The sequence below is a fragment of the Schistocerca nitens genome, chromosome 3 (genome assembly GCF_023898315.1).
Source record: "Schistocerca nitens isolate TAMUIC-IGC-003100 chromosome 3, iqSchNite1.1, whole genome shotgun sequence".
NCBI classification, from domain to species: domain Eukaryota; kingdom Metazoa; phylum Arthropoda; class Insecta; order Orthoptera; family Acrididae; genus Schistocerca; species Schistocerca nitens.
In genome coordinates this window covers 889,901,195-890,189,552 of record NC_064616.1, presented here as the reverse complement: position 1 = coordinate 890,189,552, position 288,358 = coordinate 889,901,195, and the positions used below count along the sequence as shown (strand labels likewise).

Below are 288,358 nucleotides of genomic sequence, written 5' to 3'. Positions count from 1 at the left end.
TAACTGCCTCGCAGAGGGTTCATCGAACCACCTTCACAATTCTCTATTATTCCTATCTCATATAACGCGCGGAAAGAATGAACACCTACATCTTTCCGTACGAGCTCTGACTTCCCTTATTTTATCGTGGTGATTGTTCCTCCCTATGTAGGTTGGTGTCAACAAAATATTCTCGCATTCGGAGGAGAAAGTTGGTGATTGGAATTTCGTGAGAAGATTCCGTTGCAACGAAAAACGCCTTTTTTAAAATGATGTCCAGCCCAAATCGTGTATCATTTCTCTGACAGTCTCTCCCATATTTCGCGATAATACAAAACGTGCTGACTTTCTTTGAACTTTTTCGATGTACTCCGTCAGTCCTATCTGCTAAGGATCCCACACCGCGCAGCAGTATTCTAAAGGAGGACGGACAAGCGTAGTGTAGGCAGTCTGCTTAGTAGAACTGTTACATTTTCTAAGTGTCCTGCCAACAAAACGCAGTCTTTGGTTAGCCTTCCCCACAACATTTTCTATGTGTTCCTTCCAATTTAAGTAGTTCGTAATTGTAATACCTAGGTATTTAGTTGAATTTACGGCTTTTAGATTAGATTGATTTATCGTGTAACTGAAGTTTAACGAGTTCCTTTTAGCACAAATGTGGATGACCTCACACTTTTCGTTATTTCCCACTTTTCACACAATTCAGATATCTTTTCTAAATCGTTATGCAGTTTGTTTTGATCTTCGAAAATCCGCTCTGGGAGAAGGAGGGAATAGCGAACGGTTGTATATGATTGTTAAGTATGGAGCTAAAGCATCAGCATACTCCGAGAGGAACATAATTGGTATACAGTCTGGACCAGAAGACTTGCTTTTATTAAGTAATTTAAGTTGCTTCTCTACTCCGAGGATTTCAAATGGTTCAAATGGCTCTGAGCACTATGGGACTTAACTTCTAAGGTCATCAGTCCCCTAGAACTTAGAACTAATTAAACCTAACTAACCTAAGGACATCACATACATCCATGCCCGAGGCAGGAGTCGAACCTGCGACCGTAGCAGTCGCGCGGTTCCAGACTGTAGCGCCTAGAACCGCTTGTCCACCGCGGCCGGCTACTCCGAGGATATTTACTTCTACGTTACTCATGTTGGCACCTGTTCTCTATTCGAATTCTGGAATATTTACTTCGTCTTCTTTTGTGAAGGCATTTCGGAAGGCTGTGTTTAGTAACTCTGTTTTGGCAGCACTGTCTTCGATAGTATCTCCATTGCTATCGCGCAGAGAAGGCATTGATTGTTTCTTGCCGCTAACATACTTCACATACGACCAGAATCATTCTACTAATTTTAGTCTTAGGTATTAATGCGTTATGATTTTTGTATGATTCCTTGATCATATTAAGCTCTGACACAACCACTTGACATACAGAAGTAGGTGTTAAATTTCACACCTCTGCATCCTTTCTCAATATTATGGCGTTTCGTAGTGCACACGTTACTTGCACGGCTTAACCAACCTTACCTCAATGCTAAAACAAACAAACACCGCCCGAAAAGGCCACGAAGGCCCAACGCTGCGGACGAGCCGCCGTGTCATCCTCAGCACTTAGGCGTCAGCGCATGTGGATACAAAAGGGCATGTGGTCAACACACAGCTCTTCCGGCCATTGTCAGTTTTTGAAACTGGTGCCGCTACTTCTCAATCAAGTAGCTCCTCAATTGGCCTCACAAGGGGTGAGTGCACCCGGCTTACCAACAGCACTCGGCTGACCCAGACAGTGACCCATCGAAGTGCTAGCCAAGTCCGACAGTGTTTTAACTTCGGTGATCTCACGGGAACCGGCGTTACCACTCTCTGTATGTCCATCTCTTTCTCCTACTGCTCTCTCTCTCTCTCTCTCTCTCCACATTATCACACCCATCCTCAATAAGAGGTTGCTGTTTCTTATGTCCACAGTATTTTTTTCCACATAGTAAGTACTTGTTATATGTTTACCAGGTTTGGTTGGAATCGTTCCAGGGGTTTAGGGGAAGTTTTTTATCTGTGGTTTTTCCCACGAACGTACATGTCACATATGTTTCACATATATTTAACATACACTCCTGGAAATGGAAAAAAGAACACATTGACACCGGTGTATCAGACCCACCATACTTGCTCCGGACACTGCGAGAGGGCTGTACAAGCAATGATCACACGCACGGCACAGCGGACACACCAGGAACCGCGGTGTTGGCCGTCGAATGGCGCTAGCTGCGCAGCATTTGTGCACCGCCGCTGTCAGTGTCAGCCAGTTTGCCGTGGCATACGGAGCTCCATCGCAGTCTTTAACACTGGTAGCATGCCGCGACAGCGTGGACGTGAACCGTATGTGCAGTTGACGGACTTTGAGCGAGGGCGTATAGTGGGCATGCGGGAGGCCGGGTGGACGTACCGCCGAATTGCTCAACACGTGGGGCGTGAGGTCTCCACAGTACATCGATGTTGTCGCCAGTGGTCGGCGGAAGGTGCACGTGCCCGTCGACCTGGGACCGGACCGCAGCGACGCACGGATGCACGCCAAGACCGTAGGATCCTACGCAGTGCCGTAGGGGACCGCACCGCCACTTCCCAGCAAATTAGGGACACTGTTGCTCCTGGGGTATCGGCGAGGACCATTCGCAACCGTCTCCATGAAGCTGGGCTACGGTCCCGCACACCGTTAGGCCGTCTTCCGCTCACGCCCCAACATTGTGCAGCCAGCCTCCAGTGGTGTCGCGACAGGCGTGAATGGAGGGACGAATGGAGACGTGTCGTCTTCAGCGATGAGAGTCGCTTCTGCCTTGGTGCCAATGATGGTCGTATGCGTGTTTGGCGCCGTGCAGGTGAGCGCCACAATCAGGACTGCATACGACCGAGGCACACAGGGCCAACACCCGGCATCATGGTGTGGGGAGCGATCTCCTACACTGGCCGTACACCACTGGTGATCGTCGAGGGGACACTGAATAGTGCACGGTACATCCAAACCGTCATCGAACCCATCGTTCTACCATTCCTAGACCGGCAAGGGAACTTGCTGTTCCAACAGGACAATGCACGTCCGCATGTATCCCGTGCCACCCAACGTGCTCTAGAAGGTGTAAGTCAACTACCCTGGCCAGCAAGATCTCCGGATCTGTCCCCCATTAAGCATGTTTGGGACTGGATGAAGCGTCGTCTCACGCGGTCTGCACGTCCAGCACGAACGCTGGTCCAACTGAGGCGCCAGGTGGAAATGGCATGGCAAGCCGTTCCACAGGACTACCTCCAGCATCTCTACGATCGTCTCCATGGGAGAATAGCAGCCTGCATTGCTGCGAAAGGTGGATATACACTGTACTAGTGCCGACATTGTGCATGCTCTGTTGCCTGTGTCTATGTGCCTGTGGTTCTGTCAGTGTGATCATGTGATGTATCTGACCCCAGGAATGTGTTAATAAAGTTTCCCCTTCCTGGGACAATGAATTCACGGTGTTCTTATTTCAATTTCCAGGAGTGTATTTCATACATATTTGTACACATATTTCACTCGTATCTCTAACGAATTTCTCTCTACAGTTTCATTTTCACGCAGCTCAGTGTTTATGACGTCATTTCTGCTGACATATGTGTCGTAAATCCTCTCCCCACCCATCCTCCCTCCCGGAAATTGGCAGGGAAAAGACTCAGTTGATCGGTCATTTGGAGGGAATTCCAGTTCAGTGTATGGAATATTGTTTAAACAGTTTAGACAGTGTATAGAACATTGTTTAATTATTTATGGCAGTGTACAGAATCCAGTTTATTTATTTACTTCAAGAATTTGTCCGGAAATGGATTGCAGTGTATGGAATATTGTTTAAACAAGTTAGACAACGTATACGAGGTGTGGCTAGAAAAAAACCGGACTAGTACTGGTGAAAGAATAAAACGAATGCAATAAGGCTGAAAGTCGCGTGGCCTGTCACGTGACTCTCGCTCCGCCTACTGCTCGAGTTTCATCTGCCTCCTGCACTCAGTCTGCCCGTGGCGTCTGTTTTAAGTAGTTGACGTTTTGTCTGTGCGTCGGAAAATGTTGAGTGTACAGAAAGAACAGCGTGTTAACATCAAATTTTGTTTCAAACTAGGAAAATCTGCAAGTGAAACGTTTGTAATGTTACAACAAGTGTACGGCGATGATTGTTTATCGCGAACACAAGTGTTTGAGTGGTTTCAACGATTTAAAGATGGCCGCGAAGACACCAGTGATGACACTCGCACTGGCAGACCATTGTCAGCAAAAACTGATGCAAACATTGAAAAAATCGGTAAACTTGTTCGACAAGATCGCCGTTTAACAATCAGAGCAGTGTCTGAGTTAACAGGAGTTGACAAGGAAAGTGTCGAACAAGTTTACCGATTTTTTCAATGTTTGCATCAGTTTTTGCTGACAATGGTCTGCCAGTGCGAGTGTCATCACTGGTGTCTTCGCGGCCATCTTTAAATCGTTTAAACCACTCAAACACTTGTGTTCGCGATAAACAATCATCGCCGTACACTTGTTGTAACATTACAAACGTTTCACTTGCAGATTTTCCTAGTTTGAAACAAAATTTGATGTTAACACGCTGTTCTTTCTGTACACTCAACATTTCCCGACGCACAGACAAAACGTCAACTACTTAAAACAGACGCCACGGGCAGACTGAGTGCAGGAGGCAGATGAAACTCGAGCAGTAGGCGGAGCGAGAGTCACGTGACAGGCCACGCGACTTTCAGCCTTATTGCATTCGTTTTATTCTTTCACCAGTACTAGTCCGGTTTTTTTCTAGCCACACCTCGTAGAATATTGTTTAATTATTTATGGCTGTGTATGGAATATAGTTTATTTATTTAGTTATAGAACTTGTCCGTAAATCGATTGCAGTGCTTAAACAATTTAACAATTGCTTAAACAATTTAGACAATGTGTGGAATATGGTTTATTTATAAAATTTAGGGGGTTAAAGGGAGTGTATTGGACATATGGAAATTGGTGGCTCTTTAGTGGAGAGGAAGGATCTCATAACAGGAAATTCAAGGGTATATTGTTTATTTATAAAAAATTCAGTTTGTGGGGGTTGTATTTCACTTTCTCATCATTCTCTGCTGTTTCGAAAGATGTAGGTCTTGGGCAAACATGTTGCATAACCTAATGTTCGGCACTGTACTCTGGGTGTCTTAACTTAATGTTTGTCCCTTTGTTGGTACCTAACCTATTGTTCTGGTAAGGAGTTTCCCATGTCATCCCCATTTCCTTAAACTATTGTACCACCTTTGATACCAAATTAAGTAATTAGTTATGTCCCCCCCACCATTTCCTGGTACACTTTTCGAATTTCACATGCATTTGAACGCCATTTTTGGTGCACTCTGCTTTGTCAACCACCCCCCACCCCCTTAAACTATTGTACTGCGTTTTACATAAAAATTATGCAAATTGACCTGGCGTTCTGCACTTGACCTGCTGTTCTGCTCCATGTCACCTACACTCCCCTTAACTATTGTACCGCTACCACCGCAGTTGAACTAGTTGTCAATGATAATAAGGGGAAGGGGAGTGGTTCGCTCCATTTTAATGTGATTCCCACCAATTTTAACACTGACTTCCATGTTAACAGTAGCCAAGAAAACAGTTGGTATGAAATATATGTATAAGTTTCTGAGATGGTACCACAAAAGCTTTGTGGCTATTAAATAATTACATGATTTTCACGAGGAGATTAGTGGACAGATGTTAACAATCATTATTGAAACATTGTAGCTCTGTGAAGTAAGATTGTACATGAGAAAGATAGTATGATACATATTAGTCTTATGTCCTATACTATGAAAAAAAACCACATAACAGTGCTAGATAATAATCAATGTATTAATAGTTATCTATGAAGGGACTTTGACCTAGGAGTCAGAAATAAAAAAAGTTATTTTTGAAAGTATGTTATGAATATAATGTTAAACATGAATGCTGTATGCTGCAACAATATTTAATAATGAATGAAATTGGGCATTTCAGTGAATTGAAAGAATTTTCTTCAAATCGTATTATGTTTATGATGCTCAAGTATGTAGTATGGGAAAAGCTCATAATCTAGTAGTAAAGCTATTATTTAACATTTTATCAAGTTTCAAATCCATTTTATATCAATGAGTCTTAGTTTGTTAGGAAATTGGTTTTCAGCCACATATCTTGAGACTGGGGAGGGCCTATGTAGAGTTCACAAATTTTGGATTTGTACCACTACTGGTTATGCCGCCTTCTCGAATATGGTGATATAAGTTAACACAATTTCTTTCGAAGTATGATTATTAATTTCATTATAGAAAGCGTTATTTTCAAAATACCATCAATAGCTGGTGTTTGTTCTTTCTATTTGTTTCATGTTAAGTGTGAAGCCTTGGCATCAGTTGCGACTGATGGACTGTAGAGTAAGGAGAGGTGGGCAAACAATCGCATGCAACATTTAGTCTTTTCAGAACACTATTTCTTGAATGGAGAAAATATAGCATTTTATGTAGTGCCAAGTGACACCTTCATCTAACACAATTTTTTACTCTGATACCAAGGTATCAAAACTTATGCACACATATATAGTTTTTAATATTTTCTACAGGCAAGACGGTAGTTAATGGAATAAAATTGAAACGTCGTTCTTACTTTAATTAATAGGTTTGTAGACGAAGTCCATTCCTCTGCCCTTCCCTTCACCAAAGTGGCCAATTTCAAGTTCATTAAAACTATGCGCCTTCAAAAGCGTATTTTTCTATGGAACAGATGGATAACATACTAATTCTCTCTTCTGTCATCGCGTTTGTAACGAAAGTCTTTATCCTTTTCAGAGTTAAGAAATACCTCTCGCTTTCCACTATTGTCACTGGTATTGTACAAATAATTCATAGAAGTTTCATACATTTCGGCGGAACAGTTCCTAAATTACCCTCGTACAATGTTATATTCCGTTTACTGTTTGGAAATAATTTTTAATGTCTATGACCATCAATTCCTGTCACAATTCATTTTCGTTAAGTATTCTAACCACAGTCTGAAATTCTTTGTCAGGGAATAATCGAGGTCAATAGAATTTCTTGTCAGTTAAATCGCTGACTTGGAAGCAGAGACGTTTTAACTGCTTTCACTCTATCAACATCTCAACATAGCAGCCAATTAAACGAAATGTCGTAGTGTGGGAGAACTTATCGAAAAGCTCAAGCCCAAAGAGGAACATTTGGTCACTGTTGTGAAGTTGCTGCCATCCAATTGCTTTCCTGGTTGTTGAATAATCATTGCTATCACCAGTAGTGGAAAAAGAGAGAGCTGGTGCATTTTGTTAGTGCAGGTTGCCTACTACAGAGGCAGGTATGCATTCACAGGCAAACCTGTTGTTCTCCTTTGATTGACACATACCTAACCTATTTTTTTCCTTTGATTGAAAGGTACTTAACCTATTGTTCTGATAAAAGGATCCTTTCTTTTGATAGACAGGCACTTAACCCCCTCCCCCACCCCCCACCACTCAGGAAACCTCCCCCTCACTGACACTGGTACACTTTCAGGTCTGAGTTATTGCAATAGCCCCTCTCACATTCATCAATTTGATTGAATACTTAATTAAATTGATCAATTAATTAACCTTTCCCCCCTGGTAAACCCCCTCACCTCCGACCATCCCTCTCAGAAATTGGCAGGAAAGAGACTCATTGATCGGTCATTTGGAGGGAATACGATTGTAGTGTATGGAATGTTGTTTAAACAATTTAGACAATGTAAAGAATTTTGTTTAGTTATTTATGGAAGTGTATGAAATATAGTTTATTTATTTAGTTAAAGAATTTGTACAGAAATCGATTGCTGTGTATGGAATGTTGTTTACACATTTTAGACAATGTGTGGAATATTGTTTATTTAAACAATATAGGAGATTCAAGGCAGTGTATGGAATATAGTCAGTTATTTAAATAATTTTTCGGGGAATCTCTGCAGTAGAGAGGAAGGATCTCACGAAGGGAAATTCATATCGGTAAGAAAAGGGGATCGCTACTCTTTCAACTACCTAGTTTCTACTACTTTTCAAGATCATACTACCCCTCACTTCCACATCCGAAATACAGGCACATAGATCGATGTATGTAGGAAATGTCTTAGGATTTTTGGTAGGTTAGCGAATAAGACAGGTAAATATTTTCGTACAAAATATTTATTAGCTTTTGCATATACATTTACACACAGAAAACAACTCTTTCCTTATTTTTGTTAGGTGTAGTTTTAATAATGTGCCAATTTAACTTTTAAGTTATAACTTAAATCCACATCTGAACCATCTATTTTTTTCTCCAACCAGTAAATTGACAAATACAGAGAAGGTATATTCTCGAATTCTGATACATATCTAATTTTATTATTGTAAAATACTTGTTTTATGGCTTTAACTATTAGCTCTGATCCCTCCTGCATTTATTCTAGGCGAGAGCATTCAGGTATTTCAATTTTTCCTCGCATCTCCTCCATGACGCTATTGTTAAAGTGTTCCACGTCTTCCTTTGTGTATGTTGGCAACTTTTCTGCTCCACATTCTTGCGGGATTTCTGTACAGAACTTTAAGTTTACAACTTTTGCAAACGAGTGGCCATTAAATGTAGTTATTCCAGTAGTTTTAAACTAGGCAAATGGCTGTTCTGTTACTAGGTGGACAACGTCGAGCTCGCCACACTTAGAATATAACTATTCTTTTTAAGCCGATGCAAATGGGAATAGAGCTAAATAAATACATTTTTCGTGTATTCCTTAATATAGTAAACGTTCTCGATTCCACTGATTTCGGCCAGTACACCAACACGTGACCAGTTTCTATGGCTCTTTACTGTAAATGCCAGTATTTTTTATTCCCCCCTTCACAGTCAGATTTTTCCATACAGAATGTTTGAATCCGTACGTAAACCTGTCCTGCACATAGCAACAGCTTTTTCCTTTTCCAGTTGTAGCTTGTATTCTTCCTTTATAGCAGTTGTCTTCCTTTTCTTTACTTCGAGGTCCTCCGTTTCCAGTTTTCGTTTCCGTACGCTTAATACATTAACTGCACTTAAAGGAGTAATTTCTTTAGTGGGGAATGGTTTAAGTGTGTTTGATACATTGGTCCTTTTTCTTAAGACATGGGGTATAACATTATTTGTAGGAACCAGTCCCTATTCGTCGATATCTATAACGGACGGTATTGTGGAGAACAGGGTTCTAGACTAAGAAAAATAAGTTTCTCCTGCTTTAACACAATACTTCTGCGTCATACTTATTTTGTCTTTGTTGGGGTCAGAGTTAAGAACCTCCACGTCTTTTACACGTAGATAATGAAAACTGTATGCAGATAGAGCATAATTTATAAGCTTTTCTCGGTCCTCAGAGTCCGGCAGACTTACTTGCACACTAGTCAATTTTCGGGTGTTCTTATTACCCCGGTAGTCGAACTGTAGAACGTTGGCAAACATCACACAGCAACTGTTCTGTAAATTATTAGTTAGCTGATACCACATGGATGCAATTGGCAGAGTAAAGTGGAGCACATTGTAAATACTGCTTGTTCGTGCCTAATATACTGAAACAGCTTTGCACTGGGTCGAACACACGATCCATTCTGTAGTTGTGTATTGTAGGCCCCAGCCTGGTAATGCCATGCTCCTTAGCCAAAGAAGGCGTAAAAGTTTCCCATAGTCGCGTGTCTGGACACTTTACAAAATCTATAAGATGGTTACCGATAACTTTGTTTACTCCTGGACTTGTGATTTGACATTTAAATTTGTTATATACCTTTACTCTACAGTTGGAGCTCATCCACGTTAAACAGTCTATCCCAGCTGTTTTATCGTTGTCCACAATCACATTCCTGCTTCCCTTATGGTCTCCTTCAATGCAGATGTCGTGGGTTGATATTAGGTAGTCGTACATCTCCATTTTATTACAAATTCCGGCAAAGTCTTGCATTATGTCCAAATCCAAAAGGTTATAATCGTCTACAAGCAGCTGCTGCAATATTCGAGGCAACTCTTCCATTGGAAAATACAGTTTAATTCTACCTTATGTGGTATAGCCACAGGATTTCTTCGAAATCGTTTCCAGTGCTTCCTTGCCGATTTTATCCAATATTCCTCTTGCTGTCACACTGTCGCTTCCCTGTAGGAGAAATGGTAGCTTCGCCTTGACACTGATGTCGGTAATAGAAAAGATTCCAAATTATCCTTATAATTTACAAACTAAACTAAGGTGTGTCTCTTGTCTAGAGAACCAGCAAACGTGTCCTCCACCCGCCTTTCACTTGCTAGATTCAAAATGGTTCAAATGGCTCTGAGCAATATGGGACTTAATTTCGGAGATCAACAGTCCCCTAGAACTTAGAACTACTTAAACCTAACTAAACTAAGGACATCACACACATCCATACCCGAGGCAGGATTCGAACCTGCTACCGTAGAGGTCGCACGGTTCCAGACTGTAGCGCCTAGAACCGCTCGGCCACCTCGGCAGGCCACTTGCTAGATGCACGCAACACACACCACAATCGATGTTCTCTCAACCAAATAAATACGGGAAATGTGAAGTGTGGTGTCACCGCCAGACACCACACTTGCTAGGTGGTAGCTTAAATCGGCCGCGGTCCATTACTACATGTCGGACCCGCGTGTCGCCACTGTCAGGATCGCAGACCGAGCGCCACCACAAGGCAGGTCTCGAGAGACTGACGAGCACTCGCCCCAGTTGTACGACGACATTGCTAGCGACTACACTGATCGAAGCCTTTCCCTCATTTGCCGAGAGACAGTTAGAATAGCCTTCAGCTAAGTTAATGGCTACGACCTAGCAAGGCGCCATTAACCATTTGTAACGTTGCATGTACCTCAAGATAGAGTCTCACTTGTATCATCCACAATGCTGTATACCAAAGGACAATATAAAAGTTAAGTGTTCTAGTAGCTACGTTCTTTTCTTTATCACATTCATTACGAATCCTGTTCCAGACTTAACGCCAGACGGCGTGAGTTGACGCGTGCCCTTTCGGCTACTTCACTGTGGACTGGCTGCCTTAACAGTCCACTACATTGGCGACACGGATTAATCAGGATCTTGTTCTTTCTCATTGCTTACATTTACTTGTGTCATGGCTTCGCCACATTCTCCAGATGTACTGTCCGAATTTTATCGCTTGCAGAATCAGCAGACGCAGGCGTTATTGGATGCCCTGGGACAGCTCGTCCAGGGTCAACGTGCGCTGCAAAACGATGCGGCCGCCGCCGCTTCATCGCTACCGCAGCCACAACACGCCGTTGCACCGTCCATCCGTAGTTTTGATGCAGCCAACGAATCTTGGACAGAATGGTCCCGACAATTTGGATTTCATCTCGCCGCCTACAGAATTCAAGGTAATGAGCGGCAGCCGTTTTTGCTTTCGTGTGTAGGTGTATCCACCTACCGTGTGATAGTGAATTTGTTTCCCCGACGCGACATAGCAACTCTGTCATATGAAGAAATTTTGTCTGCATTAGATGCCTATTTCAAGGAAACAGTCAATGTCGTTGCAAAAAGGTATACGTTCTTTCGTACAAAACGTACGGCCGGTCAGACTAATAGGGAATGGGTTGCAACATTGCAAGGACTTACTAGGGAGTGTGTGTTTGAATGTGACTGTGGCCTCCCTTATTCAGATACTATGGTGCGTGATGCAATAGCACAGAACGTTTCTGATGTTCGCATACGGGAACAGATTTTGAAACTAGTTAATCCCTCCCTTCAACAAGTGATAGACATATTGGATAGGCAAGACACACTTGACTTTGCTCAGGAATCCTTTGAAACTTCGCCAGCTGTGTGTCGCATTAACCGGCCCGCCGGGCGCGCTGCGCGGAACTGTAAACAGCCTTCGCGCACGTCCGCACCGCCACGTGTCCCGCGCAAGCAAGCAAATGCAGTGAAATAATGTGAAATCATGCCCGCGGTGTGCAACTAGACATTCGCGTGACAATTGCCCGTCACGCCAAGCTATTTGCTTTTACTGTCATAAGAAAGGACATGTTCAAAGTGTTTGCCAGAAAAAGCTCAGATCAGACAATCACAACCATTCCAGGCCCTTTGCTTCGCGCCAGAATCGAACCAAGGACACTCAGGCTCGTGGACCTTCGCCCATGGACATTCATGTAGTTAGTGCCACCCTGTCCAGTGCTCCTCTCGCTAACAGTGACTGTGTTAGTCCCACAAAAAGTGTGCGTCGACGTTGACGGAAGTCCCGTCACGTCGCGCGTGATTCTGTTCCAGTGTCTGTTCACGTTGCACAAAACAGTCGCTCTTGTCGTCAGCAGGACAATAAACTTTTTGTAGATTTGGTCTTTGCCGGACAAGTGATACCGTTCCAGCTCGATACCGGAGCTGCAGTTTCATTGCTCAATCACGCCACGTACAAACAACTGGGTGCACCTCCGTTGCATGCCGCAAATGTTACGTTAAGTTGTTTTTCCGGACAAGCTATCCCTGTGTTAGGACAGTGCAGCCTTCTTGCAACATACAAGGGGCAAACAAAACTTGTGTCATTTTACGTTCTTCGTTCTTCTTCTGCTGTGAACTTGTTTGGGTTAGATTTATTTCACTTGTTTAACATGTCTATAGTAAATCAGGTCCTATCAGTGAACCAGACTGTGCCTTCCGCCAGTGTTTCTCGTCTATGTGAGGACTTTGCAGACATTTTTGCACCGGACCTTGGTTGCACTAAGAACTATGAAGCTCATTTGGAACTTAAAGTCAACGCGCAACCGAAATTTTTCAGAGCGCGCAATGTTCCCCACACATTGCGTTATGAGGTCGCCAATCGCTATGATATCTTGTATCGGTCCACTGCTAAGCACGGAAACGCCGATGCGTTGTCCCGTTTGCCTGTTGCTGCGGATAAAGCATTCGATTCTTCCGAACTTGCTTGCATGTTCATTGATTCAGAAACCGATGACGTGGTCGAATCGTTTCCGATTGATTTTCGTCGTGTAGCTACAGCCACAGCTGCTGACCCTGTCCTTGCTACCGTTTTGCGTTTTGTTGCTACGCAATGGCCCTTGTCAAAGTCACGGATCGAGGATCCGTTGGTTCGCCGATTTTTTGCTCACAAGGAGAGACTTTTTGTACGACGTGGTGTTTTGTTGTTGCGTTCTGATAATGATCAGTCCCGAGTCGTGGTCCCACGTTCGTTACAGTCCTCTGTATTACGGCTTCTTCACCAAGGCCATTGGGGTATAGTGCGAACGAAACAACTTGCTCGTCAGCACTGTACTTGGTTCGGAATCGATGCTGCGATTACGAAACTGTGCTCTTCTTGCATGGCGTGTGCCGAACAACAATCCGCCCCGCCGCGGAAATTCTTTGCTTGGCCGAAAGCCACTTCCCCTTGGCAACGCTTACACATCGATTTTGCCGGTCCATTCTGGAATGCTCGATGGTTGGTTGTGGTCGATTCTTTCAGTAATTTTCCTTTTGTTGTCCGGATGTCTTCCACGACGTCTTCTGCCACCATCCAAGCGTTGTCTGTTATTTTTTGCATTGAAGGTCTTCCGCAGACTATTGTTTCCGACAATGGCCCACAATTCATGTCCGCAGAATTTCAGTCATTCTGCAAGGCCAATGGTATTCAACATATGACATCCGCGCCGTTTTCGCCTCAGTCAAACGGTGCCGCTGAACGATTGGTCCAGACTTTCAAGTCACAGATGTTGAAGTTGAAAGAGTCACATTCTCGGGAGGACGCATTGTTGCTCTTTTTGTCCTCGTATCGCTCTCAGCCCCACGATGGTCGCTCGCCGGCTGAGTTGCTCCACGGTCGTCCTCATCGAACCTTGATGTCTTTGCTACATCCGCCGCATCAGGTTCCTGTGCAGCGGCAGACTCCTGCTTTTGCTCCTGGCGACGTTGTCTTCTATCGCAACTATCGCGGTTCACGGCGTTGGCTCGCAGGGCGCATTCTTCGCTGCCTCGGCCGCGCGATGTAATTGGTTTTGGGGGCCTCTGGTGAGGTGCGTCGGCATCTCACTCAGCTGCGCCTCTGTCGTCGTACGGGTTTTGCCGCTCCCCGTCTGCTTTCAGCGACGGTGCCGTCCGGTCGGCGCCCTGGGGACCCATCTACTGGCTCGCCTCATCCCCAGGTGTTGCCGCCGATGCCTTCCATTTTGCCTCATGGCGTCGCGCCGCCGCCGCAGCCGCCGCCGGCGCCGCCCGCAGTGGACGCTTCGCTGCAGCCGCCACGCGCCTCCCTGGGTCACGCGCCGCCGTCCGCTTCCCGTGACCAGCTGTCCTCCGCCATGGAACTCTTGCCCGCTCCGGACCACATGGCGTCATCGCGCGTCGGATACCCCGACGCAATGGAGGTCGACCCTTCGGCCCCTTCTGTCTCATTACGGGCGCATACACCGCATGTTGACGTGCACCCTGGACTAGGTTTTCAGGCGTTTCCTAGCTCCCCTCGGACCGAATGGCAGGATGCGGGTGGCACAGCCTCGCCTGTTGTTAGGCTCCCCACCCCATCGCATACGTCAACATGGGGTCCTCCCCACGGCGGGCGGAAGCCTTATCACACGACCGTTCGCCGATTTGCGGGGGAGGAATGTGGTGTCACCGCCAGACACCACACTTGCTAGGTGGTAGCTTAAATCGGCCGCGGTCCATTACTACATGTCGGACCCGCGTGTCGCCACTGTCAGGATCGCAGACCGAGCGCCACCACAAGGCAGGTCTCGAGAGACTGACGAGCACTCGCCCCAGTTGTACGACGACATTGCTAGCGACTACACTGATCGAAGCCTTTCTCTCATTTGCCGAGAGACAGTTAGAATAGCCTTCAGCTAAGTTAATGGCTACGACCTAGCAAGGCGCCATTAACCATTTGTAACGTTGCAAGATAGAGTCTCACTTGTATCATCCACAATGCTGTATACCAAAGGACAATATAAAAGTTAAGTGTTCTAGTAGCTACGTTCTTTTCTTTATCACATTCATTACGAATACTGTTCCAGACTTAACGCCAGACGGCGTGAGTTGACGCGTGCCCTTTCGGCTACTTCACTGTGGACTGGCTGCCTTAACAGTCCACTACATGAAGAACCAGTCAATTTACATGGGAGAGAATAATGGTCCTGCGCATATGTGCATATTATCTTTTCAAATTTCCATGCGATCACGAAAGCTGTCCAACCCATACTAAGTATTACTTCGCTATTCGGCCGTCTAGAGGACGCCACGGTTAAATCTACATCTACATCCATACTCCGCAAGCCACCTGACGGTATGTGGCGGAGGGTACTTCGTGTACCTCTATCGGTTCTCCCTTCTATTCCAGTCTCGTATTGTTCGTGGAAAGAAAGATTGTCGGTATGCCTCTGTGTGGGCTCTAATCTCTCTGATTTTATCCTCATGGTCTCTTCGCGAGATATACGTAGGAGGGAGTAATATACTGCTTGACTCCTCGGTGAAGGGTTCTCGAAAATTCAATAAAAGCCCGCCCGTACCGAGCTACTGAGCGTCTCTCCTACAAAGTCTTCCACTGGAGTTTATCTATCGTCTCCGTAACGCTTTCACGATTACTAAATGATCCTGTAACGAACCGCGCTGCTCTCCGTTGGATCTTCTCTATCTCTTCTATCAACCCTATCTGGTACGGATCCCACACTGCTGAGCAATATTCAAGCAGTGGGCGAACAAGTGTACTGTAACCTACTTCCTTTGTTTTCGGATTGCATTTCCTTAGGATTCTTCCTGTGAATCTCAGTCTGGCATCTGCTTTACCGACGATCAACTTTATATGATCATTCCATTTTAAATCATTCCTAATGCCTACTCCCAGATAATTTATGGAATTAGCTGCTTCCAGTTGCTGACCTGCTATATTGTAGCTAAATGATAAAGGATCTTTCTATGCATTCGCAGCACATTACACTTGTCTACATTGAGATTCAATTGCCAGTCCCTGCACCATGCGTCAATTCGTTACAGATCCTCCTGCATTTCAGTACAATTTTCCACTGTTACAACCTCTCGATATACTACAGCATCATCTGCAAAAAGCCTCAGTGAACTTCCGATGTCATCCACCAGGTCATTAATGTATATTGTGAATAGCAACGGTCCTATGACACTCCCCTGCAGCACACCTGAAATCACTCTTACTTCGGAAGACTTCTCTCCATTGAGAATGACATGCTGCGTTCTGTTATCTAGGAACTCTTCAATCCAATCACACAATTGGTCTGATAGTCCATATGCTCTTACTTTGTTCATTAAACGACTGTGGGGAACTGTATCGAACGCCATGCGGAAGTCAAGAAACACGGCATCTACCTGGGAACCCGTGTCTATGGCCCTGTGAGTCTCGTGGACGAATAGCGTGAGCTGGGTTTCACACGATCATCTTTTTCGAAACCCACGTTGATTCCTACAGAGTAGATTTCTAGTCTCCAGAAAAGTCATTATACTCGAACATAATACGTGTTCCAAAATTCTACAACTGATCGACGTTAGAGATATAAGTCTATAGTTCTGCACATCTGTTCGACGTCCCTTCTTGAAAACGGGGATGACCTGTGCCCTTTTCCAATCCTTTGGAAAGCTACGCTCTTCTAGAGACCTACGGTACACCACTGCAAGAAGGGGGGCAAGTTCCTTCGCATACTCTGTGTAAAATCGAACTGGTGTCAAATCAGGTCCAGCGGCCTTTCCTCTTTTGAGCGATTTTAATTGTTTCTCTATCCCTCTGTCGTCTATTTCAATATCTACCATTTTGTCATCTGTGCGAAAATCTAGAGAAGGAACCACAGTGTAGTCTTCCTCTCAGCTACATTCCTGCATCATCAACAGGCCTTTCTATTCGGACGGCTCCTGCCGTTAACGGGAAACATTAATCATTCTCGCCACAGGCCACCGCCGGCAAGCCACGCACCCCTTCACAGGACTGTCCTAGGAAATCGGTCACATACATATTTGATCGCTATACTTACAATTAAATATTACGATTGCAGTCTCCATTGAACGACATTTGACAATGAGTGAGGTATCGTAAATACACCCTGCTGCTGGTTGTGGCTCTGTACCAGTCTTATGATTTGACATACTCCTTCCTTTGCTATCACAGTATTCCTCATCAAATCCATAGCCTCCTTACGATTGGACATAGTCATTTCCTTTGCACATGTCGGAACACAAACACATACTTTCTAAGCCTGATGCTCAAGGCGAACCTATCACGCATCCCCTACTACTAAGTATAATACTGTCGCGGAAGAAGCTGAGTAGCACAGTCACCTGAACTGTAAAATTTTAATTTCTATATTAGGGTCGAGTACATTCCAGAAGTATCCACAAATGTCAAGAATCATTGTACTGGAATGTTCTGTAACTGTATTTTCACCGTACGTGTTCTGGCCAGAGGCAGTTCGCTCCGCGCTCTTGTATGTGCAAGTGCCGAATAAATCTTCGTTAAGTGACGTTAGTGCTAATCACTCATCTAATTACACCTTCTTCTACGTGACATTATTCTGGTGGAGACGCCAGGCATTGGAATTTGTGATAGCGCACATTATCGACGACCCAGTGGCTCCCATCAGGCCATGACAGAGAGAGGCTGTTTACATGGTGAGAAACCCGAGTTCGTGCCATATTCAACAGATTGCGGTCTATCTGAGACAGAAGAAGAAGAGGATGTTACGATGACAGCAACTGTGTGCCACCACATGAGACATCCTTCCGGATTCTCTGGTGACGATGGCCAAGACAAACAACTGGCTGAAAGTATATGAGCGTATAGCCAAATTTAACAAATGGGATGACACCGTGTGTTGGGCTAACGTAGTTTTCTGTTTGGGGGGCACTGACAAGCAATGGTATGAGAACAACGAGGAGAAGTTCACAAGCTGGGAAGTATTCCAGGCGGAACTGAGCAAGTACTTCGACGACACACAACGTCAGAAGTGCAAGGCTGAAGATAAATTAAAGTGCAGGGCACAGCATCCAGGAGAAACCTACTGCGTCCTACATTCAACACGTCTTGAAGCTGTGTAAAATATAGGATTCTAGAATGATGGAGGAAGATAAGGTTGCACATCTCATGAAGGGTGTTGCTGAGGACATGTATCAAGCCCTACTCCTGAAGGAGGTTTCAACAGCAGACGACTATACAGGGTGAAAAGTATTTAAACCGACAAACTCTGGGAGGTTGTAGGGGACATCAAAACAAATATTTTTTCCTATGAGGGATATTTAAACCGGTAGAGGAAGATTTCTCTGGCGACAAATTAATTAAACCAACAAAAAAGTCCAGAGGGGGACATATCTGGGGATCGAGCAGGCCATGGAACAGGCCCACCTCTGCCAATCCACGTTTCTGAGAACCGTCGGTCCAGGAATCGACGCACACGACGACTGAAATGTGCCGGCGCCCCGTCATGTTGGAAGCACATGCGTTGTCTTGTAGGGAGCGGGACGTTTTCCAGCAATTCTGGCAATGCTCTGGCGAGAAAATTGTAATAGTGCCTGCCATTTAATGGCCTAGGTAGCAGATACGGCCCAGTTAAACAGTCCCCAACAACACCGGCCCACACATTAACGAAGAACCGCACTTGATGAGCGCTAGTAACTGTGGCATGTGGGTTATCCTCACTCCAAACATGCGAACTGTGCATGTTGAAGACTCCATCACGCCCGAATGTTGCTTCATCGGTAAACAGCATAGAGGATGGAAATGTAGGATGCATTTCGCAGTGTCCCAGGTACCACTGCGAAAACTGTGCTCTGTGTGGATAATCAACTGGTTCCAGGTTGTGGACACGCTGTAAGTGAAATGGACGTAACAATTGCTCTCGAGGGACTGTTCTTACATTCGTCTGATTCGTCCCCATGCTACGTGCAAATGCACGAGTGCTGATTGAAGGATCCCGCTCCACATGCTGCAAGACAGTTTCCTCAAATTGCAACGTTCTTACCGTGCGACGGCGTCGCTGTCCAGGTAATCTGCTAAATGACCGGGTCTCACACAGACATTGGTACACAGGAGCAAAGGTCGCATGATGCGGGATACGGCGATTAGGATATTGTTGATGAACCCGCTGTGCATCTCGTCCGTTGTGGTGCGCTACGTAGTACGCACCAAACATGTCATTGTACTCACTCCAGGTGTATCGCTCCATTAGTAAACAGAGACAATGCACTACTACACTGGTGGACAGCAGTTTCCTACTACTGAAGAGTGTAATACGCCCTCTAACAGCTGAAGATCGTAATACGGCCTCTAAGAACTGAAGACCGTAATACGGCCTCCACCGGTTTAAATACTCCTCATAGGAAAAACTGCCATTAATGTTTTGAGGTCCCCTACAACCTCCCAGAGTTTGTCAGTTTAAATACTTTTCACCCTGTATAAAATGGTGCCAGTATATCGAGACAATACATCAAAAAATAATTACACGCAAGAAGTTTGAACGGCTTCCAAACGTCGTATCGATGTCTGTGATGGAGGAAGGAACTGATTTCACAAGTGTTCTTCGTCAGATAGTGAGAGAGGAAGTTCATAAAGCACTTGGATTGCACGGCGAGCAAAAAACCGAGATGGTTCAAGTGGTCATAAGGGAGGAAGTGGAACAGACATTGGATCCAAACTCTCGTCCTTCATTTCCATTTAAAACGGTTAAAAAGTCGAGACTCAGGCGAAGTTACGTTCCTACAATGCCGCATGAGGAACCTGTTTGGGCACCAAGGAAGACTGCCGTCTAGAGGACCCAGGATAACCAACCAGTATGTTTACACTGCGGACGACCGGTACATGTGGTGCACTGTTGTCGAGAAAGGCGGCGTATATTTGATGACGCCCGCGCCGGAAGACAACAGACCGATCTTAGCTGACGCCAAATCCGGGACGACGAAGACGAACAAGAAGATGTGGCTATATCACATAAGGTGGAATTAGCCGACCTTCAATTGGATGTTCTAATGGAAGAGTTGCCACGAATATTGCAGCAGCTGCTTGTAGACGACTATTACCTTTTGCATTTACACATAACGCAACACTTTGCCGGAATTTTTTTATAAAATGGAGATGTGCGACTACCTAATATCAACCCACGACTTCTGCATTGAAGGAGACCATAAGGGAAGCAGGAATGTGATTGTAGACAACGATAAAACAGCTGGGATAGACTGTTTAACGTGGATGAGCACCAACTGTAGAGTAAAGGTATATAACAAATTTAAATGTCAAATCACAAGTCTAGGAGTAAACGAAGTTATCGGTAACCATCTTATAGATCTTGTAAAGTGTCCAGACACGCTACTGTGGGAAACTTTTACGACTTCTTTGGTTAAGGAGCATGGCATTACCAGGCTGGGGCCTACAATAAACAACTACAGAATGGATCGTGTGTTGAACCCAGTGCAAAGCTGTTTAAATAAATCAGACACCAACAAGCAGTATTGACTGTGTGGGGGAATACAAAATATTGGCATTTACAGTAAAGAGCCATAGAAACTGGTCACGTGTTGGTGTACTGGCCGAAATCAGTGGAATCGAGAACGTTTACTATATTAAGGAATACACGAAAATTGTGTTTATTAAGCTCTATTCCCATTTGCATTGGCTTAAAAAGGATAGTTATATTCTGTCTAGGTGTGGCGAGCTGGAAGTTGTCCACCTAGTAACAGAACAGCGATTTCTCGAGTTTAAAACTACTGGAATAACTACATTTAATGGCCACTCGTTTGCAAAAGTTGTAAACTTAAAGTTCTATACAGAAATCTCGCAAGAATGTGGAGCAGAAGAGTTGTCAACATACACAGAGGAAGACGTGCAACACTTTAACAATAGCGTCATGGAGGAGACACGAGGAAAAATTAAAATCCCCGTATGCTCTCGCCTAGAAGAAATGCGGGAGGGATCAGAGCTAACAGTTAAAGCCATAAAACAAGTATCTTACAATAAGAAAATTAGATATGTATTAGAATTCGAGAATATACCTTCTCTGTATTTGTCAATTTACTAATTGGAGAAAAAAATAGATGGTTCAGATGCAGATTTAAGTTGTAACTTAAAAGTTAAATTGGCACATTGTTAAAACTACACCTAACAAAAATAAGGAAAGAGTTGTTTTCTGTGTGTAAATGTATATGAAAAAGCTAATAAATATTTTGTACGAGAATATTTACCTGTCTTATTCGCTAACCTGCCAAAAATCCTAAAACATTTCCTACATACATCGATCTATGTGCCTGTATTTCGGATGTGGAAGTGAGGGGTAGTATGACCTTGAAAAGTAGTAGAAACTAGGTAGTTGAAAGAGTAGCGATCCCCTTTTCTTACCTACATGAATTTCCCTTCGTGAGATCCTTCCTCTCTACTGCAGAGCCGCCAATCTCCAGGTAGTGGGCTGGCGGGGGTGAGGGAGGGGTCAAGGCAGGCAGGGATGGGGTGGCGGGAGTGGTGATCGATTTCCTGAAAAATTATTTACATAAGTAAATAGTCTATATTCCATACACTGCCTTGAATCTCCTATATTGTTTAAATAAACAATACTCCACACATTGTCTGAAATGTGTAAACAACATTTCATACAGAGCAATAGATTTCCGAACTAATTCCTTAACTAAATAAATAAACTATATTTCATACACTGCCTTAAGTAACTAAAAAATATTCAATACATGGTCTAAATTGTTTAAACAACATTCCATACACTACAATGGAATTCCCTCCAAATTACCGATCAACTGAGTCTTTTTCCCGCCAATTTCTGAGAGGAATGGTCGGAGGGGAGGGGGTTTATCAAGGGGGAGAGGTTAATTAACTGATAAATTTAATTAAGTATTCAATCAAATTGATGTAAGTGCGAGGGGCTATTCCAATAATTCAGACCTGAAAAGTGTACCTGTAATAGCGAAGGGGAGGAATGGGTTGAAGGTTTCCTGATGGGGCGCGGGGGGAGGGGGGGGATGGAGGGGAGTGGGAGGTGGGGGACAACATGTTAAGCATTTATCAAACAAAAGGAAGGATCCTTTTAGCAGAACCATAAGTTAAGAACCTCTCAATGAAAGGGGAACAATAGATTAAGTACCTGTCAATCAAAAGAGAACAATAGGTTTGCCCCTGAGTGCATACATGCCCCTGACATTGGCAACCCACACTAACAAAATGCACCAGCTCTCCTTGTTCCACTACTGTCATCATCCTCAATTATCCCAGTGCATGTAGCTATTTCTTTCTTATACTTAAACATGGTGTTCACACATCGCATTTTAATATGCCACCTGTTGTCATCATTTCTTGGAATACATTTCTTAACAACATTATTCTTTGAGAAGAAAGTAGAGAATCCCGGTAAACTACTAAAAGATATTGTATGATGCTTGTGGTGCGTTGAACAGTACTCTTACAATGAGGCTGAGCTACTGGGCATAACAGTGTACAAAATTTGCTCCTTATATGCTGCCTTCCTTCTTGCCTGCAACCCATTGTGCCTACCACTCATAACTGAAGCTCCACCGTAACTCTGAGCTAGCAGCTTTTTTGAAGATCCATCAGTATTTGTTGTACACTTCACTAATTATTCCTGCAGTTGTATGGTCATTTGGCATTATGAAATTTATAAACCTTCCACTTCCTCCCCTTTTTTAATTCATACAGCCTTATCAAGTTCATACCAAACAATAAATACGACTTGAGACAAGATTGTACGATCTGTCGTTTTACAAACTTCAGTTCCTACATAATCTGTATGCGATATTTCTGTAGAAATCCACTGATGGCAGAAAACGTATATAGAGTCCAGCAGTTTGTTCTGCATTGTTTTGGAAAGCCTCCAAAAGAAATTATCATTGATTTTTTCAGTATATTCTTTCAACGTGGAATCGAATTCTGCCATCAGATTGATCAAACCCCAAAATATACCAGGAGCCTCTGAAGTATCTGTTTCGTCATGTCCTCTTAGTGCAAGTTCAGACTTCTCACAGAACTTGACACAATCTATCAACTTGCTAAAACTGTAATGATTCTTAGAAGCATCTTCATTAAACTTCTTAATCCTTATTCTGTAAGCTGTGTCCAGCTGACACCTCGTAGTGACTTTGCCAAGCATAGGAAAACTCGATGCTGCTGTTTATCTGTAGTTCACTCAGTTTGTTTTTTTAACTTTGTTAGCTAAGTGTTTAACGTCTGTTACCCCATCTGTGGTCCAAGTATATTCCGCAACATTCATTACCACACACGTGTAACAGAAGATAACATTTCTTATTTCACACCCAAACAGTCAATCCACATGTTTATGTAAAGTAGGAGTAAATTTTCTGGTAAAACTACCTTTTTATTTTGCATGCATTTTTAGTCTGTGATGTATGAAGCAAGTCTGGGCGGCCCTAACTCTTTCAGTTCCAACTTTTTCTCAAAAGTATGATTTTTGATTACCAATAATTAAAATGCTGCTTACGCTATTTAAACCATTCAACTGGAAACTAGCACATCATTAGTCATTAGATACCATTTTCAAACAATCTGATTCACAGCAAAACAACAATACTAGTACCACAGGTGCAGTGCTACTAGTATACTTCGCCCATTTTGTGCGAACATCGTGCCATCCTAAGCAGTCCTAACACAGTGCACTGCCCACAGCCATCTCCCAACGTCCCCACTCTTCTGAATGCGTCCCTTGTCTGCCTTTAAAGTATCGGGATGTTTCGCCAGGAGTCCAACAGTCGATCCATTCTAAAAACGTTGGCCATTTACATACATGCACTGGTAGTGGACCTATTCTAAAAACACTGATCATTTGCATATGTGGGCTGGTGATACATGGAAATTAAATGAGTCGATTTTTGGTTCACGATTCGTATATATTAAAGCCTCTCTCATGATTGATATTATTTGGAGGGCACCACACTGGAGTCCTCAAGTAATAGTCGCCACTGCTTGGCATAATAAAATAGATCTTCTAGAAGGGTTTGCAGACTTTGAGGCACTGGACACAGTTAATGCCAATCCAAAAGCCATTCCTCACAAGAAGATTCATTTTACTGCGTTGAGATGCTGATATAATTAAAACTGCAAAAAGAAAAGAATGAGATCAATATAATAATAATAATAATATATATGTGGACCCTAGAACACAAGGGGTCTAGGTGACATTTTCTACAATAACCAGTTGTATTGAAATTATGGTAGTTAAAACAGTAATCTTTAGAGTGGTGAAGAGATCTAAGTGGATTTCTTGTGAGGTGCTGCCACCTAGCGAAGCACCCCTTCACCAACTAACAGGTGTAGTTCATTTCTGAGAGCGCTAGGGGTCTATGTGTCACTTGGATCCCTTTCATTCTAACTTGTTTTGTTTCACCAATCACACGTTACAACTTGCTTCTGACTTCAAGCAGCCCATAGGTACTTAGGCCCAGTTTTTTCCAAGCTGTTTAAAAGTTTCTCATTAAATGTAATGTTTCAGTTTCCACACAAGGAATAATAATTTTTCAGTACTGTAATATTTCAACTGTGAACAAAAACAGCATAACTCAGTGCCTGGTTCTCTAAAGAAAGCACCAACTCTGATGACAACCTTTCTGACTCAGGTAAGGTACTTACACAGTTATACTGAAATGTATCAGCAATAAAATTACCTTAGCATTTTAAATAAAAATAATCAGTAATTAAGTCGATAAAATAACCCTGAAATCATTGTAAAATGAGGTTAAGTGAGGTCAGCTTTTGTTTACTAAGCTTAATATTGCATTGTGCTTTGTACATCCACCATACGTTTTGAGCGATCACTCTGATGATGACAAGGACTATGATCCTGCTAAAGAAAGTTTTACAAGCAGTGACCAATTTTCAGGTAATTTGATTTATTTTATCTATCCATTATATGGCAAAGCTATCCTTTGCTTCTATTCAAAGATCTTTGAGATGATAGTACTCCTTGTCTCAGAGACCCACTTATTGTAATAGTTTTATACTAAATGTAGGAAATTTATTTGTAGCTTCTGGTAGGTCCCCAGTCACTCATTGTGATACAATCAAATAAACTCTGTAAGTGACCAGAACAGGATCAAGGAAGCATGATTCTATATTGTGCTACAGTTACTAGAAAAACTTTTTGAGCCCTGTCTAATATTCTCCGTTTAAAACTATTTTTTATTTCCAGAAAGTGGTGTAGGAAAAGATGGCGCACTGGAAACCTACCTGACAACGCCATTCCTCCAGAGCCTCAGCGAAGAAAAAAATGAGTAAGAAGAGTTCACACTTGGAAACAAGTACAAAGAAAAAAGCTAAGAAACTCAGGTCAGTCATATGTTGACAGAAACCATAAAATGCACAAGAAAGAAGAATGCAACCATATGACCAAAACTGTCAGTATAAATGTACTGATAACATCCCTTCACAACTAAGACAAATCATTTTTTATTCATATTGGAAACTTGAAAGTTGGGAATTGCAAACAGCATTTTTGAATGGAGCAATTCTGTTAGAACCAGTAGAAAGGAGCAAAGAAACAGTTGCAAACAAAGAAGCATGTTTTATATATATTTAAGCTAGATGGATATACAGTATGCAAAACATATTTTTCTCAAAACCCCAGATGAATCAAATAAAAGAGTGAGAAATTTAATTGTAAAAAAAGAGGGTGGAGTGCCTTTACAGGCTCAAAGAGGTAGGAAGGAACCATAAATAAAATTTCTTACCATACGATCGAAATAATCAAAGAATGTATCAGAAACTTCCCTCGTTATCAAAGATATTACAATTGGGAAAAGTCTCCAAATGTGAGATATCTTAACCAAGACTTAAAATTATCTGAAATGTTTGATTTGCACACAAAGTTCTGTAAAAAAGAAAAAAACACATTGAGCCTGAGAATGAAAGTTTTTATAGAAAAATTTGCAACACTGATACAAACTAAATTTTCACTGGATCCAAAGTGAACCCAGTGTAACCCATGACAGGCTGCAAGTTGTGATAGAGAATGGTACCAGCAAAGAAAAGAAAGCTGCAGAAACAGAGAAAGAATTATAGCTGCAGAAAGCAGAAGCTGCTAAAGATATAAAAAAGAAATATAGGGAAACATGATAACGATACAACTTGTATCTGCTTCGATGTTCAAAAGATGGTGGCAACTAAAAAAGTAAAAAATTCAAAAGGTTACTATATGTGGCAATTATTGACATATAACCTGTATATTCACGATCTTAAATCCAAATGGGGCATATGTACATGTGGCAAGTTGGAAGAGGATGCCAAGAGATAGCCTCCTGCCTCCTTAAGTATACCGCTTGCCTCCCTCTCAATATGAAACCTTAGTAGCATTTAGTGATAACTGTGGAGAGCAGAACAAAAGCCGTTTGACCGCCAAATTTTGGCTTTATGTCGTGAGGAACACCCAAATTAAAACAGTGACACCATTTTTTGGTGTAAGGCCATTCATACAATGAATGCGACTAAGATTTCAGGATGATAGACATTAAAAAGAAAAAAATCCAAAGAGAGACGGATGTCCCAAAAGACTGGATGAACTTGGTTGCATCTTCAAGCCCCAAGTTTACTGTAAAACTTATAGAAGATAAGAATTTCATTAATATCCTGCCACTCAACACTTTGTTTCCAAAAGCAGTAAAAGGAGTCTGAGGAATGCAAGTTCTTCATTTCAAAAGTCAAGTCCAACCACTCTGTTTTACAAGAACACACCAGGAAGTATTGAGACATTCAAAGCATTTCCAATTATTCCAACCAGTTCAGGTCGCTTTCCTCCACAGCTTCCAGTTCTTCAGTCAGCAGGTATGAAACCTAACCTGAAGAAGAAAAAATATGACAATCTTGTGGAACTTCTCCAATTTGTCCTGCCAATCGACCATTAATTCTATATTGTGCTGCCCCATAACATGACAATGGAAGCAACCTCACCAGTACTGAAGAAGGAGCAGAATATGAACAACATTTATGATAGAGATGTACTAGCAACTACTGACACCAAATGTAGCGGGAAGAGGTGGAAGGCACCATATTAAGACTCATCCAAGCTTTCCAAGTGATTTATTGTTTCCAACTACAGTGCCGCGTTCCCCTCAGTCTGCGTCACCGGGTCGCATAATGCTGAGGATGCCACCTCAGCGACCCGTCAAGCTGTCTGCTAATGTGTCGGCCTTGTACGGCCGTGGTGATATGACGAAGTCAGGGCTGCGCCAGCAGCTGACTCAGCAGTCTTCATCCTGCGCTGCCTCAGCGCCGCCCGCTATCAACTGCAAGGTGGCCTGCACCGTGCATCCCCACCGGCGTGGCTTGGGTCGCAGTGACAACAGGCACCCGTGATCCGGCAGCTGAATCTGCGGCCCTCGCCCTGGATGTCTGTGGTGAGTGTTGGGAGCCAAGACGACTGCCCACAGTAGCGAGCCGTGTAGTGGCCCGCCGCTGGCTTGCTACATATACCACTAGGCCTCAGAGGGTCGAACCAGCGACCTGCCGAGGACTGGAATGCTGGCGCCCCATCTGCTGTGTGTAGCCGGTGGTGTGACATGCCCCACCGTCCAGGAGAGCTGTCACACTTGCATGCTTTGTTAGTGAACTGGCATCTATTTATATGCGGCTGTGCGCCTCTGTTTTGCTAAACGCGCCACTCTGCGTCACGTACTCATAACACTTAGGTTGGCCAGTGGGCCCCTTCTGCCTGTGACTTGTGGCATTCAAACTGCTGCGTGTACTTTTTCCGGCAGTTCTATGCCCCTGTGGCCTGTATTTTCCTTCGCAACTGATGGTCAGCATAACTCACTGTAAACAGGCCCGCACCTGGCTGTAACTTGCGCGCTCGGAAATATTGCACCAAAACCGACTTTTCCTACCGCAAACGGTAGTGCCACTACATTATTTCCCCCTTTGGAAAGACCTGGTCCCTGGGTCGACCTTTAACTAACTCGTAACTTGTTTGGGTCGCCACCTATGACATACTTCCTTACTTTTAGAAAACTTAAATGTGGTCTAGTGCCCTTTAAAACACATGACATGAAACAAGACTTAAAAATTCCTTACTGGACGACCACTGCTCGATCAACCCCTTACCTACTCGTCTCACGCCGTCTGTATCCAACCCACTGGGACGTGGATTACCTCTACATCTACATCTACATCCATACTCCGCAAGCCACCTGACGGTGTGTGGTGGAGGTTCCCTCTTGGAATTGGCTCTCCACCTGATCAGAATGAAAACAACACATAATAAAGTTAAGGCTGCAAAGACACTTGGCACAGAGGTGCTCAAAATGATCGTTATTTGCTGTTAACTTTCCCCGTACTGAGCGACATATTGCACAAGCTGTTTGGCTGATATGCGCCCCTCTTGCTCTAAAATGAACTGGCTTACGTATCTCAACAGACCTGGCTCCAGAGCTTGATTTAACAATGTCAGATTATGCCTTGGCAAAACTCTAAAGTGGCTTCTGGCTAGTATAGCTGTGGCTGTGTAACATTCAGTTTCGTGACTCCTGAAATTGATGCTGGCAGGTGAAAGGTTGGTCCTATTATGTTACACTCAGTTCCATTGATTAAAATTCCACTCCCCTCGAGCTCTATACGTTTCGCTTCTGCAAATACTCCCCGCTCAAAACAACTTGCTACTACTAACAAATTTTCGTAGGTGGAGAAGATCCAGTGCATGCCGACCCGTTGCAAGCTCAATTTTGGCTCCACGATATCCCTTGGACAGTCTATTCCTTTCCTCCCTCTTCAAAAAGACTGTTGTCCCTAGCAGGCTATACTTAAAATACATACACGAAAATACAATGCCTAATTAATCTACACAAACCCAATGACGCATAACAAGAAAACAAAAAAACTACAAATACTCTACTACTTTCTGGATCGCAAAGCAGACAGTAATACATGCTGTACTCTATCTTCCTGGTTTTCTCTGTGCTTAGCACCTCTCTTCACTCTCTCTGTCTTCCTCTTTCCTTCCTGTGACACGCCTGGAATCACATCCAGGCAACCCTTAAATGGCCGTAATCGCCCAATGTGTACTACCGTCGTTCTAGTTGGCAGCTGAAGCTTAACATTAAAGGGGGATGTGGTTTCAACAACTTGGCATGGCCCTTGATACCTCATGAGGGCCGGCCAGAGTGGCCGAGCGGTTCTAGGCGCTACAGTCTGGAACCGCGCGACCGCTACAGTCGCACGTTCGAATCCTGCCTCGAGCATGGCTGTGTGTGATGTCCTTAGGTTAGTTAGGCTTAATTAGTTCTAAGTTCTGGGGGACTGATGACCTCAGATGTTAAGTCCAATAGTGCTCAGAGCCATTTGAACCATTTGAACCGCATGAGGAACTTCGTTTTCCATTTTGGCATATAGGGGCTGGATAGCACTATCCATTGCCCTAATCTATACTGTGATAAACTTCCTTTCCCCTTCACTGCGTCTTCCTGCCTTTCCAAAGCCTTCGTATTTGCCTTTTGTACCCATTTCCAAACATCCCGAATTGTTCTCGCGAATTGATGTACAGATTGACCAGTCCCTTTCTGTAGCCTCACTAAATCAAACGGTGACGGCATTTTCGTCCGTACACTACCTCAAATGGAAACAAACCAATATTTGGTATGGACTTTTGCATTGTATGCGCATACAATATGCTTCAAATACTCGTCCCACTGACGGTGATGAGAATCCACATAAAAACTCAGCATCTTCCCGATTGTTCTGTGTACCCATTCTGTCCTTCCGCTGGCTTGTGGATGCTACGCGCTCGCCCTCTACTTCTTTACATTCAACAATTTACACGGTTCCTTCATTAAATTCGACATGAAGTTGGTCCCTTGGTCAGTAATTATTGTCTCCGGCACACCAAACTTCAAAATCCAGTTGTTTACTAACACTGGCACGACCATTGCTGCTTGTTGATTTGGCACAGTCACCATCTCCCCATACCTCGAAAAATGGTCTGTTATTGTCAGAGCCAATCTGTTCCCTGATGGTGTTCGCCTGAAAGGTCCTAAGACATCAATCCCCAACATAAAGAATGGACATGTCGCTTCTGGCAATCGTTGTAGCTGAATCTGTTTCTGACTCAAACGTGCTGTCTGCGCACATGGTATACAATTCTTGACATACTGATCCACATCTACTTTCCTACCTCTCCACCAATACCTCAACGCCACTCTCCTGTTCGTCACTCTACACTCTCCATGACCAGATAACACGTGATCATATGCTTCCTTTAAAACCTCACCCCTCAACTTCGCTGGCACTACTACCCTTGGCCCTAACTTCGTTTCCCTGCACAGAAGACCATCGTACATATTAAATAGTGGCTGTGTCCAATACAATTTACAATCGTTGCCCGCGTCCTGTAATTCTTGCTATACTGTTAGGTCATAACCTATGACTTCTACTTTTGCCACCTTCCTACTTAGTGCATCTGCATTACCGCGCTTCTTGTCAGTCTTGTGCACCACCTCGTAGTCGAATTCACTAAGCCTCACAGCCCATAGAACGAGTCTAGTGGATGGATCCTGCAACCGCAACAACTACTTCAACATAGCATGATCTGTCACTACCCGAAATCTTCTCCCATATAAATAACATTTAAAATATGTGATTCCATAGATTACACTAAGTGTCTCCCTCTCTGCTGTTGAGTAATTCCTCTCTGCTGCATTCAACTGCCTAGACGCATAGGCTACAGGATGTTCTTTCCCATCAATTTCCTGACTAAGAACACACCCAATGCTTGATTCGATGCATCGCATGCTAGTATAAACTCCTTTTCAAAATCTGGAAACACAAGAACCGGACTTGATGTTAACACTTCTTTCAGTTTGTCAAATGCTTTCTGACACTTCCGTCCACTCAAATTTCACTCCTTTCCGTAGCAAGCGCGTTAATGACTGCTAAATCTGCAAAACCCTTCACGAACTTTCGATAGAAATTGCAAAGTCCGATGAATGACTGCACTTCCTTAACTGTTTACGGTTCCCGAAAATCCCTTACAGCCTGTACCAACCTTGGATCTGTTCGCACTCCGTCCTTACTGATAATATGACCCAAATATTTTACTTCTTCTAATGCAAAATGACACTTCTCCATGCTCAACGTCAAACGAGCTGCTCTTAGCTTCATAAAGACTTCCCTTAACCTCTGTCTATGTTGCTCCATACTACTTCAAAACACTATAATACTATCCAAATAGACAAGACACTGCCATGGTTCCAAACCCCTCAAGACACTGTCCAGCAACCTTTGAAACGTCGCCGGATTGTTTTTCAAACCGAATGATATTCTAATGTACTGGTAACGGACTTCAGGAGTAGAGAACGCAGTTTTTGGGCAATCCTCTGGAGCCACCCCTAACTGATGATAGCCACTTGTCAAATCCATCATAGAAAAGTGCTGGCACTGTCCTAAGTTATCCAAAGTCTCCGATATGTTTGGAATGGGGTACGCGTCCATTATTGTCTCATTATTGAGGTATCGGTAGTCACAACAGAACCTGTATTTCTTAGTTCCATCCATAGGTTTTTTAGGCACAACGACAATGCCTGCTCCCCAGCAACTATTACTATGCTCTACAATACCGTCCGCAAGCTGCTGATCAATAAAATCCTCCACAATCGGCTGCAAATACCTAGGTATTCTGTATGGTTTACGGTAAACAGGTGTTTCATTCCCTGTTGATATCCTATGTTGAAGTAATGGAGTTTCTGGCAACAGCCCTTGCGGAAAAAACAAATCCTTAAATTCCCACAATAATTCTACCATATGCTCTCTTTCTCCTCCTCTCAAATGCTTAATTTTTCACACAATGGAGCTGTATCGGCAGTTAGTGGTTGATCGCTACGCCTACCTCTCGAACACCAGTCTTCATCATTTGGTACATCCAATTTCGCTACTAAAACTCCTTTTCTCAAATTCGCGTCTACAACGCTAAAATTATCCACATTCACTGGGACTACTCGCCCATCGTTTCCCTCTTGTACACATATAATACTACGTTTCACAAAACAACCTATTGGATCCAAACCTTTATTATCCTCCAATGGTCGAATAACACATACCGTACCCACAGTTAGATTTGACTCTACACTTACCCAAAGCGACTTCCCGGTGCCACTAGACACACACTCATGCGAATTAAGCCTTAATGCTAATGTACACAGTTCAGTTGGTTTGTTCATTACGTTGAACGCCCCTCGCAACAGCTCTGAACGACAAAAGTTTCCCCTAGATGAAATAACATTCCACCACGTTCCACAGTTCGTTGTTCAAGGTCAATTTTGCCATGATGTTGATGCAAGAAATATACTCCTAGGATCATGTCGTAGCCCTCGCTTACCCTTGATACTACCTCCAAGCGTGCATCAAATCGGACTTACCATATGCGAAAGTCAACTGTCACTGACCCCAAAGGTCACACCACGCAACCTGTAATGTGGTGGGTCTAACTTCCTTCGTCCCATTAAACTCTTAGTAGCCACTGAACTTGCGCCCCTGTGTCCAACAAAATCTTATACTTTTTAGTTCCTATGGCTCCTACCACTGAACATTCCTCCTCTGCATGCGTATTTGTAGCATTGAAATTAAACGCGAGCTCCCTTAGGTGGGTCTTGGATCCCTCTGCCATTTAACGATTGTCCACCTTTACTAACTCCACTTCTCCATCCTCCATGCTGCTGATTTCCACCCCTTCCTCTGTTCCTCGGTGATTAGGTACACTGCCTCGGCACATGCCGCGTACGACCACACTTACAACATTTTATACCCACTGTAAACGCTGTTTGTCTATCACGTACCCCATTGCCACGTCTATTTCCTCACACCTGATTGCCAGCTGAATGGCCGAATACAAATCTTTCGGAGTCCCTTCACGCACTTTCCGCGATATATGAGCCTTTAACCCCCTTAAAAATGCATCAAGTGCCCTTTGCTCGGCCTCCTGCAACAGAACACCATTCGCGCCATTGCTCTGACCCAACTCGTAAGTGTACTCGTTCTCTTATTCTGTCTGCAAATTTCTCTACCGTCTCCCCCAGTCTCTTCGTCATTGTACTCAACCTCTCCCTAAGTTACCAAGCGCTATTCTGTTTCTTGTACCTTTGTAAAAGCCCCTCCTTCAACTGCTTCAACTGTCCTGCCTTCCTTAAGGCCTGAGAACACCTTACATATGTCTTTGCTTCACCCATTAATCTAATCTTCACTACATGTAACATGTATTTATCCGATCAAGCATTCTTCACAGCTGAAGTTTCCAAGTTCTCCACAAACGAACGCACATCCTCAGATGCCTTGCCAGATAACAAAATAATCAAACTCGCACCAGCTGGATCAATCTCCTGCTGTGGCACCCTAGGCAAAAACATCTGATCCGATATGGTTTCCCGCTCACTTGTAGATGTTAATTCACTCCTCAATTGCGTATTGTGTGCTGTCAACTGTGCTACCTTTTCCAACAAAATCCGTACCGCTTCTGGTTCCGACACACCTCCCATTGCTGACTCTGCCATTGTGTTGCTTTCATCCCCCATTAATCCTGAAACAAAACAATTAAGTACAAAAATAACATGCCTCTCTACACCTCAGTATCATCATACTCAGTAACATCATACTCAAACCAATACAAAAGTAATTAAATGCCACGAGAAAAAAAAATCTTACTGCCCCAAATACACTAACACTTACTCTGACAACAAAAAAATACCATGCAAAACATCTACAATGGCCTGCCATGAGCCATATTCAAAAACATGAAAAGAAAGAAAATGTCCAACACTCAAAAGAAAACTGGTCAAAACTCACCACATCTTGTGACTGCAATGCAGGCAGTGGGCTCAAACGTCATACTGTACAGACGACGTCTGCTATTCTGACACCAAATGTAGTGGAAAGAGGTAGAAGGCACCGTATTAAGACTCGTCCGAGCTTTCCAAGTGATTTATTGTTTCCAACTACAGTGCCGTGTTCCCCTTGGTCTGCGTCACAGGGTCCATCATTGCTGAGGACGCACCCTCAGTGGCCCGTCAAGTGCTCCGCTAATGTGTCGGCCTTGTACGGCCGCAGTGATATGACGACATCAGAGCCTCACCGGCAGTCGACTCAGCAGCCTTCGTCCTTTGCTGCCTCAGCGCTGCCCGCTGACAACTGCACAATTGCAAGGTGGCCCACGTTGTGCGTCCCCGCCAGCGTGGCTTGGGTTGCAGCGACAAGAAGTGCCGTGATCTGGCAGCTGAATCTGCGGCCCTCGTCCTGGATGTCTCTAGTACGTGTTGGGAGCCGGGACAATCGCCCACAGTAGCGAGTCGTGGAGTGGCACACCGCGGGCTGGCTACAGACCTCGCGTCGGCCTCAGAGGGTCGAACCAGCAACCCACCAAGGACTGGCGCCCTATCTGCTGCTGTGTGTACTCAGTGGTGTGACACGCCCTGCCATCCATGCCTTGTTAGTGAACCGGCACCTATTTGTATGCAGCTGTGCACCTGTGTTTTGCTAAATGCGCCACTCCGCGTTACGTACTCATAACACTTACGTTGGCCAGTGGGCCCCTTCTGCCTGTGACTTGCGCCATGCAAACCGCTGCATGTACTTTTTCCAGCGGTTCTGCTTCCCTGTGGCCTCTATTTTGCTTTGCAACTGCTGGTGAGCATAACTCACTATGAAGAGGCTCGTGCCTGGCTGTAAATTGCACGCTCATAAATATTGCACCGAAACTGACTTTTCCTATCCCAAATGGTACTGCCGTTACAGAGACATTGATGATTAGGTTGTCTTATGCGTAACAAATTTTCAGTTTACCCTAAACATTAAGTTAAAGTGTGTTGTTATAATAATAAAAGAATTTCATTAAGCTATTGCAGTCATCTTGCTTTCCATTTCTTTAGAAGTAAAGGGATCTAAGTGATGTCTTCTTAAAGGAAGTGCAAACATTGTTTCTTAAAAAATATCATAAAACCCAATTTCAAGAAAATCAAGAAAGGATTCAAGTGATACTAAATGTCTAAGATTTGAATAATAGTTTGTTTTATTCCACATAAAAATAATTTTTCAAACTTAACTTTGATTTACTCAAAACCCCAAAAATTGCACGTAGACCTCTTGTGCTCCAGGGTCCACATATTTCATAAATACAAAAATATTACAAAGATAATTTACACCAGGATGCTGTCTTATGTGCCTCACTGAAAACAGGGTTCCAGCACTATAATATGAATAAAATAAAACATTCTGATGGAAGAGATTAGAAGCGTTAAATTCTTGTGATTAAAACTTGAAAATAAGTTCATTTGCAAGTAGTGTACATCAGAATGGCTGCAACGCCTAAGTATGTATTTGTTTGTAATGTGAAGAATTCCAGATATACCTGAAACAAAAATAAAGACGCTGGCATACTTATATTTATTCCATAATGTCATGTTACATACTTTGCTTACTGTTATTATCTAATAATGTCACACAGTCATATACTGGGGTAACATTTCAGGCTAACCTGTAGTTTCCAGTTTCAAAAGTGTGTAATATGTATTACTTGTCTTTAGTCTTTGTGACTATCTTGCAAAAAACTGTTCCACGAATTGGGTCTACCGATTACTCCTACTTCTCTACGTAGTACTGAATTAAAGTCCCCCACCATGTTTTATTGTCTGTATGTGAAGGCTCTTCTCAGAATCTACTATATGTATGGACTTCTATATGGTTTTCATTAATAGATATAATGATTCACCAGGAGGGTTTGTGTACACAATTTATAAATGTATCAAAGATGAGGGTGTAATGTATGTATTGTTAACTATTACAGATTTAATTGACGTTTAGAATGAGATACAGTGAAATTATGTATTGTTAACTATTAAACTAACTAACTAACTCCGTCTACAGGCCGCAAGCGACCCATCGGGACCATCCGACCGCCGTATCAGCCTCAGGTGAGGATGCGGATAGGAGGGGCATGGGGTCAGCACACCGCTCTCCCGGTCGTTATGACGGTTTTCTTTGACCGGAGCCGCTACTATTCGGTCGAGTAGCTCCTCAATTGGCATCACGAGGCTGAGTGCACCCCGAAAAATGGCAACAGCACGTGGCGGCGGGATGGTGACCCATCCAAGCGCCGGCCACGCCCGACAGCGCTTAACGTCGGTGATCTCACGGGAACCGGTGTATCCACTGTGGCAAGGCCGTTGCCGAGTATTGTTAACTATTACAGATTTAATTGACGTTTAGAATGAGATACAGTGAAATTGTGGGAGCTAGGTCAACTAATGAGGAGAGGGTAAAAAAAGCCACCAGTAAAATAAACAGCGGTTGCAACTCCAGAAAGCAGACATATGTATAGATATTACAATTTTATGTCTGTATGTGGAGGTTTATCACAGGAACTACTGTAAGAATTTTGATACAATTTTCACTGATAGATAGACTGATTCACAAGGAAGGTTTGTGTGCAAAATTTATTACAGCTAAATCAGGTAAGTCATCTGGCCATACATACGTAGTGCCACCTGTGCAAAGCCAGGGCAGATCGCTTGTCTTTAATAATGAAATTTATTTGTTAATGAAACTTGCCGTAAGTAATACATCTGAATTTCAAGCCAACATCTCAGTTAATGGAAAACTTATCAGGAGTAAGGCCAAAATTGATAAAAAGTGAATGTCATTAATTTTGGTCCTGAAATGTTTCCATTATTCAGAATCACAAATTTTAAATAGCTTTCCAGCAACTATAAAAAGATTAAAACTGTGTGTCAGACTCTGACTCAAATGCAGAACCTTTGCCCATTGCAGGCAACTGCTCGGGTCATGGGTCATATCTAAATAGGTCAGTCAGTACAGTGTATACTAACGAAAGGCAAAGGTTCCAGGTTTGAGTCTTGGTCTGGCACACAGTTTTAATCTTCCAGGAAGTCTCAAATCAAATGCCTCCCCCCTTCCCTCCGGGGGCTCACAGCTCTTTTTTGAGTACGGACATGGCGAGCATGGGGTCTCAAGCTATTGCAATACTTCCTCCTTTCTTGTGTTGCAATTTTACTCTCTGACTGCATCTTTTCCCAGACTTATTCTGTAGGGCACATTCCCTGCTGCCAACCCAACACCCTAGCAGGACATCTTGTATGACTTTTCCCACTTTGTTCCTTTATTTTGCACCACATATTTAAATTAAGCTAAGTTTCGTCCCCACACCAGACTTTTACCTCCAACTTTACAAAAAGTTTTGCACAAGTGCAAGCCATGCAGGGCAGATCGCTCGGCATGGTAGCCAGTCCATACTGTGGTGGCTCACTGATTACAAAGGGATCGCACTATTGATGCCTGAGCCGTCATTTCACTGCACATACTGAGAAGATGGAGCTTGTCCATTCGGGCGCTCTCCGCACTGGACGTCACACCAGGTGGTCTCTGCTTTGACAGTGGGTAGAGCTTTCAGCGTCAAAGTGGATATCTGGTGTCATGAAAAGATTGTAGTTACCAGCTGGTGGCTGTGAAGCTGTGGTAGTCTCTTCAGACAAACTACAAATCAGCACAGTTCGTTATCAACATAGGAACTTTCCGTCTTTGGCAATGTCATGGGAGGAAAAGAAAAGCATGTGACTCACAGACACTTACTCCCATCAGTTCATGGTTTGCATCTAGACATTGTGGAGAATATTGGAACCCTATTCGATGTACACTATTCCCTAGGAAATTATGAAGTGGTTCCACCTTAATTGAGACGGTAAATGCGACCCACTCTGGCGTATTAATCTCTTGTAAGCAACTTGGTGATGTAAAAGTTACTATAACACCCCATAAGAACCTAAACATGGTGCAGGATTCAATTTTTAAGAGGGCATAGTGCTGCTGATGGATCAAGAACTAAGTGAACACTTAGAAAAGCGAGAGATCCACTTTTTCCATCATGTACATTGAGGAATGCCAGATAACGTCGTTGACACTGGTGCACTCTTCCTCGCTTTTGAGGAGGATCAGCTTCCAAGGAAGGTCAAAATCGTGTTTCCACCCTCGATCAGATACTTTAAATGCCAGTGCTCCCGCACATATTTCCCCAGAGTACATACAACAAGATATGTGGTGACTGTGATAAGCCAATTCACGAAAATTCACCATCTGTGCCATCATCTGACTGTGTCAATTGTTGGGAAATTCACCCTCTCCAACCCCCAAATGGAGCTCCCTTATCAAGTCTCATAATTTGAACTCAGAAAAAATACCTTAGTTTATATCTTGCATCCACGATATCGACTTCTCCGTGGCTGCAACTAGTTGATTGGCAGTACCTGACAGATTTACTCGCTTGACGTTGATATCTTATGCTCATGCTAATAAATCAGACTATGTAGATAATAAGCTTTCCCTCTCATGGTTCCTGCAGCACCATCTTCAGGAACCGGTGGTTGAAGGAATCACCATCTGTAGGTCCAAGAGCTGCCCTTTCACCTTCCACTGCTCCACTCACAGCATACACAGCAGGTAAGCCCATACAAGATTCTCAACCACCAAAATCAGTGAAAGAGATGAAATCTTGGGAGAAGGCTACTTTGGTGACCCCAGAGGAAAAAGACCCCCCTCCCCGTGACGACATTGATGTTTTTCCACCATCACTGGTGACAGTAATGATGATGATGTTTGGTTTGTGGGGCGCTCAACTGTGTGGTCATCAGCACCCGTACAGTGTCTCAATTTTTTCACAGCCCAATTTTTTTTTCACAGTCCACTCTACCCACTATCACAGATGGTCATGATGATGATGATGATGATGATGATGATGATGGGGATCGTGAAATGATGAGGGCAACACAAACACCCAGTCCCTGGGCAAAGAAAATTCCCAGCCAGCGGGGAATGAAACCCGGGACCCTGTGATCCAGAGGTAGCAACGCTAGCCACTACACCTCGAGCTGCAGACTACTGGTGTACAGTGATCCTGCTGTGTGAGCGGTTGTCTAGGCCCTTTCATATCTCACCAGCACATACTTAACGTGATAATTCAATGGAACTGCAATAGAACGAGTGGCACTTGCGGCTTATTGAGGGCATTGCACAGGAATGGTTCATGGTGAAAGACAACAGGCAGGCTTGGCTAGCATCTGCATTTATGTTAAAGCATGTATTTCTCGCTGTTTTTCCGTGTTTTTGTACACCCTCTATATGGCTCTGTAAATGACTATCAGCTCTGCCCTCAAAAAACGACACATTCCCGGCAACAAGTGTTGTTCCTAACCAATGGAAGATATAATAGCGTATCGCATTCTGTCGACAGTTTTAGAGCTGTCAGTGTAATAAATATGTGCTTGTAATATGAACAATTCCAGACATAGGTGAAATAAAAATAAAAAAGCTGGTATACTTCTCTTACTTTCATTCCATAATTTCATATACTATACTTCTCTTACTTTCATTACCGTTAACTACATCTAATTTCCCCCCATACTGTAATCTATGCTGCCTTCCAAGGAACACACTTCACTGACAACCATTAGCCAACTCTCGAGATTACCATGTATTCTATCTGAACTGTTCTAGTCCCAAGAGGGTATATGGAGTGGTCTGTACATTGGTTCATACAGATGTCGTCAGTGAGTGGATCCCCTCCATAGCACTGGCAGCAATTGCAGTGTCGCTACAATGGTCTCTACATGGCGATCTAAGTGACAGTAGCCATTTTCAAGTGAACCCGGCACTTCCTTCTCACTGCCTGACGGACCAGTTACCACATTCAACTCTTTGAAAAGCCAACTGGCAGTTGTGTACTCTGCAGTCACCTTCGTTTTCCTTCTGTCAGACTGCAAAAATGTGGTTGTGGAAGACTTCTCCGATGTGATCTCCTGCACTGCTGGAATTGCTATTTGCACTTCTACAGCCCCTCTTCATCGCCAGCCATTGCCCTGATGGACTAAAGACGTTGCAACAGCTAATCAGGTTCGTCGAACAACTCTGGAACATCTCCAGTGACATCTTTCATAGACCACCCTCATCACTTTTAAGTGGTTCCATGATAAGTCTCGCTATTTAATCAAATGCAGTAAGAAAGAATGCTGGGAGCGCTACATTCGTTCCTTGAGACTTTATGCCTCTTCAGCCCAGGCGTCAGTCAAGCTCTGTAGCCTACTGAGTCATCAATGATTAACAACTGTTCTGCATCTCCTCCTCCATGGTGGTATTTCCATCGATGTGTCTATTCTTGCTGAACATCTTATCACCCACTTTGTGACAGCGCAGCATCCTAATCTTACCCCACTACATTTAGAGTGTGTAAAAGTCAAATTGAGGACATCTCCCTATCTTTTACCACCCCCCCCCCGCCCCCCACTTCCATCACACTGAATAATACAATGAACACTTCACTGAGTAGGAATTATTTCAGCCATCTGACAGGATTTTGTTAAACATCAACATCTCATTGTCTTTTTAGACCTATATAAGGAATACAATACTGCTTTGTGCCTACACACTTTACTTACCCTCTACGACTGGAGATTTTGAGGCTCCATGCCGCTTTTTACGATATTTGTCAGTTTTTATCCCACCAGCTGTTTTGGGTTAGGGTTGACATGTCACTCAGTCCTCCACAGGTCCAAGAGAACAGCGCCATGCAGAGCTCCATGCTAAGTGTTAACACTAAATCATCGCCATCCATGAGTATAGTCCGTGAGACGAGTGATTGGTACTGACAGTTCCGGCGGGCAGACGGCGCTGTTGCCGAACGTGGCTCACAGCACGCATTCTCTAGCAGCAGAAATAAAAGCGAGACAAAATACAAGTCGTATTGGTACGCGTGAATTTATTTAAAGTTGATGCTTGAAATATATTAACTCGAAAACTGATAAGAGCTATTTAGTACAAGTATCTAAGATGCTGAAACATAATAAAGTTATTTGTTAAACTTCACAACTGAAATGAAAACTATTTTCGCAAGTTGTTGAACATTAGCATTTTTGGTTTCCATTGTTAGGTATTAGCATTATTAATTTGTTCTACTACAAGCTACAGAATAATTGGTCAGTGTATTAAGAGTTATAATCTGAAGAAAGTACTCACAATATGATGATCTGGTTGTAGATCGATAGCAAACTCCCTCCTTACATTCCTGAATACGTTGTAGTTACTGTAATGGAAAAACACCACTCACATCACTGTCAGAATCTGATTTGACATTGTCTTCCTAAGCACTACTCGAACTATCACTGCTCTCTCCCAGATGTATAATTAAATTTTCGATGCATTCTTCCACAACCCCTTCGGTTTTGGCCGCCTCTCTGATGGCACTTGCAGTGCTGTTTACAATTTTAGCCCACGTCTCGCTTGTCACTTTATTGATAGCTGCTGGAAGGAGAGTTTCCACTTCAGAGATCGTGAATTTTTTATTGTTTGCAGCAATGTAATTTTTTATCTGCGCCCACACTCCTTCAATTGCATTGAAGTGACAGTGGTATGGAGGAAGCCGAACGATTTCATGCCTGTGCCTTTTAGCAATCTCGTCAGTTACATATGTTGGAAATTGGGGTTTCTTTTGTGCCACAATTTCGAGCAGTTCCGCCTTCCTTAAATCTTCTCTGAAATCTACTTTTCGCCGTTTCAACCACTGAATGATATAGTCTTTTTTTGTTGCCAAGGTTGGTGCCTTATCGTGAACAACGGAATGATAAGGCGCATTGTCCATAACAATCACTGATGGACTTGTCAGATTCGTCATAAGCGATATCTCGAACCATTCTTGAAATACTACACTGTTCATTTCCTCATGGTAATCTTCCGTCTTTTTTGACCGAAACATTTTCAAGCAGTTTGGCACAAAACCTTCCGATGTTCCTGCATGTAAGACAATAATACGCCCTCCTTTGCCAACAGGCACTGCCATTGTCCCCTCGGGCGTTCCATCATTCCAGCCTCTACGTAAAGAATGGCTGGCATTGACCCAAGTTTCATCTAACCACACTATACTTTCGAATTCCACACCCATGATCCTGCGCAGAAATCTGCACCGCCATGCAACTACATCTGTCCTTTCTATTAATATTTTGCGTCCGTTAAACAGTGAATAGCTGAAGTCTATGTCATTCAACACTGTACGCAATGAAAATTTGCTCCCTTTAAAAAGATCGTCTTTCTGAAGCGACACCTGTAATTTAGATAGAGTGGGATGTTCCCTTCTCTTATAATAGCTGTATATATGACGACGAATAGCGTCTTTCTGAAAATCGTCCAAAGCTGTCACCTGCTTATTTCTCGGTCGCTTCTTTCCTGGTGTGTGCAGCTTTGTTGTGCCACTCTCGTCACAATCTACACTATACTGTTCTTTCCCTATCTTTACAACAGTGATCTTACTTATTTTCAATGCTGCTGCAGTTCTCTTCACAACCTGAACAACAGGAATTAAGGGCCCACCTTTGTCCTTTTCTTTCTCAAAGTAATCCCTCACAGAGCACACGAATTCACGGGCCTGGGTGTGTAGCACACTTTTGTTCCTCCGTTTCACTTCTTGTGTTGGGCTGGTACTACCCGCCGCACTAGACATTGTTTACAGCGAAACATAAACAAAGAAACACTAAAAACAACAAAAACGAAATAAACTGCGAATTCAACTTCAGACAAACGACGAACGACCGCACCGCCTGCACGCGAGACACTGGTAAGTTTCATAAGCGCGCGCGACCGGATTTCAGAGCGGCAACGTGGCCCTTGCTACCCGCTCAAAGTCAGGCCGTCATTGGCTGCCTACCTGCGGTCGCTAGGCAACGGAAAGACACTACCGAGCTGTCAATACCAAAGACTCGTCTCCCAGACTATAGTTACCTCCCTCAGATCAGTGGTCACTGTGCTGTATGTCAGTAGCCTTTCGATTTGGTATAACTGCCAGTCTGTAGCCTCAGCTGAATTCCAACTCCAACACGCCATCCAAAGGATCTCCACTTGGAGCCTTTCCCATGGCTTCTATTGGTCTCCCATGAAAATGCATCGATTCCCTGACACCTGCCCTCGGATGGGATTACCAGTTGGAATAGTGAACCGATCTCTTTCAAGGACGTAAAGTTTCGGTCGCCCTCACGACCTTTCAACATCTGTTTCTCTCAGTTTTTCATAATGAGGGTGCTGCCATCGCTTACACTGACAGCTCGAGAACTAAAGAATGGTCTAAGCCTTCATATCTCCTGGCAATTAGGAACAACACTGCTGCCAGGAATGTGTTGTGTTTTTATAAAAGAGCTCATAGTAATTTACTGAGCCATATAGGTATGTGGACAAAAATACAGAAACACAGCGAGAAAAGCATGCTTGAACGTAAATGGAGATCCTAGCCAAGCCTGCTGGTTGCACTGTTGTATTTCACTATGAACCGCACCTGTGCGATGCTCTCAATATGTTCTAAAAGTCACTCACAGTCAGAACAGTTTTCTGTGTAGTTGTGAGTGCATTATGTCAGAGCTCAGTGCATTCGAAAGTGGGGGTAAGTTGTTAGAGCTCATATGGTGGGTGCTTCCACAACAAACACAGACGAAAGTGTGTGTTGAGTGATCGTAATAGACGGTCAGTGGCGACGATTGTGACGAAAAACAAAAGGATGCAAGATACATAAGTCACTGCAGAAATGAATGTCGTATTCGTGAACCCTTTCAGGTCAGGTTAGGTTAGGTTAGTGTTGTTTAACGTCCCGTCGACAACGAGGTCATTAGAGACGGAGCGCAAGCTCGGGTTAGGGAAGGATGGGGAAGGAAATCGGCCGTGCCCTTTCAAAGGGACCATCCCGGCATTCGCCTGAAACGATTTAGGGAAATCACGGAAAACCTAAATCAGGATGGCTGGAGACGGGATTGAACCGTCGTCCTCCCGAATGCGAGTCCAGTGTGCTAACCACTGCGCCACCTCGCTCGGTGTGAACCCTTTCAACACCAAAACATTATAAGCAGGGAACTGCAGGGCACCTTGGCGAAGTATTCAACACTTTATTGGCATGAACATAAACCGAACATACAGGAGAAACACTCATGTGATGCGCACAGTCTGAGAGACAAACGAGAACTGGCGATCAAAGATCGTGAACTTAAGCTACCGATAAACCACATCCATAGTTTCTTCAGTCGATAAGTTGGCCAGCATCGATAATGGCGGTCGATATCACAACAGAGCCCCTCTTCCAGTGCGGAGAACCGTGTAGCAGCAAGAGAGACGGTGGTTCACTCCCATTCTTAGTCCTGTAGAAACGGGGATGGGAAGTGAAATATTTGCCATAGCAGGAATGGGAAGTGATGCCGCCAGTGGTGTTTGTGATGTGCAGAATCATGTCCAGTTCTGGTGTCACAGTTGTATCCATGTGGATATGCATGTCAGAATGATTGAGAGTGAGGCAGGTTGAGCTAGGAGGATTGTAGAGGTCTGTGTTCTCCTCTCTGTTAGTATTCAAACCAATTTAAACTGTTGGATCCACACAGCTGTGTCTTTGTACTTCTGCAGTATTGAGAATGTTTACTCCCACGGCCAGAGTACTTCGGTTGCTGGAGTGTGGCGCAGACCATGTCATCATACAGGAATATGTAAGAGCACTCGCTTACCCCCTTGTGGTCGAAGGTCGGTTGTAACCCATGGGCGTGTGACAGAGGTATGACGGAGGTGTTGGTGTGGCGTCAGACATTCTCTACTAATGTGAGTAGCTCTGCGATTGTATGTGGTGAGGATGGTAAGAGGATGTCTGCTAGGAGGGGAAGGCATTTGCTGAGCATCACCTCTGCAAGTGAAGACTTGAGGTCTTCTCTGTATGCTTTCTGGATGCCAAGCAGAACCCATGGTAGAGCATCTGTCCATTGTGTGTCGTGACACATTAAGGAGGCCTTCAAAGTCCGGTACCAACTTTCCACTAACCTGTTGCTCCGAGGGTGGTAAGCCATTGTATGAAACCATTGCACACTGCGAGTTTACACAGCTCATTGAAGAGGGTGGATTCAAATTGTTGGCCCTGGCCGGTTGTGATGGATAGGGAGCAAGCAGAACGAGAAATCCAGCTTTTAATGGAGTCCTTCCCACTAGGTAGGAATGGATTCATTGCCTGAGAACCCGACACAGTAGCACAAGTCTCGGTGGGGTGGCGGGGGGGGGGGGGGGATGAGGCGGAACAATTGTCATTGTATGTGAACACTAGCATCCTGTGGGATGGTAAAGCGGCTTGCACGTGATGGGTCCAGACAGTGTTCTGTGGGAGGTGGGTTGATCTGCTACATTGCAGTGTGAGATGATGGTTGGTGCCACATGGGGAGAGGATTTCGAGTGCACACATGGGAGAATGGGGCAGGTCACCAATGCTCACATTTTATTTGGCATGTTCTTGTTCGCTCATTATACTGTGTAGTCCATGAAGAACACTGTCGAGCCCAATCAAAGGTCTGAAAATTCCCTGTTGGTTGCTGGTATCCATTGTCCTGGCAGTGGTTTGCGTGTCCATTAAGTATGCAGCAGATGTAGTGTAGTCTGCGATAACCAATGTGGCAACAACAGGCGACTGGAATCGAGTAGAATGATGCACAGGCACTTTGGTGAAATATTCTACAGTTTACTGCCATGAACATAAACTGAACTTACGCGATTCGGAAAGTCAGAGAGACAAACAGGAACTAGTGATCAAAGATCATGAACTTAAGCTACAGATAAACCATGTCTGCTGGCCGGGGTGGCCGAGCGATTCTAGGCGCTAAAGTTTGGAACCGCGCGTCCGCTACGGTTGCAGGTTCGAATCCTGCCTCGGGCATGGATGTGTGTGATGTCCTTAGGTTAGTTGGGTTTAAGTAGTTCTAAGTTCTAGGGGACTGATGACCTCAGCTATTAAGTCCCATAGTGATCAGAGCCATTTGAACCATTTTAAACCATGAAACTTCCTAGCAGATTAAAACTGTTTGCCCGACCGAGACTCGAACTCGGGACCTTTGCCTTTCGCGGGCAAGTGCTCTACCAACTGAGCTACCAAAGCACGACTCACGCCCGGTACTCACAGCTTTACTTCTGCTAGTATCTCGTCTCCTACCTTCCAAACTTTACAGAAGCTCTCCTGCGAACCTTGCAGAACTAGCACTCCTGAAAGAAAGGATATAGCGGAGACATGGCTTAGCCACAGCCTGGGGGATGTTTCCAATCTGCTAGGAAGTTTTAATCTGCTAGGAAGTTTCATATCAGCGCACACTCCGCTGCAGAGTGAAAATCTCATTCTGGATTTTAAACCATGTCTGCTGTTTTTGCCGTCGATAAGTTGGCTGGCGTTGATACTGACAGTCAATGTCGCCACACACTCATCAGTAATGCGAATGCTCATAACACGCAAAAATGGTGCCAAAGCCATTAAGCCTGGACTACGGAGCAACAGAAGAAAGTTATTTGGTCAGATGAGTTGTTTTTTTCATACAGTTTCCAACTTCTGGTCGAATATGCCCCAAGTGTGAAAATGGCCAGGGTTCTGTCGTGTTTTGGGCAGCCATATTCTGGTTGTTCCTTGGGCCCCATGGTTACTCTTCATGGTCACATTACTGCCAAACATTTTGTGATCATTTCTGCTGTTCAAATCCATCCCATGATACAATGTTTGTTCTCCAATGGTGATGCTCTGACCCAAGACGACATGGTCCCTGTTCACATAGCTTGCATAGTCCAGAGTTGTTTCGTGAGCATGAGGATGAATTATTGTCTACTTTGGAGAGAAGTGTGCGTGATTGCTATTCACCTCCATCATTACCTTTGCCTGAACTTGCCACTATTTTGCAGGAAGAATAGCATAAGATTCCCTTGGAAACTATACAGGACCTATATATATCTATTCTGAGACAACAGGAAGCTGTTTTGAATGCCCACGGTTTTGCTACACCAGGACTGAATTAATGTGTTGTGTTTTTGGAGCTTCCTTATTTTTGTCCACCCACAGTCTGTTTTATTAAAGAGACATCACTTGTCCATCTTTTTGTAGTATCTCAACGCGCGATCTTCAGGCTGTCGATTGACGTTACTCTTGTCACTCTGAGGTATCTGCTATTCATGATCTTCCTTCTGACCTTAGTCATATTTCCCATTCATTTTTCTTTCTCTGAATCCCGAGTTATGAAGATATCTTGTATAAATAGATGTCATATTGGTTTCATTTACAGCCCAGGAGCAGTTCTACCAGGATGTTTGGCTAGATAAGCTATTATTTGCCCAACATTCACTTTACGATCCCAGATGAGGATTTACGTGCACAAATCGACGCCTTCTCATGCAGATATGTAATGACATCTGGTGGGCTATTGCTCCCTGTAATAAACTCCAAATTATCAATGAGACCACTGGTGTACGGCGCTCCTCCTCCCATTTCTCCCAGAAACAACCCACCATCCTTGTGACCTTCACATTGGCCATACCAGAGAAACCTGTAGTTCTGCCCTGTCCAATAAGCCACATATACATTATGCACACTGAGTCTCACAGATAGTAGCTCAAATCCTAGTGGAAAGCAACCCCCTCCTGGTTCTCAGTGCTACGCATGGTCTTCCAGATTCTTTGTCTCTAACATTGGTGGACGATGTATGGATGTTGAAGTGGTTATTCTTTTTCCTGCTAAATTTGGTTTTTATTTTTAGATATGTAGTGCAGCAACCATTTTATGGGCAAATTTGTTGGAATAGGTGGTGCGGAGTATTGCGGTAGCTGCTGGTAGCTGGCGAGCTCAGGGTGTTCACATTGTAGTTATAGGAACAAAGCTGTTGAATAGTTGCGAGATAGGCCAGCCTGCCTTGGTGAAACCAGTCATTGCAGCAGTAATGCGTGGTTCTTGCAGCACAGGCAACAGGATTTCTTCACCAGTAGGTCCCAGTAGTGCCGCCAAGAACATGACTAGAAGTGGCGCAATCACACAACAGATGTGCTACTTTCTTGTATAAATAGATGTCATTTTGGTTTCATTTACAGCCCAGGAGCAGTTCTACCAGGATGTGTGGGCTTCGCCAGAGGAGAAGACGACATATGGAGCCACAAGTAGCAGTCATAAGCTTAGGTCTCCGTCACAGTAACATCTCCTCTAAGTCCACCTTCTAGACACGATGCCATGGAGCAGTAGGCTGTCACAGTATCACTCCAACCCTAAGCTCTACTTCTACACAGGAGGCAGTGGCTCATACCCCACCCAAGGCGTTATCTTCCACCATTTCAGTGAACACACCGCTTTGTTACATGCAAACAGTTACTGGGATGCAATCATTCATCGCAGTGTTGGTTGCTGTAGCAAGATTCCTGACAGTCTTCGTGCATCACTGACACCACATGTTTGTGGTGCGACTCACTCAGGGGGATCATGTGCCACACACTGAGCACAGGCATCAGCAAAGCTGGGTGTGCATGTCGCAGTGAGCTTTCTGGACTCTGGTCGTCACCTTGTGGATCACTGAATTGTTTTTTCCTGTGGAAGGGCGGCATGGCCACTACACTGCACAATGTTTAAGTAAAATAAAGTGTTAGTTTCGACAGTCAAGTCTCTGTGCACCTTCACTGGCTGCTATCCCATCTTAACCCTCTTGTCATGCTCCATCATAGCCAGGCCTCTACCCTGGGGTAAGCTATAGATCAGTGTTTTAAACTACCTTTGGAGCAGGTGCAGGATGGTTGATGCTGGGACATCTGCCACCATCTGCTGGGTCTGGGGCTCCCTTGACTCTGTCATCCCTCTTTTACACTGTGTTAATTGCATTTAAATGTGGCCAGCCTGTTCTCTGCCACACCCTATTTTTCGTTTCAGAGGTAGCACTCTGATGAAGGCAAGTCGTTGTTGTTGTTGTTGCTGTTGTCGTCTTCAGTCCAGATATTGGTTTGATGCAGCTCTCGATGCTACCCTATCCTGTGCAAGCTTCTTCGTCTCCGAGTAACTACCGCAACATACATCCTTCTGAATCTACTTAGTGTATTCATCTCTTGATCTCCCTCTACGATGTTTACCCTCCACGCTTTCTGTCCAATACTAAATTTGTGATCCATTCATGCCTCAGAACGTGTCATACCAACTGAACCCTTCTTTTAGTCAGGTTGGGCCACAAAGTTCTCATCTCCGCAATTCTATTCAGTACCTCCTCATTAGTTATGTGATCTACCCATCTCATCTTCAGCATTCTTCTGTAGCACCACATTTCGAAACTTTCTATTCTCTTCCTGTCTAAACTATTTATCGCCCATGTTTCACTTCCATACATGGCTTCACTTCATACAAATGCATTCAGGAAAGACTTCCCGACAGTTACATCTATACTCGTCGTTAACAAATTTCTCTTCTTCAGGACTGCTTTCCTTGCCATTGCCAGTCTACATATTATATCCTCGCTATTCGACCATCATCAGTTACTATACTCCTCAAATAGCAAAATTCATCTACTACTTTAAGTGTCTCATTTCCTAATGTAATTCCCTCAGCATCATCTGATTTAATTCGAATAAATTCCATTATTCTCCTATCAAGAAACTGTCAATTCTCTCCATTGATTTTAATTCCTACTCCAAATTTTTCCTTTTGTTTCCTTTTCTTCTTGCTCAATATACAGATTGAATGACATCAGAGATAGACTACAACCCTGTCTTACTCCATTCTCAACCACTGCTTCCCTTTCATGATCCTAAACTATTATAACTGCAGTCTGGTTTCTGTACAAATTGTAAATGGCCTTTCGCTCCCTGTATTAAGCCCCTGCTGCCTTCATAATTTGGAAGACAGTATTCCAGTCAACATTGTCAAGAGCTTTCTCTAACTCTACAAATGCTAGAAATGTAAGTTTGCCTTTCCGTAATCTAACTTCTAACATAAGTCATAGGGTCAGTATTGCCTCATGTGTTGCAACATTTCTACGGAATCCAAACTGATCGTACCCCAGGTCAGCTTCTACCAATTTTTCCATTCGTCTGTAAAGAATTCATGTCAGTATTTTGCAGCCATGACTTGTTAAACTGATAGTTCGATAATTTTCACACCTGTCGATACCTACTTTCTTTGGGATTGGAATTATATTATTCTTAAGGTCTGAGGATATTTCGACTGTCTTATACATCTTGCTCACCAGATGGTAGCTTCGTCATGGCTGTCTCTCCTAAGGCTATCAGCAGTTCTAATGGAATGTTGCCTACTCCTGGGGCCTTTTTTTTTGACTTAGGTCTTTCAGTGCTCTGTGAAATTCTTCACGCAGTATCACATCTCCCATTTCATCTTCACACACGTCCTCTTATATTTCCATAATATTGCCCTTAAGTACGTTGCCCTTGTATAGATCCTCAATATACCCCTTCTACCTTTCTGCTTTCCCTTCTTTGCGTAGGACTGGTTTTCCATCTGAGCTCTTGATATTCATACAGGTAGTTCTCTTTTCTGCAAAAGTCTCTTTAAATTATCTATAGGCTGTATATATCTGACCCCTAGTGATATATGCCTCTACATCCTTACATTTGTCCTCTAGCCATTCTTGCTTAGCCATTTTGCACTTCCTGTCCATCTCATTTTTGAGACATTTGTATTCCTTTTCGCCTACTTCGTTCACTGCATTTTTATATTTTCTCTTTTCGTCAAATTCAGTATCTCTTCTCTTACCCACGGATTTCTACTAGCCCTCATCTTTATACCTACTTGATCCTCTGTTGCCTTCACTATTTCATTTCTCAAAGCTACCCATTCTTCTTCTATTGCATTTCTTTCCCCCGTGTTTGTCAATCGTTCCCTAATGCTCTCTCTGAATAGTGGGTGTTGTTATCATCGTTAACAATCTGACTGTAGTGGATGAGGGGTAGGATGGCTGTGGGAGGGATGCCCTCATCGAATTCAGATCCCCAGGCCTTACTGCACTGATCCCACATACCAACTGACTTGATTATTTCTCTCACCTTACTTTATTATTGTCAGTCTAACTGACAATAATAAAGCCTACTCGCTTTTACTACTGCAAATCACCTGGCTAAAAGGTCTTCTTTCCACCATAACTGTCTCAGCTCTTAATCCGGTTGGCGGGGAGGGGGGGTTTCAGATCTGGGTGACATTTTCCTCGCCACAGATAAGTGCTAGGAGTGGAGTGGATCCCTCATCTGCTCTCTTATCTACAGGGTTATTACAAATGATTGAAGCGATTTCACAGCTCTACAATAACTTTATTATTTGAGATATTTTCACAATGCTTTGCACACAAATACAAAAACTCAAAAAGTTTTTTTAGGCATTCAAAAATGTTCGATATGTGCCCCTTTAGTGATTCGGCAGACATCAAGCCGATAATCAAGTTCCTCCCACACTCGGCGCAGCATGTCCCCATCAATGAGTTCGAAAGCATAGTTGACGCGAGCTCGCAGTTCTGCCACGTTTCTTGGTAGAGGAGGTTTAAACACTGAATCTTTCACATAACCCCACAGAAAGAAATCGCATGGGGTTAAGTTGGGAGAGCGTGGAGGCCATGACATGAATTGCTGATCATGATCTCCACCACGACCGATCCATCGGTTTTCCAATCTCCTGTTTAAGAAATGCCGAACATCATGATGGAAGTGCGGTGGAGCACCATCCTGTTGAAAGATGAAGTTGGCGCTGTTGGTCTCCAGTTGTGGCATGAGCCAATTTTCCAGCATGTCCAGATACACGTGTCCTGTAACGTTTTTTTCGCATAAGAAAAAGGGGCCGTAAACTTTAAACCGTGAGATTGAACAAAACACGTTAACTTCTCTACCGCCCAGATTCGCACATTGTGTCTGTTCACTTCAACATTAAGAAAAAATGTTGCTTCATCACTGAAAACAAGTTTCGCACTGAACGCATCCTCTTCCATGAGCTGTTGCAACCGCGCCGAAAATTCAAAGCGTTTGACTTTGTCATCGGGTGTCAGGGCTTGTAGCAATTGTAAACGGTAAGGCTTCTGCTTTAGCCTTTTCCGTAAGATTTTTCAAACCGTCGGCTGTGGTACGTTTAGCTCCCTGCTTGCTTTATTCGTCGACTTCCGCGGGCTACGCGTGAAACTTGCCCGCACGCGTTCAACCGTTTCTTCGCTCACTGCAGGCCGACCCGTTGATTTCCCCTTACAGAGGCATCCAGAAGCTTTAAACTGCGCATACCATCGCCGAATGGAGTTAGATTAGATTAGATTAGATTAGATTTACTTTCATTCCAATTGATCCGTAGTGAGGAGGTCCTCCAGGATGTGGAACATGTCAGAAAAACAACAATACATGACAAATATTTACAATTAAAACAAATAAGCTAATGTACCATTCCACAGGTCCCAAGTGGAATGATCGTCATTTTTTAATGAACACTAAGAGTAATTTTACAAATACTAATGCACTGAATTTAAAATAAAAAAGTTTTTTATTTATTTATAAAGTAATACAACTACTGTAATACTTATTTACAATGAACACATTACTGCACTGAAATGGTGCAGAAGTTAGATTATACTAACACACACACACACACACACAAATTTTCAATGAACACATTACTGCACTGAAATTGTGCAGAAGTTATGTTGTACTTATATACAAATCAGTTGGTTTTACTAAGAAATTCATCAATGGAGTAGAAGGAGTTGGCCACCAATAAATCCTTTAGGCTTCTCTTAAACTGAATTTCATTGGTTGTTAAGATTTTTATGGCTGCTGGCAAGTTATTGAAAATGTGTGTTCCTGAATAATGCACACCTTTTTGTACAAGACTAAGTGACTTTAAATCCTTGTGAAGATTATTCTTAGCAGTTGGTGGATCTTTGTTGAACTTCGTCCTGAAGTGTCGTTGCACTGTTATGACTGACTGATGTGAGTGCATTTCAAGCACGACATACGCTTTCTCGGCTCCTGTCGCCATTTTGTCTCAATGCGCTCTCGAGAGCTCTGGCGGCAGAAACCTGAAATGCGGCTTCAGCCGAACAAAACTTTATGAGTTTTTCTACGTGTCTGTAGTGTGTCGTGACCATATGTCAATGAATGGAGCTACAGTGAATTTATGAAATCGCTTCAATCATTTGTAATAGCCCTGTACATACTGATCCAGCCTATATACCTTTACGCCTCTTCAAATTATTTCTGAGCTCTGGCATCAGTATTGCTTACAGAGCTTCTATTCTACCGCTCCTACATACTTTTAGAATTCGATCAAATTTCTAGCTCATGTCACTAACTCCAGATGATGCACCTCTTGAGGGACGAACTGATGACACCGCTGTTTAGTCCATCAAAATACAGTTTAAAACGAACCTAGTGCATTTATTGGTGACAAACTGCTACTCCACTGATGCGTGCATTTCTTAGCAGAACCAACTGATGTAGATCTTTGACACAAAATCTGCATAGTGTAGTAACAAAGCATGTCATTCAGTTACAGTAACGATAAACTTTACCACCTTCAGGACCCTCACGCCAGTTATATGCTTGAATTGGCAACACTACAGCCTGCAGCAGTATCTGGAGCAAGTGTCGTCTTCCACCTGAGCTGTTCTGCTGGATGTCTTGTAGTCACTGCCTTACACTGTAAGTGTAAAATCAGGCTTTCAAGACCACTCTTTTTCCTAGCTTCTCTACTACATTCCATCTGTTTGGTAGAGGTATCTGTCTAATGGAAGAACAGTGATTTCACTATCACACTAGTAGAAGCAAAACCTATAAAATAAACTCTTTGGTGAAAAGAGTTCGTGGGTATCTGTCTAGCAGAGAACACATTCTGTTCAAAAACTTTACCTGTCTCCAACAAATCAGACACTGTTCATGAGTGCACAGGTAGAACTGCAAACCGTTGGCAGTTGAGCAACGCAAGAGAAACTGCCTCCACTAAGAAGACATAAAAGAATCACTTTCCTGAGAGTAAGCAGAGATGACTCACAGACACAGCATTTGCCTAACTTATGTGCTCACATATCCATAGTCTACACACCTTTGTAGTGCTAAGTGAAAAGCTAAAATAGTAATAATAGTAAATGGATGTTATAACTTTATCTTGTGTCAATTACGACGTTCTAAAAAGTTACACAACATATACCTATATATTTCTAAAATTTTCTTACGAATTTGAAAAAATGCTGTATTTATTAGAATCACTATGTTTTATTGGTATGCTAAAGCGATGTACTCAGCACTGATGTAAACAAATGTTGGTAAGCATAAAATTATTTATTATTGTGGTATGAGTTTGTAGCATTTCTATTTGGCATGTTGGCACACAGATGCCAAGAGTGTAGTAATCAACTGCAATTTTTTGTTTGTCATTCTAGTATTGTTGACATGATGTATAGAGTTTTGGATATTTGAAAATGAGTGTTGTTATGGTCATTTGAAAATGCAAGTATCAAGAGGATAATGTCTAGCATTTGAGACATATTGTTAGCTTCTGAGTTTAATAGAGAAGTGAAGGTATGTAAATATATGTGCGCGATGTATGGTGAGAATGCCATCGAAGATTATGTAAATAAAGCTTTTCTCGTTTAAAGAAGGGTTATTTTGAGGTGTGAACGATTCTCCACATTCAGGTATACTTAAAGGCTTTGATGACTGTTTAAATGGTTTAATCCATGATGGACCTCGTCACTGTAACTAATGTTGGCCAAAGATGAGGAACTGTGACGTTTCAACTTTATCGGACGTTTGCAAGGGTTCAAAATGTGGGTGTGCAGGTACTACAAGCTCTGATCTGTATCTGGATTGTTGGATGAACATGATCAGTTGTCTTGTGAACAATAATGAGCCTCCAAATCTAATATAGTTAATGGTGGTGAGATATGGTATCTCAATGTTAACCTCATAAAAATAAAGTAAAAGCTAAGACCTCCTGGCAAAGGCTACTGTGCATCCACAAAAAATATTATGTCAAAGAGGTTGCTGTGCACTGTAAACTGTATCCTGTAGATGCTGGAGCCTGATGCATTCCTCCCACAAAGAGGAGTGCATTTCCTGTGATGGCCTTATATTGACTTGTGTGTTAAGGCACTACACTGTTTCATAGGCGCCAGCATCTGCTAGTATGTTGTTTCAAGGCTACAGTGCATTCAAGATCTATCACAACCACATCATCCTTTAAATTAGATGTCAGTTAATGGCATATAAGTGATATAAACCTTCAAGAGATACTATGATAACCGACACAAAAGACGAAAAACGCATGTCATCGCCATAGTGTTGTGGATAAAGATGTGAATTACAGAATCGAAGGAGGTTGGTTTGTGTCCTGCTATATTCCATACCAACTTTTTTTTTGTCTTAGCGTTTTTACCACATTCCAAAACTTTCTAATGAAAGTAATACTGGTATAATATGCAACTGAGATGCTGTTTAAATTTCCGTCTGATTAGAAAACAAAGGATTAAATAAATACTTGGTTGTTTATTTCCGAATATGTGGCGATTTCTAGTGTGTGGTTAGGCAGGAACCTAAGAGGATAATTTAAATTTATTGCTAGTAAAATGAGCAGCAATAAAATTTATATTCTTCCTTGTTGTGGCGTCTCCAAAGTTGTCGAAGCTACGAGTATACCACATATGACCAGTGGAAACGTACTTCTCTTTGTGAAAGGAATGCATCAGGCCCCAAGGTCTTTTGTTGGGTCCCGAGCGTTTCCTCATTGCAGTCGACATTTGCTACCTACAGTTAAAACCCATAGTGCACTTATTCTCTTCATTTTGCTTTTTCAAATGTTTGATTACGTCATAATCGGGGCACAACTCACTTGTTTATTCTGTAGGTGTGCTGAATGAGTCGTCGCCCTTATGATGGCGTCTGATAGTGCAGGATCACCGAGCCAAAGCAGGCTGTGGCTAGCAGGATGAGCGTGAAACGTCGAGAGCTATCCAAGAATTTCTTCCTGCTGCTGGAGTAGTTGATATTCGGCAACTTTACGGAAAATTGGCAAGTCTTATCGTCGACTTACTGTGATTGATAAGTATCCAGCTAAATTCAGTACATTTTTTATGAAACATTTTAAAAATTCGTACATAACATGTAACAATGAATTAAAAAAAAATTTTTTTTTTCGACTGTGACATGTAAATTACAGCTGCTCTCATCTTTGACACTGTGAGTGATGTGAACATACTCAGTGTTCTAGTAGTCACTAACGCAGAAATAAAGGCACATCACTGACGTCTAGCTAACTGTGTGCTAAGGCGGTCGTATTGTGATGCAAAATGGTTCAAATGGCTCTGAGCACTATGGGACTTAACTTCTGAGGTCATCAGTCCCCTAGAAATTAGAACTACTTAAACCTAACTAACCTAAGGACATCACACACATCCATGCCTGAGGCAGGATTCGAACCTGCAGTTTAAAAGGAACCTAGTGCATTTATTGGTGACAAACTGCTACTCCACTGATGCGTGCATTTCTTAGCAGAACCAACTGATGTAGATCTTTGACACAAAATCTGCATAGTGTAGTAACAAAGCATGTCATTCAGTTACAGTAACGATAAACTTTACCACCTTCAGGACCCTCACGCCAGTTATATGCTTGAATTGGCAACACTACAGCCTGCAGCAGTATCTGGAGCAAGTGTCGTCTTCCACCTGAGCTGTTCTGCTGGATGTCTTGTAGTCACTGCCTTACACTGTAAGTGTAAAATCAGGCTTTCAAGACCACTCTTTTTCCTAGCTTCTCTACTACATTCCATCTGTTTGGTAGAGGTATCTGTCTAATGGAAGAACAGTGATTTCACTATCACACTAGTAGAAGCAAAACCTATAAAATAAACTCTTTGGTGAAAAGAGTTCGTGGGTATCTGTCTAGCAGAGAACACATTCTGTTCAAAAACTTTACCTGTCTCCAACAAATCAGACACTGTTCATGAGTGCACAGGTAGAACTGCAAACCGTTGGCAGTTGAGCAACGCAAGAGAAACTGCCTCCACTAAGAAGACATAAAAGAATCACTTTCCTGAGAGTAAGCAGAGATGACTCACAGACACAGCATTTGCCTAACTTATGTGCTCACATATCCATAGTCTACACACCTTTGTAGTGCTAAGTGAAAAGCTAAAATAGTAATAATAGTAAATGGATGTTATAACTTTATCTTGTGTCAATTACGACGTTCTAAAAAGTTACACAACATATACCTATATATTTCTAAAATTTTCTTACGAATTTGAAAAAATGCTGTATTTATTAGAATCACTATGTTTTATTGGTATGCTAAAGCGATGTACTCAGCACTGATGTAAACAAATGTTGGTAAGCATAAAATTATTTATTATTGTGGTATGAGTTTGTAGCATTTCTATTTGGCATGTTGGCACACAGATGCCAAGAGTGTAGTAATCAACTGCAATTTTTTGTTTGTCATTCTAGTATTGTTGACATGATGTATAGAGTTTTGGATATTTGAAAATGAGTGTTGTTATGGTCATTTGAAAATGCAAGTATCAAGAGGATAATGTCTAGCATTTGAGACATATTGTTAGCTTCTGAGTTTAATAGAGAAGTGAAGGTATGTAAATATATGTGCGCGATGTATGGTGAGAATGCCATCGAAGATTATGTAAATAAAGCTTTTCTCGTTTAAAGAAGGGTTATTTTGAGGTGTGAACGATTCTCCACATTCAGGTATACTTAAAGGCTTTGATGACTGTTTAAATGGTTTAATCCATGATGGACCTCGTCACTGTAACTAATGTTGGCCAAAGATGAGGAACTGTGACGTTTCAACTTTATCGGACGTTTGCAAGGGTTCAAAATGTGGGTGTGCAGGTACTACAAGCTCTGATCTGTATCTGGATTGTTGGATGAACATGATCAGTTGTCTTGTGAACAATAATGAGCCTCCAAATCTAATATAGTTAATGGTGGTGAGATATGGTATCTCAATGTTAACCTCATAAAAATAAAGTAAAAGCTAAGACCTCCTGGCAAAGGCTACTGTGCATCCACAAAAAATATTATGTCAAAGAGGTTGCTGTGCACTGTAAACTGTATCCTGTAGATGCTGGAGCCTGATGCATTCCTCCCACAAAGAGGAGTGCATTTCCTGTGATGGCCTTATATTGACTTGTGTGTTAAGGCACTACACTGTTTCATAGGCGCCAGCATCTGCTAGTATGTTGTTTCAAGGCTACAGTGCATTCAAGATCTATCACAACCACATCATCCTTTAAATTAGATGTCAGTTAATGGCATATAAGTGATATAAACCTTCAAGAGATACTATGATAACCGACACAAAAGACGAAAAACGCATGTCATCGCCATAGTGTTGTGGATAAAGATGTGAATTACAGAATCGAAGGAGGTTGGTTTGTGTCCTGCTATATTCCATACCAACTTTTTTTTTTGTCTTAGCGTTTTTACCACATTCCAGAACTTTCTAATGAAAGTAATACTGGTATAATATGCAACTGAGATGCTGTTTAAATTTCCGTCTGATTAGAAAACAAAGGATTAAATAAATACTTGGTTGTTTATTTCCGAATATGTGGCGATTTCTAGTGTGTGGTTAGGCAGGAACCTAAGAGGATAATTTAAATTTATTGCTAGTAAAATGAGCAGCAATAAAATTTATATTCTTCCTTGTTGTGGCGTCTCCAAAGTTGTCGAAGCTACGAGTATACCAAATATGACCAGTGGAAACGTACTTCTCTTTGTGAAAGGAATGCATCAGGCCCCAAGGTCTTTTGTTGGGTCCCGAGCGTTTCCTCATTGCAGTCGACATTTGCTACCTACAGTTAAAACCCATAGTGCACTTATTCTCTTCATTTTGCTTTTTCAAATGTTTGATTACGTCATAATCGGGGCACAACTCACTTGTTTATTCTGTAGGTGTGCTGAATGAGTCGTCGCCCTTATGATGGCGTCTGATAGTGCAGGATCACCGAGCCAAAGCAGGCTGTGGCTAGCAGGATGAGCGTGAAACGTCGAGAGCTATCCAAGAATTTCTTCCTGCTGCTGGAGTAGTTGATATTCGGCAACTTTACGGAAAATTGGCAAGTCTTATCGTCGACTTACTGTGATTGATAAGTATCCAGCTAAATTCAGTACATTTTTTATGAAACATTTTAAAAATTCGTACATAACATGTAACAATGAATTAAAAAAATTTTTTTTTTCGACTGTGACATGTAAATTACAGCTGCTCTCATCTTTGACACTGTGAGTGATGTGAACATACTCAGTGTTCTAGTAGTCACTAACGCAGAAATAAAGGCACATCACTGACGTCTAGCTAACTGTGTGCTAAGGCGGTCGTATTGTGATGCAAAATGGTTCAAATGGCTCTGAGCACTATGGGACTTAACTTCTGAGGTCATCAGTCCCCTAGAAATTAGAACTACTTAAACCTAACTAACCTAAGGACATCACACACATCCATGCCTGAGGCAGGATTCGAACCTGCGATCGTAGCGGTCTCGCGGTTCCAGACTGTAGCGCCTAGAACCGCACGGCCACCCCGGCCGGCTATTGTGATGCAAATGCAAATTCAGTCGTAAGTTGAAATCTCGATTCAGTAACTTGTGGGCGTAGTCATAGTTCACTGATGTGTGTTTATCAGGCTAATGCGTGACGTATCATTTACGATCCTATAGGAGTGAGTTGGGAGAGGAGTAATTTCTAGTTAACGCTGTGGTGCACCATTTTCACTGCAGTGGACAGCTTTTAATGGTCACTTCTCTGGCTATTTCAATCAATTATGAGGCTAAAAATGCATGCAGGGCACACCACCAGTAGAGGGGCCCACTGCAGTGGACTGTGCTCATTTGCAGCCTCTGGACTGATTGGAATCGCCAAACAAGGCCCTTCAAAATGAGGCTAAGGGGTTTAGTTAGCCATACGGTGATGATCTATTGACATACATTCATTAGTAGAGAGGGTACACGGCTTTTTGGCTGTCATGGAAATGTGATGAGTGTTTTAGTGTTTTCCATAAAGTCATAAGAGATTTCCTCATGATTATGGTCAGAATTATAGTTACTAGAGCGTTGGGCTGGACGCAGGATGCTGTAAAGTAATACTGTCAATCGCATAAGGAGATTGCTACAGAACTGTTAGTACCGGGAGTTCATCTAAGTCCGCCGACAAATTCACACTGCATCATATTGAGACTACATAGACTACAACAGTAGTCACTTGTCACCAGAAAGAGACTCGTAGACAACATCAGTGATATACACTGGGATGATAAAAGTCATGGGATACCTGCTGTCAAATCTCTTTTTGCCCAGTGTAGTGCAGCAACTCGACGTGACATGGAGTCAAAAAGTCGTTGGAAATTCCCTGCAGAAACTCTGAGCCATGCTGCCTCTGCAGCCATCCAAACTGCGGAAACGTTGCCAGTGTAGGATTTTGTTCACGAACTGACCACTCGATCACGTCCAATAAATGTTCGATGGGATTCATGTTGTGCTTCCTGGGTGGCCATATCATTCTCTCGAACCATCCACAATGTTCTTCAAACCAATTACGAACAATTGTGGCCTGGAGACATGGCACCTATAAAAATTCCATCATTGTTTGGGAACATGAAGTCCATAAATTGCTGCAAATGGTCTGCATGTAGCCGAACATAACCATTTCCAGTCAATGATCGGTTCAGTTGGGTCAGAGGACCCAGTCAATTGCCTGTAAACACAATCCACACCATTACTGAGCTATCACCAGCTTGCACAGTGCCTAGTTGAAGACTTCGGTCCACGGCTTCGTGAGGTATGCACTACACTCTAAACCTACCATCAGCTCTTACCATCTGAAATTTGGACTAATCTGACAAGGCTACGGACCAATTGAATGGTCGAGAGCCCAGGAGAAGCGCTACTGGCGATGTCTTGCTGTTAGCAAAGGCACTAGCGTGGGTCGTCTGCTGCCATAGCCCATTAACACCAAATTTCGCCGCACTACCCTAACGGGTAAGTTCGTCGAACGTCCCACATTGATTTCTGCGATTATGTCACGTAGTGTTGCTTGTCCGTTAGCGCTGACAACTCTACGCAAACGCTGCTTCTCTCGGTCGTCGGTCACTGTTGTCTATGGTGAGAAGTAATGTCTGAAATTTGGTATTCTCGGCACACTAATACTTATTTCATTCATCTTTCAGTGGTAGGAGGATTAAATTTGGGCAATTCTTCTGTGTTTTCTTCTGTAAGGGAACATTTGAAAATGGGAGTTAAGGATTTCAGCTTTTCCTTTGCTACCCTGTTTCAGTTCCTGTCTCATTCGATAGGACTGGACACTAACTTTGGTGCCACCAACAGCCTTAAAAGGCAACTAGAATTTCTATGGGTTTTGTGAAAGATCATTTGACAATCTTCTGCTAAGATACTCACTGAAGGTTTCACACGTAGCCCTCTTGACAACCAAACGCATTTCATTCACCATCTCTCTATCTATAGTCCTATTTTTCATACCCACGTTTTTTAATATCTATTATGCAGTAATCTGTTTCTTTACAGTGACTGTCTACCATGGAGGTTCCTTCCCATTATTAACTGTTCTACCGGGTACATATCTATCCGGTTCATTGTCAAACATTGAAACGTGAGCCATAGCCCTTCTGCAAGCTCCTGTCCTGTGCTGACTTTATCAAGTTTGTTATTGAGATAGGACATTAGTGACTTTTTACCTAGTTTACGGAAGATTTGTATCTTTCTGCTTATTGTAGTTGTCCTTTGTACTTTGAGAATAGCAGCCACAAACGCATCATGATCACTGATACCAGTTTTGTTGTTGACTTCCTCAAAGATGTCAGGTCTATTTGTTGCCATTAGATCCAATATATTTCCATTGTAAGTGGAGTTCCGAACTATCCGTTTTGGGTAGTTTTCATAGAAGGCTTTTAGCAATGTTTCACAGGATGCCTCTATCACGCCCACCACTAAGAAAACTGTAATTTTCCCAGTTGATTGTTAAATAATTAAAGTTTCTACTGATATTACATTATGATTCGGGAACTTACATAAAAGTGAACTGAGGTTTTCTCTAAAGCTTTCGGTTACTTTAGGAGATGAGCCTGGTGGGCGATAGAAGGATCCAATTAGCATTTCATGCCCACCCTTGATACTAGGTTTTGTCAAAACAGTCTCACATGCAGCTTCAATTTCACGGTGGATTTGAGTTTCTCGCCTACTTCAACAAATACACCACCTATGTTTCCCATTTGCCTATGCTTTCGATGAACACTTAAATTTTCCCAAAACATCTCACTGCTATCAATTTCAGGTTTCAACCAGCGTTCTGTTTCTATTATTGTGTGAGCTTCACTGTTTTTCATGAGCGCTTCAAACTCTGACATCTTTTTGTAAATGCTTCGGCAGTTTACCATTAGGATTTTAATACTGTCACCTGTGAGAGGCATTTCTTTAGATCTTACACTTATGCTTCTGGGTTTCGTACAGCTACAGTTATCTGGATCGGATGGAGAGTCATCTAATCAAAAAGAAAAAGAGAACAACCTTGTGAGCATCTCACACACAGTCATCTATTTGAGTAGCAGCCTCTGATGTGTAGTGAACACCTGACCGATTTAGGGGTACCCTACAGTTCTCAATTCTGTGGCACAAGTCCAGGAAGTTGCAGCCTAGCTTGTCACAGAACAAAAAATGGTTCAAATCGCTCTAAGCATTATGGGACTTAACATCTGAGGTCATCAGTCCCCTAGACTTAGAACTACTTAAACCTAACTAAACTAAGGACATCACACACAACCATGCCCGAGGCAGGATTCGAACCTGCGACCGTAGCAGCAGCGCAGTTCCGGACTGGAGCGCCCAGAACCACTCGGCCATAGTGGCCAGCTGTCACAGAGCTTTCTAAGTCTCTGGTTCAGTCCTTCCGCTCGACTCAGAACCATAGCGCCACAATCAGTTCTGGGAACAATGCTCCATACACAAGGCTGTTCTTCTCAACCTTTTCTGCCAGTTGTTGGAATGATCCAAGTATGACCTCGGAGACCAGGCGACAGGCATAATTTATTCCAACGTGTGCCACAGTCTTCAGTCGGTTGCACCCTGTTCCGTCAATGGCTGTTGGAATAGCCTCTTTAACACGTTGAATGAGGCCACCAGGAATACACACTGAGAGCACCTACTCCCCTTTCCTGTCCCTTGCTGCCATTTCCCTAAGGGGTACCATCCTTCGCCATACATTTGAACTGCCAACGATTAATAGGCCTTACTCTTTTGCATTTCTCTCCTTCTGACAAAACAGGTTTCTGCAAAAGTGGTGAAGTGAGTACCACTGGCTCATTTTCAGTTTCAGTGTCAGACAGGACCTCAGTCTTTTTGGTTATGGGGATCGGTACAACACCCTAAGTTCTCCCTGGTCCCAGTCCACACCATACAGGACGCCTAGAGCTATCACAGACACGCCACTAGCAGTCAAGTGGACGAATGACGACAGATCCTGTACTTTCTACAGAGAAGACAAGATCCACAGGAGAGGATCGTACATGATGTACCTCTGGTACCAGTATCACAGTTACACAACTCTCGCAGCTCTTCCAACATACCGATTCGCAGCAGCTGTCAATAGTTTGAGAGTAGTTAAGGCGATTTCCGGCTGCTTACAAATGTCAACCAACTCATCCCGTGTTTGAGTACAGCATTCACAGTGGGACTGCATTTTGGCTGGTTCACAACCGTGAACAAATAACTTCGAATGAAGTTCGCTGATCAACTTTTAATCTGTTGAGCTAAAAAGTTGAAAATTCCCCAATAAGAACTGAAGCAAATACACAAAACGAGATTTCTGTTACAGTCAATCACGGTAACTTTTTACCTGTCAGGGTATCTTTGGGCTACTTACCACTTTTGTTTCAAGCGGTTGTTGCTCCACCCACTTTCATTATTTTGCACTAAAAGTAACAGTTTTATTACCTCTATGATTTCTAGTTAGTATTTCAGTTGTCTTTCTAGCGCCGGCCGCGGTGGTCTCGCGGTTCTAGGCGCTCAGTCCGGAACCGCGCGACTGCTACGGTCGCAGGTTCGAATCCTGCCTCGGGCATGGATGTGTGTGATGTCCTTAGGTTAGTTAGGTTTAAGTGGTTCTAAGTTCTAGGGGACTGATGACCATAGCTGTTAAGTCCCATAGTGCTCAGAGCCATTTGAACCATTTTTTGTCTTTCTAGCTTCCTACAGGCTCTTAGGCTTGTGGTTATCCTTTAATTGCGTTGGCTGTGAAGAGAGCGTCTGCTATCGTGATTTAAGATGAACAATGACAGGTCTGTTCAAATATTTTGATACTTTTTGTTTTTACTTCTTATTGACACCTGATTTCCTTCCGGCACGATCTAACTTCACGCAGAGCACTAGATACAGGAAAAATTCTTTAAGAGTGGTCTAAAGTTATGCTGAATGACAGTGTAAATTTGTACCAGCATTAAAACTGAGATTTCACTCTAATATGGCATAGTTAGCCCTTACTTTCACTTTTCCGAGCACTCAGTAGCTACAGATGTAAAATGTTACGATGTCTGTTGCGGTGTGTAATTCATTTTGTGTCCATTAATTTCAAAAAGCATCGAAAGTGGTACAAAGTTACCCCAATTAACTGTAAGGCAACACAAAAATCTGTGGTAAAAATTACTAGTTTCCTAAAATGTTCTGAGGTTAATTGTACTTGTCAGCAAACTCGAAAATAGAGTTAGGTTACCATACATGCATATAATACATAGGGTTACTCCTCTTTAAGGGAAAACTGGATGCAGCACAATACGTATTCCGGAAACAGAGATCCTGCAAAACTCAGCTCGCTCTGTTCCTCCAAGAGATCCACAGCGCAGTGGACAACGACGCTCAGGTTGATGCCGTGTTCCTTGATTTCAGTAAGACATTTGACACCGTCCCACACTGCCGTTTAATGAAAAAAATTCGAGCTTACGGAGAATCGGAGTAGACTTGTGATTGGATTCAAGACTTTCTTGCAGATAGAACTCAACATCCCGCTCTTAACGGAACAAAATCGACACATGTAAAGGTAATATCCGGAGTACGACAGGAAAGTATGATAGGACCGTAGCTGTTTACAATACATACAAATTATCTAATAGACGGCCTCAGATGCTCTTTAAGGCTATTCGCAGATGATGCAGTTGTCTGTACCAACACAGCAACGCCAGAAGATAGTAAGAAACTGCAGAACAACCTGCAGTGATGAATGGTGCAGGCTCTGGCAGTTGACCCTAAATGTAAATAAATGTAACATAGTGCGCATACATAGAAAAAGAAATCCATTACTGTACAGCTACACAGTTGATGACAAACAGCTGGCGACGGCGTCTGCCGTAAAATATCTAGGCGTAACTATCCAGAGCGATCTTAAGTGGAATGACAACATAAAACAGATAATGGGAAAAGCAGACACCAGACTCTGATTCCTCGGAAGAATCTTAAGGAAATGTAACTCATCACCGAAAGAAGTGGCTTATAAGGCGCTTGTTCACCCGATTCTTGAGTAGATCGAACCGATAAAGGAAAGGGAGAAGATCCAAGGAAGAGCGGCGCGTTTCGTCACAGGATCGTTTAGCTGGTGAGAGAGCGTTATAGAAATGCTAAACAAACTCCACTGGCAGACTTTCCATGATAGGCGTTGTGAATCACACAGAGATTTACTACTGAAATTTCGGGACAGCACTTTTCAGGAGTAGTCGGACAACATATTACTTCCCCCCACATACATTTCGCGTATTGATCACGAAGAGAACATTCGAGGAATTAGAGCCAATACAGAGGCTTACCAACAGTCATTCTTCCCACGCACTATTCGCGAGTGGAACAGGGATGGAGGGATCAGATCGTGGTACCGAAAGTACCCTTCGCCACAAACTATTATGTGGCTTGCGGAGTATGATGTAGATGTTAGAATATCTGTTACAATAACTAAATCACAAACGCAGATTTGCTACAAATTGCTTCTAGATTTCCAAACGAAAATGGTAGCTTCCGAAAATGCTCAAACACACATGTTTATTTACGTCGATATACAATGAAGTTCGGGGGTGATGTATTCTTTGGTAGAGCTGTGAACCACAAACGCTCATTTGCTACGAAATTACATATCCACAACACTCGTACCAGTAACTTCATGAAAATATAGTTTTGTAAGCGTCCGAAAATTCTCAGAAGTAACCTATGTCTCACGTAATTGTACAATAACATTAGATAATGACTGTTTTTAACGAGGCCAGGACTTATGTACTAGACGTTCTGTAACTTAATCTTAGAAAAATAAAGTATTTAATGGCATTCTCTAAAAAAAAAGTGCCTCAATACAACTGCGAAAGGCTTTTGTGTGGTAGTCAATGTAAAATAAAACTAAAACTGTGAGTCATGTAACAACAAAGTCGAGAAACAAGCGTGTTATAAGTGGTGCAACACACATGGTAACTCCATACGGAACGACATATTTTAACTTTAATGTATGGAGCGAATTGTGAGAGTAAATTATGGAGAAAGGAAGGCATTATAGACATTCTTCGCAAAGAAAACGATGATTTAGTAAGAAAAATAAAATCTTTAGAAAATTATATCCATGAGCGTAAGAGAAACAATAAGGAAACGAAAAACACCCGAAATTCGACTCCATTTATGATCCTGAATGCAGCACCATTCAAGCATCTGATAAACAAGATGCGAAACAAAAAGTGAAAGTGAAATGACGATAACAAAGAGTGTAGTGACAATATCAAATAGCTTGTCTGTTACAGATACATTTGTCCAAAGTGAAGTGGTTGGAAATGAGAAACACAAATTTACAAGATACTTGTTGTCGCAGACATCCAGGGAAGAGGATGCGGATCACTTTTATGGGAGAAGTTACACTCTTCTTACGAGGTGGAAACGATCATCAAACAAGGTGAAAATCACAAAAAAATGTGGTAAAATTAACAAACAATTTCATTACAGACGATACATTTGTGGTAACACGAGGAACAAATGAGATTGATAATCCCATCAAATGGTTAAAAAGCATGTGCACAAAACATGATAGACTGTACTAAAACTTAGTCATAAAATGAATATAATAATCCATCCTATCCCAAAACGACAATCAATGGATTAAGAAATACAAACAATAGAAGAATCTCTGTCAATTTTGAAATGGAAAGATTAGGTTGCAACAAATTCACTTTACAAGGCTTCCATTTAAATAGAGAAGGAAAGAAACATATGTGAAAAACTAGCTTTTTCCCATTAGCAAGAACAAAGTAAAAATCCCAATTGTTAATGTAAAGTCTCAGAAAACCATAGGCAGAGTAACAAGAAAGAAGAAAGTAAAAAGGCAGAAGACACAGGAAAGAAAGAGTGCACACTACAGTTGAGCATTGGTTCAAGGGAACAGAAATGAAGATATATAAGGAATAACGATTTGGACCAAACAAACTACACAGAAGAAAGAAGGGATCCAGTTATACATCAGTGCAACTATGAACCTGTTTCGTTTGTCAAAAATGTTGTTCCAATGACTAAAAATCTTATTTTGTTGCAAGCCCTGCAGTCTCAATAGAAATAACCACTCTAGTATCATAAGAAACTACAGCAGGATCTGCAACAACTTCACAAGGATCAACACCAGCCTGACCAACAGTAATGGCAACCACTTTAGTATCAGCACCAATCACCCGAGCAGTAGGTGGGGTTCAGCATGTCCAGTTAGAAGGAAAATGAGGCAACCAAGTCATCTGAAAGATTTTTAATTGCCAAAAGCACCAGTTACAAAATTTCCAAACGAGCAGCATTTAAACTGAAGGTAAGTGGTACTGTAGATATTTCCAAAAAGTCAGTAACGAAGATCTTTCATCAAATTGTTCAGTCACTGTATGCAAAGTTGAAGATTTAAATATACTAATAATGAATGATCTAGAAGACATTTCTGTAATGTGTCTTTCAGAGCATTGGCTTGATGAGACATTAACAAACTCTGTCTCCCTACAAAATTTCTCCGTGGTTGACTCTTATTGTAGACCGGATAGGCCCTATGGGAGAAGTTGCCATATTTTCTACGAATGATATAGCTACTATTAACCACCAAAGTTGTGAAAAAGACTTTGGGATGGCAGCGATAAAAGTTCCAAAATTAAATTTGATAACAGCTGTAGTGTACTGTCAACCACCAGGAAAGTTTGAGGTATTCCTAGAAAAAAATATAATGGTTCCTAAATAAAATAAGTACAACAAGATGTGATGTTATAGTTTGTGGTGACTTTAACAGAGACTTTCTCAGTAAACGTAAACTGAGAGCTGCTCTAGTCAGCCAGCCTTGGATCAATTCCTGACTGATAAAGAGAAGTTGCAGTGCTCTGTAAAAGTATTCAATATGGGATTCAGTGACCATGAAGCTTTAATAATGAAGGTGTACCAGCAAACAACATACTTAAGGTCAAATGTAGGATCTTCTGTCAGGAAAGCATAAACCACTTTAATTCATTACTGCACAATGAAGATTGGTCTGCTGTTTGTGAAACATGAAGTCTAGAAAGAAAATTAGACATATTTCTAGAAAAACTGATCCGGCATATTGATGCAGCCATCCCTCTAAAAATGGTAAATATCACAAATAACGCAAGAGACAATGACTGGATTAGTAAAGGAATGAGAACTTCTTTTTAGAAAAAGAAAAAAAAGAGAACTGCACCAAATCAGCAAGAAAAATGATGCCACTACAAAACATGCACAAAAATTTTACAAAAGGTCATAAATTAGGCAAAAAGGAAGTACAATGAGAGGTACATACAAAATTCTACAAATAAAGTAAAAGCTATGTGGGACATTATAAAAAAAAAAATAAGAAAACCAACAAAAATAATGTCTTCTTAATGTGACAATAAAAAGAATACAGAACCAAATGAAACAGCAAATATATTCAACAGCTACTTGACTCGAATAGCTGAAAATTCAATAAAAGCTAGTTTTGTTGCAAATCAGCAGCCAATAGGAAACAAGATCAACAGCTAAAAATTAGTAAGTTTTGTGGATCATGTAAGCAGGAAGGAAACAGTCAAAACTGTTACAGATCTAAAAACAACATATTCAGCAGGAATTTATGACATACCCAGCAGAATCTTACAGCTCTCACTTCAAATATTATTGACTCCCTCACTTATATACGTTAACTACTCATTAGAAATGGGCTTCTTTCCTGATCAGCTAAAAACATCCAAAGTTATTACAATATTCAAAGCTGGTGACAAAGATAGAGTGATATACTCCATTAAAATAACTTCCAGTTGTTCAAAAGTATTGTAAAAAATATTTTTCAATAAGTTAATAAAGTTTATGAGCAATAGCGGAGTATTAGCCAGCTCTGAATGTGGTTTTCAAAGTAATAATCTATGACAATCAATGAAACCTCTATTTTAAAAGCCATTGATGAAAAACAGCAAACAGCAGGTATATTTTTAGGCTTAACTAAGGCTTTTGACATGGTACACCACAGAAATCTTCTCAACAAGTTTGAGTACTATGGTATTAGGGGTTCAGGAATGAATGCATTCATTCATTTCTCAATTACCACACGAAAAAGTGTGCATTAGGCATGCAAATGAAAAAGCAAAAATAGTCTCAAAATACCTGTCCGAAGAATGCCCAATCCCCTATGAGGTACCTCAAGGGTCAGTAATGTAACCTCTTCTTTTCTAGCTTTATCTTATCACACAAAATAATTGTATTTGCTGCTGACACAACAATATTAGTAAAAGCAGCAAAAACATGATGATAGCCAACATACAATAAACTCTATTACAAATAAACTAAGTAAATGGTCAGCAATGAATCAGCTTATAATGAACAACACGAAGACAGTAGCATTAATTTTTCATAACTGTCAAAACAACTTGCTGCATTATCCAGACATCACCATCTATGAAGAACTCACTGCGAAGGACAAGGTAACAAAGTTTCTTGGCATTTGATTCAAAATTACCTAAAATGAGACAAACACATTGAACACATTAATCCAAACCTGAGTACAGGCTGCTATCTTTTAGGGACACTAAAAGGATGTGTAAATGAAAAGGCTCTGATATCTATTTATTGTGCTTATTTTAATGCACATTAAAAAATACGGACTCATATTCTGGAAAAATTTACCATCATCTCTGGAGACCTTCTGAATCCAAAAAAAGAGCCATTAGGATTATTACAGGAAGCAGAGCTAGATAGTCATATAAACTGATATTTAAAATATCGAAAGTAGTACTACCACTACCATGCACGTTTATTCTTGATACAAATGTAAATTTAGAAAAATATATGTAACTGGAAATTATAACAATATTAGAAAAAATTGTGACTTACATAATCACAACACTAGATTAAAAGATAACTTGCATTTACTCCCAGTCGATACAAGTTTGTATCAGAAAGGTACATGCTACTTGGGAATAAAACTGTCCAATAAGTTGACAAATGATATAAAATGAATACTAAATATTAATGCTTTTGAAAGATCTGTTACAGAAAATCTATAGTACCACTGCTTCTGTTCAGTAAGTGAATACTTCAACTACAATAAATGTATAGATCTGTAACTTTGTAATGTAGAACTACATATAATCTGGAAAATTGTTCTCTGTAATGACTGGAGTTAAGTCCAATATCATATTGTATACTACATATGATCAAAGGACTAAATATATAAATAAGTGCAACAGAGGTACCAAAGATACCTCACGTACTATCCTCTCAAGTGGACACTTTCTCTTCTGTAGGAAATATAGAACCCATCATTACTCATCCAATTGTCTGTCAATGGTGGGTGTGTCAATGGTAGGTCTAGGGACTAGGGAGAATTCAGGTGTCCCATGTTAAGGGGAGGCAAATGCAAATAGATAAGGGTCTGTTAACTGTCAGCAGTTCAAACGTATGGTGAATAATGGCAGCAATGGATGGGAAGGAACACCAGACGCGCCCAGTGTTTATGCCTGGATGCCTCATTCAATATGCTGAAGACCCTATTCTGGCAGCCCCATTGAGGGAATAGGATGTGCCCAACTTCAAATTGTGATACATGCTGGAACAAAGAATACCTGTTGTCTGGGCTCCGTGGTAATACTTGGCTCATTCCAGAGACTAGCAGAGAAGGTTGCTCACAGTGTTTCAACGAAGTTCACGATCTGCAGCATTGTCCCCAGAATAGATTGTGGCCTCCATGTTCTGAGCCACATGCAAGGCTTGAACCACAAACTGCAAAGGTTCTGTGACAAGCTAGGCTCTGATTTCCTGGACTTGCACCATAGGGTTGAGAACCATAGGGTCCCCCTGATTAGGTCAGTTGTGCACAACACATCAGAGGCAGTCTTCCTTGTAGTTGACTGTGTAGGATGCACACAAGGTGCTTTTAGATTAGGCGACTCTCCATTCAATCCACATAGTGATAGCTGTAGGAAACCCAGACATATCAGTGTAAGATCCAAAGAAAAGTCCCCAACAGGAAAAGTATTATAATCCCAGGGATTAACTGCCAAAGCATTCGCAACATAGTGCCAGAGTTTGTAGCACTCCTAAAAAGCAATGAAATTCACATTATACTAAACAGAAAGCTGGTTAACATCTGAAGTTCACAGTGGTGAGATCTTTGAGGAAAATTTAAGTGTATACCAGGACAGGAAAATGGGTTGGGGTTGGGTTGGGTTGGGTTGGATTGGGTTGTTTGGGGGAAGAGACCAAACAGTGAGGTCATCGGTCTCATCAGATTAGGGAAGGAAGTCAACCGTGCCCTTTCAAAGGAACCATCCCGGCATTTGCCTGGAGAGATTTAGGGAAATCACAGAAAACCTAAATCAGGATGGCCGGATAGAACCGTCGTCCTGCCGAATGCGAGTCCAGTGTGCTAATCACTGCGCCACCTCGCTCGGTCAGGAAAATGGGTAATGGAGGTGATGTATTGGTTGAAATGAATAAGAAATTCAGATCAACTGAGATAGAAATTGAAGATGCATGTGACATTTTGGGTAAGACTCAGTATCAAAGAGGAGCGTAAAACTATAATTTGATCCTTCTATCGACCACCAAACTCGTCTCTTTATCTAACTGAAAACTTTAGTGAAACCTCAGTTCGCTTGTATGTAAGTGCCCCAATCATACTGTAATCATTGGAGGAGCCTTTAGCAATTGGGATAATTACAGTTTTGTTAGTGGTGAGTGCGACAAGACATCCTACAAAATGTTACTAAATGCTTTCTCCGAAAACTTTCTACAACACATAGTTTAGAGACCCCTTCAATGATGGATATGTATTATATCTAATGGCAACAAATACACTGGACCTCATTGAAGATGTCCAAATCAAAACTGGTATTAGTGATCAGAGGCAGTTTTGCAATAATGAACACAAAAGTACATTTAGCAAGCAATAGGGTTTAAATCCAGAGAGTGTGGTGGCCAGGGGAGTACCTTAAACTAATCCTGGTGCCCTTTGAACCACGTACATACACTGTGAGCTGTGTCACATGCTGAATTGTCCTGTTGGTAGATGCCATAATGTCAAAGAAGAAAAAATTGGCATGTAGGGGTGGACATGTTCCCCAAGGATTGTGCATACTTTTGTTGATCCACTACACCTAATGATGCGATCACTCATGGACTACCATGAAAACGTTCCCCACACCATAATGCTCCATCCTCCAGCCTGGATACTTTTGATGATTGTTGCAGGTTGTTTACTTTCAGATGTTTCAAGCTGTACACACCAGAGGCCATCTGTCCAATGGACCGTAAAATATGATTCATCTGAAAAGGTCACGTGATGCCACTCAGTGGACATCACTAGTTGTGGTATTGGTATACAAATCCCAGCCTTCATTGACCATGAACAGCAGTCAGCTGTGCATGAACCAGGCACCTGCAGCAAAATTTGCTGAACAGTCATTGAGGAGACATTGCTGATAGCTGGGTAGTCAGTTTCTAAGCAATTGCATGTCTATTAGCCCTTTTATCTCCACATCCATCGTTCACCTGTCATCTATGGCACATAGCACACCACAGTTACCCTGGTGCAGGTTTTGGGTGGCACCATTTGCTATGCAACTGTACACTTTAGCTATGGTGATACGAGAACAGTCTACAAAGTTAGCCATTTCTAAAATGCTTTCAGCCTTGCATGAAAGCCAATTATCATGCCCTTTTAGATAAATCACTCCATTTCTTCATTACGACAATGACTGCACTGTTTTTCGTGTCCCCCTGACATGGTTTACATGCCTTTCACAGCTAGCGATGCCACTGCCATGTGTAAGTGGTTATTGCACATTAATGTTGAACATAGGTGTTGGTCACATTAATGTGACTGGACCATGTATTATCTAACTCCATATAAAATGTCGATGCGTGTGCTGTCTCACTTTAAAAAAAAAAATTATATCCTTTGCTTGTATATATAATCAGGCAATATTTTTTGTCTACTCCATCATAGTATATATAATGCAAGCTAAACTAAACAGAATAGCCTGTATCCCCATTTTGTATCTGGATTTTTTTCCATATTTTACATATTTTCAATATTTTTTCAACATTCTATGTATAAATGTATAAGAATATTTGTACTATTATTGCTCACCCTACCAGGTTCCTTTATCATCCAATAGTAATTCAAATTTCCCCTTCAAGCCAAAATGGCAATACCTTGACTATGTAAGAACAATGGGTTCACCTATGAGGGATTAATGTAATAATTTTTGTGGGTACAAGTCTTCAAAGAATCTTTATACAGGGTGATTCAAAAAGAATACCACAACTTTAAAAATGTGTATTTAATGAAAGAAACATAATATAACCTTCTGTTATACATCATTACAAAGAGAATTTAAAAGGTTTTTTTTTCCACTCAAAAACAAGTTCAGAGATGTTCAATATGGCCCCTCCAGACACACGAGCAATATCAACCCGATACTCCAACTCGTTCCACACTCTCTGTAGCATATCAGGCGTAACAGTTTGGATAGCTGCTGTTATTTCTCATTTCAAATCATCAATGGTGGCTGGGAGAGGTGGCCGAAACACCATATCCTTAACATACCCCCATAAGAAAAATTGCAGGGGGTAAGATCAGGGCTTCTTGGAGGCCAGTGATGAAGTGCTCTGTCACGGGCTGCCTGGCGGCCGATCCATTGCCTCGGGTAGTTGACGTTCAGGTAGTTACGGACAGATAAGTGCCAATGTGGTGGCGCTCCATCCTGCTGAAATATGAATTGTTGTGCTTCTTGTTCGAGCTGAGGGAACAGCCAATTCTCTAACATCTCCAGATGCTGTAGTCCAGTTACAGTAGCACCTTCGAAGAAAAAGGGACCAAAAACTTTATTGGCTGAAATGGCACAGAAAACGTTCACCTTAGGCAAGTCACGTTCATACTGAGTTGTTTCCCGCGGATTCTCAGTGCCCCATATACAGACATTGTGACGGTTGACTTTCCCGTTAGTGTGGAAAGTTGCTTCATCACTAAACACAATCTTTGAAACGAAAGATTCATCTGTTTCCATTTGAGCAAGGATAAAATCACAGAAATCGATTCTTTTAATCTTATCAGCTGCAGACAGTGCTTGAACCAATTTCAGACAATAAGGTTTCATAACTAACCTTTTTAGTAGGACTCTCCATACAGTTGATTGTGGAATTTGCAGCTCTCTGCTAGCTCTGCGAGTCGATTTTCCTGGGCTGCGAACAAATGCTTGCTGGGTGCGTGCTACATTTTCATCACTCGTTCTCGGCCGTCCAGAACTTTTCCCTTTGCACAAACACCCATTCTCTGTAAACTGTTTATACCAACGTTTAATACACCACCTATCAGGAGGTTTAACACCATACTTCGTTCGAAATGCACGCTGAACAACTGTCGTCGATTCACTTCTGCCGTACTCAATAACACAAAAAGCTTTCTGTTGAGCGGTCGCCATCTTAGCATCAACTGACGCTGACGCCTAGTCAACAGCGCCTCAAGCGAACAAATGTACAACTAAATGAAACTTTATAGCTCCCTTAATTTGCCGACAGATAGTGCTTAGCTCTGCCTTTTGTCGTTGCAGAGTTTTAAATTCCTAAAGTTGTGGTATTCTTTTTGAATCACCCTGTATAATAGCACAGATTTGCAACTTTAGTTTATAATTAAATTTAAATTCTTAAATATGTAGATTACACCTGAAGATTCAGCTATAAACCGTGAAACTGATTGTTTGGTCAATTAAAACCAAGTTTTACCACCTGTCACTGGCATTTTCATTCATCATAACTTCCAGCAGCAGCAGATGATCTGCATATAAAATAGTTTGTGATTTTCTGTAACTGTTAAACCACAATTTGGCAACTGTCCAACAGTGTACCAATTCTGTACATGGTGAAGGGTGCTTGGTACAGATTTTAGCAGTTTTTCGGCCTTTCTTCAATGGAATCCCATTTGTTGTGGAGATGAGAAACCAATTATGATTTTCTTATGCATATCAATTTTTTTTGTTTGCTAAAACAAATCAGTGCAATCAAGCCAATCATCTGCTGAATGGCGTGCAGGCCTACACGTGGAAAGAAATGGTGGTTGTCAACTTCATGTATTGAACTGAATTGGACACCAGCCTCTCAGCGATATCTTGACATTAACAGAATGCTGGATCCTATCTGGCAATTGCAATTGTGAGTTAAATGTTCCGCCATAGTCTGTGCAGGCTTATTTTTCTTCTCCGGAGTATACCATTCCTCATTACATAGGCAGTAGATTGGCCGAATATACTGCATAAGATAAAAAATCTTGATGAATGTTTTTCTTTGTTCTTATCTATAATGAAAAATGTAATAGATAGACACTGCAAACATATCACAAAAAGATGCATCCTTCGCACAAAACAAAACCCCCAGCTCTCTAATAAATGGTACATTCCAAAGCTCAAACAAATGAGGATACCGCTACTTACACACAAGAATAAGAGTGGTAAAAGTAAAAAAGCCAGGAAACTCTAATTATGCAATTCTTAAGAAGTTGTACAAATATGAAATAAAATCACCTAAACATAAAGTAAATGGCTAATATATCACAGACTCAAAACGAAGTTGTCAAGCAACTATAAAAAGTGAGATCTGTATGAGCAAAGGGCAAACCACAGTCCCAATAGACTACAATATCTGTAACGAATACTTCATAAACTACACCAGCTCCCATTCCTCATTCATTAAAAATAATCATAATACAGGGTGTACATAAAGTAAGTCCGGGAACACTTTCAATTATTTATTGCACAAGAACTAAACATTGTGCAGATGTCATACATATTGCAATTTGAATAGAAACTCTGAAAGTTTTTTTTACAAACATTTGATACGCGAACCATGAGTGACCCAGCAGACGTCAATACGGTAATCGCATTCTTGGCATACCCGTCCCAGCATAGTATCGTCACTGTGGCAATCACTTCCCGTATTCTCTCCTGGAGCTCTGTTACATCACGTGGTAGGGTGGTACATACACCAGATCTTTAATGTGTACCCACAGAGTGAGATCTGGTGACCAGGGAGGCCATTTCACGAAACAGCTGTCCCCTCCTGTAGCACGACCAATCCATCGATGCGGCAGCTCCGTGTTCAGGTACCCACAAACTTCACGATGAAAATGGGGTGGAGCCCCATCCTGCTGGAAGATGAACGGAGAGTTTGATTGCATTTGAGGCATCAGCCATTGCTGCAACATGTCCAAGTAGGAATATCCAGTGACAGTGCTCTCAGCGAAGAAGAATGGCCTGTACGGTTTTCGACATGACAAGGCATAAAAAACATTTACCTTTGGAGAATCACACTCAAATTCAATGCATTTTTGCGGATGCTTTGTACCCCAGATTCGACAATTATGCCTGTTCACTTTCCCATTAGCGTTAAAAGGGGCTTTGTCGCTAAAAATTAAGTAATTGACAATGCCATCCCCATCTTCATTCAATTGTTGCAACTGCAAACAAAACTCAAAACGTTTGTCTTTGTCATCATCACTGAGCTTCTGCACTAGCTCCAATTTGAATGGTTTCATAGACAGCTTCTGTTGCAGGACTTTCCACACACAGTCATTGGAGCCATTTCAAGTTCATGGGATGCATGACGTACGGATTTCTTTGGACTCCTTATGAATGTCTCTCGTATGCGCTCCACATTCACTTCACTCACACTGGGACGTCCGCTTCTCTTTGCTGGGCACAAGACGTCCGCTTCTCTTTGCTGGGCACAAGCAGCCCATTGTAATGAATTGCTCGCTCCACACCTGAACTCGCCATGTTTGCAACTAGTGCTATCAGCAAATTACCGAACTATACTGTGCCAGTATACTTGATGAAAAAAATTTCAGGGTTTCTCTTCAAAATGACATATGTATGGTATCTGTACAATGTTTGGTTCTTCTGCAAGAAATAATTGAAATTGTTCTCGGACTTTATGTACACTCTGTAGTTGTTCAGTTCCTGTGTCTCTGCTTAAGCAACAAAAACTAGCAATCAAAAATTTCTCTTGGTCAAAACTCTCTTCAGCTAACACCATCAAATCTATACACACACTTGAAAACTCAAAAACAGAGGATTACTATGAGGTTAGTAACAGTATTATTGAACACATAGGCATTGCAATTATTATGCCATCGACATATCTGGGGAATCATATTCCCAATGAAGGTGTGTTCCCCAAGTGTCTGAAAATGATGGTTACACTTCCAATCTACAGGGTGATTCAAAAAGAATACCACAACTTTAAAAATGTGTATTTAATGAAAGAAACATAATATAACCTTCTGTTATACATCATTACAAAGAGTATTTAAAAAGGTTTTTTTTCACTCAAAAACAAGTTCAGAGATGTTCAATATGGCCCCCTCCAGACACACGAGCAATATCAACCCGATACTCCAACTCGTTCCACACTCTCTGTAGCATATCAGGCGTAACAGTTTGGATAGCTGCTGTTATTTCTCGTTTCAAATCATCAATGGTGGCTGGGAGAGGTGGCCGAAACACCATATCCTTAACATACCCCCATAAGAAAAAATCGCAGGGGGTAAGATCAGGGCTTCTTGAAGGCCAGTGATGAAGTGCTCTGTCACGGGCTGCCTGGCGGCCGATCCATCGCCTCGGGTAGTTGACGTTCAGGTAGTTACGGACAGATAAGTGCCAATGTGGTGGCGCTCCATCCTGCTGAAATATGAATTAAATTCCTAAAGTTGTGGTATTCTTTTTGAATCACCCTGTATAATAAAGGTGACAGAAAAATGCCAAAGAATTGTAGACCTATGACAATAGTTCCCATTATAGTAAAAAAAAAAAATAATGCTTATATATTTCACTCTCAGCTATCAACAACAAAATCAGTACAATGTCTTCTCAGGAATACACATGAAGGACATGAGAACAAGAAATCCACTTGTGCAACACTTTTAGCTTTAAGCAAAGTCTTCAACCGTAACATATGATATGATAAAAATGTTAGAACATTATGGTGTTATATACAAGCTGTTACAACTATTTCAGTTGTATGTCAGCAACAGGGTACAATTAGTAAAGGCAAACAACCAAGTCAACATCCATGAAAATAAAGAGAGGAATACCACGAGCTCAGTGCTTGGCCTTTCCTGTTCATTGTATACATCAGTGACTTTCAATTATGTGCCATGTGGCAAGGTACTCTATGCCAATGACATGAAGCTAATTACAGGTGGGAAAAATCTACAAGATGTCTTAGAATACAACAAATTAGTAATTGAAATGAGCAGTGACTAATACACAGACAACCTTTGATGTATAAATAAAATAAAAACTGAACAAATTTACTTTACCCTGAAGACATTCACACAAGGTACAAAAAAATGTCAAATTACTGTGACTGCATGCAGAAAAAAACGTACATAAGATAAACATTCAAATTATCTACACGACAAACTTGTTCATACTCTTCCTACTGCACAAACTGAGACATATTATTAGTAAAAAAATCATTAAATTCTTTATACTTTGCATTCTTTTAATCGCAACTGCAGTATGGTGTACTCAGTGGATTGAAGTACCATCTTCAGGTGGCAGAAGAAAGCAGAAAAAAGCAATTAGATGTACATTACACTTAGCACCAAGACAGAACTGCAAAAAACCCTTTAAAGAACTCAAGATGATGACACTGACAAGTGCATATACCTATACTTGTTTAATATATGTTAAAGAAAACATAGAATTTTAACTTCAGATCCAAAATGCACGTCTTTCATACTTGAAATTATAGTAAGCTATATCTTCCACACTCAAGACTGACATCAATACAAAAGCTGTAAGTACCAAAGTTTGAAATTACAGTAGAGCGTCGTCGATTATCCGAACGTCGTTCAACCGAACGATCGCTTAACCGAACTGTGTACTCGCTCGCACCTGTTACTCGACCACCCTACCGTCCATCATCCCCCTCACTCCCAAACCAAGTTTCCCACAGTAGTCGCCGCACTGGGCCACCGCTGGCAGAACATTGCTTCTAATGGGGCCTTCACAAGGCGCTGCTGACTGGCCAAGCCGCCAGTCACTGTGTTTCAACAATCAGTTTACTTCTGTCGGCTTGGCACTGGCAGTAGAGGTAGCGGCAGTATCAAAGCTGTTCACAGCTTAAGAGTTGAGGCGTGCTGCTCCGCGCAGTTTGAAGGATTGCGCGCCCCCAAGAAGAGCTTCTCATGGTGCAAACAGTCACCTTCTGTTCTTTGTTACGACCACTTGTGTGCTGCCCCGTGAAGAATTGAACTTGATTACAAAATGCTGAAACGTAAGCTTGTAGGCTTGCTTAGACCAAAATAAAGGATTTTTTTAAACGTTAATTTTGTATACTGTGAGTATTGTTCATGCAAAATGCGTATGTAATATGTATATATTTTTGTTTAATAAACTGTGACACATTCTATATATTCCCACTGAAGTTGCCTTTGTATGTTACTTTGTAATACAAAAAGAGATGCCTGTTTTTATGAATAAATTTACTGTACAGTACTTCTTTTTGGCAAATAAACATGTACAGTTCGATTATCCGAACAAACCAGTTTTCCAAACACCCATGTCCCCCAATTACTTCGGATGATCGACGCTCTACTGTATATAATAAACTTCCAAAGACAGTGAGCGATCTACCCATGTACAGCTTTTAGCATGCAGTAGAAGTATGGTTCAAATGTAGGTCATACTACTCAATTTGTAGGTATATAAACAGTGACACAAAGGAGATACGCTATAAGCAGCCAATAATTACATTGTGAACTATGCCTATATGTGTGACAGTAATGTATAGTGATTATTATAATGTATGTTGTGGTTGTTGATGTTGTTGTTATATTGACTATGCATAGTACCACTGTGTATATGATTATGTATCATCACTATTATTTTAGCATATACATACCTACTTGCTCCATCACATGCACATTTATGTAATTAATTTGTATTCTTTTAATTTGTATTGTTTTGTTATTGAACACAATGACAAAGCCAATTGTATGGAAAACATACCGAAAGGTAAAGAAAGATTCTATTCAGAAACTAGGCACATTTGCTTGAAGTTCTTCTGATGATCTGCCATACAATTGACAATGTAAGCACAATGTTTTATAGAGTTCAGGAATGTCTGCCATGATCTTATTTTGTTCTCTTTTAATAATATGGTGGCATTTCACTCTCACAACCTGAAAGGCTGTGGCATTTTCAACTGGTGGCCTGCACTTGAAGCTACACGGTGCTGTGCACCTGACCCTCATTGCAGAGTCATATTTTACAATCCACTACAGGTCAGGTTGTCTTCTTAGGTGTCCTAAGTACTTAAGAATGGGTTATCAACAGTGGTGTGGATCATACTGGTGACATGTTCCACCCGTACCTGAACAATGTCCCTATATTCAAATACTGAAACCTGGCTATGCAATGTCCAATTTGCCTTTGAATGAACATGGATTCAGAAAGCATTACTCATGTGGAACTCAGTTTGCTCTTTTACTCGCACAACATCCTGCGAACCACGAATGAAGGGTTGATTCCATACTCTGAGATTTCCGGAAAGCATTTTACACAGAGCCCCACTGCAGACTGATTGCATATGAAATAGGTCCTCAGATATATGACAGATGGTTCACAAAGGTCTGAGCATATGGAATACGTTCTTAGATACGCAGATGGCTCAGAACCCACTACACTGACACAGATGGCGAGGGATCCTCAGAGAAAAATATATCATCAGGAGTGCACCATGGAAGTGTGGCAGGACTGCTCTTCTCCCATATATACATGAATGATCTGACAGATAGGGTGAGCAACAATATTTGAATGTTTGGTGAGAACACTGTAGTGGTCAGAAAAGTGTTGTCTTCAAGTGTCTGTGAAGAGATACAGGGCGATTTGGATAGAATCTGATGAGTAGGAGAAAAAATCTTATCACATTTCAATAGGATACACTATTAGAGGTGCGCTGCTTGACATCGTCACATCAATTAAATATCTGGATGTATTGTTACAATGTGGTATGAAATGGAATAAACACATCACGTTTGTCTGTAGGGATGGTGAAGTAAGGAAGAGTAGGGTTAACCTCCCATTGACATTGAGTGATTCATTCCGCATCATTTGTTCAAATGATCCATGGAACATGTCACACACTAATTAAGGTCATTAGAGACAGGGCACATGCTCAGAATGTTTCAAAAATGGGGAGGGAAATTGGCCACACCCTTTTGAAGAAACCATCCCCATATTTGCCTAGAGAGATTTTAGGAAATCACAGAGAACCTAAATCTAGATGGCCCATTATAAAGCAGAACTACTGTCTTCCCAAATGCAAGTCCAATGTGCAAATTACTTAGCCACCTCTCTTGGCAGGGGAGATGAGTGGCCGATTTTTATTGAGAGAATTTGAGGTAAGTGTAGCTCACCTATAAAGGAGACAGCATATAGAACACTGGTGTGACAAATTCTTGAGTACTGATCAAGTGTTTGGGATTCCCACCAGGTCAGCTTAAAGGAAGACATCACAGCAATTCAGAGGAGTGCTGCTAGATTTCTTACCAGTAGGTTCGATCAATATACAAGTATTACGGAAATGCTTCATGCACACAAACGGGAATCCTTGGAGACACCAGTACACATCTCCTATAAGGAACTCAAAGACAATATAAGATAAATCAGGGCTCTTACAGAAGCACAAAGAAAGCCATTTTTCACCTTGCTCCATTTGTGAGTGGGACATGAAATAGAATGAATAATAGTTGTACAAGGTAATTTCTGCCACATGTTGTATGGTGGCTTGCAGAGTATGGATGTAGATGTAGATAACTCACCAGATCAGTTCAAAGGTTGCATGAAGGCAAGGGCATGTATAATAAAATCACTGGGGTGTTCAAAGCAACTTTCAGTTGAAGACCTCTTGTTGAAGCATAGGTCTCCATTCCTTGTGACTATGTTTCAACATCAAGTCAAAAGGTAGTTGCTCAAGCATTCTTAGAGGTTATGGTAGTAGATGACATGTGATATTGATCAGCCTGCAGCTCTGGAAAACCACGAACACCAAACCCATATCCAGCCAGGACTTACTGTGTCTGCTAGAGTGCTCGCCATTCAGTGCAACCAAGGAGGTACGTGTACATCGTAAAGAATGATATGACCATTCTAAGCATGGCCCCACTGCTTCACGCAGACTAAACATGGAAAAAGAGAGGGTTTTAACACACATCACAGTATAAACTAAATTTTTAAAAATAGTGATACAAACAGATTTTGCCAAGAAATATGTGCCTGTGAAAACTGTCACTTACACTTGTATACACATCGGCTTTACGAATATTTTGAAACCATTCTACAAAATCAGTAACACTGATGTCCCAGCTAAATAAGTGGGTTAAATGAAGTATCAACACTGTTTCATCAACTCATAACCTTTCAGTCTAACTTAGACATCAGGCTATGTTACAGAACAGGTTATCACCAGAACTTACATTCCAAAAAATAACATACAAAGCGCATTCAAAAAGTAAGGTGACTTTATATTTTTATGAAAAAATATTCACTTATTCATCAATATTCATGTTGTCCCCTTCAAAGTAATCGCCTTGACATACAATACACTTGTGCCAATACTTCTTCCAATCCTCGAAGCACTTCTCATAAGCACTTTTTGGTACAGCCTTGAGTCCTTCCAGGGACGCCGTTTTTATTTCCTCAATCATTTAAAATCTTTGCCCTTTCATAGGTTTCTTCAGTTTTGGGAACAGGGAAAAGTTGCAGGAGGCCAAATCCGGTGAATATGGTGGCTCAGACAAGACTGTCGTGTTTTGTTTTTGGCCAAAAAATTTCTCATAAGCAATGATGAATGAGCAGATGCATTGTCGTGATGCAAAAGCCATGAATTGTGTATCCACAATTTCGCACATTTTTTGCGTATTGCTCCTCGCAAATGGTGCATAACGTTAAGGTAATACTCCTTATTGACTGTACAACTTTGAGGCAAAAATTCATGATGCACTACACCACAGCAATTGAAAAAAGTGAGCAAAACTTTGACATTTGATCAAACTTGGCATGGTTTTTTTCAGTTTTGGCTCTCTGGCATGCTTCCATTGGGACGATTGGGCTTTGGTTTTGATGTCATATCCATAACCCATGTTTTGTCACCAGTTATGACTCTTTTGAGCAAATCATGATCCTGAGCAATGCTCACAATATGTCAACATCCTCAGCAACTTCTCTTATGATAATCTCACGATTTTCCAAAACAATTTTCTTTGCAGCTTTGATGTTATCATCTGTTGTTGACGTGCTGGGGCGTCGAGAGTGAGGTTCGTCACTGGCATCTTCTCGGCCACCTCGGCTTTTACCACTCATAACCACTTTTTTTACTTAGAGCAGACTCACAATATGCCAAATCACTGAGCACACTAAAGCATGTCTAACCTTTCTATCTATAAAAAATAAATGTCTGTACAATTTGAAAAGTCACCTTACTTTTTGAACAGCACTCGTATATGGAAAATAAATGTTGTTAGTGTTTTGTTCTCTCTGCATTTGGACACACATGACATCATTCTACAGTACATTACAGGATGAAGCTAACATCCAATATAGGTTCAGTTGACCTAAATAATGCTTATGGTAGAATGTGGTGTAATTTAAAAGAAACTGGATACCCATAGCAACAGTATTTTTTGATAACTTTGCTTATAATGTTTGTACCTACAGCATGATTAATTTTCCCCTACCTATGGGTTTTATGCAACTCACTATGCCTTCAAAAACCACATGCAAGAATTTCATATTCTCTTTTTTGCTAAGCATAAACTATTTGTCCTACAAAAAAAATGAAGAGGATATTCTTGCAGGAAATTTAACTATTAAATTTTGTACTCGGATATGTTTTCGCTGCAGGTGACGGGTTTCCAATTATTCATGAAAAATGTGTTTGAAGGTCCCTTGCATATGTTTTTATTAAATAGTTCGAAAACTACAACCTCAGGCACAAAATACATATTCCCATATGAAATTTACCTACATTAAATTCCTACAAAAAGGTCCCATCAATAGTTTGCACATAACAAGGGAGAGAATATGAAAATCTTGCCTGTGGTATTTGAAGGCATTGTGTGTTTCATAAAACCCATAAGTAGGGGCAGCTGAGTCTCACTGTATATACAGCCACATTTACTTATGCATAATTGTATTGTTTAGTGAAATACCTTCAATTTATAACTTGTATTTCCCTCTTTTGTTAAAATTAAATGCCAACCACAACATTCAAGAACACAAGGTAACTGAACATCTGCTTATCCTAATACATAATGAAAACTGTTTTTCTATGGAATGGAGGCAATCTTAATTTTATTTCACTGGAATTTGTAATCTGTAAGTTTATACGAGACCAAGCATTTGTAATTGGTTACAGTATTTTTTACTATAAAAGGACTTACTACAACATCTGATATTAATGATAAGATCGTATTTAAAATGAACCGTTAAAGGAAGTGGCTTCGAAAACAGATAATTATGCTAGAAGAAATGGATTCAGCATAATTATCAAGCACATGTAAAAATGTATATGATCTTGGCACAGCCTTAATAACTACCAAATAAATATCCACACACTACATCAATTATGGAATGTAATCCTATGATCAATTATTAGATGTCATGAGCTTCTACACTAGTACTGAACAATGGAATTTTAGTTGAACTGTACCACCTCCTCAGTATAACACAATATATTTTCTAATCTGGGCCTTTAGTATATGATATGTTACATATGAGAACCTGGGGCTTTTGTGTCTCATTTCCACATTGTTCTAAACAGCTGGTTGGTTGATTTGACAGAGGAGACCTAGCAGCAATGTCAGCGGTCCCATCAGATTAGGGGATGATTGCGAAGGAAGTCGGCCTCTTGCCTGAAGCGATTTAGAGAAATCACAGAAAATCTACATCAGGATGGCCGAATGCATGTTCGAACCATCATTCACCTCTATGCGAGACCAGTGTGCTAACCACAGCGCCACCTCAGTCAGTGATCTACACAGTATTCACTATCATGTAAACAGACCAGTTTAATGTTTGAGAAATAAAAGCGAGCAAATTAATGGGCATCTTATCTTTTTATGGAGTCCCCCAAGGCTCAATCATTTATATATGTAAAACTTAGAAATGTTCAGAATGTATCCATACATACAAATTAAGGGGATTTGGAACACCTTATCCCGACAATGTTAAATTCAGTGACTTGGCTTCCCTGTATTTCAGGAACCACTGTAGCCATTGACATGAAACTTTTACAGAACATTAAACAGTAGGTTCTGAGTATACTTAACTACAATAATTGCATTTCAGCCACTGCTTTCAGAAATACAATTTTTTAATTACACTATTAAAATTTGGTGTATTTTTTTGTACTTTGTCCTAAAGAATTTTAATTTTACACAACATTATGTTCTTCTTTTAGTTCAGTAAACTCAGGATATGTATGTTATTATTCCCTGAAAATTTGAATACTCTACTCAAAGTGGTTTCTGAGACTTAGGGAAAAACGCAACAGAAAATGTAAATTTTCAGGAATGGCTTCTAAAGTTTCAAAAGACTGCAACTCACTTAATATATGCTTAATCTTTTATTTTTAGTCACTCAGAAGCACCCTGCACCATACTGTATATCATCCTCCTCATCTTTTTCCAAGTTCGTTCTTCTTTTCTTCTTTCTGGGCTCCTTAGTGGCCAACTGTGCTGCACACTCTGCTTTATCAGTGCAAACCTTGTCCAACTCCGTTCAAGTTCTCTGATGCAGTTTGCTCCAGGATTAATTCCCATATGCTGTAGCACTTTCACCCTACCAATGTTGCCATCAATAAAAGCAATAACAGCATCGCTGACTCCCCACTTTAGTGTCTTCATTCCAACAAAAACATTTTCTGGTAAGCGAGTCCATATAAGATTACTGAACGACTCATTGGGATTTTGAGCCTGACCATGCAGACACTTCTTTAGTAATTCAGGATTTTCCAGGTCTCTGTAAATAGGTTTTATGCTATCGATGACTGCTGCTGGGATGGAATGTTTATGGCTGTATGAACTGTTTGAGTACTGGGCATTGCAGTAATTGCACCATAAATCAGGTCTAGGAGTGCATAGGTGGTGTACTGGTTTTTCATCAGTTGACAGTCTGTGGAAGAGGTAGCCCATACTGCCTGCTTCATTTTCAACAAATCCTCAGTATTATTTCTAATGGCTATCCCATAATACTGCTGTAGTTCATCAATCATTTTGTCTGTCAGCCTGCCTCTTATGGTTTTACCATCACAAAATTTCTTGTCTCTTAAACTTTGTTTAAACTTCCTCAACCTGGCACCCATCCTCTTCTGGACATGACCAACATTGTTAATCTTTATAACACAGCAATCCACAACCTTCTATATAAAAAATTCCAATTTTATTAGATCCTGAAGTAATGGACGTAAAAATTTTAACATTTTCAATTGGTGTAGATTTTATTTAAGAAAATAAATAAATAAAATACTTTCCATATGAGTTTATCATTTTATTCGGAAAATTGCAAATTTTATAACAAGATAAAAATCTGAAAATGTGAAAATATTTTTTTTTCCCATTCTAGCTCCCCTTAATTTGCAATGTGTGTGTAAAATGACTTGTTCCGCACCATTACAATTTATTATGCAAAATGATCCACGGAACATGTAACTAACTTGGAATCATTTTTCACACTACACTGATCTATACATGTTTTCTTCTTTATAGAACAGTAAAGCAAAGTGTAATACAGCTTTATTGTGAAGTATTTCTAAAAATTTCACACTGAAAAGGCCTATGTTCCTAGATTAGCCAAGAAAAGTTGGTAAAATGTCACACCAACACATTTTTTCATTCCATTTTTACTGGAAAAAAGTTGCCCATGAATATAGAACTTGTTTGCTCTACTCACATTGACTTTTGTCTACCATTCTAAATATTATAATTACTTCACTTGTAGTGACATAGTGCAATCGGCAGTTTACTAGTCACGCAGGGGCACACGACTCTCAACATACAGCATTCATGCATCTCATAAATTGACATATACCATTCTTAATCCAGGTTTCACTGCAATTTGTAACAATACAAGCAAAACAGGAAAAAGTATTTTTCATTTCACAACCCCACAACCAGTCAGCTGGTTCCATTGAAACTGCGTATATACCCTTACCTGGATTTACACTCTTTGTTCTTAAATGAAGTTTACATTGTGTCTGGGCACATCTAGTTCCTTCGCTTTCATCATATGCTCATGTTCCAAAGTTTTGCCTAATAAACTGCTCACTGAATTCATATTGTGCTGTTTTCATACTCACATTATGCTGCAGATATTTACAAGAAAATACAACTCACGATATTTACAAGAAAATACAACTCACGCGCAATACACTCACAAAATGAAACTTATTACGCCCTGTATCCTGCAAACTCCAGCAGCAAGCAAAGAAATGGAAGGTAATAACACATGTTCCTTCCTGATTCCTCAATCATGAAACTCTCACTTGATGGTAACACATTATCTTATTCTAGTGCACTCTAGTGAGATGATTGCAAACTTACTCCTACTGTGGATGAAACTGCCAATGTCAGAAATGAAAAGCCTACCTAAAACACTATGAAAATATGAATACTAAATGTCAATTACTGATACATTAAAGCGTAACAGAGATCTACAGAGAGAGGTGTTCAATTGCGAAGTTTCAGTCACTCTGTTCATTCCCCTTTGATGTAAGCAGAGGAACTTGAAAATAGTGCGCAGGTTGCTAAGACGCTGTTGGGCTGAACAGTCAGAGCTTTCGGAAGGCCCATAACTGTTGTACTCCATAGAATGCATGCCTCAACACACTACTACTTAGAACTAACCAGCATTTCTAGGTGCCATCTTAAGACCAGCTACTTCATGTTTGAAAAACATCACTCAATATCAACAGTTTCAAAAACGTTGACTCACTATTTAAATTAGTGTGAGAAATATGCAAAATGAGTACTGATAATTTAAATTCTGTGATACATTAGTGAGAATTCTATTTTAATATATATCTTGCAGGGGCGCCATCTCAGAGTCTTGAACGAAAAGCTGTGTCTGTTTGAAGTTACATTATAGAAAGCCACAAGAATAATGTGTGGTAGCCTTTCATAACAATATCATAAACAACTTTTTAAAGGTTTATTTAGCTTCAGAATATACAGGGTGCGCACAAACAGTCTGAAAAGCTCATTACAGAAAGCCACAAGAATAATATGTGGTAGCCTTTCATAACAATCTCATAAACAACTTTTTAAAGGTTTATTTAGCTTCAGAATATACAGGGTGCTCACGAACAGTCTGGAAAGCTTGCAAGTGTGTTGCAGGAGGTATTGTGTTGTGAAATAATTGTTAAGAACCAAATTGATACATTGCCCCATTTCTGAGTTACTTAGCCACAAATTTCACCAATCAAGTCATTGCCCTTGCAAACTCAAGCAGCCTGCCAGAGATAGTGTTGCCAAACCTGATCTTTGTTCAACTGGTACTTAGCATTTCAACAACTTTTAACTCACGGACCCACAGAGGTCTGTGCATTACGGCACTTTAGTGCATGCAAGTGCTCTGTGTACAGTCTCTTACGAAATTAGAATAACCTATTCAAAAGAATAACAATGTTCAGAATTACAACAAAAAGCAAAAATGCTTTCATTTGTGATTATGTCCCAAAATAAATAAAATGCATAACAGACAGGGAAGCTTACTTTATTAGAAAATTGAAAGTTTCTTGTTGACAACTTATATTTGACAATCAGTTCTATGATCAACTGCATTGTATGCATATGAGACACCTTATGCTTTAAGAGGAACTATATAATCTTCATTATTTAGATTCTTACTTTTCACACTGACAATACTTTGAGTAACTCACATAACGCAGCCCTGCTTGAGAATGCTTGTTAAGTTTTGGATATGCAAGCAACATACATTTGAGCGAACAAATATAATAATGTACAGTCATACCCGGCACAGATGAAACTAAAGCTGCCACACAGAATTTCAGAGGAATACATTCAAAGAAAATAAAATATTCATCAAAACATGCTTTATGACACAGGTGGCACATTTTGAAACATTGTAAGTGTCTCTGAAGCGCTAGTGGCAATCCAAATTCTGTAAAGTCCAACCTGAAACAAAACATTTTTATCAGTAAATGTTTGATTAACAATGTCAAAAACATCACATAATAAACAAGGATAACATAAAACCTCTCTGCCTAGTACATACAGTATGCTGGATAAGCCATTAAACATAAGTCACAGTTACTTTTGGATCACCACTTCTTATGACGCAGTCTAAAATGAACTTCCAAAAGTTGATTTTATGAAGTGCATTATGGGTAACAATCTAAACCACAGCTCTAGCTATATAACATGGTGATATGTACCCTCAAAGTATACAAAGATCTCTGGCAGCTGTTGCAAGCTGCAGCACTATGATAAAAGTTACTGACAGTCTCGACCATGTAAGCATAGATCATGTCACTAACAATAAAGCAATTAAGTTAAAGATGGAATGTTTCTCATCTGCACCCCAGTGTTATAGGTGCAGTTATGTTACTGCACTATTTACTACCATTTTAATTCATTATTACTAGTGAGTTTCTGTTATCACTTTACTACTTTTACATTTCTTTAAGAAGAGATTACAACTGTATATGTGCAACCCAAATACATAATGCATAATGTGGATAAAACTTCTTACAAAATATAACTCAGTGGATTTGGTGTGGATATCAGGAACTTTTGAGTGTATCACAAGCTGCTAAAGTTTCCAGTCCATCGTTACAATGGGAAAAGCAATAATAATTTCTAGCTCAGATGGTGTGACAAACACATGTGATGGATAAAATACACCGATTCAGTCTTATTTAGCTGTAAAATTTGCAAGAATTGGATTTTCTTGTTGTATTTTTCAAAGACTTGCTGATAATTCTGCATATGAATGGAATATATCTTGCTAGGTAATTTACTAGAAAGACAGGTAAGTCATGTCTTACTGAAGCTCTGATATCATTAATTGAGAAGCAAGTCTTCTTCACACTTCACCTGTAGTATATTTTGAAATGATTTATCAGTAAACTGGAGACATAATTCAGTTTCTTTTTCAGATGTTACATAGTCTTCCGAGGCAGAAAGCTTATTCCTGTCCCCAACAACTGAAACATTTAAGTAGGTCTTTTCCTCGCACTGCATTTACATTAGTGGACTAATGACAACATATGATGAGTGAAATCAGAAAAAAATAGATGAACACTAGTACTGAAAAAATGATCTGTTTTAGTCTTCATATACATGGTATGCCAGGAAAAGTTTTCACCAATAAAATCAATCCATAATAATTAAAGCAAATGTGAAGAAAAATGGACTTTTCTGCTAATGTCCACAGGGCCTGAAAAATACTGTTTATGTTATGGACATTTTTATCATGTTTCCCATCTTTCAAAATTTTGTTTCTGTATTGCACATAATAGCTACAACATAAGTCTCTGCTCCTTCAACTTCTGTTACCTTTGTCTGCAACAAATCACTCATTATAACTTCTGAATAATATTACACTGGCTGCTTCCACTTCAAACATAAGTTGTAAACCATGGCTACTAGGACACTGTCATCTACTCACAGTATTGCATACCTGAATTGCTTCTTTACTCCAGAATGAAATTTTCACTCTGCAGCAGAGTGTGCCCTGATATGAAACTTCCTGGCAGATTCAAACTGTGTGCCGGACTGAGACTCAAACTCGGGACCTTTGCCTTTCGTGAGCAAGTGCTCCACCGCAAAAGGTAGAAGTCTCGAGTTCGAGTTTGGGTCCGGCACGTGGTTTTAATCTTCCAGGAAGTTTCATACTTCTTTATGCACCATACCCATTTTATCAATGCTTAGTACAGCCATTGCCCCCAACTAAGTAAAAATTTCTGATGTGGCTTTAATTAAATGTAACCCCCATTTTGAAGTACCTGGTCATCATGTGGTGTAATCCATTTCTAGTGCATTAAGGAACATGTAAAACGAAGTTCTACCTTACTACATCAACATACACATTTGGAGAGGAAAGTCTACATCTAAGCATTGTATAACACATTGTTCTAATATTTGAGTGGCATTCTCTTTCTGTTATTAGATTATCTTTTATTTTGTGTGGTGTATCATATCCCTTCAGCAGAGTGACATTCTACTTAGGTGACAAATGATTGTCATGATCACTAAACCATATGATAATTTAGAGGTTAAAAAGTAAGCTGTTCATACCACCACACAAACACACATGCTGTGACAATACTGAATGACACCACAACAGAACTGAAGACGTCTAATGAACTGTCAAAATTGTCACGAATATGATGTCTGGTATCAAGCTGTACAGACAACCAATGTTCCCTGTTACTAACTGTTGTTATACATTGGGATTCAATATAAGGAGTTGATGAAAGAAGATGTATTTCATATTCATTTGTAGAAAGTCGCAAACTGATTGAAGTTGATCATATTTCAGCACAAGCACAACTCCAGTGATAACTATGTCCCTCACACTGCTCCAGAATGGTCCAAGAAGAAAATTTAACTAAGGGTGCAGTAGTTCAGAGCTTCTGGATAACAAGAAATCGGAATCTGAACACACATATATTTAAAGGGGAACACAGCAGTTGCTAGATCTTGCAATGTCCTCTCAGCTCCACGCAGCACATTTGGAGCAGACATCAAATTTAGCATTGTGAACAGTGTAGTCTTCAACTCTTACTTATACTTGACTTTTATTTTTATTGTAAGGTACAGATGTTTTGAAAGATAACATCTGCGTTTTGATTAATTTACAGAACCAATAATTTCTTTCACTAAAGCATTTATATTCTCCGCAGTAGCCTATTCTGTCTTCAGATTCTTCACCTTTGATTAAAACTTACCATACTGCTCGAATGTTAGGGTCGTGTTCTTTTTCTGTAACAATTTGTCTTCTATATCTGCCGCCAATGAACATTTTGCGTAAGGACCACAAAGACAAGATAAGAGAAATTAGGGCTCGTATGGACATGTATAGACAATCAATTTTCTCTCAGTCCATCTGCAAGTGGAATAGGAAAGGGAATGACTAGAAATGGTACAAGGTATCCTCAACCATGCACCATCTGGTGGCTTGCGGAGTACATACGTAGATGTCGATTTCCAGGGAGAGAGGTGTAATGTGATTATAAATTTATTGATCATTAACCATAGATTAAAACTGAAGAAACTGCAGAAGATAAGAGTTTAAGGAAATAAGACAAGGATAAATTGAAAGAATCACTGGTTGTTTGCAGTTTCAAAGGGTGTACTGCAGTATCGGTTGCCACCCGGTAAGCCGCACTTTAAAATAAGTTTAAACCACATTTCCTACAGCCGCCATTGTGGTATGAGGGCACAGCCAAGAATGCCTATGCTGCTGCCCATGACATGAAATCATCCCCTGGAGCTCCAGCAGCAGGCTTACTTTTGTTCAAACATTGATACAGAGAGCACATTTTGTGTATTTGTCATTTCATAATATTTACATACTTTCACAGTGGTCAGGGCTCGTCATTTACAGAATACTCATTATATTGATGACTGACTGTATTGTAAACCTGTGTATCTGTATATATTTCAACACTCAACTCTACTGTTAGCAACTGACACTGCAACTACAGCAAACAAAGTTTTGTATCATTTTACTATTTGATATTAGATGTAGAATAAACTAATATCTGAATTCTCTGTCCACGAACAGCATCTGTTCCTCGCTCCTATATCCACTAAAGAACCACAAAGCATGCAAAGGAAGTTACAACATACTTGCAATGAGGATGGGATTAGTGGAAGCAGGAGCTTTGGACATCAGAGCAGGACTTCTTTTTCTTTCTACTGAATAACAACAGAATTGTTGTCACCAGTTTCTTGCATCGTACAAGCACAAGTAGCCCAGCAGCAAAAAGCGCCAGAAACTTAGAGTTCAGCTGCCACCTTTGCCCTTCCAACAGTTCGATGGAAAGAAGTAAACATGGAAAGAGTACATAACACAGCTGCAGCAACACTTCGACACCTACAAAATCACAGGTGCATCACGTCACGCATTTTTCTTTTCACGTGCTGGAATGTACATATACCATTTATTAGTGAAATTATTTCCCCTCAGAGAGCTCCAAACCCAGCCCTACAAGGTTATAATTGAAAGATTAGACGAATTTTATGAGAGTCAAATAAGGGTTGCTGCAACATGTATAAATTTTTCTGCACACAACATTGTAGTGACCAATTCTACAAAAAGTGGATCGTGCGATTAACTAGAAACTGCACATCCAGTTGCGTCTGTGGTGCTACTTATCAGGATGAAATGCTTCATGATGCTATTATTCAAATTCTATCAGACCAGAGTGAATGCCGAAATTCTAAAGCATCAGTGATGTACTGAAAGTTATAAATGTACGTGAATTTCAAGATTTAGCCAAGCAAGATTTCTGTCTGCCAGTTACTACTTCACTTGAGATGAACAACCCATGTCCTGGCCACAGCCATGGCCCCAGCACTTGAAAATCAGCACCGTGTAAACAAGGCCAGACACAAAACTACGTATGGAGTTTGCCGTGCCAGTGCAATGCAAATTCCACTGCTTCAGCTCCATGCAAAGCCAAGTCATGTGAAATTTTATGTCACCGATGATCGGAAGAATTCCTTCTTCAGGCAAGCTGAATGAAATTTTTGTCATACCAAGGGACATACAAAACCAGACTGCTTGCAAAAGACTAGAATGCCCTCCTATGTTTCACATGGAAATAATTCAAAGCAGGAACAGATGGAAATAAATGTAATTTCATGTTCATGTTCACATTCTGCACCACCACTAGCTCAAAAATCAGACAGGCAAAGATGCAGAAAACACACACATACGTGTATTCAAAGTGAATACAACACCTTTTAAACAGGCTCTCCCAATGTCACAATTTGTGAAAGTGTTCTGGTGTGTGCATGGAAATAGAGAACAGTTTTTCTTAACACAAACTGGACAATTGTATTCAGAGAACACACTGCAAACTGTGGATCACATTGCAAATTTGTAACCAGGCAGTGCCTTTTCAACTAGCTTCGGTCACTTAGCTTGACCTAGGTACATATGAAAAAATTGACCAGCCCACCTTTGCAGGCATCAAGTCTGCATCTCACTGCCTACAACGGCTACAGCATTTCAGTGCTTGGAACATGCCACTTAACTGCAAAATACACGAACACAACTAATAAAGTATCTTTCATGTAGTTCGCTCACGCACATGTTCAAATATTTTTGATATGGATGCGTTTGATTCTTTCGGATTAGACATATAAAACAATGTGTATGCCACTGACACAGAAGTTTCCCATGCTGCAATTCAACAACTCTAACAAATATCAACACATGTTCGATGATACTCTAGGAGGTCCAAAAGATTTTCACATTCACATTAAGCTGATAGCTAATGCGCAACCTAAATTTTTCCATGTGTGCCCTGTGCCACATGCATTATGTGACAATGTTGCTATGGAAATTCACAGACTAGAATCAGTTAGTGTCTTAAAACCTATTTCAGTAAGTTAGTCGGCACCATCCTTAGCCGTAATTCGTAAACCAAACGGGAAGATATGTCTTTGTATGGATTTCAAACAAACGGTAAATTCACAGTCAGTTACTGATTCTTACCCACTCCCACATATTAAGGAAATTTTGGATCGCCTAGCGGGAACACAGTTGTTCTCAAAAATTGACCTTGCAGATGCCTATCTTAAATTTCCATTGAACGACAAGACAAAGAAAATTTTTGTTGTGAATACTCATGTCAGCTTGTTTGAATATCAATACCTACCTTTTAGAAGAGCTGCATTGTTTAAAAAATTTCTCAAAAAGTAATGTACAAGGTGCCTTCTTGTTTTAATTGCCTTGATGACATAATCATCTCCAGACAAACATAGGAACAACATCTTAAAAATTTGGAATGTATTTTTCAAGTTCACATTGTGGTGGGTCTCAGATCTAATATGCAGAGATGTTCTTTTTTCAACACAATGAGTGTATACTTAGGATATACCATCAATGCCAATGGCACTCGTCCTTTGACAAAACATTTACATGCAATTCAGAACTTGTTATCTCCTAAGAATTTACATGAACAGCAAGCTGTTCTCGGAAAATTGACTTATTACATAACATTCATTCCTACTGCAGCACAAATGGCCGCAACTATGAACTGCCTCAAGACACAAAAATGTTTTGAAGACTGTGACCATGCTTTTCAAAGACTGAAAAATGCACTATTTTGTCAATGTTATCTCACGCACTCTGATACGCTCAAACCTCTTGTGCTTGATGTAAATGCCTTGTGCATGGCATCAGGGATCTGTATTTTCTCTCAAAGGCTTGTCACAAACAATTGTTTCTGACAATTTTCTTCAAAGGTTGGTTGGTTGGTTGGTTTGGGGAAGGAGACCAGACAGGTCATCGGTCTCATCGGATTATGGAAGGATGGGGAAGGAAGTCGGCCGTGCCCTTTCAGAGGAACCATCCTGGCATTTGCCTGGAGTGATTTCCCTAAATCACGGAAAACCTAAATCAGGATGGCCGGACGTTCTTCAAAGGAATTTGCAAATTATATGTTATAATTTGCATAAACTTTACAATTTGCCAATGACATTATAATTCTATTAGAGACAGCAAACTACATTGAAGAACAGCTTATATAATGGATAGTGCCTGAAAAAGTGATTTAAGATTAGCATAAAAATGTGATACAAGAAAGAATGTTGTCAAATTAAACTGGGCAAAGCTACAAGCATTACATCGTGAAACAAGACACAAAAAGTATTACAGGAATTTTGTTATTTCGGCAGTAAAATAATTTATTACGGCTGAAGTAGAAAGGATATAAAATTCCAACTGGCTATAGCAAGTAAAGAGTATTTAAACACTTGAATTTAAATTTGAATGTTGGGATGTGTTTCCTGTGTTTGTTTTACTGAAGTGTAGCCCTGTACAGAAATGATACACTATGTGATCAAAAGTATCTGGACACTCCCAAAAACATTTGTTTTCCGTATTAGGTGCATTGTGCTGCCACCTACTGCCAGGTACTCCATATCGGCGACCTCAGTAGTTATTAGACATAATGAGAGAGCAGAATGAGGCACTCAGCAGAACTCACGGAATTTGAAAATGGTCAGGTGATTGGGTGTCACTTGTGTCATACGTCTGTACGTGAGATTTCCACACTCCTAAACATCCCTAGATCCACTGTTTCCAATGTGATAGTGAAGTGGAAACGTGAAGGGACATGTACAGCACAAATGCATACAGGCTGCCTAGTCTGTTGACTAACAGACGGCTGACAGTTGAAGAAGGCCATAATGTGTAATAGGCAGTCATCTATCCAGAGCATCACACTGGCATTCCAAACTGCATCAGGTTCCACTGCAAGTACTATGACAGTTAGGCGGGAGGTGAGAAAACTTGGATTTCATGGTCGAGCGGCTGCTCATAAGCCACACATCATGCCGGTAAATACCAAATGACACTGCCTTGCTTGGTGTAAGGAGCGTAAACATTGAACAACTGAGCAGTGGAAAAACATCATGTAGAGTGACGAATCACAGTACACAATGTGGCGATCCAATGCCAGGGTATGGGTATAGTGAATGCCCAGTGAACGTCATCTGCCAGTGTGTGTAGTGCCAACAGTAAAATTCGGAGGTGGTGGTGTAACGGTGTGGCCGTGTTTTCATGGAGGGGGCTTGCATCCCTTATTGTTTTGCATGGCATTACCACAGCACAAGCTTACATTGATGTTTTAAGCACCCGTCTTGCTTCCCACTGTTGAAGAGCAATTTGGGGATGCCGATTGCATCTTTCAACATGATCGAGCACCTATTCATAATGCATGGCCTGTGGCAGAATTGTTACACTTTAATAACATCCCTGTAATGGACTGGCCTGCATAGTGTCCTGACCTGACCCCTACAGAACACCTTTGGGATGTTTTGGAACACCGAATTCGTGCCAGGCCTCACCAACCAACACTGACACCTCTCCTCAGTGCCGCACTCCATGCAAAATGGTCTGCCATTCCCAAAGAAACCTTCCAGCACCTGATTGAACATATGCCAGCGAGAGTGGAAGCTGCCATCAAGGCTAAGGGTTGGCCAACACCGTATTGAATTCCAGCATTACCGATGGAGGGCACACGAATTTGTAAGTCATTTTCAGTCAGGTGTCCAGCAACATTTGATCACAGTGTATGTGGACAATAAGCAGCACAGACAAGAAGAGAAGATTTCAAAGTGTAGTGCTCGAGACGAATCCTTAATATTGGATGGGTAGATCAGATAACAAATTAAGAGGTACAGAAGAGAAAAAAATATTTGTGGTAAATTATGACTACCAGACAGAACTGGTTTTAAAGAACATGCCCTGAAGCACCACAAAAAGTATAATTTTGTTATGCAGGAAAGTGTGTGGGGTAAAAATTGCTAAGGGAAATGAAGACTGGACTGCAGCAAGCAGGTTCAAAAGATATTGGTTGCAAAGTACAGACTAACATGGAAAGGCACATCGGATTTATGTTCAGACTGAAGATAACAATATAGTACTACTACTAATATTACTACAACAACTTCAACTATCTCTAGGTATTTTTTTAACTGTTTCTCTGATCCATTTTTTAGACAATGCCTGTTCACCGATTGTTTGTACGAGCTGAGCAACTGGCCAGCTCACAGCAAACACATGATGGGTAAGGAGCAGTGAGGGGGGCGGCAGTGGAACATCATACCGTCTAAAGATTCTACAGCATATTGTAATTTAACACTATGATGAAGTCAAGAACATGGGGGCAACTAATTACGGAACATGATGTTTCTTACAACTGATGCAGATCTATGATGACTGCTGTTTTAGAGCAAAATTAAACTGACAGGTTTGTATTTCATAACCATTTTATTTAAATTTTAAAAATAAAAATATTACATATTTTCTTTTACCCTAAAGCATCAATATCTGGTATCACTTTTTGATCACTCCTAATCAGAAGACAAGGTTTTAAGGGGAGCCAGAACGATCCATCTCCTCCATGTTAATTTTAGCAAATAGAAGGAACATTCTTTTTTTTTTTAAACCATTAAACATATTGCTCTGAAATTTGGACCACATGTTCAGTGAATATTTCTCTACAAAGTTATAACGCTATGTTAAGAAATATTTATTGGTTTCTGTTTTACAATTTTTTTAAACAGATGCTTATTTTTTCTCTCTAAAATTTTGCACTTTTTCTTCTATATCTCTTAAATTATACAATATTTTTTTACAATTTGTTATAAAAATGAAGGAAAAGAAGCTAATCAATATTTTGTATAAATTTCATTGATATGCTGTAAGCAGGTTTTGAGAAAATGTTCCCCACAGATGAAAATTTTAAAGTTACGGCAAATGGCGCCCCATATGATGGATTATCAGCATCCTCTTCTTTTTACAGTGTTAGTTTCCTTTTCACTGGTCTTTTCTTCCATTTTGCTGCATGTTGTAGGCTTTTCTCTCTTCTTCCTGCACCTCTTAGTCTTTCTTAATCAGTTAGAATTCACTTAGAAGGGTGAAACTTGATTTGTTTTATTCAGAAAACTCCAAATAATTTTATAATGAAAAATAAAAAACAAAAAACGTTAATTTTGTCATTTTCATCATTCTGGCTCCCCTCAAATTTACGTATGTTAGTGAACTTCTTTCGGTAGATTTTGCTCTCTTCATAGCAGAAAAAAATCTCCTCTGATAAGTATGTTGATTCAAACATCCATTTAACTGTAGCTGCAGACTTGTAAATTTGTGGAATTTTGTCTTGAGGAAATGTTTTTTATGAAAGTCTGCAAGATTAATTTTATTACTAAATTTGTCGCGCAACTGCCTGTTACACTGTAGGTCTGTAAGTTCTACCTGCAGCTCAGTTTCCACAGGCCTATGTCAATTGAAAAAGTGAAAAGACATTAAACTTTTCGTTTAACTTCTCAAATTCTGGAAACAGACCTAAATTTCGTGGAGAAGATCGCCGAGTATATTGTGATGCTGTTCAAAATACCTGTCTCCTTCTATAGTTACAGATGACGACTTGGAAAAATGAGCATGTTCCCATTTCCTAGCTGTCTATTCCACAAACAGAGTTTCATCTTAAAGCCCTAAATACAGTCATACATCTCTGAAATTAACAAGTATATGCCAAGTAGTGATAAATTCAAAACATTCATATGGTATGTAATGTCACTGAGGAAGGTCACACCTACTGTCCACCGTTTGTTTCTCAATTCAGCAACAGGTTGCCACTCATGTCCATAAATATATATATTTCACTCGAAAGCTCAAAAATTCTTAATGACTTTACATCGACTCAGCCAACATATTTCACTGTGAAATGATGCATCACCATAAGTGCTTCCCATGTCTTCCAGAAATACTTTGAACTGGCGATGTTTCAGAGCACGAGTGCAGATGAAATTTATTGTACAAGTCATGCTCTTCACTTCCCTCATGTTCACATTTCTAGCACGTAAGTTCTCTTAATGGAGAATGCAATGTATTGGAAAAATCTCATGTGGACGGGCAACGATTTCAGCATCTCTCATAAAGAGGCCACGGAACATATTTCGCCCAATCATAACCACTGCACCGCACATAGTCATAGACGTGAGTTTCTTCTATTGCAAACCCATATTTGCAACACTCCCTCACACCAAAGAGAGAATACCTGCCCTCGTTGTAATGCGTTTCATCAGAGCCAAGTCCAGATAGTCTTCTCTAGTGATGACACTACACTGCCAATTGAGCAGTCTGAAACGTATATGCATTTATCCAATGCCAATGAAAAAGCAATTTTATTTTATTTTTTTATGTTAGGAATTGAAAACGCAAGAAGTCCAGATTAATTATGAGTTTCGGCTAACAATTTAGCCATCTTCACATCTAACATGCAAAACAGATTTTTTCCTCCTGTTAGCAACACATAACAGCTTACAGAACTGTGCATAACATTGCCACAGGGTTCAGTAGTATACACACCAATTAATTACAAAATACATCGATAAAACATTCTTGACTAGTGGATGCTGTTATGGCTTCAGCCATCAGTCAAATCGTTCTTACAATAACTACATCCACACATGATACAATTAGAAACAGCTTTCCATCGTTCACAGCCAGTGTAGTTGAATGATGGTTATAAAACCGAAAATATACATTAATATTGAGAAGATGTAGTGAAAATAAAACAATATTTGCATAAAAAACTATCCACTAAAATGACAATATGTAAAATATATCGTCTTACCAAAGGTGTTATGTTGTTACAACTTCGCAGCTGACACAATCAGTGTTTACATCATTTTGTAATAGAGATCACCATACATGTGTTGCTGTAATGTGGTACATGTGAATAGTGGGGCAGCTGATGTCCATTACAGCATACAGGAGACACGACATTTGACATATACATAGTGTACATATGTGTTGCAGGTACTGTGGGGAAATGCCGACTGACAGTCTCTAGGTTTTGAAACATTTCTTGAGACGAAGACTGCTATGTTGGTTATATAACTTACATAAAATTATATGCCTATTAACAATTTAAGGAACAAGGTGCAAATTTAATGAAAATTAAATAGTTGATATCAGTACAGCTCGTCTTACTGTTACACCAACAGAAGTTTTACGATAATCACTAGCATGATAGGAATCTGCTGACTTCATATAAAACAAGCTATTTAATTTTACATAATACTTTAGCATTTTGATACTATTTTTACTTTTAATACATTTCTCCACAAAGAAAGAAATTATAAGGAACATGGTCAATTTGTAACACTGTGAGCCACAACTGAGGTGAAACTAAGGATAGACAATTTTTCTGTAATTGTGATGGTACTATAATAACAACAGATTATACAGTCATTAAACTGAAAAGGAGGTAATATCTATGACAATGAACACCATGAAAGAACAGTATTTTTTAAAACTTGTTATGCTGTATGTCTTAATAATGAACGTGGTTTAAGGAGCTTCGCTCATTTGCAACAGTATGAATCATAATGGAAGTCGAAATGACATCTGACAATTTTTATGCCTTAGCAGTGGTACTAGATAACAACAACAGATTCAGTTTATTAAAATGAAAAAATACAAAATGTCTGACAAAGTAAGTAATATACAGAGATTATAAAAAAAATAATAACTGCATACAGGTCTGTGGCTGCATGCTTATCAAGTGTATACATCAAAGTGCAATACTTAGGTTCCTTGAATTTATTGTAATCATATATATTCGATGTACCATTGCTCAACATCCATCAACAGAAATATATGTATTTGTAACTAACTTTGTACCATAATCTACAACACAGTTGCCATTGCCACTCTTATGAGAAAAACTTTACATTATCAGACTTTATACAAATTCTCAAGTGCATCGGTGACTATTAGTCACAGCAGTTGTCCACATGTAGGTGGTTGCATTGTCCAAAGCCTAAATTCAAATCGATAGAAGGTGGAAACCACTGCAACCTCAGACAAGACCTAATAACAATATTTATATATCTCTGTATTAGATTTGCAGTAAATACATGGGAATGAATATTTTCTTGTGCAGTATATACATGGGATTGAATATTTTTAATATTCAAAGGCTAGTTGTCAGTATTCCGATACCTTGACTATTGGCAACCACTGAACCATAATTCATTCTGCAGTTACATTGCTAGTGCACTTACTTACATCTCTGAACTTCCGTAGGCATGTAAAGCTTATAAATATGTAGGGTAGATTACTAGCAACTAGCACTTGTAAAGACTAAATCAATTATCATTTATCATCACAGTATTGAAGTTGCCCGGGATCTAGGTTATACCAGGATGTACTCTCTGAACTTCCACAGGTATATGCAGCTTATAAATATGTCATACATAGTGCCAGCAACTAGTGCTCACAAAGATCGAATCACTTATCATTCAAGGTCAAAGTAGAAAAATTGTCCGAGGCATGGATTATAACACGACATAATAGGAGAAACAACACATCTGAACCATTCACCCAGGATGACATATAATATTATAAATCTGTATTAAGGCAAGAGAGTAATCATCAAAATATGAACCGTAACTGTCATATTGAGTGGTGTCCTTCAAAAAACCTAATATCATAATAGCCTTCAGAACTGATAATACCCTGAAATTTTGTCATCGGCATCAAATATGTCCAGAAAGAATTAACATGAAAACTCAGGAATTAAGCATCTTAATTGTGGAAATTGCAAGCAGGTATACATAGATCAAACAGACCGCACATTTAACATAAGATTCTACGAACATATGTATAAGAATAATATTCAGCCTCTGGCACCCATTTGAAAACAATGCACCATACTGTTCATGACAAACAAAAACGAAGATTTTGCATAATGTCTCCAAAGACATAAAAATTGATTTTTTAGAGGACAGAGAGATTTGCAGTCATAGTGAAGGTATACCAGATTGGATACTGATCAATCAATTAGAGTTCAATCATAACTTTATAAGTATTTGATGAGTTTCTGTGACTCAATACAGTCTGCCATTATTCTGTATCATTATAATGTATCATTATTCTCTTTTTAGATTAGATTAGATTTACTTTCATTCCAATTGATCCGTAGTGAGGAGGTCCTCCAGGATGTGGAACATGTCAGAAAAACAACAATACATGACAAATATTTCCAACTCAAACAAATAAGCTAATGTACCATTCCACAGGTCCCAAGTGGAATGATCGTCATTTTTTAATGAACACTATATGAAAGTCATTTTACAAATACTAATGCACTGAATTTAAAATAAAAAAAGTTTTTTTATTTATTTATAAGGTAATAAACATATAATACAACTACTATAATACTTATTTACAATGAACACTTTACTACACTGAAATGGTGCAGAAGTTAGATTGTACTTGCACGCACGCACGCACGCACGCACACACACACACACACACACACACACACACACACACACACACACACATTTACAATGAACACATTACTGCACTGAAATTGCCCAGAAGTTATATACATTCATATCCATGAACTGAGCTGTTGGTTTGAAAAAGTGATATATTTTTAATGACAAATTTCATTAAGGAATAAATATATTGGGAAGCAGTAGTTAGTATCCCTAGTTCCCTAAACAGGCTTCTGCAGGATGTTCTTGAGTTCACACCACATATAACTCTTACTGCACGTTTTTGTGCCCGGAAAACTTTAGCTTGGCTCGATGAATTACCCCAAAAAATAATCCCATATGACATTATGGAATGAAAGTAAGCATAGTATGCCAGCTTTTTCATTTTTATATCCCCTATGTCTGACAAAATTCGCATTGCAAACAGAGATTTGTTAAGACGCTTCAGCAGTTCTGTGGTGTGCTCCTCCCAGTTGAATTTATTATCAAGCTGTAATCCCAAGAATTTAACACTGTCTGCTTCTTCTATCTTCTTGTCATCGTATGTTAGACATATACTCGTGGGACACCCCTTACAAGTTCTAAACTGCATGTAGTGTGTTTTTTCAAAGTTTAGTGACAAAGAATTGGCTAGAAACCAGTGATTAATGTCCACAAATATTTTATTAGGTGATCTTTCTAAGACTACGCTTGATTTGCTATTTATTGCAATGTTTGTATCATCGGCAAACAAAACGAACTTGGCATCTAGTAATGTTACTGATGAAAGGTCATTGATATACACAAAAATGGAACCTTGTGGGACCCCACATGTAATTAGTTCCCAGTTGGATGATGCCTGATAGCTTGATACATGTCTCTTTCCTAATAACACCCTTTGTTTCCTGCCAGAGATATAAGATTTGAACCATTTTGCAGCATTTCCTGTTACACTATAATACTCTAGTTTACTTAAAAGGATATTGTGATTTACACAGTCAAATGCCTTTGACAGATCTCAAAATATACCAGTTGCCTGCAATTTTTTGTCTAATGAATTAAGCACATTTTCACTGCAAGTGTAGATAGCCTTCTCAATATCAGAACCTTTTAGAAATCCAAACTGTGACTTTGACAGTATGTTATTTGAGATAAGATGGTTATAAAGCCGACTGTACATAACTTTTTCGAAAATTTTTGAGAATGCTGGCAACAGTGAAATTGGACGGAAATTTGATGCTATTTCTTTAACTCCCTTCTTAAACAGTGGCTTAACTTCAGCATATTTCAGCCATTCAGGAAATATTCCACTGATAAATGACTGGTTACACAGATAGCTTAATATGTTACTTAGCTCAGAATCACATTCTTTAATTAACTTTGTTGATATTTCATCATACCCACTAGATGTTTTTGATTTTAAAGATTTTATGATGGACATTATTTCTGTTGGGGTAGTGAGGGTCAAATTCATACTATGGAAGTTGCTTGAAATTTCTGGTCCGAGGTATTCCATAGCAGCATCTACAGAACCTGACAACCCCATCTTTTCGGTGACAGTTATAAAATGTTTATTAAAAAGTTCTGCAACACTATACACATCTGTCACCAATGTATCATTTACTCTTAATGCTATTTGTTCCTCTTCATGTCTGGTTCTACCAGTCTCCTCCTTCACTATATCCCATATTGTCTTTATTTTGCTATCTGATATGACTATCTTTTCCTTGTAATATATTTGCTTTGACATCTATATTACAGTCTTTAATATTTTGCAGTATTTCTTGTAATGTGCTATAGCATCAACATCGGAACTGTTTCGGATTGACAGATACAGTTTTCTTTTTGTTTTACAAGATACCCCTATTCCTTGAGTAATCCATGGCTTTTTTTGTAGACTTTGCTCTAACCTTGTTAAGTTTTGGGGGAAAACAGTGTTCGAATAAGGTAAGCACTTCATTAGCAAAAGTGTTATATTTTTCATTCATGCCATGAGCACTGTAAACATCAGTCCAGTGAATGTCTCTGAGGAGTGTCCTAAAATAATCAATTTTTGGCTTATTGATTACCCTCTTGAGCTCAGATTTAACAGATTTTATATCCTGTTCAGTATTAACATTTAACAGAAGGAACTGCATGTCATGGTCTGAGAGGCCATTTTGTAATATAATTTTGTTCATTGGACTTTTCTATAAAGATATTATCAATGGCTGTTTGTGAGCAACTGGCTACCCTAGTGGGGAACTTTACAGTTTGAATTAAGTTGAATGATAGTGTTACTAACCCAAACAAGTTCTTATTGGGAGAGTCTTTAAGGAAATCTACATTGAAGTCACCAGCAACTACTATTTCTTTGTTTTTGGTTGTTAAATGGGCCAGTACAGCTTCAAGGTTGTTTACAAACAGATTACAGTTACCTGCAGGTGCTCGATATACACTTAATATTATGAAGGATTTTTTGGGAAATTCTAATTCTGTTGCACATGCTTCCATATGCTGTTCTAGGCAAAATTTATTAATGTCTATGTTCTTAAATTTATGGCAGTTCCTAATGAATGTGGCAACTCCTCCTTTCTCCATTTCTGATCTACAAAAGTGAGATGCTAACCTAAACCCTGTAACACTTAAAAGTTCTATACCAGTGGTCACATGATGTTCAGAGAGGCAGATTATGTCAGTTGGGTTTGAAGGCTCTAATTCATCTACGCAGATAGTTAATTCATTAATTTTATTTCTCAGTCCTCGAATATTTTGATGCACAATCTAATCTATCATGTATACACAACCTAGACGTCAGGTAACTTTAGAACCAAGACTGAGAGTGACAATTTCATTTGATCATAAGAATACTACATGACATTAGTACAGTAATGTATTCATATGTATAATGTGCCTTTGAAATATTTCATAGTATTTCAGATAGATATGGTACCACATTGCTGTCTAGTCGTATACCTGCTATATCCTAGAACTTGGCCAACTTCACACTTTAGATGCCAAATGACTATCTGAGTTGTTCTAGCTGAATGCTAGATGCTGATAATACAACCATGGATTTATATATCTTACATACCGGAGTACAACCAAGGATGTATACATCTTACACACCAGAAAAGACTCATGAACACAAATAACAAAAGAACAACAAATCAATACTATGTTGCTTTAATTAATACAGACCAACAACCAAGACATCACATGCAGCCTTCAACTTCTATTATGTCCCTTTTCTAATACAATATACATTATGTAAACTGTGGGCACACGGGAACATTATGTTTTTACTTGGTTTCAGATAAACTAATCACATTGGTTTGTATCTCTCACATTCTACAGCCTAGACATAGGACACCACCACTCAAGTTAATATTTTGATGATTACTCCCTTGCCTTAATACATATTTACAATATTATAAGTCATTCTGGAGAATGGTTCAGTCATACTGACACTCCTACAATGCCCTGTTCTAACCTAGGCCTTGGGTAACTTTTCTATTTTGGCCTTGAATGATAACTGATTCGATCTTTGTGAGCAGTAGTTGCTGTTAGTACGTATTACAGATGTATCATATTATACCCTGTCCTGGAGAAATGTATTGTTTTTCATATTACATACTATTACAACCTACACTTCAGGCAACTTTACTAATTTGGCTTTGGATGATAATTGATGTGATGTTTACAAGAGGTGGTTGCTGGTAGTAGGTAATAAATATTTATACGCTGCCTATACCTATGGAAGTTCAGAGAGTACATCTTGGTATAACCTAGATCCTGGGAAATTTTATTACTTTCGCCATAAATGATAACAGATTCAATATTTATGAGTGATAGTTGCTAGTAGTCTATATTACATACTAATAAGCTTTACATGCCTATGGAAGTTCAGAGAAGTAAATAAGCCTACTAGCAATGTAATTATACAATTAATTACGGTTCAATGGTTGCCAATAGCCACAGTATCAGTATAATCACGCCAAGCCCTTGAATATTAAAAATATTCAATCCCACATATTTACAGCATGTACAATACACAGATACATAAATATTATTTTATGCCTTGTCTTAGGAAGATAATTACATTGCAATAGCTTCCACCTTCTACCAATTTGAACGCAGGCCTTGGGCAATGCTACCACCTACATGTGGACTACTACTACTACTACTACTACTACTAAATATCACTGACGCATTTGAGGAATTGTACAAAGCCCAATTTTGTAAGGTTTTTCTCTTAAGAGTGGGAATGCCAGCTGTATGATACAGTATGGTACAAAGTTAGTTACAAATACATACAGTGATGTGACAAAAGTCATCGGACATCAATAAGCACATATACAGATGGCAGTAGTAGTATTGTGTACCCAAGGTATAAAGGGCAGTGCGTCGGCAGTGCTGTCATTTGTATTCAAGTGATTCCTGTGAAAAGTTTTCTGATGGGATTATGGCAGCATGACGGGAATTAACAGACTTTGAAGGTGGAATGGTAATTGGAGCTAGACGTATGGGACATTCCATTTTGGAAACCATTAGAGAATTCAATATTTTGAGGTCCACAATGTCAAGTGTGTGCCCAGAGTACAAAATTTCAGGCATTACCTCTCACCACAGACAGCACAGTGGTTGACAGCCTTCACTTAATAACAGAAATCAGCGGCGTTTGCGTGGAGCTGTCAGTGCTGACAGACAGGCAACACTGTGAAATAACCGCAGAAATCAATGTGGTACATACAGAGAAATTATCTGCTGAGGCAGAGGGACAAAATTTACCATTAATGAGCTATGGCAGCAGACGACCAAAGCAAGTGCCATTGCTAACTGTACAACATAGTCTGCAGCACCTCTCCTGGGCTCAAGACCATACTGATTGGACCCTAGACCACTGGAAAACTGGGGCCTGGTCACATGAGTCCCGATTTCAGTTGGTAGAAGCTGATGGTAGGTTCGAGTGTGGTGCAGACCCAACGAAGCCACGGACCTGAATTGTCAACAATGCACTGTGCAAGCTGACGATGGCTCCATAATGGTGTCTGCTGTGTTTATATGGACTTGACTGCATCCTCTGGCTCAACTGAACCAATAATTGACTAAACGGTTATGTTCAGCTACTTGGAGACCATCTGCAGCCATTCATGGGCTTCATGTACCCAAACAATGATTGAATTTCTATGGATGACAATGTGTCATGTCACCACGCCACTATTGTCCATGAGTAGTTTGAAGAAAATTCTCAACAATTCAAACGAATGATTTGGCTACCCAGATCATCTGAAATGAATCTGATTGAACATTTATGGGTCAGAATAAAGAGGTCAGTTTGTGCACAAAATCCTGCACCTGCAACACTTTCGCCATTATGGACAGCTATAGGGGCAGAATGGGTCAATATTTTTGCAGGGGATTTCTAACGACTTGTTGAGCAAATGCCAGTACACGAGGCAAGAGCAAATTGTCTACCATTAGGTTCAACTCAATTGTGGCTCACAGTATTGCATATTAGCGATGTTCCTTATAATTTCTCTCTTTGTGGAGACATGTATTAAAAATAAAAGTAAAAATATTTTGAGACAGGGGCTAATGCCAGCAATCCGTTGTAAAGTATCATTGTAAAGTATTACATCAAAGTCACACTATTCACATGTAGCATGTCACAGCAACATATATATGATCTCTTACAAAATGATGTAAATACTGACTGTGTCAGCTACTGAGTTGGTAACTACATAATGCCTTTGGTAAGACAATATCTTTTACACATATTCATTTTAGTGGATAGTTCTTTATAGAAATATTGATTTATTTTCACCACCTCTTCTCTATATTAATGTACATTTTCAGTATTATGACCATCTTTCAATTACACTGGCCATGAATTATGAAAAGCTGTTTTTAATTTACCTTGTGTGGTTGTAATCATTTTGAGAGAGATTTTGACGATGTGTGAAGCTGTAATGGCACCAACACTAATCAAGAATGTTTTGTGGATGTATTTTGTAATTAATTGGTGTGTATACTACTGAACCCTGTGGCAATGTTATGCACAGTTCTGTAAGCTGTTTTGTGTTGCTAAAATGAGAAAAAATATGTTCTACATTTTAGATCTGAAAGTTGCTAGATTGTTAGCCAAAACTAGTAATTAATCCAATTAAGAGAGATTACATGTGTGATCCTGATTTCATGGGTTTTCAAACCCCAACATAAATAAAAAATTTACAACAGATCATGTATCTCCTGGTTGACAATGCCAATAAGCTTGATAATGATATATTTTTTAAGAACCGTTACCTTTCCTAAGATGTTATTAGCTATTTCTTCAGTTCTGTGTGGAATTATTCAATGACAAAAACTAACCAACTGAAACTCTTCATGTCTCCCAGGAGCTATATGCTCAGCTGCAGACACAAAACATGTCTACTCTGCTTCAGTGGAACTGCAATTGCTTTGTAGATCTGAAAAGCTATATGGTAACTTGCTCGAACTGCAGGTGCATTTTTTGAGTGTTCCTTCTGAGAACAAACATGTATTGTCATAGTGAAACCATTGAGTAAAATTATTCAGTCATTTAATTCTCTGCTTGTATATGATGAATACTTACTTCCGTCACATCTCATAACAGAACTTTCTTTAATTTTTGCACCTCTGTTTCTTGCTCTTCACCTTCTGTGTGTGGTATTGTAATGCCTTTGTAAACTGAATATTTTTGTTGTGTACAGAGCTTTGAACAGGATGTATATACGTACAAGAGATGTATATACAGACAAGAAAAAAAAGAAAAGTTATCGGATTTTTCCAGATTTCCCAGTTAAAGATAGTGTTTTTCCCGGGTGAAAGTACAATTGTTTCTGTGTTAAGTAACAATGTACTTTCCCTCATCAATTCTTTGAATAATGAAGGGTTTTATACATCGGCTTAGAACTTTCCAGCACTTTAGGAAATGAAACCCAGCAAAAAACAACACGTTTTGTAAAGATCTTTGATGCATAACATCATTTACAGTGCATATCTTCGTATTACCAAAGTATAACGCAAATTCCACCGAATACAGCATGGTAATTTCCAAAGCACTGAAATCTAGAATGTGTGACACTTTTGTCAGCCAATTATAGCACACGTCACATGATCTCGCCAGCCAATAACATCATTGTTAAGTAGCATGAACACACAAATAAGAAATGTTAATGGCTTAAATTAATATGCATACATACAGCAACAAGAAAAGCTAAGTTTTCACATATAATATTTTTCGTCAAAAAGTTTTTGCATTTTTTTCTGAGGGTTTAGTTAGGCAGGATCACAACATCACAGCTTGAAATGCAGCAGCTGAATATTTCTGGCAAGCACGATTATAAATTTCACTGCTGTACATCGGAAATTTTGTAGGTTACGTGGCTGAATACATGCTCTGTCAAGCACTTACTTTTTCGTAAAATAGCCAAAAGCAGTTAGTTGTTACAAAGTGTTGCAAAGTCCTTGGCATATTTAGCTGTCGACAGATGTCTGTGTGTACACTATGTTTTGTCGTTGTAAAAGGCGCATTTTCTTTGGAGCTGAAGCTTTATTTCGGTGTTATTCTCTCATTTATCTTTCACAGTTGCATTATTATTTTGCAGTAGTGGGCTAAAGTAAAATTCTTTGTTACAGCATCAGTTATTAGCTGTCAAAATTTAAAAAATTTAACTGAGAACTAAAACAATGAGAAATCTCCAGAATTCTAAGAAGTTCCTGCATTTTTCCTGGATTTCTTCCGGATGAAAAAATTTTTCCCGGCTGTCCCAGGGTGTGTACACACTGTTTGAAGCATACTAAGCATCTCGACACAATCACATACCATAAACATATAAGGCATCGTGTAGCGACGTGCTGTAAAATGGTGTTGGTGTGTCTGACCTATGCTTCAATGTTCTTAACCCAGCCATCAAACTACTTTTTAGCTATTGAAACAGAGCTGTTCTCCCACTTAAGCACTGTGCAGTTAGTATATACATTCACATCAGGACTATGCCAAAATTAACTACGGTCATTCCTCTGAAGGCATGTTCCCGATGGCACTTGTTTGCCCTTCCCCTGCACTATGTAATGGTGTCTGACTAGTGAATTTTACATGGGTGCTCACTGCTCAGGCAGAGAAGGCATGAGTGCTCTTGCTCATCCAGCTCTTGAACAGGCCTGTCTTAAACTAATATAATTGGCCCTTTCATCTGTCTCTTCATGAAGATGATGTTCATTTTAATCTGGTATATTACCCTATTCCCTAATAAGGTATCATAATCCACATTCTAAGTTTGTGTCTGATTAATCGGTTTAGTGCTACCAATATAGTGATTGCGTTAGACTAGTGACACATTAACATATACTGCATTAAACTGTATGATGACTATCCATTTACAGCATATACCAGTGAAGACAGTGCTTCCTCTCTAATCGTAAACAACAAGTAAATATTTAGTGTCTTTAAACAAAAATTTTTGGCTGAAGTTGGTTGGAGAATTGAAGTTCACTTTTAAAATAATTGCAGTTATGGAAAGGGAGGGGAGGGGTGGTGGAGGGGAGGGGGGTGGAGGGAAGGAGGGGAGGGGGTGGAGGGGAGGGGGTGGAGGGAATGAGGGGAGGGGGGGTGGAGGGAATGAGGGGAGGGGGGGTGGAGGGAATGAGGGGAGGGGGGGTGGAGGGAAGGAGGGGAGGGGGGGTGGAGGGAAGGGGGGTGGAGGGAAGGAGGGGGGGCGGATGGAGGGAAGGAGGTGTGGGGGGTGGAGGGAAGGAGGGTGGAGGGAAGGAGGGGAGAGGGTGGAGGGAAGGAGGGGAGGGGGTGGAGGGAAGGAGGTGAGGGGGTGGAGGGAAGGAGGGGAGAGGGAGAGGGGGTGGAGGGAAGGAGGGGAGAGGGAGAGGGGGCGGAGGGGAGAGGGAGAGGGGAGAGGGGGCGGAGGGGAGAGGGAGAGGGGGGCGGAGAGGGGGGCGGAGGGGAGAGGGAGAGGGGGCAGAGGGAAGGGGGGGAGAGGGAGAGGGGGCGGAGGGAAGGGGGGGAGAGGGAGAGGGGGCGGAGGGAAGGGGGGGAGAGGGAGAGGGGGCGGAGGGAAGGGGGGGAGAGGGAGAGGGGGCGGAGGGAAGGGGGGGAGAGGGAGAGGGGGCGGAGGGAAGGGGGGGAGAGGGAGAGGGGGGTGGAGGGAAGGAGGGGAGAGGGAGAGGGGGGTGGAGGGAAGGAGGGGAGAGGGAGAGGGGGGTGGAGGGAAGGAGGGGAGAGGGAGAGGGGGGTGGAGGGAAGGAGGGGAGAGGGAGAGGGGGGTGGAGGAAAGGAGGGGAGAGGGAGAGGGGGGTGGAGGAAAGGAGGGGAGAGGGAGAGGGGGGTGGAGGAAAGGAGGGGAGAGGGAGAGGGGGTGGAGGAAAGGAGGGGAGAGGGAGAGGGGGTGGAGGGAAGGAGGGGAGAGGGGGATGGGGGGTGGAGGGAAGGAGGGGAGAGGGAGAGGGGGGTGGAGGGAAGGAGGGGAGAGGGAGAGGGGGGTGGAGGGAAGGAGGGGAGGGGGGGTGGAGGGAAGGGGGGTGGAGGGAAGGAGGGGGGGCGGATGGAGGGAAGGAGGTGTGGGGGGTGGAGGGAAGGAGGGTGGAGGGAAGGAGGGGAGAGGGTGGAGGGAAGGAGGGGAGGGGGTGGAGGGAAGGAGGTGAGGGGGTGGAGGGAAGGAGGGGAGAGGGAGAGGGGGTGGAGGGAAGGAGGGGAGAGGGAGAGGGGGCGGAGGGGAGAGGGAGAGGGGAGAGGGGGCGGAGGGGAGAGGGAGAGGGGGGCGGAGAGGGGGGCGGAGGGGAGAGGGAGAGGGGGCAGAGGGAAGGGGGGGAGAGGGAGAGGGGGCGGAGGGAAGGGGGGGAGAGGGAGAGGGGGCGGAGGGAAGGGGGGGAGAGGGAGAGGGGGCGGAGGGAAGGGGGGGAGAGGGAGAGGGGGCGGAGGGAAGGGGGGGAGAGGGAGAGGGGGGTGGAGGGAAGGAGGGGAGAGGGAGAGGGGGGTGGAGGGAAGGAGGGGAGAGGGAGAGGGGGGTGGAGGGAAGGAGGGGAGAGGGAGAGGGGGGTGGAGGAAAGGAGGGGAGAGGGAGAGGGGGGTGGAGGAAAGGAGGGGAGAGGGAGAGGGGGGTGGAGGAAAGGAGGGGAGAGGGAGAGGGGGGTGGAGGAAAGGAGGGGAGAGGGGGATGGGGGGTGGAGGGAAGGAGGGGAGAGGGGGATGGGGGGTGGAGGGAAGGAGGGGAGAGGGAGAGGGGGGTGGAGGGAAGGAGGGGAGAGGGAGAGGGGGGTGGAGGGAAGGAGGGGAGAGGGAGAGGGGGGTGGAGGGAAGGAGGGGAGAGGGAGAGGGGGTGGAGGGAAGGAGGGGAGAGGGAAGGAGGGGAGAGGGAAGGAGGGGAGAGGGAAGGAGGGGAGAGGGAAGGAGGGGAGAGGGAAGGAGGGGAGAGGGAAGGAGGGGAGAGGGAAGGAGGGGAGAGGGAAGGAGGGGAGAGGGAAGGAGGGGAGAGGGAAGGAGGGGAGAGGGAAGGAGGGGAGAGGGAAGGAGGGGAGAGGGAAGGAGGGGAGAGGGAAGGAGGGGAGAGGGAAGGAGGGGAGAGGGAAGGAGGGGAGAGGGAAGGAGGGGAGAGGGAAGGAGGGGAGAGGGAAGGAGGGGAGAGGGAAGGAGGGGAGAGGGAAGGAGGGGAGAGGGAGAGGGGGGTGGAGGGAAGGAGGGGGGAGGGAGAGGGGGGTGGAGGGAAGGAGGGGGGAGGGAGAGGGGGTGGAGGGAAGGAGGGGGGAGGGAGAGGGGGTGGAGGGAAGGAGGGGGGAGGGAGAGGGGGTGGAGGGAAGGAGGGGTGAGGGAGAGGGGGTGGAGGGAAGGAGGGGTGAGGGAGAGGGGGTGGAGGGAAGGAGGGGTGAGGGAGAGGGGGTGGAGGGAAGGAGGGGTGAGGGAGAGGGGGTGGAGGGAAGGAGGGGTGAGGGAGAGGGGGTGGAGGGAAGGAGGGGTGAGGGAGAGGGGGTGGAGGGAAGGAGGGGTGAGGGAGAGGGGGTGGAGGGATGGAGGGGTGAGGGAGAGGGGGTGGAGGGATGGAGGGGTGAGGGAGAGGGGGTGGAGGGATGGAGGGGTGAGGGAGAGGGGGTGGAGGGAGGGAGAGGGGGTGGAGGGAAGGAGGGGTGAGGGGGGTGGAGGGAAGGAGGGGTGAGGGGGGTGGAGGGAAGGAGGGGTGAGGGGGGTGGAGGGAAGGAGGGGAGAGGGAAGGAGGGGTGAGGGGGGTGGAGGGAAGGAGGGGTGAGGGGGGTGGAGGGAAGGAGGGGTGAGGGGGGTGGAGGGAAGGAGGGGAGAGGGAGAGAGGGGTGGAGGGGAGAGGGAGAGAGGGGTGGAGGGAAGGAGGGGAGAGGGGGAGAGGGGTGGAGGGGAGAGGGGTGGAGGGGAGAGGGAGAGAGGGGTGGAGGGAAGGGGGGAGAGGGAGAGAGGGGTGGAGGGAAGGGGGGAGAGGGAGAGAGGGGTGGAGGGAAGGGGGGAGAGGGAGAGAGGGGTGGAGGGAAGGGGGGAGAGGGAGAGAGGGGTGGAGGGAAGGGGGGAGAGGGAGAGAGGGGTGGAGGGAAGGGGGGAGAGGGAGAGAGGGGTGGAGGGAAGGGGGGAGAGGGAGAGAGGGGTGGAGGGAAGGGGGGAGAGGGAGAGAGGGGTGGAGGGAAGGGGGGAGAGGGAGAGAGGGGTGGAGGGAAGGGGGGAGAGGGAGAGAGGGGTGGAGGGAAGGGGGGAGAGGGAGAGAGGGGTGGAGGGAAGGGGGGAGAGGGAGAGAGGGGTGGAGGGATGGGGGGAGAGGGAGAGGGGGGTGGAGGGAAGGAGGGGGGTGGAGGGAAGGAGGGGAGAGGGAGAGGGGGGTGGAGGGAAGGAGGGGAGAGGGAGAGGGGGGTGGAGGGAAGGAGGGGAGAGGGAGAGGGGGGTGGAGGGAAGGAGGGGAGAGGGAGAGGGGGGTGGAGGGAAGGAGGGGAGAGGGAGAGAGGGGTGGAGGGAAGGAGGGGAGAGGGAGAGAGGGGTGGAGGGAAGGAGGGGAGAGGGAGAGAGGGGTGGAGGGAAGGAGGGGAGAGGGAGAGGGGTGGAGGGAAGGAGGGGAGAGGGAGAGGGGTGGAGGGAAGGAGGGGAGAGGGAGAGGGGTGGAGGGAAGGAGGGGAGAGGGGGGTGGAGGGAAGGAGGGGAGAGGGGGGTGGAGGGAAGGAGGGGAGAGGGGGGGTGGAGGGAAGGAGGGGAGAGGGGGTGTGGAGGGAAGGGAGAGGGAGAGAGAGAGAGAGAGAGAGAGAGAGAGAGAGAGAGAGAGAGAGAGACAGACTTACCTTTTATCAAACAGAACTCTGCTTGCTAGTTCCTTAAGGCTGTGCATTCCTGTATAGCGTGCCAGAGAAAGTTCCTTCTCACTTCTAATTGCTCGGCTCCAATCCGTGTCATGAGGTAAGGGACCCGGAAAAACATGTTTATTGTTTGATACATCAAATGCTACATGTCTCAAAAAACGGACTGAATATGGATATGATATGATGATGTTGTCACTGAGAGAGAGGCACCTGGAAAATTATATAAAAAAATAATGAATCATTAATTACAGCTTTGTAATTCAATTCTCAAGGTAATTCTTATGGATCCAGACACCCTATAACTTTTACAACACAAAACACATAGCTTCTGGTTTAAAAATGCTTGAGAGTAAAACTAAAATACTTTTAAAAATATTGTTGTTCAATGATTCTCAAGAATTAGACAGCGAGTGTAGTGTGCTTAAATAATGCTGCGTTGTCAAACTGTAAGTAAACATTGTTAGTACAAGATTATGAAGACCGATCATCTGATATACAATATAACAGGATTTGTATAATCACAGTTAAGTATGCGAAACACAAAAAATAAAGCATGGTATTTTCACACTGTATCTTTTTCCCCACTGATCACGGAACAAGGTTGTTTTACCTATAGAACAGCTAAGGCCTGTTCTTACAATGTCCAACAAAGTAAGAGTAGTAAGTAGCCTCAAGTAAACTTTACAGTCAGAGTAAAGTTACAATAATTTCACTTTTCTTACATTCTATTGGTTTAGTTTTACTGGCAGCTAATAAATCTATATAACATTTCTAGCAGTTGGTAAACGTTTATGGTATACATATTATCATCATCAGTTGTTTTCATGGTTTTGAAAGTTTTGTGAAAGAAATTCGTCTTATACACAATTTGATACAATGGCGAACAGTAAATAGAGGCTAAGGCAGGTTAATTTTTCTCCTAAGGAAGAAGAAATTCTACTTAAAATTATATAGGAAAAACATCACATCACTGAAATAAGAAAACCAATGCTGTAACATGAGAGCAGAAAAGCAAAACGTGGGATGAAGTCGGTGAGTTGTTTGAAGCTATGAGTGATAACAAAAGACCTGTAAAAATATAAGGGATAAGAATGATAAAATGAAGAAAAAGGTTAAAAAGGAAATAGCAAATGAAAAGAAGGAAATTTTATAAACAGTAGGGGATACTATACCAACCACCAAACATGACAAAAAATACAGAAATGCTACTGGGCTTAATGGGTACTAGTGCTGTTGGACTGGATAATCCATACGATGGAGATGCAGTAGGTACCTTTTTTGTTATGATTTAATTCAATTTGGTCAGTGTTTTATGTTTTTGTCATCATCTGTCACTTTAAAGAACTAAAACCTTACACCACTGTCTTTTAAATATTCTAATGAACTGTTAGCTAATTCTGTATTTTAATTTTAGATACTGTGAAAGAAACGAGCAGTGGGTTTACAAAAACCTGAACACATATTGTCATTCTGCTCTCCTGCACACCTCAACTCTGTTACTAGTCCCAACCTAACGGTTGAGGACAGGCCTTAAAAAAAAAGGAAAAACAAAAAGGAAAATTGAGAATGCTAATAAAGGCACACTGCACAGCAGAAACGTGTTTTATACAGGAAAAGGAAAATCACACTAAAGAGAGACATCAATGGGAATGGTAAAGGGAAAGACATGAATGGGAAAGAGAAAGCCACGAGTGGAAGTAGTTAGAACATGAATGGAAAATGGAACTACTGAATATGAAAGAAAAAAAGAAAAGAAAACAAAGAGAACAAAGATTTGTAAACAAATAATATCTTTTATACTGTAACAGCATATTATTGTATTTAATTTTTTTTTTATAAAATTTGTAAGTACAGATGCCAAACAATTTTTTCGGTTGTAGCACGATATGATTCCACAGTTGTGTGAAATCGTCTTCAATCAGGCTGAAGCATAAACTTTGTAAGTTTCTAAGGTGGTATTTGGCATTAGAGGAGGCTCGTCTTCTCCTTGTTTCTGAGCTATATTGTGTAATACAGCACAAGCAACAATAATAGTCACGGTTAGATGTAGTTTACGATAACTCTCATGTCTAGTGACAAACACTGAAAATCTTCACTTCCAAACACCGAAACACCTTTCTATTATATTTCTGGTCCGAATGTGAGATTCATTATAGAGCCTCTTTGCTTTGTTATACGGACATCAAGCAGTCTCATTAACAAAGTTTTCAATGGAAGGCACCAAACTACAAGGTCATCAGTCTCTCCTACCAGGAACAGGCAAGTAAACATAACTACACACCAAAGAAGGGCCTAGTGCATGAAACCCAAGAAAAGAAAACCCCAAGGTGTACCGAAGTTCAACAAAGCCTAGAAAGATGAACGAGGAAGAAGAAATGGGGAGAATGGAAGAAACAGGGAGAGGTGCACCATGCAGGGAGCAGCCAGAGGCCTCCAAAGGCAGAAAGTGTGATAGGGGACATACCTTTGTCACTTACCATATGCACCACACTCAACAATACCCAGAAAAGACTAGCAACACGGACAGGGCTGCGGCAGACCATCAAGCCCAGAGAGCCACCACCCAATTGGGGTAAAGGAGGCAACAGGGCACCTTGCCAACTCCTCAATGGGACAACAAGGCTGAGGCATAGAGAGAATGGTAAAAAACCCCTTCATGAATAAACCGTAAAACCAATTCAGCTGCTTAGGCATCGTCTACTAACACCAGGGGTATTGGATCAGGAAGATTAAGGGTCCACTGCAGGGCGGCTAGGTTAGGATTAGGACAGTCCAGCAAAATGTGAACCACAATCACGCAGGTACCACAGAGACAAAGGGGTGTATCCTTGTGATGGAGGAGATGATCATGAGTCATCCGATGCATAGCCAGCAAAGGATGATGGAGTCCTTGTGAGAGGCCTGCATAGAGAATCTCCACAAACTTGTTGTGTCCTTTATCACCCTTAGATCATTCGACAATGACAGAGTATACCATTTCACATTCCAAATCCTTAGAACTTGACAGCACACGTTGATCAAAGGTCTGATTCCAGAATACTGATCTCAAGAGACAGATAGCCGGTAACAAATTTGGCCAGCCATCAGTGAGTTCATTTCCCGGGATCCCAACGTGACCCGAGGTCAAGACAAAGATCATCGAGTGTCCACACTGTTCGGCAAGGAGCAGAGTTAATTGCACCTTGCACAAATGTAAGCAAAGCCAGTGTGACCAGCAACCATAGAGCCATCAGTATAGACTGCTTCTAAACCCTGAAACACGCTGAGAATGGAGAAGAATTGGTGGCATTTATCCATTCGGCTTTATTCCGCTCAGCACGTATAGCCCCATCCCCTTTTGCCTGTAGGAAAGTTTATTTCAAGACGCTACGAGGATTCCTCTGGCAGAGACAGCACATACACTATGCACGCATACAAAATTCAGCTTATGATTAATTCATAAATCAACTTAGAATGTGGTTAAAATCATATGAATAATCGATAGCCTAAAGTCAGCTGGATGGTAGGCGTTTTGTGAAACAAGTTTTTTCCTCAAGAATAAAAATGGGATATTCCAACTTTACATTACTGAACATGTATTTTTCCATTTTTTGATCCAACGTGCAGTTTTTGAGATATTTTGCTGACTCGATGAGACACAAATACTCGCCCTGTTTATATGTCTTGACTATTTTTCAACACAGCCCCAATAGTTATCTCGACAGTTTTCACAATGGTGTAGCAGTGCAGCAGCTTTTCGAGCCATTCTGTTAAAAAGTCAAGCCATGACATTCCAGTGCAGACCAGTTTTTCTTGGTTGCAACATCGCCCATCCATCCTTGATTAGTATAATGCCTGATGCAGGTTGCTCCATCAATACAACTTCTTCAGTGATTCAACTGTAGTGGATCATTCACCTTCGCTACAGTTCAGGTTTGGCATCAAGTGATTTCCACCTTTTTTTTGCAGATGAAGAAGTGGTTCAGCAGCCAATTTTTCCATTTCAAACAAGGAACTGCATGGCCTTATGGCTTGACAGACAGTGGGCTTTTCGAGAGCTGATAGGAAAGTAGGGGGTGGGGGAAGAAGCAGCCCTTGCATTCCTTGTCGCCCTAATAACATTAATACTTGATAAACATCACGAACGCTATGATCAGCAGAAAGATAATGAATTGTATACACGAGAATGATACAGACAAGTAATTAGAACTTTGGTTTATTTATGGTCATATCTCCTCTCTGCTCTATATTCTTTACAAAATGGTAATATTCAGTTGTTTTCAATACAATACAATGACAGCAAAACAACATACCTCAAATTCTTCAAATTCGATATGGTATGTGGAATTGTATTGAGTTCATTATGGTCCAGTCTGAGAGTAACAAGTGCCTGAAGGCGATGAATTTCATTAGGTAATACTGCAATCTGCAAAATAAACACATAAACACATATAAGTAAATATGTCCAAAAAACTCTTAAAATAGATTGAAATATTGCAAACATACTGTGTACATACGTTACAATAATTGTAAATTTTTGGTATTATATGTTACTAAGACAATCAAAATGAATACCAGAAGATTATCTGCCCCTTACAATGCCAGATAAATATTCCTTCTCTCTCTCTCTCTCTCTCTCTCTCTCTCTCTCTCCCTCCCTCCCTCCATAAACTGATACTGTCTGCCTAGAGGATGGTACTTACGTCAAGACTTCGGAGTACACGCAAAAAAGTGAGTTTCATCATCATACACTTCATGAGCCTTTAGCAACAGGTATCTAAATACGTATGTGTGACACAGGTACAACAAAAAGACAGCTAGCCAAGCACTGACGCAAACAAAACTCACACACATGACCACTGTCTCTGCGAGCAACAGCGCATGATGGAAGTAGTAGGAAGTAGTCTGGGTGGTGGAGGTAAGGTGGAGGTTGGGACAGGGAAGGATAGAAGGGCAAAGGTGGAGGATGGTAAAGTTCTGCCTTTGACAGCATATAGGAACAATGTGGGGAGAGGGAAGGACAGCTAGACAGCCAGGAGGTTGGACGGGGCGGGGGGGGGGGGGGGGTTGTGTGGAATAGAAGGTTGTGTAGTGCTGGAGTGGGAACAGGGAAGGGGATAGATGGGTGAAGGACAGTGACTAATGGAGGTTGAGGCCAGGAGTGTTACAGCAATGTAAGATATATTACAGAAGAGTTCCCACCTGCGCAGTTCAGAAAAGCTGGTGTTGGTAAGAAGGATCCAGATGGCTCAGGCTGTAAAGCAGTCATCGAAACAAAGAATGTTGTGTTGGGCAACATGCTCAGCAACTGGATGGTCCAGTTGTTTCTTGGCCACAGTTTGTTGGTGGCCATCCAGGTAGAGACAGACAGATTGTTGATTGTCATGCCTACGTCAAATGCAGCACAGTGGTTGCAGCTTCACTTTTAGTTAGATCACATGACTGGTTTCACAGGTAGCCCTGCTTTTGATGGTTAGGTGATGCTTGTGACTGGACTGGAGTAGGTGGTGGTGGTGGTGGTGGTGGTGGTGGTGGTGGTGGTGGTATGGGACAGGTCTTGCATCTAGGTCACCTGTTGTTCACAGTCTGGCCTTGGCAGTCACAGACAGTGGTAATGTGCATTTGAGTTGTGTTTGTGTGAATGTGTGTGGGTATATGTATAACCTAATTCAAAAGAAGGCCTTCTAACCGAAAGATTACTTTTTCCCTTCAGATTTATTTAACTTTAGTACAGTAGTCAAGCCATAGTCACAGTAAATTACAGAAGGTTTACACAACTAGTTTAAGTGAAGCTCAGTCACCGTTATCAAATGTAACAAGTATGAAATATATGACAGCATAATTGTGAAACAAAACACCACATGCTTTTTTCCCAGTTAGTGACATTAGTAGCATTAATTGTGATGTTTGCCATGGAAAGAAAAAACAGCTAGATCAAAAGGGAGGGTGGGGGAGGCTTACTTGTTTAGCTGTCTTTTTGTTGTGCCTGTGCGACTCAGATTCTCCGCTATATGGTGAGCACCAATCATTTTCATGATACTGTCATCATTCCATCCTGGATTTTCCATTGTCTGATTTTGTTTAGTTAAGTATTGTTACTGATGAATTATGATGAATGACCAACTGCAATCATTACCTCGTTTTAGTTGTTACTACCCAAAATTGCATGTAGCCTGCATTATTTGCAGCATATCTGTCACTTAACTGTCTACACTACTCTGTTCATTTCTCTAATCACATCACAGCATAATTATGAAACAAAACACTACATGCTTTTTCTCAATTAGTGGCATTAGTAGCATTAGTTGTGGTGTCTGCCATGGAAAGAAAAAACGGCTAGATCGAGAAAAAAGGTAAAAAAGTCTACTAAATTTTGAATTCATAAAACATAACTTATAATAAATGTGCATTCTATGGCAGAAAAATAGTTTTCCAATTTGAAACAGCTTTCCTGTGTGCTAATTTAACAATGATGACAGCAAAAATTTGCATAAAGGCAAAGAACCAACATTTTTCATCTTTCTCAACCAATTCAGTCTGAAAACTAGTTAGACTAATGATTATAGTGCAGAATACAATGATAGCAATGTGACAATTGTGATGAAAATTATTATGCATGGACTGGTGGACTTCTAAAGTAATGAGAAAACTTACGATAAGAAAGTTCTGCTGGCTATTTCTGTGGTACAGGCTGACAAAGGAAAAAATGTAAGGGAAGAGTATCATAAAATTGTGTGCTGGATCTGGGCTCCAACCCCGAGGCTTGCCTTTCACGAGAAATGCTTTTACCAGCAACCTACTCTCACAGGTTTATTTCTGGCAGTACATTTCCCTACTTTCCAAACTTCACAGAGGCTCTCCTGCATACCTTGTTGCATCAGCAGTCCTGGAAGAAAGGATGTTTTGGAGAAATGTGTTAGCCACAAGTAGCGGACTGTTTCCAGAATGAATCTGCAGTAGTGCTTCTGTGGACTTTTGAAAGCAGGAGAGTGATATTGGAAGCAGTGAAGCTGTGGGGCAGCTTTCAGTTCATGCCTGGAGAGCTCATTTGATAAGGGGACTGCTCACAAAAGGCTAAGTTCTGGGTTCAAATCCCAGTCTGACATATGGTTCTAATCTATCATGAAATTTCAATTCAGCACACTTCACTGGAGAGTGAACAACTCATTTCAGTAGATTAGAGTTTAATACCCTATCAATGATGAGGTTATCAGAAAAGGAGTTCAGTTTCAGACTGGGAATAAAAACAACTATCTTATTTGCCTTAAGTAATATAAGGAAACTAATGAAAACCTTAATCTGAACAGTAAATACTATTTATTGGGCTGTTTCAGCATAATGGTTGGCTGTGTATCAAATGTATTGTGAAGTAAGTTAATGCGCAAATGGAAATGGCTCCAATGACAACTACTGTGATGCACACAGAGCCGGCACTGGTTTGGACTATGTGTGTTTTCTTAGACCATCACCTCCAAAATGAACAGGTGGTGAAATTAACCAATTTCTTTTCAATGTATTCCTGATATACTGATGTACACTTACATCAACATCAGCATTTATACACCATAAGCCATCATACATTGTGTACAGAGTATAAATATTACTATAACCCTCTTCCCATTTACAGTTCCACTTGCAGGCGGTATGTGGGAAGAAAAATAGCCAGTATTCCTGCGAGTATCTCTAAATCTCGCTGATTTTGTTCCACTGTTTTTATGACATTTGACTGTGCAAGTCATAGTACACTGCTGAACAAATTAGGGTATTAGAGTATTAGTCGTAAGACATTTAACAGGTTTCAATCTTATTCTGAGCAGCAGGAAGCTAAAGTTTGGTTTAGATAGTCACATACCAATAGATCAGGTAGCATCTGACTGGGGTACTGCAACACGGAGTGTTCCTCGTGGCTAATCTTTTCCTGGTATATATTTGTGAGTTGCCGTCAGCTGTAACAGATAATTTTAGCGTGATTCATCTTCATGGTTGGAACCGTAGATAACTCTGGTGCTGTTTTGCTTTCATATGAGACAAGTAAACTGTTACAGATTCGTATCAGGACCTGAATAATGTAGCAAATCAATGCCACAGTAAAACCCAGCCAATAATGCTTGAGGTGCCACCTAATGGGCATCTGTAACAGGAGTCATGCTGCAGAGGTGACAAGCACAAAATTCGAGCAGGTCTTTCTTCGTGGTTTCTTCTTGCTTTTGCGATGTCATGTCTTGAATACTGCATTAGTTCATGGATTAATATGTCATTTTGCAAGGTTCATCAATTGGAGAAGTCTCCAAAATATTCCTCAGTATGGTAATCACACATCTAGGTCCAACTCTCTGAGAATATGAATGATCAAATCTCATATTATTCAGTTGATGGAGTCCACCGGGTCACTGAAAACAGTAACCCGGTGCATCACTTATTAAAAAGTTATTGTTTATTCACAGTAGAACAGTTCAGAGTTAAGTCATGCCTTTTCAGGAAGTAGCTGTTCAATCTATGCTGTTTATTTGCTTCTTGCAACCTTACGGAATTTGATTCAGTGACATCACTGGGATTTGCTGTAAAGGGTTAAAATCCAAACCTCTCTACACTGTCTTCAGAAATGATGCACTAAATATTGTTAATGGTGATCTGCAGGAGAGGAACATTCAATTGGTGTTACTGAAGAGCCCACAATGGGTTTCATACTCTTACTTATTTCTCAATGTGCAACACTACGCTCTACTTACAGATCCCACAATCATCTATATTAAACAAACATCCTGGAATTTAACACTTATACTTCATAAAGAAAAGGGTACAATATGCACAAACTTTTACTTCCAATAAGTTGCTGAACCACCAGTCAGTGTCTGCCAGCCAACAATACTGAATGACAATGATGATTTTGATTTACTTTTGTATCTTGTGGAAGAGGCACATTTAATGATAAAGTCACATGATACATTCCATAACTAACAGCTCTGTCACGTATTCATGTTTTATGAACAAGAAGTTGTGGCAAAATGCTGGTCTCAATCACATAGTACACGTGGCCCATTCTGGTCATCATAATTAAACTTTTCTGCAAATTTTTTCACTTGGCTAAAATGCTGCAAGTTTATCCTAATGGAGGGTGTCATTACATATTATTAGTCACCCTCCCCTCCACACAGTCTTCTTGCACACACAAAGATGATGGTGATGACCGTCGTGGTGGTGATGGTATTGGGGTGCTCATCAGGGTTCTTGTTAAATATGGATGTGAGCATTTTATGACATGACCAAAGATGTCATTCCTTACAACAGTGTGGTAGTGTAACAAGGAAATAAATTAGTAGTTTGTTGTCAGTGTGTGATCTCGTCAATTTCTGAGAGGGCAAGACTTATAGAGAGCCAACACTACCTCACTCAATAGTGTCTCAGGTTAAAAATTATACTAGATGAAGGAGTCTAAAATTCATAAAGGTTACTTTTTCAATAACTAAAATCATTGACAATGTCAAATTACTAGTGTATTACAACAAAGAATAAAATTATGAGTGACTGTGCATGTGACACCATACATGTTCAAGCAAATGATTTATAACCTAACTAAAATTATGGCAGTTTCGACATATGACATTGCTTCTTGAAATGAAGGTAAGTTGGATACAGTTGCTAAAAATTTTCCCAGATACACATGGCTGGCTGAGCACTAATATTAAAAATGGAAAGTACTCAACCACTCAAATCAATAAAATCTGCTCCTAACACGTTGGGAATGAGTCCTCATTACTCTCAAAATTTTGAAACCAGTCCAACATAGATCCAGCCATCTCTTATTGTGGAGAGCACATCTCCAACTAAACCATTTAATGTCGCTGGATCAGCAAACAAATCACCACTCAGCTAAAATTTGGAACACAGTTATAGTGACATCACAGGAGTTACATTCTGGAGGTTCTTCATGACAGAGAAGGAATTCACATGTCAAAGCGCAATACCCTTTACAAAGCCAACCTAAAATAATCTCAATTCTTGTGTGTGACAAAATAAACTGTGGTGATTAAACACAGTAGCAGACCATGGCACACTTCCATCCACCTATTACAAACTATTATTTTTCCTACGTACCTATGTCTTTTTGCCTCATGACTGGCATAACTGACTGTAGGGGCACCTCATATGATGTCACTGAATTCACATCACAAGCTTACTTGGCGGCTGTGTCTGCACTCTCATTACCACAAATTTCGAGATGACAGGTGCCTAACGAAATGACACTTATTCACCCTTCTCCTGCACAAAAAACAGGGTAGCCTGCATGTTCTGGACAAGGATCTCTGCTGAATACATTTTCTGAATGTTTTGCAGAGGACTCGAAGTCAGAACAGACGAGGAAAGTCTTCATATGGGCACATTTCACCTGCTTGTGAGTAATCAGGTTCACAGTAACTGTATTGAGGATGCTGAATTTTGCTTATAGGAAAATTCTTACAATACTGTGTGTGAAAACAATGGAATAGTCAACAACGGCTTCTTGATTGGAGCCTTCTGTGTAGCCCACTGTGTCATTACAATACTCTTTTATAATACAAAGGAATGTATGCTAATAGACAAGAGTTGTACCTGTACCTCCCTATCCTATCCTATGTTTTTCCCCCTCCAGTAGTGTGTGGTTGTTTAGAATACAACAGTATTTCCTGAACCCAAACTGGAAGTGGCTTATGACTTCCACCCTCTCTAACAATGACAGTTATCATCCACTGTGAGAACAACGGTATGTTAACAGCTTGTGCAGGTAGCTTATTTCAAGGAGCTCTTAGGACTATCATCATGTATCCCTTCCATGGATCTGGGTATAGTTGTTCGACCACACACAGTTGAAATTATCACAGAGGGTTCTTTTCACTCTCTACATTAAATACATTAACAACAAAGTGGCCTTAAATTCCTGGGGTGTACCCTGCAAGATAATGACAAGCAAATTAAGGGTGCCTATAGTGCTGCCAACAATGAAAAAAGAAAATGGAGAAATGACCAAAGTCAGGAAAGAGCCTAGTGATCTGTTGATGCAAGTGTTAGTAACACAACACAGTAGACAATGAAGACAAAAAAAGCTTTGCACAAATATGGATGATAACCATAAAAAAGAAAATCTCCAGTGCCTGGCAGTATAATTTTAACCAGCATGTCAGCGATCTCACTTGTGATAATTACTTATGAAGAAACAGTCACAAACATGATTGTTTCTTCATAAGTAACATGACAGTGTGCTGGTTGAGGTGCTTCAGATGTTGGAAGGTAACATAACACTATTTTTGACAAGTGTAATCAATGACTGCTTGAGCTGCAAAGAATTCCAACGTCATGGAATAAGCTGAAGTTGTCATAAAAAAAGGGGGTGGGGAAGGGTGATGGGGAGGGGGAGGGAAGAGATCGAGATCCTACAGTTCCAAAGCAATACTGACCTATTTGCCTTATACACAATGTGGCAAAAATACAGGAGCGCCATTTATGTAAGAGGCTCATATGGAACTACAAGAGTTAAAGGGCCTGAACTATAAATCAATATGGATTCAGAAATGGACATTTGACCAAAGATGCCATAAGTCAGGACTCAAATGAATAACATGCCATGGAATTAGTGGTTGACATTGTAGGTGCGTATGGCAATCAATGGTGGCTGGTCTCATGCCCACATCTGCGTGAATCAGAATGTCCTACTGCCCTGTACAAAAGCATAAGGGGTATTGCAAAATCAGTACCCAAGGCTTGCATGCCCTACAGAAAGCATACAGAAGGCAATTACACAAGGTTGTTCTCAGGATTCAAACTGTGGACCCATATTATGGGACACAGTGCTAGAACTCTTACAAGAGAAAATGTCTGTCAAAGCAGAAGTCAGAGGTCATGTAGCATGTGCACGCAACATCTTGCCCATTGTGTATTATACGATACGACATATTGCTGTGCCTGTATAGTTCAGAAATACAATGCAATGTTCCTTCAGACATGCATGCATAAAATATGGAAGTTTGGGTCTAGCACTAAGAGTGCTCTGCTAGCTTAATGGTAAGGCGACCACTCCCAATAACCCGGAAATCTGGGTAGGAGTCCCAGTCTGGCACAGATTTTATTGTCGTCATTCCACCATATATCTGATGGCTGTCCATACTCGCAACTGTGAATACATTTCATGTAATTGTGTGAAGGGTAACAAGGACACAAATTGAAGAAAGAGGAACAAATGTGTTGCAAATTTTATATGACGTATCAGCCACCTAAACTAAAAGTGGTTACATAAAATACAGATCATATACTATTAAAGGAAAAATTATAACACACAAGAAATGCTAAAATAAAAATCAATAATGAATTAATTCTTAGAATAGTTACTGGTGTCGGAACCTAATGTGGGTCACAACACAATTTCTAAGATCAGAGATGAAGCATAATTTTTTGTCATCCATTTCTTGGTATGCAAGCGACTGTGTACAGAAGTGAAGCAGCAAAGGGGTCAGTAGGAGACTGCATAGAATGACACACGTTAGGTTAAGGAGGCAGATTTGGAGATGATGGGAGAAATGAGTCTCTGGGTTGGCTTATTGGTCTGCTTTTTATTGCTTCTTCATGTGTTAGAAAGGAACATGCAAAAGAGCACAGACACTGATTTTTAAGAACACAGATGAGGTTTATTATATTCTCCAATCAATTACCAAAACAAATGGCCACTCTGGCCTACAACTTAGTTAAGAAAGGGGCATACACAGTAACAGATCACGGACCTTGGAGGTGGCAGATTCTATTGTTCTAATTGAACCCTTTAGGTTCAAGTACTCACCAAACGTACATGACATACAGACACAGGTAAGCATAGACAAATGCACAATGGAAATCAATAACACTAACCCAGAGGTATGTACAGGCAAGCTTTGCAAGTCCTCCTTAGTGCAAAAAGTTAACCGAGTCTGACTGCTCACTTACATAGTACACTTGTTCATCCAAGGCTGCTGTTGCTTGCTGGAACTCTCAAATTCTCCTGATCTCTGCCTTGATTGGTGTTTGAGGTTTCTATATATGAGTAGGCTGCATTATTATAGATGATATACGAATGCACTGCTTTTTATCTCCAATTCACAATCTGCTGTTTCTGTGTGTATGACCTATTAAGGGACTGATGAAAGCAGCTTGCTCTATGCACCTCTACCTAAATTACAGGACTTACAACTAATATTCATACCTGGATGATTTTTCCTTTTTTCCTGGCAACCTTTCACAGTTTGTCCATTATACCAGTAGGTATCTAGGAATCATTCTTGATAAAGGGCAAAGTTTTCTAGCCCATGCAAAACATACCAGTAAAAAGTCAGCTGCAGCTATGCCAAAGAAATATAGCATAAAATAAAGTTTGTCTGCCTTTGCAATTATTAAGAATATACCATGAATACGTTTTTCACATATTGAGGACAACATTGGCAGAGGTTATATGAAGAGACAGAAGTATGCTGATAAGATGAACTGGAGAATATCAAATAATAATGACAAATGCTTTTTTTATTATTCTTGGGATCTGGCAATGCATTAAACCATACACCACAGAGGTGCAGTGTATTCGCAAAAAGAAAGAGCAAGTGCGCGAGGGGGGGGGAGAGGGGGGGGGAAGGAGAGAGGGGGGAGGAGAGGGGGGGAGAGGGAGAGGTGGATAAACCTAGCTTTGATATACTCATGTAGTATGAAAGTAAAGTGTTAAAATAAATACAACAGCTTAGCTTTTTTTTTGTAGTGGTCTATTTATGTATCTTTATAAAGGTCTAGTTACGTATCTTCATAATGTTTTTTTCACCACTGTGATGCCAACATTTGACCATTCTTCCTCCCATTCTTTGGCATCAGTTACCATCATATGGTGGTTGACTACTCCCTTGCTGAAAATAAGGATATTATGTATTTCATTTACTATAGGAGTGTCACCTATATTTTTTTTCCCCCTAACGGCTTAGATGCGTGTTGTGATAACTGTTCCAACCATTAGACTGCTGTTTTGAAGTAGTTTGATTTCTTTCAGAGACGCAGTAATTGCTTCTGAAACATCTGTTTATAAGACCCTTTCTCTTTCTTAACTACTATAAATGAATTTTTCATGAATTTCCACCATTAATGCCTTTATCGTACCACCATTAATGCCTTTATCATAATTTGTACAATGTGTTTCGTCAAAAACTCTTTTTTATTGGGTGGGCCTCGTAACTTTTCTCAGCTGGTAATCTGCCTTCATTAGCAGCATTGTCACTTTGTTGATGATCATTTTGTTGTGAAAGTATCTTACACACACGTCTCAAACACTGTATACCACACTGCAGTAATTAATTTTTAATTTCTTCATGTTTATGTACCACCAATGTTCATGGTCTAATAATCAGCTTCATCACAAGAAGTAATCAAAAGCATACAAAGCAGGTGAACAGTTAAAAAATGGTTCAAATGGTTCTAAGCACTATGGGACTTAACATCTGAGGTCATCAGTCCCCAGTCCCCTGGACTTAGAATTACTTAAACCTAAGGACATCATCACACACATCCATGCCCGAGGCAGGATTCGAACCTGTGACCGCAGTAGCCGCGTGGTTCCAGACTGAAGCGCATAGATCCGCTCGGCCATCGCGGTACTAGGCGTAACTGACTAATAGAGATGTGACTGACTAATAGTGACAGAGAGATGGCGGCAGTTTGACTGCATAACACAGTGGCTACATTTTGTAGTAATGAATGTGACCTAGTAACTGACTGATACATCTACTTATATTAAAATTAATTAGTTATCACAGTTTTAATATTAACACGAAAGTTAGCAAACTTCAAGGATACAAAATAATCATAGGAAAAACTGCAAACCTGTTTAACAATGAGCAAAATTATAGCTACTATTTTATGAAAACAATTTCTATTTATCGAAAATTCCCAAAGGCCACAAAAATGTTTTGAAAATGTGAAATTGTCCAAACTGAATAAGTAGCAATCTAACAAGTTATTCTAGCAAAGTAGAAACTTCTGAAATCTGAAAAATCAGACCTACAATATTATGGTACTGAATTTTGGAAATAATTATTATTTAAGATTCAGACTTCCTGAAACACAAAAATTTTGAATTTGAGTAACTTTTTAATCAGGAAGTTTTTGGAGAGAGTGAAATGTTTGTTGAGAAGAGGATGAGAGCTTTCAAACTAACTAGACCAATTCTAAATTGGGTTAGTTAATTTGAAAGCTCTCATTCTTTTTTTCTGCTTTCCTTGTAGGTATTGTAAATTGTTGGTATGGTGCCTCTTGAAACACCAAACACTCTAGCTCCTTTAGTTATGGAAGCATCCACCGTGAGAGCACCAACAAGCTGCCCACCTTCGAATTCACATAGTTCTGATATAGTGCACTTACGGCTACACAACACACTGTTTTGACCACCACTGACACACACAACATATTGAAGACTTTGCACAGGTGCCATTTGTGGTCAAATACAACAGTGAAACCTGCAGCCTTGGACAGCATCTGTATTTATGTTCAAGTGTGCATTTCTTGCAGTGACCACATTTTTGTCCAACCTCTACATATTTTCAAAGCAGTTTGTTCTATTTTTTGTTTAAAATAAAAAGTAATTTGCCAATTGAAAATTTCACATTCTCGTGTTTTGTACAAATTGTAAATCACAGACATTACTTATGAAAAAACATATTTCCAGTTGAACTAACTACAATACTATCATCAGTAACGGATAAACTATTCCACGAATAATCAAGTTCAATGAAATGACGCATGTATAATGAACTTATTCATTTTGTTATTTTATGTATGTGTATTATTAATACAATGTGAACAAATGAAGAAAAAAATATATTGACATAAAGAGTGGTATAAGAACACTATTACAGTCTTAGTGCTCCCTGACAACCATTCTTCTCATCAGAAATATGAATCTGATCTGTAAGAAACATTCTGTTCCCACAAGGAAACATTAAAAGAATGTTTGTGACAAGAGACAATTCCCAAAACTGAAGGAAGACTGTAATTTTTGTACTAAACAACAATGACAGAGGGGAGAACTGCAGCCTCATCTCAGTATTGAACAAGATTTTCATCAAAATGATCAATAGTAACATATACTAAAACACTGTATTTTGGGGAAAAAAAAAAGGAGGGGGGGGGGGACAAACTGCTTTGAAAATATGTACAGAGGTTGGACAAAAATGTGGATACTGCAAGAAATGCACACTTCAACATAAATACAGATGCTAGGCAAGTCTGCAGGTTTCACTGTTGTATTTGACGACAAATGGCACTTGTGCAAAGTCCTCAATATGTTGTGAGTGTCAGTGGTGGTCAAAACAGTGTTTTGCGTAGCTGTGAGTGCATTATATGACAACTATGTGAATTCGAAGGTGGGCAACTTGTTAGTGCTCTTATGGTGGATGCTTCCATAACCAAAGGAGCCAGAGTGTTTTGTGTTTCAAGAGGCTCTATACTAAAGATTTACATCACCTACAAGGAAAGCAGAAAAAAATCAACCACTAGGCCAAAACGTGGACCAAAGTGTGTGTTGAGTGATCATGACAGACTGTCACTGAAGAGGATTGTGATGAAAATTAAGATGATGACAGGTGCAAAAGTCACTGCAGAACTGAATGTCACACTCGCGAACCACATCAGCACTAAAACAACACTAAGGACTAGTTGGAATTCAAAAACCACTCTCCAATGATGCAAACCCCAATAACAGGAAAATGTGATGCTGAAATGATAAAACTTTGACTATGCAGCAATGGAAGAAAGTCATTTGGTCTCGTTTTGCACTGTTCCCAACTTCTGGCCAAGTTTGTGTCCTGAGAGTGAAACATTGTGGAGGTTCGGTCAAGGCTTCCATTCAGTCCCTTTTTGACCAGTCTGGAGCGGCAGTTGAAGATAGTAAAACGAAAGCTGAAGTTTTAAATTTCAGCTTCAAGAAATCGTTCACAAAGGAGAGCCATACAAACATACCATCATTTGACAATTGGACAGCCTCTCGTATGGACGATATAGTAAGAAGCATACCTGGTATAGAGAAACAATTGAAAGATTTGAAAGCACTGTAATCAAAGTTCAATTTTACAAACAGCATTCTACAGCATAGGCCCCTTACCTATCTTGTATTTATTGTGAATCTCTCACAACTGGAAAAAAAGTGTAGGTGACTCCAGTATATAAGAAAGGTGAATGAACATACCTGCAAAATTAAAGACAAATATCCCTAATTTCTGTTTGCTGCAGAATCCTTGAACAAACTCTCAGTTGAATATAATGAACGTTATTGAGAGCTTTAGTGCATGAATTAGTACAGTTTTAGAACGCATCGCTCATGCAAAACTCAGCTTGTCCTTTTCTCACATGATATACTGAGAACTATGGATGATGGGCAACAGGCAGATTCCATATTTCCAGATTTCCAAAAAGCATTTGGCTGTTAATGAAGGTACAAGCATATGGAATATGTTCACAGACATGTGAGTGGCTCAAAGACTTCTTAAGTAATAGAATCCAGTATGTTGCTGTGACGGCTAGTGTTCATCAGAGACAAAGGTATCATCAGAAGTGCCACAGGGTAGTGTGATAGAACTGCTGTTGTTATCAGTATACACAAATGATTTGGCTGACAGGGTGGGCAGCAATTTGCAGTTATTTGCTGTTGATGCCATAGTGTACAGCAAGGTGTCAAAGTTGAATGACTGTAGTAAGATACAAGATGACTTAGACAAAAGTTCCATTTGGTGTGATGAATGGCAACTAGCCCTAAATGTGGAAAAATGCCGGTTAAAGTTGATGAGTAGGAAGATCAAACCTGTAATGCTCGGATACAGTAATACTAGTGTCCTGCTTGGCACAGTCAAGTCATTTAAATATTTTGGTGTAATGTTGCAAAGCGATATGAGGTGGAACGAGTATGGTACGGAAGACGAATGGTCGACTTTGGTGTATTGAGATAATTTTATGAAAGATTGGTTCACTGTAAAGGAGAGCGCATTAAGGATGCTGGTGCGATCTATTCTTGAGTACTGCTCAAGTGTTCGGTATCCATATCAGGTCGGACAGAAGGAAGACATTAAAGCAATTCAGAGGCAAGCTGCTAGATTTGTTACCAGTACATACGAACAACAGGTAAGGGTTACGGAGATGGTTCAGGAACTCAAATCTGAATACCTGGAGGGAAGGTGACGTTCTTTTTAGAGAAGCACTGTTGAGAAACTTTAGAGAACTTTTATTTGAAGCTGACTGCCGAATGATTCTACTGCCGCCAACATACATTGCGCATAAGGATCATGAAGATAAAAGATGAGAAATTATGGTTCATACGGTGGCAGACAGATAGTTGTTTTTCCCTTGCTCTATTTGCGAGTGCAACAGGAAAGGCAATGACAAGTAGTGGTACAGGGTACCCTCCACCATGCATCGTACGGTGGCTTGCGGAATATCTATGTAGATGTAAAGGACTTGGGCAGCCATACTGTGGTATTCCATGGGTCCAATGATACTCTGCAAGGTTGCATTACTTACAAGGATTATGTTGGTTGGTTGGTTTGGGGAATTAAAGGGACCAGACTGCGACTGTCATCGGCCCCTTTTTTCAAAAAAAAAAAAAAATTTAAAACCACCCAAAGAGAATAAAAACGAACAGCAGGAAAGACGTCAGACGACACAGGACAAGAAATACTCCTACAGAGATCAGACAAAACAAATTAAAAACACACAGAGTGTGACGGTGGTATGCCGACCATAGAAACAAAAAAGGAAAAGCCAACCACCGAGAACACATTAAAAACTCAGCGTAAAATCGTAGGCCAATGGCCAGAATCAACACAAAAGAACAGAACAAACACTCAGAGTAAACGATAAAAACCCCCTGCCCGAATAAAACGTAAAACTAAGCCAGCCGTAACAGGGTCATCAGATAAAAGGGCAGGGAGCGTATCAGGCAGCGCAAATGTCTGCCTGACCACAGCTAAAAGGGGGCAGGCCAACAAAATGTGGGCCACTGTCAAAGCCGCCCCGCAGCGACATAGAGGAGGGTCCTCCCGGCGCAGTAAATAACCATGTGTCAGCTGGGAGTGGCCAATGCGGAGCCGACAAAAGACGACTGAGTCCCTGCGGTTGGCTCGCATGGATGACCGCCACACAGTCGTCGTCTCCTTAATGGTACGGAGTTTATTGGGCGTGATCCGATCGCGCCATTCAGCGTCCCAAAGCGCAAAAACTTTTCGGCGGAGGACTGCCCGCAAATCAGTCTCTGGGAGGCCAACATCCAGAGATGGTTTACTCGTGGCCTCTTTCGCCAGGCGGTCAACATGTTCATTGCCCGGGATACCGACATAACCGGGGGTCCACACAAAGACCACAGAGCGGCTGCAACGGGCAAGAGTATGCAGGGACTCTTGGATAGCTATCACCAGACGAGAATGAGGGAAACACTGATCGAGAGCTCGTAAACCGCTCAGGGAATCGCTACAGATAATGAAGGACTCACCTGAGCAGGAGCGGATATACTCTAGGGCACGAAAGATGGCGACCAGTTCAGCAGTGTAAACGCTGCAGCCATTCTGCAAGGAACGTTGTTCGGAATGGTCCCCTAGAGTGAGCGCATACCCGACACGACCAGCAACCATCGAACCGTCAGTGTAAACAATGCCAGAGCCCTGATACATGGCCAGGATGGAATAAAAGCGGCGGCGGAAGGCCACTGGAGGGACTGAGTCCTTCGAGCCCTGTGCCAAGTCTAGCCGAAGGCAAGGGCGAGGAACGCACCACGGGGGTGTACGCAGAGGTGCCTGGAAAGGAGGTGGAACAGGGACAAGCCCAAGCCCGGAGAGAAGCTCCTTGACGCGTACGGCGATCGGACAACCCGACCGGGGCCGACGCTCTGGCAGATGGACGACCGACTGTGGGAACAGCACACGGTAATTTGGATGCCCGGGCAAGCTAAAAACATGGGCAGCATAAGCAGCCAGTAATTGTTGACGTCGGAACCGCAGTGGAGGGACACCTGCCTCCACTAGTAAGCTGTCCACAGGGCTGGTGCGGAAAGCACCAGTGGCAAGGCGTATCCCGCTGTGGAGAATTGGGTCCAGCACCCGCAACGCAGACGGGGATGCTGAGCCATATGCCAGGCACCCATAATCCAGACGGGACTGGATTAACGCCTGGTAGAGCCGTAACAGGGTAGAGCGATCGGCGCCCCAGCGGGTGTGACTCAAACATCGCAGTGCATTGAGATGCCGCCAACACGCCTGTTTGAGCTGCCGAATATGAGGCAGCCAAGTCAACCGGGCATCGAAAACCACCCCCAAAAACCTGTGTGATTCCACCACCGAAAGAAGTTCGCCGTTAAGAGAAAGCTGCGGCTCCGGGTGGACAGTACGTCGCCGGCAGAAATGCATAACGCAGGTCTTGGCTGCCGAAAACTGAAACCCATGCGCTACAGCCCAAGACTGCGCCTTACGGATAGCGCCCTGTAGCTGACGTTCAACAGCTGCAATGCCAGTAGAGCTGGAGTAAAGGCAAAAGTCGTCAGCATACAGGGAAGCGGAGACAGAATTTCCCACAGCCGCAGCGAGCCCCTTAATGGCTATTAAAAACAGGCAGACACTTAAAACAGAACCCTGTGGCACACCGTTCTCCTGGACATGGGAGGAACTATACGAGGCCACGACTTGCACGCGGAAGGTACGATACGACAGAAAATTGCAGATAAAAATCGGCAGAGGACCCAGAAGACCCTATCCATGAAGCGTAGAAAGGATGTGATGATGCCATGTCGTATCGTACGCCTTCCGCATGTCGAAAAAGACAGCGACCAGGTGCTGACGGCGGGCAAAGGCAGTACGGATGGCCGACTCCAGGCGCACCAGATTGTCGGTGGCGGAGCGGCCTTTACGGAACCCACCCTGAGACAGAGCCAGAAGGCCCCGAGACTCCAGTACCCAATTCAAGCGCCGGCTCACCATCCGTTCAAGCAACTTGCAAAGAACGTTGGTGAGGCTAATGGGACGGTAACTGTCCACCTCCAGAGGGTTCTTTTCAGGTTTCAAAACGGGGATGACAATGCTTTCCCGCCATTGCGACGGAAACTCCCCCTCGACCCAAAGACGGTTGTAAAGATCGAGGAGGTGCCGCTGGCAGTCCACTGAAAGGTGTTTCAGCATCTGACAGTGGATGCCATCTGGCCCAGGAGCGGTATCAGGGCAAGCGGCTAGGGCACTGCGAAATTCCCACTCACTGAATGGAGCATTGCAAGATTCTGGGTGGTGGGTGCGAAACGAAAGGCTCCCACGTTCCATCCGCTCTTTAATGGAGCGGAAGGCCAGTGGGTAATTGGAAGCAGCGGAACTAAGAGCAAAGTGCTCTGCCAAGCTGTTGGCAATTTCGCCGGAATCTGTACAAACTGCTCCATTCAGTGAGAGCGCAGGGACACTGACAGGGGTCCGATAGCCATAGAGGCGTCAGATCTTTGCCCAGACCTGCGATGGAGAGACATGGAGGCCAATGGTGGACACATACCGCTCCCAGCACTCCTGCTTGTTTTCGCGGATAAGGCGGCGGGCCCGCGCACGCAGCCGTTTGAAGGTGATGAGGTGTTCAATGCAGGGATGTGGCTTGTGACGCTGTAGCGCCCGCCGACGATCTTTAATCGCTGCAGCGATCTCAGGCGACCACCAAGGCACAGTCCGCCGCCGAGGGGACCCAGAGGAATGGGGAATGGCAGACTCGGCGGCAGTAACGATGCCGGTGGTGACCGACTGAACCACCGCATCAATGTCATCATGAGAGAGAGGCTCAATAGCGGCAGTGGAGGAGAACAAGTCCCAGTCAGCCTTATTCATAGCCCATCTGCTAGGGCGCCCAGAAGAGTGATGCTGTGGTAGTGACAGAAAGATCAGAAAGTGGTCACTACCACACAGGTCGTCATGCACACTCCATTGGACAGACGGTAAGAGGCTAGGGCTAAAGATTGAAAGGTCAATGGTGGAGTATGTGCCATGCGCCTCACTGAAGTGTGTGAAGGCACCATCATTTAAAATCGAGAGATCGAGCTGCGACAATAAATGCTCAACGGTGGCGCCTCAACCTATTGCCACTGACCCACCCCACAGAGGGTTATGGGCGTTGAAGTCGCCCAATAGCAAGAAAGGTGGCGGCAATTGGGCTATCAGCGCAGCCAGGACATGCTGCGAGGCATCACCATCCGGTGGAAGGTAAAGACTGCAGACGGTAACAGCCTGTGGCGTCCACACCCGAACAGCGACAGCCTCTAAAGGTGTTTGGAGAGGGACAGACTCGCTGTGCAGAGTGTGAAGGACATAGAGGCAGACGCCACCAGACACCCTTTCATATGCTGCCCGGTTCTTATAATAACCCCGATAGCCACGGAGGGCGGGGGTTCGCATTGCTGGAAACCAAGTTTCCTGAAGAGCAATGCAGAAGAAAGGGTGAAGGCTGATAAGTTGGCGGAGCTCAGCTAGATGGTGGAAGAAACCGCTGCAGTTCCACTGGAGGATGGTATTGTCCATTGCGGAGAAAGGCGTGACGGGACTGGGAAGGCAGATTACGCCGCTGGGTCACCTGCCGCCTCCAATGGAGCACCCGTGCAAGTGCTATCCATTGCGTCTGAGGGATCGGTGAGATCGAGGTCCTCAGCAGACGCAAGGATCTCCACCTCATCCTCAGACGCAGAGCTTTTAGGTAGCGGTGGAGTAGGTGCCACCGCAGGTGTCTTGGACTTACGGGTCTTCAAAGTTGTTTTCTCTCGCTGTTCCTTTGGTTGCCGTTGTTGAGAGGGCTTATTGGAGTCAGTCTCTGGGACCGAAGAGGATCGCGAAGCCCGTCGACCAGCGACCTGTGGCTTCTTCAGCCACTGGTTGGTGTCTGCTGTGCCGCTGGTAGGAACCTCGGAAGGGAGTGACCCAAGGGATCCCTTCCGAGCGAGAGAAGCCGAAGAAGACTTACGCTTCTCCTGCTTAGAAGTGGGGACTGGTGTCCCCGATGGTTTAGTGGGTGCTGCTCCCGAGGTAGATGGTGTGGGAGCAACAGCGAGAGAAGGGGCCCCCATCGTCAAGGGGGCAGGTGAGGTCCTCTGACTCTGAGAGCTGACTATATATCTTGCAGCTGAAGGAGTTGGAGCAGGAGTGACAGTGGAGGCATAAGATGACATCATGCGCACGGGATGTAGCCGTTCAAATTTCCGTTTAGCCTCAGTGTAAGTCAGTCGGTCCAGGGTCTCATATTCCATGATTTTGCATTCTTTCTGTAAGATACTGCAGTCCGGCGAGCAAGGGGAATGAGGCTCTCCACAGTTGACACAGATGGGAGGCGGAGCACATGGAGTATAGGGATGAGATGGGCGTCCACCATCTCGACATGTGAGGCTAGAAGTACAGCGAGAGGACATGTGACCGAACTTCCAGCACTTAAAGCACCGCATCGGGGGAGGGATATAGGGTTTGACGTCACACCGGTAGACCATCACCTTGACCTTCTCTGGTAAGGTATCACCTTCGAAGGCCAAGATGAAGGCACCGGTAGCTACCTGATTGTCCCTCGGACCCCGATGAACACGCCGGATGAAATGTACACCTCGGCGCTCTAAATTGGCGCGCAGCTCGTCATCAGACTGCAAAAGGAGGTCCCTATGGAAAATAACACCCTGGACCATATTTAAACTCTTATGTGGGGTGATGGCAACGTGAACATCCCCCAACTTGTCACAAGCAAGTAACCTGCGTGACTGGGCAGAGGATGCAGTTTTTATCAAAACTGACCCAGAGCGCATTTTGGACAAGCCCTCCACCTCCCCAAACTTGTCCTCTAAATGCTCTACAAAGAACTGAGGCTTCACGGATAGAAACGAGTCACCATCAGCTCTGGTACAGACGAGATAGCTGGGCGAATACACGTCACTGTCATTCATTGCCTTTCGTTCCTCCCATGGTGTGGCCAGGGATGGGAACGATTTGGGGTCATAAACGTTAGCTTTAAAATGAGCCCTCGAACGCTTAGAGACTGCTGGTGGCTGGCCGCCAGCAAGAGATGATGTACCACGCTTCATTGCGGGTCATCCACCCTGATGCCACCTACTCCGACCAAGGGCCCTCCCCACGGGCGCCACCCAGCCGCAGCAATAGCCACCTGGCAGGATGGCCATTGCCGGGAGTCCTGATGCCCCAGGGAGATGGGCATCTACTCCTTGGCATACATGGGGAGTTAACGGCGCAGGCATCAGTAGAGCGATCCCTGTGTTGTCAGGGGGCTACAACCAACAGGGTACATGGCGGCCCCACCACAACGGACTGGCTACCGTGCTGGATCTTAGGTGCAAAAATGTCCAAGGTCGTCATCGCAGTTAAAAGCAACACTGCAGAGTGCAGCGTGGTAATCACACCCCGGGACGTATCCTCGCCCAAGAGATGGAAAACGAGCGGGACATCATTGCAACGACGAAAAAGCCGGCTAAAGGTCTCAATGCACGACGGATACAGTGCACCATGTAAGGCGCCCTTCCCCAATTGGCTCGCTCTTCGGAATAATTTAGAAAGATGGAGGTCAAACCCGAGAGGGGACCATCACATAAGGCCGAAACATTTGAGACTCCTTTTAGTCGCCTCTTACGACAGGCAGGGATACCGTGGGCCTATTCTAACCCCCGAACCCGCAGGGGGGCAAGGATTATGTGATTAGTCTGGCTGATCAGATCCATCCCATGGTACAATGTTTGTTGCTCAGTGATGGTGCTGTGTTCCAAGACAACGAAGCCCCTGCTACATCATTCAGGACTGGTTTTGTGAGCATAAGAACCAATTGTCACATCTCCCCGTGCCACCACTGTCACCAGATCTCAATATTGATGAGCCTTTGTGCTCTAATTTGGAGAGAAGGGCGCGTGACTGCTATCCACATCTGCCCATCGTTACCTGAACTTGCCACTATTTTGCTGGAATAATAGTATAAGATTCCCTTGAAAATCATAGAGGACCTGTATTTATACAATCAGAGACAACTGGAAGCTGACTGTTTTAAATGCCACAGGTTTCTCACATCGTATTAGGCATGGTATTGTATGGTTTTCTTGGTGTTTCCTTATTTTTGTCCAACCCCTGAATAACAGAATGGACAATTGCAAATTGTGAAAAAAATTGTAGAACAGAGCAATAAGTATGAATTACCACCATGCCTGTGATTCATAAATTTTGGGATGCATTTTAACTCAGTTTCAATAAAATCAGTACTAATGGCCCCTCATAAACAAGGCACTGATTCAACCTGTTACATACTGGTCAATGTTTACAAAAATACAATAGCTTTCATTGGAGTTCATCAGGATATTGAGAAATTGAAACTGAAATGGAATTCCATATTACCTAAGTTGTTCTCAGCTATGTGAAATGTGCCTTTTCCCTTTCATGACCAGTGGGACCTACAGTTTCCACTTGTTTTCACAACAAGATCAGTGGTAATCAGTCTTCTCACTTTTAACTTGTGCTGCCATCTCTTGTTATAGTGTGCTAACTGGTGTCCAGAAGCTATTATACATCTACATCCTTTGTCAATCAAAGGTGTTGTCTGAGTGAATAAGAGCCATTAATTTGACTGCAACAGCTTTCTTCGTATTCTGCACTTTTCTTTTGTGTGTGAAGTGATTTGTGTTATATTCTTCCTACTTTTGTATTTATCATGGAGACAGTATGTGTCTCCGTTTGAAAACTTATCACTGGAAATCACACAAATATTTTAATTTAGTCAAACTATTTATCTCACTGAACTGTGTATGGCGTGCGAACTGCATGGCTGTGAAATCAGCATTGTGTTTGTAGTACATTTCTCACTGTTCAGAATGCCTGGACTTACGCCAGAAGGCATTCTGAGAATTTTGAACTCCTTACCAGAAGATGTAGATTCAGATTTCGATGGCAACTCCTTTTCCTGATGGAGACATCGATTCATCGAATACTTCACAGCTTTCAAACGAAATTAGTGATAACAATATTGTACCAAATGATGCCGGTTTCGATTTGACAATAGAAGCTTGTGAAATTGGAACCACGTCTCCTTGTCACACTAGTGTATCTAACTCAACCCTATCGGGAGCTGCTTTAACATTCTGTCCCAGTGAAGTGATGTTTCTTATTTTGAAAATCTTCCAGTGAAATTAGAAGAAAGGCCCAGAACATCAGGCTGATTTCTCAAAGTCTGATAATGAAGTAATATACTTCCAGTCTTTATTTACAGAAGATACAGGGTGTTTCAAAAATGACCGGTATATTTGAAACGGCAATACAAACTAAACGAGCAGCGATAGAAATACACCATTTGTTGCAATATGCTTGGGACCACAGTACATTTTCAGGCAGACAAACTTTCGAAATTACAGTAGTTACAATTGTCAACAACAGATGGCGCTGCGGTCTGGGAAACTCTATAGTACAATATTTTCCACATATCCACCATGCGTAGCAATAATATGGCGTAGTCTCTGAATGAAATTACCCGAAACCTTTGACAACGTGTCTGGCGGAATGGCTTCACATGCAGATGAGATGTACTGCTTCAGCTGTTCAATTGTTTCTGGATTCTGGCGGTACACCTGGTCTTTCAAGTGTCCCCACAGAAAGAAGTCACAGGGGTTCATGTCTGGCGAATAGGGAGGCCAATCCACGCCGCCTCCTGTATGTTTCGGATAGCCCAAAGCAATCACACGATCATCGAAATATTCATTCAGGAAATTAAAGACGTCGGCCGTGCGATGTGGCCGGGCACCATCTTGCATAAACCACGACGTGTTCGCAGTGTCGTCTAAGGCAGTTTGTACCGCCACAAATTCACGAAGAATGTCCAGATAGCGTGATGCAGTAATCGTTTCGGATCTGAAAAATGGGCCAATGATTCCTTTGGAAGAAATGGCGGCCCAGACCAGTACTTTTTGAGGATGCAGGGACGATGGGACTGCAACATGGGGCTTTTCGGTTCCCCATATGCGCCAGTTCTGTTTATTGACGAAGCCGTCCAGGTAAAAATAAGCTTAGTCAGTAAACCAAATGCTGTCCACATGCATATCGCCGTCATCAATCCTGTGCACTATATCGTTAGCGAATGTCTCTCGTGCAGCAATGGTAGCGGCGCTGAGGGGTTTCCGTGTTTGAATTTTGTATGGATAGAGGTGTAAACTCTGGCGCATGAGACGATACGTGGACGTTGGCGTCATTTGGACCGCAGCTGCAACACGGCGAACGGAAACCCGAGGCCGCTGTTGGATCACCTGCTGCACTAGCTGCGCGTTGCCCTCTGTGGTTGCCGTACGCGGTCGCCCTACCTTTCCAGCACGTTCATCCGTCACGTTCCCAGTCCGTTGAAATTTTTCAAACAGATCCTTTATTGTATCGCTTTTCGGTCCTTTGGTTACATTAAACCTCCGTTGAAAACTTCGTCTTGTTGCAACAACACTGTGTTCTAGGCGGTGGAATTCCAACACCAGAAAAATCCTCTGTTCTAAGGAATAAACCATGTTGTCCACAGCACACTTGCACGTTGTGAACAGCACACGCTTACAGGAGAAAGACGACGTACACAATGGCGCACCCACAGACTGCGTTGTCTTCTATATCTTTCACATCACTTGCAGCGCCATCTGTTGTTGAAAATTGTAACTACTGTAATTTCGAAAGTTTGTCCGCCTGAAAATGTACTGTTGTCCCAAGCATATTGCAACAAACGGTGTATTTCTATCGCTGCTCGTTTAGTTTTTATTGCCGTTTCAAATATACCGGTCATTTTTGAAACACCCTGTATGTTGCTATACATTTGCAATCATACAAACTCGTGTGCATAACATAAAAGATAATGTAGGGAAGTCAGGGAAGTAAATAAGTAAAGTAACTTCCAACTGCCAGGACATAACCATTCCTGAGCTGAAAGCTTTAATGCAAATGCTTCTTTTTATGGTATACATCAGCTTCCACAACTTGGAAATTATTGGAGCAGCAATCGTAGGCATCTCATCAGTGGTGTCAAAGCATCAGTACAATAAAGTGGTTGAGAATCTGCATTGCATTGACAACATCATGTGTGTCAAAGAGGGACAACTGAGATATGACAAGCTGTACGAAATCCAATCTGTCATCACTCCATAACAAAGAACCTGTGTGAAGTGCACAATCCGCCACCAGTTTTGGCAGCTGATGAACATATATTGGCCTTCAAAGGATACTCTGCACTAAAACAATATATGCTAATAAAACCAGTCAAGTGTGGTTATAAAGTGTGGTGCTCAGAGGATGCAAAGACTGGGTTAATTATAAACTTTGACATCTACACTTGATAAAAAGACAAAGATAGGTCTGAATTTTTGTAGGGTGAATACGTTGTGCTTACACTAATAAATGAAATGGTTGGAAGCAAAAGGGTGGTGGCCTTTGACAAATATTTTACAACATATCAGATAACGGAAGTCTCACTGATTTTATGGCATCAGACCAATTCACTCAAACTGGAAGGATACACCAGACATTCTGTGGGGGTGGGGAATCAAAACTTAGCACAGGATAATTTGAATTAGCTGTCAGGTGATGCGTTGCAGCAGTCAAGTAGCAGGATGGTAAAACCTGTGTTTATACACTATCAAATTATCACAATCTCAAAAACACAACCATTCTGACAATGAATAAAGATGGTAACATAAGTGAAGTATTCTGCCCTACGGCTGTGACAGAATACAATAAAATAATGGGAGTGGTTGATACGAGGGTGTGCTGAAAAGTAATGCCTCAGCATTTTTTATGTGAAACCTCTTACAGCTTTTTAAATAAAACAAATTTTATCATCATTCTACACCTTTATTCCTCATGTCTAGATACTTATTTATCAAAATAAGCATCCTGATGACGAATACATTTATCCCAAGAGACCAATTTGTTGATAGACACAACCTGACCTCTGCTTGCATCACTTCATCACTATCAAAGTGAAATCCTGGAAGGTGCTCTCTAAGTTTTGCGAATGGATGAAAATCGGTTGGGGTCAAGTGAACCTGAGATGTTGGACTGTTGCAGAGGTTGCAGTGCTCATATGTGGTCTGGCGTTGCCACGCTGAAGGATAGGGTGCTCCATACTTGGATCGTTAGAAACTTGATTACAGCACACTGTTTCTCACACACTAAGATAGTTACGTTACACACCGCCATGTAACACACTACAATTTGGAGCCCTCTAAATGCAGATGGTTGCATCTTGTGTCAGCGAAGAATGAAAGTTGATCAAATAATATGATGTGTCGGCAGCTGGGCCAACACCTTGTAGATAGAGGTGGCTTAAAGGGCACGCGAGACTAACGCAGACGGGCGTGAAGTACTGGAACAGGATACGTAATTAATGCTATGAAGAAAAGAACGGAGCTTATCATATACTTATCTTTAATGTCTTCTTGTACATCTCTATGGTGAACACAAGTGAGACTCTAATTACAATCACTGTAAGGCTAATGGCGCCTTGCTAGTTCGTGGCCATTAACTTAGCTGAAGGCTATTCTGTCTCTCGGCTAATGAGAGAGAAAGGCTTCGTACGTCTAGTCGCTAGCTCTGTCGTCCGTACAACTGGGCTGAGTTCGAGTCAGTCTCTCGAGACCTGCCTTGTGGTGGCGCTAGGTTTGCTATCACACAGTGGCGACACGCGGGTCCGACATGTACTACAGGACCGCGGCCGATTTAAGCTACCACCTAGGACGTGTGGTGTCTGGCTGTGACACCACATAATATGCATGGTATGTAAAATCTCAACCAATAATCAGGGCAGAATAAAAACTTTGAAGGCATTAATTTTCAGCATGCATTCAGATTTTATCAGCTACAACAACGCAAGAAGAGTACAATGCAGGCCATCATTCACTGAAATGGTGGCACAGGCTGTCTCTCCTGCTAGTCAATTTGCCATGTGTTCAATACCTGCATTATACGGAAGCTTCAAAAGACAGAAGCAGGCAAGCCAGCTCATCCTTGGCTTCTCATGTCTTAAACAAAGAGGAAGACCTGTACATCTCCAGACACTGGAAAGGGGCGTTTTTGAGTTACAGATCAAGTTCGTCCATAGAAAGTTGGGTCTCATATGCCCAAGGGTGCAACAAACATTGTATAGCACGATGTTCCACAGTACATCACCTTAGTGAACTCAAAGGACAGCAGCAATTAACTAAAAATAAACAACATTTTTAATTCCCGGGTTGAGTTACTAAAGAGTTCAGTGGGAACAACAGTTCCCACTAATTTTTCTGTACCTATAGGCTAATCTCTGAGTTTCAAGATTCAAATTGTGATTTTACAAGTGGTTTCTTGGACGAATGAAGTGCTCATAAAAAGTCCAAAACTTCTGGAAATAATATGGTCATGAAAGGGTAAAACACAGCAGTTAGGTGAGAAACATTTTGTACGGACTGCATTTGTACAAGATTTGTAGGAAAAAAAGGAAGGTTATGGTTAGATGTCCATCAATGGCAAGGTCAATAACAGAAAAAGAACAAGCTCAGATTGAGGAAGGACAAGAAAGGCACTCTGACATGTCCTTTACAAAACAATCAACCTGGCATTCGCCTTAAGCACTTTAGGGAGACCATGGAAAATATAAATGAATACATGAATTTCTTGGGAGGCTGAGAGAGACCGAATATCAAGGTCATCAGTCCCTTTCATCCTTTAGTTATTGCCTAAAGGTTTCCTGGAGGAGAAATGGATGGACTGCCAATTCGGTCTTTGAGGAGTCATCTGAGGCAAGAGATCAGATAAAAAGCAGAGGGAAGGAAACAAAATTTCGAAAGATAAGAAACTGCAATGAGGTAGGAGAGGTGTGTCAATCTGAAGCAGCCAGAGATCCTTGGGTCTAGTCTGTGATGAGAGGTCGACTTCTGCAACCAACCGGCAATCCCCTTGTCACTATAGAATACAGGCTTAATGCACAAGTCACAGAAGTTTACAAATGTTAAATAATATTCAAGGTAAAATAAAAGGTGAAATTTAGTGAAACAGAATGGGATGGAGTGGGATGGAGGGTGTGAGTGAACAAGCCACAAGCAGCTAGAGGTCACCCACGTTCATTCTCACAGCGAATCATCAACTTCCGGCAACTTCCAGATCAGTCCTACAGTCCTCCCACCACTTACTGCAGAATACTGGTTGAGTGTTCAAATGAGAGACTGGTAAAAAATGAGACGAGATCAGTGACAAATTTTAAATAAGAGTATATAAAACACTCCCCCAAATAAAACTTAACACCACATCTGAAATTTGAACATCACTAGGGAACAGATTTTTATGTGCTAAAAATTTAAAATACGTTATTTTTTATGTAGGAAAAATAAAAAAATATGCATAAAAGTACAAAAATATTTTGTTTCAATATCACAAAACTGCAAGTACTTTTGTTAGCAAAAACACTCACCAATTATGCTGACGCAGTAGTGGAATGAAACAACTCGCTGTTGGAATGAACCACGAAAACTTTCTCCATGTTTTCCATCACAAATCGATGTCTTGAATCAATGCACAATACCGGAAGAAACTTTCAACATCACATGATGATAGTCTTGCATGTTTCAACAAAGTAATGCCACTGGCAGACACATTTTCAATTTACCATCATGTACTTCCCCTTCCAAAACCTTGGCAATTTTACACTTAGTCTGAAACCACGATTTTTTTTTTCAAAAATATTGTTTAATAGCTTCCACTTTTGGACCTTTGAGTGAATTAATTTTTTCTCAGTGTTACGCATTTCATAAACTGTCCCAGTTAAGAAGCTTGTTGATGTTTCTAATTTTTTAATAAAGTGAAACAAAAATCTCAAGTTTGCAGAAATGTAATACAATTTATTTTTTAGTGTACTCTCATTAAATAAGTTCTGAAGAATTTCAATGAAGAAGTATCATTGTTATTCAGTTCATTAATCACCCATTTAAAACTTTCAAAACCGTTTCTCTAATACGCTGCAGCTTCCAACAGTGTCCTGCAATGAGTAAGTATGGGTCTAGGTGGCTGTGCAAGATCTGGATTTTTGGTTCTTAACAAATAAATTATTGTTGGCTCTTTCTCAAACATCTTTTTGCCGTCTGAGATAAATGTGTCCACTTTGGGATACAATGTATGTATCTACCCACTTCCTCTGTGTAAACCATGTATTATACTGCAGCTACAGTCTTGTGATTCATCAAGGTTTACCCAATCTCTCTCTCTCTCTCTCTCTCTCTCTCTCTCTCTCTCTCTCTCTCTCTCCCTCCCCCCCCCCCCCCCCCAATTCTGCTCTGATGTTTCTCAGCATTTCTTCGTAACAGGCAGGCAGTCATATACAATTTTCTTAATGCTGATTCTTCTGGTGTTTCAAAATTTGTCTATTTTGTAAGAAAATTTCTGAGTGTAGGACTTCTCAGTTTATATAAAGGAATATCACACGAAAGGTAAGTGTTGCACAAATCTGCAAAACATTCAGAACTTCCTGAAACCAGGATATTAAGAGGAACCTGCATCACCTAAAGGAAATTATCTACAAGCTGTACATGAAGCAGCCATTCTACGTTTACTATCTGCTAAAGGCTGCAAGACTTTAGATCATTTACTGATTTCTCATATTTTTGACAGAACAGAATCCTTCCATCACTTGTAAAGATGCCACTAAATTCAGCAACATACTGCTGCAAACAAGAGTGAACACTTTATTTTCAGCACTATATCACCAATTACTTAAGATAGCATAGTGTGTAAACACTTTGCCATAAACAGGACAAGGGCAATGACTGAAGACTGTTGTGTACATTGTGTCAGCCATCCAAATCATAAGGGATTCCTCTTACAGATAACGAGGCGGCACGTGTAGCGGAATCACTAACTATGTTATACATTTACGTGTCAAGTTCATTCAAACTGTGTTCTCGTAAAACAACAATAAGAGATTTTCTGTTAAATTTAAAACTTATAACAAAGAAAAGTAACAAATTATGTGCTTTAGCAAAATTATTTAAAATATTTATTTACATAAAATATTACAAAAATATGTACTTTATGTGAAATAGAATTAGGTCTACAAGTGCACTGCTTCGGAAATTTCTATCTCAGTTTCAGTTTTTATCCAGGAAAATAAATAAATAAATGTATAAATGAATAAAATTGTTTACATAAAAACCCGTTCCCTAGTCATCACATAACAGCAGAGATAAAGCTTCAGCGTCTGCCGCAGGCAGAAGGAAGTACCTTTTACTGGCTTATTTACCAGACTATTTCTCAGCTCACGTGTCATTCAGTGGCCAAAAATTTATAAAAATATAAACAAAAATCTGTGCTATCCCCATCTGCATGATACAATCAGTTCTTTTCAGCTTTTCCTTGAGTGAAAGCAGAATTTAAAGATTCCAAATTTTGGATCCACGCAACGTATTCTGCAACAAAATTAAAATTTCGAGCAGAATTCTCATGATATTCTAACAACACTAAGAGGGATGAAACTGTTACCAAATTCAATAAGGCAATTGTCATGATGAATACTTTGCGATATAAAATTTTAGGAACTTGTATAATAATTTGTTACACTAGTTTGAAAACTTCAGTATTGACAGCAAGTATATTGTAAAATTTGAAACACCAATAATGTGTAACTATTATTAAAATGAAGTTGATGTACCACATTATCAGATGCCTTAATCATCACAATACATAAGATTCATCAAGTAACATTCCAAATCAGTTGAAACTAATCACAAGCATCCAAAGGTGCATCTCACTGAATTCCATCAACTTCTGTAAGTCAGTAATCATATAAACATTATCAATTTAGAATGAAGCTGCAAATGAAGAATTGTATTAGAAAAGAATTGCTCTATAATGAATAGAATTATCAGACAGGATTTATAACATTACACAAAAAGCTAAAATTATAATTTCATCTCTTTCAGTATAAGTACAAGGCTTTTCATATATTACCCAATTTTTAAACTGAGTGGCAAAATATTGTTTTTCAGTTTACAGTACTGTATTTATTACTTTTAATATCGACCGTCATTCTGATTACTTGATTAATCATTGTTTGTGTCTTTCAGAATCTCAGTTGCCATGGAGCAGTGCACAAAGGAGGTGTGTGTTATCGCTGTGAAAACACATTACAAAACTGGCGAGTGCTATGCACACTGCAAACTTCATGGGATATTCTGATGTAATAATGCTCCTACAACTTCAACAGTACTGTGGTTGATAAAGAAATTTGAGGGTTCAGTAGGATGGGGTTACATGTCACACATCCCGTGAGCAATAATCCTACTCCATGAAGAATTCCCTCGGTCTGTGATCTCACTTTGAGGTGACATGCAATGGCCTCATAGGTCTTGTGACCCTACTCCATGTGACTTGTTTTTATGGGATTATGTGAAGTCCAAGGTCTATGAGAACAAATGACAAACAGTTCTCCAACTTAAAGAAGACACTGAATGTGTTAACAACATCAATAGAGATGTCTGTGAAAGGGTCATCACGAACTTCATAGATCGAGTAGCTGCCTGCAAAGACAGTGGACGGGACATATATCTAATATAATTTTCCACACTTAAACAGGAGAGTTTGTTGAGGGGGGAAAAAAAAATATTTTGATGTATTTTTTACTTAATTACTACATTTTAAAAAATTGCATAATATATGAAAGGCCCTTTACTTCTGTAGTTCAATTCATCATGAATATACACGAAACAGAAGATTAGTAAATGATAATTCCCACACTGGATCATACTACATTTACAACATTTCCTTAAAATTTATGATGTTTCCTTAAAACTGTACCTTATTATGCCGCAGATCCAGTAGTCTGAGATTGGTCTTTAGAGAGGTGCTTTCAATAATGACATTCAGGTCATTAGTACGCAAATTATTGTTTGGAAGAACCAATTCCATTAAATTCGGAAGAGTCTTTATGAATGGTGGAACAGCTGATAAATTAGTATCATTGACTTCTAGAAGATTTAATTTCTTCAGTCGTGCAACAGAATGTGGTAATTCTGAAATGTTAATATTGGAAATCTAAAATGGAAAAAAAGAAAACAGTTAAAAGTAACGTAACTGGAAAACGATGTGAAAAGTAACACTGCAGCTGACAATTAAACAATTAAAATAATTCAGTTGCTTTATATTTCAGCCATGAATACTTAAGTCACAATCCCCTGAATGACAAATATTTTTGAAAGTCTGTTTTGCAATCCCATAGATTTTCCTTTTGGAAACGTACTGTTCTGACAAACATTTTACAGACCACATTTCATGTTACGATACTCATGAGTGAAAGTACTTTGACACGAGACAATATTTTATATTTTGCGAAAGGAAGTGAGAAAGCACAACTCAACAATAGCTCTCCATGAACTATAATGCTGTTGACATTACTACCACTATTTTACTACTGGTTTAAAATGGATGGGCATTTACCTGCATTTCAAACAACTGTACAAAACTCCAGAATGATAGTAAATCTTTTTAGTATCAAAAGAACGTTGGTTGGTATCAACTCCCAGACTGGCAGTCAAACGCTGCCTCTGATCCCAGGGCAATCTATTTCTGTATTCCGTCACTGAGAATACATCCCAAGTGCTCTTTAATTAACTCTAATTTCACTGCCTCTCTTCGAGCACTCACCTATCCCACACTGCTGTCTGTAAAAATCGGCATCAGAATTTGAATCTAATCCACCAAAGGGTGGCCGCAAAATTTTCGTTCTTGTTCAACACTCTGTGGTCGGTTAGGAAGAATCACAGCTTTTCCACTGTACAGGCTGGGTATGCTGTTACAATGTCATTAGAAAGAGGTTTATTCATTACCGAGTCATAATTTTGTATGCAGAATATTCAACAGGTCATGTGAGGAACAGCAGAAAGGACATTGCAATGAACAGCAATATTTACAGATGTATGCTTTTAAGTGTTTGTTTTAAGCTGAGATCAAACAATGGAAAATCCAGAACATAATGTTTTGAAAAAAGTAATTTTAAGTTGATTTCTGAGGTGTGAAATATGAGGAAAAATCTGTAGATGTATATTTTGTGATGTTATTTGCTAAGATGATTATAGGGTAAGGCTTTCAACTGATCTCCAGGATCTTACAGCTGGCATCGTGTGGCTTAGCAACCACAGAGTGTCTGAGCCATTTGTCACATTTCCTTCTGTTTCATTTTCATGTTACAAACCATGCTATTTCTTTCATCTTTCCTATTGTCACCCCATTTCGTGTCACTGACGGGATGAGTGTTCTGTCTTGTAGATATCCTGCTGTTAACAGACATAAGAGCCTCAAGGGCTTGAGTTTTTGTTTCCAAGTAAGGTACAGATGCTGTACTGGCATCTAGGTTCTGAAATGAAAACCACGAACTATTAAGTTTCCCAATCTTGGTTTTGCCTCCTACATTCCTAGCAGGATTAGGTGACATTAGGCTTCTGGTACACATACAGTCATTATACTTGATTATCAATGGTGTTGCAAAATTGCTAGGAAGCTGTGTGCATTCACCAGTGTCAGACGAAAGGATTTTAGTCAAAATCCAGTGCATAAGTATACTTGGGATTTTATTATTGGTGAGCTACAAAATTTTATAACTAATTATTCTGAGTTTTAAAAGCTATCTTCATATGTCTATATGTAATGCCATTCATTATAGGATTTTTCGTTAATACAGAATTATTTTTTGGAACACGATTTGAAAAAAAAAAAAAAAATCAATACATTAAGGGGTTAATGGGAAATAAAATGTGTACTGAGAATATGATAATGTGGAGAAGAGACCTATTCTCTGCTGTTACCCTCCAGAGGACAGCAAACGTTATATAGGACTGAGGTGCTGACAATTTGCCAAAGATGGGTTTCCTCATGTACTCTTTTACTTCATGTTTTTACTGTAACTAATGAATGGATTAACTGAACATTTTGTGATGTAGTGAGATGATACAAACTGTTTATTTTTTGTTTCTGTGGTTCTGGAATTTTGGTAAGTAATCAAATGTGTGGGGGATCTTGCAAATCGATGAATAGCTTAAGTGGAAATTGAATGGTGTGTAGGAAGCTCTTGTGCTAGATGTGTTCAACCTTTTTTCTTTATATTTAATTTTTATGATGGTGTGACTTTAAACACTGGTGCCTCTTACATCAGAGAATGATTAGCGCACTGTAAATAACTGTGTCCTTTTATAGGAAGTTGCATATTTTTTTCTTAGTCTGAACCATAATATTTAGTGGCTGGAGTTTTATTAATGGACATTTTTAATAATGGAAATATTATGAAAATTCCATTTAAGAGTAAATAAGCATCAGTGAATTTAGATTGCAGTTATTTGAAATTAGTGGTTATTTTCAATGTGAACACCCACCAGATTAATATCGGATCACTACATTGTAACTATCCACACAGTTATCCTGAATACTGTGTGAAGTAAGGATGGCCTGAACTATTAATCATAGGTAGCGGGTTACAACTTTCTAGTTACAACCAGGAAACAGGTTCCAGGCACCTTTTAGTTGTTTTATGGGTTCCATTGTAGGCCGTAAAGTACTCTGAAACCAGCAAAATAGTTCACATTACTGTAGAAATTGTTTTTGAAGTATTTTATGTGGTTTGTACTTTGATTTAATATTTGAAATAGTGCATTCGTGCATCCTTCAATAAATGAGGACACACAAAACACTTAACTGAAATGTGTCACACCTTTGGCCTAGCACAATGGAGTGACTCTGCACCCTACAGTTGTCCTTGTTAGTGTTACTGAAGGAATGAATATGTTCCAAACATGAGTTACACACTGCCCAGGTGGAGCTATTAGCAAGCCATGGCTGCAGCATCTTACAGTTGCCCCAGAACATTCCAAAGACACAAATACATTTCAGGTATTGGGAATAGCACCCCAACTGTGTGCAGCTATCTGCACGTACATGGTTGCAAGAGGCAATTCTGGGCTGTTCACAATACATTGCAGTATAGGATACACTAACCTGAAGGAGTTATTCTTTTGCACTGTCTTTTTTGGTGAAGCATGTTGGACAGTGTTTCCAGCTCCACACGGTCATTAATACCAACCACCTCTTATCTGATGGTTCTGTGCACAGGTTCTTTAAATTTTGGCTGTTTTTAGACATGGATTTCGATTTTAATTGTTGTGATACTTGCTGTTCAGAAAAGGTTGAACTGCTTCGTGAACTCTAGTTTTGTGGCTGAGGTTTCTCTCTACAGTTTTTCAGTGACCTCTTCTCGTGCTGGTTTGAAAGTAGCTGTATGCTCAGCAACCCAACATGGGCATTATTACATGTACACTTACATATATGTGTGTTTGTGACAATGTCTGTTGCCTGTAAGTGCCATAGATTTTCTCAGAGTGACAGCAAATGAAGTTGAGAAAAAAATGCGAGCTGATAAAGAAGGAAAAGTAAGCTGACAGAGGAGGAAAAGGAAGTTGAAAGGGGAAAAAAGGTTGCAGGGCCTTATATTCCTTTTTTGGTCACTTCACTTTCTTGAATTCTCTTTTCTTTTAGTAATGCTGGTCAATTCCTGCTCAATGCAGGGTAATTACCTCAGGAGCAATGACATGCGGATAAGGTCAGTTGTACTCGGCCAACAGCAAGGTTCAACCACCTGAAGTTGTCAGACAGTTGTTCCCAGAAAATATTTTGGAATTTGCACGTCATCCAGTGGCAAACCCGTGAAGAATGTTTACAACATATCCACCGGGAAAGCTTGAGACTCTCAATTACCTCAGCTGTTTACAAATAAATCCAATGTTGAACATGATTACTCTGCTCCATGAGTGTCTTTACTCCATTTGCCATACTTTGCCTTGCCATTACATCCTACTGTGGTGTGAGTGAATCTTTGGTATTTACAGCATCACATCATGTGGAACAGATAAAATCCTCCCTTTGGTCAAATAAATCTGCTCTCTATGTACTCTAGAAGGTTGCCGACTTGAATGTTAGGATGAAAGTGTCAGTTTTCTACAGCTCCTATTGAGTCATCCTTCTTCTTCTTCTTCTTCTTCTGCTGCTGCTGCTGCTGCTTATCCATTAATCGACACTGGCGACCACATGCTGCATCTTTCTTCTGTGAACCGCAAATGTAATAGCTGGTCTACACTTTATAGTCCTGTCCATTGCTTTTATTGTCCAATCAGGATGTTTTTCTTCATCCTCGTCTTCTTTTTCCTTCAATCTTCCCTTCTATTATTAACTGCTGAAGCATATATTTGGTGTTCCATACTATATGTGCTAGGTATGCAGTTTTTCTTCTTTTAAGAAGCACTGTCAACATTTCTCGCTGCTTGTTCATTCGTTCCAGTACTTTGGTGTTGGTTATTCTTGCAGTCCACAGTATTTTAAGCATTCTGTGATAAATCCACATTTCAAAGGCCTCAAACTTCTTCGTTGTTGTCATATTTGGTGTACATCCTTCAGAGCCATACAGAAGCACAGACCAGATGTAGCATTTTACAAATCGGACTCTTAGGTTTAGGTCTAGGTCTGTACTTTTAAGAATATTCTTAAATTTTATGAAGGTGTTTCGGGTGTTCTCTATGCAACATTTTATTTCTAAGTCTGTTCGCCAGTGCTCACAAAGCCAGGGTCTGTGGTATTTAAACTTGTTGACTCTGTATTACAGACCCTTGAAATCTTAGATTTGCACCTTTAAATGAGTCAGACTCTCGAGTGACAACCATAAAATTAGTCTTTTTCATGTTAATATTCAGACCTAGAGTACTGCTGTAATCTCCTATGTTGACAAGTTGTTGAAGGTCATCTAAATTATCAGCTATCATTACCATGTCATCAGCATAGCGAATGTTGTTGATATGCACTCCATTAACCTTTATGTCTGTTTCGACATCATCAAGCGTCTCCTGAAAAATACTCTCAGTGCATAAGTTAAATAACAGGGGTGACAGTATGCATCCTTGTCAGACTCCTCTACATATATTGACCAAATCTGTGACCTCATCATCAAATTTAACCTGCACTGTCTGATTCCAATTTAAATTCTCTAAACAGCGGATATCTTTCTCACCCATATCAATTCTTTTGAGAATTTCCAAGAATTTATGATGCTGTACTCTATCTAATGCTTTTCAATAGTCAATAAAACAAAAGCCTACATTTTTACCCTGATCATAGCAGTTTTGTACTAGAACTTGTAGAGAGACTATTGCTTCTCCTGTACCTAAACCTTTCCTAAATCTCACCATGATTCTAACTTCTGCTATTCTTTCCATTTCCATCCTTTTTGCAGTTTAGCAGTCTCCATATTTACAATGTCTACACAACTTACAACACCTTCACTGGATCTTGGAAAATACAAAACCACTTGAGATGTATAAAAATCACTTTTATTGGACAAATGATCGATTTTGTGGTGTAACAACCACATCTTCAGGTGATCATATATCTCTGGTCGTACGATGATCAACACTAGCATTATCTGGAAGACCCAACATTCATCATCAATTTAGAGTTAAGAATTTAACTGCTAAAGAGGCAGTACATCAAAAATGAAAGCTGCACAATGCAATCCTATACTCGATTAATTGATAAGACAAAGTTATAATCTGATAGAATACCTCTCACCTAGTTTGAAAGGTAAATAGTGGGAACCAGTGATAGGTCCAATGCTGGATATCCATTTTAGAAAAACCAATACCATTATTCAGGTACTTGAGCCCACAAGGTCCAGCAGACACCACCTTGAATGGTCTAATCTGTTTAAATTGAGAGAGTATTGTATTTCTCTATTGCTATGGCATAATCACCAAATTTTTTCCAAAAATCTTAAGCACACATACGGGTGATCACTTGGTGAAATGTAGCAGTTTCAACAAAAAGCAGTCTGCTGGAAAATAATTTGACATAATCTCCACTTCCGGCAATAATCATCAAATTTCTGTTGATGTAGAAGGGAGATAACTTCTTGAAAGAATCCTCTTCTTTCTTTATCACAACAATTGCATTCTAACACTTGTGTCCTGTTACAATTATCAAAGTTTGACTTCCTACAGCAATTTGAGGAGGACCGTTCTATCGGGGCCTCCTAGTTGTGTGAGTTTTGGTAATCTGTAATGGCATGGCTCACCAATAATGTCGAGATTTTGTAATTTTAAGGCTCCATGGTGTTCTTACAAAAAGCTAGAGATCTACACAGCCCTACTACACAGAGCTCCGCTTGCCCAGGTAAACTTTATACAACTGAGGTGCAGCAGTTTTCTCAGAGGTTACCCGTTAATGACTGTTGTCTCCACAGCCATCCATCCCATCAGAATGCAGCACACCTATGGCCTTCTTCTTCTTCTTCTTCTTCTTCTTCTTCTTCTTCTTCTTCAGTAGCACTACAGCCCTTGGTGAGCCTTGGTTTCTGCAACGATCTTCCTCCACATTTCTGTTATTTTCTGCTCTTTTCCACCCCCAAACTTACATACTGGTGAGATCCACTATTATGTCATCAATGCATTTTTTTTCTAGGTCTCCCTTTTCGCCTATCTCAATGGATCACACCTTTCATTTTCTTTGGAATTCTATCCTCTGCCATTCTCTCCACGAGTCCTAGCCATCATATTCACTGTGATTTCACATATTTTACTGTGCCCCTACCTTGTATAAACACTTGTAATTCAGTGTTGTAGCTTATTCTCAAGCCTTCTTCCTCCCTTGTTTGACCATAGATTTGCATAGTATTTTCCGCTTGAAGATTCTTAGTGAATTTTTATCACATTCTGTCAATGTCCGTACGTCTGACCCGTATGTTATAACTGTGCAGACTAGGGCGTTATATATAAGCAGTTTTGTTTTTCTTGTAACAAAGCTATTTCTGAAAAGTTGTATAGTTGCAAAGTAAGTTCTGTTCCCTGCTTGTATTCCTTCCCTTACAGCCTACCCGACACTTATCATTTGTTATTAGGTTTCCAAAGTAGTTAAAAGAGGACACTCCTTTGAAGCATTTCCCATAGATGTTTAGGTCTTTAGGGGTTCTTCTGGCCTCAGATTGTGATATTACCATATATTTTGTTTTGTTTTCATCAACTACGAGGAAAATTTTTAAGGCTTCTGTTTCCATTTCCTGGTACATTTATTGGAGTGTATCGATATTTCTTCCTACTATAGCACTGTCATCAGTGTATGCACATATCTGGCTAGTTTTCATAAATATGGTGCCTCTTTTGTTGATTTTATTTACTATACTATGCAGGGCTATATTGAATACGACAGTGGAGAGACTATCACCTTGCTTCATGTCTTTATTAAAGTCAACGCTTAACTTATTCTGCTAAGGACCTTTACTTTTGCTCTTGTCTCTGTCATTGTCATTCTGATTAGTCTTTTTAGTTTAGCACACATACCAACTTCTTCCAGTACTCTGTCCAGTCCTTGCCCATTTATGCTGTCAAAAGCTTGTTTGAAGTTGATGAATAGGAAACGCAGATTTATATCATATTCATAGAACTTTTCCATGATTTGCCTCATCATAAATATTTGATCAATTATTCCTCTGCCTGGTAGAAAGCCACACTGATATTACCGTAGGATGTCTTCTGCGCACTTCTGTATCCTTTCGTTTAATATACTTGTGAAGATCTTATAAGCTGTGCTTTGGAGTGCTGGTTGGTTGGTTGTTTGGGGGAAGAGACCAAACAGTGAGGTTATCGGTCTCATAGGATTAGGGAAGGATGGGGAAGGAAGTCGGCCGTGCCCTTTCAAAGGAACCATCCCGGCATTTGCCTGGAGCGATTTAAGGAAATCACGGAAAATCTAAATCAGGATGGCCGGACGCAGGATTGAACCATCATCCTTTGGAGTGTTATACCCCTATAGCTTTCACATGCTGTTTTCTCCCCTTTATTATAAATGGGGATTTTTATTCCAGTTTTCAAATTATGTGGCATAGTTTCTGTTTCCCATATATCTGATATTAAGGAGTGCAGTTCCCTTATTACAGCCTCACCACCAGTTTTTATTATTTCAAGAATTATGTCGTCTTCCTCAGGGGCTCGATTGTTTTCTGACTTGTGCACAGCCTGGGAGACCTCTTGTAGTGTTGGCTTTCTTGCCTCATTGGCATCTTTGCCTACTTCCAGCTCCACTCTTTCCTCCTGTGTAGCTGTCTCTTCATCTTCTAAGCTGGTGCTTAGTGTATCTTTGAAATACTCTGCCCATCTTTCCACTGTCTGTCCTTCCTCCCTTATCATTTTCCCATCTTTACTGAAACATGCCATTATTTTTGGCTGGAAGCTATTCTTTATTTTGCCTACTGCATGATAATAGCTTTCTTATTTCACTCTGTTCCTTTAACTCTCCCAGTTCTTGAAATTTCTTCTTAGACCATTCTCTTTTCGTTCCCTTTCAAGTCTCCTCCTTAATTCTCTATATTGTTGCACATTATTTTTGGTTTCTCTTTTTTCTTGCCCTGTTCTTTTCCTCTATTGCAGACACACAATCTTTGTCAAATTATTCCTGGGTTCTTCTGTTCCTTCTAATGCCCATTATTTCTTCAGCAGCTTCTTTAATGGCCTTTTCAATCATGCTCCACCTTTCATATACTCCTACTGTGGTCTCTTCATAGATCAACTTTCTGCTTAGTGTTACTTGGTTTTTTTTTTTTACTTCATCAGGGATTTTGAATTTTTCAGTATTCTATTTCATTATCTTTCCTATTCTGTTGCCATTTGTTAGTGACAGTTTCTCTCTCAAGACTGATTTTATCACAAAGTTGTCTGAGTCACAGTTTGGTCCTCTGCAATTCCGTACGTCCATAAAATAGGGTCAATCTGACTGTCTACTCCATTGACTGCAGACTTCCAAGTACTCAGATCGATCCTCTTTTGTGGGAAGCACGTACTTTTAATAACCATATTATTCCTTGCTGCGAATTGGCATAGTAAGTCTCCATTCTCATTGTTTTCTTCATGTACTGAATATTTTCTAAAAACTCCATATGGATGTTCATTCCTCCCTATTTTTGCATCAAAATCTCTTATTTCTAGCATCAGGTCATATTTAGGTACTGCGCAGTGTACTTTTTCCAAGTCTTCATAGAACTGTTCTTTAATTATATCCTCTTTTTCCTCTGTTGGTGCATGTCCAATCACTACTGGTATATTCTTAAATTTCCCACTTAGTCTCAGTCTGCACAGCCTTTCATTTATGGGTTCAAAGCCTAATAGGCTTTTCCTAACTTCCCTAGTTATTATAAACCATGTTCTAAGTTGGCCTGTTCTTTCTTCTGGTCCACTGTATACCAATGAGTACTCAGGTTTATCTATTTGCCCATTCCCATGCCATCTTATTTCCTGTAGCCTTATGACATCATATTTAAATTTTTAAATTTAAATGGGTATTTCTTTCATTTTTCCGGGCTGAAGCGTTGTGCTCACATTCCATGATTCTAATGTCAGATCCTTTATCCGTTTCCTTTGCCGGGGTTATGATACATGTGTCCACCCAGTTTCCATGGCTTTGCTGAATTTTGGTAATTTTTTTTTTTTTTTTTTTCCCCAGTATGGGGGTTATTAGCCCGATGCCAAATGCCCAACCTGGAGGACCAGGATTTGTATTAGGTTTACGCCTCTAGGGAAGCTGGCTTCACTACACCTCTATAGCCCTCCCTGCCCTATGTTGTGGGACACAACAACCGCCGGCACAGCTCTTGACTTCAATGAACTACACAAACCCTCCCTCCTGGCACTGGAGGTGTCTACTATAATGTGGTGTCCCCTGGAAGGCTTTTTATTTATTTATTTAATGTAATATAGAGGCTTGTGCAATCCTCAAAATTCAGGCAGTTGAGTCCAGACCCCTGCTCTCCATAACACACGACATTCCACTGTCACACCACACATTAAATTTATCTTTGCAAGACATTGATACCATTGCGAGAATTTGTGCACACAGAACAAAAAAACGGAAAATTACTATATGATTTATGAAGAGACAAGAAAGCAATGACATGACATACATAATTATTCGCAAGTGCCTCCAGGGTTTTAGAAGACAACTGCAGGAAAATTAAAAGGCATATAGTAAAATGACATATCGGTGGGCAGTGCATCTTTTTAAGTTTGGAATTGTAACAGGTGCCATTGCATAGCACACTACTTAGGACACACATGTCAAAACATGGCATACAATAGAGTGATGTGTGCATTGTTTGTCCTTAAATTTGCTAATTATGAGTTGATTGTGATGTTTCTGGAATGATTTCATCCCAAATATGAGGTAAAAGCTCTAACAGACAAAACAATCCAAGGTTGGTACAACAAATGCCATCATTATGTGATGTGGGGCAGATGGAACTGTCAACAGAGAAGGTAGAGCATGTGTGGGAATCATTTGTCAGGAGTCCAAAGGAACTGAGACATGCAAGCAGAGAACTGCAGATACTGCAGTGAACAATCTGACACAGTCTATGCAAATGTCCATACGTAAAACCATACTGGCTGTAGTTGTAACAAACATTCACTACCCGGGACAGTGAGCTTTGATCTGCAATGCTTTTTGCAATGACTTCCAGCGGCTACTGGAGGAATACAATTTTTTCACAGAAATTGGATTTCTGTGAGGAAGTTAGTTTCATGTGCGTGGAAAGATGAATAGCCATAACACGCTTGTCTCTGCCACAGAATATTCACTTGAGACTGCAGAACGTACTCATTATTCACATAAAATTAATGTCTTTTGTTCTCCGTGCACTTCAAAAGTTGATGGGCCATTTTTATTCACAGAGAAAACTGACTAGTTTTGTACACCTGGACATGCTGTAAAAATGGATTATGCCACAATTACAGCCAGACAGTGGAGACTTCATTTTGCAACAAGATGATGCTCCACCACATTTTCTTTTAGATGCTTGTGATCAACTCAACACCTAAGTGTCTCAGTGTTATATTGGACATGCTTATCATGACTCTCCCCTTCTTCAGTGGCAACCCACAATCACCAGACTTAACTCCATGTGACTTCTGCTTATGGGGTTATGTCAAAGATCATGTATTCCTGCCACCATTACCACTTCATTTTGAACAGTTGCAAGGAAGACCAATTACTGCATTTGCTGATACTGACCATGAGTTGTCAGGGCATGTATGGCAAGAGTTTGACTATCGCATTGACATTTCACACATCACAAACAGTGCCCATATTGAGCTGCTGTAACGAGAGTTAAAAACTTCCGATACACATGTCAGTGGGTAGGGCATTTATTCTGTATGGCTTTTAGTTTTTCAAGCAGCTGTCTTGTAAAACTCTGGAATAACCCTGCAGATATTTAACTACATATTTAAAAGAACATTAAAAGGTATTATATTTATGATTACTGACCTGTAACCTCTCAGTATTAAGGGACAATTTGTCAAGCTTTCCATAATCCTTCATAGAATTTATGACCACTGTTGTTGGAGGTCCTTTTGTAAATTTTGGGTTGTCTGGAACAGCTGGCAATGTTGATACTGCTGGTCCAGAGCAATTCTTTAGAAATTTCAAGAAACTCATCAACTGCACAGGTTCATTCTGTAATCTCAGTTCATGAGGTGGTTCCTTCATTTTAATTGTTACTTTCCCTTGAGAGACAAATTGGGTGAACACCTTGATAATATTACCTGCAATCTAAAAACAAAAACACACTTAAACTAAATATTTAGTAAACCTATCAAACAACTACATGGCACTGTGATCAGCAATGGACTTAAAAAGCAGTTATGATAGACAGTGACAAAATAACTGACAGTATCCTTACAAAAACAATGGAAAAATGCAAGATAACAAAATAAAGCTTGATGATAAAGAAATTTGTAATTGTATGAACTAAACTGCAGCTGTAAATGAAATACATTATCCTTTAATTTATATGCAGTGTCGGGGAAATTTGCACTGCTTTTGTCTCCACATGCCTTAATCTCTGCTCCTTTAGTCTGAGAAACCCTATGGGTGATTATATGATGGAAGCAGTACAACTATTGCACAATCCATCTCGAATACTGGTTCCAATTATTTGTCTCTCATAGTTTCAAAAGAATATAATGGTTTTTTCCCCTGTAATTCACATATGAGCATCATAATCATATTTTTGTATGATTTAAACTAACACTGACCTATTAAAATTCGAGAACTGTCTCTCCAAATTCTATCATCACCATCATCACTGTTCAAGCACACTTGATAGTCATGCCATACACTAGTACGAGCTATTCTTGAGTATTTATCTGTAACTTTATATGTAATTTTCTTATCAGGTTCATTTTTACAGAAGTTTAAAGTCACATTCTCAACAAATGATCTCACATATTTTCCCCATTTCATTCCTCACTGTCTTACACCTGGTGTTTTGAGGGATGTTACTGGCTTCAGAAGTTTACCATAGGTGCTGTAATCTGGTAACATTGTGCTGCTCTCTCTCTCTCTCTCTCTCTCTCTCTCTCTCTCTCTCTGTCTCCCTCTCTCTCATTTAAGGACATTATTTTGTATTTAATCCATATTTAAGAAGAGTTGCTGTTCATTACACTAAGTGGAACTACAGTCTTACAATAACGAGCCAAAACTTTACATGACCATTGAGTTAATACTGTTTTGGTACAACTTTGGAACACAATACAGCAGTGATCCTGTGTGACATGACTTCAACAAGTCCTTGGTAGGTTTCTGGAGGTATGTGGCACCACATGTCTATGCACAATTTCCATACATTATGAGCGGGCCATTCATGGGCGTGAATATGGTGCAAGACAGCAACCCAGATGTGTTCCATAGGGTTCAGATCAAGCTGAATTTGGTAGCCAACACGTCAATTTGAGTTCACTATCAAGATCCTGAAACCACTGTGGCACTATTCTGGCCTCGTGACACAGACAGTTATGCTGCTGGAAGGTGCTACTGCCATTGGGGAAAAGATCAAACATGTTTTGGAAGCAATCAAGAAAATTTACTGATTTTTTAAAATTCTGTATTGGTTTATTTGGTTTAATTTGTTGCTTATTAAGAGAAAGATCTCAGAGCCTGTGCACTACTCCAGCATGTGATGATGGCTAAGCATAGTTCCAATGGTAAGGATTGCTGACCGACAGATGCGTTTGAGCATCACCCACAATCCTGGTGGGGAAGGAATCGTGTGAGAACTCTAAAACAGCTAGTAGTGTGGCAGGTCAAGATGAGTTCACACTCTGCTGCTGGCTCTCAACCCGACAACACATCCTTTCCTATATTTTAACTAAAGTTCAGTCTTGATCACAACACTTACATCTCAATAACGTACCTATGTTATTGAGACATAAGTGTTGTGATCAAGACTGAACTTTAGTTAAAATATAATAATCTATTGATCACTGTATCCAAAAATGTTTACCAAAATTGTACATCCTTTCCTACCCTCCCATTAATTATTCCATAATGGGCCACCACATGTTTGGCATCATCCCTAGGTGTGCTTATATATCCCTTAACATAAAATAAACTGGAAAATTTGCTTGACAGATTTTCCTTTTTTACTTGAAAAACCCATAACTGAATGTCTGCTCCCAAGCCTAACCATTCCCGCCCAGCACATCTGTTGTCAGAATCACGATGAAATTCGTTGTTGGATCCAGTAATCATTGTCCTTTTGGAATTAGTGGCACTAAGAGTGTTGTCAATGGGCGAGAGCTGTATCCAGCTCTCTTAATCCAGTACTGAGGGGCATGGACTTCGTCCATACCATCTGGCACTTTCCATTGATGATAGGCATCTCGCACAGATGTGTGTGTTACACATCAGCACACTCATGCCAGCCACTGCTGCCCAGCAGTATCTCCAGATTGCCTCCTGTTGCTGTCATCTCGCCGCTCAATGCTGGGCTGCTGCTGCCACTGTCATCTCAGTGAGGGTCCAAGTGCCAACGCAGGGGGCACCTTCGACTGTCTTCTCTTTGAGGGTCACACGTTCTGCCTCACTTTGCAACGACATGCAACTGCTGCTGTCTCCATAGCACAAATACTGTGCAGTGTTGGATGACATTGCCTTTTCTGCTTCTTCTCGCCAGTATGTCGGCAAATGACTATGCTGTTGTGGCTGCAGTGAAGACGTAGGAATTGTCTCCCTTTTAGGTGTTATTACTCATTTTGATTCGATTGTATGAACTATAAAGAGGTAGACCCCTCTCTTTGTAACCATGCCTTTGACACAATTCCAGCACGAACGTGCTGCCGAAGGCAGGAGCAATAACCACATAAGGACTCTACAGAAACAGGTACACAACCTCTTACACAGAAGTTTTGAGTTGGAAAAAAGATTTGGATGAAGGCAGTTGCAGGCAGTTGTACCAAAGTCAGATTCAGTGGAGAGGCAGTTTGAGGGCACTAAGGGGGCTGAAGCCAGTGCGACTGCCTCACCAACTGTTACTGTGAGCAGTTTCCCAGCAGTTATCTCTCTCTCTCCTATCTCAGGGGGAGAGAATGAAAATAGAACTGCATTCTTGGAAAATGTGCAAGACGTGGGTCACATTTGTTTGCGACCAGATTGTTTTTTGTTAAATACGGCACAGTCAAAGTTGTCGAGGGATGCGCGCACTTATGACAAATCAGCTGATACACTGACAAATGCAGAGACATTTGAAACCTTGGCAAAGGGTTTACCCGAGTGGGAGTAGGATAAGGGGGAAGTCCATAATTACTGCAATAAACCATCCACCCTCAGACAGAGACTGGGGAGGATTTTGAAACATCTGCTGATCAAATCAGAACTATTTCCTGTCAGAATACACCTCAGACAGTGATGCAACCTGTGGCAAAATACTATTTGAAGTGGCTGAAGTGTGAGCAGTAGCTCTCTATATTCATGGTATTCACTCTCAAATTTTTAATAAAGCCAAGGTGGCTTCATGAACATCTTTACACGAAGTGGGTGTTTAGCACTGTTACACGAAGAATCAGGACAATTTGTTTCCACCCCTTCATGCAATAACAAGCTGCAGTGTTTGTTCACTAATAAAGCACTGCAGATGATACAGGCAAGCCAGTCATACCCCCGACACTGTTGGACTCACTGCTGCCCTAACTGTGGAGAACTGGGATACATGGGCATAAACTGCCCTGGGATATGGAATGGGTCAAAAGCAGTTGAAGCATCTTTCAAAGTTACAGAAGAATAGTGAGACCGAAACAGGAAAAAAGCCAGGGGGACAGGTGCAGCATCCCACCTCACCCCATGGCAAGTGTGATTGTTTCTGACATAATGCAAGGGAAAAAAGTACGAATTCTGGAGACACAGCCATTCAAGTGGGTTCAGTGTTTTTTGCCTCTCAATGAAAAGTGGGCACTAAAGCCACCCTATTGTCACATTACAGTTTAGGATCTCAAATAATTAAACCGATGGAGAATCGTCTTGAGTTGATTGAAGAAACATCTACATTTACATCTATTAACAAAAATGAAGACTTATCATTTGTGTGAGGATATGAGGGCAGTAAACAAAGTCACAATGCCAGTTACCTACCCATTGCCTCACATCAATGAAACTTTGGATAGACTGGGGAACTGCAAATTCTTTACCACTCTAGATGTGAAATCAGGGTATCATCACAAGGTAATGCACCCCAAGAGAGGAAAAATGCCTCTGCAGTATCTTCTGTGCTACATGAGTTTTTAAGGATGACTTTTGGCTTTCCAAATGTGCCCACCATGCTTCAGCAATTTGCAAACTTATTTCTAAAGGGTTTAAAACCAACTACATTTTTGGTCGATGTAGGTGATATCGTTGTTTTCTTGAACAATTGAGGAACATACTGTATGGCTAATAAGTGTGTTGTCATCACCACAAGGCACACATTTGAGCCTAAAACTGAAAAATTATTTTGTGGAACTGCAGGTTTAATACCTGGGCTATACTATTAGCTTGGCTGATATAAAACCTGGCCAGCAGCTCATGGAAGCAGTACACAATTTTACTGCCCCCATAGTGTGAAGGAATTACAGTCTTTTGAGCCTTGCAAATTATTACTGTCACTTTGTCAAGACCATGCTACAATAACTAAGTCATTACCAAAGTTGTTGAAAAAAGGAGCAACTTTCGAATGGAATGCAAAAGTTGCACTGCAACAAGTGAAAGACATGCTACTGAGTTTTCCCCTGCTGATACATCCCAACTTTGAGAAACCTTTTACATTATCCTGTGATGCTTCAGATTCTGCTGACGGGCGCATTCTCAGCCATGAGCAGGATGCCCAAGGGAAACAAATTGGTTATGTCTCTCCCCAACTTAATAAGAAGGAAATAAATTATAGCACAACAGAGGAGGAGTTATTGGCTTTGGAGTTAATTATTTTCAATTTTATTCGCAGTGTAGAAACTTCTCAGTGGTAATGGACCATGCTGCCTTTCTGTGGCCATTGAACTTGAAAGACTCCAGCAGTCATTTCATGCACCGAGTGTTGAAGTTAAGTGATTGTGTTTATGACATTATTATAAACTGGAAAAATAGCATTAAAATGCATACACATTACATAGGACAGTTTGCGTACAGCAAATCGGTGAGCTGGTGGTAGCAGAATTGCAAGAGGCACAGAGAAAGGATGCAGAACGTCAGTAATATGCCACACTCCCAGATTTTGTATCCAAAGATGACATGCAGTATCAAAACCACACGGAAATCAACGACACCAAAAGCATTTCAAGTCTTTTACCATTGCCGATTGCTACGATAGCATCCAAGCCCACCATAGTGACAAACAAGCTATAAATTCTTAAAGTGCCATGCGCTACTGGTGGAAAATCTGCCAGTGTGACAGAGAGAATCACACAAACTACCCCCTCGACCCTAAGACCAACTGACCACTGTTGGTTGTGTTGAATATGTTCATACAACTATTGTTAGAACGTTGCCTAACACGGCCGCTGTCTAAATTTTCGGGTGAGAGTATTACTTCATCTAATGCCTTGTGCCACAAGATCACACTAGTTGAACCAACACAAATAATAATTAAAACTTAGTAGCCATTGGCTTTAGATACAAGTGTATTAATAGAAGCGAATGACAGAGATAGAGAATGCAGTAACCTTAGGGGGGGGACAGTGCAGGAAAACCTTAGAGAGTGAGACAAATGAATCCAAAGTCTACCCTGTGCTCATCTTCCCTCACATACTGCACAATAGCCAAGCCACACTTCCATCGTCCTTGCTCAGCTTCCTGCCTTTCCTCTGGAGTGTGATGGGACACCCACCTATGATAGGGCACCTACCTAGAGACTGTCTTTCTATCTCTTGCTTACTGTGACCAGTCATTGCAATGCAAATACACCATCTGCTTGAATAACACTACATACCATTGCTGTGTCCACAAGAACAGTCAGCACATTTGTTTCCTCATCTCTGTGTCATATTTCTCATGGATATCCCCTCTGCAGTCTAAATCTTGTTTCTGTTCCTTAGTGCTTCCATGTCTAATGTAAGGGCGTACCCACTGGATATCAGTTCTACACGACTCACTTCCATTAGTATGATTGTTTCACCCATACTGCTATCTAAAATCATCTTACCCTATTGACTGCTTTCAGCCTGCATAGCAACAGCAGTGGCACTGCTGGCCGGTACCTGTTTCTGACACATATGCTACTAATCCTTGCTTCATAGAAAGGTAAAGGGACAGTGCTCATTTACAGGGCACAAAATGACTGTACTCCCCAACACAAGTTGGTAAACAATTTAAGGAAATTAATCTTAGTACTGGATATAATAAATCAAAACTTTAGGATACTGATTAATACAAAATGCAAGCATGCCTTGTCATAGTATTCTCTAGGTGTGTCCTGCTAGACACCAGTTCCTGGAGAATAAATTGAAAACTCTACTCTGTCACTTGTCTTGAAAACTGATCGTCAACAACACAATTGGTAAAAGATGGTAAACATACATGTTGTCTGTAGAAAATGTGTGAGGTATATTTATCTTACACAGATGCAGATGCAATACACTGCCCTCTTTGCTGATGATTCAGGATTTTTCCAACCACACCAGACACTGCTCAGGCTCTGCAATAGCAAAACATATCCTTACAACAATATTCTGCCTATCCAACTATTGAGGTGATCAGGACTCACCCCCCCCCCCCCCCCCATCCATGTACATCTACAACTACGGGCTAGTCCGCAAATCACACTTAAGTGGTGCCTCACAGAGGGTTCATCGAACCACCTTCACAATAATTCTCTATTACTCCAATCTTGAATAGTATGCAGAAAAAAACGAATATCTTGCTGTACGAGCTCTGATTTCCCTTATTTTATTATGATATTCCTTTCTCCCTTAGTAGGTCAGCATCAACAAAATATTTTCACATTCGGGGAAAAAAGATGGCGATTGAAATTTTGTGAGAATATTCCGCCGCAATAAAAAAAGCCTTTCTTTTAATGATGTCCACCTCAAATCTTGTATCATGTCAGTGACACTGTCTCACCTATTTCATGATAATACAAAACATGCTGCTCTTCTTTGAACTTTCTCAATGTACTCCATTAATCCTACTGCAAGGATGACACCACACAACACTACTCCAAAAGAGGTCAGACAAGTGTAGCGCACGCAGTCTCTTTAGTACATCTGTTACATTTTCTAAGTGTTTTGCCAATAAAATGCAGTCTTTGGATTGCCTTCCCCCCCACAACATTTTCTATGTGTTTGTTCCACTTTAAGTTGTTCATAATTATAATTCTTAGGTATTTAGTTGAATTTACAGCCTTTAGATTTGACTGATTTATTGTGTATCCAAAGTTCACAGATTCCTTGTAGCGCTCATGTTAATGATCTCTCACTTTTCATTCCTTATGGTCAATTGCTAATTTTCACACCATACTGATATCTTATCTAAATTGTTTTGCAATTTGTTCTGATCTTCTGATGACTTTATTAGTCGATAAACGACATCATCATCTAAAAACAATCTAAGACAGCTGCTCAGATTGTCTCCTAAATCATTTATATAGATATGGAACAGCAGAGGGTCAATAACATTACCTTGGAGAACGCCAAAAATCACTTCTGTTTTACTTGATGACTTTCCATCAGCTACCACGAAATGTGATCTCTACGACAGGAAATTATGAATCCAGTCACATAATTGAGACGATATTCCATAAGCATGCTATTTCACTACAAGTCGCTTGTGTAGTACAGTGTCAAAAGCCTTCTGGAAATCTAGAAAAACAGAATCAATTTTAAATCCCTCATCAACAGCACTAAACACTTCGTATGTGTAAAAAACAAGCTGTGTTTCAAATGAATGATGTTTTCTACACCCATGTTGACTGTGTGTGAATAGACAGTTCTCTTCAAAGTAATACACAATGTTCGAACACAATATACACTCTAAAATCCTGCTGCATATCACCATTAATGATATGGACCTGTAATTTAGTGGATTACTCCTACTACTTTTTCTGAACATTGGTGTGACTTGTGCAACTTTCCAGCCTTTAGGTACGGATCTTTCATCAAGCTAGTACTTGTATATGATTGTTAAGTATGGAGTTATTGCATCAGCATTATTTGAAAGGAACCTAACTGGTATACAGTCTGGACCAGAATACTTACTTTTATTAAGCAATTTAAGATGCTTCACTACTCCAAGGCTATCTGCTTCTACATTACTCATGTTGGCAGCTGTTATTGATTCAAATTCAGGAATATTTACTTCATCTTCTTTGGTAAGGGAATTTCGGAAGCCTGTGTGTAGTAACTCTGCTTTGACAGCACTGTCGTTAATAGTATTTCCATTGTTTTCACACAGAGATGGCATGGATTGTGACTTGCCACTAGCATATTTTGCATACAACCATTATCTCTTTGGATTTTCTGCGAGGTTTCGAGACAAAGTTTTGTTGTGGAAACTATTATAAACAACTTGCATTGAATTCCAAGCTAAATTTCAAGCTTCTGTAAAAGATCGCCAATCTTGGAGATGTTGCATTCGTTTGAATTTGGCACGCTTTTTTCATTGTTTCTGCAACAGTGTTCTGCCACAAACATGTTATAATACAAGTACACTAAACACAATAACAATGCCACACACCTTTGTTACACTTTTCGCCTAGTTGCAGCCATATGCATGAAAGAGAATTTTAAATTCCCAAAAAAGTATCAATAAATTGCTCCCAAACTGTGCTCAATGCAAGGTCCATTGTATTACCCTTTCCATTTTAGGGGATGATGCACCAATACGTAACAGAAAATCACTTCGGACGAAGAATTCCATCATCCTAAATATATCAAGTCATGTTTGGACAGTGTTACTATAATACAATTATACAGGGTGGTCCATCTGAAGTTTCGGATGAGATTACCTCGAAAACTATACATCGGGTAAAAATAGTGGGTAAGGCAAGTTCGTAAGCTCAAAGGGGGATATCAAATGATACTACACGTGACCCCCATCCCCCGCCCCCTTGAGTGGGGTGGGGGACAACTTTTATATCTTAAATGGAAACCCCCATTTTTTATTGCAGATTCGGATTCTTCATAAAAAAGTAATCAAGTTTTGTCTGAAACTTTTTTTTAAAACTATTGACAGGTGGCGCTGAAATCGGGAAAAAAGTAAAATTGGGGAAGAACTCCAATTTATTTAGAATGATCCGAGAAGGATGCATCAAATAAATACAAAATGTGCACCAATTCTTTCATTACGCAAAATTAAGCTTTTTTTTTTTTACAAAATGTATCCTACCCGCCACAGTTTTTTATGGAGGGAGGCAGAATGGAATTAAAATCTCATTAGGGATCTCTTCACAATTGCATTACTCACCTGACTGTGGCATTACCATGGCCAAACTGCGAACTATGGCTCAGTATAAAGGTCGGTGCAATGCGATCAGACGTCACTTCACTTTCAGATTGTGAACCGTAAACATTAACCGATGGAAGTCAATTATTCTTTAGCGAAACATGGCTCACTATCCTCCCACAGAGATTGTTGATATGATGTTAATTTTAGGTGAATACCATGACAATTATGCTGCAGCTGCACAGTTGTCTGTTTGGGAAACCATACATATACAACACCCAAGTAAAAACATTATTCGAAACTGCACTCAATGAGATTGAAATGGATACATGTACCATCCACCTCGTCATCGCAAATACAATGAAAAATGATGCTCGTACCCTTACCGTTCTCGCCCGTGTTCAACTGGATCCCGAAATTAGTAGTCGTGCGATTCGGAGACAAACTGGTATACCGAAATCAACTATTTTGATGATTTTTGATGGCACATAAATATCCTGCGTATCATATCACACTGACACAGGCATTAACGGCAAAAGATGTGCAAATACGTGTGCATTTCTGCCAATGGGCCTTGGAAATGATAAGAGGTGACAATGATTTTTTTAGATATGTTATGTTCCGATGAAGCCACATTAAAAAACAATGGCGAATTAAATCGTCATTATTGGTCCACTGTCAATCCACACTGGCACATACCCACTGACAATTGACACAAATGGTCGTTAATATTCTGGTATGGAATTTTAAATGGTTACTTGATAGGACCATACTTTTTTGACTGAAATGTTACTGGGGAATCTTATTTACAACTTCTCCGTGATGATTTGTGGGAGCTAACGGAAGATGTTGATTTAGAAGCTAGGCAATGAATGTGGTTCCAACAGGATGGAGCAGCTCCCCATTATGCTAAAAATGTGCAGAAAATTATAATTTTACAGTACCCTGGTCAGTGGATAGGACGCGGCGGACCAATTCAGTGGCCTCCACGTTCACCAGACGTAACATCTCCTGATTTTTTCTTGTGGGGTTACTTAAAAAATATTGTTTATGAAAGACAGCCCACAACCAGAAACGATATGGAACAACGCATTCGAAGAGCGTGTGGAGCCATACCAGGGGATGTGCTGCTCAAAACTGTGGACAAAATTCGCAGATGATTTACTTTAAGCACTGAAGCAAATGGGGATAATTTTGAACAATTTCTTCATGGCTAATTTCATTAATTAAGCACACCAAATTTGTGAGAGGCGAGGGGACTCACACTAATGAAGCACCCCATAGAAACAACATTCTACTACGTCCATGTCGTCATTCCTGAGTAACAATGAAAGTAGGATACAGTACATTTTGTACAAAAATAGCTTAATTTGGTGTAACAAAAGAATTGGCGCACATTTTTTATTCAATTTGATGCATCTTTCTCGGAAAATACTAAATAAATCGGAGTTCTTCCCCAATTTCAATTTTTCTCGATTTCAGCGCCATCTGTCTATGGTTTTAAAAAAAATATTTCAGACAAAACTTGAGAATCCGAATCTGCAATAAAAAAATGGGAGTTTCCATTTAAGATTTAAAATTTGCCTCACCCCACCCAAGGGGGTGGGGGCTGGAGGTCATCCGTAGTATCATTTGATGTCCCCTTTTGAGCTTACGAACTTATCTTACCCACTATTCTTACCCAATGTATAGTTTTCAAGATAATCCCATCCGAAACTTCAGATGGACCACCCTGTAGTTTTATACTTTAATATTGTTTTGGGTTTTTCTGCCTTTTCTGCATGTCATCTGTGACTCGTATTCTTACACTAGCCACATTTCCCACATTGATCTGCTAGCTGTTGTCGCAATCATGTGTTGTTGGGTGCTGGCTAAATAATCTTGGATAATATGAATGATATAATCCTATGCATTTATTCTTAATATTTCTCAAATATAATATCGCTATCCTTGACAGAAACAGTATCACCACATTATACGTCACAAACAATTCAATTCTCAGACCCCACCCTGGAGCACAAATTAATTTCCTATATGCAACAACAATGTAAACCAGCAATGCCCTTGCTTTTCCCCCTACGTATCCTGCACAGTATGCTACTGTGGCCAACTCAACACAAGGCTCTTCAGGTTGAGGAAAGTAGTTTCCATGTTTACATTCACAAATGTAACGCCACTCTCGTGACTTCTACAATAAGAGCATGATCTCCCACATCATCCGAAGCCCCAATAAAGTTACTTCTGTGTATTAATCACCCTCCCATTAAGGTTTCAATTCTGTGATGCACGAACTGTTTTGATATGGTTTAGTAAAAACCAATAACAAAGCACTGATAGCTGTGACACCAGAAAACACATTGTTCCCAAACCCTTATTTCGATTTATAACTATCCCTAAAGACTTGGTTTGCCAGTCACCTACATTAATCACAGTTTATCAAGGGATACATAACTTGAGGTATATGTTTTAACCCTACCTTATAAACTACCACCACCTCTGCACTACTTCAATCACTTAATATATACCTGCACAATAGAATAGTCTGTTACCAAGTACTGACTCCTAATTCAAATGTCAAATTACGGCACAAAAGTTACAAACGCCCATTAAAGTGATGAAAACTCTGGGTGTTGCATTCCTACGTCAACAGTCAATCAGGTGTTTTGTAAAAAAAACTTCCCAAAGGAGACACATGCTGTGTCTTTTCTTTCTTTTACGCATGGTGGGTTAGCCAACCTTACACATTTAACTTACGTCACCTGGCATATGATTTTAAACGCGTGCACAGCTACTGATCATGTGTGGCGAGTGAGTAGGCAGAATTTACAGTGCGATAGGACTGTACAGCAATACCCCGTTCCCCTTACCATGGGCCACTGTGCATTGCCCTAACTATGCATGCCCTGGCAGTTGTGGGAAAGAGAGATGAGGTTATGAGAGTACTTAATTGAAGTACTATACAACTGCATATTTGTGGTAGAGGATCTGCCAATGACACATGTGACTTCCCATATTCGTAGGCTCCTAAGGTTGGTGGGTTGGTTGGTTCGTTTAAAAGAGGGGGAAAGGGACCAAACTACGAGGTCATAGGTCCCTTGTTCCCAATAAAACAATGCCACAAGTGTGAGAATAAAATAGGCGAGACATATGGGGTGTTCAGAAAGTCTCTCAGCAGTGTGTGCCATATGCACAGTGAACATACCGAAATGAAACTCTGTGAAATACAAATTATTAATTTATTGAATATTCATTTTTACTGCGGTAAACGAAACAGTGGAATGTTGGGAGAGTCCACTTGAAGGCAAGTAACCCAGGCGGGTGAACAATCATATGGCACTGTGGAAAGACTTTTTGACCACCCCGTATAACACAAAACGGAAAAAAAGGAAAGACCACAAAAATGAAGGGAAGGCAATGAACACTAAAAGGAACAAAATAGGACAAGAAAACAACAGAGAGATGCAAGAAACAGAAGAGAGTAAAACAAGGAAGCAGATTACAGTGGCTGGCTGACCACGAAAATAAAAAGGAAAAGCCAGCCACCCTGCAACACATTAAAACCTTCACCCTAAAAGCACTAGGGTGGAGGACACAGAAGGACAAAGAACAGGCACTAAAACTCAGATCGAACAATGAAACCCACCCTCACAGATGAAATGTAAAACCAAACCAGCCAATGAGGCGTTGTCTGCTAAAATCAATGATAATGTGTCCAGCAACCGAAGATGAAGTCGCAGGGCAGCCAAAGAAGGACATAACAGAAGAATATGGGCCACTGTCAACCGGGTGCCACACTGACACTGAGGTGAGTCTTCACGGTGCAGGAGGTAGCCGTGGGTCGCCCATGCATGGTCACGGCACAGCCTGCAGAGAACCACAGAGTCTCTGCAAGATGCCCTCATCAAGGACTTCCACATGTTCGTGGTCCCCTTAATGGCTTGCAGTTTGTTGTGCATACCGAGATTTTGTCATTCCATCTCCAAAAGCTGAAAAACCTTGCGGCGTAATAACAAACGCAGGTCAGTTGTGGGGATGCCCACCTCCAGAAATGATTTCTGTGTAGCCTGTTTGGCCAGCCTGTCAGCAAGTTCATTTCCTGGGATTCCAACGTGACCAGGGGTCCAGACGAACACCACTGAATGACTGGACCGTTCCAGGGCACAGATGGACTCCTGGATGGACACTACCAAAGGATGACAAGGGTAGCACTGGTCGATAGTTTTCCGGCTGCTCAAGGAGTCTGTACATAAAAGAAAAGACCCTCAGGGCATGAACAGATTCTGAAATGCATGAGAAATGGCCAATAGCTCTGCAGTGAATACACTGCAGCCATCGGGTAAGGAATGCTGTTCAATATGGGGCTGTCATTAACGTGGGCAAAGCCAACGTGACCATCATCAGCCATTGAGCCATCAGTGTAAACCAATTCAGAGGCCCAGAACACGTCAAGATTCGAGAGGAAGTGACAGCAGAGAGCCGCAGGGTTAATGGAGTCCTTAGGGTAACATGAAAGGTCCAGACGAAGCTGTGGCCGAGGCGTACACCATGGAGGTGTACATGAATGGACCGCAAGTAGAGGTGGTAAAGGGAAGGACTCCAGTTCAGAGAGAAGGGACCGCATGCGAACCGCTATCGTTAGCTCCGACTTGGGTCACCGATGCGAGAGATGGACTGCCACGGGCAGGAAAAGGAGACGGTAATTTGGATGCTCAGGTGAACTACGAATGCGTGCTGTGTAATCGGCGAGCAGTTGCACATGTCTGATCTGCACTGGAAGGACCCCAAGCCTCCACCAGTATGCTGGTCCTCGGACTCCTCCTAAAAGCTCCTGTCGCTAGTCAGACCCTGCAGTGGTACACAGGGTTGAGTAAATGCAACGCTGAAGGCACTGCCAAATCATAAGCCATACTCCCATAGTCAGTTCAGGATTGGACAAGGACTACATAGAGCCGCACCAGCGTAGAGCAATCTGCGTCCCAATTGGTTGGTTGGTTGGTTGCTTGGGGAAGGAGACCAGACAGCGTGGTCATCGGTCTCATCGGATTAGGGAAGGATGGTGAAGGAAGTCGGCCGTGCCCTTTCAGAGGAACCATCCCGGCATTTGCCTGGAGTGATTTAGGGAAAGCACGGAAAACCTAAATCAGGATGGCCGGACACGGGATTGGACCGTCGTCCTTCCGAATGCGAGTCCAGTGTCTAACCACTACGCCACCTCGCTCGGTTCCCAATTGGTGTTGCTCAGGCAACAGAGGGCATTGAGGTGCTGCCAGCACTGCTGCTTAAGCTGACGAAGATGAGGGAGCCAAGTCAATCGAACGTCGAAAACCAGTCCTAGGAATCAATATGTCCCCACTACAGTGAGTGGATCGTCATTAAGGTAAAGTGGTGGTTCCGAATGAATAGTACGATGCCAACAGAAGAGCATGACACACAACTGCTGCTGAAAACTGGAAGTCGTTGGCTAGAGCCCATGAGTGCGCCTTGTGGATGGCTCCCATAGGCGCCGCTCAGCAACACCAGTATTGGAGCAGCAGTACGAAATGCAGGAGTCATCTACATACAGAGAAGGTGAGACAGAGGACCCAACAGCTACTGCTAGACCGTTGATGGCCACTAAAAATAGAGAGACACTTAATACAGAGCCCTGTGGGACTCCATTCTCCTGGATATGGATGTAACTATGGGAGGCACCAACTTGGACATGGGACGTACGAAGCGACGAAGTTTTGGATAAAAATTGGGAGTGGGCCCTAGAGGCCCCACTCATACAATGTAGCAAGGATATGATATCACCAGGTCATGTTATATGCTTTACGTAAGTAAAAAAAAAACGGCAACCAGGTGCTGCCATCTTGAAAAGACTGTTGGGATGGCAGACTCTATGGACACAAGATTATCAGTGGTAGAGTGACCCTGGCGGAAGCTGCCCTGACATGGAGCCAACAGGCCATGTGACTCCAGGACCCAACCCAACTGCCAACATACCATAAGTTCCAGCAGCTTACAAAGAACGTCAGTGAGGCTGATGGGCCAATTGCTACACACATCAAGCGAGTTTTCACCGGGTTTGAGCACTGGAATGATGATGCTCTCCTGCCATTGCGATGGAAAGACACCATCGCACCAGATCCAGTTGAAGATGACAAGGATATGTCACTTGTAGACAGATGTTTAATCATCTGACTGTGGATCCGATCAGGCCCAGGAGCTGTGTCGGGGCAATGTGCAAGGGCACTGAGGAGCTCCCACTCTGTAAATTGGGCACTATAGGATTCACTGTGGCATGTAGTGAATGAGAGGACATTCCCTTCCAGCCGCCTTTTGAGAGTGCGAAAGGCTGGGGGGTAATTCTCCGACGCAGAGGCTCGAGCAAAGTACTTAGCAAAGCGCTCAGCAATTGCGTCTGCGTCGGTAGATAACACGCCATTTATAGTAACACCAGGGACACCTGTTGGGGCCTGGTACCCGAAAAGACGTTTGATCTTTGACCAGACTTGGGAAGGTGACATATGGCACCCAATGGTCGAGACGTATCTCTCCCAACACTTCTGCTTCTGTTGTTTGATAAGATGGCAAACACGGGCACGGAGCCATTTAAAGGGTATGAGGTGCTCCAGGGAAGGGTGCCGCTTATGCTACTGCAGAGCTCACTGACGCTCCTAATTGCTTCAGCGACTACCAGCGACCACCAAGGGACTGCCTCACGCCTTGGGCACCCTAAAGAGCGAGAGATCGCGTTTTCTGCTGCAGAAACAATTGTTGTAGTCACCTGTGCAACCATCACATCGATGTTAGCATGTGGGGGAGGTTCAATGGTGACAGCAGAGGTGAAAGTTACCCAGTCCGCCTTGTTTAAAGCCCATCTGGGCAGGCGCCAATGGGCATGATGCTGGGGCAGTGACAGGAAGATGGGGAAGTGGTGACTACCACACAGGTCGTCATGTGCTCTCCAGTGGATAGATGGGAGAAGTTCTGGGCTGCAAAGTGATAAATCAATGGCCGAGTAACTACCATGAGCCACACTGAAATGTGTGGCGGCCCCAATATTTAAGAGGCAGAGGTCGAATTGAGACAGTAAAGTTTCAACATCTCTGCCTCGGCCAGTGAGCATGGTGCCACCCCACAAGGGGTTATGGGCATTAAACTCTCCCAAAAGTAGGAAAGGTTTAGGGAGTTGATCAATCAGTGCAGCTAATACGGTCATGGGTACTGCACCATCTGGAGGAAGATATACATTTCAGACAGTTATTTCCTGCTTCATCCTTATACTGACAGGCACAGCTTCAAGAGGGATTTGAAGGGGCCCAGGTTCCCTACAGACTGAGTTTAGAACATTAACGCAAACTCCACCTGACACTATTATAATCGCTACGGTTCCTGTAATATCCTTTATAGCCATGTAGGGCAGGGGTCTGCGTTTCCGGGAACCAGTTTTCCTGGAGGGCAATGCAGATAGCAGGTGTAAAGCTTAACAGTTGCCGTTGCTCAGCCAGGCAGTGGGAAAAAACCACCTCAATTCCACTGGAGAATCACGTCATCATGACACTGGGAAAGCATGGAACATTCAATGAGGCAGTTTACGCCTCAGAGTCACCTGCTGCCACCGACGTTTTGCCTGAGCAGTCTATATCCATTGTGTCTGAGGATCTGGCGAGATCCAGGTCCTCAGCGGACACCAAAATCTCCACCCTATCCTCAGACGCAGAGCTTGGAGGTAGTGGTGATGTGGGTTCCACCGCAATTTATTTGGTCTTAGGGGTTTTCTTTTTGGATTTCTCTTACTGCTCCTTGGGTTTCCATGGCTTGGGAGGACTTCACTGGCTCAGTCTCCAGGACTGAAGATGAGCGTGAATCCCTACGACCAGCTGCTTTTGGGCTCTTCAGCTACTGGTGGGTGTCATCTTTCCCACTAGCAGAAACCTGGGAAGGGAATGACCCAAGGGACCACTTCCTAGTGAGAGCAGCCGAAGAAGACTTATCCCACTATGGTTGTGGGGGAGGAGGGGGGGAGGTGTTGCTCCCGAAGTAGGTGGTGCAGGAGCAACAGGGAGGGAAATGCCCCCCACCATCCAAGACCACCTACAATACATCAGACCACAACACAGAAACCAAGATGGCGGCAGTCTTAAGTCAAGTATTTCAGTGGTACCCTAACACAAATTATTTACAAACTTCGTAAATGAAAAGTAAATTCTAAATTGCGCAAGAAATGTCTTATTGTTATGTACCTTTCCATATTCAAACTTAAATAAAAAGTTGTTACTAAAGTCACAAATTATGTAATAAGTACTATGACGAAGTAAAATTAGGATATGCAACTCAAAATCAAATCCAAACAACTACTACACAACACATGTAAAAAATGGCTCTGAGCACTATGGGACTCAACTGCTGAGGTCATAAGTCCCCTAGAACTTAGAACTACTTAAACCTAACTAACCTAAGGACAACACACACATCCATGCCCGAGGCAGGATTCGAACCTGCGACCGTAGCGGTCGCGCGGTTCCAGACTGTAGCGCCAGAACCGCTCGGCCACCAGCGGCCGGCACAACACATGTAAATGGTATATTTGGACACTAATAATAATTTGCAAAATAGAAGCTACATAGCAATAATAAATGAAGCATGTAACTAAAGCTCAAAAGTGTATTAAACAATATACAGTTAATTCAAGTCACTGTCGTCATGTAATATGCTAGAAGTGGTTTGACTTTGAGTACCTGTTGGATTTATTTGCTGCTCAGCTTGGCCACTTTGCATTTTTGTTATTTTTGCTGCAATGTCTTCATGAGCCCCTTTTTTGTTTTACCAGTGTTTGAGCAATTTCCTTTGAAACACTTTTCATCCGAGTTTTGTGTAATTATTAATAAAAATATTTGAAAGCATTTAATACTTTTCTTGATTATTGTCTTTAAAGGAATGCCACATTTGCGCACATCACTGAGGTAACTAATGGCATTTTCACACAATTCAGTTCCTAAGGCAAGTACTGCATCTCTTTGATTTTTAAGTTTGAGAAATTCTGATTCATATGTGCTGCTAATCATAACTCTAAATAGTTTATATATATTACAACACAAGGAAATCATTATAGAAGGACACTTCAATCCCCCACAATTCAGTTGGTTGAAACAGGAAAGGAGTTCTTTGGTTTCACACTGCAACAAAATTTCATCCTCTGTCTGTAACGTTTCTTCACAACCTGAACATTTTCCACCTTTTCACAGCTTTTCAAGTGCTGTTTTGCTGGTGTAGCTAGCAATACAAACCAAGACTTTCAAATCTTCATGCATCATGGGAATGTTTGCTGGTTCCTCTAGAGCAGGTTCTAATTTATCTAAATTTTCATACATTTGGTGTTTTATGCTGCAATTTACTTTTGCTGCAAAATCATTTCATTTAAATTCACCATGTTTAGTAGATCTGAGCTTTGGTAGACTTACTACTTTGAGTTTCCTCTCAGATTCCAAGATTTGCTCAACTGAAACATTATATGAGCAGCCACTTAGCCTTCTATAAGCTCCAAATCTTGCTTCTAAAGCATCAGTGTGTAATTTTGCTGTAAGAATGTAGGACCAGTTGTAAGTATTAAAAATATATCTGCATAACTGAACTGTTGTTGCAAGTATGTGAGAGAAAGCAGTATATGTTTCATTGGTTAGTTTTCTATGAGTAGGCAATACATGCCAGATGTCAAGATATGTTTTCAAATTTTCAAAAAACAGAAGTTTGGAGACAGTAGGTCCAGTGATTGGGCTAGAATTATCATCTGATGTGTATTTACCATTCATGGGATGCTGTACATTAGAAATTGTCCACCATTTAATGATTAATTTTAAAAACTGAATAGTGCCATCAGAAATCTCAATCCCCTGACTTTTCAAAATTTCTAGTGCTGCCACATTTTTAGAATCAAAATTTAGGGTAACATTCTGTCTCTCAATAGAAGTTGGATATACTGCCTTTGTCCTGGTTTTGGGCAAGCTTCAACAGTTTATTTTTCTCAGAATGAAAAAGGTTCCTCAAATCTGAAAACTTTGCTTCACTGACAGTATATTCACATGCAGCATTCCCTTCATCACTGTGTAGAAAGGTATTGATGAAAGCAAATGTATCCTCAATATTTGGCATTAAGAAGGATTCTTTTTTTTTTTCTTTCTTTTTTTCCTTCTTCGTCCATTCAACCAGTTATTTCTAATACACTTAAGCAAGTGCACACTGTCAAACAGGAGAAAGAGAAATTTGGATGGAGCAACTGGATTTGTAATACACGGCTGTAAAATGTCACCACACATAAGCTGATACATTTTCCTATTAGTGCTATGGTTATCTGCTACCAGGCATATAACATCATATCCAAGTTCGTGCATTAACTTTAATACATCAATTGTCATTTTCAGTAGTGTATCAGAATTAACATTTTTTACAGGAAAGAGAGCTATTACTTCTTTATAATCAGAATGTAAAAATGATGCCATGAAAACCTGCATTGTACCTGCTGTTGTAGTATCTGACGTATTCTCACCTACGCCACGTATCTTTCCTGCCTCATAAGATAATTTTGACTTAACATAAACTTCACCTAGCATCAGTGAAATTACCTTATCACTTTCCTGAAGAAATTTATTTTTTCCCCCCAAAAAAGCTACCTGTGATGGACCAATACAAGGTTTATTTGGACACTTTTGCACAGAAACTGCCTTAAATAGACAGTATGAGGTAATGTTAACACATTTGTTTTTCTCAAGTGATGGTAGGCACCAGGAAATGAAAAGCAAATGGTTGATGCCCATATCAAAAGCTCAGGAGAATATGTACTTTGCTTTGTTATTGAAAGTTGTAATTGCTCCAAAACAAATTCTATTTTAGGGGTTATTTCATAATCAAAATCACTTGCAGCTTTCAGTGCTTGTTTGAGAACATTGACAACAATTATAATCTTTTCAATGGTGCCAATAGAGTTATCTGTGAAACCATTTAGGTGACTCACTAGACTGTCAAATTTCGTCCACTTGTCACATTTCAAGATTTCTGTAGGCAAACACTTTTACTTCCAAGGAACTTGATATCTTGAAGCATACTGAAACTAATGTCACATCACTGACTAATTCGTCGTTTAATTTAATGAAAGATACGTAGTCATCCTTTACTAAAAGTGTAAATGGACAAACATTCCTTTTCTGCACTTCACTTTTAAAATGCTGAAAGTCAGGTATACTGTCATTTTCGTACCAATTACTGAAACTACATTCATCACGTTCCAGTAGATGTTGAACACGATCTTCAAGATTCTTCATTTCCTTAGGAATTGGTACTGTGTGATATGAAGGTTGATTAGGAAAGATAGTTGGAATTGCATCATTTGTTAGTTTTGGTATTTTTCATGGCACACGTATTGGTTCACTATTTTCCACAGGAAAAATGTCTTCCCTAACCACAGGTTCAAAATGCTTAATGCATACCACAGTTTTATCGTTCACTTCAAAATTTTCGCTATGAATTAGTTTAATCCATTTGTTCCTCAAAGCTGTTTCTTTGGGAAACTTAAATGTTGAGGTATCATATGTTTTGCCGTAATTGGATTTACATCCTGGTACACAACAGCTATGACCCATTGCAAGAACAGTTTACACTTTAAATTATGCCAAACTTACTAGAGAATCTAGAAAATAAATACTAGCGTAGCACTTGTGACGACATTCACAGAATATAGCATAAATAATAGATAGTAATAAACGCTTTCACTTCTCTTGAACATCACGTATACAATGTTACACACACACTTTCGGAAACACAAGCACGCTGGTTTGTTTCCCCCACGATTGCCGCCCTTGTCAACTATCGATATCTGCCTTAAGGTCTGATTTATTGCAGGGGGTCTTGCACCATCAAGGGGGCAGGTGTAGTCTTCCGGCTCTGAAAGGTGACTTGGGTTGGTGGTGCCAGAACTGTTGTAGCGGCGGCGGCGTAAGATGTCATACGCACAGGATGCAGGTGTTCAAATTTTCTCTTAGCCTCAGTGTAGGTCAGTTGGTCCAGGGTCTTGTACTCCATGATTTTCCTTTTTTCTGGAGAATCCTGCAGTCTGGCGAGCAAGGCGAATGGTGCTCTCCGCAGTTGACACAGATGGGAGGTGGGGCACATGGAGTATTGGGATGTGATGGGCGTCTGCAATCTTGATATGTGACACTGGAAGTACAGCGGGAAGACATATGGCCGAACTTCCAGCACTTAAAGCACCGCATCGGGGGAGGGATATAGGGCTTTAGATCACAGCGGTAGACAATCACCTTAACCTTCTTGGGCAACGTATCACCCTCGAAGGCCAAGATGAAGGCACCGGTGGCAACCTGATTATCCCTTGGACCCCGGCGGACACGCCAGACGAAATGTACACCTCACCGCTCTAAATTGGTGCGCAGCTCATCGTCTGACTGCAGAAGAAGGTCTCTGTGAAATATGATACCCTGGACCATTTTCCAGAAAGTGTTAAAAATTGCCTGCATGTCACCAGCACAAGTTTGATGACACGTCCTTTGAACAATTTCTGACATCTTTGAAGTACACATCGGACCTAATTTTCGTGCCCCTCTTGGACTATTGTGAGTAATTTTGACACTTCAACTTCTTTCATAACCAACATATGCTTGTCCACACATTCCCAGAGTTTTGTTAGCATTTTTCTTCCAATCTTCAGGGCAGGCTCTAGATTTCTTTTCCTGTCACTGCTTAAACCACCACAAAATTCTTGACCTCCACTTTCAACATCCTTGCTTCCATCAACTTCTGATAAGTTATGTGAATTGTCTGGTAAAAAATTAGCACCATTGTGTAGCAATAAATGGAAAGGCGTACTGTCGTTTCCAGTGGCAACTGTGGTTGCTGTATCAATCTGACCATTCTTGGATGCAGTCAGTGAAGTTTCTAGGCAAAAAAACGTTTGAAAAATTACCTTAAGAATGCCAAAGTTGAATTTCAAATTCATGTCTTTATGACAATGACAATTACAATATCATTAATAATGCTAAGAGTCACAATAAAAAATTACCTGCATCATTAGATGGCCCTGGAAAAATGAAAAAAAATTAACTCTTCTTTTTCATTCTGGATTTACATGAGAACCTATAACCAAGTGGATATTCGAAACACCTTTAGCAGAAAGGACTAACGTGCACAAAAATTGAAGTGTGGCGCTACAATGAAGCAGCTGTGTTACCGCGAAATTTTAGAATTTTAGCTGACTGCTGTTAATGCGAGATTTTAAAAAAAATTTTTTCTTACCACTGTTAATCACTCTCAAGAAGGATACTCCATTTTCATATGCTACGTTCAGCTGAGAAACAATTTTTTTCTCAGTAAAGAGATCATCTTGTAAAATGCTGTCCATTTTCATGAACTGAAGGTAGAACCAAGGAACCACTTCCAAACACTGGAAGATATGTAGTAAGCAATAACAATGTGCTGTGGCTATGTGCACTATTGCATTTATGCTGTATTGTTTACTACATCTGAAACAATCTACTTACATTCTTTTGAACTTACGCAGTATTTCTAGATTTTTTTCGCTGTGTCATAAATGCAGTATTGTTTTATTTCATTTTATAAGTTAGTGCTTTTATTTTCTTATTTGTTTCACATCCTGGAGGCTCTACTCACTATGGATCTATTGGAACAAAAAGTACATCTAATCTAATCTAAAGCTCACATATTATTTCTCTAACAACGATGGGAGACATCCTTCAAAGCCTAATTCAGGGAGCTGTCTTGAGGATATTATATATCCTAACAATATACCACATCTTTGTACACAAAAACTGTAGCAGATTTGGACTACCAATGGCTGAGTGACATTAACTGAATCTAAAATGACTTAGGAGTCATTCCAAATTTTAAAGACCATAAAGGTGGAGGATGCACACCCAGTCAAATGTCTTTCCTTGTAGCTAGTGAAGGTAAAACTTCAATATATACACAAGTAGGATCCTTCCCAGATTTCAAAAGGTGGATTTAGAAGGTGTACCACCACAAATAATGGAAACTGTCCAGCTGCGCAGAAACAATTTTAGAAAAAGTAAGGATATTTCAAGTGGACTAATCACATAAAGTATCTTGGTCACTTGAATGAAAATATTGCTATGCATAGCACCTGAACTGATGTGAATGTTCACACTATATTCTATGCTCCATAAAGATCGTAGACAATTTGAAGTTACAAAAACAGAAGTTAAGCACTCATTTGACATTTCTCCAGAGAGGAGCTTATCTATGTAATGATGATATTCATCCTTTTGTTACTGAAAGGGTGGTTACTTGGTTATCTATTTGTAAACTGAATAAGAGTACTTCAACTTTTTAGTACCCAGATACATGCTGCTGCTGTAGCTACTACTACTACTACTACTACTACTACTACTACTAAGGTAAAAAGTTAACGAGAACACAATAAAATCCTCCTCCCAGTCACTTCAGGGAGGCAACCTGACACTTTGCAAAATTTTAAAATACACGCTACACTTGTTCCATGTAATTTAATACAGAGGGCAGCTCCCCAGATAGGTCAGTGATGGTTCTCTTGTTTTCAAATAAAAAGCATCTAGTTGGAATATGTTTTACTGAAAGTGGAATTCCAGAACCTTAACATAATGGTGGATCAACTCGTCAGAGGAGGAAGCAGCTTTCGAAGTGTGATGTTCTGAGGCTGCTCGCATTATGCAAAAGCTACTTCTTGTCACACATTAGCACAAAATTGTTTACTGACCTTGAACTGTGGTGCTGTGTTGTGCAAAATTTCAACTTCCTTGATCAATTCAGTGTCAGTGGATGAGTTGTTTACTACAGATGCAGTGTTGTGGTCTGCTGGAAATAATGCCGTACAATGTCCAACAGAAAATATATAAGACAGGCTGCAAATCTGTGTACTTCCCAGATATGATCAATTTGTGGTGGCAGACTTCAAAGTAGGGCCCATCTGAGTCCACATAAATCTGCACTTATTTGTTCTACTGCTCAAAATATTTTTGCGTTTCATTTGTCTTGAGGCTGTGCAGGCAATCAGCTATTTTTGCCTTACAGTAGATGGCAAGAACATATCCACAGTTAAGTCAAGAGCTCTGCCAGTGAGTTGATCAAGCACACTTAAGCTTGGTACACTTTATGGGCACAGCCCAAAGTTGAGAAAAGAGTCACACTCTAATAAGGTAGGAAGAATAGTTCCTTGATAATGCAAGCTGTGACAATTCTATTTTGCCAAGTTCTGCAGTCTGGAGTACAGTCCTCCTTGTGTCCAAAACGATCTATAATAATTCTAAGTCTCGGCAACTACTAAGGTGGACAATGACTCTACCCACAAATAAGACCAGTAACACAATGTATAGTTAGTGTCACTAGGTTCTGGTTAATGCGAATTTCAAATGGTTTTGGTTGTGGCAGATTTGTAGTTTCATTTAACTGGAAAGAGTGTGATGGTGTGGAATCCCAGTGATTGTGGGAACAATACACTGCATACATGACACACCTACATCTACATCTACATGATTACTCTGCAATTCACATTTAAGTGCTCGGCAGAGGGTTCATCGAACCACAATCATACTATCTCTCTACCATTCCACTCCCGAACAGCGTGTGGGAAAAACGAACACCTAAACCTTTCTGTTTGAGCTCTGATTTCTCTTATTTTATTTTGATGATCATTCCTACCTATCTAGGTTGGGCTCAACAAAATATTTTCGTATTCGGAAGAGAAAGTTGGCGACTTAAATTTCGTAAATAGATCTCGCCGCGACGAAAAATGTCTTTGCTTTAATGACTTCCATCCCAACTCGCGTATCATATCTGCCACACTCTCTCCCCTATTACGTGATAATACAAAAAGAGCGGCCCTTTTTTGCAACCTTTCGATGTCCTCCGTCAATCCCACCTGGTAAGGATCCCACACCGCGCAGCAATATTCTAACAGAGGACGAACGAGTGTAGTGTAAGCTGTCTCTTTAGTGGACTTGTTGCATCATCTAAGTGTCCTGCCAATGAAACGCAACCTTTGGCTCGCCTTCCCCACAATATTATCTATGTGGTCTTTCCAACTGAAATTGTTCGTTATTTTAACACCCAGGTACTTAGTTGAATTGACAGCCTTGAGAATTGTACTATTTATCGAGTAATCGAATTCCAACGGATTTCTTTTGGAACTCATGTGGATCACCTCACACTTTTCGTTATTTAGCGTCAACTGCCACCTGTCACACCATACAGCAATCTTTTCTAAATCGCTTTACAGCTGATACTGGTCTTCACATGACCTTACTAGACGGTAAATTACAGCATCATCTGCTAACAACCTAAGAGAACTGCTCAGATTGTCACCCAGGTCATTTATATAGATCAGGAACAGCAGAGGTCCCAGGACGCTTCCCTGGGGAACACCTGATATCACTTCAGTTTTACGCGATGATTTGCCGTCTATTACTACGAACTGCGACCTTCCTGACAGGAAATCACGAATCCAGTCGCACAACTGAGACGATACCCCATGGGCCCGCAGCTTGATTAGAAGTCGCTTGTGAGGAACAGTGTCAAAAGCTTTCCGGAAATCTAGAAATACGGAATCAACTTGAGATCCCCTGTCAATAGCGGCCATTACTTCATGCGAATAAAGAGCTAGCTGCGTTGCACAAGAACGATGTCTTCTGAAGCCATGCTGATTACGTATCAATAGATCGTTCCCTTCAAGGTGATTCATAATGTTTGAATACAGTATATGCTCCAAAACCCTACTGCAAACCGACGTCAATGAAAAGTTCCTACATTATCTCAACACTGAAGATAATACATAGAAGTCAGGATTCATGTAGAAAAGCATGTTGTATTTCCATTGTTGCAAGCTAAAGTTATGGAGCATTTAGCAATATTTCCTGAACTGACTCAGAATTCTTGCAACAAGTAAAAGGCAAGCCACACGCTGGTTGCCCATGGGCTCTGGTTTTTCCTAAGTGAGCAATGTTATGACAGTTTCAAAAAGCTGGCAAAAGTGTGGTTATCAATGAGACACATTGTGATAAACATTGATATTACTAACATCCACCAAAAACAGGTAATTTGTACTCACAAAACTTATTGCTTTTCAGTAAAATTGTACTTTTGTGAATGTGGTGTGAGCATAAAGGTTGCACTTTACGTTTCAACCTGATACATATCACAGAATCTTATCAAATACCTCAGTAGCCCAGTGACAGTTATATCCTGAGGGAGCAATCTGTTTGTGGTTGGATCAGTCTCCAATTGCATGTCAGTGATGATATAGGGACAATCCACAGGACATAATCAGATTGCTCTTGTTGTACAGTTTCTTTGGGTAAAGTGCACTTACAGCATCTGTGCCCAATGTTGCTGCTGGCAATTTGTTTTCGTCAGTCACAGACATCAGGTGATTGTATACAGTCATCATCATCGAGTTGTCTGTCTTGTGGCAGGTTTTGGCTGCATAGCCCTCAATGCTTCACTCTCTTCTGTGTTCCACTTCATTCTTTGGTACCCTCCTTGTGGCCTGCTGAAATCATCCAACATCTGGAACCTTCTTTTGCCCTTCCCTCTCTTTCTCGGAACAAAACCTTTAATTGCCTCTACTAGAAGGCAATCTCTTCTTACATTGTGGCCTATCCAGTTTAGTTTCCTGTTCTTCACCATCAGCAGCATCCTCCATTCACTTAACCAGTCGCTTCCTTAATTCCTTGTTTAAACAACTAGTTAGGAGTCTTCTCTGTTTTTGAAATGCTACTTGTCAGAGCCATTCTCACTTTGATATCTTGTTGGCAGTCCATGTATTCTTCAATTAAACTACCCAAAAACTTTAATGCCCTTACCTGTTCTATGATTTCTGACCCCAACTAAATTTTCACTTTTCTTTTCTTTAGGCCTACGACCATGCTTTTAGCTTTCTTTTTATTAATTTTCATATCATTCGCTGCACAGACTTCATTCAGGTCATTCAGCATTTGAGCCAGCGTCTCTTGATTTTCTGCGAGGATCGCCATGTCATCTGCAAATCTTATACATTCAATTTTCCGCCCACCAGTCTTGACACCTCTTGTCCCATCCAAACAGCTTTTCAGTACTTCCTCCAGATAGATGTTAAATAGGATCAGTGAGAGATAACAGCCCTGTCTAACACCTCTCCCAATATTTGCTGTCTTCAGAGATCTCATTACCTATTCATACCCAAGCTTTCTGATTCAGGTACAGATTTGCAATCAATCTTCTCTCCTTCCATTTTACTTCCTTCTTTATCAAGATACCTAACAGCTTATCCCACTGCACTCTATCAAAGGCCTTTTGGAGGCCTATGAAGACAAGACAGCATACACTTCTTTGATAGTATATAGTTGCTAATGAGAATTTGTAATCCAACCATGTTTTTCTGAAAACGTCATGATGTCTGAGGTTGTGGTAAGGATGGGGCCTAATAGCACACCTTAAACTGAAGACAGTTTAACAAAATACAGCAAACTTCATTTAAAAAGTGTTGGATATTATGAATGACAATGTTATTGGCAACCCACATCCAATTAATGATTTGTCACATTCACTTACCACAATTTATAAAGAGGACCATTGTCAACAGCAGCATGCAACAGAAAGGCCAACAACATTGTAAGTGCTCTTTTACCATTTATTTTGCCCGAGGCACAGCCCCTTTAAAAATGTAAATGAAAGAAATTGCACAAGAATAACTAAGCTAAACCTGCAACCTGAAATGTTTTTTAATGTCCCCCCAATCAGAAGACAATCTTTGTTGATGCTTTAAGATTTTTCACTATTTTGAGTACAACTAATAACATTGCAGTGTTCATTTTTGGTTGGCTAGTCAATGTTCCTCTAATCTGTCTAGAGTTTTTGAATCTCTCACATACATTTCCAGAGAAAAAATACAAGAGAGGAAATGGTAGGAAGGGGTGGGGTGTGAGGAGGTGGGGAGTGAAGACAAGTAATATAGGACAGTACATTTCATCAAGATTAGGTTGGCAAGGCTCCTCATGGAAGCCATACTATAAATGCACTCTGCATCAATGGTCTCAGTTTAAGTATAGGCTCACAACTTCCGTGATTACTGCACTATAAGCTTTGATTCATGAAGTCTTTTTTAGCAACTGCTATCTGATACTTCCTTAATAACAGCAACTGTGGCAGCATTGTTAGTCATCCTAAGTTGATGATATGCTTTGTTAACGCTTCACAAATTTCATTAATTTGAATGGCATAAATCAATCCTCAGCATTCATATTCATTCTAGAGCAGAAGGTGTCATATTCAGTGAAGTACAGCGTTCATGCATTTCACTTGTTCATATATGTGAACAGTCTGAGTTCCAGTTTTTCTTTTGTTTTATTCATTGATTCAAGTCAGATGCAAACACAATACAATGCAATACAATTAAAAACAAAAGACAGAAAGAACAATTAAGCTACACTACTGTTGCCCAAAATCTTGCAACATCAATGGTGCTGGGAGTCGGGGGTAGATCCTCTTCTGTGCAAGATGCAGGATATAGTTGACAGACCAATAGGTGTTACTTGGTGTGTCTTCAGTCACAGTTGGTGATATCCACAGGAAGTACCACTTCTAGAGGTTATTCCTTTATCTTCCAACTCCAGATCAAAAGCAGAACAATCCAATCCTGCTCACGTCCAGACAGGAGAGTTTCAGCCAGGGATGTGTTATATTACATGTAGTATTGCAAAATTCATTATTCAACAAGTCACCAAGATAAGTAAACCTTTTTCACTCATTTGTGTGACTTTGTTTGTAGTGTTGTAGAACCTTTGTTCTGCTATTCTGTTATCTGACCCTGCTGCATAGCTGTTTAATAGTGGCAGGTTCTAAAGTGTATTAGTGGTATACTGCACCAGAAGCTGTTTCCCCGGCAATGGCTTACAAAACTGGTGACGAGGTTTTACCAAAGTTTCCTTGCTGTAGCTGTTGTCTGTAACACTGAAGTGGTCTTGATAAAACTACTTCTGGACCTCAGCCTTGGGGCTGCTGGAGTCTGCCCATATAATAGATCATTTTCCTGGTAAGCCTGATATGTTTTCTCCACATTGGCAGTTAGTTCACGATGAATATATAGGTATGTTCCTAAATTCTTACTCTTTTGGTTTGTTTTCCCATTATCTTCAATTGATTTTGCTAAGGCTAGTGAGTACCATTACATGCTGTGTATTTTTGGACATTCGAAAGTGACGCACAAATGTTGTACTACATATCAGTTGTGAGCTGCTTCCTACATATTTTGGCAGCAGTACCATCATTCAGGTAATCATTCTTCCCTAATTTCAGTTAGTACTAACATGACTAAATATATAATTCAGACAATTATCAGAAGATTAAAAATGTGTTTACAAAGTTTGTATTAAATCAACTCGTGAGACACAGTTGTCTATTCTGCAAATTCTGGCAGCAATCTCTTGTTTGGAAAACCATTTCCCACTGTTGCAGTGTGCATGTGTGTTGAAAAAGTAACAGAATTTTTGTAATTTTGTGAGTTTTATTAGCCCATTTTAGGCGATGTTTTCATTGTTGCATTTGTAAATCATGTCTGAACAGTATCCATGTAGTGGTAGCTATACAGGATGCTTAATCTGTTGAAAGTTGTCTGAAAAGATACTTGTTTCCCATTGTTGCAGTGTGCATGCGAGTTCAAAAAGTAACAGAATTTTTGTAATGGATCACAGAATTTGTATTAAATTTTGCTATAAGAACGAAATAAAGGATATAAAAGTTTTATAAATGTAAAATATTGCTTTTGGTGAGTCTGCTATGAGTAAAACAAAAGTTTATGAGTGGTATAAGAATTTCCAAGAAGGTCGTGAAGATGAAGAAGAATTGTGGGAGAAGTTCAAGAAGTGATTATGAACAATTGTCAGATAACATAGAGATGTCTGATGATGCTTGAATATCAACTACCTCCTGCCATGAAACCCTGTTGAAATGTTTAAGGTATGCAATGATGGTCAGCAAAATTTGTTCCCAAACTGTTGAATTTTGAACAACAGAAGCAAATGCACAAGTTGCTCAGGGATTGTTAAATGAAGTCAACAATGACACAGAATCACTGAAACATGTCTCAACCAGTGATAGAACTAAGGTTAAAAGATCCCAGTAGAGGCATTCTGGAGCACCAACACAATAAAAAAAAGTTCGACAAGTGGGGTTAAATGTGGAGTTTACACTCTTCGACATTAATGTCATAGTGCACCATGAATATTTGTCACAAGATTGGAAGATCAATAATAAGTGCTCCTTTTAAGTTCAATGCCATTTGCATTGGCAGGGATGGCTACTGGACAAACTTAAGGATGTAGAGGCTTGTCTCACTAGGGGTACGATAGATACTGCTTACAGGAAAATTAAACAGACCTTTGGAGAAAAGAGAACCACTTGTATGAATATCAAGAGCTCAGATCGAAACCCATTTCTAAGCAAAGAAGGGAAAGCAGAAAGGTGGAAGGAGTATATAGAGGGTCTATACAAGGGCAATGTACTTGAGGACAATACTATGGAAATGGAAGAGAATGTAGATGAAAATGAAATGCGAGATATGATACTGCGTGAAGTGTATGACAGAGCGCTGAAAGACCTAAGTCCAAACAAGGCCCCGGGAGTAGACAACATTCCATCAGAACTACTGACAGCCTTGGGAGAGCCAGCCATGACAAAACTCTACCATCTGGTGAGCAAGATGTATGAGACAGGCGAAATACCCTCAGACGTCAAGAAGAATATAATAATTCCAATCCCAAAGACAGCAGGTGTTGACAGATGTGAAAATTACCGAACTATCAGTTTAATAAGTCACAGCTGTAAAATACTAACACAAATTCCTTACAGACGAATGGAAAAACTGGTAGAAGCCGACCTCGGGGAAGATCAATTTGGATTCTGTAGAAATGTTGGAACACGTGAGGCAATACTGACCTTACGACTTATCTTAGAAGATAGATTAAGGAAAGGCAAATCTATGTTTCTAGCATTTGTAGACTTAGAGAAAGCTTTTGACAATGTTGACTGGAATACTCTCTCTCAAATTCTGAAAGTGGCAGGGGTAAAATACAGGGAGCGAAAGGCTATTTACAATTTGTACAGAAAACAGATGGCAGTTATAAGAGTCGAGGGGCATGAAAGAGAAGCAGTGGTTGGGAAGGGAGTGAGACAGGGTTGTAGCCTCTCCCCAATGTTATTCAATCTGTATATTGAGCAAGCAGTAAAGGAAACAAAAGAAAAATTTGGAGTAGGTATTAAAATCCATGGAGAAGAAATTAAAACGTTGAGGTTTGCCGATGACATTGTAATTCTGTCAGAGACAGCAAAGGACTTGGAAGAGCAGCTGAACGAAATGGACATGGTCTTGAAAGGAAGAGATAAGATGAACATAAACAAAAGCAAAATCAGGATAATGGAATGTAGTTGAATTAAATCGGGTGATGCAGAGGGAATTAGATTAGGAAATGAGACGCTTAAAGTAGTAAATGAGTTTTGCTATTTGGGGAGCAAAATAACTGATGATGGTCAAAGTAGAGAGGATTTAAAATGTAGACTGGCAATGGCAAGGAAAGCGCTTCTGAAGAAGAGAAATTTGTGAACAACTAGTTTAGATTTAAGTGTCAGGAAGTCGTTTCTGAAAGTATTTGTATGGAGTGTAGCCATGTATGGAAGTGAAATGTGGAAGATAAATAGTTTAGACAAGAAGAGAATAGAAGCTTTCGAAATTTGGTACTACAGAAGAATGCTGAAGATTAGATGGGTAGATCACATAACTAATGAAGAGGTATTGAATAGAATTGGGGAGAAAAGAAGTTTGTGACACAACTTGACTAGGAGAAGGGATCGCTTGATAGGATATATTCCGAGGCACAAGGGATCACCAATTTAGTATTGGAGGGCAGCGTGGAGGGTAAAAATCATAGAGGGAGACCAAGAGATGAATAAACTAAACAGATTCAGAAGGATGTAGGTTGCAGTAGGTACTGGGAGCTGAAGAAGCTTGTACAGGTTAGAGTAGCATGGAGAGCTGCATCAAACCAATATCAGGACTGAAGACCACAACAACAGCCATTTGCATGAGGCTATCAGAAAATTCCTGAGTTTGTGGCGGATCAATTCACGGCTTTCACATCATTGTAATGAAACCTGCTCACACTTTTGATTGTTTTTGTATTACTAACCAAAAACTATACTATAATGAAGCCCAGCCTCCTTGGTTCCCATTTACCAGACATAGCCCCATGTGACTTTTCTGTTCACAAAAATAAAGAGAACTTTAAAGGCATGTCATTTTACAAGCGAAGACGAGAAACATGTCACAGAGAGCTCAAAGCTGTCCCAAAGAGCACATTCCTGAAGAATTTCCGGTATGAAAAAAGTGTTCGCGTAAGTGCATAATATCTAATCGGTAATATTTTGAAGAGACAACATTGATGTACACTAACAAATAGAGCAATATTTACACATTTTGAAGCTTGTTGACCTGTTAGTACTAAACCAGTGCACAAAAGTTTATAATCGCAATGTAAACATAACTTACAAAGTCAATGGCTGTGGCATAATACTGTGTTTTATGTATTTTATAACTTCCATATTGTGTTTCATTTAGTTTACCCCTTCAACAGTAGCATATATAGTCCGTATCTGCCATAAATTAATACTGTTTTCAAGTTTGTTATGTGGATCTATTAGTGAGTGTAACCTCAACAAAAATTCGAGACACATGGTTAGCTTCATGGAATCTGTAAATTTTTATCAAAGATTTCTCTCTCATGGTAACACAAACCACTTTCTTGGGCATCAATTGGAGTAAAACACAACTGCTGTATTGGTCACTAAGTAAGAAGTCACCAGCTCATAAGCCAATGACTTTAGTCAACACATTTTGGGTGGAACCTATCCTCAGATTGTCATGAATGGATAGAACTTGTCCTCAGATTGTCATGAACGGATAGAACTTGTCCTCAGATTGCCACGAACATCTTGGTGATCAAATTTATATAAAGGCAGTAGGTAACAAACAAAGCCGCCATGACAGCTTACGTTCTTGAAGGGAACTTGCAGTACAACTGATCCTGAAATTGAAAAAGAATAGATGAAATAAGTTTGAAGTTAACTGTTTACCGTTCAGAAAAACATTGCACCAAACACATTCCAGTATCCATGCAAAATACTGTTCACTGGCACAGGATGAGTTATTTGCAGTTTGTAAGCAGCTGGAAGTCACTCTGATTGCTATCAGGCTTTTGGAAGCTGCTGCTAATGTAACTCTATACAGTGTGCACGCATAATTAAACAGTGCGCGCTTCCATGACCGGTCTAAAGAAGCCGCTGCACATTGGCAGCAAGCATTGCGCTGTGTACCAAACAGCTGTATAAAAGCCGGAACACCGGGGTCCTCGCCACCCTGATGTATGCTCCATATTAGACTGTGCATTGAAGTACTTCTCGGTGTTCGGACTAAGCACTACTTCATTCAGTGTCTTAGTATACCCCTCCATGTTGGAATGGAATAAAAGTTTGTTGTTTGGAATGCTGATATTGTGTCATGCAATATTACTATATTTTTGGTAACGAGTGTGTTTTTCTACTCAGTGCATTTCATTTCTTGGTTTGCTATGCCCAGTATGTTAGTGGAAGAAGTTGTTGAACAGCAGTGAGCTCACACAAACCAGGAGCAGGCCCTCTCCATAGCATTAAACAATTTGGCAGCATCGTTGATGTGCCAGTGTTCACCGCTGTTGATGCAACCCCCACCATTTCCTCCATATAATGATACTGTAGAAGATCGGGACATGTGTGAAAAGTGCACTGGGCAACATTTCCAAGCTTTTGTAGTCACTGACCGCAATGTAAGGCTTTCTTTCTGTCATGGATTTCTCCTCATGTTTATCACCTTTTGTGTCAGGTGGCTCCTCCTCAGGAACCTTCCAGCCTCTCTTCTGATGAAATGTGTCAGTTGCTTTCTACTTAGAACTGCAAATGTGCGTATGTTATTGCTGCTCATGTTGAGTTCTACAGTTGTCAAAAGTGGCTGCCTCAGTTGTACACAGCTTGGGCTGTAGAACTTCGCAGGCTTAGCTGTCATTGCCAGTTTCTTACTGAAGCACACCGGGACTAATACGCTGATTCAGTGGATCAAGATAAAAGTGGCCCCTGATAGAGAAGTTTGTGAATGTGCTTTACAATGTGAGAATCCCTCTCTCACATAGGTTCTGAAAATTACCCAGTCATCCCCCCATCTCTCATCAGTTGGTGAGTCACGACCGACAACAAACACCCATATTGGGACAATTTTCTAGTCCCGCACTGTATAAAGCAGTTTTTCAGCCTTTGAACTTTCTAGCAGTAGATGATGCCAACAATGAAAATTTATTTGGGTTAGATGCCTTCAAAATTTTTGGATTTTCTATTTCTAATGAAGTGCATCTGGTATCGGATCATCTTCCATACCAACAACTGGACGCCCTCTGCTCAGAATTTCTCCTCATTGTTTTTGGAAGGTTTAGGGTGTGGCTATAAATTTCCAGGCTCACATCACAATGAAACCAATGGCGTGCCCACATTTTTTTCATGCCCACTCAATCTCAATATTTCTACGGGAACAAGTCAAAGCAGAACACAATCGACTTATGTCCTTGGGTGCTGTCACACTTGTCTGCTCTAGAGAATGATCCACTCCACTGATAATTGTCACAAACCCTGACAGCAACTTCTAGTACTGTGGTGATTTTGAAAAATCTGTACATTTGCAGTCTATTATTGAGACCTACACCTTAGTAGCCCATTAGGATGAACTCTTAGCACAGCTTTCCATAGGCCAATGTTTAACAAAAAATAAACTAGTCAGAAGCCTACTTGCAAACTGCCACTGGATGATGATTCCAAACGTATCCTCACAGAGAAATACCCCCTTCAAATTATACCAATACCAGTGCCTGGCATATGGCGCAGCTAGCAGCCCTGTTATTTTCCAGTTATTTTTGGAGCAGCTCACAGCCTCCAAGTCAAGGTGCTGAGAGTTCAATCACAATTTTTTTTATCCATTTTGTCTTTATGCTGCAAGTATAAATCTGATGGAAGTACACAGATAACTTACTTCACTTACAGAACTGCTCATAACAGGATAAACATCCAACATCAATTCCCCAAAAATGTTTGTGGCTGGCTTACTGACCATTTCAGAAAACTTTCTGTTTTGAGAGTTTGACCTCATTGTAGCAGACACTAGCTACAAATCACCACTGTGTGTTGAGCATCCATCCCAGTGATAGAAACACATTAAACTTTGCATATATGAGCACCAGTGCATACTGCTGCACTACTGTGTAAGTGTAAAAATATTTATTATTGCTTTTTTTCCCAACAGCCTTTTCACGAGTTTTATGTGGCCTGCTCCTCAGTTATTTGTTAGATATATTCCAGTCTCAACTTACCCCTACAGTTTTTAACTTTTAAAGTTCACTCAAGTTCCATGGAAGTTGTTCCTTGGTGTCTTAGTACATGCCCTATCATCCTGTACCTTCTACATGTCAATATTTTCAATACATTCCTTGCTTCATCAGTTCTGCGGAGAACCACCTCATTTGTTATCTTGTCAGTTCAGTTCTCTTCTGCAGTTTTCCCACAGCACGATTCAATTCCAAAAAATGCTATGCTCCAGACATATATTCTCAGAAATTTCATGTTCAAATTAATGCCAATGTTAGATACTAGTAGACTTCTTTTGACCAAGAATGCCCTCTTTTTTTGCTAGTCTCTCCTTTCTTTGTCTGTCATGTTATTTTGCTTCCTTCACTTCAACTAATTGGAGGTTCCATTTCTTGACATTAATGTTATTGCTAAACTCATTTCTACTTCTTATCATTACTTTCTTCTTCCTTTGGTTTACTCTCAATCCATAGTGTATGCATTTAGACCATTCATTCCATTTAACAGGTCCGGCATTCCTTCACTACTTTCACTACACTGGAAAATCATATTATTGGCATTCATTCACCCAGAATAGATTGAACAGTAGGAGTGAAAGCCTACGTCCCTCTCATATACCTTTTGTAATACGAAATTTCCATTCATGGTCTTCCGTTCTTATCTTTACAACGTTACCCCAGAAAATACCTTCCATACACTATGTGAACACTGTTCAGTAACAGTAGTCTGACCATTGCCCACACCGCATACAGTGTGAGAAATATCGAGCATGTAATCTTCTAAAATCATCACACTGTTTGTCCATGAAATCCAGAGTGCCAAAGACAAAGGCACACAGATTGATGCTGTGTATCTTGATTACTGGAATGTATTTGATAAGTTTCACACAGTCATTTAGTGACCACAATATGATCTTACCGAGTATCAGTCCAGATGTGTGACTGGATTTGGGATATAACCCAAAACGTTATTCTTAACAGGATGAAACTGGCTGATGTAAAGATTAAACTTCCTGGCTGTCTGAAACAATGTGCTGGACTGAGACTCGAACTCAAGACCTTTGCCTTTCATGGGCAAGTGCTCTACTGACTGAGCTACCCAAGCACGACCCATGACCCATCCTCACAGCTTTACTTTCACTAGTACCTCTTCATCTACCTTCCAAACTTCACAGAGGTTCTCCTGCGACACTTGCAGGACTAGGATTTGTTGAAAGGATATTGCAGATACATAGCTTAGCCACAGCCTGGGGGACATTCCCAGGATGAAATTTTCACTCTACAGCAGAGTGTGCACTGATATGAAACCATCTGGCAGATTAAAACTGTGTACTGGACTGAGACTAATACTTGGGAACTGGAATTCGATTCTTACTCCAGTGCACAGTTTTAATCTGCCAGCAAGTTTCATATCAGCGCACACTCTGCTGAAGAGTGAAAATTCCATTCCAGATGTGAAGATAATTTCTGGAGTATCTCAAGAAAGTGTTATAGTGTCATTACTCCTTACAACATACAAAAATAATACAATGGATAACATTCGAAACTCCAGTAGGGTATGCACAGATGATGCTATTGTGTACAGAGGTGGTAACAAAATGCAGGACGACTTATGGAGGATCGATGATTGGTGCTGAGACTGGCAACTGTAATGGTTAAATTTTTAGCATTTGATGATTACAGTATATGAGGGTCAGTCAAACAAAAACCGAACATTCGCCACAAAGGGACCGTGGAATGGTTCCATTCAAAAGTAATCAGCACATGCATTAAGACATTTATTCCACTGCGAGACGAGACAATCAATTTCTGTTTTGCAGAGTGTGACTGGTTGCTGATGTATCCACAACCACACCCACCCTTGCACTTCCTTGTTCAACTGAAACTGATGTCCACACGTCTTACTTCAGGTCACTAAAGATAAGTTAATCGCAAAGTGAAAGATCTGGGCTGTATGGAGGATGTTTCACTGTTTCCCAACCAAATCGCTGATGTGTAACCTTCGCCTGACTGCAACAGGATGATTCTGCCTGACAGCATTCCAACAGCTCAAGGGCAAATGGCAAAGCCAAACAGCGGAAACATCCCACATATCCCCCACCAAAGAGCTCCAAAACTGTTCACAAAAGTTCTGTTAAGGCAATGATGACCACCTCCTTTGACTACAGGGTCCCTCTGACTGGCAGTGTGGGGGTGAGCGTTATCGTGCAACAGGATGATTCAGTCTGAGAGCAATTCGATAGCCCAAGGGCAAATGGCAAGGCCAAACAGTGGAAACATCCCACATATCTCCCACCACACAAATCCAAAGCTGTTCCCACACATTCTGGTAAGGCAATGATGAGCTCCTCCTCCAACTGGAGGGGACCTCTGATCGTTGAGTTTCTTGAGCACAGAACCACAATCATTTGTCAGTAATATGAAGACACTTTGCAGGAACTGTGACGTGCTATAAAGTCAAAACACCCAGGAATGCTGTCAGACAGCTCCATCTTGTTGTACAATAACACCCACCCCCAAACTGCTAATCTGACAAATTTGCTATTTGGTTGGGTAACACTGCAACATCCTCCATACAGCGCAGATCTTTCGTGTGTGATTTCCATATCTTTGGTGACCTGGAGAAAGACATACATGGACATCAGTTTCAGTTGTATGAGAAGTGCAAGAGTAATCAGGATGCAGACCTGTCAGTGGCCAACTGCGTTCTACAAACAGGAATTTATCGTGTCATCTCCCAGTAAGACAAAATCTTACTATGTGTGGTGATTACTTCTGAATGGAACCATTCCATTGTCCTGTTGTAATCAGTGTTTCATTTGACTGCCCCTTGCATTAAACTGCATTTTACTGCAACATCAGTACATTAAATAAAATGAATCACAGTATCTTAAATACTATTTGAGTGTGATATCTGCAGTTTATATAAGAGGATTGGGAACATCAGCTGCAAGAATGTGAGGAAATTTATCACAATCAATTATTTTTATAAACAAAAGTGCTTTCGGATCACAGCTGTACAAATACAATTTACAAATTACTATTATGACTGAAATGGAAATAATAATTAGCCAATTATCAATAACAATCTTCTCAGGGTTTTAAATTGTGGTTGCTACGAGATAAATGGAATTGTCAGGCAGACTTGGGTGCTGGATCTGCAGTGCAATTAGTAGATGATGGTTGGGCTAATTTGAATGTAGTTGAAAATGCACTGCAGACAGCTGGCAGCATGTTCATGAGGTAGCATGGAGTCAGAAGGTGAGGCTTGTTTTTGGTGGTGGCCAAAGCAAGATGTCCCACATTGATGGCAAGGTGGAAGACACTCAAAAGCCAACTGAGCTCTCTCAACTCCTCGCCAGGCAGTGTCCCCTGCTCCGTGATAAATACCCTTCCTTGTTTCGATGACAAGTTCCCCTCACGAGCGATCTCTCTACTTTCTCCAGGGCTATCTCCCAGACATGTCCATACACCTGAATGGCAACCTCATATTATTCTTCTGGTCAATTAAATTACTGTTAATCAACCATGTCAAACATTTTGTACCACCCACAATTCCAACAGTTGGATAACCATGTGCACAATATTGCAGCAGACATTCCTCTTGCTTATCATACTGCATTTCATCAGTTACGAATGGATGTCCTATGCACTGTTGAGTTGTCCACTTGTCACTTTCACCTCACTTCGCTTCAGTGTGACAATGTGTTGAGTCTGCAACCATTCCCACAATTCTCTTGGCAGAAGGGCACTGAAGAGTGTCTTCTCACCTGGCAAAATGTGTGTTGTCCATTAAACAATGATGTTCCGCATCCAATACATTTGCTGAATTGTCACCTACCCCTGCATGTGGTAATTTCTCCTTTTCTCTAGCCTGACAATGTGTGTGAGTACACAACCCCTCCCACACATCTAACAGCAGAAAGAAATCCATGTAGGGCATGAAGAATTATTACACCTCTGACATACAATAGTAGCTGAGCGAAACGTGCTGGAGGTCCCTCAGTACTCACGCCATAGATGTGATATACTGCACATAAATAGGTCAAGAGATTCATTATTGTTTGACTACACTATTGGAGAAAGCTCACAGGAAACAGAAAAATACCTAGGAGTAACTGTCTTGAGCTACCTAAAGGGAAGTGAACACTTAAAATTAATTGTAGGAAAAGCAAATACCTGGCTGAGATTCATTAAAAGAAGGAAATGTAATGTCGTTCATGAAAGAAGTTGGTTACAAAATAATTGTTTGACCAAACCAAAAAAGAGCAGTTAATTTCAGTACAGGATTATTTAGCTGGCATGAGAGCACTACGCTTCAGTGTGCTTAACATATTGCAGTGGCAGTCACTGCAAGTGAGGTGTAGTGTACCATGCAGAGGGCTACTGTTGAAATTTCTAGAGCATTTGTTCAAGAACAGATGGGCAACATATTATCCCCCCCCACATATATCTTGAGAAATGATCACAATCGAACAAATTACAGGTTATACAGAAGTTTATAGACAGTTGTTCTTGCCACAAATGAAACAGAGAAGGGGAAAAATGATAGTGGTACTAGAGGTACCCTCTGCCACACACCATAAGGTGGCCTGCACAGTATACATGAAAGTGTGGATTGGTAGGTTGGTTGGTTGGGGTAAGGGACTAAAGAGCAAGGTCATCAGTCCCTTGGTCAAATATTCATTCATCCAGAGGTAGTGACGTCCACTGGGAATGTGCATGGATGAGGGAAGTACATAGGAGTGGTAAAAGTGAGGCACTGACGGCAATACTGGTACCAGTGTCAAAAACAATTTACAGAGAAGTACAAGTATACAGATTGGACTGGTAAGTAGATTAGAGCAGACAAGTGGTCTCCCATGGCCCAGCCACACAGAGAGAGAGACCTCTCCCACATCTCACCCCCAACAACCTGACTACAGAGTAAAGGCATTCTTCACAGAGTAAAGAATGCCTTCTAGTCAGAGATCAAGTAAAGTAAAAAGGAGAAGGCTAAAAATGTAAGTGACACCAGTTGGGCCGTCAATAACAAACAAGATGAGAAAAATAGTTAAGGTCGCACATGGACCTCGGGGCTTTGCCACGCAAAGGAGGCAGACCATCCCACCTCTGATCCATTATACGTGAAGCACTAAAGAGGAAACTAGCATCTACTGAGCAATTCCAGGAAAACAGAGACATTTCAATGAAAACATATTTATTGAGATAGTTTCCCAAAGCAAAATAAAGCTAAAAATATACATTTTATCATCTAATTATCATTTTACAAAGCTTTCATTGTAGAACACACAAATTTTACCATCCATTATTGCCTTTTTTCTGCTGAACAAAAACACTGGAACAGTGTATTATTGCAACCTTGTTCATAGTCCAGTGGGCCATTCTTGAGAGCACAAGTCACAAGACACTTAGAAAGCAAGTCAGAAAGAAGTAGATTTGTGCATTAGAAGTTCATCTGATGTATTGTTTCCAAATTAATTACTATTATTTCAAAATAAATTGTCCCATCCGTAACACTAAAACATCACTAAGTTTTCTTTATCAAAAGTATTTTATGTAACTGTACATGACAACACCGTGAAAGCAAGCTAGTTTACATGTAGGACTCAGCTGTTACACTCCTGGTAAAATTAAAGTATGTTAAGAATGGGATTTGTGTGTTACGTGTGGACATTACCCAATGAAGTTATGTCAGAAAATAGGCTATGAGGAATATTGTTTTACAATGAAGGTACATGTTTTGGGCATTATTTTTTGCCTCTTAGCATAATTTAAAGTACATTTCAGATTACAATACATAGCAAGAATGACATCCAAGGCTAGAGTCCAAACGTTTAGAAAAAAAAATTGAAGAACAATGAGAAAGCACATCAGCTGCATTCAAGGAACAAAAGAAAGCACTATAAGAAAAGAAGGCAAATGATAAGAAAAACAATGACTGACAATTCAGCACTTCATAAATTAAAGAAACAGAGTGAGAGGGAACGAAAACAACGCTACAGAATGATGAAGAAAGAACAGGCCTATAACCCACTAGTTCAACCATATAAGTCAGCAAGTTCACTAGGAAAGGCATTGCCTAAGAGCCCCAATAAAACACGAGCTGTGGTGAAGAAGTTACCAGAATATACAGAAACTGAGACTACTTTGTCTTCTGCCAGAATGAAAATACCACTTCATGGGAATAAAGTTTATACTAAAGAACTTATTTCACAAGTACAAAATTTTTTCTCAAGAGATGACATCTGAAGATGTCTTCCAGGAACCAGAGTTAGTATGGTTGGTGGAGATATAATTACCAAAGAAAAGTGTTATGTGCAGAAGAGAATAAGGTTAACAGTTACTAAAGCATATGAACTTTTTAAATATGACTTTCCACATCTTGCCGCTGTGGTGAAAAAAGTAATTTTTTTTTACCTTAGACCTACACATGTTTTACCAACATGGAGTTTCTCGTAAAGTGGTGCAGTGATGAATTTCCAAATTTCGCAAATAATATTAAACACTCGTTTCTAAATTGGTTTGTAGTACAGACAATGAGGGGTGGCTCATAATGTAAAATAAAAATGTGGATCAGTGTGGCATGACCGATGTGGAGAAGAGAACAGCAGATTCTTTCCGAGAAGAATGGAAGGAGGAATGTCACACAGCAGCAGTCTTCTTGATAGTGCAGAGTTTATCAGAGGATGCAGTAGCTAATCAGATATTGTTCCATCTGAAAGTGAGCACAGGCCTTAATTGCATCCGCAAATCTGCATCTGGACTCAAAGTGAATGCGGGGGGTGAGTATTATTTGCTTCTTCTCTAGACAAACAGTCAGCCCATTCATTCACTAAGATATTCATGAACTGCAAGTCAGAGAACATCAGCCTAGAAGGCAGTTCACAGAGGAGGTCATGAATAGCAGATATCACAGGGTGACAAGAGAAACATCAGTAAATGGTCTGGACACACTACATATTAAAACGCAGTCAAGGGAAATCCATGTAACAAAACAGAGAGCTCTGTTAAGAGACATCAGCTCTGCTGTAAAAAGACATCATGTTCCTGGCAATGAATTATGTTCCTGACTGGCAGGAGATGGAAAAGCATAAACCACCCAATCCACAGTTTTAGACCCGTCACTGTAAAAGACGGTAGCACCCTTATATTTCTGAAGGACTGAAAGCAATAGATACCAATTGGTCATGGGAGGGACAGAGACTTCAGGTTCTTGGTGACTGCATAGATGTGCAAGAGTTGGTAACATCAGAACTGGGGCGAGAAGATCCCCACTTCGGCAAGAAGACTGCCTTCGTGACTACTCTGTAAGGTACAAGTGGCCAGTCAAACTCCATACTGAGGAACTGTGTCTAATCCAGAACATCCTGTGGGATAAAAACCGATGAATAAAAATTTGGTAGGGTATCTCAAAATCCCCAGTCATGGAGGGTACATAAAACATGATGGCACTAGTAGGTGCCATATGCCTTATGTAGATAAGAAAAAGACAGCAACGAGGTGTTGGCATTTACAAAAAGCCTTTCAGATTGCCGTTTCCAACCTACTTAGATGGTCACTTGTGCATTGCCCCTCCTGGAATCCACACTCATACGGGGACAAAAGACCCTGAGATTCGAGAACAGAGCATACTTGGTGAGCAACCATCCTTTCAAGCCGTTTGCAGAGCATGTTCATGTAATCAGTTGGTAACTGTCGATGGATGTTAGGTTTTTGTCCAGATTTAAGAATCTGAATTATGATAATATCTCACCAATGTGAAGGGAAGACAATGCCGAACTAAATATGAAAGAAGACTCTGAGGAGATGGCGCCATTGAGTACCAGTCAGATGCTGTAAGACCTGATTGTGAATGGAATCAGAGCCCAGAGCCACAATGCGAGATGAGGCAAGAGCCTGAAAGGTTCATTACGTGATTTGACATGCCGAGGGGTAAAGGAGAGGGGGATGTCTTCAATTTATCACTTACACATCCACAAGACAGCTGCGCAAGAAGAAGACACCGACACCATTGCAATGTCGGTCACAATGTGTTCAGCAAGATCCTATGTGTCAGTATCGGGACTATCCTGGACAGTTGTAGATCTCTGGCAGCCCTGAAGAGTTTTAGATCCCTGGCATCCCAGAAGACAACAGAGTTTAGTCCTTACTTGGCATGAAGCAACATACATTACCAATGAGGAGATGCAGCACTCATTCTTACAAAATTTGATTTGATAGTGAGCCTTAGCATGAAGCACATGAATGAAAGAATATTCCTACAAAGGAGAGAAGAACCTTAGGAATAGACAGGTCAATATCAAAAGCTGCCAGCGTGAGAAAGAGTAAGAGAAGGAAGAATAGGCAAGAGATGAGAGACTGCAGTACAGAAAAGGAAGTAGGTTCTGTAATAGGCTGGGGCACTGTGCTCACCCCACCATGTAAGGTCTGCCATGCTGATGCCCCATCTGGAAGGTTATGTTTTAGCTGATAGTAACTGTAGATCAAACAGAGAGAAAGGTGGATCTGTAATTTGTGTCAAAGAGGGTATACCTCCTAAATCACTTGACTTAGGTATGTATTGTGAAGATTTTAATTTTGAAGCATGTGGATCTGAAATTTTGCTGATAATAAGTATATTACAGTGGTAACAATTTATAGGGCCCCTGCAGGGAAAAATCTGCATTTTCTTAATACAGCTTGAATCAGTTTTGGTAAAAATATATTCAAGGGCTAAGCAGTTAGTCATTATGGGTGACTTTAATGTAAACTTCCTTACAGGCAACACCAGTAAAAGTAAATTGGAACATTTATTGGAAACCTTTAATTAAACTCAAATAGTTCAATTTTCTACCCGAGTGACATACCAGTGTAAGCCTTATTGACAACATCTTTATTGATAAGTTTAGTAGTAGTCTTAGTAGTATATGTCAAATTCTTAATGGTCTGTCAGACCATGGGCAGTTGCTAACTCTTAATGACATATGTTCTGGCATTAAAAAATATAAACCAGTTTTTAGGTCCTTCAGAACAATCAATGTGGACACTTTAGAAAATTTCAATCAGCTCTTGCAGCAGACTGACTGGAGCCCAATATACAAAGAAAGAAATGTTAATATTAAATTCACCCTATTCACAGATGAATTCATGCCCCTCTTTGAAGCAGTATTTCACAAGAAAACTATTAAAATTAACACCCAGAATTGCAAAATCAAACCCTGGATTACAAAAGGGATAAAAATTTCATCTAATACAAGAAAATGGTTATATATGTCACAAAGATGTTCTGAAGATCCTGCAACAAAAGAACACTACAGATTATATTGTAAAATCCTAAAAAGAATTATAAAGTGCTCCAAAACCTTACATATTAAAAGTGGAATAGACAACTCTAACAACAAAATAAAAACCATCTGGGATGTCATCAAAAGGGAGCTGGGAAAAGAGGAGGAGAGTGTATCCAGCATAGAAATAAGACAGTGCGGTAATTTAATTAAAGAAACGAATGCAGTTGCAACAGTCTTAAATGAGCACTTTGTAACAGCTTCTGAGAAAACTGGCTGTAGGGGTTCAGCCAACGAGGCTATGGACCTTCTGAAAGGATCTGGTCTGTGCAAAATTAATCAAATGCTCATAGCCCCAGTTACAGTCAGTGAAGTGAAAAGGATCATCACTAAAATGCAAACTAAAATGTCATCTGGCTTTGATAATATCTCCACTAAGGTACTTAAACATTGTCATAATGCCATTTGTGTAATACTTTGCCATATATTTAATGAATTCCTTCGACAAGGTACTGTCCCTCATAGAATGAAGTATGCTGACGTGAAACCACTATTCAAGAAGGGGGAAAAAAACTGATGCTTCTAACTACCTCCCTATATCCCTTTTAACATGAATCTCCAGAGTTCTCGAGAAACTGATGCATAGGAGAATTGTAGAACACCTGAATTTCCACAAGACGCTTAGTCAATGCCAATTTGGTTTCCAATCAGGCCTGTCAACTGATGATGCCATATTCTCCTTTACTAATAATGTTCTAGAAGCACTGAACAATAAATTGGCTTCAGTTGGTATTTTTTGTGGCTTAAGCAAAGCCTTTGACTGTGTGAGCCATGAAATCCTCCTTTCAAAAGGAGCCTATTATGGTTTAACTGACAGTGGGAATGTGGCTCAGATCATACCTGACTGACAGAAAGCAGAGGGTATTGCTGAATCATGAAGATGGCTCAATAGCTTCATATGGCTGGGGAACAGTTAGTGTAGAAGTGCCGCAAGGTTTGGCGCTTTGCCCTTTGCTCTTTCTTATTTTTATTAATGACCTTCCTCACTGTTGTAAGCCTACCATCAAATTTACTCTTTCCTCATTTCCTCAGATGATACATCCCCTGTAATGGAAAACACCTGAAAATGATATCGCATCATCCGCCAATTTGCTTTTCCACGACCTCCATAAGTGGTTCAGATGCAATGGCCTAACTTTAAAAAAAAAAAAAAAGACAGTTCATACATTTCTATGGGTCTCACAAAGTTCAGGGTGACATAAGTCTAAGCTGTAATGATCAAGATATACATCAAGTTTATTCAACAAAATTTTTAGGCCTCCACATTGACAATAAATTAAATTGGTCTTACCATATTTTGGACTTGAGAAAAAGACTTAGTTCAGCAACTTATGCTCTACGTATTATAGCAACAATTGCTAATAGTGATGCTGTTAAGGCTACTTATTTTGGCTATTTCCATTCATTGTTATCCTATGGCTTAATATTCTGGGGTAACCAACCAATGGCAAATAAAGCATTTGTAACTCAGAAAAGAGCAATTTGAATTATAAGTGGAGTTAACAGGAATCATTCATGCAGAAATCTTTTTAAAACACACAAAATATTAACAATGACCTCACAATATATCTTATCCCTTACATGCTTTTCAGCTAAGAACTTAGACATGTACAAAACCAATACTTCTTATCATGATTATGACAAAAGAACAAAACTTGAGTCAGATACAAAAGGGAGTACACTACTCGAGCATAAAGGTGTTTAATGCACTCCCATCTGACAAAAAAAATCTTACCAGAGAAATGCCAAAATTTAAGAGTAAATTGAAGGAATATCTTCTGGAAAAAGTGTTTTACTCTCTTAATCAACTCTTTAATGTAACATTGTAAATTAGATGCAATACTTTACTTGTAATATTTGCTATTGCCACTTTGTAACTTAATACATCCTACACCAGTATGGGAATTCGTGTTCAGGCAATTGGCACTATCAAATTCCTGCAAATGTATAGTTTGTAATATGGAAAATTGTAATTTATTATTTTATCATTTTATACCTCTGTTTTACCATAGAAAATGCCTAAGCCTGTAACTATTAACATACTTTGTTTCTTATACACCAATTGCAATTTACATTTGTTAGTATATACAAGCAGGCTACTGTGTTAATTTATATTGTGACTTGTTCCATATCCATGCAATTCTTTTGTATACCGGATCTACGGAACACGAATAAATAAATAACATACAAAAAGCTGAGAGCCCCCCCCCCCCCCCACCCGAGGTGTGTAGACATGCTTTATAAGTTTGTACATTCTCTTTCTACACATTCCTGTGAAGGAATAGGATTACATTTAGGACACTAAAACTGAGATACTTAGATCTGCACCTGTCAAATGCACAGTCCCCAAAGTCAGGAATCTCAGAGTTGCACCCAGAGGGTTTAAGAAAGACAGAAAATTCTAATATGCATTTAAAGTGAAAATAACATCAGATTACCAAAATTAACAGTTTTTCATGCAAAAATAGGAGGCGGCTAAAACATACATTTAAGTCAGAACTTCCAAATTTTCTAAAACAGTTCACAGCAGTGAAATAGTACTATGTCCCACTACAAGTACAGCTTCCTGGAAAGTAAGTGATAAGTACTGAGAAACCTTTGTGACTAGAGATAATGACCAACATACAGATGTGAAGGCAAACTCATGATGGACCCAAACATCATACGTAATATTCTCTTAAATACTTTATCACTGCAACATATAGTGCACTACAGCTTAATGATTTACATGGATTGATACCAAAATATGTCACCCAAGTAGCAGAGTTTATGTCTGAAGAGGCTTCATGAACGTTAAGGGTTAAAAGCAGTTAACTTCTTAGAGAACAGATCATTAGTGGGGTGAGATTGTATGTCACATGCTGTAGTTAAGACACGTATGTCAGAAACAGCAAAACAACTCCTTGATCCCATCAACTGCAACATTTGAGATTACATCTATTCAAGTTGCTTACAAACAAGTGTAGTCAAACCATCCACAAAATGGGAAACCAGGAAAGTTAGAGTTAATTGAGCCTACCGGTACCAGATGTTGGCTTTATCCCCATACGATGATTTAGCGTGTGATGTCGTTCATGTGAAAACAGCATGCTGCCAGTATTTATTTTGTGTCAGTATTACTTCTGTGCACTATGTTACAGTGACACACTGTAGTATATCCCATGGTCTAGGCTAAGTTGGTCAACAAATGTGATGAAAATAGAACAATAATTCTTTTCATGAGAAGTATATCTCACATATTGGATTTCGAAGCCTTGCTTATGATCACCAGTTTGAGATTAGATCAGATTAGTCAGGCAGTATCTAAGGCTTCAATTATTTTGACAATTTCATTGCTCCCACTTTTAATGACGTATTTGAAATAGATTTACTTTCACTCCACATGAAACAAACTGCTAATAAAAACACAGGATGGTTCCAGGAAAGACTGCAGTACAACTATCAAATTTATTGAGTTTCTACATTAAGAGCATGGCCTCTTAAAGGTATGCAGCCAACAGGCAGATATTTATACCTTTCAAAAGTATTTGACACAGTTAACCATGAATTTCTGCCGAAGAAACTGATAACATAATAACTCATCCATGCACTTACTGTGCACCTACTTAATGATTCAAATCCAGTGTACAAAACTCTGCTGCCAAGTGGATTATAAGATTATGAATTTCTGGTCCACCGGTGATAAAGTAACATCAGATGTTTCCAAAGATTCTATTTTTGATCCTTTTCTATTTGTGGTGTATGTTAATGATATTTCTAAACTTCCAATTCACACACCATAAGCTATGCTGACAACGAATCTCTCTTCATTTTATGGTAAAAACAGTAATGGACTGAAATCTGCTGCAACTCATGGCATGGCAGATGCAACCTCAATTTTATTCATCCAGGCTTAAAAACTAAATCAAGAAAATCCCCAATACTAACAGTTAAAACAGTCAAATCAAATAGAACTGGGCAATAACTGTAGTATCTCAACAACAGACAGTGTCAATGTTAAATTCCTTACTACCTGTCTACATAAAAACCTTCAATGGGTAAACCATATGAACTACACATGCAGCAAAACTAGCAGTGGCTCATATCTGTTCAACATGTTGTCAAACAAAATCACCAGCAAACATTGAAAATCTTATATTATGGCACAATTTATCTATATCTCAATTGTGGTTTGGAATTATGGGGCTGTGCTGTAAACAAACCCCTTACTATTAAATTATTATTGCAGATTGACCAGTCTATGGGCGAAGTTATCATCACTATCACAGAAAAGGGTAATCAGAATGTGATATGCAGGCCAGTCATTGAGCACTATTAAACAAACATCTTACAATGTATTTCTGTTGTTTACATTAACTAAACACATTTTTTTACAAAATCAAGCAGGTGCGTGCAAGTGCAGCAATGTTCATTACAACATTAGAAGGACGTTCAATGACTTCAAATATACAACTAATTTAAGAATAACAGGCTATAGTCCAAACATGAATGGTCATATATGGGAATAGTAAGCTGTAAGGTCCTATACGAACATATGAAGTAGAATTATTCAGAATGTAATTAAAATCTTTGCTGATATTAAATGTTTGTATTTACTTACTGAACTTTAAACTGCCGGGATGTTAATTCATATTCCCTAGATATTTAACTACTGATATTTCAATCCACAGTTAGTTTCTAAAAATGATTTATTTTTATTATTACTATCGTCATCCACAGTTTACTACCGCAACGTCACTGTATATGTATGTGCGTATGTATATTATTGTTGTTATTATTAGCAATCTTTATGTTCAGTCAACTACTGTTAAGACTATTCGTACAGCTATTTGTCATGTGGGAATGCAGTATCGTAAGATCATTTTATATCTGCGTATAATGTTTGGGGAACTCGTCAGATTACTGACCACACGAAAGAACTGAAAATAAATAAAAGAATGTATTCGACAACGGAATAGTTACAAACCGGGGATTATGAATTTGATTACAGATGTAACTTCAACTGTAACCCCCTCCACCACGCAGGGATGATTAGAACAAAACACCAATACAGATCATGAAAAACGTACATTCCAGTACTTAAGATTATTCGTTCTTCATAATACGAGAAAGGTAATATGGCAATTTAATAGATATAAACAAAGTATTATTTCGTTATACCTTGTATCTTTGTCCTCTTTTATTCGATGGCTGCTGAACTAACATTACGGCCTCATCTTTGTCTTTGAATATAGTCAACGTTGAGTGTCGGGATCGGCTGACCGGTATATTATGTTGGTGGTTAACCACTTCCACAAACCCAAGAAGTTTCATTGCGTCGCAAGAAACGAACGGCTTCCAAACGTTCAAAAATCCATTGTCTGGGCGTATATGCTTAACTCCGAACAACAATACCGTAATACCAACTGTTGAACCGACTCGAAAGTGACAGCCCACAGTAAACACCAAAGCTCCTCTTCCTGGAAGCTCTACACTGAATGTCGCGCTCACTTCCACTGCAAAGAACATACAAAGATATGAAAGTTTAGCTACGAAAACTTGCATATGAATACCCCCACCACCAGACATGACGCATCACGGGACAGCGGAAACTTGTTTTAGACTGTGATCATGGAGTATAAAGGTCTCTGGAGTGAGCAATGGGTTCTACCCATGTTGTCTACATTAACCTGGGATTGTCACGTGATCTCGGAATACTGCCATTTGCTTATCTCATTTGCAGACTTCGAAACTTATAATATTAGACGTATTTTTTGGGATTTCACTATCTGTTTATTTGTAATAGCAATGTGAATTACTGTTGTTGTTACAGGTGCAAAAATATATACATGTGAGGAGAAAAAATTTGTGTATATGAATGCTTTGTCGTGCTGTAATATTCCTGGTAGCATTTTGAATAAATGTTTTAAATCTGTTATTATCTATGCGAAATGTGTCATTTCTTGTTTATTTATGTACATAAAGGGCTATTTAAATCCACAGATCGAAAAATGGCCATTTTTTTTATTACGGTGGTGAACTTCAGAAAATATTTAGAAGTTAGGATTTCTTCCTCCTTATACATTTCTGAATGCTCACACCTGTGTTATTTGTGGCCACTTTATTCCTTTTAAACTGAAATATAGTTCTCGTGTGTTACTATGCAAAATGAAAGAACAGTTTCGTCTTTTATTCAAAAGCTTAATTTTTGAGAAATATTCCACCATTAGTCAGATACTATGTTCTTCAAAATAGAGAAGAAAAACTGAATGTGTTTGTGGCAGAGAGAGAGAGGGCGAGGGCACCAACTTTTTATAGTATACTAAATTGAAAGTAAACAGGAAATTAAACATATGCTGATAGGAATATGAAATAAAGGTAAATGAAGTACACGAAAGCTGGAAAATATGACATACAGCATTGAATGAAATTTCATCACTCTTCTTAAATAAATTTTCTGACACAACTCTGGTACAGAACAATTTCCTTGTTTATTTTTATCAGAACACTGGCGTTCTCACTCCTAGGTTGCATACTCTGCTTTTGGTGCAACTTAATCAGAAATCAACAGACTGAATGTGAATCATAGTAATGGCGGACAAAAAAAACACACACTCACACACAGGGTAACCAAAGAACCAGCTGCTTTGCTGAATTTTTCTTTCAATTATTAGCTTTACTACTTCATTAACAAGCATAAACTATTGTTACATAATTTTCCATCCATATGTGTGATCTCTTTCCCTTGATGCTGTTAAATGGCCAGATTAATGCAATATACTGTGTGTTGGGGGAAAAGGGGGGGGGGGTATCGTATACATTTGTAATCTGTGGGATAATGCCTTGTAGGGCATTTAACCAGCGGTCGGATTTTTTTTTTTTCAGTTCTTACTTCGTTTGTAATGTAGTGGGAGCAAGTGAGCTATATATCTACGTCGTAGTGTTACTAGTAAGCAAAACTATGCGCTAGCCCACAAGCAAAAGGAAAGTAAATGCACAAAAACGAAAAAATCAATGGAGCAGTTGATTTAATTGCTAATTTGCGGCAAATTCGGTGGTTTTCTAACACTTTCGAAGGCACTGTCCATTCCATGAAGTCGTTTTGCAATACTGTCAAAGCGAAAATTTACAACACCGGACTTGGAAATATGGTTAAATGCCATGTAATACCGAAAAATTGAGGTGGTAGACCCAGATGCCGAAACATGGGTGCAATTACACTCTTGATATTTGTCACAAAGAAGCTCTTGGTAGATTCAACTTCTTATTTTCCTCCATTTCTCTTCGAAGCAGTTTATTCCCGGTATCAAATACAAATTTTTATGATGTTTACGAAATGTTTATGCCAAGTCCACGACAGCTACGAAGAGAATCTGTCTATACAAGTGATGTAATGGTATTATAAATGCACAGTGCTCTTTAAAGAGCAACCTACATCTGTCCAAGATCATATGACCTGGCTGGCAATGTATGTTGACAACGAGTGGTGGCTCGTGAGTGTTTACAAATTTTTAGTTTCAGCTAAATTTGAGGGTATGAAATTAATAGCATCTGCTGTATAACAGTAATGCTTGTCAATAAATTTACCCAACTACAGTCACTGCTAATAATAATAACATCAGTAATAATAACAGTAATAATATCAGTAATAATAACATCGATAGTAATAATAATACTAATAAGATGCATAACTTACCTGTAATTTTGTTATTTTGTACATAATTAAGTACATTTTAGGGAAATAATGAAATAATGTTTAAGCTATCACAACTCTCCATTTCGCAGTTTTGTGTAAGTGGGAGTGTTCGACAAATGACCCCACGAGATGTATTAGTTCACAGGAGTGTGCACTTATATGAAACTTCCTGGCAGATTAAAGCTTCATGCTGGATTGAGACACAAACTTGGGACCTTTGCCTTTCATGGGCAAGTGCACTCCCAACTGAGATATCCCAGCATGACTCATGACCCGTCCTCAAAGCTTTACTTTTGTGTTAGCATTTATAGATTCAACATAGTTGATGTTTACACTGCACACAAAACTCTATTCCTGTACAGTAAATAACCAACTCCAAAGTGCTGTTTGTGGAAATAATGAAACTCAGGTAGTAATGCCTACCAACATGGTCACTTGGCTAGAACACAAATCACACACTGAGTTCTAAAAGGGCCACCGATCCCACATTTAAGTGAATATGAGAGAAACCAGTGATACAGTTTTTCATCAGTTTTCATAAATGTAATGTGCGCCTATAACTCAGATAAACCTGACTCACCATAAGATCAACAGATTTCAGAAGCATGAATAATGGCTACAATCTCGCAATAGACAGTTATGTTCTTTAGGCCCTTATGTTTTTCAGCACCTCAAATGGATTACCATATGATAAAATTCGTAACTTAATATCCTATAGCTCATTCAGAAACCCGTTGTCAGTAGCACTTTAACACATACTGATGTCCGATCTAATTTTACTACTGAATATAGTGAGTGAATATGCATATCTGAGGAGTGTGCTATCATCTAGCAGGATATATGCCGAGCGAACAGGGATAAAAGTCTGCTACAGTGTGCTACCACCTGGTGGTACTGACATGAACCAGTTGTGTGGCAAGGGCTAGTTGTACACATCGTGAATCGTGCACATTGTTTATCAAATTCGGATGCATATGTCTCGTAAGGTAATTACATCACGCGAGTAGCATGTGCACAATAGCTCCTTAAAACGTGAGCAACTGAAGGTGTGCTCGTGACCCTGTTGCCAAGTTTAATGGAGTATAGAGGGTAGTAGCATGGTAGATTTAAGTGCTGTATCTTGCAGATTGCAGCATCCATGTTTTGTATGACAGCGTTCAAAGAAAAATAACAAATACATCTGAGAAGTGTCGAAAGTTATGGTCTTCTTTCACACCAGTCGCCACTGTTGACAATACAAAATCTGTTCTGCGCATCTGAATGCTCACTCCAGAGATATCTCTACTCTATGACTGTGGTACGCACTGAGCTCAGTATAAGCTCACTGATGGCATGTGTTAAGGCCAATTCACACTGGCCATCATGGCCAAAGAGGTTAGAATAAAGTGAGATGGCACTACCTATACTGAGAACAGGCATTTGCTGAAGCCAAGGGGTATGGCTGTCTGCCATCTTTTAGAGATCAAAACATTGGGTCCTCCCTTAAAATCCTGTGTGCACCTTGTTCTCTCTGCTTAAAGCCATTGCCGTGTGGAGTAGCCATGTGGTCTAGGGCGCCATGCCACAGTTCGCACAGCTCCCCCCACCGGAGGTTCGAGTCTTCCCTTGGGCATGGATGTGTGGGTTGTCCTTAGCATATGTTAGTTTAAGTTAGATTAAGAAGTGTGTAAGGCTAGGGACCAATGCCCTCAGCGCTTTGGTCCCATAGGAACTCACCACCACTACAACCACTTAAAGCCATTAAATTGACAGTCACATCTGAGTTTGTAGTTTGATACTGCATACTTTCGTGGGACAATTTCCAAGAAGCCTTGGGTATCAAAGTTGCATTCTCACTGTGAGTGATGTACATTGAACGCCCAAATGTCGAGATAGGAAGTTTGGATATTGTTTCGTGTGTTGACTAGGGAATCTGATATATCATTGCTAATACTCACGTTTTTTAATTAAATCGTGGGACAAGGTAGGTGGATCAAAGTTTTTAAATTAAATTTTGGGAGAAGGTAGGTAAATAGAACATGTAGCTCTTTTATCAAAAAGCATTGAGCCTCCTACCTTCTCCCATGATTTATTTAAAAAACGCTGATCCACTCACTCAGTGTTAGATTAGATTAGATTAGACGTTCCATAGACCCAAAAATGAGATGATTCTTGTGGATGTGGAACATGTCAGAAAGTATAACATAAAAAAATAGAATATTTGAATATAATTCTCACTTCCCTGATCATGTGTCAGGAGACTGTTAAAATATGTGAACACATTACAGAAAGCTGGAATTTTTAATATTTACAGAATTAATACACTGTCAGAATGAATCGCAGTTATTCACTTTTAATACATTTATCATATACAAAATATCTAATCCTGACTGTTGTGACCAGGTGCTGTCAGAACTGAAATCTATCAGGCATTCTTACTTAAGCTGATCTGACTGTTCCTGTTGAGAAATTCATCTATACAGTAGAAGGAGTTGCTCACCAATAAGTCCTTTAAACTCAGTTTAAACTGTGCTTCATCTGAAAGCAAGTTTTTAATAGTTGCTAGCAATTTATTATCCCTCGAATATTGGGCATTCGCAATAAGTTGCTTGCACTGAGGGCACGACTTCGATACCCAAGGCTTTTTGGAAATTACCCTTTCGTGGAGGAAGTCTCATAATCAGACAGTTGAAAACTTGAAATTTCATTCGTTAGGCACTGACTGCATAGCAGCAAAACAGCCAAAGAATTAGCTGTAATAGTCAACAGTAGAAATGGCACAAGATCCTTCCAATTATTTCACTACCAAAATGTAAGATTTTCGGAGTGTAAGTGCTGAAATGACGAGTTTTAATTAGAGGAACATGACAATATTGTATGAAAATTAATGATTGAGCTTAGGTGCAATGTCTACATTGGAATATCAACCAGACAAGAAGCCGAAACTGCAAACAGCCCAGCACACAAGCAAAGCCATTGCTATACATCGCTTTAACAAGATGTCTGAGTCACCAACACAACAGTATGACCTCACTGAGATTGGAGAACAACGTCATTCTGTCAACCAAGCACAATGGAGTAACAAAGCATAAATCATATGCAAGAACGACTTTTAGCACACTGAAACTGTAAAAAGTAATGAGCTTAAAGACTGAAAAGAAAGGTGAGCACACTGCAGCATGGTGAAGAGCACTATTGGGTCTGGAAAACCAGGCCACATTCGGTCAACCTCACCAGAAGATAATGTCATTGCCTCCAAAAGACAGCTACAAATACTTGGGCTTCGATGAACTTACTTGTTCAGTTTTTGACAAAGAAAGTTGACCCCACCATTCCACTTTGTATGCATTCCCATTCCAAATGTTAAGGTCTATATAAAATTTTCGCTAATTTTCTTTTCCAGAGTCCAATGTTAATGTTCCAAGATTAAGTACACATCATATACATGATCAAAACGACAGAAACGAATTGCCCTCACAAAAATTCATCATTCAGGTCATTCACTTTCTTGTCCTGGACCTAATTAGTTTCATCAGAAATAATAATCATCAAAAGTTATTGGGATTATAAAATCTCGTTCATCTGGCCACTGGAAGAATCTTAAAAGCGTATATGTAAATTCAGAAGGAAATACCACTTCCAAATTAAGAGCTAGTATTCCTCTTTTTAGTAACATATTTACATTACCTCAAACCTAATTAGTTTAAAAGATGAAACTTCCTGACAGTTTAAAACTGTGTTCCAGACCGAGACTCGAACTTGAGACCTTTGACTTTCGCGGGCAAGTGCTCTACTGCCTGAGTTTCCCAAGCACGACTCATGACCCAGCCTCACAGCTTTACTTCCGCCAGTAGCTTGTCTCCTAATTTCCAGATCTGACATCCCACGAAAGGTAAAGGTCCTGAGTTCGAGTCTTGGTCTGGCACACAGTTTTAATCTGCCAGAAAGTTTCATATCAGTGCGTGCTCTGCTGCCAATTGAAAATATCATTGTCGAGAAAATTTCATTCTTAATAAAAGATTTCACCTGCTCCAAACTTTCAGTTCCAGTTATAGCAAAAATATTGTATATTTCCAGGACCTCTTGATATATTTTGATTGGCAGATATTTCTCAGTCTGTTGACAAGGATATTAATAATTAAGGATCTTTAATTCAAAAAATCACTAAATTTTCAATAACGAAATTGTAATGACCAATATGGATTCCATAGTCATAAATGCAGAACTCACAACTGCATAAGCATAAATTAGTACAGCATATTTTAATAAAGGCTTCTGTTGATAAATAATATCCAAACAAAATATGATGACTAAATCAGTAACCAATAAAAGAGGAATTTATGACCTATAGAATTTGTAAACTATTAAAAATTAACAAAGTTCAGTAATATTCTAAAGTGACTATTCACAATGTCAACGCTCGTGCCATTTTTAGTAAGTCTGCTCTTAGGATTCGGCTTATTTCACTCTTAGCCTTCGGCTAGTGTAGCTAGCTAGTGTGTTCTTTAGCCTATTCCTGGGAATCTTTTGAGCTGCATCTCTGTTCGTGTAAACCAGGTTGAGAGAATATGTTTTATAGTCATGAGTAATAGCAATCATAATGTGTGTTTTGGATCATTTGAACAATATTTGTGAATAACAAAAGTTCTGTGACTCTTTCTGCTTAACTGCAGGTGAAGCACCGTATGTTCACCTCATCTGTACTGTGTAAATTTCACTTTTTGAGCAAATAAGGACTATTATGCTCCACATATATGTATACTAACTTCCTGTGTGTTAGCATTGTTAGAGATTGTAAGCGACCTGGTCATCACCATCAGGATCTTAGAAACGTCATTAAAAATTGGTAAACATCTAATTTTGAACTTAAAAAGAAACTTCTGGCTGTTCATTTTAAGGTTAAGTCCTACAACAACACTCTCAAGTGGTGATCCAACGAAACTGTGCATCTACCAAAGCAAATTCCATTAAAGGTAGTTCACATGTCATTTGGTGCCCCAGGTGAGAACACCATCCTGTTTTGGCATGGTGTGCGAACTCACAAAATTTTAAGAATGTGTTAATTCATGGCTTTGGGAGCACGCAGGTGAGGACAGCTTCCTAGTTTGGCATACTGCGCAAATTCGTAAATGAACGAGGGACAAGGTGACACATAATGTTTGAAAGTGTGAGGACACATATTAAAATTTTGAAGTGTAAAGATTCTTCAAATGCAGATATTCTGAACAGTGATTGACCTGTTTAGGGCCCTAAAGTGTCATGTGGAGCAGATCATAATTGGTGGACTGCACAGTGAAGTGAACTATATAAACAACATCAGCATGGCAGTTGCATTGTGGGTAGCCAGCCAGCATGCAACAAGAGAGGAGAAGAGCAGGACAGAAAATGAGTATGATAGCATATTGGATACCGGACTAGCATGCAGTGCCAGAGGTGCAGATTTATGGAAGAGCAGGAGGGCACAGCCATATTCTTCAGCCATCAGCTAATCCAGTTTTATTGTCTGGGGTAAATATTACGGCAGCAAGGGAAAGCAGATCAGAGCAGTAGTAGCAGATGACAGCTAATGTCATTGGCAGACCCCAAAGACAGCAGCACACAATGGAAGTTCAAAATGGTTCAAATGGCTCTCAGCACTATGGGACTCAACTGCTGAGGTCATTAGTCCCCTAGAACTTAGAACTAGTTAAACCTAACTAACCTAAGGACATCACAAACATCCATGCCCGAGGCAGGATTCGAACCTGCGACCGTAGCGGTCCTGCGGTTCCAGACTGCAGCGCCTTTAACCGCACGGCCACTTCGGCCGGCACACAATGGAAGTACTGAATCAAAGTAAAAGTGTTGATATTATAAAGTGATTCAATAATAACTTACAAAATGGGTAGTACACAGAAAATTGATATACAGTTTTAGGTAGGGAAGTTAGATTTGGTGCAATGTTTTCGAGCGCATAAGTTACAGCCAGGTGCCGGCCATATTGCGGTAAGTTACACTGACCAGTGGTTGCGAAGCGGAATGGAGGCCACAGGGCCGTCGAACTGTTGAAAAGAGTAAATTCAGCGGTTCACATGGCGCAAGCTATAGGCAGAAGGGGTCACTGGCGCAACCAGGGTGTGGTGCATACGTGACTCAGAGCGATGCGTTAGTGAAACAGAGGCGCGCAGCCGAGTATAAATAGGTGCCATTTTCTAACGAGATTGATTAAAGTGTGGCAGCTCTCCTGGACGGCGGGGTGTGTCACAATACCGGCGACATACGACAGCAGATGGGGTGCCAGCGCCCCAGTCCACGGTGGGTCGTTGGCTCGACCCTCTGAGGCCGGCACAGGGTCCACAGCCAGCCAGGGCGGGCCACTCTTCGGCTCACTACCGCGGACAGTCATCTCGGCTCTCGACACACGCTGGAGACTCCCGAGACGAGGGCCGCAGATTCGGACGCCAGATCGCGTGTGGTCGTGGCTGCCGCGTTCCCAGCTACGCCAGCCGAGGAAGAAGCAGCAGCAGGGCTGGCCTGCGGCTCCTGGCGGAGCAGCACGGAGTCAACGGGGCGGTGGCTGCTGAGTCGATTGCTGGTGCAGCCATCCTGACGTAATTGGAACTCTACAGCTGGCGAACAAGCCCAGCACGACACAGCATTACGTTGCACAGGTCGCTGGGGCAGTGGCCTCAGCATTGCAGAGCCTGTGACACGGACCGAGGTGAACGAAGCACTATAGTAGAAACAAATAAATCATTTGAAAAGCTCGGACGAGTTTTAATACGGCACCTCCTGGCACCCACCCACTACATTTGGGGTCATCTCGCCGCATTTGGCGGCTGTGTAGAGCGACAAATAGGAGAGTGGCGGAGAGATATTGGTGGAGAGGTAGGAAAGGAGTTGTGGATTAGTCAAGAATTGCTTATCATGTGCGCAGAGAGCAGATTTGAGTTGGAAACAGATACAGCTGCAACGATTACTGGAAGCAACATGTCCATTCTCTTTCCTGGTGATTGATGTCTTAGGACCTTTTAGGCGAACACCATCTGGGAATAGATTCGTTCTGACAATAATAGACCATTTTTCAAGGTATGTGGAGATGGTGGCTATGCCAAATCAACAGGCAGCAGTGGTTGCGCAAGCGTTAGTTAATAACTGGATTTTGAAGTTTGATGTACCAGAGACAATAATTACTGACCAAGGGACGAACTTCATGTCGGATTTAATGAAGGAACCGTGTAAATTGTTGAACGTAAAGCAGTTGAGGACGAGCGTGTTGCATCCACAGGCCAACGGAAGGACAGAACGGGTACACAGAACAATTGGGAAGATGCTGAGTTTTTATGTGGAATCTCATCACCATCAGTGAGGCGAGTATTTGAAGCATATTGTATGCGCGTACAATGCAAAAGTCCATAGAAATACCGGTTTGTCTTCATATGAGGTAGTGTACGGGCGAAAAATGCCGTCACCGTTTGATTTAGTGAAGCTATAGAAAGGAAGGACTGGTGAATCTGTAGGTCAATTCTCAAGGACAATTCGGGATGTTTGGAAACGAGTACGAAAGGCGAATACAAAGGCTTTGGAAAGGCGGTAAGACGCAGTAAAGCGGAAAGGAAATTTACAGCAGTATAGGGTGGGGCAATGGGTAATGCTGTCCAATCCCTGCACGCAAAAAGGTAAAAGGAAGAAGTTTCTCACGAGGTATCAAGGGCCATACCAAGCTGTTCAAACTACATCTCTAGTTAATGTTAAGCTTCAGCTGCCAACTATAACGACGATAGTAGACGTTGGGCGATTACGGCCATTTAAGGGTTGCTCGGATGTGATTCCAGGTGTGTCACAGGAAGGAAAGAGGAAGAAAGAGAGAGTGAAGAGAGGTGCTAAGCGCAGAGAAAACCAGGAAGATAGAGTACGGCATGAAGTACAGTATGCTTTGCGTTCTAGAAAGTAGTAGAGTATTTCTAGTTTTGTTTCTTATTTTCTCGTTATGTATCATTGGGTTTGAGTAGATTAATTAGGAATTGTATTTTATATGTGTTTTCGAGTATTGTGAGCTTGCTAGGGGCAGCAGTCGTTTTGAAGAGGGAGGAAGGGTGATGGTGATTCCTGTCCTCAGGCACTGAAAAGGGAAGTGTAGCGTCTGACGTATGTGGAGAGATCAAACGCAGTTCTGGAGAGATAAATGCATCGGAGTAAATTTTTCGGCAAAACTGTAATAAAAATGTGTTGGACGATGTCAGAGTCGTACTACGACTTCCTGTTTAATTTTTAGTTATCGACAGTGCTGGGTCAGAAAAGTCGTGTTTATATAATGTAAATTTAATGATGAAAACAGTCACACAATCGGTACTGAAGTTTGGATCGAAAATAGTGAATGTTGGAGGAAAGTCCGTGAAGCTACTAACATGGGACACATGCACGGTGCAGTTGTTTTTAGTTAGGGGGAAAGGAATAGACTGTCCGAGGGACCAAAATTGAACTTTCAACGAGTCGGGATGCATTGGATCTTCTCCACCTACGAAAATTTGACAGTAGTAGCAAGTTGTTTTGAGCAAGGAGTGTTTACGGAAGCGAAACGCGTAGAGCTCGAGGAGCGCGGAATTTTAATCAATGGAACTAAGTGTAACAAAATAGGACCAAGCTTCCACCTGCCAGCGTAAATTTCAGGAGTCACGCAATTGAATGTTACGCAGCCACAGCTCTACTGGCCAGAAACCACTTTAGAGTTTTTGCCAAGGCAGAATCTGACCTTGTGAAATCAAACTCTGGAGCCAGGTCTGTTGAGATCCGTAAACCAGTTCGTTATAGAGCAAGAGGGGCAAATATCAGCCAAACAGCTTGTTCAACATGTCGCACAGTATAGGGAAAGGCAACGGCAAATAACGATCATTTTGAGCACCTCTGTGCCAAGTGTCATCACAGCCTTAACTTTGTTATGTGTTGTTTTCTTTCTGATCAGACGGACAGCCAATTCCCAGAGGGATCCGAGGGTAGTCCAAGTCCTAGTAGATTGGATACCAAGGGCTTGAGACGAGTAGGTAAGGGGTTGATCAAGCAGTGGTCGTCCCGTAAAGAATTTTTACGTTTTGTTTCACGGCATGGTTTTAAAAGGGCACTACACCTCACTTAAGTTTTATAGTAGTAAGTATGCATGTCATAATTGCCAATCCAAACAGGTTTAAGAGTCAGTTAAAGGACGACCCAAGGACCAGGTCTTTCCGAAGAGGGGAATAATGTAGTGGCACCACAGTTTTAGATAGGGAAGTTAGATTTGGTGCAGTATTTTGGAGCGCATAAGTTACAGCCAGGCGCAGGCCATATTGCGGTAAGTTACGCTAACCTGCGGTTGCGAAGTGGAATGGAGGCCACAGGGCCTTCGAACCATTGAAAAGAGGCAATGCAGCGGTTCGCATGGCGCAAGCTATAGGCGGAAGGTGTGGTGCGTACGTGACTCGAAGTGAGACGGGGCGTGTCACACTACCGGCGACAAACGACAGCAGATGGGGCGCCAGCACCCCAGTCCACCGCGGGTCGTTGGTTCGACCCTCTGAGGCCGACGCGGGGTCCACAGCCAGCCAGGGCGGGCCACTCTTCGGCTCGCTACCGCAGACAGTCGTCTCGGCTCCCGACAAACGCTGGAGACTCTCGAGATGAGGGCTGCAGATTCGGACTCCGGATCGCGTGCGGTCATTGCCGCTGCGTTCCCAGCTACACCAGCCGAGGAAGAAGCAGCAGCGGACCAGCCTACAGCTCTCGGCGGAGCAGCGCGGAGTCAACGGGGATGGTGGCTGCTGAGTGGGTTGCTGGCGTAGTCATCCTGACGTGATTGGAACTCTACAGGTGGCGAGAAAGGCTGGCACGACATAGTGTTGCATTGCACAGGTCACTGGGGCAGTGGCCTCAGCATTGTGGGGCCCGTGACGTGGACCGAGGTGAACGAAACACTGTAGTGGAAACAAATAAATCATTTCAAAAGTTTGGACGAGTTTTAATACGGCACCTCCTGGCACCCACCCACTACATTTGGTGTCATCACGCCGCATTGGGCGGCTGATGCTACAACAACTAGCAAAATATATAGAAATATTGATAACAGTGGTTAGTGGTTCAGGTACGAATATTAGTGCAATGGCTGGTGTTTTAAGTACTAACATTAGAAGTGCAAATAAAGAAATGAGTTTAATCAGAAAAAGGATTATTGTAATTGACAATAAAATGGTGAAAATGTGTAACCAGGATAATGTAATTGTAAAATATTGTGAAGAAAGATTGGAAATTTTACTCATGAAGTGTCAAGAAGTAAGTATAGAGTATAGTTCTTGTGAATCTAAGTCAACTGAAGTAGCACTACTCTATTCTGAAGGTGGTAATGACATGATTTCCGAAATCAAAAAAGTGGATAGCGTATTTATTGAGAAGCTGGGGCAGTTAAAGAAAATGTAGATGTAAATATTGATGCAGTTGTTAGTGTTGATACAATACGTTTAGAAATAATAAATGATGTTCTTGATGAAGTAGATTACAGTATAAATAAGGGTCTGCAGGAAGAAGAGTACTGAGCTGTAGTTGTTTATAGTAGTGTAAATGTGGAAAAAATTTGGAAATTTATGGTAAGTTCTTATGGGCCCAAACTCAACCGTGCAGCTACCCCATGTGGCTGTAAATGTGGACTTGTCAGTAACTGAACCTGAAGTAAATAGGTTTGGAAAAGTATGTGTTCAGGTTTTGTTAACAAGAAATGTGAAGCTTTGGCAGTAAATAAACGTATGATGGAATGTGTTATTGTTAAAAGGAAAAATGTTGTGAGAAAATTAAAGAAACCTGTGGTTATATTACCAGCTGAAATGGAGACTAAAGTTACCTGTCTACAGGAAATGATATGCATGGGTTTAAGTTGAATGTAATTATACAGAAAGTTAATTTTGATAATAGGTTTGTGTTCAACAAATAGGTATTTGAAACAACTGAAATGTTTAAAAGTTTTGTTGTGTCTTGCAATGGAACAGTAAGTGTTTTGAAAGGTAATTATATATATACATCACAGAATAATGCAAAAAGAGTTGTGTCTGATGGGTGTCAGGGTTATGATGAACCTACCACTAGGTAGGCATTCCATCTCTGTGTAATGGATATGCCAATTGGCAAGTGGTGCCTCCCTAGCTAGATGTTGCCATTTTTCTTTCCCTGGTGCACTCTTCCTCTAATATCCTGTCTGGCTGATAAGTAAATGCAAGCAGTCCCTTCTACTATCATTCAGTAAATATTTTGGCCAATTTAATTTGGTAGGTTGATAAGCTGTATTAAATGATGTATTTATTTACAGTCTGAACTATTATTTTAGAAAAAAATATGATGGAAGATTGCACATGTCTGGATAAAGTTTTTTTTAATGCTAATGATTGAAATTTTGAGTGAAGGTATCAACATTGTAAGTTCAGCAAGTATTTCTTATAAAACTGTGGCAGTAAAATTACAGATGTAAAATACAGTGGAGAAACAATTACTCAGATGGTATTAAAGACCAGCAGCTTTTTAAACAGCAGTAATTGTGATGAGTTGTAAGTAGTATGAGGAATTTAGTGCCAATTTTAAGAATAAAGAAAAGTTACTAATAAGAGTGATGACAGAAATGAAGTAGGAACTTGTTAAAATGTTTATTATATGAATGGTGAATTAATTATCAGTTGTGCAGTAATGGAGTTTTGATAACGAAATATTGGTATTTATGAATTGTAGCTGTGGATTGTTCTTTTTTTTTAAGTAATTTGATGGTTAATGAAGGTAAAGCAGGGGGTTAATTATTACTAATGAGAATTTTGATGATGATGTCAATGAACAACAGGAAATATTGAGAAATTAAGTAAGGTAATTCTTAGGTAATGTGTTAAGGGATCCTGTCTTTGGTGCAGTTAATTTTTAGTATGAATGTACTTCACTTGTTTACATTTTGTAAAAAGAAGCCATGGAAAGAAATATGTTAATGGCACAATGGAGATCTAAATTAGTGCAGTAACAAGTAACATCTATACAGTACAAAGCAACCAGTTGTTTTTGTTCTATAAAGTTTATGGCACTCATTTAGACATAGTTAATATTTTGGCATATATACAGTAACAATGTTAAGAATATAAATGAAGAAATTAATATTTAACATCTAGTGAAGTTTGGTACCAATGTTAAGAAATTTTCAGAAAATATTAATGTTCTTGTGCCCCTTTGTCATGTCAAAACTTACAAGGGAAGCTCCCCATCACACACCCCTCAGATTTAGTGGTAACGTAGCCTCATAGATAGCGCATCAAACACTGAACACAGATCAAGCATGAAAACTGGAAGAAGATGTACTGAAGTGTGAGAAAGAAGCAAAATAGAAACAGTGAATGGTCCAAGGTTAATAAGTGCAACATCGAGTGAAACAGAACAACTGCGTCATGGTGAAGTGTTCAGGGTGTCGGACTCCTAAGCAGATGACCCAGGTTCAAAACTCTCTTATTTTCATTTGTTATTTTCATTTGTTTCACAATTATATATTGTCCATCCAGTCATTGAAATATCTGTCCTCTTTCCGAGGCCTTGGCAGTTGCTATACTACACATTGGTTACAGAATATGAGTCACTTGGTAAGAATACATTACCATCACGACCAAATGTTAGGAATAGTGAGAGCAGGCGAGATACCACGTAGGCATCTCACAGAACTGAAAACAACAAGTAAACAGGTGAGACCTATGTTACAACAAAGGAATTCAGGAGTCAAAACGTCCGAAATGGAACGCAACTTCGAAACAGTTACAATGGCAGAGCACAGAGAAAACTGTGTGATTGTAAAACTGTTGCATTCATTTTCTGCAGATTGTGTGACAAACCATCATTTCCTTGGGAGTGATCACATTCACATTCATAAAAACACCTAAATCAGGCAAGGAGGCATATCTCACCCACTCACCAGGCATACACATTAGGTGTGTCAATAAAAGATTCCTATCACATGACACATGTTCTGCCACTAATGCCATGTATGACACAGCAGATGTTTTTTTCTGGGGGAGATTCGGCTGACTTGTGGCTTTGTCATTAACATTTGTGGTTCCCATTCGAAAGCCACTTCTTTTCGGCTGCTAATAGATTAGTTGTGCAGAATCAACTTTCATTACAGGTCTCTGTTGCAAATGGACATTACATCACAACACAGACACAAATTTGAATACATCAAACAGCGAAAAAAAAGGATAGGTGAACTTCAAACATGGGTTTCCCACTTTGCAATCCAATCCCATTTTTACATTTTTATTCACATAACCGTTTGTTTCTGAAATTATCATTGGTAGTACCTCACGTATGTTCTGAGGGATTCCTATACTTATTCCACCCCCATTGTGTACATTGCTTCAGTTCTGACTTTGGTGGTTTTTATGTTCCAAAGCCGTATCTAATTTAGTCACAGAATGTTCTTTTTCTCTAAGAATCTTCTGTCGAGGATGCCCTGATGCTGTTCTAACAGACCAAGAGACGAACTTTACGTCGGCTTTATTCGTTCAAGTGTGCAAGCTTCTAGGAAGCAAAAATTGGAGAACCACCCCCTTTTATCCAAAGGCAAATGGCCGCCTGGAACGTGTCCACAGGACAATTAAGAAAATGTTAAGTTACTATGTAAACAGAACGCATTCAGATTGGAACCGTTATATCAATATAGTCGCTTCAGCCTATAATAGCCGTGTCCATGAGTCAACAGGCTATAGTCCTTATGAGATAGTTTTTGGCAAACATATGAACTCACCTTTTGAATTGGACAAATTGCCCCCAGATGTGGATATAACTGAAGTCAAGATGTTAGCTCGCCGTTTCAAGTCAATTTGGAAACAAGTTCAAACCAATAATTCCAAAGCCACCAAAAAACAATTACAGCAGAGTAATAAGAATGCAGTAATGCCCCTTTACAAGCCTGGAGATTTAATCTTGTTGCATAACCCAACAGTAAGACGAGGAAGAACAAAGAAGTTTGCACCTCAATATGAGGGACAATACATACCCTATCATTCGGTTAATCTCTCCAGCAAATGCTGAAATCCAGTTGCCAGATCGGTTAGTGATAGTACATTTTGATCGTCTGAAACCCTTTTATGGAAAAGCACCTTCCATTCCGACAGTTTTGCCTGATCCATCGCCTAGTAGTGTATCAACTATGCCAGGACCTACAGTGACTAAAGAAAAGAAAAAGAAGGTAAAACCTTTACCTGTCAGACCTAGATATTCCTTAAGGGACAAGCATCCTTATGCATTGAGGTCAAGAGACTAAGTTTGTATCTTATTTTGTAGTGTATCAAGCGTAGCTGTTAACTCATATTCATTTGAAGTTTCATGTAATACTTGTTCAGTTGCATGCGCTGTTGCAGCCTTAAGTGTAGCTTACTAATATGTAAGTGCAAAGTGTAGAGTAAGTAGCGAGCAAGCAAAGTGCTGGAAGTATGGGTTGGAACGGCAGTATAATTATATTTGATGAGGAGATATATGCTCAAATAGTACGATAAGTTGTCGCAAGGGCTCCTAACCACTTTCTGGATAGAAAAAGTAATTGACAAATAATACGAGACTATCATGATCCTACACTAACACGAGTTTAAAACTCAATCCTGGGATATTAGATAAGTTATAGCCACTGTTTGTATCTTCCATGTAATTAAATTCTCCAGAGCTTAAGATAACGGAACGATTACAACTGTCCACATTTTCTGCAGTTCCTGTGTATCACACTGGAGGATATCAGACCCAATGCTTGTAATCGCTGGGTCACTCTCATACTAGCTTGATCTGCCTCGTTGTAAATATCTCACCACATCTCTCTCTGTTTCCCACCCTGAGAGTACAAATCCACGCTTGAATTATGGAGTTTACCCCAGAGTTTAATCTATGTATCAATAAGGTAACAGGACGAGAATAGTGAGGTTTTGGAATCATTTATTATCGAAAGAAATAATTACACAATACATACAAACCTAACATTCAGCCTGGAAGGACACAGAAATTTTAATGATATTTCTTTTCACACGTTGCACTGTCCATCTACACAGCATACCTATGCAAAGTACTTATGACTATCAGTAACAAAATACACCTACTAGTGCCACTGTAATGAAAGAGAGCTGGTAGCTGCACCGAAGTTTTAGCGTGTCATATGCCTACACTGAAACGCTGGAGAGTATGACAAAGAACGTTGAAAGGTAAGTGTTATGTGAAGAGGAGTGATCTGTGTTATGGTACCTGGTTATGGGAACTACACTTGTAGTATTTATGCCATTCATCCTCCACACGCGCGACCGCTACGGTCGCAGGTTCGAATCCTGCCTCGGGCATGGATGTGTATGATGTCCTTAGGTTAGTTAGGTTTAAGTAGTTCTAAGTTGTAGGGGACTGATGACCTCAGAAGTTAAGTCCCATAGTGCTCCGAGCCATTTGATCCATTTGAACCATCCTCCATACAACAGTACTGGAAACTTCCCTTTTTAATATTGCTGCAGTAGCTGTTAACCACAAATCATTTTGTCTAATGCTCAAATAAAGTACACCTTTTCATAGTAATGTCTGCCGACGTACACAACACAAATTGCTATCTTTTAAGAGGAACTTTTATTGATTGCCTAGCAGAAACTAGTGAAAACTTTTCCCAGGTTACAAACCACGTGAATATTCAATGTAATTTCTTCAGTACTATGTGATGAAAAAGTAACTTATTTAGTCAAAGTTCACATAGAAAGATCGTTGTCTATGCTCTGACGTATACCGGCACTACTACGTAATTGGTGGAGGACACAATCATTTCTAATGTAATGCATCTCAGTTCGTATAGAGCCCAATAATATTTTTCCGCTATCTTGGAAAACAGGGATTAAAAGTTTTTGTGTTCCGCCGTTAAAGAGACTATTGGTATTCACGGTTGCAAGTTAAAAGAAGTAGTGCCGCTCTTGGGCGTCTTCGGGCGTACTCCTTCGCCATACACATTCAGGAATTGCCGGATATACATAACTTAGTGTAGCCGGCCACTACGATGTGCATTTCTGTATCCAACCTGGCTATGTACGGAAGGGAGCTGGGCTCGGAATCGTCCGATAGAGAGCACTACTTTATGAAGAATAGACTCAGAATCGTAGTTAGAGTTGAAGTATTGAGTATCGCAACTTCACTAGTTCGGCATAGTCAAACACTAGTGTACTAAAGTCATTCACCCACATAGTGACAAATAACAGGCCACGCCATCGCAGACAAAAACAAAACATAACTGAGCGTACGAAGGAGCGCACAGCTGCCTGATAGAGCGTCCTTGCTGGAGGCGCCAGAGCAGCGCATTCCGTTAGATACGTAGCCGCACGCACACCCACACACCAGTACACACTACGTCGAATGAATCACTGCGTCACATTTTGTCATTTGTTACGTCATCTAATGAACCACACACGTCCTAGTTGATGAATGACACTACTACACGAAGTATCTTATACCTAACCAAACGCGTCTTGCGGTTCTAGGCGCGCAGTCCGGAACCGTGCGACTGCTACGGTCGCTGGTTCGAATCCTGCCTCGGGCATGGATGTGTGTGATGTCCTTAGGTTAGTTAGGTTTAAGTAGTTCTAAGTTCTAGGGGACTGATGACCACAGCAGTTGAGTCCCATAGTGCTCAGAGCCATTTGAACCTAACCAAACGCAAATTACATAAAACACACTAGTAAACGAAATTATTCCTGCCTTATCTACAGCCTTGCAACTAATTCACACTCTTATGCTGCCTGAAATGCAACCTATGGCGTTCAACAAGCACGTATAAGAATTACAGGATACACAACTGCCGTAATACGCCATGAAACGGGTTCTACACTACTAGTGTAAATACGTCTCACATATACACATTTGCTGTCTTCTACAATGCAGATAATCATTTTCCTTAGATAATGAAGAATATAACACTATTAGCTTTCATACAAGTGATCATTATAGAAGGCTAACTCAGAGAATTATTCACTGTTTACATACGACACACCTACAAAATTATGTCTTACTGATCGCAACAGCGGCTCACCGAGCAGTCGCCACAGGTAAGTCATGGATCGTCGAGATGTCGCCGTGGTGCTACAGTACGTGCTCAGGTAAGTCTCCAGGATTAGGGTTGGTTGGTTGGTTTGGGGAAGGAGACCAGACAGCGTGGTCATCGGTCTCATCGGATTAGGGAAGGATGGGGAAAGAAGTCGGCCGTGCCCCTTCAGAGGAACCATCCCGGCATTTACCTGGAGTGATTTAGGGAAATCACGGAAAACCTAAATCTGGATGGCCGGCCGCGGGATTGAACCGTCGTCCTCCCGAATGCGAGTCCAGTGTCTAACCACTGCGCCACCTCGCTCGGTAACAGGATTAGGGAGATACATGATAGAAACAGGATAGGGCATGACACACACCTACTGACGAAATAGAGGCAGAGTTAATGACACCTGATCTGCATAATTACTCATGCAAGTTTATACTTCGAGTCAAGCTCAATAGGGTATTCTTTCTTCACTAACGTTTTCCAGTCTGTTCCTTTGGCAGTGGTCCCGCTAGATAGTGGATAGGAATCGAGGATCTCGTCAATCCATTCATGCGCGTCACTAATTAAATGACGAGACCCTCACGTATCCTCACAGCCGTCGTTATTTAGCATGGAATAGCATAACTATAGATTAAATATGCATACTTTACCATAACAGAGTAAGTGGATTTAAAGAAAGAACCATTTATTCGAGAGTGTGGCAGAGGTTATAGGTGGTACAAAACAAGTGAGAGAATCTCATCATTTCACTGCCACGATTTTATTACAATTTAACACCTCAATGAATTACATTTGACACACATCACCACAGTCCCACTAGCTCCTATTTGCTATTACCGTCATTTACGCACTTTGTACCGATCACACCACCTTGCATTGCAGGTAATGTTTTCACACACCCAGTAATGGATGTCCTTAGTATTCATAGCCATGGATCATGACAGTCTCCTTTCAAGTGACGTAATTGGTCCTGAATTAAATGCCTTAATGCCAACTCGTAGCAGATTGCACATCTATTAGTCCTGAGACGACTATACTGCCTTCCAGTCGCTTTGCAATGCTTGCTCACTGATCTAAGTCATAAGCTAATTTATGCTGTGTGTTTCGTTTTATTGTTTTGTATTATTTTATTGTGCTGCTAATTGCATTATGCCTCATGTCAGTTTATTATGTTGTATGTGTGCATTTTTTGTCATTTTATATTGTATACCTTCAGTTTGTATACGCAGGGGACACGGGGCCATGTCTCAACCCTCCCCCTCCCCTCACTGTATTAAGGGATAGTTACTTACTATTATCTTTCCTTTATGAACCAAATAGCACCTAAGCCATGCCGGTCATTCTGCTACCTTGCATAACAAGGAGCGGCTCCGCGATAAAAACTAATACTCCTCTTTGTCTGTGGGAATGTTTCGCTTACTCAGGAATGGGCCCAAGCGCTACGTAGTAATTGGCCAAGGGTAAAGGAACGCCTGCTGAGTTGGCCTGAATCACAACTGGCTAGTTCAGCGAGAGACAGATTCGCACTCACAATGGACAACGAGTAACAGGGACAACTATTTCGTTGGCTCGGTTTTTTCACGCTAGTGACAACACACGACATGCTGGTATCCGTGCTGCCGAATCGGTGGATACCTGCAGTCGCCTGTGATTGCAGTTAATTTTTGAAGCCCTCCCCTTTTATTACTTACTCTACTGCCGAGCCCTCGGATCTATCCTGTCTTTCTTCTTTTGTTGATGAGTATGCAGTGGTACTGTAAATTACTCCAACAATACCGGTCCTATCTGTCTTTCCAGCCATTTTTCTCATCGAGGTATCGCTCCTCACTTGTTGCAGTGTCCATGTTTAAGCTATTCTCCGACGATCTATTGTGAAGTGAGAATCGTGTCTCTGCTATCTAGCTAAGCGAAGAATCAGTGTCCTTCAACAGTAGGCGAAAACCTGCGTTGGAAATTTTAAAGACGTAACCATGGGCATTACTTGGTTGTTCCTAAGGAGAGCTTTGTCCCTCACTTAAAGTACATAAATACAATCATCGTGTTCGCATTTTCACTTTTCCTTGCTGCTTGTGACTTTTCGTGACACTAAACACGAGTGCGACGCGTAATTTGCGTCGTAGCGACGATACGATACGTACTTGGAAGAACCACCACACAGCTCTAAGTGCCAACATAAATTATCTCTCAGCGTAACTCGCTAAACTAACTACACCAATACCCGGTCGTGCAAGAGGGAAGTTTTATTCCCCGCGCGTACTACTGTGAAGCAGTGCGGCGCGCAGCACACGTGTGCGTGCGGGCACGAGCTGCCTGATCAGCAGACACGCGTATCACATAACGTCGTAGAAACGACGGGCGGTGTGTGCAAAGGGCACGTACGTAATCAACGCGAGCTTATGACTCGCGTTTACTGGGAATTCCTCGTTCATGGGGAACAATTGCAAGCCCCAATCCCTAGCACCAAGGAGGTTCAGCGGGTTACCCCGACCTTTCGGCCTAGGAAGACACGCTGATTCCTTCAGTGTAGCGCGCGTGCGGCCCAGAACATCTAAGGGCATCACAGACCTGTTATTGCTCAATCTCGTGCGGCTAGAAGCCGCCTGTCCCTCTAAGAAGAAAAGTACAGCACGAAGGATGTCACGCGACTGGTTAGCAGGCTAAGAACGGCCATGCACCAGCACCCACCGAATCAAGAAAGCGCTATCAATCTGTCAATCCTTCCAGTGTCCGGGCCTGGTGAGGTTTCCCGCAGCCACGCGCGTACGTATTGTAACCGGTAAACTTTACTGTTCAGCTACGCTTCACCTCCCAGAATCTTTATCCACAGAATGGGCAGTAAGTCACTCTGAGCTTTAAAATGCTATACATTATTACAATGTTGATCCGCCTTTTCTTGTATTACAGTCATTACATACTGCATTATTTCGCTGCCTTCTTAAAACCCGAGTATTATGCCAGGTGTTGGCACATTTCTTCTCCAACAGTCACGTCAGCGAATCTAGAGTTTTCATAGGAGTAAAGAGCCGAAGTATCTGTCTTGTTAAGTTGCTGTTCCCAATTTGCCTGAAGCAGTCGGGGTGTAGTAATCACTTCAGTCATGTTGTTAATTGCTTAATGCCTTCATATCATAACGAATGTGGTACTTGGTTGTTGCCAATGCTTCTCACGTAACAATCTCTCCGCAAATGCTTGCTATTTCATCCTTTTCTGCCATGCTCTGCCTTACTTTTACCTGATGCCGGGAAATATTTTGTTATCCTCGTAAATATGCACTGGTTTGCTTAATCCACGAATTTCGACCACTCAATAACAGCAGTAGCAAGTCCTTCTTCAGGTTAGTTACTATTCAGCCCATCTGGCAATCGCAACCTTGTACACTAGAATCTCTTTCACGGCCGCTATCATCGGATTTTCCTCTCATTACCTCTGGTGTTTCTATGATGATGAAGTCCCATCTCGCTTTGGCAACCCATAGCAAATAATAGCCACATATTGTCAGACATAGTGTATGAACTACACGTTATCGCTTCATGAACGCCCGCACAACGTTCCTTACACATTCACAGACACCTCATCCACATGATACGTATACACAGTCATACTCACCCCACCTTGAAAGGGAGAGTATAAACTCTACTACAGGACATGTATTAAAAGGGTTCAGCTGCACTTGTTTTGTTTGCATTTCTGGCGGTTAAACCCTCTATCTGGTTATCGCTTTTGCACCTACTCACTTTATTTGGAGAGAATTATTCGTTAAATACTTCTCACTGGGAAAACCTGTTACAGTTCGCGCAGAAACGCTTTTCAACATAGTGCGCAATTTGTTGTCTAGGGTAGCTGCAGCGATCTGAACAGTCACCACGGAAATAAAAACTCTGTAGATAAAGGGCCTATAGAATTTTCTGAAAATTGTTATGACTTACAAAATGTAATTACCGCCATTCTCTACCTGTGTGTAACCTTCTCTGTAAAGGAAACAAGCAGTCATGTACTTTATCGCATGGTTAAGTGCTTCCATCAACACGCTTAACCGTTTATCTGCATCTAGCGGCTAAGAAAACTTCCACTTCAACAGATTGACTCTCATTGATATCGCACCAATATTCTGGGTGAAGACCCATAGCGTTTTCAATAAAAGAAATGGGAATTTTTTTTTCAAATGCGTGAGCTATGGATGGCAATGGATCTTCACAAAGCCGTGCACAGGCCCTGGGTTGGCGACACATCAGATTTTTCCAGTATGTGCCGCTATCCCACGGCTTGTTCACGTGCTCGACGAACAACCTTTCTGCTGACGGGGTGACGCTTAGGGAAGCGTCGCTTGCCTAGGCAGAGCTCCTGCAGCAGCCAATCAGAAAGATCCAGAAGATCACGTGTGAGCGCCCACCGCGCCGAGCTGCACGGACGAGGCGTGTGGATCGCTCTCTTTTTACTGACAGGCCCCCGACGAGATCAGACGCATTGGCTGGTTGCCCCCGTGCACTTTTCGAGCCGCGACTCAATCTGTTTGCGCCTTAGGGCCACTAAAGTCACATAATGTACCCCGGCTAGGTCAATCAGTAAATGTTTTCTCAATAAACGGGAGGCAGTTTGCCGACCGGAGTTGAAAAATTAACACTTGTTCTTTTTTTAGACCCCACTTCCACCTCAGCCACATCCTGACATGCACAGGACTGATGACCTCAGATGTTAAGTCCCATAGTGTTCAGAGCCATTTGAACCATTTTGAATTTCTTTTGACGGAAAACCAGAGCGTCATAGATGTTCATTGGCGCTTGTAGAATGGCTACAGGCACCTGCCATTGAACAAAAGCACAGTGAGTCGTTGAGCGAGGCATCTGTTATCATCGCAACAAGATCACTCAAACCTGTCCAATCTCCCATGTGCTGGCCGACTGCACACAGCTGTGACTCCTGCACTGTAGGGACATACAAACACTCTCAGTCAAGGTAATCGAAGAATCTCAGCAAAACACTACACTGCTCAACTGGACATTTCTGCTGGTAGTACTGTACTGACACACTCGTCCACCACGTGGGATACTCAAAGTTGTGTGCCCACTGGGTTCCTCACCGTCTAACAGAAGACTGTGAAGACCAATGAAGGATCGTCTGCGTGGACATTGTATTTTGGGCATTTTTCTAGAAAATTTATTTCCTGGTTAGTTAGTTGTATGTCAGTAAGGTTGGTCAGACGTTTGTAGAATGTATAGTTTGCTTGCTTTCTATTTGTTGTGTACATAGTTCCGCGTAGTCAGCGTGTACACAACTTTCCACTAGAGCGCGCCCCACTAAGCACAAAAGCGCAGGCGCAGTGCTCGTCCGTCTCCGCACTACGAGATGGCGCTGCCATAGAGACGGACCAAATTCTGCTTCCGCCGATCCGCGTATTAATGTGTAACGCAGCCAATGAGATTGCTGCTAACGTAGAACCATTTCTCCTCGCGGATCACACTCACGCAGTGATACATGAACGCGCGAGGTATTATAACGAGTGTACAGACCTCCGATTAGTCAGTCTGCATTTGTCTGCAACAGTCTGTATGAGTTCTACATTTGTCTGTACCAGTCTATAGTCAAGTTTCAGTCTGCGCCTAATAAGATTACCATATTCCTGTACATAGCCATGAAGATAAATGTATAGACACTTTTGTCAAGTATCAGAGATATGTGAGAATAAGATTAACGTACCAATACCAAAGGAACTTCAGACTGTCAATTGTAAATAGCATCCAGAACCAAGTTAAGTAATTTTTATGCTGGTTATTATTTTAATAAATGTGTATGAAAATTAATCAAGTTTTGTTTAAAGTTGGTCTCCATCAGTCTGCTACTCTAGGCATGCGAGTGGCATTTCTAACGTCTGACCTAACGGCAGAAGATAAAAACGCCATGATAAGACCACGAGGCATATTGCTGACACTCGCCTACTTCGTTAGAGCGACAAGTCAAATAATCTGATGGTGTGTGTACTGAAGGTCTTACAGTACGCACACCACACTATTTTTATGTGTAAAAACTATATTTTGTTTTAGAAGAGTGTGTAGTTTTTGTCGTCGTTTATTCCAGTTTGATTTTATTTGTCTTTCTGTGTTTTGTTGGACTGTATTCATGATATAATTAAATATTTCTGAGATTTTGATGTGATTTCCTAGTTCCAGTTGAATTTTGAATAGTTCAACAGCAGCTTACAAATACACAGAACACACATATGAGCGCACATGAACAAGAAACACCAACAATGACAAACAAGTGGTTCACTCTCACCTATGACAACAAAGCAGTCGACAGAATAGGCAACATACTCAAAAAACGAGGACTCAAACTAGACTACAGGACAGGCAGCTCAACACAGAGAAAACTAAGGACTACAACACAAGCACAGACAAACACAACACATCTGGTATTTACCAGCTAACATGTCAGAACTGCAAATCAGTCTATATAGGACAGACAAGCAGAAACTTTAATACAAGATGCACAGAGCACAGAAGAGCATTAAAAAGTAACAGCTGTCATTCCACATTTGCTGAACATCATATGGACAAGAAACATAACCCAACAAACATAAATACTGATTTGAAAATTCTCAAATGAAGCAACAGCCCCCCACAAAAACTAATAATTGAAGAAAATTATCAGATACCAAAAGCCATAGTGGAAGGAAAACAAGTGATAAATGAATACACAGCTCTCTGCAATGGAACTCTGTTCTCTGCCCTCAAAGAATTATTAGACAAGACCAACCTATAGAGCTCTCACCCCCCAACCCCACCCTCACACCCACATCCAATCACACCCATCCACTCACACACACACACACACACACACACACACACACACACACACACACACATACACACACACAAATCCTCAAACCTAATGCACAGATACCTCTGAAAGATCCAGAACAATCGCCACGAACACCTTCAACTGTTCCACCATCAGCCATCGTGTTTCTACACCTTCAACTGTTCCACTGTCCCCCATGTTTGTTTTTTACTGCTGGTAAACAGTGAAACAGTGACAATGACAGTGACAGCTCAATATATACTGTTTGACAGTGACGAAGATGAGGAAAAAGAAAACGTAAGTGAAACATAATGTAAATAGACACACACACACACACAGAATTAATTAATTTCAAGCATAGCCATAAAAAGTTTCAAATTGTAATTTTGGCTTAAATAATTTATCTATGTTAAGGTGTAAATGGTTGCAGATGACAAACTGTGAAACAAAATAGTCACTGTAGAAACATAATACATCAGGAAAACCACACCATGTGACAAAAAGGTATGAATTCATAATTTTATGTGTTTTTTTAAATATTTGTGATTACGATTTAAAAACTAATATTTACATGTATACAAACAGTAAACAACATTCCTTATATTTAACAGCCATAAAATAAAAGCCCGCTGAAGATGCTGCAACATGTTTGGGTTAAAAAACAAAATTGTATTTTGCTAAAGGCGGGCCCTATCAAAAAACATATGTATGGGTTGATCACTCCCAATCAGAAAGAAAACAGCAATCCTTGGAGTGGTGCCATACCAACACTCCTCTAAATAAAAAATTCAAAGCTGCACCCTAAGCAGGTAAACTCATGGCGATGGTCTTCTGGGGCTCTGAAGAAGTTATTCCGTCTGATGTCCTCCGTCGTGATGCAATGATCAATTCTCAAGTATATTGCGCTACCCTCAACAAATTAAAGAAACAACTTCAGCATGTTCATCGCCACAAAAATGCAAACGAACTTCACCATGACAGCGCAAGGCCTCTCACAAGCCTGTGCACCCAAGAGGAACTCGCAAAACTTCGTTGGACTCTTCTTCTTCATCCACTCTAAAGGGTGGATCTCGAACTTTCCGACATTCACCTACTTGATTAAATGAAGGATGCTCTCTGTGTGAAGAGGTATATGGATGATGGGGAGATTACTGATACAGTAAGTACTGGCTCTGACATCGACCAGCATAGTAGTACCAGTAAGATGGCATAAAGCTCTCACATTGAACGGAGGTTATGTTGAAAAATAGGGTTTTCTCCCCCCCATGAACCATGGAGCTTGCCGTTGGTGGGGAGGCATGCGTGCCTCAGCGATAAAGATAGCCGTACCGCAGGTGCAACCACAACGGAGGGGTATCTGTTGAGAGGCCAGACAAACGTGTGGTTCCTGAAGAGGGGCAGCAGCCTTTTCAGTAGCTGCAGGGGCAACAGTCTGGCTGATTGACTGATCTGGCCTTGTAACACTAACCAAAATTGGCTTGCCGTGCTGGTACTGCGAACGGCTGAAAGCAAGGGGAAACTACAGCCGTAATTTTTCCCGAGGGCATGCAGCTTTACTGTATGGTTAAATGAATATGGCGTCCTCTTGGGTAAAATATTCCGGAGGTAAAATAGTCCCCCATTCGGATCTCCGGGCGGGGACTACTCAAGAGGATGTCGTTATCAGGAGAAAGAAAACTGGCATTCTACGGATCGGAGCGTGGAATGTCAGATCCCTTAATCGGGCAGGTAGGTTAGAAAATTTAAAAAGGGAAATGGATAGGTTAATGTTAGATATAGTGGGAATTAGTGAAGTTCGGTGGCAGGAGGAACAAGACTTCTGGTCAGGTCACTACAGGGTTATAATCAGATTCAGAAGGATTTAGGTTGCAGTAGGTACTGGGAGATGAAGAAGCTTGCACAGGATAGCGTAGCATGGAGAACAGCATCAAACCAGTCTCAGGACAGAAGACCACAATAACAACAGGGTTTTCTAGCCAAAAGCGTGAGGAATAATTTGGTGTATTGGAATGCTGAGTAAGACTAACCTGCTTTCAGCAAAAAGTGTTGCAACACTTATTGAATTCCCTTTGTATATGCCCTTACTGCTTACATCAACAGGTGTGATGAAACGTTTCTTTTTATGTGTAAATAAATCTAAGCCCCAAAACTAAAATAATTTATGTAAACCCACGTAGGAAACGCTGCATTTTAGTATTAATTCCATGTATTGTCTTTAAATTGTCTTATAATGTAAAACGGTAATTAATTCTTAAATGTAAGAGTGCATAAAGATGTTAAAATTAGCGAAAGAGAGCAATTGTATATTTTAATTGGCAAATAATCCATCAGACACAGCGCAAGCGGCGTCAACAACCAAATTTTATGCGATCAGCCGCGCCGGAAAGGAGCGCAGCGAAGTCTTTCGAACATTTTTCCACACAAGAGGCTTCCATAACAGGAAGACACAGAGCAAAAATGACAGTAAAGTTGCCTTCAGTTGTCTACTTGTATATAAACATGAGCAGCGTCGGACTCGCTCTCTCTCTCGATATCTCTCTCATGATGATCCCTCTCTGGAATGATTTTGTAACAGGCAGTTCTACTTGAAAGATATTTTCAAGGTGTTAAAGTATTTGTCTATATAAAATTATTGTCAATATATTAATAATTATTATTGTTTACCAATGTTTCATTTCAGCAACATTAACCTTGCCTGCCAACTTTTCTGTGTTTCAGCTAGGAGAACTGCAAGACTGCCGACATGTCGTTTGCTGGCCGCTGCCGAACATCACTGATCTTCGAATTTGTAGCAGCCACTCGTTTAAGCCGATGTAAATGCTTCCAAGCAGCAGTTCTGTGCATAATGCGTAATATTAAAGATCGGCATCCAGCCAACAAACGATGTGCACGGTCAGTCCACTCCACGGTATCAAAGCAGGTTAGACAAAATCTGGAATTATTAATTTTCTCTCTCTTAGCGGTAAATTTATCTGTGCCGCGTGATAATTTGAACTTATCACTTGTCTTTTTTTTTTTTTTTACGTGGCTGTTCCTTTTAATTAACGGCACTCTGTCCGCCCCCGGTAGCTGAGTGGAAGCCGGCACGGTAACTCAGCGTGTTCGGTCAGGGGGTTTGCTGCCCTCTGTAATAATAAAAAAAAAAGAACTGAGTTAATGGATCAACGACGAACGGAAACGGATGTCGTGCGACGTCCGCCCCGAGCAGATACAACAAACAAAATGAGATTAAAAAAGAAAAAAAAAGTGATCAGCGCGACAGACTGTCAATCCTAAGGGCCTGGGTTCGATTCCCGGCTTGGTCGGAGATTTTCTCCGCTCAGGGACTGTGTGTTGTGTTGTCCTAATCATCATCATTTCATCCCCATCGATGCGCAAGTCGCCGAAGTGGCGTCAAATCGAAAGACTTGCACCAGGCGAGCGGTCTACCCGACGGGAGGCCCTCGTCACACGCCATTGTTATTATTAACGGCACTCTAGGTTATTTCTTCTAATCAGAATTTATTTTTCAATTACCACTAAAGAGCGCCACACAAAATATTGATAACTTTCTTTTTTAATATAATAATTCAACTGGATCCCAACGTGGGGCCAAAACTAAACTTCATGAATGAACTAATCTACTGTTAGTTTTATTTTTCATGAACCAACTGCACTGGTAGAGTACCGAGGAAACAGATGTTGAAGCAGAACTAGATTCCTGTCGGAGATGTTGAGCTTCACCTCCACTCCACGCTGCAGTTCTGTATAAAAGGTACGGTCGCTTGCATGTTGCCATCGCAGTATGTTCCAATAGTTTTGTCCTTCATACTCACGTCAGTAGAATCATTTTATTGTGCTTTCAGCGTAGAATAGCGTAGCTATTGTTGCACTATGGCGTAGAATTAGAGCTATCGCTACGCCGCGCGCCAGCTGCAAGCAAATTTTCATGTTTTATGTTAAAGTTATCTTGTTATTCTGCCATTTGGGTTATTTCATTGTTGTGTCTATAAAGTTTCGTTTAGTTATTCCGGTTAGATCGAAGAAGAGTTCCATCTCTAGGCATAGCTGTTTGTGAAATGACCAAAATTGGTAAATTCGGAAACATGGACCCTGTACAAGAAACTACTAACGAAGACGTTGCCGATGTTAGTGATGTTGCAGCTGACTCAGTAGCAATTGAAACTGAGCCAGATAATACAGCGGTTGGTATAACTGAGCATTATCGATCGGAAGGGGGTACCGAACAAAGCCCAGCACACGCTACAGACCCTTTTGCAGCTCTGGGAATCGCGCACTTGATGACCAAAGCGCAAGCTGCAAAAGGAAGAGAACGCCAGAAAGTACAAGCTGCTACGGAAAGGGGACACGATAAGGCGTTTATCAAGCAAATCGCAGAACAGAACAGGGAACGCGATGAAATGCAAATTGCGAGAGAAAGAGAACGCGATGAAGCACTAGCAGCGAAATTGAACGCTGGCTTCAAAAGTATTACGAAACAAGTCTCAGCAATGCAAGACGTCACTAAATACCTGCCCGAAACAGTAACTAAATTAATGGGTGATGTCAGTGCTGTGCAAACTGCATAGGAACCATTGAAGAGACGATATAATCAGTGCAAAGGACACAAAGGAAAACGGAAGAGTCCGTTGTGCAATTAGCACAGGTAGTAAATAGACGAATGGAGAACAGGAGACAGTGTTCCCATCTTCAAGAAAGGCAATAAAAGACTTTGTAAAAACTACAGAGGAATATCCCTTATGAGTCATACAGCCAAGATTTTTCAAAGAATTTTACTAAATCGAATAAGTGAAAAGATAGAAAAGGAACTGAGTGAAGAACAGCATGCGTTTAGGAAAGGAAGAAGCACGATCGACGTATTTTCTGTCCGTCAACTGATGGAAAAAAGTTGGGAGTATAACAAAAGGGTGATAATGGTTTTTATAGACATAGAAAACGCATATGACTCAGTTAACAGGGAAAGACTCTGGGAAGAAATGAAAAAGATAGATATAGAAGATGGTTCATTAATGTAATAAAGACAATGTACAGAGGACACAATTGTAGAATTAGAACACCATTGGGGAACTCTCAATGCTTCGAAATAAGACAAGGACTTAAGCAAGGAAGTATTCTATCTGGTTCAAATGGTTCAAATGGCTCTGAGCACTATGGGACTTAACATCTATGGTCATCAGTCCCCTAGAACTTAGAACTACTTAAACCTAACTAACCTAAGGACATCACACACATCCATGCCCGAGGCAGGATTCGAACCTGCGACCGTAGCAGTCGCGCGGCTCCGGACTGAGCGCCTAGAACCTCTAGACCACCGCGGCCGGCAGTATTCTATCTCCTGCACTTTTTAATGTTGTGATGGAGGGAATGAACAGGGCAGTTAAAGATATAGTAAAAGAAAAAGACAAAAAGATGATTTTTGCAGATGATAGGGTAATATGGGGTGATAAAGAGGTAGATGTACAGTTACAGCTTGATGCGTGGAAGCAAATAATGAAAAGGTATGGATTAAAAATAAATAAAGATAAGAGTGAAGTAATGGTATTTGGAAGAGAGAAAGGGATCAACGGAAATATTACCTTGAATGGAGAACCCCTCAAAGTGGTAGAAAGTTTCACTTATTTAGGGAGTGGAATATCTAGGGATGGAAGAATAACTAACGAAATTAATAGGAGGTTACAGAAGGGAGGCAATTTCTACCAAACAATAAAACACCTGATTTGGAATAAGGAAGTTTCAGAAAAAGAAAAACTCCTTATCTATAAGAATTATTACTTCTCTATTGTCACCTATGGTGGAGAAACATGGACAATGACAGAAAGGGACTGGAGCAGACTGCAAGCAGAGGAAATGAAATTTCTCAGAGCACTTAAGGGAAAAACAAGAATGGACAGAGTAAGAAAGTATGAGAGAAGAAATTGAAAAAAAGAGTTTAAGCTGGTATGGGCATGTTAAAAGAATGCATGGGCAGAGACTCCCCAAAATTATGGAAGAACTAAAGATGGATGGGAAAAGACCTAGAGGGCGTCCAAGAACACGGTGGAAAATGAGGGTGAGGATATCTGTAGAAAGGAGAGGTGTGACATGACAGCAAGTGGAGGAAGAAAAGTGGTGGGAGGACCGAGCCAAATGGAGAGGACTCGTCAGCACCCAGACGCGGCAGTAGCTGGAGCGGGATTCGGATATACACTCCTGGAAATGGAAAAAAGAACACATTGACACCGGTGTGTCAGACCCACCATACTTGCTCCGGACACTGCGAGAGGGCTGTACAAGCAATGATCACACGCACGGCACAGCGGACACACCAGGAACCGCGGTGTTGGCCGTCGAATGGCGCTAGCTGCGCAGCATTTGTGCACCGCCGCCGTCAGTGTCAGCCAGTTTGCCGTGGCATACGGAGCTCCATCGCAGTCTTTAACACTGGTAGCATGCCGCGACAGCGTGGACGTGAACCGTATGTGCAGTTGACGGACTTTGAGCGAGGGCGTATAGTGGGCATGCGGGAGGCCGGGTGGACGTACCGCCGAATTGCTCAACACGTGGGGCGTGAGGTCTCCACAGTACATCGATGTTGTCGCCAGTGGTCGGCGGAAGGTGCACGTGCCCGTCGACCTGGGACCGGACCGCAGCGAGCACGGATGCACGCCAAGACCGTAGGATCCTACGCAGTGCCGTAGGGGACCGCACCGCCACTTCCCAGCAAATTAGGGACACTGTTGCTCCTGGGGTATCGGCGAGGACCATTCGCAACCGTCTCCATGAAGCTGGGCTACGGTCCCGCACACCGTTAGGCCGTCTTCCGCTCACGCCCCAACATCGTGCAGCCCGCCTCCAGTGGTGTCACGACAGGCGTGAATGGAGGGACGAATGGAGACGTGTCGTCTTCAGCGATGAGAGTCGCTTCTGCCTTGGTGCCAATGATGGTCGTATGCGTGTTTGGCGCCGTGCAGGTGAGCGCCACAATCAGGACTGCATACGACCGAGGCACACAGGGCCAACACCCGGCATCATGGTGTGGGGAGCGATCTCCTACACTGGCCGTACACCACTGGTGATCGTCGAGGGGACACTGAATAGTGCACGGTACATCCAAACCGTCATCGAACCCATCGTTCTACCATTCCTAGACCGGCAAGGGAACTTGCTGTTCCAACAGGACAATGCATGTCCGCATGTATCCCGTGCCACCCAACGTGCTCTAGAAGGTGTAAGTCAACTACCCTGGCCAGCAAGATCTCCGGATCTGTCCCCCATTGAGCATGTTTGGGACTGGATGAAGCGTCGTCTCACGCGGTCTGCACGTCCAGCACGAACGCTGGTCCAACTGAGGCGCCAGGTGGAAATGGCATGGCAAGCCGTTCCACAGGACTACATCCAGCATCTCTACGATCGTCTCCATGGGAGAATAGCAGCCTGCATTGCTGCGAAAGGTGGATATACACTGTACTAGTGCCGACATTGTGCATGCTCTGTTGCCTGTGTCTATGTGCCTGTGGTTCTGTCAGTGTGATCATGTGATGTATCTGACCCCAGGAATGTGTCAATAAAGTTTCCCCTTCCTGGGACAATGAATTCACGGTGTTCTTATTTCAATTTCCAGGAGTGTAGATAGATAGATAGATAGATAGTAAATAGTTTATCTCTCGAACCAGATCCAGCTACTACGTTTAAAATAGCTGACCAAAGTGAGATTATATATAAAGAATTCCACGACTGGTTTATGGTTGAGGGAATTTACAAAATGATAGGGGATCGGATTAAATCCGAAGTAAGGAGTGCGACAGCCAGCGCTAGCGGCGAAAGAATAAATCGCGACACACATCCAGAACATTCGTCGCGTTGCGGAAACATTACCGCAACAATCACGTAGTGTACCGTGACGGGTATGAATCTGATCAGGAAAGTGCAGGATCAGTTTATGAAAAGTATCAGAGAGAGCACCCCCACAGACAACAATCGCCTCTAGAGCGATGGCGGCAGGCAATGCTTTGATAGATATTTTAATGGATGATAGCCTATTAAAACACCGGCATTTCAAGTATTCATACCAGATGAGAAGCCAGTACACCCGGTTGTATTTATCCGGCCGTTTAGGAACGTTCTTCCTAAAACAGGAAATGAACGACAACATATGGGGTTCGTAGCGTCGCACATCCAGTACGACGGAGCCTTGCGGGTGGCAGAAGCTATCGAGATTTATGATACATATAGTCTATTTTAAAAGGCGTTTCTGTCGAAATATTGGTCGGTAGAAGTGCAAGAGAGATTACGAAACAAGGTCTTTTGGCCGGAACAGTACAACCTGAAACTAGGAGGGTTGCGTTGGTATTTCGAGAAATACATCAATCTCATCCGAGCCGGTGGCACAGAAAGTCGTGTTGCGCCCGTTAAAGGCAAAGTTGCCACCCAATATCCGAGAAAAATTAATTACTGTTCTGGACGAGGACTAGGAAAATTTTCTTTCGGTGTTGGACAGTATCGATTTCATACGAGAGGATGTTAGAAGTAGCAACCAGCACCAAGAAATACCGAATGATAATGTGTAACGGTCATGGCAACAATAGCCATAACAACGGCGTATCACACCATAACGGCGGTGCGTCGCTTGCCAGCACATCAACAGACGGTGACGGTAACGGAAATGTTCAACGAAAACAATCATATGCGTAAAGACCGCGCAAGAGTAACAACAGGTCTTTCCCTGGGTACGATAACAGGAATAACCACAACGGTTATAGAAAGAACAATAACAACCGGGACCGTACTTACCAGGGTAAAGGTAACACATCTAACGTGCACCCCCAGAGTCGAAATGACGACCGCGCTGACAGGCAAGAAGTGCGCATAGTTGGGGTTGTAGAGGTACCAACTTGAACTACGACGACATCGGCAAACTAACTGCGGCTGAGTCGTGCTCCCTGACGGCACCCACGGGACGGAATGGGGGCAGCATGTGCATATTCTCTGGTACAATGACGACCAGGACATGAGGCAGGAGTTGTTTATAGATAATGGAACAACTGCCGCACAGAACTGTGAATTTGTACAGGCTGCTGTGCGAGCCGTAGTACGAGATACTCCTACAACGCCCATTTTTGACACTGGCGCGAGTACAAATGGTATTGAAGCAAATTTTTTCCACGTGATCACACAGCATCGAAAAGTACCGAAGTTACCGGTCCAGAATTGTGTGGTATCTGGTCCTATTGGGTCCGGAGACTAACGGATTACGATACAGGCACAAGTAGATATTAAATACGAGAGCGGAGCCGATTGATGCACGTTCTATGACGTGAGAGGTCTCACAGTGTCCTGTCTCGTAGGCATTGAGATTATGCGGGATAGAAACGTAGTTATCGACCTTCCCAATGGTCAATGTCGTTTGAGGATTGGAGGAGAATTAAAAAGTCTGAATCTGATTAAAACAAAATGTCGGTATACCAGGCTGTGTGACGGTATTTAAGTGAAAATCATAAATAGAAGGACGCTATAGGTGCAAGAATCATCTTAGGTACTGTAGCCTCGCACCAGATGAACAGGATAGCCAGCAGTACGACGTAAATTATATCGCCATTCATAATAAGTCCGAGGAAGCAACGTCTTTGTCGGACGAACAAACTCAAGATTTATGTTTACTTTTGGAGAGATACTTTCAGATATTTTCCAAAAGATCTGACGTCATAAAAGCATACGAATACCGGATGGACGTACACTATGTGATCAAAAGTATCTGGACGCCTGGCTGAAAATGACTTACAAGTTCGTGGCGCCCTCCATCGGTAATGCTGGAATTCAATATGAAGAGCACAAGGCAAAAATGATGATAGTCACTTTTTTGTAACTTTTCAGGACCACGAATTTTCTGCTCTAGTCTTTCGTATATCATAAACGTTCACCGTATAATTATCACAACAACATTTTTATTGTTCTATATCTATTTGTTTAGGTAATAAATATAATACAATAAACACATTTTCAATTTTAAGCTACTTTATTAATTAAGAACTTAACTAGGTACACAAAAAACATGGTAAAAGTGATGGCAGTCATAAAAAAACTTGGTAAAAACGATGAAAGGCCACTATCTTTCTGTGCTTCTTCAGTAGATCTTGTGACCTGTAAATAGATTCTGTTTACTGTTTATTTTATAAGATTTATAATATTCTAGATTTTAACACATTAGGCCCATATAGATTTTATTTTAATACTGTTACTTACAACTTATGTTTTGTCAATGAGGAAGTTCTTCAAAGTACTTTTGAGCAGAAGGAATGCAAAACTGCTGCAGGTGTTGCAGGTCTTGGTACTTTCCAGGTTTTAGTTTAATCAGATCTGGAAATAAGCAAACTTCTGGGCTAAAACAAGGGAACCTGCTGGTGGTTTTGGTCATGAAATAGTAACCTACCTACTTACATAGCGTATTATGAATTTAACTAATAACCTAACTAAATGTCTGTTGCAATAACGGCAAAAATATTTCCTCTACAGATAAGTTTTCATTACTTTCAAGGTTACACTATTGTTATGAGATATTATTCTATAACTCATTATAGGTCTATAGATTATTGATATGTGAAAGCAAAGGTAAAGTGTTGAGTCATTTTCTCTTACCTTCACGCAGAATTGGTGGTAAACAGAAGGACATATTATCACCAGGGTCTTCTGTCTCTCTTGAAAGCTTGGTAAGTTGGTGACATAAGAAAGTACCCAGTGTAAGATGATCTGTGTTCAACTAACCTACAATGGTCTTTTGAAAATTTTATTTCACGAATTGGTCGTGTAGCAAATGGCCATTTCTTGTGATAGTGATTTTCCAAAAAAGCAGTCCATTTACTAAATAGGTTTTGGTCAGCTTCAATCACAGTGAAAGGCGAAGGCTTTACTCTCGCATTCTTTATTTCATCTACCCGATGTTCTGGTATCTCTGCGAGAAATTTGCCGTTTATCAGGGCCATATCTCTATCGCAATCTAGGTAAGAGTGGCCGTGAATAGGGAATATGATTGATATGCAGTCTAGTTTTTTTAGGATTTGTACCACATAAGGACAGAAGCGAAATATGGTGTGATTCTTGTTCTGTCCGCTACACGAATCGCAAAATATGTACAAGTTTTTGACATTGGACTGTAACATGGTGAAGATATAATAGTTTAACATCGATACTACTTCGTCTGCACCTTTACCTCCTTCTGTTTCTGGGTAAGCAAAAAAAGTTGCGTTTCCCGTAGATAGGCTGTGGACATAAAACATGTTAGCTTTCCTCAAGTGTAGTTCATTCTCACATTGTTTTCTCTTAATGCTGCTCAAAATATTTGCTTTTTCCTTGTCTTCATTAGTCTGTTTCAGCTGGAGTTTTAGAGCTTTCATTTCTGCTTGGTACCTGTCACATGCACTGCAGGTGTCGCTTCTGGGATATCTGAAAGCTATGTTAAACTTAGATACGAATATCTGTCTATAATATTCATAGGACACAATCTTACCACGAGGCCTACCTGTCTTGTACAATGTGTACATTTTTTTCAAATTTAAAGTGTCTAGCAAGTATGTTCTTTTAGTTCTATCAAAACTATAATAGCTTTTACGGCCCTTAAACGATGCAATGTGACCAATGACACTTTGTTTAACTTCTTCTGAGGTCCCACAATGTTTGACGTCATACTTTCCTCTCTTGTCTGTTGGGGGTTCACCTGTTTCTTTCAGACTCGTTTGAGTAGTTTGAATCCTTCTCCCAGTTACACCAAAAATAGACAAAAAATGCTTTATAACACACAGGGGTGTCAATAAAATTATCACCATCCTTTATTCTTACTTTGTAGGTGTAGTTCTTATCATTATAACGTCATTCATTTTCAGGCTTTCTTGGTCTGCGATTTTAGACGTCATAAACATTGATAAGCCCAGCCAAGTGTGCGGACTGAGCATCACTAGATTCTAAACTATTAATATGAGAAATTAATCTTTTTCTTTCACCTTCACAAACTCTATCAAAACACTGTAGTCTTTTACATCTGCAATCGGGCCCAGTTTCGTGAGCACACTTTAAGTTTTTTCATCACATCTCTTACCCTTCCAGGGCATTTTCTCTTCTTTGTGCTAGGTTTACTAACGTTTTCACAATCTTCATCCATACTTGACTCACTTAATTCACTCATTTTCACAGAAACTACTACCAAGAACACAAGCTATAAACTTTGGCAACTCTCTAACCACAAACACAAAGTAAACAAAAGAATGAAGACAGCACGTTGAACCCATGATCAAGCAGATTTTGCCCTGGATACGGTCCTGGGGCCGTAATTGCTGGATCGAGTAACAATGTGCGTGGACGATTTGCTAGTCGCAACGCCCAGGTGGGAAGAGCTCCTGCATGTCACAGATAGGGTATTCAAGAAGTTCTCTGCATTCACTGTAACAGTCAACTTAGAGAAATCGAAGTTCGCTAGAGATAAATTATAATTTCTTGGACACATTTTTTCTCCCACTGGCGTATTACCTGATCCAGAAAACATCGATGCAATTCGCAATTTCCCAGAACCTGCCACTAAAAAGCAACTTAAACCTTTCCTTGGACTTGCATAATGTTTTCGCCGTTTTATACCCGATTAGTCGATGAACGATCCTGAGCTTTCAAATTCACTGAAAAAGAATGTGGTATGGCATTGGTCGAGCAAATGCCAGCAGGCGTTCGATAATATCAAACAGAGTTTGATATCAACGAACATTCTGCATCAGTCCGACATGAACAAAGGTTTCTGCATAGCAACTTATGCTTCCTGTTCTGGTTTAGGAGCGTCCATCTTTCAGGAGGACAACACAGAAGGCAAGATAACGTACAAAGCCATCAGTTTTGCAAGTCGAGCTCTGACTGAATTAGGTTTAAGTAGTTCTGAGTCTAGGGGACTGATGACCTCAGATGTTAAGTCCCATAGTGCTTAGAGCCATTTGAATTTAGAACCTGACTGAATGTGAAAGATCTTACATTACTACAGAGCTAGATGCATTAGCCTTTGTGTGGTCTTTTAGGAAATTCAATTACTACATCCACGGTAAACAGTCAAAGTTTATTGTGACCACCAGGCGCTTAGTTTTCTCCGAACGTGCAAATCGTTGCATCAGCGCTCAGCGCGGTGGACGCTGCCACCCCAGGAATAGGCTTACGAGATAGTGCATTTAAGAGGTAGGGAGAACATCGTAGCAAACGCGCTCTCTCGTTTACCACAAGGTTTACCTGAGTATTCAGACTTACGAAACAAATTTCCAATTTCAAAATTATGTTGATGAAAGACCCTTTGCGCCGCCAGTACTATTTAGAAATGTGTAGGAACATGGCTAATTTACAGGCTGCAGGTGACAGGTGGGCCCAAGTGAAGCGTACACTTGCCGAGACGTCACACCACAAACTGTCACAATACTTTACGGTACATAATAACGTGCTTTTCCACCGCCAATGCAGATAACCTGAGTAATGGTGTGTCTGCATACCGGAGAGGTATGAGGAACATGTGATATGGTACACCTATATCACATGGGGACACTTTGGGATGGAGAAGTGTAAGAGAAATTTGAGGAGTACTGTTACGTACCAAACCTGGACCAGTGTGTGCATAAATTACCTCGCACCTGTAAAGTTTGTCAGCGAATTAAGCCTTCTAATCTTTCCAGTAAAATAGCACTGCATCCGATTATCACTAATAAACCAGGAGTGGTCGTGGCCACTGACGTCTCCGGCCCCCACCCTCGAGCGAGGGGAAGTGTCAAATGCATTGTCCTGTTGTACGACCTCTTCTCGAAATATGTACATTTGTATGCCACTAAGTCAGCAACAGCAACGCCCATCATTAAACGAATTTGGGAAAATTTTTCCTAGCTTCGGGAAACCGGATGCTATCCTATCCGATAATGCACAAAATTTCACTGGCAAGATATGGAAAAACTTCTGTAACGAAAATGGTATACGACAGATATTAATAAGCAATTTCCATCCAGAATCAGTTTCCACGGGAAGGCTTTTCCAGGAATTCAACAGGTTTATTCGAACATATATATCGAATAAAGAATCCAAATGGATGGAATTTGTTTCACCATCAGAGCTCGTGGTAAACAATCTTCCTCACACAACTATGCAGCTTACACCAGCGTCTGTTATGTTCGATACTAAAAGAGGAATGAACGGGTCAATCCTCTGTCGTAATATTCTGGTGATGAATTATCCAGAGAGGAACGAATCAGACGAGCGCTTATTAGTATTAATACTGCTGCACAGACAAGGAAGCGTGCTTATGACAAGAAGTTTGGCAAAGAGCAAGAGTATAAAGTCGGAGATCATATCCTCCTGAGATCACATCCAAAATCTTCTTTACTTCTAAGGCAGAGCAAGAAGTGGCAAACTTTGTACATCGGCCTATACGAAATTGTACGCTTTCTTCATGAACGCAGTTATTTGCTTGCCTACCCAGAATCACGGAAGATCAAAGGCTTATACTATCAAAATGATCTCAAGAAATATGTACAATGATGAACAGAATTCATATTTATCTATGTGAACAAGGGCACGCAGAATTTTGTATTATTTTCCTTATTATTATTATCTATGATATCTTATGGATTTTGTATTGGTATGTTTGTTAAGATAGATATAATATGGACTATAAAAGGAACAAACAGAGACTATAAAGTCGTATATAAACAAATGAATCGGATTTGACTAATTAATGAGAAGGCACAGTAGAGCATAAAATGTACACACTAGTCTACTGCAGAGATTATTACTAGTTTTGGTATTCACTTCCTGTGTTTATCTGTATAGTATTTCTTATGTTCTCTCTTTTTTGTATACAGGGCGAAAAGTATTTAAACCGACAAACTCTGGGAGGTTGTAGGGGGCATCAAAACAAATATTTTTCCCTAATGTTATTTTTTCCTCTGAGGATTATTTAAACCCTGGGAGGCCTTATTACGCTCTTCAGTTGTTAGAGATCGTATTACGATCTGCAGTTGTTAGAGGGCGTATTACGCTCTTCAGTTGTAGGCAACTGCTGTCCACCAGTGTAGTAGTGCATTGTCTCTGTTTACTAAAGGAGCGCCGCGCGGGATTGGTCGAGCGGTCTAGAGCGCTGCAGTCATGGACTGTGCGGCTGATCCCGGCGGAGGTTCGAGTCCTCCCTCGGGCATGGGTGTGTGTGTTTGTCCTTAGGATAATTTAGGTTAAGTAGTGTGTAAGCTTAGGGACTGATGTCCTTAGCAGTTAAGTCCCATAAGATTTCACACACACACGATACACCTGGAGTGAGTACACTGATATGGTTGTCCTAATCGCCGTATCCCGCATCATACGACCTTTGCTGCTGTGTACCAACGTCTGCGTGATACCCAGTCATTTTGAAGGTTACATGGACAAGGACGCCGTCGCACGGTAAGAGCGCTGCCATGTGGAGCGGGATCCTTCAATCAGCACTCGTGCAATTACACGTAACATGGGGACGAATCAGACAAATGTAAGAACAGTCCTTCGAGAGCAGCTGTTACGTCCATTTCACTTACAGCGTGTCCACAACCTGGAACCAGTTGCTTATCCACCCAGAGCACAGTTTTCGCAGTGGTACCTGGAACAGTGTGAAATGCATCCTACATTTCCATTCTCTGTGTTGTTTACCGATGAAGCAACGTTCGGGCTTGATGGAGTATTCAACATGCACAATTCGCATGTTTGGAGTGAGGATAACCCACATGCCACAGTTACTAGCACTCATCAAGTGCGGTTCTTCGTTAATGTGTGCGTCGGTGTTGTTGGGGGCTGATTAACTGGGCCGTATCTGCTACCTAGGCCATTAAATGGCAGATACTATTACAATTTTCTCACCAGAGCATTTCCATAATTGCTGGAAGACGTCCCTGTCCCTACAAGACAACGCATGTGGTTCCAACATGACGGGGCGCCGGCACATTTCAGTCGTCGTGTGCATCGATTCCTCGACCGACGGTTTCCAGAAACGTGGATTGGCAGAGGTGGTCCTGTATCATGGCCTGCTCGATCCCCAGATATGTGCCCTCTGGACTTTTTTGTGTTGGAAGAGATGAGCAACCTTGTTTACGCAACTCCTGTTGCATCAGAAGAGGATCTGGTTACCCGGATAGCAGCAGCAGCAGGAGCGATTCAGGATACTTCTGCCGTCCTCGTGTCAGACAGAACATGATCCGACGGTGTAACCTTTGTTTACGTGTCAATGGAGGCATTTTTGAAAATCTACTGCAACTGAAATTGGGTTGTGTTAATGTGTTGTCTCTTGGTCATAAAAAAATTAGAAAAGTGTTTGTTGGTTTAATTAATTTGCAGCCAGAGAAATCTTCCTGTACCAGCTTAAATACTCCTCACAGTTCTCTCCCTCGTGATGACTGGATGTTGTGTGATGTCCTTAGGTTAGTTAGGTTTAAGTAGTTGTAAGTTATAGGGGACTGATAACCATATATGTTAAGTCCCATAGTGCTCAGAGCCATTTGAACCATTTTTGAACTCCTCATAGGAAAAATTGCATTAGGGAAAAATATTTGTTTTGATGTCCCCTACAACCTCCCAGAGTTTGTCGGTTTAAATATTTTTCACCCTATATTTTATATTTATTCCAAGATTAATAAGTGTCATTCAGACACTATCACTAATAAACTGATAAAAGACAGCACCTTCAGTGTCTACAGAAAATGAACGTTAACTAAAATGAACTGAGAAATGTTACCAGTAAGGTAATCCTAGAAAATAGATTAAGGAAGGGCAAACCTACGTTTCTAGCATTTGTAGACTTAGAGAAAGCTTTTGACAATGTTGACTGGAATACTCTCTTTCAAATTCTGAAGGTGGCAGGGATAAAATACAGGGAGTGAAAGGCTATTTACAATTTGTGCAGAAAACAGATGGCAGTTATAAGAGTCGAGGGGCATGAAAGGGAAACAGTGGCTGAGAAGGGCGTGAGACAGGGTTGTAGCCTATCCCCGACGTTATTCATTCTGTATATTGAGCAAACAGTAAAGGAAACAAAAGAAAAATTCGGAGTAGGAGTTAAAATCAATGGGGAAGAAATAAAAACTTTGAGGTTCGCCGATGACATTGTAATTCTGTCAGAGACAGCAAAGAACCTGGAAGAGCAGCTGAACAGAATGGACAGTGTCTTGAAAGGACGATATAAGATGGACATCAACAAAAACAAAATTATAATAATGGAATGTAGTCGAATTAAATCGGGTGATGCCGAAGGAATTAGATTAGGAAATGAGACACTTAAAATAGTAAAGGAGTTTTGCTATTTGGGGAGCAAAATAACTGATGATGGTCGGAGTAGAGAGAATATAAAATGTAGACTGGCAATGGGAAGGAAAGCATTTCTGAAGAAGAGAAATTTGTTGTTGTTGTGGTCTTCAGTCCTGAGACTGGTTTGATGCAGCTCTCCATGCTACTCTATCCTGTGCAAGCTTTTTCATCTCCCAGTACCTACTGCAACCTACATCCTTCTGAATCTGCTTAGTGTATTCATCTCTTGGTCTCCCTCTACGATTTTTACCCTCCACGCTGCCCTCCAATACTAAATTGGTGATCCCTTGATGCCTCAGAACATGTCCTACCAACCGATCCCTTCTTCTGGTCAAGTTGTGCCACAAACTTCTCTTCTCCCCAATCCTATTCAATACTTCCTCATTAGTTATGTGATCTACCCATCTAATCTTCAGCATTCTTCTGTAGCACCACATTTCGAAAGCTTCTATTCTCTTCTTGTCCAAACTATTTATCGTCCATGTTTCACTTCCATACATGGCTACACTCCATACAAATACTTTCAGAAACGACTTCCTGACACTTAAATCTATACTCGATGTTAACAAATTTCTCTTCTTCAGAAACGCTTTCCTTACCATTGCCAGTCTACATTTTATATCCTCTCTACTTCGACACTCATCAGTTATTTTGCTCCCCAAATAGCAAAACTCCTTTACTACTTTAAGTGTCTCATTTCCTAATCTAATTCCCTCAGCATCACCCGATTTAATTTGACTACATTCCATTATCCTCGTTTTGCTTTTGTTGATGTTCATCTTATATCCTCCTTTCAAGACACTGTCCATTCCATTCAACTGCTCTTCCAAGTCCTTTGCTGTCTCTGACAGAATTACAATGTCATCGGCGAACCTCAAAGTTTTTACTTCTTCTCCATGAATTTTAATACCTACTCCGAATTTTTCTTTTGTTTCCTTTACTGCTTGCTCAATATACAGATTGAACAACATCGGGGAGAGGCTACAACCCTGTCTTACTCCCTTCCCAACCACTGCTTCTCTTTCATGTCCCTCGACTCTTATAACTGCCATCTGGTTTCTGTACAAATTGTAAATAGCCTTTCGCCTCCTGTATTATACCCCTGCCACCTTTAGAATTTGAAAGAGAGTATTCCAGTCAACTTTGTCAAAAGCTTTCTCTAAGTCTACAAATGCTAGAAACGTAGGTTTGCCTTTCCTTAATCTTTCTTCTAAGATAAGTCGTAAGGTCAGTATTGCCTCACGTGTTCCAATATTTCTACGGAATCCAAACTGATCTTCCCCGAGGTTGGCTTCTACTAGTTTTTCCATTCGTCTGTAAAGAATTCGTGTTAGTATTTTGCAGCCATGACTTATTAAACTGATAGTTCGGTAATTTTCACATCTGTCAACACCTGCTTTCTTTGGGATTGGAATTATTATATTCTTCTTGAAGTCTGAGGGTATTTCGCCTGTTTCATACATCTGGCTCACCAGATGGTAGAGTTTTGTCAGGACTGGCTCTCCCAAGGCCGTCAGTAATTCCAATGGAATGTTGTGTACTCCGGGGGCCTTGTTTCGACTCAGGTCTTTCAGTGCTTTGTCAAACTCTTCACGCAGTATCATATCTCCCATTTCATCTTCATCTACATCCTCTTCCATTTCCATAATATTGTCCTCAAGTACATCGCCCTTGTATAGACCCTCTATATACTCCTTCCACCTTTCTGCTTTCCCTTCTTTTCTTAGAACTGGGTTTCCATCTGAGCTCTTGATATTCATACAAGTGGTTCTCTTCTCTCCAAAGGTCTCTTTAATTTTCCTGTAGGCAGTATCTATCTTACCCCTAGTGAGATAGGCCTCTACATCCTTACATTTGTCCTCTAGCCATCCCTGCTTAGCCATTTTGCACTTCCTGTCGATCTCATTTTTGAGACGTTTGTATTCCTTTTTGCCTGCTTCATTTACTGCATTTTTATATTTTCTCCTTTCATCAATTAAATTCAATATATCTTCTGTTACCCAAGGATTTCTACTAGCCCTCGTCTTTTTACCTACTTGATCCTCTGCTGCCTTCGCTACTTCATCCCTCAAAGCTACCCATTCTTCTTCTACTGTAGTTCTTTCCCCCATTCCTGTCAATTGTTCCCTTATGCTCTCCCTGAAATTTGTTAGCATTGAGTATAGATTTAAGTGTCAGGAAGTCGTTTCTGAAAGTATTTGTATGGAGTGTAGCCATGTATGGAAGTGAACCATGGACGATAAACTAGTTTAGACAAGAAGAGAAGACAAGCTTTCGAAATGTGGTGCTACAGAAGAATGCTGAAGATTAGATGGATAAATCACATAACTAATGAGGAGGTATTGAATAGAATCGGAGAGAAGAGAAATTTGTGGCACACCTGGACTAGAAGAAGGGATCGGTTGGTAGGGCATATTCTGAGGCATCAAGGGATCACCAATTTAGTTCAAATGGTTCAAATGGCTCTGAGCACTATGCGACTTAACTTCTAAGGTCATCAGTCCCCTAGAACCTAGAAATACTTAAACCTAACTAACCTAAGGACATCACACACATCCATGCTCGAGGCAGGATTCGAACCTGCGACCGGAGCTATCGCGCGGTTCCAGACTGTAGTGCCTAGAACTACTCGGCCACTCCGGCCGGCCACCAATTTAGTATTGGAGGGCAGCGTGGAGGGTAAAAATCGCAGAGGGAGACCAAGAGATGAATACACCAAACAGATTCAGAAGTATGTAGGTTGCAGTAGGTACTGGGAGATGAAGAAGCTTGCACAGGATAGAGTAGCATGGAGAGCTGTATCAAACCAGTCTCTAGACTGAAGACCACAACAACAACAACATTGTTTATTTTTAAAAAGATCAGTTCGCAGCCGGCCGGTGTGGCCGAGCGGTTCAAGGCGCTTCACTCTGAAACCGCGCGACCGCTACGGTCGCAGGTTCGAATCCTGCCTCGGGCATGGATGTGTGTGATGTCCTTAGGTTAGTTAGGTTTAAGTAGTTCTAAGTTCTAGGGGACTGATGACCTCAGATGTTAAGTTCCATAGTGCTTAGAGCCAGCTATCAGTTCGCAGGAGTTGGATTTCTCTTGTTCATCATTCTCTGCTGTTTGGAAAGATGCAGGACCTGTAAGAAGTATTTAAATCGATCGCCATTCTTTTTATTCCAATCGCACATCACACGTAAATCACAGTTAAAAATCTTTCGATCCCAAAGCATGCACCACCCGCCATCCCCTGTCCATTGGACCACACGTAACGCCACCGCACATGTTGCCTGGAAGGGACGACGTGGCCATCAGCTGCCGAACCATGCGCAGGTGTCAGTTCGTGTCCCGCAAGGATGAGGCGGTTGCATCTCTTTCATATATAAGGAGGTTGCTTGTGTTGTTTCCGCCAGATGATAATTACACGAAATATTCGTCAGGATTCGTAAGCAGTGGGTCCCTGAGGAACGCTAACACCGAGAAGTAAGTTTAAACAGTTTATTAACAAAAGACTGATTATAAAACGCGCACGCTACACGCCCGCGTCATCACTGTATCTGACATCCTAACACCGGCTAATTACGGTCGTATCGAAAGGCTCGATGGTAAGCTAAGGAAAGAGACATATTCGCGCCCGAGGCCGCGCTAGTTACACGTCGTGCTGCGGACAGCAGCCAATGGCTTACTCTCTTGTGGCGCACTGCGGTCGACGCACATCTACTGACCAAGCAAAATGTCAGCATTCCAGGACAGGTCTGCTGGCGAGCATTTGTTACGTACTGTACAGCTACGAGCAAATCTGAAGACCCTTACACATACATGACAATTGAGAAATACCTGTCGAAATACATGTTTACCTAGTAACCATTGCTGGCGCAATGACACAGTGGGTGTAGTGCAGAAAGAAATGTTTCCGTAGCGGATCACCCTCGCAGACGCAGCTAAAAGGGTGTCAGTGTTATACTGATATCACACATCTATACAAATGAGAGCCAAGTCTTCGTCTCGGAAATCTGAAAGTGTCGCAGAAATAGTTACCAGTCGCTTTTGTTGCTGGTGTAGAAGCTTTCGTGATGTCTCAGCTTGTCTGCATGGAAATTCTAGTCCTAACAGGACCTGTTTACGAAAATAGTCCAGAATGACACAGGATGCATTTTTCCCAGCAATCCTAAAGGGATAGCCTGTCCGTCACATGTTATGTCCTGCTTTCAACAAACGTCTAAAAAACAGTAAACGTTCTCACTTCTGAAAGCCGTCATCAGCTTGTGCACGGTCGTGAAAACACCGTTAAGCATAAAAGTATTCTTGTTGTCTGGAAACAGAACACTGTCTAAGCACAGAGGGGAAAATCAGAACAATTACACAAACAGAACTCTCAGAACTTTCCGTAGATGCCTTGCCCTCATCTTGTCCGAAATGGTCTGTAGTGACTCCTATGTCCCAGCACAAAGGATGTCTTGTGAATGAATGGAGCATTCTGTCTGGCTTTTACTGAATTTACCCACCAAACTGCTGCTGCTGCTGTTGCCGGTGTGGAAGCACCATTCGTCATTGTTTTCTGCAGACGAGACTTTCAGCAGCAAAACTATTTTGTACAGATCGCTATATTGCACTGGCAGTTAAACCCTGCAAAAGTGGTCTACAGATTATTAAACTGACCTGCTTGCTAGCTGCTGTGCTTTCCACGGCCATCTTCACAGTCACAAGAATATTGGGAACCAGGCACATATTTATCAGTATATGTTGTTGTTGTTGTGGTCTTCAGTCCTGAGACTGGTTTGATGCAGCTCTCCATGCCACTCTATCCTGTGCAAGCTTCTTCATCTCCCAGTACCTACTGCAACCTACATCCTTCTGAATCTGCTTAGTGTATTCATCTCTTGGTCTCCCTCTACGATTTTTACCCTCCACGCTGCCCTCCAATGCTAAATTTGTGATCCCTTGATGCCTCAAAACATGTCCTACCAACCGATCCCTTCTTCTAGTCAAGTTGTGCCACAAACTTATCTGCTCCCCAATCCTATTCAATACCTCCTCATTAGTTACGTGATCTATCCACCTTATCTTCAGCATTCTTCTGTAGCACCACATTTCGAAAGCTTCTATTCTCTTCTTGTCCAAACTAGTTATCGTCCATGTTTCACTTCCATACATGGCTACACTCCATACAAATACTTTCAGAAACGACTTCCTGACACTTAAATCTATACTCGATGTTAACAAATTTCTCTTCTTCATAAACGCTTTCCTTGCCATTGCCAGTCTACATTTTATATCCTCTCTACTTCGACCATCATCAGTTATTTTACTCCCTAAATAGCAAAACTCCTTTACTACTTTAAGTGTCCCATTTCCTAATTTAATTCCCTCAGCATCACCCGATTTAATTTGACTACATTCCATTATCCTCGTTTTGCTTTTGTTGATGTTCATCTTATATCCTCCTTTCAAGACACTGTCCATTCCATTCAACTGCTCTTCCAAGTCCTTTGCTGTCTCTGACAGAATTACAATGTCATCGGCGAACCTCAAAGTTTTTACTTCTTCTCCATGAATTTTAATACCCACTCCGAATTTTTCTTTTGTTTCTTTTACTGCTTGCTCAATATACAGGTTGAATAACATCGGGGAGAGGCTACAACCCTGTCTCACTCCTTTCCCAACCACTGCTTCCCTTTCATGCCCCTCGACTCTTATAACTGCCACCTGGTTTCTGTACAAATTGTAAATAGCCTTTCGCTCCCTGTATTTTACCCCCGCCACCTTCAGAATTTGAAAGAGATTATTCCAGTTAACATTGTCAAAAGCTTTCTCTAAGTCTACAAATGCTAGAAACGTAGGTTTGCCTTTTCTTAATCTTTCTTCTAAGATAAGTCGTAAGGACAGTATTGCCTCACGTGTTCCAACATTTCTACAGAATCCAAACTGATCTTCCCCGAGGTCGGCTTCTACCAGTTTTTCCATTCGTCTGTAAGGAATTTGTGTTAGTATTTTGCAGCCATGACTTATTAAACTGATAGTTCGGTAATTTTCACATCTGTCAACACCTGCTTTCTTTGGGATTGGAATTATTATATTCTTCTTGAAGTCTGAGGGTATTTCGCCTGTCTCATACATCTTGCTCACCAGATGGTAGAGTTTTGTCATGACTGGCTCTCCCAAGGCCATCAGTAGTTCTAATGGAATGTTGTCTACTCCCGGGGCCTTGTTTCGACTCAGGTCTTTCAGTGCTTTGTCAAACTCTTCACGCAGTATCTTATCTCCCATTTTGTCTTCATCTACATCCTCTTCCATTTCCATAATACTGTCCTCAAGTACATCGCCCTTGTATAAACCCTCTATATACTCCTTCCACCTTTCTGCCTTCCCTTCTTTGCTTAGAAATGGGTTTCGATCTGAGCTCTTGATATTCATACAAGTGGTTCTCTTCTCTCCAAAGGTCTCTTTAATTTTCCTGTAGGCAGTATCTATCTTACCCCTAGTGAGACAAGCCTCTACATCCTTACATTTGTCCTCTAGCCATCCCTGCTTAGCCATTTTGAACTTCCTGTTAATCTCATTTTTGAGACGTTTGTATTCCTTTTTGCCTGCTTCATTTACCGAATTTTTATATTTTATCCTTCCATCAATTAAATTCAATATTTCTTATATTCATATGTTGTACAGTATATGTACAATTAAATATTACGATTGCTACTGCAGTCTGACACTGAGCAGTGTACTGGAAATGTCTTCTCTTGATTGTCGTGGTTCTGGAACAAATCTCAATATCTACACCGCACTCAATTTTTCCACTTATGGCTATCGATATGCTGAATCTATACCGTCCTCATGATAGGTCACATAGTCATTTTCTCTGGAAATGCCGGAACATAAGCCACAGTAACTTTACACTTTTACGCATTTCAGACAAACAGTGCAGTTATCGTTTACATGTGTAAAGCACACTAAAAAACTTATGGCATGACCACATTCACACCAGCTTTGTGTCTCGATTATCTTCAGTTCTAGGAAATTATCTGACATTTAATTTTTCCAGTCAGCACTTCTAGAAGGTGCTGCATCCCGCCAAGATTCTCTCAAACAAGTGTTATAAAGTACAGGCGTCCGGCACTATATGATAATCAACAACGCCCCTGCAAGCGAAAGGGTTGGAAAGATATCACCGATACGGGTTGGTGTGCTGAAATCAACATCACTCAAGAAACTTCCTGGCAGATTAAAACTGTGTGCCGGACTGAGACTCGAACTCAGGACCTTTGCCTTTCGCGGGCAAGTGCTCTACCAACTGAGCTTCCCAAGCACATCTCACGACCCGCCTTCACAGCTTCAATTCTGCCAGTACCTCGTCTCTGGAAACATCACTGTCGATAATGCGACAGGGAAAACGCGAGGATACACTTAGGGGTGCCAGTGAGGGGATTTTTCTTATTTTTTTAATTTTTTTTATTTATTTATTTTTTTTACAGCCGTGCGGCCCATCCTGTTTGTACACTATAGCAGGTATAGTTGTGCCCTTGCATTGCTATGTTGTGCACCTGTTTACGAAGTGAAACTATCACCTCTTAAGTTCAGATATATTCCTCAATGCGTTGAAATCACAACTCACCACGTCAAATGTATCCATCCCTTACAACCAGAAATACGGAATTTTCTTCTTTATGTGAATATAGTTTGATTACTTGCCACAACCATCTGACGATATGTCGGAACATAAGCCACAGTACCTTTACATACAAGCAGCAGCATAACATTTCTGGCTATCAATTATAAGTGCATAAAAAAATTATGATTCGATACTTGTACATACAGCCAACACACAATGCGGGAGCTGACTTTTCAAAAAGGAATATCATGTTATGTAGAAACCTCCTATAGGCCTGAATGCAAAAAATGCTTTATTACAAGCATGCAATAGATTTCTGTTTGTCTCTTTCAGTGCACTAGCTTTATATAACTGAGTAATCACTATGAATCCATCGTCATTCAGTTACGCAACTTCAAGTTTTTGCTGGATGCCTGTGAATAAGGTAATGCCGTAGTTCTGAGGAGTGTTAGTGAGTGTAGTGTGCAAATTATGGTCATGCTTGAGTTATCGCTATTAAAGGGGTATAGTGACTGCGCACCTCTGCTTGTTCAACAACACAGCTATAGCCATGCATTAGAAAAAATATTCTATAGCTCTTACTTCCTTAATATGTTATGACAATTAACCTTGAGAACTATGGACTTGTGGGAAAAGAGAATGTTACTGCCTACAGCGTGTCTGAACGGGTGAAATCAAGAAATGTGTGTAATGTGCTCTCGGATATTTATGTGAAATTGATAAAGACTCGTCACCAGGCGAACGCTTTTGATTACTACATGTTCTCTACTCAACTTGTACCACTACTATGTGGTACATAGTTTATTTGCCACCTGACGTATTTCAAAGCATGAGCCCCGCTTTAAGCTCTATGACTCGAATGCACGATGTCACACTGATGGACCACTATTAATTAAAATGTATTCTATTGCGTGTATAGCTGAAAAGATCAACAATAATAATGTGTGTTGCGTAGGCAACTAAGACGTTGTTACTTTTTATGGCTTATTTCTTTACTTATGGTTTTCTGTGATGATGAGTGTAGACAGTTCATATTTAAAGATGTTACATTCGTAGCGGACACAGAAGATGCAGGAGAGAGAGAGACATTCTCAGGAAACATTGCACCACCGAAGTCTTTCAACTATGTGAAGTGTACTAAAACACAGAAGAGTGCGAAGTGGTTAACACATTTCCACCATGGAATTACTGGGATGATCCTGGCATACCCTATAAATACACTCCTGGAAATTGAAATAAGAACACCGTGAATTCATTGTCCCAGGAAGGGGAAACTTTATTGATACATTCCTGGGGTCAGATACATCACATGATCACACTGATTGAACCACAGGCACATAGACACAGGCAACAGAGCATGCACAATGTCGGCACTAGTACAGTGTATATCCACCTTTCGCAGCAATGCAGGCTGCTATTCTCCCATGGAGACGATCGTAGAGATGCTGGATGTAGTCCTGTGGAACGGCTTGCCATGCCATTTCCACCTGGCGCCTCAGTTGGACCAGCGTTCGTGCTGGACGTGCAGACCGCGTGAGACGACGCTTCATCCAGTCCCAAACATGCTCAATGGGGGACAGATCCGGAGATCTTGCTGGCCAGGGTAGTTGACTTACACATTCTAGAGCACGTTGGGTGGCACGGGATACATGCGGACGTGCATTGTCCTGTTGGAACAGCAAGTTCCCTTGCCGGTCTAGGAATGGTAGAACGATGGGTTCGATGACGGTTTGGATGTACCGTGCACTATTCAGTGTCCCCTCGACGATCACCAGTGGTGTACGGCCAGTGTAGGAGATCGCTCCCCACACCATGATGCCGGGTGTTGGCCCTGTGCGCCTCGGTCGTATGCAGACCTGATTGTGGCGCTCACCTGCACGGCGCCAAACACGCATACGACCATCATTGGCACCAAGGCAGAAGCGACTCTCATCGCTGAAGACGACACGTCTCCATTCGTCCCTCCATTCACGCCTGTCGCGACACCACTGGAGGCGGGCTGCACGATGTTGGGGCGTGAGCGGAAGACGGCCTAACGGTGTGCGGGACCGTAGCCCAGCTTCATGGAGACGGTTGCGAATGGTCCTAGCCGATACCCGAGGAGCAACAGTGTCCCTAATATGCTGGGAAGTGGCGGTGCGGTCCCCTACGGCACTGCGTAGGATCCTACGGTCTTGGCGTGCATCCGTGCGTCGCTGCGGTCCGGTCCCAGGTCGACGGGCACGTGCACCTTCCGCCGACCACTGGCGACAACATCGATGTACTGTGGAGACCTCACGCCCCACGTGTTGAGCAATTCGGCGGTACGTCCACCCGGCCTCCCGCATGCCCACTATACGCCCTCGCTCAAAGTCCGTCAACTGCACATACGGTTCACGTCCACGCTGTCGCGGCATGCTACCAGTGTTAAAGACTGCGATGGAGCTCCGTATGCCACGGCAAACTGGCTGACACTGACGGCGGCGGTGCACAAATTCTGCGCAGCTAGCGCCATTCGACGGCCAACACCGCGGTTCCTGGTGTGTCCGCTGTGCCGTGCGTGTGATCATTGCTTGTACAGCCCTCTCGCAGTGTCCGGAGCAAGTATGGTGGGTCTGACACACCGGTGTCAATGTGTTCTTTTTTCCATTTCCAGGAGTGTATATGGTGACGTCGCTTCAATTATTCGACCGCACGGATACCATCATCTACGCGAAGGGGAAGCAGAAGATCTCATGGGTGCATCGAACCTTCTAGTTTGCCGCTATTCAAGACCTGCAATTCTACAGGTGTCCTTCTATCTATCGACTCATGATGAAGAAGAAGATACCATGAAAATGTAAAATGACTTTTAATTTGGATGAGAAATAAATGACGTCTGTGTTCTTTTTTTCAACCCTCTTCCTGCTTTGACAGTGTGCAGTTTTAACCACATGCTCTGTCTGTGGTTTTCGTCAAGCACAAGAGATATAATTTTAGACAGATCTACAATATATCTTCGGAAGCAGACATGGTCACGTGCCACCTGTTCCCATAATCCAGTTCGGGCTGCACGATAGGCGTAATGCCCTGCAACCATTCTATACATTTTGTTATCTTCCAACATAAACTTCACCTCCTTATTAGCACTCATTTTCAGCAAAACTAATGTCATTTGTGATCTGCACGGCCTTTATGTACATATACATACATAATGGAACAGGGGACAGGTTTTTTGTAAATAACAACAACAAAGACGTATGGCGACGAATTTTTTTTCTTCGTTTATTCATTTCACACAAATACAACGTAGTTCTTGAGGTGCAATATAATTCTTGAGGTACAATGTAGTTTTTGAGGTGCAATATAGTATTCTTGAGGAATAAATTGACTCTGCTATTCCAATGCAGACATACTTTTAACAACAGTAACACTGGTCGGATGTTTTTAAATAAATGTACACTAAAAACTAATGTGGAGGTACTTTCTTTACTACAACTAAATTCCTCAGCCCCAGCAGCATAGGTTTTACAATAATTCTGATGGACTTTGCTCACTTAGAATCTAATTTCAACCACCCCAGTAGCAAAGGTATTTACAATAACAATTCTGATAGCCTGTGAGCTATATAGATATACCGGGTGATCAAAAAGTCAGTATAAATTTGAAAACTGAATAAATTACGGAATGATGTAGATAGACAGGTACAAATTGACACACATGCTTGGAATGACATGGGCTTTTATTAGAACCAACAAAATACAAAAATTCACAAAATGTGCGACAGATGGCGCTACATCTGATCGGAATATCAATAATTAGCATAACAAAGCAAGACAAAGCAAATATGATGTTCTTCACAGGAATTGCTCAATATGTCCACCATCGTTCCTCATCAATAGCTGTAGTCGAGGAATAAAGTTGTGAACAGCACTTTAAAGCATGTCCGGAGTTATGGTGAGGCATTATCAGAATTTTTTTCACACATCAGTAAACATCCACATGAGCACCCTTGGTAGCACATAGCACATCTAGGCGATATTCAATTTCCGTCCACACATTAGCCAACTTCACTGGAGGGATCGGCTCAACGGCTGTGGTTATCCGTTGCCGCAGGGTTTCAAGATCTGGTACACATGTTCAGTAGACCTCGTCCTTGACATAACCCCATAAAAAGAAGTCTAATGGGGTTATGTCAGGAGAGCATGGAGGCCAAACCGTTGGCCCATCACGACAAATCCATCGCGCAGGAAAGGTCATATCGAGATAGGCACGGACGTCCAAACCCCAATGAGGCAGTGCACCGTCTTGCAGAAACAAGACATCAGGGTGATACTGAAGCAGCTGAGGAACAGCACACAGTTGCAACATGTCCAGATACACTGCAGATGTGATGGTAGCCTCAGCGAAGAAGAATGGCCCGATAATTCGATCGTGCAATAGCGTGCACCAAAAATTCACCTTTGGACTGCCTCTGGTGCACTCCATGACCTCGCCAGGGGGTTGTGACCCCAAATACGCACATTATGGCGATTCACAACTCCACTGACAAAAAAGGTCGCTTCTTCTGAAAACGCAATTCGTCTGAGATAACCATCATCATCCTCAAAACGTGATAGCATTTCGACCGCAAAGTCATATTGACGTGTACTGTCATTGGGCAACAAGGCCTGAACGATTTGCACTTTGTACGCACGAAACAATAAACGTTTGTGTAAAATGTCATGGAGAGAGCTTTTTGGCATCTGTAATTCACGTGAGGCCCTGCGCATCGATTTCTTCGGACTTTGCAGAAAAGACTGCCTTACAGCTTCTAACCTGTCTGCTAAGGTTCTTGGTCGACCAGACCTCGGAAGGTCAGCAATCGATCCTGTGTTCTTGAACCTCTCATACCAGGCTTCAATGCTCTTGACATCCGGTGGATTCCTTCCACATGTTGTCTGGAAGTGTCTCTGCACTGTGGTTCGTGATCGAGTCTCATGGTACCACAGGACACACTTTGCCTTCTCCTGATTGGCTAACATGGCTTCTTGGGCGCTGCACCTCATCCACTACTTACGTACTGCGAACCTAAAAGAGAAAAAAAAAACTTTGATAGATTGTAAACAATTAGACACCAGTTTCATATTTGTATCTTACTTCTAGCCTGAGTTATCAATTTATGTAATCAGGGAAAGACTTTTCGGACACCCTGTAGATCCTCCTACATATGATCCAAGGTAGCAACTGAAGGTGTATCAACAGCAGCAGGCTTGGGGGAGGGGTGTAGGGAGTGGAGTCACTCAAATTAGCGTAAATGAGCTATGTGTGTGTTTATAGCAGAATAATATCAACACTCTACACCAGAAAAATCCATGTATATGTGTGTGTTTTAACACTGGCTTGGGCAGTGAGTGTTACTTGTGTTGAAATTTGGATGGAGTATAGTTTATAGGTACTCTGACTGAACTGGTAGTCTATATCACAGCTGGCTGACAACCCACACGTAGTAATATAAGCAATAAGTGGATACACTGAAGTGACAAGAGTCATGGAGTATCTTCTAATATTGTGTCGGTTCTCCTTTTGCCAGATGTAGTGCAGCAACTCGGCACAACATGGACTCAACAAATCATTGGAAGTCCCCTGCAGAAATATTGAGCCATGCTAGATCTACAGTCGTCCACAATTCTAAGAGTATTGCAGGTGCAGGATTTTGTGCATGACCTGACCTCTCAAGTATGTCCCATAAATGTTTGATGGGATTCATGTCGAGCAATCTGGGCATCCAGATTATTTGCTCGAATTGTCCAGAATTTTCTTCAAACCAATGGGAAGCAATTGTGACCCAGTGACATGGCGCTTTGTCATCCAGAGAAACTCCATCGTTTTTTGGCAACATGATGTCCGCGAATGGCTGCAAATGGTCTCCATTGGTTCAGTTGGACCAAAGGACCCAGTCTTATCCTAATGGATACATTCGTCGTATTTCCCACAAATGATTTTTGCGGTCGTTTCACGCATTGTTGCTTGTCTGTAAGTACTGACATCTCTACATAAACGCCATTTATCTCGGTGGTTAAGTGAAGGCCGTCGGCCACTGCGTTGTCCTAGGTGAGAGGTAATGCCTGGAATTTGGTATTATTGGCACGCTCTTGACGCTGTGGATCGCGGAATATTGAATTCCTTAACGATTCCAAAGTGGAATGTCCCACCCACCTAGTTCCAACTACCATCCCGCTTTCAAAGTCTGTTACTTCCCGTCGTGTGGCCATAATCACGTCGGAAACCTTTCCACATGAGGCACTTGTGTACATATGACAGTTCCGCAGGTACACTGCCCTTTTATACCTTGTGTACGTGATACTACCGCCATTTGTATATGTGCATATCGCTATCCCACGACTTTTGTCACCTCAGTGTATATTACACCTATACATTTACATATAGAATATATACTTGAATATTATAAATAGCATAGAGATTGTGTTTTAACATGAATAACTCTATGATATGCTTCCACATTATCTTTTTACATCCGTGTGTAATTTATACCATAGCTGACGATTATCTGTGTACATGCATTCCTAAAATGGCATCACTGTATAACAGACAGCTAACATTTCCCCTCTTATCTTCCTCCACAATATGTGGACACACTTCTCCTCCTTACTTTCTCTGCACTTCACACTCCACTGAGGTCAAAGCTTAATTTACAAGGGAAATTTCCCATCACAAACCTCTCAGATTTAGTGGTAGGCTGACCCAGTGGATATTCCGTCAAAAACTAAACATAGATCAAGCATGAAAACAGGAAGATGATGTAGTGAACTCTGAAGAAAAAGCAAAGACCAGTGAACGCTCCAAGAACATGAAGCGAATTTAAGAGTAGCCTAAAACAGCAACTGTGTCATGGGTAAATGGCCGTAGTGTTGGACTGTCAAGTGGGCAAGCCATGTTCAAAACTCCCTTCTGTCAGGTATTTATTTATTTTTCACAACATTACGAACTGTCTGTCTGGTCACTGAAATGTTTGTTCTCTTTCTGTAGTATTGGCAGTTGTCATACTATACGTTGGTTTATAGACTATGAGTTATGTGGTAAGAATACTTCACTATCGCAAGAAAATGTGATAAATTGTGACAGCAGGCGAGATACCACATAGACGTTTCACAGAAATGAAAACAACAAATAAATGGGTGTGAACTATGTTACAACAAAGGAATTCAAGAGTCAAAACTTTCAAAACAGAATGCAACTTCAAAAACGTTAAAAACATGTGTTTTGACATAGCACAGAGAAACTGTGTGATTGTGGAACTGTTGCATTCATTTGTTGCAGCTTATGTGACAAACTATTATGTTTTCATCATTTCCTTGGGCGTGATCACATTCACATTCATATCAACACCTATATTGGGCAAGTAGGCATATCACACTCACTTACCAGCTGTAAAAATTAGGTGTGTCGATAAGAGATTCCCATCATATGACACACGTGCTGTCACTAATGCTGTGTTATACACACCAGACATGTTTTCCGGTAGAGGATTCAGTTAACTTGTTGCCTTGTCATCAAACATTTGCAGTTCACGTTCAAAAGTCACTTCCTTTCAGCTGTTAATAGAGTAGCATTGTTATAGATCCCTACCTTACAACTTTCTGTTGCCGGCCGCGGTGGTCTCGCGGTTCTAGGCGCGCAGTCCGGAACCGCGCGACTGCTACGGTCGCAGGTTCGAATCCTGCCTCGGGCATGGGTATGTGTGATGTCCTTAGGTTAGTTAGGTTTAAGTAGTTCTGAGTTCTAGGGGACTTATGACCTAAGATGTTGAGTCCCATAGTGCTCAGAGCCAGAGCCAACTTTCTGTTGCAAACAGATGTTACATGATGACACAGACACAAATGTGAATACAGCAAATAGCAGAAAAAAAAGAAATTGGCCTGAGGGAGATTGAACACAGCTCGCTTGCTTGGCAGTCCAACACTGTAACCACTTAACCATGGTTCCATTTGCCTTCCCGCCTGGTCTTTATTAAAATTCTTGTTCTTGGATCGTTCACTGTTTCTATTTTGCTCTTTTTTACAGTCCAGTACACGTTTTTCCTGTTTTCATGCTTGATCTGTTTTCGGTTTTTGATAGACTGTCCACTTGGCCCTCTTAACACTAAATTTGAGGGGAGTGCGATGGGGGGTTCCCCTTGTTAACAGCAACGACTGGAATCGACTTCAATAGATATCTATAGAGTGGAGCTTGGTGTTAGCGATCATTAAACTTGAAATAAAAGGAATAAGACAGAAAGAAGATAATGGTATATAAATAAATGAAGTGTAAAAACTAATAAATTTTTAAAAAGGAAAAGAAAGATACAAACTTACATAAAGCGACTGCAGAGCAGTGCTGGTTGGAGCAGAGCGTTCATAGATATGTAGCAATGTTCCAGTGTATGTGTGTGCACGTGTGTATAATTAAAAATGGAGAACATGAAACGCCATCCAAACAGGGGCACTCACGAATGAGCCATTTCCTTTGATGTGCCAACACTGTGGGGAACAAGTCATTGTCACACAGAGCAGCCAAAGTTTATTCGCAGCGGAATATGGTGTAATGTGCAGCAAACGCGAAATCATAGGGACCCATATATTTCATCGCAAAATTTTTCGAATTTCATGCAGCGTCTTACTTCAATTAGAATATCACAATAAGCATGACCATTATAGGGAACTTTGGGCACTTCACCATAGAGATGACGTGTGAAGCTATAAATAATGTGAAAACGTTTTTTTAAGAATTAGTTTCTGTAAAATCATTTGAGAAAGACTGCATGATGTGTCACTCGTTTCTGTCAGCATAGCGAAAAAATGGTTCAAATGGCTCTAAGCACTATGGGACTTAACATCAGAGGTTATCAGTTCCCTAGACTTAGAAATACTTAAACCTAACTAACCTAAGGACATCACACACATCCATGCCCGAGGCAGGATTCGAACCTGCGACCGTAGCTGCAGCGCGGTTCCGGACTGAAGCACCTAGGACCGTTCGGTCACAGATACCGGCCACAGCACAGCGCATCGACAACGAGTGCACTGAAAGCAGGAAAAGAATGTCTCGTTCATTCTGGCTCACCTGAAGGCGCAGATCCGCAATGGTCAGCGCAGCCACCCAGCTGCCATTGTGTACTGCCTCATTAGATAACAAGCGTATATTTTCCGCCGTGGGTGAAGCCGCCTTGCACTGCCTCCCCCCTCCCTCCCCCCCCCCCCCCCAACGCACAACTAGCCCGCTTTCTTTCTGAGCGCTCCACTAGGGTCACTAACCAACCACCGAGTGTATGTTGGTTTACTTGAGATTTAAACAATGAATAGAGTACGCAAAACTTTTAAAATATTTCGTCACACTGCTAGCAAGGAGGGAGTTGCAGTACTTAGCGTGACTGAGAGTGTGTCGTTTGTCCAGTTCACCTGAGGTAATATATTACATGGTAAATTTTTTGGAAGATAATAATTGTGTTACTTTAGTCACGTTAAACTTACATGACAATAAATGTAACTCTCGTATTATCCATTCAGTATTAAAGTTAGTGGGTTAACATACATATAAACCATAAACAGTATGTTTCTAGTGTCCTTTTAAAGGCAATAAAAATGAGATTAGCGCTCCAAAATGCATACTCGTTGGAGACAAAATATCACTGCAATGTACAGAACAATGTTCGTAAACGAATGGAAAATGTCTCATTACTTAATTACAGGCAGTGCTCGATTTTGTTAACAAGGAGATTCTAGTACTATGATCTTCCAGGAGGCGTTTTCGAAATTTAGACTTCTTAAAACGTTATTTTAACGCTCTTCTGAGCATTTTAAACGTGTGAATACAACATTTGTTTTACATCGCTTCAACTGCAGCAAAAGTTCTAGCGTTCCACACCTCAGAATCTGAGGTTCTGATTTTTTTTCCGTCAGAGATAGTTGTAAGACGCACCGATGCGTACCATCATAATACTGATCACAGGGATATAATTACCATGGCCACAGGGCCTGCTGTGTGGGTGAAGAGGAAGGCCACAAAGAAACCTTTCCATAATTTGGTATACCTAAATATATAATTTTGTTTCATTTCGGCCATATTTGGAAAGGGCTACTGATCCTTTCCCTGAAATGCCACGCTTATATATTGTGTCTTAAAACACGTAATTTTAGAGTATTTTCAAATTATGAGGAATATGTCAACATTTTTTCAGAAAATTGTCGAAATATTCATAACAGAGTTCTTGAATTTACTGCTCTCCAGGAACGTTCTCGCGCTCAAATTATTCGTGGGATCGAGAGCTGGCTGAAACATTAAGTAGAAAGCTCTGAGATATTTGGCTAGTCATGGGAGTTACATCAGAAAGACACATTAGACGCCATAGTGGATGGGGTGTTCATTGCAGCTGAAAAAAATATTGTCTGTATTCAGATCGGAGTTTTAATGTGACAGCAAAGTTATCTGGTCGCGTATAACAGGTCTAGGTGAAACTAAGTTAATTGTTAAATGTCTTAACTGGTCACCCGATTCCTCTGCGACATTTCTAGAGACATTCAAAGAAAGTCTGCAGTAGTGCGTAAATACCCACCTGTTGCAATACTAGTTGGAGGCAACTGCTCACAAGGGAACCTCCCCATCGCACCCTCCTCAGATTTAGTGATAAGTTGGCAGAGTGGATAGGCCTTGAAAAAGTGAACACAGATCAATCGAGAAAACAGGAAGAAATTGTGTGGAACTATGAAAAAAATTAATAAAATTTACAAACTGAGTAGTCCATGGGCAACATAGACAACATCAAGGAAGCTCTGAGCACAGGAGCGCCGTGGTCTGGTGGTTAGCGAGAGCAGATACGGAACGAGAGGTTCTAGGTACGAGTCTTCCCTCGAGTGAAAAGTTTATTTTTTTATTTTCTGTTTATGTGACAAACTCTTATGTTTTCATCACTTTTTTGGGAGTGATTATCACATCCACAAGAGAACCTAAATCAGGCAAGGTAGAAGAATCTTTTTAACCATTCGCTAAGTGTACAAGTTAGGTGGCCAGACAACATATTCCTGTCATGTGACGCACATGCCGTCACCAGTGTCGTATAGAATATATCAGACGTGTTTTCCTGTGGAGGAATCGGTTGACCTATGACCTTCCGATCAAATGTTTTCGGTTCCCATTGGAGAGGCACGTCCTTTCGTCTACTAATCGCATGGTTTTGCGGTGCGGTCGCAAAACACAGACACTAAACTTATTACAGTGAACAGAGACGTCAATGAACGAACGGTCAGATCATAACTTTGCGAAAATAAAGAAAGTAAAATTTTCAGTCGAGAGAAGGCTTGAACCAAGGACCACTCGTACCGCAGCTACTTACGCTAACCACGGGACCACGTCGCTCCTGAGCTCATAGGTACCTTGATGTTGTTTATGTTGCGCATGGACTACTCAGTTTGTATATTTTACTAATTTTTTTCATAGTTCCACACGACTTCTTCCTGTTTTCTCGATTTATCTGTGTTCAGTTTTTCAAGGCCTATCCACTGTGCCAACTTATAACTAAATCTGAGGGGGTGCGATGGGGAGGTTCCCTTGTAAGGAATGGTTCAAATGGCTCTGAGCACTATGGGACTTAACTTCTGAGGTCATCAGTCCCCTAGAACTTAGAACTACTTAAACCTAACTAACCTAAGGACATCACACACATCCATGCCCGAGGCAGGATTCGAACCTGCGACCGTAACGGTCTCGCGGTTCCAGACTGTAGCGCCTAGAACCGCTCGGCAACACCGGCCGGCATCTAAGGATTCATTGTGGGGTCAGTCTTGTATCGTGTTGCACAGAAGTTGAATCCTCGCCAGAGCAAAGAACGAAAGTATGGGCGAAGGTGCAGTCTCATCAAATGTAGGCTGTGGACAGGGTCCACCAAAACAGTGCTGGATATGGGCGTGTCAGGAGGAACCACTGATCCACAGGGGGCCAGACGGGAGTGCCGGAGCAAAAACGGGATGCCTATGGTAGCCGCCCGGGGTTCTGGCCATTGTCATATTGGCACCAGAAGGCGGCAGAAGAGGGAGCTGCAGAGGGGGTGCTTGTGTCCGAGGCTGAGACCAGTCCTGATGACAGCGCTTGAGCCCCTCCTGCGTTTGGGGGCTCGTTTCCCATGGATGGACACTACCCTTGCTGGTGTCTAAGCCTCACCACTCCTGTAGGAACGTGCCCACACCGCTGTGCCAGGGGTATAACAGTGGGAGGGATGCAATTGAGATTCCAGTGGTGACAGAGTCAGCAGATGATGCTAGGTGCAAGGTTGGAGACCATGGAGGAACTCTGTGGGGTTATAATTGTTAATCAATGTGGTGCAATAAGTGCTAAAAAACAAAATAAGGGCCGCTGTAGCAACAGAGGATTTGATAGCCTCTTTCATTGCTGCTTAAAAGTCCGCATCAGATGTTCAGCTTAACCACTGAAGGAAGGATGGAACGGAGTGCTACAGGTGTGTTTGATGCTACTGGCGCCACATAAGTCCTTGAAGGCAGAGCTCATGAGTTCTGGGCCATTGTCAGAGACCAATGTGCGAGTTAACCCTTCAATGGGCAAAACTTGGACTAAGTTGGTAACGGTGGCCTTGGCCATGGTGGACGCCATGTTTATGACATAGGGGTACTTTGAATAAGCGTCCACAATGAGCAACCATATAGAACCCAAGAATGGGCCTGTAAAATCGAGATGGTTGTAGTCCCAAGGGAGGCCAGGAGCAGGCCAGGGGGCAAAGGACTGAGAGGATGTCGCCAAGTGCTGAACACATGCTGTGCAACTATGGATCATCTTTTTGATGTCGCTGTTGATCCCGCGCCAGTAAACATGGAGGTGTGCCAGTGTCTTCATGCAAGACATGCCCCAATTGTTACTGTGTTGCAAACTTAATACCGAATGATGCAATTCAACTGGAATAACCACTCGATGTGCACCCATCTCAGTATCCAAAAGGATGACATCATGCATAATGGAGAGTTGGTGAGAAAGCTGTTTCCAAGGATGGAGCTCTGTCATCAACCGATGAGTGAGATAATGGGGCCAGCCGTGGATTACATAGTGAAGGAGCTGTTGCAGTGCAGGGTCCTGGCATGTTGCAGTGGCAACACATGTGACCATAAGGAGAAAACCATCCAATGTATGTTGTTGATCGGCAGCAATGTGGGAGCAGAGGACCTCCTGTTGGTCCAAATCAGGGTCCGTGTCAGCCAGTAGATGGGACAACATGTCAGCATTAGAATGCTGGGCTATAGGCTTGTAACAAAAAGTATAATTGTAGGCACTGAGGAACAATACCCAGCGCTTGTGGAGCTGGGCTGCCTGTTTTTGGAGTCTGGAACACAGCCTTAATAACCCTGCCAATGGTTTGGGATTCATAATTAGAGAGAACTGCATCACAAAAAGGTAGAATGAGATTTTTTGACTGCGAGGGTCAGGGTCTCGAATGCATAGGCTATAGGCTGTCCAGAAACATCTCCATTCGTGTGTACTAAGCCCACTACAATACCGTAGGGGGATGAATCAGCTGACAAAATTAGTGGGCGATCAGGAGAAAAGGATGTGACGCAAAGTGCGGATATCAGCATCGCTTTCAATTTGACAAAACGCTGGTTGCAGGTGGGGGTATGGATATAAGGGACTCCCTTTTTGTGCAACGTGGGCCACCCAGGTTAAGAATTTAGCATAATAATTGAGCTTGCCCGAAAAAGCTTGTAATTCAGGTAAGTTCCTCAGCAGAGCTACAGAAGGGTGGCAACATTCTGATTAGTAGGCTGGATTTCCTCTTTAGAAAGCCAATGTCCCAAGTGCTCCACTCCTGGCTGAAAAAATCTGCACTTCTCCAAACGACAATATAGGTCTGTGTCCCCGAAGGGTTGTGAACAGGTTGTGGGTTCTGGGGGTTTTCCAAATGCTCGTGGTGGAAAGATCCTATGACAATAAGGTCATCAAAGTAACTGGCACAAGCCAGAATGTGCTGTATCAACTATTCCAGAAATCGCTGGAATATTGCAGGGGCTGAGGAAATGCCTAATGGGAGTCGTTTGTACTTAAACAACCCAAATGGGGTGTTAAGAGCTACAGTGTTCCAAGATGCCTCATCTAAGGGTAGCTGGAGGTATGCATCAGTGAGAGTTTGATTAGGAGATCTTCTTGTTGGGGAACAGATTAGGTTTCTACTTGCGACTGAGCGTTTATGGTCGCCTCAGAATCCCCACACAAATGAAGAGATCAATTTGGCTTCCGTATGATGACCAAGGGCGTGGCCCACGCACTAGATTTGACAGGTTTGACATTCCCAGCTGCTTGCACATGATCGAGTTTCTGCTTCACGGCAGCCTGTATGGCCACTGGAATTGGTCTGGTGTGCCACCCAACTGAAGAGTGATGTGCACCTGAAAGTCTGAAGCACACACCAAATCAGGTTGAAAGAGAGGCGAAAACGTTGTGCAGAGGACGTCCAGTTTCTGGAAAGGAACCACAGTGGAAAAAACCTTGATTACATACGAGATAGAAAATCCAAACGCTGTATAGGTGTCAAGGCAAAAAATGTCGGTAGCTGACATGGTCGACGACAAGAATATCAAAAGCCAAGTAATATATTTGTAAGTTGCCGCAATCGAGAACTGCCTGTGAAGAGGAATCACACCAACTCCATAGGCCACAAAATTGCGCGAGGGTGGGGACAAGTCAGGGGAATGCAGTCAGACATAAGTTTTCTGACTGATCAACGAGATGGTAGCCCCAGTGTTCACCTGACAACGGACGTCCTGGTGAGACATACCAAGAGTGAGAAACAATTTCTGCATGAAGGGGTCGTTGTCTGCAGCATGTTTACCGTGTCCTGGTGTTGTCGCGGCACTGGGTGGGGGCGGGTCAAGCGACTGCGACATACTGAGCAGAGGTTTCCCTCCTTGTCACAGCGTGTACAGGACCCCCAGCGATTTGGACAGTCTGCTCGAGGGAGAGAGGAAAAACACTGTAGGCATGAAGGGAGTGGCCCCTGTAGCCATCGTCAAGGGGCAACTGAAGGCTCAGAAGTCGTAGAGACATTGGACAAAGACTAATCATGGTGTTGTTGCAACCTGGTGGTCCTGTGTTTACAACACTGGGATAGCACATGTGACGGTATGTGGACTGACGCCACTTGCAGCTTTTCCATGAGTCACTCCTTAGTCCCCTGTGTAATTTTGAACGAATGAGCGATGAACAAGATGTCGTCTAATGAAGGGTTATCCAGTTTCAACGCTGCTGTGCAAACCTCTGCGTCAGATGCCAGTTGAACCACCACATCACAAATGGAGTCGGTGTAGGAAGCCTTACAGCCCCGACTGGCACAAGTAAAATCACATTTTTGGCTGAGTCCTTGCAAGACAGTGACCCACAAGTGGTATGACTGACTTATCTGCTTGTAGTATTGATGAAATTCTAGCGTGGAGCCAACAACATGGTAAAAATGATTAGTCAGCAGAATGCATATCTCCTGAAAGAAGAGGGTGATGGGGTCAGACAGAGATGCCAATTTTTGGAGGAAAAGAAACGTGTCTGGTGTTGCCAAAGACAGAAAGAGTGATCACTGCAATGAATTGTGCGTGGCTTGAAATGCCATAAAATTTTGCTTCAGTCGATGGAAATATGAGTCTGAGGCCTCCATAGTGTCACTGAAACGAGGAAACGACAGAAGACAGCATGTGGTGTATAGTGCAGGGAGCACCGGTCCCTGGGGCACAGCACCCTCCTCCAGATGAAGTTTGTCCACCAAGAGTTGAAGCGACTTCTGTAACAAGACCATCTGTATCTGCTGATGATGCATCAACTACTGTTTTTGCTCAAACAGGCTAACCAGTTTAGCTTCCATGCTATGAAACAACTTTCTTTTTCCTTGTCACCAATTGCTATATCCTCAAGTAGCTGGATACCCGTGCACCCATCAGAAAAAACAGGAGAGAAGTGATGATGAAGTAAGACGGGAAGACTGCCTGTGGATAGGACTAAAAAAAAAATGGCTCTGAGCACATGGGACTTAACATCTGAGGTCATCAGTCCCCTAGAACTTAGAACTACTTAAACCCAACTAACCTAAGGACATCACACACATCCATGCCCGAGGCAGGATTCGAACCTGCGACCGTAGCGGTCGCGCAGTTCAAGACTGAAGCGTGTAGAACCGCTCGGCCACTCCGGCCGGCTGGACTCAAAACCCGTTTCGAAGTTAAGCAACAGGGTTGACCAAAAGGTTGACCCAAAACAACAAGAGCAAGTCAGTAGAAACCTATACAACAACGAAGTGCAACGAACTTTTGACACAATGTTGTCGACAGGTCAAGTATGAACCACAGACCAAATCGAGACCAAGGAGGAAAACCAACACCAAAGTGAAGTCGTTGACAGGTAGTCAGCAGTATGGCGAAGATAATAACAAACAATATCAAACAAAGTACATGCCTGACTGAGCAGCTGAGGTGTGGCAGTATTTTTGCTGGGGCGCAAGGGACGCTATTGGCTGGTGTATTCATGTAGCAAGATCGTGTCACACTCACTATGCAGGTGCAGTAGTGTGGTGACACTGCACTCCATCGTCCATTTGCTCCAGAGGGCCTTCAACTTCTGCACAGATTTGTTGTAATGAACAGAAAATTGTGGTGATGTGCTTTTTTCTGAAATCTTCTTGAGTATTACCAAAGTCAGTCAGTGGAATTTTAAACACTTCATTCTATGTAATTTCTCACTTTTCTGATTACACATTAGAAAATAACCTTACTTAGACTACTCTCATACTTTTACTTTAACACACAGTATTTATGATTATTTTAACCCTGCAGTGCCACCACATTTCAACAGAGAACATTTAACATGTTTACTGCATCCTTAAGGAACTATCATGAAGCCAAAATCTCAAAAAATAAATTTGCATCAGTTAAATCAATTTTTTCCAAAGTAAAGTAGCAAAACTGGAATCACCCAATGAAGACATTAAAGGAAGTGGTGAAGATTTGTTAGAAATACAGGATGCCAGCTCTAGTTCCACTTCTTGTTTTCAGTCTGATGTAATCAGTTAGAAGATATCTATGAGTGTGTTAACTTTTCTATATTTCCAACTCCAACTGTAAAAAAAATAACATTTCTTCATTTATTGACAGAAGTAACGTAAGTGATGCTGACCAATTTGGAGCAATAAGGAATATATGGATAACTATGCTGAGAAAGATAGCATTTGGAGTGGACTGTCACTTAATATGCAGTTTATATGCACTAAATACTCATGATTTACAGAATGATTTACATAAACATCAATAATCATTGCAATTCTTCTACTACAGTGCTTTCATTTCTGTTCACTGGTATCAGAATTTCAGTAGATGCCACTTGTGTGTCAATTCTAAACACTGACAGTTTATGACAGTTTAGATGCTAATATTTTGGGATACTGATGTGAATGACCATTTTGTGCTTGAACAGAACTGAATCCACCCCCAAAAGAAAAAAATTATCTACACTCCTGCCTAAGACATTCTGTATAAAACTAAACTGGATGCATTAAATGCAGCTTAAGATAGAGCTAGAGTTTCAACATGGATTCAAAGAGAAATATTAGTTGAAATTATTAAAAGTAGTTGCAAATATGTGTCTGTGAAATACGCAGTGCAAAAAAGTTAACTGACATCAAAAGATAAAAACATCACAGACACATCAGGCATACCTAGAACAGATCTAAGAAACTATGATATTGTTTGCATTAGATGAATGTGTTTGGAGATCTCTTGGATACTTTCCTAGAAAGTTACAAGTTAGTATAAAGGAACAGAACTATTAGAATCACACAACCATTTGCTCCCAGATTGACTGAGAGATGTGCACTAAAGGGTGAGAGAGCTCATAGACTCTGTACAATAAATAAATAATAAAATAAATAAATAAATGTAAAGGATTTAGTTATTTAAACAGAAGGAGCAGTTGAAATATATGGTAGAGAGGGGCTGTGGGTCCTTAATGTAACAACTAAATGTAAAAGAGGGACAGACATCACATATGCTACAGTGGTGGAGAGATGGTGCATTCTAGAAAGACATGGTAACGAGACAAAATAGTCATAGTCCCACTAGCTCCGTGCATGTAAGAAAATGATAATGTTTTTTATTTACATTGTGAATGCTGTGGTACTCTCTCCCAATACATGCAAGTTGCAAGTTATATGTATTTGGAATCATAAAATATTTGGGTGCAATGTAAAGTGGTGTGATTCCAAAAATGGAAAGCAATACATGTGGATCACATATTGATGCTACTAATGATGAAATCATGAGATGTCTGCTGATAAAGTATAAAAGGGCTCTGAGCACAACATCGTTAGCATACATTTTATCTACGGGACTTAGATTAGTTCCTAGTGATACTGTTCAGTGTTCATCTGATTTTTTAACTATTTATCTTACTTTTAACCACTTTTTTCATTGTTCTCTCAGGCAGTATCAGTTGCAGGATATATATAATGCTTTCAACACATATACAATCAATTAATCTCACGTATTATTTAGTGTCTATGAAGACATTTCATCTTTAATTGCTTTGTACCACATCTCACTAGGAGCTCCTTGAGTGCAAGGTAGCAAGTTAAATCTTTAGTAAGGCTCATTTGAAAGTCTTGCGTTAACAATTATGACAGGGAAAATATTAGCTGCTAATGACTCACCATGTGCATCAAGAGGCAACAGAAAATGAGTGTTCGGGAGGCATTGCACTTCTCAAAATGGACATCATTGGCATTCAAGAAATGTTTGAAACAAAGCATTAACTTGCACCATGAACACCAAATCAAAAATGGTGTGCCACAGTGATCATGAAGGTTCTAATTTCCAGGGTTCCTTTCATATGCATTTTCTCTTCAAATCCCAATTGGTCAGAGGTGAAAACAAATTCCAAGATCAAAGGCAAACTCCTTGGGAGTTACAAACCATGCAGGACATTCAGCTAGATATCCACTCTTAAAGAATGAATATAGAATTATATAGGTGTAGTGAGGTGATGAGAACTGATAGAATGTGATGACATGCAGCCAAATCCAAAACAGTCTGTCATGGAGCATATCATGAAACTGAACATCCTTTAAGGTGTAGCTGCAGATAGCGTGATAATATGTTTTATAGGCACAGAAACAACAAACATCCAGAGGCTGAATTTGTCCAGTGACTCCAGGTGGTACGAATTACAGTGTCACACACTTTTCAGAACGGATAGTTTGCCCTAAAGGACTATGTTTTTTATATGCAGGCCAGGAATCAGGCAAAAGCAAGTTACTCTGACCAGGTATTGGCCAAAAAGCAGTTCAGATGTGTGTGAATTCCTAAAGGACTGAACTGCTGAGGTCATCAGTCCCTAGACTTACACACTACCTAAACTAACTTAAACAACCTTTCACTTAGGACAACACACACACCCATGCCTGGGGAGGACTCGAACCTCCAGTGGGACAGGTCACGCAATTCATGACATGACACCTCTCACTGCATGGCCACTCTGTGCGGCCAAAAAGCAGTGCTCATACTGTAGTTCTCTTACGGCCATTTCCCCACTCTTGTTTGTTGTGGCATAAATGTTCCCTACTTCCCTTGCAAGATCACATACAGAAGAAAGAATCACTGGGGACAGAGCACTTCTAACTTCTCACAGCACAATAAATAACTTTGCAACCAATTTACCATCCAGATTAACCATCAGCATAATTGTATACGAATGCGTTAAAGCATTGATGTTAGTTGGTGTTGATACATCTCTCTTGGTACCTCTAATTTCCAGGGTTCCTTCCATATGCATTTTCTCTTCAAATCCCAATTGGTCAGAGGTGAAAACAAATTCCTTACTGAATGATGGGATAAGTTTGTTTAGCTCATCTATAAATTGTTGGGCCAATTCTGCAGTTCACTGTGCATCATTAAGTTGATGCTTTATTTGAAATTTCATTACCTTATGCCTTCCAATTTTGTAGCCCTGTTTGAAGTTACATAACCAACCACTGCTCCCTGCCGCCATTGGATAAGCAGCTGCAGCAGCAAGTCATATACCCCTAGCTTACTTATTTGTTACATAGTTTAATTCTTAATTTCTTTGCATGTTTTTGGGTACTTGCATTGTTTAATTCATAAATTTCGGGCGTATTATAGTATCTGAGAGTTGTAGCATCGCGTTTTAGTATTTACTTCGTAGATTCTTACTTAAATTGCGTGTGAGTTTCGTATAGGAGGTGTAATTTCGAGTTTTAGTTACTGTAATCGTAAATTCAGGCAGATTGTAGTGCAGTCGTTAGGCATTTGTACAGGTTAGTTAATACATTCTTAGCGTGTTTCCCTTGCGTTATCTAGGCACTGACTCGTGTTTCAGTAACTGTTGTTCAACATCGATTAGAATGGACAGGGACTGTGACTGCTTTGTTCGGATGAGGGCTGAGTTGGCATCCCTTCGCTCACAGCTGCAAGCGGCGCTGACTTCGGTCGCGCAGCTTGAGGCTGTTGCCAATGGGCACCACTGTGGGGACCCGGACTTGGGTATCACGGGGATATCAACCTCGTCCCGTCTGTCCCCAGATCGGTCTGCCACTGTGGTTGCCCCGGTTGCTGCCTGCAGTGGGGCTGAGCCCTCGCCTGTGGTTGATTGGGAGGTCGTTCCAAGGCGTGACAGGCAGCAAAAGACATCCCCGGAGGCTGATCAGAAAGCCTCCCCGATGCGTCTGACAAACAGGTTTCAGGCACTGTCTCTGGCTGAGCCAGATGCAGCTGCCTGCCCTGTTTCAGAGGATGATTCTCAGTCTTCAAGGTCCGGGCAATCACAGAGGGTGGGCTTATTGGTAGTTGGGAGCTCCAATGTTAGGCACGTAATGGGGCCCCTTAGGGATATGGCGGCTAAGGAGGGGAAGAAATCCAGTGTGCACTCCGTGTGCATTCCGGGTGGAGTCATTCCTGATGTGGAAAGGGTCCTTCCGGATGCCATGAAGAGCACAGGGTGCAGCCAACTGCAGGTGGTGGTACATGTCGGCACTAATGACATGTGTCGCTTTGGATCTGAGGAAATTCTCTCTGGATTCCAGCGGCTATCTGATTTGGTGAAGGCTGCTGGTCTTGCTTACAAGATGAAGGCAGAGCTCACCATCTGCAGCATTGTTGACAGAACCGACTGCGGACCTTAGGTGCAGAGCCGGGTGGAGGGTCTGAATCAGAGGCTCAGATGGTTTTGCGACTGTGTTGGCTGCAGATTCCTTGACTTGCGCCATAGGATGGTGGGGTTTCGGGTTCCGCTGAATAGGTCAGGAGTTCACTACACTCAGCTGGCGGCTGCACGGGTAGCTGAGGCTGTGTGGCGTGGACTGGGCGGTGTTTTAGGTTAGAAGGCCTCGGGAAAGTACGGGGTGGGCTGCAATCTCAAAGGGTGCATGGCAAATAGAGGACGTGCTTGGATCAAGGAACAGTCGGAATTGTAGTTGTAAATTGTTGTAGTTGTGCTGGGAAAGTCCCTGAGCTTCAAGCGCTAATAGAAAGCACTGAAGCTGAAATCGTTATAGGTACAGAAAGCTGGCTAAAGCCTGAAATAAGATCTGCAGAAATTTTTACGAAGTCTCAGACGGTGGTCAGGAAAGATAGAGTAGGCAGAATTGGTGGTGGAGTGTTTGTGTCTGTCAATAGTGGTTTATCTTGTAGTGAAGTCGAAGTAGATACTCCGTGCGAATTGGTATGGGTGGAGGTTATAGTTAACAGCCAAACTAAGTTAATAATTGGCTCCTTCTACCGACCCGCAGACTCCCATGATATAGTTGCGGAACAGTTCAGAGAAAATTTGAGTCTCGTAACTCATACAGTTATAGTTGGTGGGGACTTCAACCTTCCCTCAATATGTTGGCAAAAATACTTGTTCAAAACCGATTGTAGGCAGAAAACATCTTCCGAGATTGTCCTAAATGCTTTCTCTGAAAATTATTTCGAGCAGTTAGTCCACGAACCCACGCGAATTGTAAATGGTTGCGAAAACACACTTGACCTCTTAGCCACAAACAATCCAGAGCTGCTAGAGAGCATCATGACTGATACAGGGATTAGTGATCACAAGGTCGTTGTAGCTAGGCTCAATACCGTTTCTTCCAAATCCACCAGAAACAAACGCAAAATTATTTTATTTAAAAAAGTGGATAAAGTGTCACTAGGAGCCTTCCTAAGAGACAATCTCCATTCCTTCCGAACTGACTATGCAAATGTAGACGAGATGTGGCTCAAATTCAAAGATATAGTAGCAACAGCAATTGAGAGATTCATACCTCATAAATTGGTAAGAGATGGAACTGATCCCCCGTGGTACACAAAACAGGTCCAAACACTGTTGCAGAGGCAACGGAAAAAGCATGCGAAGTTCGGAAGAACGCGAAATCCCGAAGATTGGCTAAAATTTACAGACACGCGAAATTTGGCACGGACTTCAATGCGAAATGCCTTTAATAGGTTCCACAATGAAACGTTGTCTCGAAATTTGGTAGAAAATACAAAGAAATTCTGGTCGTATGTAAAGTACACAAGCGGCAAGACGCAGTCAATACCTTCGCTGCGCAGTGCCGATGGTACTGTTACCGACGACTGTGCCGCTAAAGCGGAGTTATTGAACGCAGTTTTCCGAAATTCCTTCACCAGGGAAGATGAATGGAATATTCCAGAATTTGAAACACGAACAGCTGCTAGCATGAGTTTCTGAGAAGTAGATACCTTAGGGGTTGCGAAGCAACTCAAATCGCTTGATACGGGCAAGTCCTGAGGTCCAGATTGTATACCGATTAGGTTCCTTTCAGATTACGCTGATACAATAGCTCCCTACTTAGCACTCATATACAACCGCTCGCTCATCGATAGATCTGTACCTACAGATTGGAAAATTGCGCAGGTCGCAGCAGTGTTTAAGAAGGGTAGTAGGAGTAATCCATCTAACTACAGACCTATGTCATTGACATCGGTTGGCAGTAGGGTTTTGGAGCATATACTGTATTCAAACATTATGAATCACCTCGAAGGGAACGATCTATTGATACGTAATCAGCATGGTTTCAGAAAACATCGTTCTTGTGCAACGCAGCTAGCTCTTTATTCGCACGAAGTAATGGCCGCTATCGACAGGGGATCTCAAGTTGAATCCGTATTTCTAGATTTCCGGAAAGCTTTTGACACCGTTCCTCACCACTGGACTCGCGTTCGGGAGGACGACGGTTCAATCCCGCGTCCGGCCATCCTGATTTAAGTTTTCCGTGATTTCCCTAAATCGCTCCAGGCAAATGCCGGGATGGTTCCTTTCACAGGGCACGGCCGACTTCCTTCCCCGTCCTTCCCTAATCCAATGAGACCGATGACCTCGCTGTCTGGTCTCCTTCCCCGAAAGAACCAACCAACCGTTCCTCACAAGCGACTTCTAATCAGGCTGCGGGCCTATGGGGTATCGTCTCAGCTGTGCGACTGGATTCGTGATTTCCTGTCAGGAAGGTCGCAGTTCGTAGTAATAGACGGCAAATCATCGAGTAAAACTGAAGTGATATCAGGTGTTCCCCAGGGAAGCGTCCTGGGACCTCTGCTGTTCGGCCGAAGTGGCCGTGCGGTTAAAGGCGCTGCAGTCTGGAACCGCAGGACCGCTACGGTCGCAGGTTCGAATCCTGCCTCGGGCATGGATGTTTGTGCTGTCCTTAGGTTAGTTAGGTTTAACTAGTTCTAAGTTCTAGGGGACTAATGACCTCAGCAGTTGAGTCCCATAGTGCTCAGAGCCATTTGAACCTCTGCTGTTCCTGATCTATATAAATGACCTGGGTTACAATCTGAGCAGTTCTCTTAGGTTGTTCGCAGATGATGCTGTAATTTACCATCTAGTAAGGTCATCCAAAGACCAGTATCAGTTGCAAAGCAATTTAGAAAAGATTGCTGTATGGTGTGGCAGGTGGCAGTTGACGCTACATAACGAAAAGTGTGAGGTGATCCACATGAGTTCCAAAAGAAATCCATTGGAATTCGATTACTCGATAAATAGTACAATTCTCAAGGCTGTCAATTCAACTAAGTACCTGGGTGTTAAAATTACGAACAACTTCAGTTGGAAAGACCACATAGATAATATTGTGGGGAAGGCGAGCCAAAGGTTGCGTTTCATTGGCAGGACACTTAGAAGATGCAACTAGCCCACTAAAGAGACTGCTTACACTACACTCGTTCGTCCTCTGTTAGAATATTGCTGCGCGGTGTGGGATCCTTACCAGGTGGGATTGACGGAGGACATCGAAAGGGTGCAAAAAAGGGTAGCTCGTTTTGTATTATCACGTAGTAGGGGAGAGAGTGTGGCAGATATGATACGTGAATTGGGATGCAAGTCCTTACAGCAAAGACGTTTTTCGTCGTGGCGAGATCTATTTACGAAATTTCAGTCACCAACTTTCTCTTCCGAATGCGAAAATATTTTATTGAGCCCAACCTACATAGGTAGGAATGATCATCAAAATAAAATAAGAGAAATAAGAGCTCGAAAAGAAAGGTTTAGGTGTTCGTTTTTCCCGCGCGCTGTTCGGGAGTGGAATGGTAGAGAGATAGTACGATTGTGGTTCAACGAACCCTCTGCCAAGCACTTAAATGTGAATTGCAGAGTAGTTATGTAGATGTAGATGCTCCTCTTGAAATTACTGTAATTTATGTCATGTGCAATTTGATGTGCAAAATGTAGTAGGTCACTATCATGCA

The 288,358-nt window shown here is 41.4% G+C and overlaps 1 protein-coding gene and 1 non-coding gene across 2 annotated transcripts; both read right to left on the bottom strand.

Moving 5' to 3' along the window:
- Positions 1 to 45,860: 45,860 nt before the first annotated feature.
- On the bottom strand, positions 45,861 to 45,935 carry Trnas-cga (transfer RNA serine (anticodon CGA)). Its single transcript has one exon. It is a non-coding gene; the product is annotated as a tRNA-Ser (tRNA).
- A 43,173-nt stretch (positions 45,936 to 89,108) lies between these two features.
- Positions 89,109 to 212,744, bottom strand: LOC126248943 (leucine-rich repeat protein 1-like). The gene is made up of 6 exons (XM_049950459.1): positions 212,409 to 212,744; positions 162,044 to 162,328; positions 150,506 to 150,742; positions 119,996 to 120,108; positions 115,686 to 115,913; positions 89,109 to 89,546 (listed from the first exon to the last, which is right to left on the bottom strand). Exons 1-6 carry the CDS (start codon positions 212,559 to 212,561, stop codon positions 89,255 to 89,257), a joined length of 1,308 nt encoding a protein of 435 aa, XP_049806416.1. The 5' UTR covers positions 212,562 to 212,744; the 3' UTR covers positions 89,109 to 89,254.
- Positions 212,745 to 288,358: the final 75,614 nt, after the last annotated feature.

Coding starts and splice junctions, on each gene's coding strand:
- LOC126248943 (XM_049950459.1), bottom strand. CDS start 212,561: ATGAAACTTCTTGGGTTTGTGGAAGTGGTTAACCACCAACATAATATA. Junction 150,743..162,043: donor TTAATACTGAGAGGTTACAG/GTCAGTAATCAT, acceptor TTTCCATTTTAG/ATTTCCAATATTAACATTTC. Junction 115,914..119,995: donor TCGAATTTGAAGAATTTGAG/GTATGTTGTTTT, acceptor ATAATTTTCCAG/GTGCCTCTCTCTCAGTGACA.